Source organism: Cyanistes caeruleus, chromosome Z (assembly GCF_971803275.1).
Source record: "Cyanistes caeruleus chromosome Z, bCyaCae1.hap1.1, whole genome shotgun sequence".
In the NCBI taxonomy this organism is placed as follows: Eukaryota; Metazoa; Chordata; class Aves; order Passeriformes; family Paridae; genus Cyanistes; species Cyanistes caeruleus.
The window spans coordinates 50370778-50659135 of record NC_141732.1 but is presented as its reverse complement, the minus strand read 5'-3'; the positions used below and the strand labels follow the sequence as shown (position 1 = coordinate 50659135).

The window sequence follows — 288358 nt, the reverse complement described above, 5'->3', positions numbered from 1 at the left end:
GGCACACGAGACAGCAGGAGCTGCAAACCGCACAGGCTCCTGTGCTTCCAACAGGCTCTGATCTCCTCGTGTCCCCAGCATCAGAGGGAAGGGGTCAGTCTTGTTGTGAATATTCTAATATCTTTTTTCGTGAGTTATTAGTTCATGAAGCTTATATAAGTTACATAGGGATTGTACTGGAATGCTGTAAATGAAGGGTTTTAGTCATAAGGGAGGTATGGAGAGCAGAGTTTGGGAACTTTCTGGAATTAAATACTATAACAAAGACAATGTAATGGACTATGATTGGAAGAAAATCCCACCAATGAAAAGCACTGAGACAGATGATTGGTGTACCATGCTCTGTGATATGGACCAATAGGAGAGCCCAGATTTAACCAATCGAATGAGAAATCCTAAGTGTACCAATCAAACTTATAAAGAGGGGTAAGGATGAAGAGTCACGGTCTTCCGAATGAGCCAAACTCCCGAGGAACACCCAGCCGTGTCATCTCTGTGCGAGCTGTTAATTGTTGTAAGTTAACTGGTTTATCAAGTGGGCTCTGGGCTTATCCTGGGACCCTGTCCTCAATTAGTGATTGTTTTGGTTAATAAACAAGAATACACTTTCCAGAAAGCGTCAGTCTCCGTTTATAACAGCCTCAAGTCAGGAAATGCTCGTGAAGCTGGGATAGCGGCGCGAGGTGGGAAGAGAAGCCGCAGGCATGTCCAGCTCCGGCCTGGCTGCTGCCTGCTCTGCAGCCCTGGGACTATGGTGGTGGTGGTGGTGGTGGTGGACAGGGTGGCGGCACTTGTCGAGTTTCAATGTTTCTAGCATCGCACTGCTTCCCATGCTGCTGAGAAAATTGCAACAGAGACAATTTATGATTTTAAGCTCTCGCTTCCTGACCTCCTTCCCGTGAGCTGATAGAATTAACTTAAAATCTCCATAGACATCCCATGCTACAGCTGACATACTGGAGCCCATCTTAAAACTTGGACTGGGATAGGATATACCTTCCCGGTTAGGGTAGGATGATGGGTGGAACGTTCCTTTTTGTCTTACCTGCAGCTCCCACAGGGGCTCCCGGGTCAGCTGGTCACTCCTCTGAGGGCTGCCCAAACACCAAAAAATCTGGCCAGGCCTGGCACAATCAAAAAACCTCTGGAAGAAAGGTACAGCACTCTCCACTGAATCCGACACAGGAAACCTTTAATATCAAGTCCCAGGTGCCACTTGTCGCATTTCAGCTTTGGAACTACAGACCCAGGCCAGCTGGGAGTGGTGTGGAAAATAATGGGATGGGTTTGGCTGGGTGATCCAAAAAGTAGAACTGATTTAATGGCAAATTAACAGCAGAAGGCAAACACACAGCATAGAGTCAACCACAAAAGGCGAAAAAAGGGTGGGTACAACAGTATATATAGGGAAGATCTGAGGGTGGATCTGAAAGCAGAGTTCCAATCACAGACTGAGATTAGGAATATTAAAAAAAAAATGTGGCAAATGACAACCAATCAGGGGAGAGAACTAAGAACATTTTGGAAACATAACCTTATATGAACAGGCTTGCTATCATCCCATGTTCTTAAGTTGATGCCCAACCAGTTCTGTCTCCACAGGGAATTATTAAAATGCCTTAGAGGATCCCATATATTTTCTAATCTCTTTAGAAACGTGAAAGAAATACTCTTGCCCGTGCTCAGGAGGTGGACAGAGATTGAATGTGTATGGGTTAAATGAACCCAGATGATACTAGTGATGTAAATTTGGAGTCTCTTTGGAATAACAAAGCATTTCCAACAAAAAACTTCAAAGTGGTAGGTGATCGTAGTTTTTCTTATGTAACAAGAAAAATAACTTTCAAGTACTTTCACTAATACCTTTGCATTACTGTGCATTTCTGTCAAACACTTTACATGGAAAAAGTTTTTCAGGTTTTTTTGGGCTGAGGAAAGCATTTATACTGCCTACAGGTATTATTGCTTATCTATCAATTTCTTATAAATCAGTTTCTCTGACTTAACCTGGTTTAAGAACCTTGAAGTACTTGCTTACTGTGCTAGGATGAAAAAATCCACAACAAACCAACAAACCTTTACACATTATTTCAAATTAGAGGAGAAGTTACGTCTTTAAAAATTAGTTATTTTATATAGGGATATATGTTTACACAGTCTTTCTCAGTTTCACTATGCCAGTGGAATAGCCCTTGTTATCAACCTGTGAGATATGAAGAGTATGGTTTTCTCTTCAAAAATGCAGTAAAATGTCCTGGGGCTTGGGGATCACTGAGTGCACGTGCACCATACAGAATCAAGAAGCAGGTTTTCTTAGCATGTAAAGAGGGATGCACTTTGGTAGTTAAGCCCCTTTTTCTTCTGATCTCTGTACAACTTGAGCTGTGCCAGGGAGACATACCAACCACAATGTTGATAAACAACTTGACTAGTCATTTAAGTTAATAAGTAGCCAAATTTCATTTATCTGCCCAAAAGTTTTCAGTTGAATATATCTGCTTCTACAATTATCTGCCAATTGTCACCGTATACAACCAAGTGAAAATCAATCCATTTCTGAAGTGGCCATACGAAATCCTAGCAGCAGCATGTATTTCTGGATTTTTGAAACACTTGCATCATGGACGGTGAAAAGATAGCGGTAAACCACTACAGTGCTCTACTGCTATTAAACAGTGTCCTCGGAAAACAAGATAATGAAGGTTATCTGTATTACTTTCCTGGCTTCTGACTTTCTTTCATTCATCATCACTTCTGACACACTGACACAGAGAAATCTAGTACGCAGTTCTTAGAGAGAAAAGCCTTGGCCAAAAGGCTTGAAAAACATTGCACAAGTCTGCTATTTTGCTGTCTTGTTAATCAGATATGTTCTGCCTCTAACTTAATTTACTTCTGAGTAGAACACGCCATTACTCACACTTACATCACGACACACTGACAGGCAACAAATTTCTGTCTCTTTAGATTTTTAATATTAAAATAATGATGAAAGAAGCTATTTTTTTTAAATATAGGAAATATAACATAAAAAAGATTATTAATGGACTTTCTGAGAGAGATCGCTTGAGAGAAAAAGAATACCTGTCCATTAAATCAACAAGTCTCATTTAACTGAGAATACCTGCTTTGCTTCTTTTTCCCCCTTTATTTTAATATCACTTTGACTTTGCTTAGGAGGTAGGTGTAGATCACGAGGTGGGGAAATTTCAGAGAAGTTGTGAATGTCACCCTCAGGAGCCCACATCAAGTACACAAACAACAAAGAACCCAAGCAATCTTTAATCTGGCAAACAAAGGCATAACAACTTGAACAAGCAGCATCTTGAGCAAAGAAAAATAAAAAAAAGTGCAAATTTTAACAGTGGGAATAATTAGCTGTTAGAATACCTCACCATAAAAGGTAGGATCACCATGGCTCGAACTCTTTGATAGAGTTTTTTTTCTGAAAGAGATTTTTCAAACAAAAATTGTTAGATTCAGTGCAGGTATTACTTTGGATTTTATGCAAATTGTTAGACTAAATGAACATACTCTTTAGCCTTATTGATAACTGAAAATAAATGTCTTTTTTATCTAGTACTGGAGTATGATGGAAGCAAGGTGAGTTAAACTTACCAATGTCTTCAAGGGGAACTAGAGTGGTAAATGTAGTATTTATCTACTTGCATACATGGCAAGTATTTTGCAAAGAGCACACTGTGTTCTCAGTCCCAGAGAATGCAAACATATTGTAATTTCTAATGTAATGTTTTTTTCACCCTTTAATATCTGTATTGTTTTGATTGTACACATTAGTATACATAACACCAATAATTGATGAATTCTATAAATTCCTTTGAACAATAACTTTCTAATATTTTCAGCAGCAAAGAGAAAGTGAGTTTGCTTGGGTCAATGGATTCAGTCATAACTTCTCCTTCAAAGGAATAATCAGCTGAGGATTATGATAAGTTGTGACATTATGCACATCAGATGAAAAAGAAGATTCATTTACCTTTCATTTTATTGGCAGTCTATTATTTGTTATGGGTGCCTTATTCAACGTTGTTTTCCTCAGGCTGTTGAGTCTACTGCACATCCAGCTTAGAGTCAGTGGAGAGGCAATTAAAGGATTTTATCAATAACTCTTGTGGACAGCAGCATACTGGGAATTTTAGATAGGCATCTCAGTCTGCACATAAAGATTTGACCATTGTGTACACCCTTTCCCCTGCATGTATGGAAGAACACAGTTGTCAAACTGACTAGACAACTGAACAGTTCTTTAATAAACCAAAGCATGCTGAAATCATCTCAGAGCTGTCTAACAAAGTCATACTGCGTAGGACACAGTCTCATATGTCAAATTCTGAACTGATGGGTGTGAATAAGAGAGCCTTTGTCACAATTTGATTTGTGCTGAAAATATTGATAAGTGTACCGCAAGTCCCCTAATGGACATAAAGAAACTCAGAATCAACTATGCAATATTGAAAGAAAAATAAAGGGCAAAAGAAGAGAAATATAGGTGTTATGAAATCAAAGACATTTTAAGCTACTCTCTTAATTTTTTTTAAGATGAAAAGCTGGGGGAGGAAAAGCAGAGATGAAGACAAGGGGCTCTTCCCAAACTAAGTAGAAGACCAAACTCCAGATAAAAAATACTGTCTCTATATAAGCTACTCTGAAAAAGAGTAGAATTGAAAAGAAAATTGGAAACCTAATGAAAGGGTATGTATGTCTATTATAAGATGCAAGTACAAACAAGGATTGCTGTTGTAGAGATTGCATTACAAATTTTTGTTCTGTGCAGTGCCACACACTGGGTATATTACAGTACTGGACAAGGTAAATACGGCGATAACACAAATCCAATTCAGCTAGCCTAGTTCACACCAGAACAAGCCACCAGGTAAGTTACATAGCCTTAGCCCTTCCCATTTCCATTCAAGCTTACTTGCAAGCACACGACTGGCCAGAGATCTGGGTGGAGAGAGATCCCAACCAATAGCTATTTAAGCCCGGGGGTTTTGAACCAACCATACAAGTAAATTCCAAACAAGAAAACAGGCTGCTGTTTTGTCTGATGAGCAAGAGGATTCGAGTCGTGGTTTCTGTCTCCAGCCCACAACCCACACATAACAGTGCTGGATACTTCATCCTCCATCTGTGAAGTCTTTTCCTGATCAACCTGACTTCTCTTAAGAATTTTACATACTCAACATTTAACTTTTTGTCAAAGTCTTTATGTTAGGCAGTGGATAGGTGTCTTTGTTTGAATCCATAGATGGAAGAAATGAAAGAAAGTTAAAAAAAAAATACCCAAAACATTAATAAGCCTTTAAAATTCTGGACATAACATTAAATGGAGACCCTGCAGGCTGCCTTTGAAAATGTCTGACATTTCTACACATATGTGACAGGATGCAAAAGGATAATGAGAAGGGGCAGGGAACACAACATATTAGGCTGCATCTCTTTTGTCTTGCCAAATTAAAATCCTGGAGGACATTTTTTTATACCATGGATATATTTATATGTATTATGTAAGGGAAATTTTAAGCATAGTCTTGCAGTGGTGAAAGAAGAAAAATTTTTATTTACTTAAGTAAGTAAAATGTAAGTTCTGCTCTAGTGTTTCCTCTGATAGATATTCGATTAATTTGTCTATTTTAAGTCACTTTGACACATCTGATATAATTTAGCAAATATTTAGAGAACATTGGCCAGTAGACAAGAAGAACATAAGCAATATAGTGGGGCAGAAGCATTTGTTTTGTGCCCTCAAAAGAACATATTATTCTAGTAGGCAAAAGGATAAAAAAGTTACCTGGTTTCTTTGCTTTGGGAAAATGGAAGGAAAATTTTTCACTTAATGAACAAACAAATGTTATTTTTCTACATTAAGACACAGTAACAAACAAGGAAAGAAAGTGGAGATAAAAGCCCACTTCACAGTGCTCTGGGATGTTTGTATGGTTTTTGCTGACCTTCAACAGAATCACAGGTTAATCCTGAGATTTGTTAATGTGAAATTTAGGTAGTTGGGGTTGCTGAACAAGAGAAAACTCAGGCTCAAAACAAGTAACCGTAACTGAATTTGCAAAGGCCTTTCTTGTCTTCTTCTTTCCCTTACTGTGGTCCAAGTAGAGATTGTCAGGGTCTCTGTTTTACAGCCAGTTACCTTCTGCTTTCTATAGAACTAAGAATTTCCAGATATGACCTGTGTATCCATTTGTATGCACCGAATTAGAAAGGCGTATAAAATGCCACAGCTTTAGGAGACAAAATTTGTTTGGTAACAAACGTACACATACTTCCTCGCCCACATTTTTCCCCCTCAAATAATTATTTCAAGTTGAAGAAAGCTTACTAAAAGTGTATTGTGAACCAATTTTTTTGTTAGTAAAGAGAGAAGAGGTGCAACTGAGCTAAGAATGGTTTCAGGAACTGTGTGTTTCACAGTTTCTTTGACTTCAAAATATTTCTTGAAAAGATTTTCAGTGTTGATACATAGGGAACATTTCAGTTACTCCTGCTCACACATACCTTGGCTTCCCTGGTGGTGTAATGATACAAAGGTCAAACTCTTGCATTTTCTGAGATTTGTAAATTATTTTCTTTCTCTTAACTTCTGGAAAAAAACAAACAAAAAACAGTAAAAGATATCAGTGGTTCTGCAAGACCAAAGAGAATGCTGCACAGAGAACTAATAAACAAATTTTAATCTTTCCCCAATATGTAATAAAATGTAACACCATAACATATGTTCTCCTTGAAAACTGGTTTTAAAAAGCAATTAATTTTAAAGAACTATTGGATTTCATGTTCTATGAGTGCAAAGATAAACAATGAAAAGTATTTTAAGTGTTAGAAATTATAGCCATAGAACATGAAGTGTTTAAATATTTTCTCTGTAAGATTTAATCACACCAAGAAGTGTTAGTTTATCATAGTACCATTTCTTTATCTATTTGTATGCCATTGCATTTATTTCTGCTGGATTTTGTGTCCAGACCCTGAAATGGATGCCATCCACTGCAGAATAGATAAGTACTAGGCCAAGGGACTCCTTCATTTTTTGCAGCATCTCATATCCTAGTCCTGCAGATTCCTACCTGGGTTTGCTGTAGCTTTTATCCAGAGCATTTATAGCTCTCAGTGGGTTATTTACTTGACCTTTTTTCTGCTATTTCCTCCTAGCATTTTTTTACTTAAACCTCGAGCTTTCCATGGCACCCTTCTCGTGTGACCAGGGAATTGCAGGTAGAGATGAATAAAGCACATGTATGCAGACCCTGTACGCAAATGCATGTGCCTTCACCCCTGCAAAAGCTTTGTTTGCCATTTTTCACAAACTCAAACTGCATTTTTTGTTCACATTTGCTACTATTGTGAGTGAAATCTTCCCTGATAGCTCCCTTTTTCAGGAAATGAAACAGACAACATTCACAAACCGAAGTTCACCAGCCACGGAGAAAACCAGTGTTTAGATAGATGATTACTGTACAAGAAGACTTTTTTCAGCGATGGAAAACACTGAAATAAATACCCATAAACCCTCCACTTATGTTGATTTTGTAATGTTAGCAAGAATAAATGCAAAATTTAGCCTTTTGTAGGTTCTGAACAAATATTTTATTAAGTTTTATCCATGTGGATTTTGCAAAACACTCTCCTCCCCTCTCAAATTTTGCTTTGAATTTCAAGTTAGAAACTCAGATTCTCAAGGCAAAATTGCTGAGTATCACCTGGCTTACTGTTGAAATCTTGAAAATCTGCATATTTCATATCATGCAAAATTGTGACATGACCCACTTTGAATACAATTAATTAACCAAAAATAAAATGGATGTTTCTTTCCCCTTGCAATATGAAAATTAAGCAGAAACACATTCTTAATTAATCTTTAAAGTTCAAGAATGTTTCGGCCATTCTCTCTTCAGGATATCCTAGCCTAATATTTCTCAGCATGCAATTAGGATTCCTCACTTTCCGTAAGGGACTTTCTTTATTGATCCAATAATTTGAGGTTACAGTAGCTGCACAGTGGAAGTGCTATGAGCCTCATTATTTCTTTGGCAAGCCTCATTGATTTTGATGTTACATGACCATTAATTGCTAGTAATATCTCCTAATCCAGGTGTAATTGATTAACAGTTAGAGCTATTTTTCTATTTGGTTTAAGAAACTACCCATCCTCATCAGAGAGCTGTGATATCATTAATTCTGCTCTTCTGCTTTAAGTGAAATTAATAATCAATTTTCCTTCTGCTGTCCTTAATTTATACTGTAATGGGGACAAAACAGTCTATTTAGAATGGCAGGGAAATTACATGGTAAAACAGATTCTTAAGCACTAACTGGAATCAGCTCATTCATGTACTGAGTTAAAAAAAACCCAAAAAACAACAACAACAACAAATCAGTAGAATCAGAACACTTTAAATCAATTGTATAATCAATTATGCAGGATACTGCAAGTGCCCAGCACACCTTCATAACAAATGTATTGATCCTACCAGCACATCTAAGAAAAAAATACTTTTGGGTTAATTATGTTCATTTTTGACCTTCAGAGGATCAATTCTAAATATAAATCTTTCCAATTGTACCAATGTATAGCACAAAATCATGTATTCAGACTCAATGCTTAACGATGCATCATTCTTTTGCAAAACTGATTTCAGTGAGTGTTTGGTCTGGAAAATGTGGAATATAAAGACCCTGGAACAGCTTTGCAAGCAGAGAATGGTGTCATTTTATCACCGTGTCAGTCTCATGTCTGCAGCACATCATGGAGACTAGTAGTAATCTGATGTTTATTATCTGAAGCACTTATGTACTAATGACTGAGGACTGATTAAAAAATGAGGTCCTAACCTACACTACATCCCACAATCTTTTTGAATAATGATTAATTTTTTTCTCTTTGATACTTTACTGATGTCTTGTATCTATGCCAAGTCCTGCAGATTGTTCACGGAACTAGCACTTCTGTGCCTGTTTTGATAGGAATAGAGTTTACACAACAGTCTGTAACCAGCAAAGCTCCATACTAATTAGTAAATCACGTTGTTAATACCTCAAGCCTTACCATCGAGTGACAAAATGCATACCATGCTGCCCCCTGCTGAAGCATAACGAGCTCACTGTTTTTCATGTCTAATACTATGTGAAACAAGATAGTGCTGATATGTGAAAAAAAAAAATCAAAAAGCAAACCAGACCACAGTTTGGTACAGTAGTGGTACATATGTATTTAAAACTGTATTTTTTTCTTTGGCTTGTGCATTCTTACATGTCTTATTAATAGTTAACTACTTAATTTCAAGGTCAGTTCATGGTGAAGTATAGCCTGGTTTCTGTAGCTGCATGATGCAGGGTATTATGGAAATTCCGATTTTAGCATGGAAATCATGTTCTTGTAGTATTTTGTATTTTCTTCAGTGACACTAGTAAAATATTGCTTTTGTTTTCACCACAGAAAACAGCTAGCTCTTACTATAGAAAAAATCCCCACCATACTGTTTCCATTGTTAATCACAATAATGAAAACTTAGTATAAGGTTCAATACATAGTGTATATGATAGTGAGTAATATGCTGGAGATCGTTATTTCGCTATTGATTTTTCTGAAGGCACAGATAACAAGTAATACTGGATAGAGATAATGATTGAAAATCAATTGCTGACTAAAAACTGACTTACTGTTCATATATTGAATACTCCCAAACAAAGACTTGGAGTCTTGGAGGAAAGAGGTTATTGGGTAAGAGAACAGAAGAGGATTGCATTTTTATTTTTCTTTCTTTAAATTCTATTTTAATAACACTCTGAAATAAAAACATAAATAATTATGAATTAACTTTCCATATCTCTCACCTGTGTGTTTAGTCAAAAGTTTAATGTAAGGTTTTGCCATTCTGACTTGAAAGTAGGCTTTATATCCATTTTAGAAACAAGTGAAGAAGTAAGATAATCATTAAGTGGAGCAGGCACAGGTTTATCTCCATTTTCAAACTGGGGAACTGCTGCCGAAACTATCTTGAGAATGGTGGGATTTAAACAATGATGTAATATCTTCTGAGACCAAGAAGAAGGAAGACAAGTAAACTAACAGTAACAGAATTGATAAACCTGAACAATTAGTTGAAAATACATTTCATGGCAATCTGATGTGAGGGTAGGGAGAGAGGGATCATGGCCTAAAACTGTTATACAGTTTTCCTGACCACTTGTCAACATTTTCCCTGGCTTGTCTACCCATTGCTGGTCTATGAGAACAGTCTGTAGAAATACACTGTGGTGTAGCAGCTACCCATTTTCACTCAGCTAGCTTTCTTGTCTTCAGATTGATTCCGGCTCATTCCTAAAGGCTCACCACTTTGACTCACACCAAAGTGTGACTTAGCTGCCTTTGCCTTCTGGGTGGACTATGCCAGCCCTTTGTGCCTCACTTTAACTTGTGCCCATCTGCTTTCCTCCAGTCTGCTTAGTGGAGGGGAACATATGGCCTAAGTGCCTAACTCTGATTTCTTGCCACACCTTCAATTATACTGCCATATGTTCTAGTATCATACTGTAATTGCTGATAGTTAGTGCTAGAAATACAAAAGGGGCATTTCACAAGCCAACAGGTTTACTTCTGCTATATAATAAAGCTGAAACAGCTGTCACTGTACCATTCTCCAATAATCTCCTCACTTGCTCTGCACACAAGGCTTTCATAATTTTGTGTATTTAAAATCATGAGATCAATCCTTGCTTATTATTTTTTCTCTTCTCATCACTTTAAGATCAGCAAAGAGAAAGCTTATTTTCACATTTTTCTGTTGCTTTATATTTACTCTGTAACCCCTTATTCTCCACAGGAACCTCTTTGGGTCCCTGTTACTGGGGAGAATATACATCAGAGGTGTCGGAGAACAATGCAACTATTTAATTTTACAAGGATGTTATATTCTAGGGAATGCTTTGCTTTTTTAACTACATTACATTGCTGCCTAACTAAGAAGATCTAAACCCCACTGTTTTTGCTGTAATAAGTAGGACAGTACTCCCTGTGATATTTTTGCACGGCAAGCATATGGTTGCAGTTTAGAAAATCTACTGGAAGAACATTTGTGCAGTGTGCAAGCACTCTGGATTTCTATTATTCATGGTGACAGTGTAAAAGCTTCCACCTCCTTTAAATCATGTTTAATGCTGTCTAGCATTTTTTTGCATTTTTTGTCTTTCTGTTTTTTCTTGTTTCCTTTTTTTTTTTTCCTAAATAAATTTTATTGATTGCAAAATAGCTTACTTAACATGGAAAATGCAGATGCCTTAAAAATTAAACTATAACATTAGGGGAAACCCTCTGTATGGATACCACCAGAGCAAGGGTTTAGTAGCTGGAGTGCAATGAGTACATAAGACAGGTGACTGTCCAATAAAGAGTTATTTGTAGCACAAGCTAAGCAAAATGCAACCAGCAAAACATTTGTTTATTTTAAGATGGTGGTTCACACAAAATGAGGTTTTTCGCAGGAACATAAATACCAGGTTCAGCAATAATATGCTTAACATCCAACACAGAATCTAGTATAAAAGGAAAGGGTAACCTTCTTACAGGCCTTGCTTTCCAGAGTCCTGTTTATGTATACTTATCCGTCCTATTTATCTACCTATACTATACTTACATACCTATACTTAGACACTCATGAAAGATTTTATGAGCCTGACATTGTCATATTAGGTAGCAGCTAATGAACTTTCATATTTCTAGTCTTACAATATAAATCCTATTGTCAAGATGGCATTATTCTAAAGCCATCTCTTTCATTAACCTAATGTGTAATTCACAACTACTTGAACCCTGAATGTTTCTCTTACTTTGTATTTTTGGTTTGTTTGTTTTGTTTTATTTTGTATTTTGGTTTTGTTTTGCAGCTGCTTTACAAAGCTATTTATTGGTTCTGTACAGAACTCTTCATTTGATACAGCATGCTGTCACCTAAATCAGAAAATCAACTGCTTACTCATTTGACTCTACCAGTTGCTGACCTCTGCTAGTCTTTCTTCATCAGTCTAAGTAAATTTCACTTTCTGTAGGAAACATGAAGGCTACTTATTCTTCAGCCCCTTATCTCTGGCATGGGCCACAAGCATTATGTCAAAACTGGGACACTCTATTATAATGAGCTGACGTGGCAGCTAAGAACATCTTCTGGACTGTCTTGCCTACATATTGACTCATTTACTGTTTCTCTCAATGGTTCTGCATTGCTTTGTTCATACTTAACAATACAGAATATCAGCTCAAGATTATTTTTTAAGATGAAATATGTTTTCTTCAATTCAGAAAAACATTCTTTGTCTCCTTTTTCATTTTCAGAGAATAACCTTTTTATGGGACTGTGTTTGCTTCTTTTTTTTTCTCAGACAGTCAGTGCAAAAGGATGCTGATCTTTGTTGTATTTTCTACACTGTAAAGATGTATAATGGAAACAAGACTCCCAGCTTTCTGCTCAACCAGCTCCAAAGAATTTCAGTAGTACGATACAGCATCTAAATATATTCAGTATCAATGATATACCTAGAGTAAAGCTGACATAATTATGATTATTTGGAGTTGTGTCATTTTGTTCTAGATTCCCATTCTGGTGAGGTGCTGTATAAAAGGCTAACTAAGAGAAAATTATACTAAGGTAAATATGTTCAATAGAAACACACATTAATATTACTTGTGACCTCCACGTAAGATGATACATTTATTTACCATAACTTTCAGTAATTATAAAAATCACCTTCAGCTTTTACAAAATCAGTAGTTGAATGTGTTATTTAGACTCAGTGTGTCTCATTATGCCGTTTTTAATGAATTGGTTGGATAACATTTTGCTTCATAAAATTATCTCTTACTGTAACCATTTCCCCTAATTTGCAGTGGCTTCTGGGTAACTTGTAAATTGAGCTTCCATAAGGAGAAGTATGTGTGGTGTCTGGAAATCATGGTTCTTGCTTTAGTTCATAAATTTCAGCACAAGACTTGTAGGAGTAAAAGATCTGGGGCTTTTAACCTGACATTCTAAAGTCAGTGCTGCTTAGCTGCAGAATTGCTTCTCTTCAGGCTTTTAAAATACAGTGTCTCTTACATTAAACTAATTTTTTAGTTTAATAATTAATAATAATTAAACTAAATTTCTTTTAAATACCCGCACTTTTAATTAACTTCTCTTTGTTCCTATGCTGTTAGATTTGGTTGTGGATTGTGGAGAGATCACTGCCTATGCTCTGCAGAGTCTGTGCCCCATTATTTAAAACAATGCAATGAAGTGTTACCCTTTATCTACTCAATGCCACAATACAGCAAGAAAATGCTAGAAGAGGAAGAGGATACACATTAAAGAAAACCCTGACAATAGTGAAAAAAATACTAGAGACAGTCATATCCTCTGCTATATAGAATTCTGCTTCATACAGCAGTTTTGCCTTCTTTTTCCAAGAATTTGCAAGAGTGACAGCAAATCTGTGACCACATTAGTCATTCTGTCAAGGATGGAAAAACCTAGAAAGAAAAAGATAATAATTGCCAAAGAAAACAGACACAGGCCTCAGCAGATATAAATTGGCAATTCTGTTTACTCCACACGCTCTACTCAACATGTTCCAGCTGTGCACGTGTCATTCAAGTGTCCAACTCTGTCTATGCAGACTATTCCTGAGGCTCCTGCCTAATCACCTTGTGGAAGCACAGTACTCCATTTGTTCAATTTGCCTGCATAGAGGAAGACATGACAGATGTATCTGAAGCAGTACTAAAAACTGCTGTAATTGGGCAGATCCCAATCTCAGCTAACGAGTGAGTATTCTAATGCCACAGCAGCACATAATCACTCACGTTCATGTTCTGCTGTTCAATGGTGACGTATATGAAGGCTCATCTACGAGAAGCTTGTAGAGTCATCAGATGGTGGAGGAGACTGCCAGATAAGGAGCAGAGCTCCAAACAATTTTTGTAGTTTCTACATTGTTTTTAAATTATCCTGATTGTTTTCTGTGGCCTTCCTACTATGTTTTGATTGTGAGTCACACAGGAATTGAAGCATTTTGTTTTATCTACATTCATTCTTTACTGATAATGATATAATACGATAAAGGCCTAACATAAAACAGTTCCTGAAAAAAACACTGTATTTCAATTTAGTGTAATCTTTAAATCATCAGCAAAGCAGCTTTACAATTCGACATTAATAGTTCCATATATGCAAGTAGTACAAACAAACTTTGCCTGGAAATGTCTTCATGCCCTTCATTTCTTTTATTTCTTATTCCTCATGGTAGACTCCAAATCTGTGTGAGTTATCTGTAGACCTCTTTTCAGAAAAATACAATGTTCTACTTGATATGATTCTGTCTAGAGAAAACAAAAGCTTCACCAGCAGTCCAGTATTTCCTGAATACTTAATTTATTATGAATATATACATACTCACGTTTCAAGGGGAAATTTGCTACTGAGAGTAAAATAATCATATATTTTGGACCACCATTAAATATTTAATAGACATTTACCTTTATAAAAACAACATGTTCCATAATCACATACACTTGTTATCAGAACTTGGTATTTAAAGTACATAGATTTTTAGCTGTAATGGAAAATGTGTGTATTTTAACAGTGTAAGGCCTTTGACAAACTTAGATTTGTAACAGTAAAGAACAGGAAATTACTATTCATCATCACTCAAAGTCTTATATAAGTATCTGAAATTGATTCATTGAAGCTGAAAAAAATAAGACATGAGAGGAAAGCAAAGGACATGAAAATACCTTGATTTACACTGAGTTCTTGCTAAGCTTGGAACTTGATGTGACCTGGAGGGGCCACTTGCTCGCACAGATAACCCAATCATTCAATCAATCCATTTTGACAGGCTTTTGCCGAGTTGCAGTGGGATTCTGCATCTGATTAGTCCCTCCAAAACACATCAGGATGTTGCCATTCAGTAGTAAGAAACAGAGAGGGGAAAAAAACAACTCCCCTAGGTTACAGCAAACTTTGCTTTATTCCTTTAGCCACACCACCACGTGGGGACAATTGACAAAACTTACAAAGCGTCCTTTTATTTATGGCTTTTGAGTACTCATCCTGCCAGGTTTTGGCACAAGCCTTTCACTTAGACTCAGCACAAGTTCAAAACAGACTAATTGTCAGACAACTTCATCAGGCCAGCAGAGGAGAATATTTTATCACCCTTATGCTCCAAGAAGATAGTGTTGGCTTTCCCAGCAATAACACCCTCTGTGCATCAGTGTGAGCATAGCGCTGCCTCACCCCAAGGAAAGATTTAGGAACCACTCTGCCACAAAGGGTCACTTGCTGTGCTCTTGGGCTTCTTTGAGGAAAGAAGCTACAAGTCTGTATCTGCACATTTCACTTTCATTTGAGCATAAAACTAATTTTCATGTGAGCTTTTACGTCTGTAAACACCCTGTGACGCAGAAGCATATAGTCTGCTGGCTCAGTGTGATGTTCTCTTGAAGTGATTCACCTGACTGCAAAGGGGCTCCTTAGGACTCAGTTCAGGTTCTTAACTAACCTTTATGTTTCTTCCCTTTTCTAAATTAAGTTTTTCACATGTTTGCATGTTGGTTGGCTTTTGTTTTCTTTATAGAGTAAGATTGCTTAACAAATTGCTCCACTTTCTTTTGAATCTTTTTCAGGAAAGTGACTGAAAAGAACTGAGATGAAGCTAAATAAAAAATAATATGTTAAAAAAATTTTAAAAATAATAAAAAACCTAAAAACATTATGAAATACATGTTTCTGTGTTAATGAATCATTTATGTGTATAGTCATAAGTACAGTAAGTTTGTTACACAATAATACACAAATTATCTGTGAAAAAAAAAAAAAAACACTGCAAAATACAAGAGCTTCCAAAAACGTTTAAAACAAATTTTTGTAACAGCAAGTGAAAAAATAAATTATTTTGCCTAAATTGACTACAGATTTATGGCAAAAACAATGATTTCCTGCTCCCCTTCCACTTCCATGAGTGGAGATATTTATTTGGATGATCATCATGGATAATACCTTGAATAATAGGTATTGACAGAAAGTTCATGCTTTAGTAGTACTATGAACTGTCAGAAATGTCCTGAAGTCCAGAATTTTTTTCCCCTTCTATTTTATGTATCATTTTACAGAAACCATTGAAAAAACATGCTGACAGCCAATGAGAAAACTTTAAAACATGCAAGAGAAAATACAAAAGAGGTAAAGAGGTCACTGAAATTTAGGTAGTTATATTACCCTGAATATTATTTCTCAACTGCACTGGTGCCTTGCAAAGAAGATGGAACAGAGGACAAAGATGTATACCCTATAGTGGTCTGACTAAAGACTTAAAAAGACATGAAAAAAATTTTCTTAGCAATAATAAAATATTCTTAGATGGATTCATAGCAAAATGGAAATCTCTCCTCAGAATAATACATTTATATACAACTATAAATACCAGATCAGCAGTGAATAACCCAATGGCTCTTTGCTGATCAGAGCAGAGTGAGTGCATGTCAGGTTCTTTGGCAGCATCTAATAGGCACATTTATTCTCAGAGAAATCTTCAGAGCCATTGCCCATAGTGCAACTGGGACATAGGTAGGAACTGACCACTTCGGAACAAGGTAATGAGTCTTCAACCGGCAAATCTGATGCAGTGTCTATTTTTCCCATGCCTAAGCATGGATGAGAGCTAAAACGTCATTCATCATAAGAATTTGTGGTTCTTCCATACGGCTTTCTCAGTCAGATGCACATGCAGCCTCATTCTAATTTTTGTTTTGTTTTGGTTTTTTTTATGAAACACAATAAAATTTGAATTTTTCAATGTGGCATTATTCAATATTTTTGTAAGTTAAGAAAATTATTAGCCTTTGCATCATTTGTTGTTTACCTCATAATAATTTAATTACGGGAATAATGGAAATAAATCACTTAAATATATTAAATATATTAAAAACATATTTAAATCACCAAAACATATTATAAATATATTTTTTACTGTTATTTATTATAGGAAAGTAACAGCACAAATAATAATACTTTTGATTCTCTTGTTAGTAGACAGAAATTAGGATATTACTATAAAAAAGTATGTTCCACTGAAACTCTGACTTCACAATAAAAGTGCTAGCAAGTAGCAGTAACCATCAATAAAAGAAGTGTGGGTAAATTTAAAATAAAACCAAAATTTGAAGAAGTATACAGCGAGGAAATTAGCACAATGAGAAGGAGTCAGTTTTGCAGAGAATTAGAGCCATGTTAATCACAGATAGGCAAAGTATTTTGTCAGTGTAAACGTACAGAGTTTCTGCAAAAGGAATGAGACCCCAAAAACACAGCATAAGGGCAGAATGAGCACTAGAAAAAGGAATTGACATAGATTTTAATGGATACTCCTGTGAAAACTGAAAATAAAATAAATATTTTTTTCAACTGGTATAAGCCACAGTTTCAAAAACTTGTGTCCTGGTTTATCACAACACAAATTAAATACAACCAAAATGCACCAACAAGTTTTTTCCACTTTCTCAAACCCTGTACTGGGCACCAAAAAGTTTGGGACAAAAGTTTTGTCCTAGTTTGGGACAGATTTGGGAGGAAACTTTTTCTAGGAAACTAGGTATCCCCTAGAAAGCAAATTCAAGCTGCCACTGTCCCAACCAGTTCAAGAGATAAATCTCCTTTGAGAAAAATGGAAAAAAAACTGTTTATTTAACAAGCAAAGTACTCACAAACATGAAAAAAATGAATACTATTAAACATTGGAACCTCTCATTGTTCTGAAGAGATGGCAAATTCAGAAAGTCATTCTGTGGATCAGAGGTTTTTTTGTGGACTTTGTCTCAATCTTTCTGGGGCTCAGGTCCAGTGTCCCTGCCACAGTGCACCTTGCAGGGGCCCCTAGACAGTAGTTCTGGTGTTCTCAGACTGAAGAATAACTGAAGAAAAACTTCTGGCCTCAGCCAACTAAAAAAAACCTAACTAAATGCAAAGGAGAGTTCTCTCCTGTTCTCCAGCACAGTCCAGAGAAGGATGTGGGGCAGCGAGTGCCATTTCTGAACACAAACTGCGGCTTCTGCTCGCCCTGCTTCACTCTCAGAACCAGCCTTAAAGGTGCAGAACTTAACATCCAGCGTAAACAGAACAGACAACTGGGGATATGAACATCATAAAATCTCTCTAGGACAACTGGGAAAGCAAATAGCATGTGAACATGATTATAGGTTTTTGAGGAGTGGATTTCAGTGAAAAAAAACAGTGTATGCTGAGAACTAGCTTAACATCAAATTCATTTTGCGTCCTTATGCTGGTCATTTGCATACAACCAATGTAGTGCCAGGGCAACTACTCCTTTCATCTATGCATATGTTGGTTTCTCATCCATGAGATGGCACAAAATCAACAGAACATATCAGTGAGCCTAATGAGACAGATGACTGATGAGATCGTGAGATGATCTTTTGAGGAAGATCTTTCTGAAACTAAAAGGAAAATGAACCCAACAACATTCTACACCATGACCACAAAAAATGGAAAGAGTGATGTGGGTAGCAGAATATTTAACACTGAGATGAAAATGTGTCAACCCAATTGGCTGCATAAAAAAACTGAAATCCTGCCAAAATTAAATGTTCTGAAGATCTTAAAAGTTCACCAGAGGAAAACAAAAGGACAAACCTGTTCAGCTGGGGTAAATCAGGACAACAATTTGGCCTCTGTGGCAGCTCTGCCTACTTGCCCTTTCTGCACATTAATTTTGTATTACAGACCTAAGCCATAGAAAACAAGAGCCATGATATATCACTTCACACAAGACAATGTGACAAAATTGGGTTTGTTTATTTATTTGTGGCCAAAATATTCCATCCTGCCCATATCAGTTTCACCATGCAAATGTAACACACTACTTCATGTCTTCATAGTTATGTCAGCTTCACAGTTAATCTTACAACATAAACACACTCTCTGATTTCAAAATATTCAGAAAACTTCAGGCTTTTCTTCTCTACTGACTGTCATTTAATATTTTCCCACTCTTATGAGTACGGGTTTTTTTTAGCTTTTCAAGGAAACAAAGGAAATTAAGGAAACCCTTCACTTTCCAGTGAGAATATGAGATTACTACTAGATCATGAGGTCATATTGTTCAGTACCTTTCTTTAAATTAAATGCATGCATACCTAAAGACAATGAGAATTATTTTTCTTTCCAGGGGTTCTTGAAGGAAACTTCTTTGAGTAGTTTCAGCATTATTAGGACCAAAGTCACTGTATAATTTGGACCAGGTAGAAAGCTAGTGCAATTTTGCATAGCTATGTTACTATAGAAAGGACAGAACTTACATTTCCAAAAATATTTGAGTAGTGCTGGACAGGAGAGGATTGTATGTTGTCACATGAAAAGAACTTTTTATACCCTTTATAACATCATAAGTGTAATTTATTTCCTTAATCTCATTAGGCTGTGTTTGTCTTGTCCCAACTACAATCATGACTTTTTATCTCTCTTCATTGATCACTGTACTCAAGTTGGTAGATTGTTAGATTTGTTTTATGCACCTATTTCATAGTGGAAGCCAGTAAAATGAAACTTCTATCCATCTTTACCTCTTCTGTTTCATAGAATTATTGTCACTGTGTAGATTCCTCCTTTATGTGCCTTGCTGCAAAAACTGCAAAGATCACTTGGTCTCATAAGCAGAGGCCTCCTCCCCTCGTGCCTGTCACACAGTGGGATGATATCCTTTTTGGGAAAGGTGTATTTTTCCCAACAGGTTATACTTGGACACTTGAGTATGTACTGTGGAAAGATTTCTTTATGTTTCCTTGAATGGCTTGAATCAGGCTTCCCAACACCCCTCCTGCCTGCAAGGCAGAAGGAATTGCATCACTGCAAGCAGTACAGCTAGCAGCTCTTTTTCAGGGTGAGAATATCCCTCTCTATGTGCTGCCTTGATTTGTAATATAAATATGGCTTGCTGTCTTTCACCTGTACTGGCCATTCTCCTGAGGCACTGTTGCAGCTCGAGCTGCTCCGAAGGCTGAAAGACTTTAGATATAGTGCTGTACTTGCGATTCCTCTCACTCTTTCAAATGCTTGATCTTAGATCTCTGACTGTTACAATGCCACAATAGCTCAAAAAGACTTTTAGCTAGCTTATAAATCAGCTGGCTTCCTTCTTATTCTTTGATTTGGCATTTCTCGTGGGGAGCCGGAATACCTGAAAAGTCAAAACCTGCACTGGAAAATGTTTGTTTTTTTCCCAAAATCTACTTCAGATGACTTTTCCCCCCCTCTCATTATGTGTTAATTTCTGAGCTTTATTGAGGTTTTTCTGTGGGTTGTTTGGTTTTTTTTTTCTTCTGGTGTTTGTTGTTGTTTCGGTTTTTATTCAGAGCTTTAATATTTATAGTCTTCTCATAATGCTCATGTAAATCAGTCATGAAAAAGTGTCTCACGTGCACTTTTAATTTTTAAACCAAATTTCCTAAAAAAATAAGGCTTATTTTGTCATTCTACCAGACTATTATTTCTTCACCATAGTAATTTGGAATTGTGGCCAATTTCAAGTGTACAGAAATGCAGAGGCACAGTCTAAAAAACAGCAATACTCTTTACTGATGGAAAAGAGTAACAGTCGCTTAACAGTCAGGGCATACATACTAAAATACTCAAGAATGTAAAAGGCCACAATATGAATTCAAGAGACTGTTTGGCCTGCCAGCTGGCCATTCAGCTCACTTACTTATCAGCCAAACAGCACATATGTAGCTCCAAATCAACTGTAATACACGCTGTCTCTTGCCCATCTAGTAACAAAAAAAACCCCAAAAACTAAAAAAACCCCAAAAAAAACCCCCAAAAAACAGGTGGAAGGAAAAGAAAGAAAATAAATAGAGAATGAAGAAAATTGAAAATGAAGTGATTGCGTGGACATGGTGGCATAAGATACTTATTTTCTAAGGTTGTAGAAGGTATATGACCTTGTTGGTGTAGAGCTTGAAGAATGTTTTCCAGTTTTCATATGTGGGTTGCTATGGGTTATTTCATGTGAAAATACAGCATGCCTTGCCTGAGATCCTTCCAAATTCCTGCAGCTTTTATTTCTAGGAGCTCTCTTGTTGGCATGGAATATTGGGAAAGAACAGCAAAACAAGGGCAGTGCCTAGGCACTACTAGTTAAGCTGGTCACTCATTTCCCCTCTTCCAGTGGGATAAAGAGGAGATCCAAAAAAGGAAAATCCCATGGATTATGATAAGAACAGACTAATAATTGGAAACCATGATGATGATGATGATGGTGATTAAATAAATTACAGTAGTAATATAGATCTATTATTATTTAAAATGGTTCATATAATATCAATATTGTATTATTATGATAATAATTAAACAGGTGTTTAATTAAAAATCTCAGAGGTGATGAAGTCTTTAACTATGTGTAGAAACCTTTACAAAATGCCCTTCTGCTACTTTGCTGGAAGTTGACAGTTTTCATAAGGCTAACAGGTACAGCAAGTTAAAAATATCACTTCTCATTCTGGCCAACATTTTCAAGGGCAGTAATTTCCATTGTAAATGGTGACACCTGACATACCTCATTTCCTGCAAATGTAGGATGTTAGTGTAAAATGGTGAAAAATGGGTTCTGTAAGGCTGACAATAGCCCTGTAGTTTATTGACAACCTTGAATGAGGGAGTTAGCTGGGTATCTGAAGATAGATTTCTTTTTACCCTTAGTCTTTTGGATTTTCTGTCTTAAAGTTCTGAGGTCATAAAAAATTCCCAAATACAAATAAATATGTTACCAAGGAATCTTCAGCAGCGCTTTTTTGGAATTAAAATATCACTTGTGATATGACAGATTATGACACTTTTTGGTTTTGTTTTAAATTTAAGTTTTGTGTTTCATTTTGTAATATTTTTTTAATGAAAAATCACTTTAGGCAACATTGGTTACAGCTGAATATGTTTCACAAAATTTGTTGCCCCATTAGGGAAAAAACCCCTAAATATTATCAATTTAAAACAGGGCTAGCATTTGCATCTTGTACTTGAGCTTGAGGATCATCTGTGATACCATTTGCATGTGTACACAGTCTTTCACCTGGTTGGTATTAAAAAAAGATTCACAAAGACTTCAGTCATTTGCTCAGTGTTTATCTGTTTCCTTGCAGAGAGATAGAAAGCCATCAGGAGGAAAGTTACAGCAACAATAACAGGCATTTCAATAGCATTTTTTAGGTGAATAGGGGGCTAATAGCAGTCTTACACTCAAACACTTCCATCATTCCATGTAAAAACATTTTTGTACTTAGACATTCTGAGTAATTGTCTTTAAGTATAAATGTATTTGTGAACAATCACACAGAAATAAAAGAGACTCTCTTTAATAATCTTCCTAATAGATTGTGATAGACAATTTGAAGTAATCTGAGATTGTCACAGTGTTTTAAATTCTCTGGTATTCTTTTTCACTGTGAAAAACTTGTGGATCAAAGAGAACTCAATGCCCCAGACAAAAGATCATGAAAATATGCACTGTTCTTTTTCTTTTTTTTTTTTTTCTTTTCAGCAGATTTAGAAACTATAAAAAGACCTTATTATTGAAGGAAACTCAAAGTCAGCATAACTACTTGAACAAGGCAATTTAATACTACACAAAATTATAGATGAACAAAAAAAGGTAGAAGAATTTGTAGTAAATATATACCCTCTGTTCAGATGATTTTGGAGGGGTTTTTTCCTCTTTACTTTTTGTGGAAAAATTCATAACAGTATGATAGCAGAAAATAAACCCAAATGCATCCTGGAAAATCCTTCTGCAATTTACAAAAGCAACTGTTAACTCTTTCGTGTGTTCATGTTGGTGTATGTATATGTGTCAGTGTTTGTGTGCATTGTGTAGAGTGAAAAACATAAAATAAAATAAAATACCTTGATCAGAATTCAGTCTGGACCCTTCTGCATTCTAATTCAGCTGTTTCATCAGCTGATGCATTAAACCTGCTTCTTTTCTTTGAAAATATCATAGTCAGGCTATCCTATTCTCTGAGAATAAAATCCTAGCAGCCTCTTCAATGGCCCACTCATATATTACTTAGCTAAATAACATAAACATTTACTACATTAATGTATTCACTGCTCAATCTTTCTGACTTTAATTAGCCATCTTGAAGACTGGGCATTACTCTTTGATTAAAAAGCATTTCCTGAAATGTGGGGAAAATCCTCTGGGAAACCCTGTTTCCATACTCATAATTTCTTCTTATGTTAATCAGGTCTTTGCAGTATGTGTTGACTACACTAAAGATAAAAGACACCAAAACAGACCAGACAGAAGGCAACATTAAAAAAAAAAAAATGTTTAATTAGCATGTATTATTTGCAAGCCTATACGATATCCTCATTTAGATACTACCATCACTTTAAAACTATTGCACCCCAGTTGAGTCTGCACCAAGCTGTCATCTAAGCTGATTTATTCTTCACTTGTTTAAATTTAAAAATTATCTTGCTAAAAATGAGAAGTTATTTGTGAGCACTGTTTTTGTTTGAAGTCCAAGTCCCATACATTAATTAAGTTTGCAGCCAAGGATAGAATCCTTATTATACAGTATAAAAAGAACATTTTTCAGCAGCCAATTATCATGTTACCTATTTTGAAACAGAGCTCTTTAGAGGAAATATATAATTGAAACTATTCTGTGTGCTTCTTAAATACCTCAAATGAACAGAAATGAGTTAATCAAAAGGCATTCTAGAGCCTTTGAAATTAATGGGAGGCTTCTATGGACTAAAATAAAGAGTGTATTTCATCCATGATGCCAAATTTGTGCTCAAGTGTCTGTTCTTCAGCATATCAAAGAAATGTACTGAATGTGTTGCTTAAGGGAACTGCAAGAGGGACAGGTATTCAAGAACCCTTGAATAAAAGAGTACTGATGTACCCTATTAGCACTCCTTAAAGAGTACTGTTGCTGAGCAAACTTATGAACAAACATGACAAAGCAGAACTAAAATCCAATGGCTTGGATTGACCATTGGCAAATTCACTGGTCATAAATTTTGTGAGGTCATAAACAGAGGGTCACTGATCATTCAGTCTCACTTTTTGGAAAAAGGTGGCCTTGACTGTGGAAAATTAATTTTCAGCTGACTGTGTACTCATGGATACGTGTGTACAAAGAGTTCCTGCTTCCTGCTGGACACAGCTCCTTAGCACAGTGAACTCAGCCACGCAACACCGCATTTCTCTCCCAGCCTTTACTTACTACTGTTGGTTGATATCAGCCAGTCTAGATGACGATTTAGAAATTTTTTTAATTGTTTGGCCACCACAAGTAATCTGGAATGTCACAACAAAAAGCAGCAGTACAGAAATTGGAGCAGAGCTAGTCTCCATGAAGAGAAGGATAAAATTTACCTCTTTATCAGCCTAATACATGCAGAACAAGAAAAGTGTTGTGGTGTAAATTCCAACTAGGTTTCTAACCTGATGAAACGAGAAGTGTGGAGAGTACACTTTTCTTTCTGAACTCCATTCAAATCTTTTTCCTCCATAGCAAATTTAAATATTATATCATTTTCATCTTCCCAGTCCTTTCTGCTCATTACAAATAATACCATTGTTATGCATACAGTGGATTTCATAGTCTCAATGTTCTGGTGTGGTTTTCATAGGATGTGTGAAACGCAATATGAAAACGTAATAATTCAAGTTCTTATGACTGTCCATGGTGACCAGAAAAGGTGCATATTCTTTCAAAGGACAGAGCTTCTTTCATATTAATTAAAAAAAAAAAAAACAACAACAAAAAAAACCCACCAAAAAACAAAACCCAAAAAAACCCCACCAAAACAAAACCACGTTAATTTATTTCAGTAAAACCCAGATTTCTGTGGAGCAAAAACCAGAACACACCCTGAAAGATCTCATCTGGAAAATGAAAACAGCAGTTTGTGTCTGCTTTCTGGTGCCCTTTACTCTCAATAGCATGATAAAAAGAAATTGTCTTTTTCATGTTAAGGACTTTGCATGTCTATAAGGAACAGAATCTTACTGGACACAAAATCAATTCCTATCTGTAAACTGTTATTCAACAACTTTTTTTGAAATTTTAATCAATGCTAATGGATATGTGGCAACATCAAGCATAAAAATAAAAACAGAGAGCCAAATTTCCTACTGCTTTCTACTCTTTGCACGTATTTTTTGCAAAAACAAGGTAGAACACTAGCAAATCACGTTAATTGCTACAGATACATCAAAAATAGAAATGGTTTAAACCTGAAAAAAAGAAGGAAATAAAATTTTACATGTGTTGTAATATAAGTGAGGCAAATAATGTCACTTTTGTGTGCTTCCTCAGCACGCATATAAATCACACACAAAACATGGTGCAGACAAAAACTGGAGCTCTGCCAGGCTTCCCTGCTGTGCTAATATAACTTAGGAAGCTCAACAGGTCTTCAAGTGGCAGGCCATTTGCATTATTCTAAAAGCTCTTATCATCATTCCATGAGATGATTTCTTATCAAATCATCATTTGATTTCAACCTTACACAAATTAAAGTGGAGGCCTACGTATTCAATAGGATTCACCTAAAATAAAATCCAAGGCATATTTTCAAGTTGTGAGATATTGGAATTGCTTCTAGTAACGTCTTTATGTCATATTTATTTCTAATTCTACCTTAGAATGATAGAAAAACTGGTAAAATTGCTTTGCATATATTTCATTTTACTGTCCTCAGGTTGCTCAGATGCTTCAGTGACTGCTTAGACCAAATTGTTCTCCCCGAGGTTGTATGGAACAATAGTAGCCGAGTTTTCTAGGGTTTATAAAATTAGTTATCGTATACAGGAAAATAAAATGCAGTTTCAAGCCTAGAAAGGTGAATTTTCATAAAGTCATATTGTGAGGCCAAACCTGATGATCATGTATCAAAACCTGTACTAAAAGAGTAAAGATTTAGGACAACGGGGCCTAACTGCTGCTTGTTGATAAATGGAACAGTGATACAGTTCTCAGATAATTAAACACTAAACAAAATCTGTAATAAAATAATATTTATTTTCACTTTTCGAGCAGTTTTCCTTTCTTTAGACAATTGGAGTCCTAGTTAGAAATGTCTAAGGCATTGAGTACTAAGCACTACAAACTAGTGTCAAGTAAGCTTTTTAAAATGTATATTAACACATTTAGGCTTCTATTCTGCTTGTGAGATCCATACAGTTTTCCCTCACAGTGTATTACTATTTTCTCTGGTTTGTTTATAAATTAAGTGTTTTGTTTGGATGTTCTAATACTAATGATGTCTGCATTAGGTACTATTATCTGTAATATTACTCATGCACATTTCTTATTCAATCAATAATATTTAGGTGGATTGATAATGACTAATCAGGTCAGTCTTATTACAGTTTATCTATTCCTTAGTGGACAATTTTCGCATTTCTAGGAGTATTTTGAAATGGTAAAACAACATTTTAATATAGAGGAGTTTAAATTTGATTTTACATAAAACTTGTAAATGAGCCTCAGTGGAAAAAAGAAGAAACCATCCAAATCACATGAAATTCCAGTGAGCACTAGCTACTGTCCTTTAGCAGACAAAGGAAAAAAAAAAAACCAACTCCTCAGTCCTGACTCTGAAACAAGCCCAATATATGTGGTGGTGCTGGCACCTACATGGATCTCTAAAGGTGATTTGCTCCTGTTGTGGCTGTGGCAGCACTAACATCATAATCCATAATTTCATTATGTTTACTTAGCTCACACATGAATCATTTGCCTGTTGCAATCTTCAGAAACAAAATGAACCTAGTGTTCTGTATGAAGCATACTGAAAACAAACAAACAGAAAATCTGTTTTCATTAATAGAGCTGCCAAATTTTGTTCATATTGACTTTCAAGGACTATATTTTTCTTATTTTGCAATTATTTAAACACCTGCAGAGATGAGCTCGTTGCAACATGAAATACGAAGTTGTTTTAATTCACAGGTTTGGAAAAAGCAATATGTTTTCATATTAGGGAATATGTCTTGTTTATCTTTGTTCCAAAATGCTACGTTCTTCAAATTTGAAAAATTATTTTTCATTTCATTTAATCTGTTTTTTTAGCAACTAAAAATTACCAGTGTCCCCAGATTTTCTTTAAATGGGTTTTTATCTCTTCCTTTTTTCTCTTTATTGCATTTCAAGTTCATATATGGAAATATTTTGAAACAAATAAGTAAATTACTATCAAGACTTCATCTATCATGTTTAAACATTTCAAACATTTTCTAAAGAAGAAGAGTTTAACTTTTCATTCTCTTGATCATTTATTTTCCAGTATTGTCAGAAACAAAATCTAAGTTATCTTTTTTAATTCCTTTTTATTTAACTAAGCACTATTTCTTCTTCATTAATAGAAAAAGCTAGACTTTCTAGGATTCACATCTTTCTGTATAACGTTTCTTATACAATAAACGGGTGAAATATTATATTATTCAATTTATGTTCTCAATACTTCCTTAGATAACTGCCTGCAACTTTAAACTGAAATTTCATTTTTCCAGGATGCTGGAAGTGGCAAGATTTTTGGAAAAAAGGATGAGAACATTTATTTTTCTTTTTTTTTCTTTTTTTTTTTTTTTTTTTTTGTTTTGCTTTATTTTGGTTTGGTTTTGTTCTCACAGTAGTATTGACTGTTCGAAGAATTTGGGAAATCCTAACCTTCCACCTTAAAGAAACAGTGATGATTGAACAGCGATCCGAAGAGATATTTGAAATTGTTTAAAATTTATTTTAGATGTGCTCATGACTGTGTCTTAATAAAGAAAATCATGACACAGATTCTAAGGGAAAACTGATGAAACAATACTATTACTACTTACATAGAGAAATTGCCAATGAAATTTCAGCTGTGTCTAAGAATGGATGTGGTTTAAAAGTGGTCTTAACTAGCACTTCAATTTTTACAGTATTTAGCACCGTTAATCAACTGAAATTTACGCAAATGCATTGCAATTTATAGAGGTTATGAAAATGGCTTACTAGCACCTCCCTGCAAAGGGTTTGTAAAAACCTAATGAGTTACTACTGATATTTATTCTTTACTCTCTGTATGTTTCCTTGCGTCCAACAAGAAGTAGGTGGAGACTCCTTGCGTCTTTTGCCAAGGTAAATTTTTAAACTTTTTTTTTATTATTCAATTAATGTTTTTAAGCAAAAAAATGTTTGAGTGAGCTCACTGCAGGGAGTTCCATATATCTTATCCCATTTATTTCCTAATCTCACAAAATGGAGGTGCAGAGCTGTTATATTTACTTTGTAATCAGGAAGAGAGTGTCAGACTATGATTTGGATCTAGTCTGAATATTTTCTATTATTCACCTTATTTAATAAACTGTCACTTGAAAGAGGGAATGATAAGTTTTCACACAATGTATCAAAGGAATGCTGTGCCTTCTTCCTTTATTATTCATGCTACATTTGAAGTTAATGAAGCGTAACCTCTGAGCTGATATTTTTATAGATGAAAGAGACATCATGTTACATATTCTATTTTTTTCATCAGCTTCTCTGTAACCAACACAAAACACGATTGCCTTGCACTTAATATTTGACTATTGATGATAAATTTTCTCTATATTTAAGTTTCTACCTATGAATGAAAGGCCAAGGGTGAAACAGTTGGGGAACAGTAGTATATTTTAATTAAACTTTATTGTGGACATAGTCCTGACTGTTTTGGTTTTTTTATACAACATTTTCATTTTTTATTCTCCATATCGTAAGATGATTTCTCTCTGCACATTTTTTTATTTTTAAAATATTATTTTTCTTTTACTGTATCATCAACCAAATTGGATGACTATGAACAAAAAACCCCACCCAGATAATAACTTCGGGTAAAACTCTAGTTACACAGAATACAGGTCTCTTTCATATATTAAAAGAAATCAAAAAGAATAATTCATGACATAACAAGAACAATAAAATGCTGATTGCTATGCTAGTATAAGGCCAAGAATATGGTTTAAGCAAACCTTAGGGCACGGATTTTAGTAGGGGAGTTTTGTATTATCCTATTATCTGTTGTTTGTGGAGGAAAAAGAAATAATTATACATTTAAATTTCAATCCTAATTAATAAAAGACAGTAAAATGTCATAAGCTCTTACATTGACCTCCTTATAGGCTCCTCTAGACAGAACTGCGTGATGGAGTTTTCTCATGAAACAGCTCCAGAAATTCCCTCCTCTGTGGACAGTAAAACTTGTCCAGTAGTACATGCTTTCAAAATAACAAACATAGGGCAGATTTGACTCCACTTTTCTTCTTGGTTGCTGCTGGAGGTACAACAATGGAGAAATGGACTTTTGCACTGGCCTGACATGGTCATTCCTGTGATCTTAAGAAAAAGTCTGCCATGAAAAATCCCAACAGAGCACTGAAGAACATTTTCAGTGAAGGAAATACGCTGCCATTTTTAGGGATGAATTAAACTGCATTTCATGCATGTTTTTTAATAGCATGTATCTTTTTAGGGCACATTTATTAAAAATGGAAAATAGATTTGGTGCTCAGCCCCATAGGTGAACCACAGGTAAGGACTCACCAACTATTTTATGCTGAATGGGATCTCAAGTTTTCTGAAAATTTCAGATAAAACACTTTCCTTTTTATTCTTTCTTTTTTGTTTGTTTGTTTGTTTGGGTTTGGGTATTTGTTTGTGAGTGTTTTGGGTTTTGGCTTTTTGTTTTGTTGTTTTGTTGTATTTTTTTCCATAAGCAAACAGAGTTGGAAAATACAGATTTCTAAAGACACACATCATAGAAAGCAAATAAGGGCACAGTAATACTTCAAACAGGATAAAATGCAGATCTGGTGAGTGAGACAGATTGGAAGTAAAAATCTGAAAACAGGACTCCCCTCTATCAATTAAATGCTTGCAATGTTGGTTTTCACTCTGATCTTGCTTCTAGCAATTCTAACAATAATGATATTTTCCTTGGCTTGCAGAAAACTTTACAAATCCTTCCCATTTCAATTCCCTTTCTGTGTCTGTGTTCTACCCTTTTTACTATGCTTTCCCAGTATCTGGTGCTACAGGCTCTATGAGTTTGCTTGATGATCTATGCCCCCTGTATTTCCCTGTCCTCTTCCCCTGAGCTTATTCCATATGTATGAACTTAGTGAGGTATTTTTAAAGAAAACATCTTCCTCGATATCCACTTTACTTTGTGGGCAGCATCACTTGTGGTGTGCACATAGCAACTGCTACACAAGCAGACCAACAGTCTGGCAGAAGATGAGAAACGAAATTCAGTCTTTGCAATTCCATTCTTCTCTTACACCCAGAGCTATTATGTGTGTCCCCTTAGCAAGTTGACCTTGGTTTCTTTTCTCCTTATGAGTCATTCTGAAGTTAGAAGGGCAAGAAAAGCTGTTGAGGTGGGGTTTTTGTTTGTTTTTGTTCAGCTAGGGGTTTTTTTGGGGTGAAAAACACCAGACGGAAGATCAAGCAAAACACAGGGTTTTTTTTTGGTTCTGACTGAGATCTCACATGTCTGTGAAGCTGTTTAAGTACCATTCTAGTAAATCCAAGACAGAATTTTAGTGGTTGCAAGGACAACCAGCATGCTTTCTCTAATGTGTATTTCTGTGTCATTTACATCTACATGTTTTCACTAATAAAAATCTACCATAGCCAAACATAAAATAATGTAATAATGTAGTTTGGCTACTTTTGTTTCTTTTTTTTTTTTTTTTTATACTCAGAAAATACTGAACTGAGAACATAAGATAGAAAAAAGAAAAATCTCTGCCACATATAAGGGAATGCATTGGCTAATACAATGATAGGTCATATCAAATAAAAACATTTTCATTTTAAGTTTTGGAGAGGTCAGTTGTACTTATTTGACACTCTTAATTGTTTCCTTTTATTTCCTTCTATTTTCACTCTCATAGTACTCAAAGTATTTGATTCAGAACCTATTTGGTTTGGTTTTGCCTGTGCTTTTTGGTTGGTATATTTTAGGAAAAAAAATCTCTTTATAACTTCCATGATGACTGAAGTGTGATTCAGAATTTCAGAGCTTTATTAGTTTACAACTTCCATGATATATTTCATATGCAAATACATGTGCATACACATATTTTATATTTACTTTCTATCCATGAGAAGAATGAGAGATCCATGTACACTTTTTCTTGCATCTAACTCATATATAAATTTACTGTGCACTGCTGTAAGCCCTATCTGTCACAGAATCAGAATTATAATGTTGTTTGGAACAACATCAATCAATGACCTACAAGTTTTACAAAACAAAATTAAATAGAAATGCTGCAAGCTATGTAATTTTGAACTTCAGCTCATAAGCAAACCAATTCAAATTTTTAAATAATTACTTATTTTTATTTTTCTCTTATAATGTTTGTAAGACTCTATACATGCATTTGGATATGTGCTCCATGGTTACACATAATTTTATCTATTAACATCTCTCTCTCACCACTGATCATGTATGTCCAGACAAAGACAAAGAGTAAAAGACAGATGCTTCATTTGACTGGAAAATGAAAATGTTGTTTTTCAAGTACATTTTACTTTCCTTTGTCCATATTAGTCACAAAGATATTGTTTTGATTTTTGTAAATGAATGCGAACACCAGGGAGTAATAGATGGGAGCAACAGTAAATCCATTAAGGTCAAGGTAGCACTCTATATTTCTGCAACATGTCTAATTGATTTGTTAATCTGATTTTAAGAAGTTACTTCTTTCTAAGGCCTCAGGATTCTGGGCTGTGATCTATTACACATGTAAATCATTATTTTAAACAAACATTTTAGGGGAAAAAAAACTGCATTTAAAAAAAACCACAACCTGTTAGTATTTGCAGAATAGTTATAGGCAAGAGAGCCATCAGCACTTACGACAATCTTCTGGGAAAAAAAATGTGCTTCCTTTGTCATTACTAGGTGAGTCAGGTTATGAAAGGTAAGAACGATGGAAAAGGAAAGTGTTGAGCCAAAAATTAGAACTTGATACTTTGCTGTATGCTACATGCTAAATCATAGGTTATAGTAAAGATAAAGATATTGCTGCAGGTTCCTCATTGAATTCTGGATGTGGAATGACAATGACTGAGGTACAAGCAGACAGAGGTTTCACTAAAGTGACTGTGGGTATGGTCAGACAAGCATATCTCATTACACAGAAATGCCTGATTGAGTGTACAGAGCTTCTTGAACTTACAGTGAAGTAGGAAACACAGAGAACAGGCTGAAAGGCTACAGTAAATTCTTAAACTAGAGTCACAGAAGTGGGTATAGAGTGATGATAGTATTTTCTTTTTTCTCTGCATGTTTTCTTTTAATTAATTTATTGATTCATTAATCTACCATAGTGTGATTTCTGACACAATTTTGGCACTTTTTAGGAAAACACATTATTTAAAGATGCTTCTTCAAAGGCTTTTTGATGCTCTCATTCCACATCAAGAAAGTCTGAGGGCTCACAGATCACTCTGCACATCTACATAGAGTGTATGTCAGAAAAAATATTTTTTTAAAAGAAAAAATATTTTTTCTAGGTCACTGGAATTGACCTTCATGACTGGTTCCAAGAAATTATGCATAAAATTCTCATTTCATTCAAGGTGTCAATCCACAGAAATGGACAACAGACACTGGGTGGATTCCCTGTTTTCCTGTGGGTAATGTGCATTTTGTGCAGATATTATTTCTCCACACTGAGAGATGAAATGGCAGATCTATGAACAATATAGCTAAATCACTTTGCAGTGGTTATATCAATTACAATAAGGTGTTTTTCCCATAAATAATGAGTGGATCAACAGTCACTGCAAATGTAAGGTCATTTTATTAGAGTTGGGTTTGCCTGGGAGTGATTATAATTGGATTAAACCTTCTCCCCCACAACAGACATGGTGAGGAGATAGAAAATACACCAGAATAAGAACTTGGCTTCTCTTCAGATGTAGATTCTTGACTACTTCCTGCTTTAGACTTGATATTAAATGACTATGAACCTCTCTTTCTCAAGATAGAAGACACTAAATTTTATTAATGTAGGCTTGTTTAAAATCTTGTGTTAACCAGAAAAACTGATTAATAGCTAAAAGTGTGAATGTTCTGAGACAGAAAATTAGTGATATGATTAAATACTGGATTTTTTTGTCTCCTAGACTTTCAGCTCCCCTCCTCCCTTCTCACCTCTCTCCTCCCTCTCTTCCTCCCTCTCTTACAGCTTTTCTTTTCCCCCTCTTCTTTACAAAGGTATGATACATGCAAGAATAATACCATATGAAAAAAAATCTTCATACTAAGACTTGCAGCCTGAAAAAAAGAGATATTACTCCTGTTTCTCTCCAGGATAAAGAGATGCTTTAAAACTTCCTCAAATACTTCCTCAAATACTACCTGATTCCAGTGCATACACTGTGAATTTCAAACACAAAAACTTTCCTAGCTCCTTGTTATCTTCCAGACCACATAGGTTTTGAAGATTTGAAACTTACTGCTTTATCCACAGCAGTTTTTTATGTAAAAAAAGAGCTTCAGTTAAATATTTAATGCACCCAGAAAATACAGTCTACTCCACGGATATTAGTAAGGTATTGCTAATGTCTCTGACATTTCCTATTGGACTGCTTGGGGGAATACATATTGAAATTTCAATTGCTAAGGGAGTTAATATGGCATTCCCTGCTTCCTTCTTAAGACTCCTCTATAATCTCAATATCACTGTCCATTTCTAAGACAGTTTTGATTTTAATGAAAATGCAAAAATAAGTGACAATGAGCAAATGATCCAAGTTGGAAAACATGTGAAGTACTTTGAGACTTTATGAGAGAATAAGCTCCAGAAACACACATTATGTATACTATTCTCATTGAGCATATCCTTCCTTTGGGCAGTACATAGATATGATAATAGGAGAGTGAGGACATTCTCTTCTGATGAATGCAGGGAAAAAAAAGGAACCTTTATATCTCAGTGATGATTTTTTTTTTTCCCCCACAGGTTATTAACACTTTATATTTGAGCAGGTGCAATTAAATACCATGTAAGAAGTTTCAGAAAAGCCCCAAACATCTTATCAGAATACCCCAAGTCAAACACTTGTGCTGTCAATTGTTTCCATTTGCCATGTGGTGAAAAAATGGGATCCTCCTTCTCTCCACCAATAGAAGGGATCTCCTAATATTAGATGGCTAGCATTTTAAAAATGCCAAAATGAAGAAAAATAAGATAAAGTTACTTTACATTGATTTAAAAACTGGTGTGTTTAAATATTTAAACACATTTTAAAAACACATTTTTTCTATAACTTTCTTCTGAGTCACTATTTACTTCTTTTGAATAGTGAACAATTATAGAAACTCAACATGAGTTGAGTTCCCATAAAATGAAGAAAGTATGAACTTTCTCCACAGACAAGCTATGTATTCTAGAATTTACTTCTTTGTGATGATGGTAGCCCTTTTCTAGAAAGATATAATTATTTTACATTTGAAATTAAATGTAGACTCTCTGGACTGTAAGCTGTATTCTCCTGCCTGTGTTGTTTTGTTTCTTTAAGCGAAGCATTTAATGTTTTCCATTGTTTAATACCTTCTTGTACCAATAACTCAATGACAACAGTCTGAGTGACTTTGCAGTAGCAAGGGAACAGCTAATCAGGGGAGCCAAGTCGTTGTCAGGAAGGAGATTTCAGCATTAAATTCACACAGAGTTATACAGACTAAAGAGAGCAAAGCTCACATTCTGGAACTGAAATTCAATAAAACTCATGCTTCTATACCCTTTCCTGGGCACACAAACCATTACGTTGGCAAAATAATTGAAAATGTCACTATGCTATACACTGAGATCTTAATGAGCCAGAGTTCTGGATCCTTTAAAGTAAAATTCAGCGAATTCCAGACTAGTACATGACTAAAAATTTGTTATTTTGAGTCTGGAAGCACAATTGTCAACCAGAGCTGTGAAATTCAGAATATTCCTAACCAGGCACAGTCCTAATCTGTGAACAAATGAGTTTTCAAGAGAACAAGCCCTAATGTGCTGAAACAGACTTACATTCACTATCAGATGATAACAAAAATCTGAAACCTACAATGCTCTTAAGTGTTTCTTTGTTTACTATGTGTTGCCTAATGTAGTAGCCCAATTTCCTTCAGGTCTGCATGTTTTCAAGTCCAACTAGGAACAAAGCTGTATATATATACATATTATATATATATACAATATGTCAACATAGAAACTAAAAAGGCTCACAAACATGAGCAGGACTAACAACCTGTTTCCCTCTTTGGCTGATCAGGATGAGAGTTCTTTAATAGAAAATGCATGTATTCAGACACATATTTGTGTGTCTATGTTTATGTTTACATATATGCAAATGTGTAGTGTATGTCCATATATGTGCATAGGTATACATCCCTATATATATACATACATATATATATATATATACATGGGTATATATAGATATGAAGTGTATATGTGAGATGGGAGGGGGAGAATTACCAGCAGTCTTGTGAGGCAATGACAGACAGACCTGATGTGCAAAGGATATATGACAAAAAGTTACCATACAATCAAGAACAGGGGTCTTAACAGAGTTACCTCAAGAATTTGCATGCAAGCAAGGACAAAGCTTCCAGGCACCTTTATGGGAAAAACACCCAGACCCATTCTTGGGCATTAGCATGCTGGTCTCTGAGGTGTCCATATGCCAATATGCACAGCATGGGGAATAAACATCAGGAATTAGATACCTGTGTGGAGTTACAGAGTTACTTGCTGCAGCTTGTAACTGCAAGGCTCACAGGGATGTGTTTGGATAACTGGCATGACTAGAGGGCTGCAATGCAGAGATACATACTCTTTTGGAGCAATTTCTCACACAGACACACGTACCCAGATAACCTGCAGACACCAAAGACTTTCCAGTTGCTGGGACCACCACATCCTGTGGTTCCACACCCTTACTCCCTCCCCATGTGTAGACGTACTCAAAAAAAGGACAGACCACATTTGAGAAAACATGACCATGCTGAGCAGTACAGGGCATTGCTCCACAAGCACACTGCCCAGACTCTTTTCACACACCTTCAAATACTTTCATTCTCTTGCTATTTTCCCATGCTTTTTCATCACCCTCATCCCTCCATTTTCCACCTCTGCCTCTGTACTTACATATATCGTAAGAAACCTTCGGCAATCCCAAAGGGTCCTTCCCTCCATCTGAAAATGTGTCACATGTACCTCTAGGTAGCAACCACTTCAATTATTAAGGTGATTTGTGGACTTGCTCTAGAAAAGGTTTTTTACTCAGAGATTGTGGAGTCCCACAGCTCATTGACTCCCTAAAACTAAACTACATTAAACCACGACAAAGATTTTATACTTTGAGTAGTTGCAACAGACTCCAGCAAGATCCTACACTTAAAAAGTTTGTTCCATGCCTGTGAAAGGTTTCCTAATTAATCCTGGAATGCCTGTACAATCTGCATTGATGTGTCTTTGAACTATTCCCTTGGATCCTATCAAAAAATTTCAGGGAGAAAAGATCAACACTTCCCTCTTTATTTCTCCTCCTTGGGAAGCTACAGTGATGAAGTAAAATGCTTGTCAATAAAGAATAAAGTAGAATCAGTATTTTATTTCATGTAATTTTTTCCACATGATTTTAACATCTGCTGCATGGGGTTTTCTGGGTGTTTGATAATTTAATTTGATAATTTGTCATATAATCTGGTTATGACAGGAGTTTCAACTGGTCAATATTTATGGGATCTATTCTTCAGAGTCAGCACTATCAAGAGATATGTTGATTCAACTGAAAACATCAGTATACATACATATATATATATATATCTAGACATGTATAGGTACAGTATGTATGCATTTGCACATATACATGTGGTCTTATCTTAAATAAAATCTCAGAAATGCAGATTAAAAAACAAAAGATCTTTAAGGAAGTCTCCATTGGTACTTTTCAAACTTCATTTTTTCTAGTCAAGGCAACTTTTGTTGGGGCTGTTACCTCTAGATATTTATTTCTAACACTGATAAAACTGCTTTATATTGATAAAAGGCCACATAAAAGAAAGCACAGGTATCTTTTTATATTAACCTAAATGGAATTTTTTTCCTGATACCTTCATTTTATTCTATTGTATATTTGTAAACTGAAAGACAAGAACCTACAGTAAGAAACCCATCATCTGTAACCAAATTACAGGTGATTTAATGAAAACATTCTTACCTTCAACAAGAGCGGTGCTCTGCAATTCTTTTCTAAATTGACCTTTTTAACCCAGCCCATTCATTTCATGGTAAGCAGACACAAGATTCCCCTTTTCTTGCTCTTTTGCCTTTCTTGTGACTACTTGAATTTCAGCTTACTGTGGTGAAAATGGAAAGTTCCTTTTTACTCCCCAGACTCTGTTCTGTGTCAAGGGAAGTTACGAGTCAAGCAACATCCTTTTGCTAACTGAACTCTTCCAGTATTTCTCCCAGTGCCTTAGGAAATGACTGACTACTACAGCTACATCGAAGATGTGAGGCTCTAACATGACAATAAATAGTTTTACCATTCACTGAAATGGGAGAAGGTGGACTAGGTTTATCTGGAGAAAATTTATACTTGCTTAAAACAAAATTTATGCCTATATATGGTCTCTTGTCATATACAGATGATTTTTCACATTCTTACCTTCTGCTATCAACAGATGAAAAAAATTTAGCAATCAGGTTGCTAACAAAGATTATTTCTGCCTGACCTCTTTTTCAAATTCTGTTAGAGACATAATATTGTTTCTTGCAACATCAACTAACAGAGCTTGTTTTTTCTTTTTTTTCTGCTATTAAACACAAATATTTCATATTTTCAAGAGTTATATTTTTAAAATAATAAGAATAACTTATCAAAGAATTAAAATAACCCTGAAAAAATACATTTTCAATTTTTATTTTTCATTTTACTGAGACATTTTCTCTGATATTGATCAGGATTACTATTTGATAGAAAGAAAAAAGACTGATAAAAACCTTGTTCTCTGTTCTAGGCTTATAGTAATAGACTGAAACATGAATTAAGACCTCTAGTTTTAGAATACCTTAAATTCTACACTCAGAGAACTTAGATTTCACAATGTCAGATGGATAGTTTTTGCTCAGCTTTTAGGTAATAAAATATAGTCTGTATGTGCAATCTCCTACAGTTTATCTAAAAACAAGGAGGAATTGTATTTCTTGTGTTATTCTTATTTGGTTACTTGTCTTCTTACAAATAGAAAAAAATTGTGCAAGGTTATACTATGGAAAAAGTCCAAGTTGGGAGGAAAATCCCTGAAGGCACCAAAAAAGAAAATATGAAGCCATAGCTATAGAGATTCAAAGTGTTCTGAAGCTTCAGCTATTTTGAGTTTCCCACCTGAAATCACCTTTTTTTATATACCCTTGTCTTTTGGTTACAAAAACTTAGAAAGGCAATTTAGTTCTTGCAGAACTTATAGTCAACAGTCAACAAATATTTTACAGATATACAACTAAGCCACAGACATATGATATAATGTATAGATAGTATCCACAAAACACTGAACAGAAATTGAGTTATTGAACTGTTTTCATGAACTTAAAAATTAGCTGTTTGAATCACAACAAGATTTCATTAAATCAAACAGTTCCAGCATATTTTTCAATGCTGATAAAATTTAATGATAAATGGTAGTTTAAAAAAAAAATGAAATATCAAAAATTATATTCCATGTGTTCAATGTGGCAGTATATGTACAATGAGTGAAAGCAAGACTATTCTTGTGGAAACTTAGGAAGTAGTTTTGTACACTTTCAGCTTAGTTAGAAGTTGTTTTCTCTTTCTTCTATGCAGCCAGGAGTCTAGAAGTCTTGGACAAAGTCATCCCCAAGGCCATGGACTTGTCTTGGAAGTATTGATACAGAGCACTACCCCTGAAGCACAGAATTTATCCTGTTCCATTTCAAATTCAATGCCTTTCAGTTTGGGTAGACAAAGCATTTGTGCAGTATATAGAAAAACACTATAAAGAGCAAGAACTTGTACAAAGTATCTTAGATCAAATGAAGAGATACTAAAAAAGAGAGTAAGAGCTTGTTCTTGAGATCTGATGTGCTATTGCTGTGATACTGTGCAAAACAGTCTACTGGAGAAAAGGGAGGTAGGCTGGCTGAGAGCAATAAAAAAGCATAACATGATTTCATATTCCTAAGTGGGCAATAGACCCAGCAGGGAAGCACCATAAAAGTGCAGCAGAAGGTTCAGTAACTGATTAGGCAGTAGTAAGCAGGCAGGTTGTTACCATATGATAGGAAGCTATTATGGGAGATGATTCTATTTAATTTTATTTCACATTTTATTAAAATGTTCCATAGACAGTAAAGCAGACATTATTACATGAGAGATTTTAAATTGCCCTGATCTCACAGGTAAATGTGTTTTAGGCATCTTAAGTAGTCTTTTCTTTTTCTGATTGTAGTAGCTAGAATTGTAATTGTAGCTAGAATGATAATTACTGTCTCTCTACATTAAATGCTTTTTAGATATTTATCATAAACGTATGCTACTAACTTTTGAGCGTAACTCCCAGGATCCCATAGAAATTAATTTTGCCTTATGGTTAAAGGAAGACACTGGTGTAGTGTTGTAAGCAGTAATATTTTGGATAACATGACAAATATCATGTTTTTTTCAACTGATGCATATTTCTCATCTCACCCAATTTGGGCAATGAGAATATACTATGAGCAAAATAGCATCATTAAGAATTATGAGTGATCCAAAGCTTTGACAGAATTCAAGTCAAGCTACATTTAAATATACTATTTTTAAGATGTAGGTTAATTTAAAATCTGGACCATTTTAAAACAGAGGGTTTTTCGATTTCCTTGGGCCCGGGAACTATGATACAAATCTAATTAACAGGGAATAAATTACTGCAAATAAAATTATCCATTACTAGGAGAAAAAAATATTCAGAAATAAACTTTTTCACCTGCTATTTCCAGTTTGGCCTCTATTTTGCTTACTAGTATGATTTATATTATATATATCACACTTAGTTTTCTTCTTTTTTTTTTTTTTCTTTTTCCACATCTATAAGTGAGTATAAAATGGCCCAGAGCAGAGTGCAATGTCATGACACAATGTAGTCTCTCTCTTTTCAATTGGTTTCTGTAAGCACAGACACTGGAAGCACAAGATAGCCCTGCACTAGATTGCATCTAAAGGAAAAATAAATCCATTGTTAGTGTCTAGCTCTGAAAGAGCCCTTCATTACATTCCAGCTTTCCTAAACCAATACCTAAAACTACAAATCTGAGTTCTACATTACCGAAACTTCAAACGTGAATATTAACCATGTGGGTTCCACAGTATTCAAAATTTTATCTTGTATTTACATCACAAACTTATAAAACATTTGCTTATTTTTTCAGATGTGGAATAAATAAAATAACACCGGACTATCTGTCTGATCAAGAAAAAGCAGAAATTAGATGCTTAATTTTTTTGAAGAAGCAGTAATAAATAGTGGTTGGCAATGTCATTATTGCTCCTTGAAAATAAAGAGATCTCTTTACCAGGATAATATCCATTTCTATTCTGCATGGAACAGTGAAGAACTCTCTAGATGAAGTACTATGAAATGAATGTTTTGCTTCTGTCAAGACTCTACCATGAACCAGTGCTTATCTTTAGAATTATCAAAGAGAACTGGAGTATTTTGAGATTATGCTTATAAAATTTGATAGATCTTTTTATGGAAAGCACATTGATTGGAAAAAGGCTTTGCTCTGAGGCTTTGCATATCTCTGAAAATAAAATCCAAATTGAACCTTCTAAAGGATCAGAAGCATTTGGTAAACTTTCCCTTACCTGTCCTTCAGAAATTAGTCACATTGTGCTTCTGACACAAAAACCATTTCTATTTTTTGTACCAGAAGTGCAATGTGACTAATTTTCAGGAGCACCTGTGCCAAATGTGCTCAAGGCAAGTTCTAACAGACTCCTGTGATTCAATTAAAGTGATAGTAGCAGTGCAAAATCAACGTCAAAATAAATAGGATTTTTTTTTTAACTTGTGCAAAAGGGAATGAGCAAATGTGGGTTTTGTTTTTACTGTAACAACTGACCAATCAGCCTGTTGCATATTCAAAGGATTTTCTTGCCTATTTTACACATGCAAGAGAGTGTTTTGCAGAAAGCTTATGCAAAATCCCCACCTCAAAAAACACATTATTTTCCCAGTTTAAATTAACCAGTCTGAAGATAAATTAAAATACTTTGTTTGCTTACATGAAGATGTCTAAAATCTATTTTCAAATTTGAAAAGTTATTTAATAGATAACTACATGTAGTCTCATCTGAGACAAAAGATGGCAGATAGAAAAAAATAAATAAAAGTAATTACTCATAAAACTTCCAAACATCCTGTGATAAAAATTTTCTATTTGGTTTTCACAGGTAGGTATCAGCATAGTCAATGGGGTCTGCATAAACAAAGATTTGATCTGTCCAATTTCTAAAAAACTTCAAAGGATATAATTTCATTTTTACCCCAAGCCAGCAGTAATACATTCAAAACATGCCAGTAGCTATATTATTTTCACTGGTTCTAAGTCTTCTGTAGATGGAAACAATTGCAGTGAAAAAAATTGTAGTGGAGTATGTTTAAACAGCAGAATAATTTCTGTGTTTTCTGTCCTAAGTTTAGTTTCCTCTCTCTGCTTTATGCAGGTCTTTTCATGATAATGGTTTGTTTTCTCTTACAGTTCTTTAAACTTTGAATCTACTCCTCTTTTTTTGAGTTCACATTTCCTGCTGTCACTTTTCCATGGGCTCTTCTTTCTTTTGCTCTTCTCACTTCAAAATACAAGCCTAGGGATGAAAATACACCAAGAAAAATTTGCCCTACATTTCACCTCAGTTTGGATTGCTTTAGATATTAACTAAGAAATGGCTCTAGGTGAGTAAAACAAAATCTTAAATAGAGGGGTTGGGGGGGGAGGCTGGGAGGGCAAGCAATACAAAATTCAGATATAAAAGGAAGTATAACTAGGTTACTGATGGTATCCTTAGATAATGGAGGAAGAAAATAGGCATTCTCATTGGGGAGAAATTAATGGAGGTAAAAATCAGATTTTTTTCAGTATATGCTCCCATTCTCCACATTCTTCTTCTCTCTCTCTTTTTTTTTTTTTTTTCCCATGATGAAAAACACTCATAGAGAAAAAAAGAAAGGATGTCTGGCTGCCATTGCCAGTGCCATGTGAAATAAAAGGGGTTCCTTATAAAGCATGTACTCATGCACAGGTTAAATGTGTCTGAAAAGAGGCTCCACTTCTGTATTTTAACCAGTTATGACTCAAAAGTAAGTGCAGAAGGATGGGGACAGATTTGGAAAAACACTTGAGACACAGAGAGATTTTAAGCAAAGCTTCACTGACCAGACAAGCTTAGACCCACCCAAACCTTGAAACTTGTGCATTGTATTGATAACATAAGAGTAATATATAATTTTAGATAAAATGTATTTAGGGATTGGCCTGGATCTTGAATGAGCTTCATGGGTATTCAAAGTGTGAAGATACAAGGCTGTCTTTTAAAACAGTGATACTTCTGCATTGAGTGCTCAGGCCAAGAACACTCTAACTTTTATGCTTTTGCTTACTATTGCGTGCTTAGTGCAGTTTTGAAAGGTAAAAATAATCAGTACAGAGATGAGATGCTGATCTGTACTATCAGGCCACACAGAAATCTTGCATTGAGACAGAGAGAATCTGCAGTTGCTACTGAAATTGTTTTAAAGGCCACCTTGCATTAGCAGGCTTAACAGAGTGCACTCTTCACAATATGCACTCTGAAAAGAGTCGATACAGTGACTGCTTACTGTTGTCTTTATTACTCTAGGCTCTCAGAGAAAGCAATAACAGACATACCCATGGCTGTGACCACATGATTCTGTTTAAAGATGCAAGTGGCAACTGAGTTAATTATTTAATATTCATTATTTAATTTTGTACTTGTTTTCCAGGCTCATCAAGATGTGATTCCATCCTTGCTTCATCATTTCTTGTTTCTCTTTAGATGATTCTCCAGCCCTTTTGAAAAGACAATTTAGGAGTATGGATTTCCATCTTTTCTCCCTTGAAGAGTCTGTGATTATACTACTACATGTGACTATGCTACTTCATTCGTTTATATGATCAGGCTGCAGAAGGAAGACAACGTAAAAGGACTATTTTAAGTCTTAATAGAAAGACTGTTTTTTGCAGCACCATAGCACCAGCCCTTTTCTCCCATGGCTGATGCACAGTAGCACACACCACAGACTCTCCTGATGACATTTGGGAGGAACCTTTCCTGCTCACTCCTTGCACAGGACTGGCTGACTTCCCTTTGGGAGTCAGAATTATGTCATGTGCCTATGCAGCACAGCACAAGCAAGGAAAAACACTGACTGCTCCTGTCCAATTGCACTTCCTGGTAGCTTTCCCAAATGCTACTAAAACTTGGATATTCATCAAGATGAGGTAGATAATCCAAACCATGGAGACTTTCAAATGCATTTGTCATTTACCTGACAGGTTTTTTCTAGCCCATGTATCAGCATATTTTACTCCCTATGTTTTGAATGTCTTCATTAGAGAACAGAAATAGCCAGAAGAAACCAGATCAGTTTCAATATCAATTGGGACAGTTTGCTATAAATGTTCATGAATTTTGTTTCAAGAGATGACTAAAATAGATGACATTGACCTTGGATCTTACTGAAGATGCTCTATTAAAATACCCACAAAAACTGTGCTGGGGAAATTAAGACACGGTGTACAAAATATCTATTTTCTAAAAATCTGGTTTTGCATTAAAAGTTCTGATGGATTATTTTTATTAAATACATTCTTTTTTACTTCATCTCACATGAGCATCTATCAATCCTTATGAGTAACTAACTTTCTAATTCCTATATGGATTTTTTTTTTTTTTTTTTAAATCGACCTTCTCACGCTAATGGATTAGATTTAATAGGTTTAATTAAAACCAAATTTAACTACGCATCTTCCACTAGGGTAAGCTGGACATAAAAAATATAAATCAAACTACAACCATATCATTAAATGTTCACAGGAAACAAAATAATCAAGAAAAATTACTGTTGTCAATGCAGGTTTTCCAAAGGGAGAGTGGGGAGAGGGAAAGAAATATAAAATTCAAAAAGTTTGTTCTTTTGCAATACATATGACATAAGGTAAAGAGCAATTACAAAGACTTTTAATTTTTCACCAAGCACTGTATGCAATACTAGGAATCCATCCTGCTAGCTAGTTTATTGTACAGCATAGTAAGGTAATAGAAATTCTAGGCACCTTTTCCTAATGCAGCTTTTTTTCTTTCCTCCATAAGTGATAAATAGAAAAACAGTTTTAACAGCTGTCATCAGTTCCACCACAAAGTAGCAGAAGGAAGAAAAAAAACAAGGCCAGAATAAAGTACACACAGATTTTGCTGAAGAAGAAAAATATACTGTAGTTAATATTGCATCTTTACAAAAACCCTTAAAGATGGAACCATTCTGTAAAACATGAAGTTAGACATAAAAATACACAGTTTCAAGGGGCACAAAAATAATTTATTACAGGAGTCACCACTAGGCTGTAGTAGAACAGTAGAACACAACAGCAGTAGCACATTTATATGACAAAAAAAAGGAACATCAGAAGGCTGTTGGTACGGTCTGTCTGCCAAATTAAGTTGATGAGAATTTTTGGCATCTGGCACTGTATATCTCAGATTTTAGTAATAGTAATGCAAGGATAAGGGTTAAGGGTAAAGAATGTTTACTTTCTTTACTTTCTTTACTTTCTATCCCATTCAGTAAGATCAAATTTACTATATTATACAGTCCATTTTACTCTTCACTCTACACACCAAGCTCAGGCTTAGCTTTTCTCCAATCTGCTACTATAGCATGCTGATTTCCCTTCCATCCTCTTACAGCCTTCATCTTCTGCCAGAAAATTTGCCAGCAAAAAGCACTCAAAGCTCCAGGGAATTCCAGGCCCTGGTGGGAAGCTCAATGGCATCTTTATTATGATGATCAGAGAAGACCTGAGCAGAGCCAAAAGTGTGACAAGGGCAGGCAACAGAAAACAACCCTTGGCAAAGTTTACTGTCTTCTCTTCAACCTGCCTCTCCTTTGGCAGATTCAAATCCATATGTTTGATGCGTGCATCCCACGCACCAGGCAGGAGCCACTATTTCTGCTTTTAAAAGAACTTCTGCAGCAGCTTAGGCTGCAATTTCTTCCTGACTAGTGATTGTGTGAGGTTCTTTAGAGCTTTTTGTGGGCAAACCCTACTGTCAGTTTTCTGAGGTTGTGCTTACAAGAAATCAAAGTAGAAGGTCACTGCACGTGACCAACAACATATACCAAAAGTATACAGCCATATATACAAAAAGTATAAAAGCTGTATACTTTTAGGCCTCCATGAAGGGCAAGTGTCTTGTTTCTGATAGTTTAGACGCAAAGCTTAGAGTTTATATAATATAAAACAACATTGAAAAATTCATTTGCTCATGTAAAGTAAAACTATTTTTCAAAAGCAAATTTTATTGTCCTGGCATTTTTTTCTGTCACTTTGTTTTGGAGGCTGCTGTTTACGAAAACATGTAGAGATGTGAAGGCCACAGACACATGATAATCCTCCATGTATTCTGCTAAGAGTGCAGTATCACATTTAGGGGAAGGGTGTCTCAAAATCTTACCTACCACTGTTATGATCCTGTATGCTGGAACTTCTTTTCCTTCTCTAGAAGAAGCTTTGCTTTTTAAATGAAATAACTCAGGAATGGACTACTCAAATTCATAAAAAAACTGTTAGAAGCTTTTCAAATTTGCTTACAGACAGCAGCTGTATACTGATTGCCATCAGTACTGATGCATAGGCAAAAAAAAAGATAGCATGGAAACTGTGCTACAGAGCTTTTTAATGTTAGATATATGAAAATAAAAATTTACAATAAACTTTTCCATTTTTGAATCCAAGTCTAAATATTGGGGGAAACCAAAATATCACTTCTTTCTGAATTGGAAGCAATATTGTTTTGGATTTTGTCCCTTGCAGAGCAGAAAGTACAGTTTTATCTGAAATTCACATTATTCAATTGAGAGAGACCTGTGAATCTGTATCTCATACTGAAGAAACATTATACATCTCTGACAGTGAAAAACTTCAATGTACATGAAAATCAACTGAAAGGTGTTTAAGCATACCTTTACCATCCTTAAAGTTGTATAAAGTTTTTAAATCATTCTACTCCTTCTAACTACAGGGAAAAGGGGAAGGTTAAAACCTAGTACAGTACTTTCAGAGCAGAAACAGCTAAGAGTATCTGGCTGAACTAACCTGGACACAGAAAAATATTCTAAGTAGGCAGACAACACCACAACACCTGAAATTGTGGAATACAGACAGTAACACATTCAGCTCATCCATCCTTCCAATTGCATTAATGTATTCCTTCACAGAATACAAAAAATCTTCTTAGACAGAAAAAGAAAATAATAGCTGGCAAGTTTTACAGTAATCTATAAAGGTAGTCTCTATCAATTAACTTCTCTACATGTATTTCATGGCTACAAAGGCCTCCTTAATTTTCTTTTCTGTTCATTAACTATATGCTTAGTAGCCCTCATTTGTTAATAATACTGAAATTAGTTTGTGAGAACAAACACTTTTTTCCCAGCAGAACTTGTTTTTTAGCAGTTTGGTTTTTTTCCCCATAAAAGAAAATGTACAGATTGCAATATCACACATTCCCCCTGGAACTCAGGCAACTCATCATTACCCAGGGCATTCCATAACTATTTGAAGGAGTTTATGTTCCACCCCTTGTAAGGGAGAAAAAAAAAAGAAAAAAAGAAAAAAGAAAAAAAAACTTAAAAAGCATGTATTTTTTTCAAGTTTAGTAATGGTGGTTGTTAGTGACACAGCTCCTGAGTATAATTTATCACTTCTTGAAATTAATGACCCAAGTCTGTTTTTATATTACAAGACTGACACCTACCAAGAGCTGCTGAAGAATATGCTTTTTTAAGACTTGCTAATTTAATTTATGTAAATTAATTGGCTGAGGTTTGAGAATGGATTGCAAAATTTTGTCATTTAGGCTTCTTTATTATAGAAGAGTCAGGTGTTGAAATTTTTTTAAAGCTGTGTTATTCTGTTCTCTGCTGGTGTAGCGTGGGCAGATTCTCACTTATTAATAATACTGAGAGCACAGGAAAGGATGAAAAAATCTTGACAGTAGAAAAGAATAAAATAATTTTCACTGGCATGCACTTAAGATTCTGTCTGCATGTCTATATGGGATCAACATCTTAAAGAACTACAGAATCAAAGAATGAATCGTGGAATTGTTTGGGTTGGAAAGGACCTGTAAAAGGAGCTTTCAGTCATTGGTGACTTTGCCAGACTGTTGCAGTTTTTCAAATAGGATGGGGAGCACCTTAGAAGCTGTATCTGCCAGATCCCTCAGGACTCAGAAATACACCTCCCATTGACCTGCCCAGGTTCCTGAAGTGATCTCAGACCTGCTATCCTACCTCATTCCTCAGCCATTGAGTTGAGACTTGAGATTTGGCAGACAGTGAAAGCTGAGGCAAAGAAATTGATGACTACCTGAGTCTTTTTTCATGTCAGTGTCACCAGATACCCCACCCCGTTTATCAAAGAAAGTACAATGAAGTTTGTGTTCCTTTTCTGAGTAACACACCTATAGAATATATTCTTATAGTTCACATGCCTTGCCAAGTCTCTTTTTGTGCCTTGGTTTCCCTGATCCATCAAACACCCTCAAACAGTACCATTATATTCTTCCAAGGACACATGTCTGTAGTTCCACTGCCCACACATTTCCTTCCTGTGTTTCTGTTTGACAAGGGAGGCAGCTGCGCTCATTTCCTGCCATGCATGACTGATTTTTTTTCACATGGGAATCAAGAGTTCTTGAGTTGTATAAAAAAAGTGTCATTAAGCAGCTTCAAGATCTCTTCTCCTCCTTTATCCTGTTGGGCAGTTTTTCAGGTAGTCTCATCCATTATTTCCTCAAACAGCTGGAAGTATCTTCACTTAAGGTTTATGGTCTTTTTGCATGCATATATTCCCTATATAATTCTTACAATGATCAAACCTGTAATTTCCTTAATTTTGGCATTATGATAGCAAAGGTGAGATATAATTTCTTTCAAAAAATAAGGGTTTGTGGCTACAGGATCACTAGGCAACAAAACATAAAATTCTATTAAGCAACTGGAACATGAAAAACATTGCAAGTAAGTTAATTGTTAGAGCCTCTTTGAAAGAACACAAACAATTCTCACATTTCTCTATTGAAATGAAGACTAGAAAAGCTGAATACAAAACAAGAAATAATATGAATTTCATGTTTGCATATTGCACAGTTAATAACACCATTTGTGTTCACTTATTATTGTTCTCTTCATTCCTATGACTGACTTTAACATACTAATGTAGACCTACTCCCATATGGGGACAGAACCATGTGCAGCAGAGCAGATTATGAATCTTCCTGTCTATAGGGAAAATTTTGCATTTAAACAAACAAGCAAGGCAAAACAAGTAAAAAAACTTTAAAAAACGCCACCCTTTTAGGCTGTTCAGAATGCATCAACATTTATTTACAGCCACATTTGGCTGTAAATAAGTGCAAGTAGCACTGCAGAGCAAGCTGCAGGTTGAGCTCTGGGCTGGCAGGAGCCTGAGCCCAAGGCAAGAGGATGTGACCTGCTGACCTTTTAGCATAAAAAGGGGCCTGGGGACCTGGGGCTGGCCAGAGAATAGAACATGCAGAGACAGCAGGAGCTGAAGACTCAACTGAAGAGCAAGACCTTCCCACACAAATTGTGAGGGCATAAAAAGCCATGGAGTTCCTTTGGGGTCCCACCTGGGAAGCACCAGCTCCAGCTGTTTCTGTGTTACTGTGATGTGAACACAGATTTATGGAACCAGGCATCTGGGATTCTGCTAAACCTGTGGTAGGATTGGTAAGGAAACCTGGTCTGACTGTCTGAGAGCAGGGCATGTAAGGGGCTCAGCCAAGCACTCACCATATCACAGAAGCTACTGGCTGCAAAGAGGCCTTAGTCCCACTGAAAGTCTAGTACTGAAAGTGTAGTATTGGGAATCTGATTGCCAGAGTGGCTCCAAAATCTCCTGAATGGTCAGACAAGGAAGTTTCCTTAACATTTGTTCTTAGGAACCAAGAAAACCAAACTAGACATACTTGAATAATTTCTTGTATATTTGAAACTGCTTGCACTGAACTAGTGGTTAAAAAAACAAAACAACAACAACATCAAAAAAAAGAACAAAAAAACAACTATTAACCAATAGCCACTAAAAAAAAATAGGCATTTCAAAAGCATTACAGTGTGAGTCCTTCAGATTACAGATTAGTGTAAGTGATAAGGAGCTGCAATAGATGAATAGTCATGTTCATTCTCATAACAAACCCAGGAATGCAATGAGCAGCTATGAGAGAAATTTCTGTTACGAATCATTTGAAGGGAAGTATTACTAATTAGATAGCTAGATAGATAGCTAGATAGCTAGATAGCTAGATAGATAGATAGATAGATAAACAAACAAACAAACAAATACTGGGCAAAATGGCCAGAAACTACATATTAATCATTGAAGTGAATTTTAGGCATTGTGGATGGTTTTTCAGATCCATTTAATAACAGCGTTGCCATGAAAGTTAGTAAGAGGTTTAACAGTCAAATACATTGAAGTGATGGATTTGAGCCAAAAATCATCTTTTTATGTCTTTTAGCACTACTGTGCAGAGGTTTATTTTAACTCAGAACAGAAACATGTCTAAAGAGATTGCAGTAACTTAGCAGGAATCTATAAACCAAGCTGCTCACATCCTAAACACCAGCTAGGAGTGAAATAAGCTACTGATTTTCCTGAGGAGAGAAGGTGAAGCTTTCAGAAGAACCAGGTAAAGACATGTTCAAAATCAGCAGGAGGAAAACAGTTTTCATGCCAAACATAAGTAAACAGCAAAGTACAGAGAGAAGAAGGAGAAGGAGAAGAAGAAGGAGAAGGAGAAGGAGAAGGAGAAGGAGAAGGAGAAGGAGAAGGAGAAGGAGAGAAGAAAAGACAAATTACTGGCAGGAAGTGTCAGATCTAGAAAACCAGACAACAATAAAGATTACTAAACTAAGTAAGAATATTCTTATAAATAATAATATTAGAAATAAATATAAATAATAATAAATAAAATTAAAAATAATAAATAAAATTATAAATAATAGCAATAAAGAAAATTACTAAACATGATGGAAATTATTAAAAATGCTGACACTATATTTTCCAATACCTGTTGAATAGGCAAGATCCATTTTAAAACAAAGCCAAGCATTTGCCAACCAAACACAAATGTTTTGTCAGCTTTCTCCCAGGCATTTGGAAGCCAGCCATCCTAGGAAAATAAAATATTCAAGACACAAATGTTTCCATTGCCTACCCCATATCAAATATCAAAACCACTTGACTAATTGAGCAAGATCCCAATAGTTGTCTGATCAGATAGAACACTGGCAACAGAATGCTGCTTTAGTTTTTCATAGATGACAGAAAAGAAACTGCAAAACACTTTCACACATCTCATTAACTCCTTTTGATAAGGCACCTTCAATGTACCTGCTGAAATTTTACTCAGTCAAATAAATTATTAGGATTTGGACACAACAGCCATGCACAGCACCACCATCAGGACATGTATTGCAGAGCTTGAAATAAGATGCTGCTTGGACTGGAAGGATTCAGACAATAAGGAGTGACAAGGAAGGTTATAGAATATAGAAGCTTTAAATTATAAATGCTCTAAAGTCAGCTAATTAAATCCAAGTTCATTCCACAATGTTGCAAAATGGGTCCCCTTCCCATCCGTCTCCTCCAGAAGACTGCATAATAACAGACTCCTTATTTGCATTAATGCAACACCACTGATTGGGGGAAGTTAACTCAACATTATGCTTCCAAATGTGAATAAAGAATTCAGTTCACAGCCATCATTTTGTTAAGCTGTTGCAGTAGCAACAGGGGTTATAAGTTTATCAGCTACAACTCGGTTAATGCAAGGAGAGAAATCTAAATTAGATTTGATGGACAGATCTTGTGTTGTAAGCTCCTTTGTAGCTGACATTTTTTTAAAGTTTTTTCTAACTGTACCTTGAGGGATGTACAGCATACTCGGGAAAATACATGCTCAGGAAAAAAATGCATTTAGAATCCATACAAAACAAGGTCAGAAGGGAGGATTGTTGATAGAATCTGGAAATGGAAATGTTGTCAAATATGCTTGAATGAAATTTCTGTAAGAATTTCTGTAAGACTTACAGCAGTTACAACTTATCAGGCACAAGAAAATGACACCAAATTTTTCTGCCAGTCATAAATGTCTACACAAGTGTTCTGAAAGGCTTATGTCAATTGACATTCTTCTGTTGTCCAGACCTCATTGGATGTCCTCATTGCAGACCACAAGGAGATGGTTAAGTCTCTCTTCCCCAAGAAAATTATTTTTAGAACACATTAAACTGAGCATTGCTATGAATAAATTAATTGTCACAGAGAGTCTTATACCTTTCTATTGTTCTTATACTCTTAGGACTCTGAAAGAGACTACAACAGGACTAGATCCCCCTGTGCAAGTTCCAAGGTGTCAGGAAGGACTCTTCTTGGTAACTGTGGTACCAACATGTCTTAAACTGGATATTTGACTTCTGTGGTGTATCATCTGACAGTTTTCATTCCCAATTGATATTTATCTTGGACTTTTGTATCTCTGCTACCTTACTGCTTGAACAGACCCAGCATAGTCTCTAACTGAGTCCTCTGGATAATCTGAATGAGTAATAAACTAGTTAGAATATGTCTTTCTTGATAGGAAAGACAAAGATGTGTCAGCAGGTGAGATAAAGTAAGCGGGTAAAGAAACTCTGCTGTAAGGGTACGTCCAAATCAGTAAACGAAGCAGAGGTGTGTACTGAGGTTTAGACTCCCTGAAGACCAAAATAATTTCTTCAAATAACACCTGAACAGTGCCTGCTGATCTTGTTTATTCATGCACTTCTCTTGTTAGAAAAAAGACCTTGTAAAACAAAAATATAGAAGAAGAAGTCAGGCAGCCAGGGCTCTATGTGTTCAACTCTTCTACAAAAGCTAAAATTCTCAATAAAGATGAAGATATAGAAGCTACCATGGAGAAAAATTTCCATTTATGAATTTGAACTTGTAATAAGGCTCCTGGATACTTAATTCACTGGAAAATTCACTTCATGAAGAGTCCTTCTTTCTCTGAAAAACAAATATGTAAAGGGTTACTGTTTAAAATAGTGTCTGTAGAAGAAATTGACATATCCAACCTGCAGTGTGTGCAGGTTGCATTTAATATGAATTTTTTAAGTCTTAATTTTAAGAAATGAAATTAAGTTTAAATTTCACTTTTGTGACATACTGGATTTAGTTCCTTTATGTTTTATTAAAATAATTTTACTAAAATTTAGTCCACTTACATCAGTAATTTTATGCTTGTAAGAAGTAAGTATAAACATTCTTATACTTGTATAAACAAGTGTTGCAAGGATGAATAAGATCCAAATATGTCTTTCTAGTTTAGCATTATTATTCTTGTGGGCTGAATCAATTTTCCACAGGTAATTTGATTTTAAAAAATAGAGAATTACAGAACAATTGGTTTCATCTAAATGACATATTTCACTGTGTAAAAGATAGCAATATATAGAAGAGTTTATGACCCATGTGAAGTTTATTAAAGTATTATAAATAGAGCCATAGGATTTTAAATATATAAGTTGAAAATTTGGGTTATAAAACCATGTTTTATATATTTTTAATAACTAAGAAAGTTATTCAATAATAAACTGGTAATAAATATCTAAAGAAATCTCAAAATCAGTTATGCATATACTTTCATTTAAAATCTATGTTCATGTTAAACACTTTTCAAACTTTTACCTTCCGTTAGACTGTGTTTTAAACTTCTCTTCTGGGAGCAAAAGATTTTGCAAAGCCTGACAACTGCATGGGAAGAATTACACAACTGGGACATCATATTCTCCACTCTCTTCTCCACACTCAGCAAATCAAGGTGCTCACCTGTATCAGGTGAATTTATGAATCCCAGAATCACAGAATGGGTGATGTAGGAAGGGACCTCAGGGGTTCATCTGGTCCAACCTTTCTGCTCAGGCAGGGTCATCCCAGAGCACATGGCACAGGATTGTGTCCAGACAGTGCTTGAACATCCCCGGTGAGGGAGACTCCACACCCTCTCTGAGAAATCTGTTCCAGTGCTCAGTCACTGCAAGGTAAGAAGTTCCTCTCATGTTCAGGTGGGAACTTCCTGTGCATCAATTTCAGCCCACCATTTCTTGTCTTGTTGCTTGACATTACTGAGCAGAGCCTGGCTCCATCCTCTTGGCACCTTCACTACCAATAGAGGTGGATGAGGTCTCCTCCGTTATTTCCTCCCCAGTCTGAACAGGCCCAACTCTTATCAGCCTTTCCTTACAGGAGAGATGTGCCAGCCCCTTAACCATCTTTTCCTCCTTTTGCTGGACACACTCCAGCAGCTGCATGTCCTGCTTGTCCTAAGGAGACCAGAACTGGACACAGCACTCCAGATCTGCCTCACCAGGGCTGAGTAGAGGGGCAGGATCACCTCCCTCAACCTCCTGGCAGTGCTCTTCTTGATGTACTCCTGAACACCATTGGTCTTCTTGGCCATATGGACAACTGCTGTTCACCAATATCCTGTCTGCATGTCTGTCTTGTAAAACAGAGCAGGACTATTTTTTCAATTAATTATGTATTTTGGTTAAATAATAAATATTATTTTCTGCCTTTCCCATGCAAGAAAATAGACTTGATATCCCTGCTTAAACTGTCTCTACTTTCTACAACAGTTTGCATTAACAGCAGTATTTCAACATAAAACCAGTGATAAAACACTAACCTTATATTCTGCAGTTTAAACATAGAACTAAGGGAAGTAAATACAATTTGGAGATGACATTACTAAAATTTAAGGAGAAACACTATTGTTATATTCTTAGTTATTTGTTTATGGTATGTTAAAATACTAGACCTAGATTCATTATAGTCACCAAGAGGACCCCAAAATGCTGAAACACACTGGGAATCTTCACCAGCTCCTATTGAAAATTTCTAGTGTAAAAAAATAGATTCCAATGCTAGTTTTCAGAATCAGATATTCAAATCACATTCTCTTCTATTTTTTAGTGTATGTTAGGATTCACTTATTCTTTTACATAGCAAGGCAGACCATGCAGTCAAGAATTTCATGTGATACAGATACGATAAACTTTCCATCTGCCACTCCATAAGGCATCCACCAAAAAATAAAAAAAATCCTGTCTTTAAAAAAAAAAAATAAAAAAATTGCAGACTTTTATATGTTGTAAACCATCTCAGACTCTAAGTGTATTTTTATGAATCATTTCAGGGATGAAATTAAGGCTTACTCCTTGTAACAAGCTCTTGATTCTGTTAGCATGGGTACTGTTCATAAGCTATTTACTTATGGTTAAAACCATAAATAAGTGTTCTTATTTTACTTCTATAAAATGCTACTGTTGGTATCCATGTCTAAAAAGGGTCAGAGTTCAGCTCCTACTGGACAGCAGCCCTTATTAGAAAACCTTCATCTATAATTCAGTTCAACTGGGGCATGTCTCCTGCTGCTGATACTGCAAGCTCATACTTCTTTATCCATCACCCAATTCTTGAGTGGTTTTTTAAGCATTACAATTAATTTAGTATTTTGTATTTAATTTAGTATTTTTATTCTGGGATGTTTTTTCAAATAAAGTCATAACTTAGAATCTTCTTATGCATTTTTACAAATCAAAGTTAAAATCTGGGATAAAAGCTCAGAAAATCCACCTTAGAAAGTATTTGATTAACTAGGATTTAACTGTGTCTTATTCATAGAAACTGATATCAGTACGTAAATTTAAATTGCCAGGGGTGAACACTGAATGCATGTTAAGTATTCCCATACAACCAGTGCAGTACTCAGTATTGAGATGTTGGAGGGTTGAAGATATGAAGAGTTAGCATTCATACCATTAATGAAGAGCAACCATCTCACAGGAACCACAACCTTAGGATATAATGCAAAGCACTGAAGCACAGGTTTATTTAATCCCTGCAGTCACTGCAGACTTTCATCTACACTATCTTCTGTCGAAAACTTTTGGAGAGAGGCATAGAGAATATAAGCACTGCATTCCACCTGACATTAATGCAATTTTAGTCAAAACTAGTAAATCTCTATAAATTCCATTTAAAGAGTAAAAAAGAAAAATAAATCTGGATTTTCATAAATTCTTGGATTACTGGGGGTTTTTTGGCCAAAAAATGACAATTGATTTCCCATCTAACATTAGAACATTAGTATAAGGTACAGGAATTTTAAGTTAGAAGCAACAAAAAGGATAATCACTTCACTTGAGAAATTACTTCAATAGCTTTAAGTCTGTGGAGCTAAACAGATTACACCTTTTCAAAATTTGGGGTTCAATTCCTAAAAGATTTTGGTTTTCTCTCTTTTCATATTTTTTCCCAGTTTAAAGAACTTCCATATTCCTGTCCCTAATAGCTTTTATATGTGGGAGCAGCTGCAAAGGAATAAGCAAGGTGGCAAATTTGTATCTTCTCTTACATCTTTTATAATCAAACATTTATTAAGAGTTTTCAGTATTGACAAGAACCATTGTATGTTTCAACTGATTGAAGCGATTGGGTTCGTTAGAACATATTTTATGACAGCACAATGAAAAATATTTGTGGGAGATTTTTCTGTAGGTTTGATGTCCTAAAGAGCATGTTTTCTGAAATTCACATAGAAGTACAGTATTTTCTGTCAATATATACAATTCCACAGTTTTCACCACAGGTCTCTACCCTCTGGCTAAAAACCCTCCTCTCCTGAATTGCACTTCTTTCCTGCTTCTTCTCCTCCTCATTCTTCTTCTCACAAGGTGGCAGTAACATCTGCCCTAGCACACTCCGTTTATCTCCTGGTTTGTATTCACACTGATTATGAGGTCTGACCTCTCTTCTGCCTCTCTTCAGTTCATTGCTACTTTCAGGTGTTTCCCTTGTAGCTGGAGAACAGTTATCGTTCTGTAAGACAGCCTCAGTCAACCATGACCACATCTTGCCTTTCTTCAGCTGTTGATTTTTAAGAGTTTCTAAATTCCTTCCTCTGAGAGACAATAGTGTATCACTGATTCAGAGAAATTGAACAAGCTAACTCATTTAACTTTTAATCATGTCACTCTCCTTCAGAGAAAAAAGGAAGAAAAAATAAAAACCCTTTTGATAACATGAAATAAGAAGCATTGTACTGGAGAAATGTAATAATATTATACGGGTATGTTGCATGCATACTTTTAGCTAGTATTAAAAAATACTTGCGAATGTTCCCTCAATAAATATGTGAGAAAATCAATGGCTTTCCTTTGTATTGTAAGGCAACAGTAGTTCAATTTTGTGTTAAATAATTAGGACTTAGCAAGCCAGCTTCCTTATGTCAAACAAAGCTACTGAATTACTCATGCCTTTAAAACTACACTCCAGATAAGCAATCAAACTTTACTGGCAGCTATACAGGTGTCTGAGCCACTATACATTTCACACGTTACTAAATGGGCATATTGCCATAGGAGAATTGAACAGGTTCATTACAACTTCTTTATTTTACTTTCCACTACAGTTTTGTGAAGCTAATTGATTATTACAAAGTTTCATGAAGATATTTTTCCTGTACTTAATATTATATATTATACATATAATAATACAACTACTGTGAATAGTGAAACAATTTAATTGACCTATAAAATCTCTGTGAGCCAAAGGAAACATTATTGTTTGTTCTAAATAAAATATTAACAGATAGATTTCCTCTAATAAAAGCAGCTTTAAAATTATTGTAAACCACAGCCATAATTAAATACTAGGAAGATAATTATTTAATACAACACAAGAGATAACTGAAAAGGCTTCCTTTAAAATCAACATTTCCTAGACTGTACTTAATAGCAAAAATATTACAGTACAATGCATTGGTAAAGACATGGTTGCCAATAGCAGTACTATGATATTGAATAATATCTTACTGCTACTTATTTTCTAGACAAGAAGAAGGTATAAATACTATTGTTACAAAATTGTTGTCTTTTCCACGTTTTACTTCTAGTTCTCACATCTATTTACCTGGATTTCTTACCTAATTATGGTAAAGATATTGGGTGTGTAAAAACTTTAAAAACAAAAAATGCTATGACAACAGTATGGCAAGCATGACCTAAAAATGTCGTAAATAAATACTGCAATGACTGTTGTCTCTGAAAAACATGTTTTTCATAGGATCAAAGAATAGTTTGTGTTGGAAGGGATCTTTAAAGGTCAGCTTGTCTAAACCCCTGCCATGGGCAAGGACAACTTCAAATAAATCTGGATGCTCAGAACCCTGGTCAACTTGACCTTGAATGTTTCTGAGAATGAGACATTTACATCTCTGGGCAACCAGTGACAGTGTTTTACCACCCTTATTGTAAAAAAACTTCTCCCTTATATGTAATCTAAACCAACACTCTTTTAGTTTAAAACAATTATCCTTTGTCCTATAGTAATAGGTCCTGCTAAGTTTGTTCCTTCTTAAGAGGGCCCCTTTTATTACTGAAAGGCCACAGTATGATCTCCTCAGTGTTTTCTCTTCCTGCAGCTGAACAACCTCAGCTCTCCACTTTTCCTCACAGGATGGAAGTTCCATCCCTCTAATCAGTTTTGCAGTCTTCTGCTAGACCTGTTCCAAGAGGCCCACGTCTCTCACTGAGAATATCAGAACTGGTTACAATAGTCCAGGAGCAATCTCACCAGAGAAGAGTAAAGAAGGAGAATCACTTCCCTCAACCTGCTGGTCACAATTCTTTTCACAACTCCCAGAATGCAAATACACACTATTGGCTCATTTCCAAGCTTTTCATTGACCAGTACCCCCAAGTCCCTCTTGCTAGGGCTGCTTTCAATCCCTTCATCCCTAGCCTGTATTGACACCTGGAGTTTCCCCTGTTCAGGGGCAGGATCTTGCACTTCGCCTTGTTAAATGTTACGATGTTCCCATGGGCTCAGTTCTGAAACTTGTCCAAGACCCTCTGGATGGCATCCCAACCCCCAGGTGTGTCAACTGCACCACAGTTTGGTGTAGTCTGCAAACTTGATACTGAGGATACACTTGATCCCAGTGTCACTAGTGAAGAAATTAAACAGTACTGGCCCCAGTATGGACCCCTAATGTAACATGCTGAGCCTGGATGGTCTGACCAGGTGCTACCTTGCAGACTCTCAGCATGAGGTCCTTAAAAAGGGTGACGATAAAATGAGAGATGGGCATGATCTAGTGACACGAAACAAAAAAACTTTAACAGCAAAACAACAAATGTAGAAGCTGAACAACAGTATAGGGTGCCCCAAAAAGACTAGGGTCCAGAGTAAGATAGTAACTTAATATAAGGTAGATTTGTTAATTTGTCAGATAAACCGGAAATAGCAAACAGCTCCCATCCTTGAACAATATGTTCACACAATTTTTAAATGACTGAGAACAAAATCTAATTTTAGATTTGTAAATCTCATAACTGAAACTGTAAGATTTGGGGAAGAGTAAGATAATACTTTAATATTTCTTTATCTTCTGAGGATAAAAAAAAAAAAATAATAAGGAAAATTGCTGTGAATTTTATACAGGAAAAAGGTATTAAGTTAAATCAAAATCCTTAAATATTACACAATATTATACTGAAATTCAATGCACATTTGAAAAGAAAATCATTTAGCACTGCTAATTATGAGACACAGAAACCAATGCCAGAATGGGTACTTGTTTTTATAACCTTTTGTCATGACCGACATTTGAAAATTTTACCAAAGGGGTTTTTTAATGTTTTTCAACCCCACAGCAGTCACCCTGGGCTCACCCTGCATGCAGGGCTCCTGCATTGCTGGCAAGCGAGTGGCCACAGTGGACTATGGTTGCTGGGACATCCCCACCCGCCGCCCACCCCCAGTTTAGCATCCTTCCAGCATGGCTGTAATCCACCCGGCTGGGTTGCAGGCAGTGGTTGCCAAGCAACACAGTTTGTCGGAGGTGGCACCGGTTTGAGTTGTGGGGGGAGCGCGGCCCTGCTCCGCTTCGCTCAAAGGAGCTTAGCTGTGCTGTGCCCCACCACCCCCAGTGCTGTAGGAAGCAGAAATATGATTTTTGGTAGCTGTTGGAGGACTCCCCAGCCCCAGGGGCTGCAGCAGTGCTGCTGGGCAGGACGGAGACCATGGCTGTGATGGGCAGCAAACCAGAACTCCAGTGCAGGCCAGGGCCATGTCCCTGATCTTGGTACCTTATCAGCAATGAAGAGAGATGGAAACAACTGACATGGTGATCAGAATCTGATTTTACTCTGAGCTACATAAGCTTATATACTATTCTAGGAAAGCTAGTAATTTTTTACTACAGTGATTGAGTTAAACATCATGCAAACATGCATATTTCAATATTGATTCAATTTCTCCGTCACCAGGCTTGATTCAATCTTCTTGCAATCTTCAAAGCTCTGTTTGTTCCTGCCAAGGCTTCCTGGCTATCAGATCTCTTATGCTAGTCAAATCCAAGGTACTTTCTGATTTTCACCATAGTACTTCTCCCAGTCCCAGCACAGCTGTTTGGGGCTTCCCAGGATGGCAAGATGGTGCAGCTGAATCCGCCTGGATTAAATGGGAATAATGCTCCAAGGACTCAGCAGCAGCAGCAGTGATGGTGTCACCTCTGGTGTATATTGTGTCTTTTATCAGTGTGAGTCATAGACGCTGCTCCATCTCCAGTGGCACGCTCATGGTCTGTACCAGATTGCAAAAATATAGCAAATCCCAGCCCTGCATAACTCTTTGATGTCCCCAGACGCCAAGAACTCCCATCAGGGATTGGCACCCCTCCTTGCACAATGGACTGACATAACTTTAACCTTCAAAAACATCCCGCGCTCCCTCTCCTTCACTGCCTCCCTCCTTATCTTTTCCCAAGGATCTCTGCTGGGATTTAGTGACCGGAGGTCTTCCCATGATGACGAAGAGGAGAAGGAAGAGGAGGAGAAGGAGGAGGGATCAGCCTACACTGCAAATATCTTTTTATTCCACTGATGGCCTTGTAACTTTAGGGTAGGCCTCAAGATAGGCCTCAGTGTAGGTGTCGCCATCTCGGAGGAAGGCACTTCCAGAACCCAGCTGGGTGGGGTTCTGGCCTTCTTGGAAGGGTTGTGGCCTTTTAGTTGGATGACATCAGGGGAGGAGCAGCCTGAGGTGGAAGGGGCGCTTCGCAGGGTAGATAGGACAGAATTGGAGGCAGTATCTCCCAACGGACCAGGAAATCTACCGGAGGGATGATGGTTAGTTTAGTCTTCAAAATGACTGTTGATAGCAAAATGGCAGTCCTTATGAAGACGGCAACTGGAGTCTACAGTGATGGACTTGGTGTTAGCAGGGTAGGAGGGATGAGGAGAACACATAGGAGTAGGCAGGACAGAGCAGGAGGGATCCAAGATGGCTTGTGCACTGTCATCTCAGGCCCCAAGTGGAGAAGGTGGAGGTGGACGCAGGGTGACAGAGTCATTGGCTGAACTGTTATTCCATCCAAGCCCATCATGGATGTATGCATGCACAACTTCAAGCCCATATCTACCTCCAGAATACTTCAAGGAGAGAGGGGAATAGGAAGAAGGGTCAGCAATCCCAGGCAGTTCTGAAACAGAAAATTTTTTGTCTTCCAGGCTTAATGTCTCCATACATGACTGAAAAATGGGAAATAGTTTTTTGAGCGCAGCTGTCTCTTTTGGTTGCCAAATCATATAATTTAACACCTACAGAGTCACAGAATAGCCATGTCTTAGACTTGGGCACAGTAGTGCCAGGAGAACTTTTGAATGACCACTTGACTATATTTTTCAGTTCTTGCTTTTCGTATTTCTTATCCCAGGATGCCAACCTGAACTTAAAAAAGTGTTATACATCCCTCTCATCTATTGACATCTATGAGCCCATCTTTGGAAAATTAAAAGCATGGTTTTTCAAGGATACTGACAGGTATCTTTTGAAAATATATAAACTCAGAGGTTATAGGGAGACTCTGGGGACCTTGTAATTGTAAACTTAAAAGAAAAACGTCCGGGCGATGGAGAAGATGATTCCCCTTCACTTACCTACTCCTGAAGTTTCCTCTGCTCTCTGCAGCAGATCATGTATGGCGCTCCTTCCTTGTCACATTGGGCTGCCCTCTCTTGGACACCCAAGCTGACAAAGTCTCTCTCTGCCAGGCCTGGCTTGTCTTCTCTCTGACCAAATGTCATCCACAAACCAAAGGGAATGGGCCTAAAATGGCTTAAGGGACCTTTTGCTGATTATCCCCAACAGGTCCTCTTAATATCAGAGATCCCTGTTCGGGCACCACCCGTAACATGCCGGGCCCAGGTGTTACCTTGGGGACTCTCGGTGCGAGGTCCTTAAAAGGGTGGCAATAAAATGAGGGACAGGCACAATCTAGTGACCCAAAATGAAAAACTTTTATAGTAAAACAACAAATGTAGAAGCTGAACAATAGTATAGGATGCACCAAAAAGGCATCCAGGGTAAGATAGTAACTTATATAAGGTAGGTTAGGGGAGAAGTCTGACGGAAAGGGTCCAATTACAAATGGGGATTAGGAGTATGTAAAATAATGCAGCAAATTTAAACCAATAATAACAAAGAAACCATGGAACTTTCTAGCAACATTAACATATAACTTTTAAGGGGGCATTGTGGGTGAGCATAAGCTCACTGACTTAAGGAGGTCCTTTTTCCCAGGGCCTCAGGCAAAGTCCCTTGCCAATCCCTTGCCCTGAGAGACTCTGACACCCTAAGGGAGATCACTGGTTACTGATGTCTCTGTGTACATTGATCACTACCCTCTGGATGCAACCGTACAGCTAATTTCTCATCAGCTGAACAGTGAACCCATCAAATCCATAGCTCTTTAATTTAGAGAAGACAGTGATGTAGGAGACTGCATCAAAGGCCTTACAGAAATCCCAATAAATTACATCCATAGCTCTTCCTTTGTCCACTGAGGTTGTCACTCCATTGCAGAAAGCCACTAGGTGGGTTAGGTAGGACTTGCCCTTGGTGAAGTCATGCCAGCTGTCTTGAATCACCTCCCTGTCCTCTGTGTGTCTTAACAAAGGGATGATCTGTTCTATGATTTTCCCTGACACAGGGGTGAGGCTGACAAGTCCCCAAGAAGAATTTCCCCTTTTAAAGAGGGGTACAACCTTTCCCGTTTTTTCAGACACCTGTGACTTCACCTGACTGCCATGACTTCTCAAATATTGTGGAGAACGGTTTGGTAAGTACATCAGCTAATTCCCTTAGGAATCTGGGATGCATCTCATCTGGTCCTACAAACTTTTATATGCTCAGGTTTCTCAAGTCATTATGAGACTGCTCCTCTCTTACAGTGGAAGGGACTTTTCTCCATCAGTGCCCATTCTACTTCCATCCTCTTGAGAGGTGTGGGAAGAGAGGCTGCCATTTAAGACTGAGGCAAAAAAGTTGTTGAAAACCTCAGCCTTCTTTTCATCCATTTTTATTAGTTTGTCAATCTTGCTTATCAGGACTGGTACCCTTTCTTTGACCTTTCTTTTCTGGCTGTACGGTACACACAGTACAGTAAAGCCTTTCTTATTTTTGTTTATTTTCCAAGTTCAGCTCCAGCTGCTCCTAGGCCTTCCTCACTTCATCCCTACACAACCAGACCAACATCCCTATACTCTACCCAGGATACTTGTCCCTGCTTCCATTGCCTGTGCACTTTCTTCTCGACCTACAGTTTGACCAGAAGGTCATAACTCTGCCATGCCAGTCTCTTGTTTCCCTTTCCCAATTTCTTGCACCTGGGGTCATGAGCTTTTACACTTTATGGAAAGTGTCCTTAAACATCTGTCAGTTTTGTTCTGCTCCCTTGTCCCTGATGGAAGTTGCCCATTAACTAACTCCTTGAACAGCTGGAAAGTTTTCTTTCCTAAATTTCCAGGTCCTGACTTTAGTCTTCACCTTACCCATTTTCCTTATGACTGCAAACTCTACCAGTGCATGATCACTGCAGCAAAGGCTGCCTCCAAACTTGATGTCACCAATTAGCTGACTGGTGTTGATGACCATCAAGTCCAGTAATACATTCCACCTGGCAGGGTTGTCCATTGACTGTCTTAATAAGTTATCCTCCAGGACACCTTATGGGTGCCTGTAGATAGCAGATACCACTCCAGGAATCTCACAGATTGCCTACAGCACAATGAAGATTATTTTTGGTAGAAACCTCAGACAAGGTATTTTAACAATGTGCAGGTCTCCTGAAAAAAGGGCAAAGAAAATCTCATGCTTCTATCCTGCTGAGAAAGATAACCTTTTGGAAATTAGTAAGTATATGAAAATTACTGTTTCAATTAATGTTTCTATGGAAGAGTGGATGGAAATAGGTGATCTGTAATATCTCTTTCAATCATAGCATCATTACAATGCTATTATCTCTAGCTAAAACTGTTAATATAAGTAAAATCTTAAATATCTTGAACCCTGTGTACTTGTTAATTCAGAAGTCTTTTAAAGCAAACTTATTAGAGATCAACTTTAATTTTTATCATCTAAGACAATTTTTTTTAATCCACAACACTTAGCTAATGCATCTGAAGAAAAAAAAGGGCAAAATAATCTAGAACTGTTTTCCATTTTTCACCTCATTATTTAACAGTTAGATTCAATTGTGAAAGGTTAACATATTTTAAAAGAAAATTAATTTCAAACTACTTCTAATATCTGTGTGAAAAATATTAGTTTTGCATAGAAACTAATGTATTAGAAAAAATATTCCAGAATAATGAATTTGAGGAAACAACAATTAGTAAGGACCATTCAACACAACATAGTTCAAACAATTTCAGTTCAGAAGGCAAGTGGTGTTTTGATAAAATGCAGTTTAAGATGAGCATATATTTGAAATATTTTCACTCATTTTTGGATGAACATGAAGTTTCACCCTAGAAAGGACTGGCAAGGATAATATTAAGGGTTGGACAATCGATGGACAATTGTTTGGTATCCAAATCTGGATACCAAAAATGAGTATCAAAGAAATTCATTCAGTTCTGCCTTTGACATGCTCAGAAATTGATGCCAATTTGATTTAGAGTATTAATGCCTCCAACCATGCCAAAAATGTATTTATCAGTGTCTAGTGACAACAGGCAGCAGCGTAATTTTCAATTGCGCTGATAAGTATCTCTTTGTTCTAAACATGAATTAAAGAAAACAGCATGGAAATTCACAACTCTTCAGATCGTGTATTTGTTCCTCATACTGATCTCAGCAAAGAATAAGTCTCTCTATACCCCTTGCAAATCTTCTAACACATAGAACTATACTAAAACTCAGCTAAATTAATGGAAGTAGATTCATGAACACTGTAGCCTCTCTGAAGAGCACTAACAATCAACTTCATGAACATTTCAATAAAGAAAATACCTGATGATTTTCAGAGATAACTGATGTATCCTTGCTTTAAATCAGAGAGGTGGAATGAAAAGGATGCAAAATTTTATCTTTGAGAATACCTTTCTGATTTTAAGAGTGCTTATTTTTTCCATGTGGAAAGTCAGCCTCTTTCAATGCTCTCCATGTAATCACCAGTTTAAGGTACCAAACCCATCTTGTCAGTAGACTGCTAGTGACTAAATCACTAGCACTAGTGATCATAATTTACTAATTTCTGAGTTCAGGTTTGGTGAATTGTGATCCCTAATCATAGATTGGTTATGTTCTGCAAATACTGCGTAAGTATTCTTGACTTTACCCTGTCCAAATATAACAGAATTGTTTTGGTGCCTGGGCCAGTTTGTCTGATTATTTTGGTGAAATTATATGTAACCATGAGATGTATAAAAAAAGATATGTATAATATATATATATAATATATATATATATATATAATATATATATATATAAAATGTATAATACCCTCCAAAGAGCTAGTATCCCACCTTCTAAGTTGTGGATTCTGGACACTGAGGTGACAGTTTTCAAAGAAGGTAAAATAGCCGGAGGACATAGAACTAGATCTCCAGCATAAACTGGATTTGTTGCTGTGGCTTCAGGCCCTCGAAACATGCAAAATGTACAAAGTTACCATGTGTTCTGCTAATCTACTGAGGAATAGCATATAACTAGCTTTAATATCTCTTCAGCTACCACTCTCCTCACAATTCTACATCTTGCCATTTCAAATGTAAGTAATTTTGTTGTGGACAATGTTCCACCATGTGCAGCTATGCAATATATGCCATTTTCCAGTGGAAGTCTTCTGGCTCAGCATAAACTGGAGAATAAAGAATACTTACACTTCTTATTTCCTTTCTCCCATTTTCACTTGTAAGCTTCTCCGGGAAACTTTTACTTCAGGTGGCTGATTTGCTGAGAGCTGAGTAAGTCACACTGTTGAGAAGAGGCTTGTTAATTGCTGTTGTTTTAAACAATAAAAAAAATGCCATGATTTTACTATGGAAATTTAGTAGAACATTGAAGTGTAATTAGTCAATGTATAAAAGATGATACAAAGTTCTCTTGTACCTGATTACAGTTTCTACTTACGTCTCCAGTATAACCTATTTTTAAAATGTTGAGAACTAAATCAAGTAGAAAATCAGATTCTAGCACTCAGGACAAGCAACAAGTTCTGAAAACCTAATCAGTTGAGTAACAGTTGAAATCACTCTGGTGTTTGATAGGGCTACAGATAGAGAATAACATGCTGACCTTTAGCCTTATGAATTAAAAAGTAATGTTATGAAATGCTGCCACCTGTCATGTGGATTAGCATTTTTCCTCACAGTTGCTGGAGTTGCTGAAATCTGGAAAATTTCAGTCTTTTAATCTCTAGGAAAACACAATGATTTTGCAATCCAGCTTCATTTTGAAATAACTCGGGACTGAACTGTTTACGGCAAGAGAGGCCAAAGGATGCCGGCCTACTGATTTAAGGGCTGAGAAATAATTATAAGGACTATGCAAACTGAGGAAGACTAAAAGCAAGAAGAAGTGTTCTTGTGAGACCCCACTGACTCTGTACAGTTCTAGTGACCCCAGCATAAGGAGGACATGGAACTGTTGCAGCAAGTTTAGAAGAGGGACATGGAATTTATAAAGGGACTGAAGCACCACCCCTATAAAGGCAGGCTGAGAAAGTTGGGTCTGTTCCACCTGGAGAAGAGAAGGTGCATAGAGACCTCCTAACAACCTTACAGTATCTGAAAGGTAACTTGGAGAGGGACTCTTCAGCAGGAATCACAGTGATGGGTCAAGAAGGAAGGGGTACACACCACAAGAAGATAAATTTAGGCTAGATATTAAAAAAAAAACAACAAAAACACATTTATTTACTGTGAGGGTGGATAGGCATGGAAACAGGTTGCAAAGGAAGCCTGTGGATACCCCAAGCATGGCAGTGTTGAAGGCCAGGCTGGACAAACCTTTGAATAACCTGACTTAGTAGGGCACTCTGTCCATGGCAGAGATGCTGGCTGAGAACAATTGACACGGCGTCAGATTTTTCCCCAGCCAGCTCCCGGCACTAGGCCAAGGGTGAGCTGCTCCTGGAAAGCAGGACAGCTTAGGGATTATGCTCTATGGCACTGGCTGTCCAGCGTTGAGGGCAGGAGCAAGGGCGAGGGAGAGGTCTTCCAGGTGGCTTCCAAAGGGGATTTGTTATCTTGAGGGTTCCAAGGATGAAAGATACAGGGGTGAAGCAATTTATATAAGGGGGAGGTGCAAGGGGAGTGTACAAATAATAAACCAATAGGGGAAAGACTGGGGAGGAGCACAAGGCAGGGTTACATAATACATAAACCAATGGGGAGCACAAGGGGAGGAGAGTGGGGCACATGGGCCAATGGGGCGTCAGGGAATAGGGGAATTCCAAAGGGGGTTGTCCAGGCTGGGGGTTGGCACGAGGGAGGATTGACAACTTAATGGGAGGGGGAACAGGGAACATTCGGGAACAAGGGGCAGGTACCAGAGTGGATTGGTAACTGGGGCAGGAGGGCACAACTGGGACTAAAGTATTAACATGGGGGGGTGTGGGGGGGTACAATTTCACAATACAGAGGGTAATTGAATATAATGAACAAAAACACACTGCAACAAGGTTTCACAGGGAAGATTTCTATCGGTTATCAGTAAAATGTTATTCACTGAAGTGGTGATCAGGTATTGCCACAGGCAGCCCGGGAAAGTAGAATTACCGTCTCTGGATTGGTTAAAAAGATGTGTAGTTGTGACAATGTGGAATATGGTTTAGCAGTGAACATGGCAATGTTAGTTAGACTGTATTATCCTAGAGGTCTTTTCCAACTTCAAGTTTTATTAATCAAAAAGCAATTTCTCATCACAAATCCCAGTAAAGACCAGTTACTTTACTAAGCTCATGAGCTCATGGACAGCCTACATATGGGCAGAGTATTCAAAAACTGAAACAGGGAAGACATATGCAGAGTGTTTGGATGTATAGAGCCAGCAAACAATAACAAAATAAAATAAATACCTCTTATGTATTAAGAAGCATGCTTTAGGAGACATGCACGAACTGAATATTGATTACATCTCCCAGTAATCACAATGAGGCACCATGTGGATCTACTGGTATTATCACAGAATCACAGAATGGTTGAGATTAGAAGTAACCTCTGAAAATCATCTGGTCTAATATCTCTATTCTAGGTGGCAGGACCACTTAGAGCCAGTTGCTGAGGCCCATGATTTTTGGTTATCTCTAGCATAAGAGACTACAGCCTCTCTGGGCATCCTGTGTTCAGTGCTCAGTCAACCCTCACTGTGAAAGCAATTTCTCACTTTCAGAGGAAACTCCTTGTTTTTGTTTGCGTCAATTACTTCTCATCCTGTCAGCAGGCACCCCATAAAGCAGTCTGGCTTTACACGCACACTTCAGGTGTACATACACATATACATATGCACACATATACATATACATACATATATGTATATATATTAACAAGATCCTACTTAAAGCTTCTCTTTTCCAGACCAAGCAGTTCTAGCTCACTCAGCCTTCCTTCAGCTCAAGTCCATTACTTTCCTGGCCCTTCATTGACAAGTCTACAGAAGATCCGTACTTCTTTTGTTCTTTTGTTCTGGGAAGTGCAGAACTCATCCCATAACTCCAGTTACAGCCTAACAGATTGCTGAGGCAATCCCCTCCATTAACCTGCTGTTAATACCTACCCTGAAAAACGGAAAATTATATTTCTCAAGACATCATTAGCCTTCTTTTTGACAAAGTCACATTTAGTGATTCATGTCCACCAGGTCTCTGATGGCTCTTTCTGCCAAGCTTCTTTCCAGATCAGGAGGCCACAGAATGCCCTCTGATGTGCAAGACTCCAATCTCACATGCAGGACTTTGCATTTCCCCTTGTAAATCATCATGAGGTTCCTCAGAAAGCACCTTCAGCTTGGTTAAGTCCTTCTGGATGTCAGCATGACCAAATCAGCCACTCCTTCTAGTTTTCCATCATCAGCAAACTTACTGAAGATACAGTCCGCCCCATCATGTAGATCATTAGTGAAGTTGTTAATATTAGATTTCTGATATATACCACTAATTGCTGGCCTCCAACTAGACTTTCTTACTGATCAGAGCCCTCCACACTCAGCCATTAGCAAGTTCAAATTTTCATCCCACTTCCCTTTCTGATTATCCAGCCCATACATAAACAGTTTGCCTATGAAGATCTTACAGGAGACAGTGTCAAAGGCCTTACTGAAGCACAAGTATACAATATTCCCTGCTCTCTCCCCTTATCTGCCAGGCCAGGCACTTCATTATAGTTGTTTATCAGGCTGGTCCAGCATGACTTCTGCTTCAATTCATGCTGACTACTTTTGGTCATCATCTTGTTATTCACCTGCCTAGAAATTTTTCTCATACCTAGCTGTTCCATTCCCTTCTGAGAAACAGGGGTAAAGCTGATTGGCATGTTACTCTCTAGGTCTTCCTTCTTGCTCTTCCTCAGGATAGCAGACATTTGCTTTCCTTCAGTCTTCAGACACTTATCTCAGTGCCAAGTGTAGCCTCCCAATTCCAAGCAACTCCCTCAGCATTCATAGGTGCATCCCATCATGGTCCATGGATTTATGTTATGTCCATTTTGTCTAAATAATACCTGAACTGAATCTGATCCACCAAGGGTGCATTTTTGCTCCAGGCTTTCCTCCAATCTCTGAGTCTTTCTAGTAAGGATTGACAAAAACAAGAAATATTCGGTATCTCAGACTTTTCCATGTCTTGTGTATCCAGGTCCCCTTTATCACTGAGCAACAAGTCCACAGTTTCCACCATTCTTTTATTGCCTGTGTACTTGTAGAAGCCGTTCTTGTTGTCTTTGACATACATGGCCAGGTACAATTTCATTTTGGAATTAGCTTTCCTAACTTTATCTCTGGTTGTTTGAAAAATGTTCCTGCATTCCTCCTAGGTCATCCAACCTTGCTTTTATCCCTTGTACTCTTCCTTTTTCATCTGAGTTTGTTTAGGGGCTTTTTGTTGATCCATACTATTCTCCTGGTATTTTTGCCTAACTTCATGTTCATTGGGATGGGAGTCTCTTGAGCTTAAAGGAGCTGAGCCTTGAATGTTAACCAGCATTCTGAGCCTACTCTTCCCTCCAGGGCCTTATCTCATAAGACTTTTCTGAACTTTCTGGGGCATGAGCTTGCTTGTCACCTTCCTCAGTGCCCCAAGAATCCTGAATTTCACCATCTCATGGTCACCGCAGCAAAGGCTGTCTTTGATCTTCACATCCCAGATGAATACATTCTTGTTAGTGATTATGAGGAGCAACAGACCACCTCTCCCTGTGTCACTCAAAACTCAAAAAAAAAAAAAAAAAAGATTATCCTGAATGTATTCCTGGATTACCTGTGCCCTACTGTATTGTCCCTCCACTAGATACTGGGATGAGTACCAGGGATTGCAAACATGAAGCTATTCCTGTACGTCTATAGAGATTCTCATCTGTATGTTCTAGGTCATGTATCCTACAGCAGACACATACTACAATGCCACCTTACCTCTCTTCTCCTCATAAATCCTTAACTGTAAATTCTGATTTGTCTCCTCACCCATTCCCAGGCAGAGCTCTGTACCTTCCAGCTGCTCTCATATAAAGTGCATCTTCCTTTCTCTATATTCACATTTTGGCCTTCGTAAAGAGTATCTCTCCATTGCAACACTATTCATTAAATTCAATCCATTTCAAGTCTGTCACTGAAAGAGATGTCACAGACAGCCCAGAGCAGTTTCCAGGCATGACTAGTTTATCTTGAATGTCAATAACTGATTACACACCACTGAGACCAGAGCAGACTTCCATGAGCACTACTGGGATCTCATGAACAGCTGCAGTGCAGGAAGATGTCTGTACTGAAAATTTTGAAAGTTCTGAAAAAAAACAAATAAACCCTAAACAAATGAACAACTACAATAACAAAATTCACAACACAAAAAATGAAAGTACTGTAAAGTCAGTGTGGGTCAAATTGCAAATAGCCCAAGTTAAGCCTAAAGACAAGAAAAGGAGAAAGACCTATGAAGAAAAATTTACCTAGGACATACAAAAATGTAAGTCTGTGAAGATAGCTATTGATTTCAGCACTGTACCACTCATATTGGCATTTATCCTGGCAGAATTACAGATGGAGACATCAGCACTGACAACATCTGAGCGCTTAACTGCCATCAAGCTATGATAAGTGTTACAGACCTCTTTGTACCTCACATGGTTAATAAGTCAGTACATTTGCATGTGTTTACACAAGAGAACAATGTGTGGCAGAAACCAGTGCAAAAGAAAAAAATCAAAGACTTAAGGGTATTTTTACCTTCACTTAAAGTTCAGGCACTTTCCTTTTAGTGAAAACAATTGTCTTGGACAGTATGTCATTATACAGTCTAGGAACTGCCCTGATTAAATAAGAGAGTAGTAAAGTTAAATCTACTTGTGTAGAAAAATGTTATGAGAGACAACTTATATATTTCAACAGTTTCAAGACTCCATTAGCAAAATAGATTGGTTGACAGATTTTCATGTCAAAGCCTTTCACTGTAGTAGTGAAAAATCAATTTGTATGACAGCATGCTCTTAACATTTTTCATGCTAATTTGTTCCACCAAGACACCTGCTTCTCAGGAGAGATGACCAAGAGCTAAGGAAATGTTGCTGTGTACAGAACTGATCATTATTTCTCTGACTGCAATAGTGAGAATTCAGTTTGTATTTCTTGATCTCCCTGAACATCCTAAACACATCTGCAGCTCGCCATGTTCTGACAGAAGAGACCACTTTTCAGGATTATCTAATTAGGGGTGTATATAAGAACACAAGCACTAAAATGCTGATCCAGATCTGCATCTTGCTAAGTCTTAAAATCACACAGGTTTCATCTCTTCAAGGCCTGTAATATTAACATGAACACATCCCAGTATACAACACTTGTATTTGCTATATTGCCTGGTAGCCATATTTTCATCAGACTCCAAGAGTGTGTGAAAGTGACGGCTTTTTCTAATATTTTGCAACTGCTGTTCCTAAACCACTTTACATGACATTATGAGCCAGGAATGGGTACCTGGTGAAACCTTACCAGGGACTAAGTGTCTAAGCTATTCCATTTTCTTAAAGCTGGAAGTCAGCTTTTTAAGAGAAGAAAATGGATAATGTAAGGGTATGTGGAAAGAATGTGTCTGCTCCTTGACGTATCTTGTCAGGATCTTTCTCAGTGCCAAGAGAATCAATGAGAAAAGGAGATTATGAGCAAGAACATACCAACAGAAACCTGATGAAAAAATCATAAAGGCAGTAGTGATTAGAACAAACCTGGGCAGCCACACTACTTGGCGAGGGTATGTGAAATGTGACAGGTTTAATTTTTCAGTATGATCATACGACATAGCACCTGTTCAAATCTGGATCATAAGAACACAGAGACACAACATCCTTAGACATAAAACCTGACCACTTAGCATTAGCAAAGACAATAATGAGAAATAAACCTGGTCAGTTTCATTTACTGATGGGCTACCAAGAAACTGCAGGCAAACTATGACTTGCTACTGATGAAGACTAAACCATAGGACCAGGATGCGTAAGGGGGATTGGAGGGATGATCCAAGCAAATGGATGAGAGGTAGAATAACCAGGTAAGAGCAAATCAGAGGGTAGAAGAAAATGTGTCCCAGTGAGTCAACTGTATATGGGCTTTATTCATATACTTATCTGGCTGAACCCTGGGACTGATCAGCACAGTCTGTCCTATCTTTTTATATCTTCCCATGAAATCCATTCTTTCTTCTCACTGAATATTTTCTTGACTATCTTTCAGTGTAGCCTTACTCTCTATTCTATAGGAATGTGTGGAGTAAGTGACCACAAGATTTGTATAAGTGAAATTTGGTGCCAACTACTAGAGGCAGACTAGAGTCAGAGGCACCCAGGGATTTTAGTCACACCTGGCCTGATGTCTGCTACTGGAGCAAGTGGGAACTTTTAACCTCCAACCACTGGGGAGAGAATGTTTTACGTTACCTGAATGTCAGCTATGAGAGGACTGGCATGAGTAGACAGGTGGGTGGGAGTAGGTATGCTCCAGAGGTCCTTTCCAACCCTTACTACTCTGTGATTCTGATTCTTTGAGGGGTGAGTGAGGGGTTCAATGCTGCTGTGGCACTACAGGCAAGTGTGCCTGGAACTGGCACACTTTATCTTCCCCAAATGTGTACATGTCCATTCACTAGCAAACTTCAAGTCAAATTGTCAACAGCCTGGGAGGCCACAGGTTTGGGTCAGGCTGGTTGAGTTCTAGGAAACGAATCTTGGAACCAACAGTCGAAACTACCTTTTCTGAAAAAGGTTATTACAGAGGTTGATGCAAATATCCATGCAGGTTAAGGTCTGCAACTAGCTTTTGAAGTAAGCTTATTGTTAAGTACTTAATTTATACAGCATCCGGTTCTCTACAGCTAAGGATATTTATTAAATAATTTTTAAAAATACAATAATGCCTTTTAATTTAAAGAACTCTACAAGTGATTGTTTTATCTTTCAAAAATGTACAATATTTGCATCATTTGAGGGGGTTGGTTTTGCATTTGAAATAGATAATGACATGAACATGTACTGAACCTTGATATCTTTCAGGCACTTACAGAATCTTAGAATTACATTGTACTTTGTGTATGTGGAAGGGGTATGGTAGCAGGGATGTGTGTAGGGCTACAAGGATGACTTTGAGAAGAGACTTCAGAAGCTGCCCCCATATCAGAGCTGACTGACTCCAGGACCAGTCTGTGGCTGGCCAAAGGTGCACTAATCTGTAGTGCTGGCAGCTGATGATAGCATATTTAACATGGTGAAAACCACTGCAACAGCAGAGAGAGAGCAGTGAACATATGTGAGAGAAACAGCTCTGTAGACACCAAGGTCAGTGGAGAAGGAAGGGCTTGTGGTGTAGATCCTGGTAAAGGCTGTTGTGGCAGCTGTGCCCCTGCAGCCCATGGAGATCCATGGTAGAGTAGAAATCCATCTGCAGTCCTCCATGGAGGATTCTATGGCAGAGCAGGCGTGTATGACTCGAAGGAAGCTACAGCTCATGGAAAACTCTGGCTGGAGCATGATCTTGGCAGGATGTGCATCCCTTGGAGAGGAGGCCATGTGGGAATAGGTTTCCTGGCAGGATCTGTGGTCCCATAAGGGACTCACATTAGCACAGTCCAATGACCTATGTTGGAGCAGTTCCTGGGGAACTGGAGCCTGCAAGAAGGACATACTGGAGAAATTCATGAATACCTGTTGCCCATGGGTGGAACCCCACAATGGAGCAGAGGAAGAGAAGCAGAAGTGAAGGACTATAAGCTGACTATAACCCACATGCCACACTCTCCTGCACCACTTGAGGTGGAAAAATTAGAAAGAAGGAGTGGAACAAAGGCATTTTTAGGTTTCTCTTATTTGTCATTATTCTACCCTGTTTCTTTTGAAAAAAATTAATTACCCCAAGTCAAGACTGTTTGATTTATGAAAGTTATTGCTGAGTTTCCTCTCTGTCTTATATTGACCCACAAATTTTTCATTGTATTTTCTTCCCCTCTTCTGTTGAGGAAGGGGAATGATAGAGTTTGTGGGCACACAGAAAATAGCCAGGATCAACCTATCCAGCTGCTATTGCTGAGGCTAGAGAGGACCTCTGGAAATCCTCAGGCCAGCATTCTGGTCATTGAGATTGCATTGTTCTCTGGATGTGTCAAGTCCTGTGTATCTCGAAGAATGAAGACTCCTCAGCCCCTCTGGACCATCTGTTCCAGTACTTGCCCATCAGAAAAAAAAAAAAAAAAAAAAAAAAAAAAAAAAAAAAAAAGTGTTTTCTTCTGTTTAGCTACAGTATCCTATAATTCAGTTTGTGTCCATTACCTATGAGAAGTGGCCCCTTCTTTGCTCCCTCCTATCAAATATTTATACACAGAGATAAGTGCCTGAGTCTTCTCTACCCTGAGCACTTCCAGCTCTCTTATCCTTGTATCATGCTTCAAGCCCTGAAAAGCCATTATAGATGTGTCTCATCAGGGCTGAATAGCGAGGACAGGATCACCTGCCTTAACCTGCTGTCAATACTTTTCCTAATGGAGCTCAGGATGCTATTTGCCTTCACTGCCATACTGTGCATTGCTAGCTTAGGGTCAGTTTGCTATTGACCAGGACCTCAGGTTCTTTCCTGCTTTGTGTCCTGTTTTGAAGAAAAAAGAAGACTGCAAAAGTTTCACAACCCTGTGGAAAAGCAATAGAATCTGGTCATTTTGATGATACAAAAATTATGCTCAGAGATTCACTAAATAAACTGGAAGTTAAAGAACAATATATTCATGTTGTCTTAAATTTTCCTATGCTCCATATTTTGTGTCCTTTTTTCTCCTTTACTAGATCCATATTTAAGCTGTGTTTGCGAAGTACCCACAAATATCTGTCATCAAGTTGTCTCAGCTTAGATAGCCAAAAAAGACCCTTATAATATTATTTCTACAGCAGGGAGATTAAGTATTAAAGATAAAACTTCTATAAATGAACATGGCTAAATCCACGATGTTTAGTCTATTTCCCTTGCTGAACAGAAAAAGAAGCAACTCATTACCACCCATAAGGAGCACAAATTATTCTATGGCAAGAAATGTAAAGGAAAAATAAAAGAAAAAAATAGTGTTGGAAAAATAACTTTATTTGTGAATGAATGATTTAAACTTCACAGAGGTCAAACCATTTGTAACCTGCCAGAAGAAATTTAACAGCCCTGCTCTCTTTTTTGTGACTTAATGTAAACTGACAGACACAGATGTGTTTGGAGTATAAGTCTTAAGCCATTTACACCACGATATTCAGTAGCTACTCTGCTTTAACCAAGGATTATACAGTGTGACAATCTGAACAGAGCCAAGATGCTGCTCTTTCTCAGGAAAGCCAAGAGGAACAAAAGTGATTTTCTTTCTGTTACTTCAGGGAAAAAGAAGACACCTGTCAAGGAACATGAATAGGCTTAGAGGGCTACAGAAACTGAAGGAATTGCTGCTTTTGGCCAGACATCTGCCTTTTAAGAGCGCATCACATACTGAGAATGCAATGTGACTGAATGAGTTTAGGGAGAATAGTTAATAAACGCTAAAACTGCCTAGGTCAGGCTATAGTTCATATAATATTCTGCTACTTTCCCTTCAGCCAGCCAGAAACCTGAAGAAATAAAACATCTAATGTATTTCACATCCCCACTTGGGAACATCAGACAAGGGATTGCTATGGTAGAATAGAAGCAGAGACCAAATTTCAGAGCAAGGATATTCCCCTTTTGCTTATTGCACTTGTTGAAAGTATGTGAGAAACAGACAAGTTCTCCATTATTATCTTTTGTACCACTTTCTCATTACAAATCCCATTCCACAGGATTTTTCTTTCAGAATCTTAATGGCCATAAGAACACACCTTTAATAAGCTTCCATTTCTTGTCTAAATATTTTAAGCCTAGACTGCCTGATTCAAAAATGAAAATACCATTCCTGTCTCTGTATTTGCTTTCAAAAAGTTTTACCTGCCACTTCATCCATACACAAACTGAAGCTAAATAAAGTCTGAATCTCAGTCTTGGTCTGCAAAGCACCTGAAGCATTTCAGCTATGCCATGATTTCACACTTTATTTTCAGTAATAAATAACAACTTACTGATGTAAGTAGACAGTAAATTATTTATTGTCCTGTTAAAGGAGTATATGGATGCATAGCTGTGATATATCTAGGTGTTACTGTTGCAGCGATGTCCAGTGTAAGGAAAATTTTTCTTTTTTTGAATATGACAAGATATTGTCTGTGACAGACACAGACAAGAAAAACATATTAAGGTGGCATCTCTGTTGTCTTTTCTTGCAGCATGAAATGACAAATCTGCTTATTACATACTGTTGAAAATCCTTATTTTATTGATAAGCATAATTTAAAGCAAGGTATGCTAAATTACATACTTGAACCTGTAAACTGATAAAAGAATATATTTAAATCTAATAGAATTAACTGAAAAGGGAATCTAGAGATTTTAAAATCCTGTCTGCAAAGTGATCCATTTATACCCATGACCAAATAACACAGGAAAAGAGAAAAACAAAAAAAAGTATTAAAAGAGTGAAAGAGAGGCTGAATCCTGAACCTCATGACTACATAATGGTGTAGGTCTGAAAGGATTTTCCAATACAGAAAGAGAAGAATAATACCAAATCTTAGAAAAGGAAAAAAAATTTCTGTCATATATTAATTTTGTTTTTCTAGAGGTTGGGTTGACTACTTTTGGAAACAAGAAAGAGCCATTACTACATTGAAAGCTTTCAAATCTCTCACACTATGTCTGATTTAAGTCTCTCTAAGTTCTTTAAATTCTCTTTTGATTTTCTGACATGCAGCTGTAAGCGGATGGACAGTTGTATTATAGCTGATCTTGTTTTCTCAAAGTCTTCTTCATTCTATACACTTTTGCTTAATAGCATAAAATTCTGCCAAGATACTGGTAGATGATCTGTGCATATCATTCTCTGATCTTTATTTCTGACAGTCTTCTAAGGGTGCTAATAGTTCTTTTTTCTTTACATTGCATACTTTACAGTATATTTGGACTTTTGGCATCTTATACAAATTGCATCACTCCAACTGGAATATTTACTTTTTCTTCTCTGCCTCAGAAGTTCTCCTAAAACTCTTTTACTGACTGCTCTGTATAATGATTTCTTCACCCACCTTATTTTGCTTCACTCCTCTGTTACTTTTTATTAAGTGCGTCAAACCAAACTTTTAATCTTGAGACCAAAAGGCTATCCTTTATACTGCATTCTTCATTTGACCTAACTTGATGTTACTTTTTAAGACCCTTCAAATATTTCCCCTGCTCATATCTCAACACCTCTCTTCAAATGACTTCCTCAGAGTACTGTAAGGCACTTCACCTGCTCATTCTAATTACTTTCCTTAAAACATTCTTCCATTCTGTTTCTTTTATCTCTTTTGACAAAGTGCCTAAAGAAACTCAACCTGAATATCCACTTTGCTTACACAGCTGTAGCACTCTTAGCACCACAATATCTTAGCACCTTCTAACAGCTACTGCTCATTAAACAGCATATTCATCTGTGGGATACTGATTAGAAAATTAAAGTACAAAACTTAGAATTCACCATTTTTTCTTCTCCATGTCCCAGATCTTTGACCATTCAACATTTAGACATGACAGTCACAATTTAGTGTTCTTTTTGAGTTTACCAGCACTAGAATAAGATAATTTCAGTTATAAGTCCCTGAATCAGAATTCTGATTTTTCTTTTAAGAATACATAAGAGAAAAAATGCTATCAGGTTCTAAAAATCTTGTTTGAAACATCATTAGTTATTACTGTATCCTAAATTATGTACACAAAGCATAACCAAATTATTTAATATGACTTCAATAAGATGTGTCACAATTTTTTTCAATGTCTTCTGTACACAGGAGAGAAAGAACAACTTTTACTGCATTTACACTTAATGCAAGGAGATGGGACATACAGTGTTTCCTGTCTTACAAAGAAGAGATGATGCTGGAATATAACAGCATGTGTTATCAAAAGCCTTTTCATTTAAGAAAGTGTTTTTAAAAACTCCTCCTCTCTTCCAATTCCCTTGGATCTCTTAAATTTAAGACTTTGGTGACTAGAATTCATTTCAATACCTAAACTTTATAATTCTGTGATTGCTTTCTTCTGAGATTGTTCATTACTATGTTGATGAAAACAATCACATTCTTGCAGAACAATTTGTATTCTGGTTTGATTATTACTACAGACATTAACTTCTGTGGCTTCAGCTTTAAAACACTTTTTTGGGGGGAGTATCGAGGGAGCTATTCCAAATGAAATGAAGCTTTGGAGAAGTTTTATTGGGCAGACTCTTTTGTTGAGTCAAGGTTTTCAGAAAGTGTCACTTTACTTCAAAATTCCCTCTCAAACTGGAGCCCATGGGTGGCTGGATTCAATCCTAATCCCAGACATGGTCAACCATTTATGTAAAGGATTATACAGCTGTAATGGAGACTTTATACAACTTTGTCCAGGGTCAAGGATTGCACTCCAAATATATTTATAAAATTAGTTAATTACTAGAACTTATTATAATGATGACAATTAGACTGAAATACTTTAATCACTGGTATTTACTGCACAGTACATGTAGCTATAATTACTAGTGTAGTGCGCTATTTATTGAAAAATATCGAAGCAATGATATTAAAGCTAGCAAAATAATTATTACGTAGAAGTTGATGCTACTATACCAATGACCACTGGCACACCTCTTTCTGAGCCTCAAGAAGTAACATTTAGAGACATTCCCACTGAAGGGAGGAAGCTCCACACACACTCCAAGAAGGAGTGTGTTAGAAGGCCCTGCTATTGAAAAGTGGGCCTGGGCTTTTCTGGAATAAAGTGATTGACTGGCAATCATATGTTTCTAGGCTGGCTGTGTCAGCTCAGCTGCTTTGATAAGTTATCAGTACCATCACTTGTTGGTTCCCTTACCAGATTGGCCGCACTTCAGGGTTGTTTGTTTCTGAAATACTGTTCTTGCTAATGTTTAACTTCGAGATTGATGAATGTCAGAGGTTACAATGTAAGTTGTAACCAAAAGTATGTATTTTCTTACCATCCTCACAAGCTATTAAAACAGCTGTGGCAATGTTCCTTATCTCCTCCATGACTCATCCCTGATTAACTCCCTCCAGGGGGCCATCTCTGTTAATGAGCTGTCAAGCCTCACTGCATGACTCAAAAATTACATCAGGTCATTGTGAGATGTTCCGCCCAGGGGGAGGAACCAAGCATTCCTACCTGGATATAATCTGAGGTTTGGAACACCATGAGTGGCCCTAACTGCTGGTTCCCAAAGGGCAAGAGCTACATAACCATCACTGGACGTTCAGAGAATAGTCAGACTCTTCTACAGGATCACTGCTTCAACAGAACCACATCCACCATTTAATGAGACTGCTACCACCACCCTGACCAGCAGGGTGTCAGGTTGCATCCTGGCTCTGTCAGTTTAAGCCTGTGTTTTCTGCCTTTGTTTTGGTTTTCCTGTTAAATTGTAGTTCTGACTTGGAATCTCCTGCTGGCTTGTTTTCCACCTAGTACAATGAGTTAGTCTGGTTTCAGCATTCCTCAAAACCAAAAGCAGTGTGACCCCTTCTCTGTTCATCATTGATAGCTTTTGTAAATACGATAAAGCTGAAGTTGGTTTACACCAAGCTACAGGGTGAGTACTGTTCCACAGAATAAGCAGTGTGCTCTCAAACATAAAGCCTGGCATGGTGAGTGTGTAGCTGGTAAAGAAGAGAGGAAGCAGCAAGCACTGGACTCTAATGATTCAAATTTAAAGATGCTGTGGCAACTTACTGTTATCCTACTAATGATTTGCTTTAATGGCCTCCCTTTAATGGGAGATACTGATTTTCATGCTTGCCTTTCTTCTAAAAGTATCAAAAAAAGGAGATGGCAATATGAGACAGAAGGAAAGTATAACAAGGTAAAAGATACAGAAACTGCACAGCAAGTATTTAAAAAAAAAAAAAAAACAAACACAAGAAAAGGACTACAATAAATGAGGCATCAAAAGTTGATTCCAAGCACACACCTAAAAATATGTCAGTGCTTTAGGTGTCAGATTTCTGCTTTGCAAGATGCTCTGTTATTTGTTAAGCATAAGGATGGAATGAGGAGGAGATGAGGGGGCTTTCTACTGAACTTGGGAAGGTTTCCCCAGAAATGATAGTAGCTTGACTAGCTGCACAGACAAGACACAAAGCTATCATACCCTCAAATTTTATGGATAAATATTCAAGCAACTAGAAAATTTTATCATCATGCATATCAGTACCTACTAAAAGAGAAACTGAGTTTTAGAAATTAACACTGTATGGAGAACTAAAAAGTCTGTACAAAAGACAAAACCTGGACTGTTTGAGCTGAGTAACTTATATTTTAAGCTCATAAAATGTACCTAACATTATATTAACCAGTCATCAGAAGGCAAGGGTGCTGCCACAGAAATGGTACCATGCCGCATGATTTTTCAGTGAGCTACCAGTCTCTTTACAATCATCATGTACTGCAAAAACAGATTATTTCGTCTTTATTTTTCAGGAGTCCTTTTAATTAAAACACTTTCGGTCTTTGTGGATTTTTTTTTTCAAAATCAACATAGTCTCAAAAATGTTCATCTTCTGAATTTTGCCCAAAGTTTGTCTGTCTGAAAGGTAGCTAAAGACTGATTTTCAATCTGTTTTATAGTCATAGCTTACAGCTGCAATTTTTTTCACTTACTTTTTCTTTCTAGAAAAATTTATCAAAATTTATATTGTCTTAGTTTCTCATATGCAAGATATTTATAGTTTAAATGAAAAGGGATTAATCAGTACATGTGACTTAGATTCTAAGTTTTTAGATCTAAATTTTTAGATCCTCTCAGTAACAATGTCATTCTATTGGCTGATAGTTGATTTCTGCCAAAGTAACAAAAGAAGAGGATGAAATTAGTGCAGTTCTCTTCTTTCCAATTAAGAATCTTAATAATTTGTTTAAATTATGCCAAAAATAGCTAGAGGTTAATAATGGGGTGAATTCTTAATTGCAATTCTTTCTTGCCTCTTGACACAGACAATATTCACTGTTAAACTTTAATTTGCTTCATCAAATTAAATTCTTTGTCTTGAATCCAGAACTGTCTTTATGTTTGCTTAATGCCGCTTTTTCTATCCAGAGATATTTGGCTTACATTAAGAAAAACTATTATATAATTCACCCAGTAGTCCTTTAGTAACTATTTAGGTGCCTGTCAACACGAACACTCTGTACTTAGCTGGGAAGTAGGTAAAATAAACCATGAGTCAGAGTTTCTTCTTGCTTACCACGATACAAATTGGATATGTATTTGTTAAAATCAGTGAAATTACATTTCTGTAAAAACAAGCCATCGATAAGAGGACAATTAGTTTGACATTATTCTAGTATTATCAGAGTAGTTCTTATGCACAGAATTATGTTTTAGAAATAGAGATCTTCCATGATTTCAGACTTTTCTCTTCAAAGGAACATCTTAAACATATCTGTTCAAGACAAAATCTATGCCTTAGTCATTATACATCAGCACAGAGCATGAGACAGAACTGTGTTCTCACCTGAAATGGTACATTAATAGGCTTGCCAACAACAGCCTCAATGCAATCTCTCACGAACTGAAGAACATATACAGCCTTTCAAGAGAACTCTGCCATTACAGAAGTCTTGAATCATCCTGTACCTGAAAATGTTTTCTGCTAACCAGAAATTTTGCAAAAAATTTAACCAATATTTTTGTGGACTTAATTTCAGAGAACAAAAATAACTGCAGCTATTTTTATATGTGTTTTCACAGTTCCATTAGGGGATATTAAGCAATTGGAACTGTTTAATCTTTTAATTTAGAAGATGTTTATGTCAATGTTATTTTACAGGTTGGATCAGGGGAGAAAATAATTTAGAAAGCAGTACTTTACACTGCCTTGAATTGAAGCTGTTGGATTAATTTTCTGAGCATTAGTAATGAAAATAAATGTCCATTAGATCCCAGTAACCTAAAAAAGAGTGGCATATAAAGGATTTTGTCCATCTACAGACATGTGCAAGACCTAATGCCATTCAGGAAAAAGAGATCAATTTTTATGCTTGGTCTAGATTTGGTGGCAATTCATTGGTAGTCAGGAGTACAAATACCTTATGTATGCATGTATGACAAAGTTGTGGAGATGCTTGTTTGATTAGGGTTTACTGTGTAGTCACTGTGATACACTTATTCTATTAAAAAGAAGGTGGTCAGGAAGAGCAAGTTTGACTTACCCTGGGTGGACACTAAGAACTATCTGGCATTTTGGGATGGAGAGAAATAGCTTTGCTCTAACTAACTGATCATGAACAGAAACAACAGCTCTAGAAAAAACAGCATTCAGATGGCTCATAGAGGTGTAGGGCGCTTCAGAAGCCAGCATGAGGTGTGAGATGAAAAAAAGTTTCCTGGGGACACAGAGTAGATGGGGTAGTTATCAACCACCAAAACATGCCAAACTGGATCACAAAAGGAGAGGCAAGGACAAGCCTGGCAAGGACAGAGCAGACAGGTAACGTGGAACTTTTTTTTAAACCCTCTGTGCAAATTGGTTCAAGGCAGCACATAAAGACTCGCTGTACTTCCAAATCATTCTATTTTTATTTAGTATGAAATCGTTCAAATAAAGCAGAGATTTAGCAACAGAAGCTTTTTCTCTGATGTATTTGCTTCAAAAAGGAAAAAATAGGAAGGTCAGCTCCAACTTGAGGATAACAGGGATCTCATCACAGTATATATCAGCTGGAGGTTTATAAAGAAATACATCTTATACAGTATAAAATTTAACAATTGGTTAAAGCATAGGAGAGATATCTTCATATCTCTGCACTACAGACCTCTTTCAAATCTGAGAACAAATCACACATCTTTTTGTACTTTAGGTCTACATAATACAAAGTAGTGGTTTCCCCCTCAAATAAGTTTGCTTTTGTAGGAGTCCATGGATATTCCAGCAGTGGTGTCCAAGTTTAAACCATAAAATGGGCAGGGAAAAAGAGATGTAGTTGAAATTGAAGAGATTGGGTGGGGTTTTAGAAAGCAAATGAAGAAATGTACTGACTAAGAGGCCATAGTCCTTTAAAAGTTATCTTTTCTGTCTAGTGATGATTAAGTTTTAGGCAAATAGCTTCAGGGTCAAAACTTATAAAGTGCAACTTTGCATAGGAAACAGGTTGATTTTACAAATGACTGGGAGAAGCTATTTTAATCAGAAATGGTGTGAACAACACAAATATGACTATTCTCCCAGACTATTCTATGCTATCACATCCCACTTGTTAGTACAGACTGCCAAAATAAGATGTGTTATAATAGAGAGAAAAATAAGTCCAGATTAAGTTTTCTTTAAGAAATAAAGTTCCTGATTCTCCCCTGGGAACTTCTTTGTTCCACTTACTTAGTTGACAATGTCTCCTTCAGTGTCCATTGTCCTAATATTATTATTCACAATTTGTATTATTGCAGAGCCAAAATTTCCTGTCATAGACAAGTACCTTGTGAAACTAAGCATTACCCGTGCATTACCAAAAAGATTCCTTAAAGAGCTTCCATTCTAAACATCAAACCAGAAACAATGGATCTGCCTTTTTAGTTTGCAGAAAATTTTAGTTCACTCTCAAAAGATTCTACTTAGAGTAGAGTAGAATCAAGTCATGGGCAGTAGGGAGAAAAAAGGTAGAAAAAGGAGAAGACAGAATGAGTATCCTCTGGGAATTGTTCACATTCTTCCAGCTCTTTCTACTTTTGGGAGTAATTTATAAAGATAATTTTAATATGCATAATTACCATAGAAGGTGAATATTGCAGGTGTTGGAGAACCTTTTATGTGCTGGCAATGTAATTTTTATTATGTATATGAAAGATGGTATTAAAGAAACCTGTCAGGTATGATAACATTTAAAACTAGTTTAAAAAAGACACGGAGACTCATTCACATCAACACTGAACAAAGAACCTGTATTTCATAAGCACTGAACTATGGAGAGTTCAGCCCCACAGAGAGATGTGTAATAGAGAGACTGATGCAGTCTGCAGCCAGCAGGTCTAACTGGTTCTTCCAGAAAATACTCATACGCCTCTATTAAAGCTGCCAGGAGTAAGGAAGGAAATATACATGTGGTCTTTTCATTTAGGTGTTTATGCTCTGTTTACTATTTATATTTTGACAAAAGAACATACGTGTCACTACATGTCATCATTTTACCTGATCTCCAAAAGGAAAATCATACAGATAGGCAGTCCTCCTGAACAATGACACCAAACACACAGATTTTGAGTGGACTGAGTTTATCATTCAACCTCCCTCTCAGACTTTCAATGGAGAGAAATGGGATGAGTGAAAGGGGATTTTAAGGGCACAGCCTACCTTAGGTTCTATTAAGTAAAATGTATCTCAAAGTAATTCTGATAAGAGACTGCACAGCAATTCTTTTAGGAAACTTGTCCATTAGGAGTAAAATTTCATTTACTAACAAAGACTCCCTGATGTTTGGGGTTAGGAGCCTTCTGAAGCTGAAAAAGATATCATAGGATGTCTAAACTAGGAAGTGTGTAATCACCAGCATTCTGCTTAAGAAATCTGTAGTATTAAATTCTGCCTTCTGTAAATATTAATCACCTGAATCAAGTAGTCTCAGGTTCAGCACCATTATTTTAAAGTAACTCATACACTTGTAGACTTTAGTGTATCAATTTGTCACCCCAGGACACAGTCCTTCAGAGAAAAAAAAAAAAACCGAAAAAAAATAATTCCACCACTTGACATAAACTGATGACAGAGTCACTTGGAGATTTTGAAACAGTTCCATAACGCAACAGTGATATCATCTGCTGCTTAGATTTCTCTTCCATGGATCTTTGTCATAAAACACAATCTAGTCTGTCTCTCTGTAAAGCTTGGAGAATAACTGTACATAAACTTAAAAAGTAAAATCCCAACTTGATGTTCCCAGATGGGTGTTTCAAATACAGGGTTTTGGATGAAACACTGCTTATCCTGGCTGTTGCCAAATCTTTTAATAATTAAATTTTCCATTTGAAAAGCAGGGAAAATATTAACAATCTTTCTTTGCAAAGAACAGTTGAAATGAAAATTGATAAGTAACAATTTCAAAGTACCTCAGCATTACAAAAAGAATACATAGGGAGGAAAATTTTGAAAACTTCCAGACAGAAAAAGGTCTTTTACAGTTATTTTTCATTCATATTTTAATAAAAATCAAATCACTGAAAACAGTGTTCATAGGCGCAAAATATTTTAAATAGATCCTAAAAATTCTAAATCAAAAAAGGTTTTGACTTAAGAAAAGTGAGCACTGCTCCAGAATATTTAACCTTAGAATTATGTCCATACATCTGTGAAAGAAAACAGCTCCATATAATTCATGTAGCATATCAGAAGGACTTAGTAAGAATGAATCTTATAAAAAATGGTTGTCCAATAAACGGCTCAGTCTACACATATCTAAAATTATTCACAGAAATTCTTTTTTTTTCCCTTAAAATTTGCTCATGGGCTAGGTGTTTGCTGAAAGAGAGAGTTAAGTCAATTATTCACTTAACTCTTGTTTCTCACGTGGGCATTGTTGTTTTGGTGATGAGTGTAATGCTATTAGTCAGATATAAATAAGAGACTATTTTTCCAAAGTTTTCCCATTGGAAAAGTAAATGACAGGTTATTTCATTTGAAGGAGACAGTTCAGAATGATGTTATTTTCTGGAAAATGTTATTACACTGTAGAATGAAATATCACTAAAATTACTTGGACATATAGAATCCCTGAAGCTACATTTTTCAAGGAAACCTTTTGCAATGAACTTACACATGTTGCCTAAATCTACCTGAAGATAGTACAAAACTTCTGATATGCAAATACTGACAGATTTTCACATTCTGATTTCCAGAAGATAGAGAAACTGTATCATACTGTCTAAAGAAACATACCTTAACATATTTATAAAGATATATATTATTTGTCCAAGTAGTTTATTGTGTTTGATCTGAGTTTTGTAACAGGCACTTGCCTGTTTCATTTGTATGATTTTTATTGTATTATCTAACATGTAAACAGAGCATCTGCATTATGTTCTGCTTATGAGCAGGTTTCGAGCTGAATTATCTCCATTACCTCTCTTTGGAATACATCATGTAGGGAGATTGTAGCTGGCAAACTGGATTGAATCAGTATTAAGGGAAATCAGAAGCTATGCTGCATCTGCTTATGAAAATTCAGAGCATGGAAGCAATCTAGAATCAGTCAGAAGTAAAATCATGAAGACACATTATAGTTGTCAAATTCTCAGCATCAGTCTGATTTGGTCGACAGGTTTACCCTGTTTTGCATTGTGTTCCTTGGTAATGTAGACATACCAGAGACTGACTCCTTTAGAAGAGGCTTAACCTAGAAATCATTTAGAATGAGAAGCAACAGCTACTTTTTTATCTGCATGTCAACTTCTTTATGTAGAGAATTCATCTAATTTGGCATAGTGACATCATTCAAAGCTGTCACTCAGTAAAGCAGGATTGTTGGCACCCAGGGAAAACAAATTAGAGAATGGACCTGTGTTACTTTCCAGACAAACAAACTGCAATTTTTTTATTGGGAGAATTCTTGGATGTATGTATGGGTTGCGTAGTAATCTTCTGAAGGTAATGTGGTTGCATGGGAACCAAAATTATATATATTTACTTTTCATAAATGTCTAAGTTCTTGAACAAAAATGAGGAGTCAGTATTTCTGAATTTGCCAGACTGTTTACATGTCACGGAAAGAGACTGGATTTACAAGGACTGCTCAGATAATACTGATGTGGCAGATTTCAAAGACTAAATACAGTGAAGGCTATATTTACCTTTAGCTGAATACCTTTAGCTGTCCCTGTACTCAGGCTCCAATGGCAGAAGAAAATTCCAAGCCAAAGCCAGCTGAACTGTGTGATATAAAGTGTGGTTGAGCAGATCATGCCTTTGGAGTGATACTATTAACTCTGTATTTACTCAGATCATTTAATGAGAAGCCTCATTTTGTGACTGACATTGCTTCAGTCCTAATGGTTCTGAGGTAGAACCAAATTTCTTAAGAAATTAATTATTTTTTTTTCCATTGAATTGACATTATGGAGTATTCTGGCAATAACACAAATGGTGAGTAGGAATTATAAATTAAGAATTTGGTGCATTTCAAAACTCTCAACATATGCATTATTAAATATCAGTGTTCTCTCTCCTTTTAACTCTTGTAGAACATAGATGTGAGAAAGCATGAGTATTGTCAAACATTTTTCTTAAGGCAGCACAGGCAAACTCTATAGTACGTTCGGAATAATGGTTGAATAATTCTATTCCTGTATCACTTTTAACTTTCAGGTAAAATATACATTAAAAATACATTACTATTTCGGGTAACATGATTTCCATGCTGTGGTGACTCAATACTCTTATAGTAAACACACAAAAATACATTGACAATGCAAAAGTTTTGCCCAAACAGTGTTTGGATGTGTCTTCCAACATACAGCTTCAAAATAAGTGGAGAAGGGGATATAGGTTTCAAGTAACTAACTACACAATTTAAATTAACGGTACAGTACTTCTAGAACTTCAGCATTTCTGCGTAACACTTTTTTACTTCCTTTTTCTTTCTTTCTTTTCAGGTGTTATTTTTTTAATTATGAAACATTTTTGTGTTTTAATAGACCACTTAAACATAATTCATAAAAGGGTTATTGTGAGGAGATATGCTGTGAGTCAATGATACTGTGCCTGACCTAAAGTACTGTATCATAGGCCTTTAGTTTCTAATGCATGAGGAAATTTAGTTACCATGGCTATAATTACCATAATTATACACCTATTAATTTTGTCTGTAGCATTCATTTCCATAATCAAGGATTTGAAACAAAAACATGATCTTCACTTTGTTGCTGGCAAGAACAGAATTATTATGAAACTCCTAAATGTCATTTTTTCTCCCTTTTTCGCTGAATCTCTTCAGACACTTTCCTTCTTATTAAATTCAAACATCTGTGAAATGGCCAGACAGCAAGAAGATAAAAGAAAATGTGAAGCAACCTTCATCCATGCTGAACAAATAGTATATTATAAACAGGTTTTTCAGTTGAAGTTACAGAGCAAATTAAGAAGTACCTAAGGCTATAATTTACTAAAAACATGTTTCTTAAATTTCTGACAGTTTCATTTAGCTGACTAATTAAATTGGCTTATAGGCATTTCAGTAACATAGTCTTACAGCTGCACTATCCTTTGGAAAGAAAGTGTAGGTGACTTTTCTGTGGAAACATGTTAGCTATTTTCTGTCTCCCCCACTGAATATTTGATCAGTGTCAGCTTGTCATATTTTATTGAATCAAATGAGAATGTGAAGTTTTAGTTAAAGTAATTTTAAAAATCCACATGCTAACAGTCATATGACACAAAACATCAAAATACATGTTGCCAAGGAAAGTAAATACTCGGGATTTCAAATTTTCCTTTAGAGGTATATTTCCTAAGACTAGTAAAAAAAGTTAGCATGATAAAAGTTAATATTCTCACTGAAATCAATCCATTATCACCTAACTGCAATAGCTAACATTCAGTACAATAAAACTGCATAATCATAGTTTATTATTTCTTTAAATTGGAAGTTTAAAATATTTTAAATAAATAAATTAAATATTTTAAAATACTTTAAAATATTTTAAAGGGTTAAGTCTATATGATATATGGATTCCAGAAATTCTGTAAGCAAAAGGCTTTCAACTAAGAAAGCTGGCTTGGATGAAAATTAAAAAAGAATCCTTTCCTGTGTGCATTATGTCACACAAAGAAACACAAGTAGTGAAATAATTTCTAGAACCTTGAAATGTATTCTTCCTTCCCGCTTTTGAGGGTAAATAAAATTCAGCACCTTCATCATTCCACTAAAATCATGACAGCTACTTCCAAACAATGTTGCAAGCATGCAATCTACTGCTGCATCAGAAAAACTGTACCATGAAATGCCCTACAACCTTGTAAAAGTATAATACAGATTAAATCCTTGATAATGGTCAAAACATTGATATATTCTCTTTATTTCTTTGAAAACAGCTTAGTATCTTGCCATACAAAAGCGAAAGCACCTGACAAGTTTTGATAATGATTTTGTTTCACTATAACTGTGATTTTGCTTTCAGAAAAGAAACAAAAAAAATAAAAAGACAATGAAAGATAAAATGTTAAGAGCTGCAATTATGTGATTATTGTACAAAACAGTAGTTCTTTATAGGGAATAACTGAAAGAGTATTGTTGTGTATCCAAGGCAGGTCACAACAAACCAGAATAAGAGCAAATTATATTTTTGTGTGAGTAATAAAGGGATAGCTTTGAGGGTTTTCTTCATTAAAAACCCAAAACAAAACAAAAACCCCAACAACAACAACAACAAATTAAAATAGCAAAAATTTCTATTCCTGGATAAAACAGTATTGTGGGCTTTGTAGGAAAATGCAGGAAACATCATTTGTGTATCAACTGAGTTGATCAACTGATTCAAGCAAGATTTCTACATGGGATAACTATTTAAAATCCATTAACTAGAATTAAGGAAGCAATAAAAATGTACTGCAATTTCTCTTCCCTAATCCAAAATTTGCCTACACTATCATGCCACTGCCTTGGTAGCCATGACATTTTCAGTATTTTGTAATATGTTATAATATTATTTATTCTTCAGTAGCAAGCCCTCAGTTTCAAACCTGTAAGAGTGCACCTGACATATTTCATTCCTCTTGAGCTGCACTTAAGCATGAGGGAAAAAAAACTGCTATGATTGCTGTTATTGCTGCCACCACAGAAGATCACAAGAGGTATGAGGTTAGTTCAGCTTAAGGGAATTGCATAAAAAGCAGCTCCAAGTCATCTTTGCTTCTTTCCGCTCCAAACTTCGAGAGCAGACAGCATAGGTTAGAGTGACTTTGGGGTGTTTAAAATCTCACCATCTAGATACCTGAGGACAGGGAGAGGACAGAGTATGGCTGCTCTGAGAACTGCTGCCTGGGTTAGTGCCTTCTCTCTACTCTGCTGTACTTGCCTAAATTACCTCTGTATTCAAATATAAACTTGGTTAGGGTCATTAGTCTTTCCATGTGATGTACTCAGTATGAGTCAAATTGACTCTGCTTTCCTGAAATGATTTATTTAGTGAGGATGAAGATCACATTTTCTAGAGGAAATTAATCTATAGAATAGCAAGCTTTGAATATTGTATCAGATGTGATTTCCAAAGTATTGGCTTAGAGAGGAGGTTTATATTGGCTCGTATCCACTGAATCAGATTTGCCTAGAAAGGTTCTTTGGGAACTTCTAGTTAGAAGAACTGAATGTGATTAGATTAGATTAGATTAGATTAGATTAGATTAGAAGAGTTAAATTTATGTGGAAGGAACCTTCAGTGATTATTTAATTCAACAGCCTGACAACTTCAGGTTGAGCAAAATTTGGAGTGTTTAAAGGCATTGTCTAACTATCTGTTAACAGTGACAAGCACAGGATATCAACCACCTCTCTCAGAAGCCTGCTCCAGCGTTTGCAATTCTCTTGGCAAAGAAATGTTTCCTAACTGTCAGATCTAAACCTCCCCTGATGCCTCTGTGAATCCTTCCCAGGCATCCTATCACAGGATGTCAGGGAGGAGTGATCAGCACTTCCCTCTCCACTTCCCCTCCTCAGTAAACTGCAGAGAGCAAAAAGGTCACCTCCTCAGTCTCCACAAAGCCAGCTGAAGCTGTCATGGGAAGCGATCAAATCTGAGATTGCCCAATTTGCATGCAAGCTCATAGTCGCCCAATCTTACAGACTCACATTTAATTTGAGAAATCCTCTGCTTCTTATCTAAAAGGGGGTTTTGGTGGTTGGTTGAGGGGGCTTTGAGGGTGTATGTGGGGTAGTTGCTTTCTGTTCGGGTTTTTGGGAGTTCAATTTCACTAGGAAGGAGTGATTCATTACATCATTTGCTCCACTTCTGTGATCACTGAGCTAATAAAGATTTTTACTTCCTCAAAATCTTAGCAATGGGAATGCCTAAACTTTACAGCCTAGTGCCCTTCAGGATCTTGCTTGGAGCCAGGAAGTCCACTTCACTCCAAGAGACACCTAGAGAGTGGTGGGATCTGTTAGTGTTGAAGTGTGGGGAAATGTCCATTGCTGCATTCGCTACAAAGCTCTGAAGCTTTACCATCAAAGTAAACTCTTTACCATCAAAGTTTATTCTTCCCTTCACTGAGAGCTATTTGCTCCCCTCAGACATCTACTGGAAGAGCTGTTTCCAAGCGCAGCTTGAAGCAGGCAGTGGAAAGCTTGGCTAGAAGACACAAAATCGTCATATTCATCCAGTTATGTAAATATCTGCCATGGAGTTCATGACCACTAAGGGCACAAGAGGACTAAAATAGCAGTCACTTCAAAAATGTTAGAAATCTTCCAAGTCCCAAGCAGATCACCCTAGTGAAAATGGAATGTGTGTAAGAGCAGTGAGAAAATTTTATCCATATTTGGTTCTATACAATATTCTTATTTCTAGTGTATTCATTCAAACTATGGATCTACAGACTGTTATAATACTGAGAGATTACATATTTTAAAAAAATCCTACAAACAGGAGTTAAAATACAGTGAGGGCTATCACATAAAACAATAGTCTTCATTGTGAAAGCCACAACTAACTAGAAAGAGAGAAAATATTCTGAGTAAAAACTCACACTACCCTTTTCTTACCCTTTCTCAAAGTTATTTATTATAGACATAATTCTATGGAACAGATCTTTGAACTGATCCAGTAGGGTACTTCTCACACATTGTATTAAATCTATGTAGTCTAAAGATAGATGCAGCAGAAGCAACAATATCTGTAAACGAATGTACAGTATCTTTATGATACCTAACTACTAATTACAATTTATCGATTGTAATTCGATTACAATCTAATTGTAGATTAGATTGTAATCTACAATTACAATCTAATATACAGATTTCTTAAAGTTCACACAGTCTTTATCCAGAGGTTCTTTACAGATTCTAAAATTTGCCTTAATTACATTTAGAAGAAACTTAATTAAACCATAGTTCTGAAATAAATAATGAAGTCTTAAAAAGCAAAATAAAATTAAACAAAACACGAAAAAAAAGAAAAAAAATAGCCCAAACTAGAAAAAAAAAGCATCACCATGATTATTTTTATCCCAGTATGTCAAGAGGACCTGACCTGCTTTTAGGTGAGAATAACCCACAATAACATTTTGTGCAAGTAGTGCAACAAACATATGTAAGTGCCTGACATTTGGCCAGTGTCAAATCAGGACAGGTACAATCCACTAAAATACCCACATTAATATTCATGGGTTTTTTAATTATTTTGTTTTTTTCTTATGTCATGAATCAAATATTTCAAGCAAAAAATGAGAATTCTTATGTGTCTTTCAGTCTTGATTTTTTTTTTAGCAACTAATTATGTAAAACATTTTTTTAAATTATTGATAGTCTGATATGTTGCTTAAAACATAGTCTGCCCCTTACAAGTAATTTTTCTAGGACAATGATTTTAAAATATATTATAAAAGAAAGAAAGATCAACACTTTAAGGGCAGGATTTCTACAAATGTCTGAAAATTTTCAGAAAGAAAAGAAGAATATATATAGAAGAATTATATATTTATATATAGTGTTATTAGTCATACACACACACACATATATATATATATATATATATATAAAGAATTAAATGTGGTATGTGGTAAGGTATCAATGCCTTGATCTAGTTCAATCATTTTTTTGGGGAGGTTGCAAAATGAAGCAAATCACTTTCCTGTCACTGCAACTAAATAAAGAGAAAATAAGCTAAAATATAAAGGCATGTAGTAAATAAATCCACTGACTTCAACAGTTCCCATCACTATTATCTCTTAAAATACGAGTGTTATTACTGCTTTTCAGTACAGAATTTCTTCTGCTGTGCCCTGCCAAGCTGTTGGCCTCCTCATCTGTTGAGCCTGGACAACCAAAACAACTTTGAAACAACCTCTTTTAAGATGCCCCAGTTAAGAGGAAAGAGAGCTTCTACTGCTAGAAACCACACTGTATCCTGTCTTGATAATAATATTCATCAACAATTGATAGAAGGAGGGAACCCACATGAAGCAGATGAACCCCAGGGATAATTCTGTTACATAGACTTTGATCACAACACTTCATACAAAGCACAGAAAGGTTTCCAAAAGTTCATGATCTCAGAACTCTGGAAAATGCATAGAACAGCTGATGTAGAAAAGTCTATAGGGAAAGGAAATAGAATGAGCTTTAAGAAAATATCATTTTCTTAAGAGAATTTTAAAATCTCCCAGAGCAGCTAATTGGAATACTGTTATCACTTACTCCATGTTAGGGACTAAATGAAATGATGATCAGTCTGGCAGAAAAGTTGGTTACCGTGTTTGTGATACAGAACTTGTTTTTCAAAAGCAAATGATGTGTGCCACATCTGCATATGCTAATCTGATACTCTCCTGTTTGATCAGATTCTTGCCAGACCTTTATGTAGTGAACTCTCTCCTTATTTATGGCAGTTTCTGCTCCCATTCTCAGTTTATAATGAAATATGGCAAAAGAAACTATTTTTTGACTGCTACTTCAAGTTTGCATTTAATGTATAAATTTTTTTTAAAAATCTATGAACAACATTAATTTTCTGAACACTGGATTATAATACATAGACTTTAATTAATAAGTAATTAATTAGTAATTAATAATGCATAAATTTTAACATTTTGTAGAAGCTGATGTACACACACACATATAAACATATTTCTGCCCATATACATACACACACAGACATCGTTTTCACATGAACACACAAATACTGCAGATCTGAGTAAATACTGAGGAGCTGCTTTATCTGTTTGGGGGCTTTTTGTTTGTTTTTTTGGGGGCTTATTTGTAGAATTATCGGGATAATGTGTCTCTGGAAGTGAGGGTGAATGATGAAAAGAGATGAGTAGGGAAACTCACCCAACTATGAGTCTGCTCAGGGCAGATACTGAATAGCAGGCCAGAAGGACCTCGGAGTCTTTCAAGCTCTCTTTTAGGTCATTCCATTCCAATGCTATGGAGACTGATAATGAGAGAATCACACAATGAGGGAAACTGCATTCTGAACATGTATTTTATCTACATAATAGGAAAACTGATGTTTTGAAGAAAACTATAATTAAGAGCACTTTATAAAATATATCAAAGAGATGATAGAAAGAATACATACTGTGTACATCTCAAGTGAGTTTGGAAAATTATGATCATTTTAACAGTGAGAAGATCCATGTGAATGCAGCTTTTAATATATTTTACCTGCTGCTTATACTTTTCTAGTTCATTCCAAAAGAATAGCAGTCAGTTGCTAAAGCAGTTCAAAACGCCAAGTGAGCTGTAACTAAATTGGCAACGAAGAATGACTTTGAGTCACTTCCACAAATGTCTGAAACTTCCTTTTAAAATTTAGCCACAAATAGAAGGAGGAAACCAACACAGGGCTTCTGACACAAAGCAGATGAACCCCAGGGATGTCTGCCATAGAGACTTTGATCACAACACTTCATATAAAGCACAGAAAAGTTTCCAAAAGTTCATGATCTCAGAACTCTTGCAAACACATAGAGCAACTGAAAAAGAAAAAAAAAAAAAAAAAGTAATTGACTACAAGTGGTCTGAAAAGAGACCAGAAAAGTGTGGGATAGAGAAATCCAGGTCACAAGCCTCCACCCTGGTATTCATCCCTCACCAATACATTGGGAAACACCCAAACTGCCAGCACAGCCAGTATACAGAGCCAATGCTTGTTCAGCTGCATAATCCCTGTAGACTCTGAGAGTTAGTATGGTAAAATTCTGTTTTTAAGATCCTTTCCTGCAGATGAAACCTTTCAAAAGGAGTCTTGCGGGATGTTTCTGAGAATGCAGTTTATGGCTTGAGTCCTTTTTTTGAGGGTATCTAGTTCTTAAAAAAACATGAATATTAATGTGGGTATTTTAGTGGATTGTACCTGTCCTGATTTGACACTGGCCAAATGTCAGGCACTTACATATGTTTGTTGCACAAACAAGTAGAGCCAAAAGTATCTAAAGATACCTATAAGCAAAGCTTTAAACTAGACTTACTGGGAGAAAAGGGTGGAATTTTGAGTTATAGACAAGAGGCAGGGGCTGCTGATGTACTAGACATTAAGAGGGTGATGTCTTAAGTTCCAGCTTTCCTATTTTCCAGATTCTGTACTGCATTAGCATAAAACTGAACTTCATATAAAGTGTTAGCAAGTTCTCTTCACAGTGTAGTTATATAAAACAGTCCTTTTCCAGCCCAAGAACCAAGGACACCATTTCAGCTCCAGGCCCAAGATGTATAAACAGGAAAATTGAGGAGAGCAACCTGGGAGGATGCGGCTTCATAACTTGAAGCTGTAACTGGACAATTTACTCCGATATGTAAATGGACCAAAACAGAAAAGTGTGAAAACATGTGACCTGTTGTCCATCTTGGGTGCAGCTTTGGCTGGGCTCTTGTACTGCCCAAAGCGTATCCTTTGAAGGCCTTTTAATAAATCCCTACTTTATTCCTTTAACACTACCTAGCCTCTGTTCTAGGTAGCCTCTCAAGGTATCAAGGGGAACACCTGTCATATAGATCTGTATTGCGTTTTCATGGCAAGGTTTTAATGAGAAGGGCTTCTATAAGAAGACACCAGGAGCTGTGTACATGTTGGAGAGCCAATTCCAGCTGGCTCCCAAGAGAGACTCAATGCCTCAGAACAGAGGTTCTGTTGCAATCTGTATAGGCACATGGTGCAGCAAATATCCACCCTGCAGTCTGAGGAGGACTCCATGCTCGAGCAAGGATAGGTGCCCTGAAAGCTGCAGCCTGAGCTCAAGCTGAAGCAGGCTCCCGGCAGGAACTGTAGTCCATGGAGAAACCCACACAGAAGCAGGTTTTCTGGCAGAAACTTTGGTCCACGGTGGACCCACACTATTCCTGAAGAACTGCACTCTGAGATCCATATTGGAGACATTTGTGAAGGACTGTATTCTGTTGAATACAACACTACAGCAGGAGAAAAGTGTGAGGAAGAAGAAGCATTGGAGATGGACTGTTGAACTGCTTATGTTTGGGAAACTAAAGAAGAGTCATGACTTAAGCAGAGTTTGGAAAAAAAGGAGGGAGAAGGTGAAGGTGGTTTTAGTTTTGATTTTATTTCTCGCAATCTTAGTCTCGTGTTAATTGGCAACAAATTAAATTAGTTTTCCCAAAGTCAAGTCTGTTTTGCCTGTGACAGTAATGGGTGATTTCTCTGTCTGTGCCATGACCCATGATCTTGTCCATTTTATTTTCACCCCTTGTCCTGCTTGAGAGGGAGACTGAGTGTCCAATGACTTGGTGGCTCAGGATGTCACCAGGAGCTTAAACATGGTGTATTTCTCTAATTAATAACTGACAGTCAATAGCCCTACCAAAGTGTAGGGCTCTATACTACTGCATGTAGCATGGTGTCCTAATTTCAAATGTGTTAGAGCTTAGTTGTTTTCAGTAGCTGATCCAATGTTGTGTTGTGGATTTACTATAGGCATACTATTGATAACACACCAGTGTTTTGGTTGTTGCTAAACATTGCTTACCTTTAGTCAGAGATTTTTTTTCAGTGTCTTGTGCTCTGCCAGTAAAGGAGTGCAAAAATTCTGGAGGGAGTACGGTCAAGGTGGGTGACTCAAACTCTACAAAATATCATGCCCAGTATCTAAACTGAGGGAGTTACCTGAAACAGGGTTTAGTCACAGTGCACTGTGGGGGTCTGGCATCAGTCAGCAGGTAGTGAGGAACTGTATTGTGTATCACTTGTTTTCCTTGGGTTTTCTCTTTTTTTTTTTTTTTTTTTTTAACTAATTCATCATCATCATCGTTATTATTATATTTCACTTTTTTCAATTATTAAACTGTTTGTATCTCAGCCTACAAGTCTTCTGATTCTTGTCTGCATTCCACTGGGGTCAGTGTGAGCGAGTTGCTGCGTAGTGCTGAGCTGAAACCAAAACACATGGGTAACAAAAATTGCTGTATATCATTCAGAGGGAACAAGCAAGAAAGGAGAGGTAGAGAGGCTGCCTTGTCTGTAACCAATGGACTGAATACACAAAGCTGCCTTTGAAAAGCAGCAAAGGAGGGGTTGAGAGTTATGGGTAAAAATTTGAAGGCCAATCTAACAAAGGAAATCTTGGTGTTTACTGCAGGCTGTGTGATAGATGGGAGTATGGCATTCTTCCATCAGGAAGAAACACACTCACAGGTTCTGATCCCATTGTGGGACTTTGGTCATTCTGACATCTGCTGGAAAAGCAGAACACCAAGACATAAGCCATCCAGGAGACTCTTGATATCAAAGGTAGCTTCTTAATCCAGTAATATGCTACTAAAAAAGAAGTATTACTGGATATACATCTACTTTCTTTTGGTTGAAGACATGACCTTTGTCACATCACTACAGGCCGTTGTAAAAAAACCCTCGCAGACTTTCTTCAGGTGATGGAATTATTGGGGCTGGAGAGGAGAAGGCTTAAGACTTTATGGCAATATTTAAACCCTTTAAGAGGTTTAAATTTTAATTTAATTTAATTTAAATTTAAATCTGTCCCTTTATAGGACAGATAGAGAGAAACTTTCTACAAAGGCCTGTAGTGACAGGAAAAGGGACGATAGTTTTCAAATTAAAAGTATAGTTTTAGATTGAATATAAGGAAGATATTTTTTACTATGCTGATAGTGAGACACTGAAACAGACTACCCAAAGAAGCTGTGGATGCCCCCTCACTGGAAATGTTCCAGCTCTCTCTGGCTTGGCCTTTGAGCAATGTTGTCTAGTGGAAGGTGTTCCTGCCCATGACAGGGGAGTTGGACAAGCTAATTATAGACTCCTCCTAACCCAAACTCCTCTGTGTTTCTAAGACTGGCTTCCTGCACGGGCTAGCCTGAGTCAACACACTCCATGTTGCTTCACAGGGAATCAAAAATGAACCACAAATTAAACATTTCTGAAATACTAGAAACTATGAGATAACACCTTCAGCCGTAGTATCTGCAAAACCAAGGGAGAAGCAACAATAGAGACACATGCTTCTGCACAACATCTGCTCTGCAGACATTCTGCTTCTGAATTTCACACTGTTAAGCAAGCCTGAATACTATCAGTAGCTATTAATCACTCAGAACCATTACTGTGAAGACAAATAGAGGACTATAGACCAAAATATAAACTAAGATAAACCACTCTATATTAACAACAGATACTACTAGTATGTTCCATCAGTAATTTTTAATTGAATTCCCTACAGCTATTTGTACTTTGATCTAAGCACAATGATAAAGCCATTGTGATTTTTAATTGAATTGTGTTGGTGTTATGCTAAACTCACATACAAGACACAGGCACATTTGAAGATGTATTTTTTATGCACAAGGATCACTCCTTGTGAACTGCTTCTTGTACAGCTGCACTAAATCACTGTGTTGTGTTGCACAATATAAGGAACTAGGCTGTTTAAATTAAAATTGCAGGAGGGAATTAATTAGTAAATATTTCATCCATGAAAAGCATGCAACTATCAGGCTCTCAGCCTGAAGAAATTATAAGCATTTTTAAGGACAGAATCTAGATTTTTACAGCAGCTTTTGGTGGGGATAAGTAGCCAAAAATTTGATATTTGTACCAGTATATTTCAGTTATTTTCTGTACAAATACAGAAAATTTATTTTCCTGCTATTTATAAATACTAAACCTTTAATCAAAAGACTGAACTAATCTTATTGGCATAAACCCAAGTAATTAAAAAATCTTATTTGAAATTAATTGATATGTCTGTGAGGAGGAAATCTGACTGTTGTAATCAAAGATGGCAATAGTCTTTTTACACTTAACACTGCAGCTTCTGTGAAAGTCTTGAATTTTGAGTATCATATAAAGGATAACTCTGGTCTTCACAAAACTTGTCTAAAGATTTACACCTGTTTATATACACCTCATCTATGATACATCATTACTAAGATGAATGATGCCACTCACAATTCCACTGAGATGTTCAGAGGTCTTTATAATGTGTCTCTGCACCAAGGTATATCCATCTCCAAAGGAAAAAAAAAAAACAAATAATGAAAAATTTCTTAGTATTTTCTTGAGGTAGGTTTTTTCTGTAAGTGAGTAGCCTTGTAAAAGAAGCTAATAAATAAATCAATAAATTGGTAAACAGCAAAAATATTAAATATCTGCAGAAAAAAATGCAAGTAAAATTATATACATTTTTTCCAAAATTATAAAGCTTTCTATTTATTTAGAAAAGCAATTGGTTTTTATTACTAATTCATTGCTTTTATTACAGAATCATAGGATGGATGAAGTTGGAAAGGGCTGCTGAAGATCATCTTGTCCAACCATCCCTGCACAAGGACAATCACCTAGAAAATGTTGTCCAGGAAAATGTCCAGATGCCTTTTGAATATCTCTAAGGTAGGAGATTTCACAACCGCTTTGGGCAGCCTGTGCTAGTGCTCAGTAACCCTTTCAGTGAAAGTGTGCTTTCTGACATTCAGATGGAACTTCCTGTGTTTCAGGCATTGTCTCCTGTCCTGTCACTAGGCACTGCTGAAAAGAGCCTGTTGCTGCCGTCTTTGCAGCCCCTCTCCACGTATTCACGCACATTGACAATATTTCCCCTGAATCTTCACATCTCCAGGCTGAACAGCCCAGCTATCGCAAACTTTACTCAGATAAGATGATACTTTTACCATCTTAGAGCAGAGGGGCAGGATCACCTTCCTCGGCCACTGTCAACAACTGTCTTGTTGCAGACCAGGATACCATTAGCCTTCCTTGCCAAAACAGCACAGTGTTGGCTCCAGCTAGACATGGAGCCCACCTTGGAGAGGTAATTTATAAAAGAGACAGTCCACAGACTTTCTCCATTGTTTAGGAAACAGATTTAAAAAGGGCCTAAACTTCAGTATTGATATTTCTTGGTAAGACTGATTTAGAAGGATACTTTGTTTGCTTTATCTGCTTTGTAAAGATATGCTAAGTTCATTCACTGTTCTTCATTAATATGCTTTTTCATACATAATGTATCAAGCTTTTATTCCATCATCTTTGCATTTTAGTTTACCATGCTTATATTATCTCAAGTTTGAATGTTTTGTTTGATCTTGGTTTCATAATCATATTCATATTCATATTCAAGAACCATTCTTAGCAGCTTTTGAAAATGTGAAACTTTTAAAACAATTTATCCATTTTTACTGCAATGGGTATCAGCGTGATAGAAATTTGATATCACAACTGCTTTATGTACTTGAGCACTTCCTGACATATTCTAGCAGTTCTACAATGGTTCCCATTATTTCCTCTGATCAGTTTTAGCTAACCTCAGACTTCAGTAGAATTGTCTGGATTTGGGTAATTATTTCCTACTGGAATAGGCTGGCGGCACAAATCTGAGTTGCTACTAAATTCTTATTCCTTACTATGCACCAAAAAATTACTAGAAAAGTAAGGTCAATAAAAATCTGACCTAAGTATCTCACCACAATGAAATTAATCTTATATTAAGATATTAATCTATGCATACTTTCTTGGTTGTTTATTGTTGTTTTTTTTTCCTTTGCTTTGTTAGTATTTAATTTGAAATTTCATTCTTCTAGTCCTTGTGACTATTACTTTCCATTAACAGTGGTAGGTATAAATCAAAAAGGCATGGACTAACTGCAGGTACCTTGGAGTAAGGAAGCAGGAGAAACAGAGAGAGACAGATTACATTTAGAAAGCTGCTAACTACTTAATTAAAACAAAAGAGGCATTATTCTTTGAGATTTTGTAGTCACATGTTTAAATTTATTTCAAATAAATTAAATTTCTTCCAAGACACAAATAATCTGAGTGATGGTTGTAAAACTGGTTATAGTACTCTGAAGGTGATCTAATGTGTCAAGAAAACAATTAAGGAAAATAAGCACGTTTCTCAATCTACTTACTGCCCTATGTTTCTTATCAGGTTTCTGTCCACTGGTATCTACAGGGCCTTTTCAACAGTTTTTAATCAGTCAGTCATCACTTAGGCAATACTTTAGGCTAGTCTTTGTACCATTAAAAGGGGTTGGTCATACCTGTCACAGAAATTTACATTTATCCTTGTTTAATTTAATAGCATTCCTTTTGGTCCAGTCTTTCAAGTTGTCCATGGACCTTTTAAAACCCCATCCTAGTTTGGTTCACAATTTTGTGAGGACACAACCACAGATGAATAGAATATATTGAGTGAGATGGGTTCAAGATAGATCCCCAAAAAATTCCCTATAATTGTCTCCAGCTAGAGCATGACAACAATAACTCTCTGTCCTCAAAATTCCCCAGTCTTTTTGTCCATTCAGTAGGTCAGCTATCCAAGTCATAGTGTTTGAGACTGAATCATTAAAACACAGAATGACAGAATTGCCTGGGTTGGTAGTAACCTCAAAGATCACCTAGTTCCAACCCCCTAGACCAGGTTACTCAAAGCCACATCCAACCTGGTCTTGAACACTTCCAGGCATGGGTCAGCCATAACTTTACTGGGCAGCCTGTTCCAGTGCCTTAAAACCTTCAAATGATTTTTGTTTCTAATATCTAATCTAAACCTACTCTATTTCAGTTTGAAGACATTCCCATGTGACCTGTCACTTGTAGATAGTTCTTCTCAATCTTTCTTGTAGGCTCCATTCAGGTACTGGAAGGTACTACCTTTCCCCATTTATCTCCACAACCTTTCCATACCAACCAAAAACAAACTAGCAGTATCCTCAGACAGCTCTCTCCGCAAGAAGATGTTTTGATTTTCTCATGGTTTAACCTCAGATGGAAACTAAGCCTCACACAGCTGCTCATTCACTCTTCTGCAGTGGGATGGCGAGAGAACTGGAAGAGTAAACTTAAGTAAATTCATGGGTTTAGATAAAGTCATTTTAATAGGTAAAGCAAAAGTCATGCATGCAAGCAAAAAAAGATATTTAATTAATTTACTACTTCCCATGGGCAGGCAGGTTTCCAGATGTCCCCAGGAAAGCAGGGCTCCATAACGAGTAATAGTGACTTGGGATGACAAAAGCCATTTGTTGCGTTTCAGTTTACGAGACCTCAGACCCGGGCCGGCTGGGAGTGATGTGGCAAATAAGTGAGACAGGCACCACTGGGTGACCCAAAAAGTAAAACTGCTTTAATGGCAAAATAACAAATGGCAGAAGGTGAACACAGCATAGAGTCAACTATGACAGGCAAAAAAAGGGTGGGTACAACAGTATATATAGGGAAGATCTGAGGGTGGATCTGAAAGAAAGGTTCCAATGACAGACTGAGATTAGGAATATTTAAATTAATGTGACAAACAGCAACCAATCAGGGGAGAGAACTAAGAATATTCTGGAAGCATAGCCATATATGAACAGACCTGCTAAACTGATGCCCAAGATTGGTTCATTATCAGCCCCAAACAGTTCTATCCCCACAGCCATCGCTTCAAATAGACCTCTTTTCCTTCTCCCCCCAGTTTATATGCTGAGCATAATGCTGTGGGTATGAAATATCCCTCTGGTCAGTTGGGACCAACTGTCCCCTACCAATTGCTTGTGAGCCTCCAACCTACTCTGCGTAAGCACTGCTCAGCAGAAATAAAAACATCCCTGTACTATCAACACTCTTCTCAGCACAAATCCAAAACACAGTGCCAAAGCTGCTAGTATGAAGAAAAGCAAGTCCACCCCAGCCTAAACCAGCATAATTTTCTATATAGAATTGCTCAATTTGAGTGAGATCAATTTAAGATTAGTTTGATCTCATATACCCAAAGGCTATCCTAGCATAGGGCTATGGGTCTAAGCACACAATTAATGTAAATTATTTTAGAAAATTAAAATTCACAAGAAAAATAATATATAAAAACTGCTTCTACCACTCCATGATGAATTCTTTTACCTTCCCCACACACATCTGTGTTGGAGGTGTAGAGGAGAAAGATATTGTGCAGAAGTGTGTTGATTTTTAATACAATTCAGTAAAATTTGGTTTCACAAAATTCAAAGAGAAATTAGTTTCTATGCACAGATTTGCCAAAGTGTAGCTTTCATTTGCAGGTGTAGCTTTCATTTAATATTCTTATAACCATATCAGGTACAATGACATTGCTAAGCTCAGATAAATCTCTCCTGGCGGCTCATTCAGAATAATATTAGCACAGAGAACATAATACAGGTGATTTTATTTCCATTTTATTCTCCTAAAATTAATACAATCTCATATAAGAAATATATCATGTTAATATTTAAGCCAACCAAAAGCTTTTGCATAAACAGACATTAGTTGTTTCCTTGGCTATCATTAACCCTAAAAATTCCTAATGATAACCTTGGAATCAAGAATTTAGTATATTTTTTTTCTTTTACATGCTCCAGCAATTCTGTCTTTCACTTTAAAATATGCTATATCTCCAAACACATCACAGCCTACACTGATAATAGTTTATAAATAAACATTGTTATTCATTTGCATTTTGCAATTCCTGTAAAAGATGCATTAGCCTTCATTATTCTGTTCATGAACCTGATAATAATTTCTACATTGTCTTTTTTAATTGCTTTCTGAGTTCACAACACTTCTTCCATAATAATCTTACATTTTCATTGAATTCTTTATCCTGAAAGATACCAAAGCCCTTCAAAAAATGTGAGCTGAATTCTATCCTCTGTTTTATCCAAGCACCCACCAGCTGCAAAGAAATTGAAAATCTCTCAGGAGATAATATGATAACTTGAATAAAAGAAAATTGATCACTTCAGCAGAAAATACAGAACTAGCTCAAACTGGTAAGAAGTGGCTTCCTGTAATTTAATTTGTTTTTCTTCTGGGATCGCTCATTTTTTCATAAACGGGCCTCCCTAGCCAGATGGAAGTTCACATTAAGGTAAAAGGCCATTATCAAAGGTGGATTTTTCTTCTAATTTCATGTCAGTTTTCACTGAATCACTTTATCTCTGGTCTTATATCAAGTTTTGCTTTTTTTGCTCATCCTAAGGTTTTTGATAAGCTGTTAAGTAGATCAAATAATATCACTGTTCCAGGTAATTTCCAATTTACCATGTACATGGTGGATCTATCATGTTAGTCATCATATTACAGGATTTTGCCTGAACAAAATAACTTTCACCAAAAATATTCATGTGCTTTTTAACAGTATTTTAAGCAAAATGTAGCATACATAAGTTCCTATTTTCAGACCCTAGTATTTGCATGCCATGCAACCTAAAAATGTGCATGAAAATTAAGATTATATTACCATCCAAATAATATATTCTGGACAATGTTTTTTAATAATCAAGTGAATCAAGTCAAATAAAATAAAAATACTAAAAAGTTAAGGAATTTTTCAATACTATAGAATGTAGTGAGGAAAGCAAAGTAGGCATGTGTTTTCTGGGGTTTATCAGGAAACAGATTTCGTATGGATTTTTTCCTGTTGTTGTTTTAGTTGATAAGACTTTTTTATCAAAGGCTCCTTCAAAGGCTGTATTTCTTCCTGTGTGTAAAAGACAAATAAGTACTCCTTGCATACATATGTTTGTCTCCACAAGGATGACAGTGATAAGTGTTGAAGATAGTCTACTGGAGCCATGTTTTAAAAAAGCGATGGTCAAAAATGAATGTCAAATGTTATTTCTAAAAGCAACCTGCTTTTTCAGCAATATTTTTCACCTAATTTTTGTACTGATTCCAGACTTTTGCTTTTTCACACTTGTTTATCTACCATACAATACAAGTTTCAAAAGAGCTCTATAAAGTAGACAAGAATGTCTCCTTTTTTCTTAAAATATTGCAGTGATCTCTAGTCTTGGTCTGCCAAGAGATTTGTTTACAAACCAGTCACATTAAGCACAAAGACATGGCAAATCAAACAAACAAAAAATTATTCTTTAAAAAGATAATACTCTGATTTAGCAGGCATTTTTTTTACTTTCCTTCAGCAAAAAGGAAACAAACTTGATGAACACTTTTTTAAAATGTGCTTTATAACACACTGAGAATTGTTTTAGTCTGCTAACAAAAGATCACAAGCCCCAAATGACAATGCAATTTCAAATTGAATAATGGCAAGGCAAAACTTTTTATCTACAGACACATATAACTCGGACAATGGGGAAGGACATTTTTTCTTAATGCAAAAGTTCTAAGAGAAGTAGTGTTTTAATTTCTTAGAGTGTTAATGGATATAATTCTTAAAGCTCTTCTTTTGTGAGGTTTCTGAATCTCATTAACCTCCTAGGGCATTTAGAACAAACTACTTGCTTTTTTACAGACTTTTTTCCTCCCAGTACTGCTGAATCCACAAAACAGGAATCAAAGGAAAATTACAAGACCAAGACGCCTATTCAAGTTTTGCTACTAAACTGATTGGAAGGTTTATTAACAAACATTTTCATAAATGAATACAAATATGAATACAGCTTCTAGATATTCTCAAGGTAGCTCAGTTTATCCCCTATCTCCAGATTTGGGTATCTATCTTCTGTCAGATGTATTTATTTTAATTCTCAAGGTATCTCAGTATATCCCCTGTCTCAGATTTGGGTACCTATCTTCTCTCAGACAAATTTGTTTTAATTCTAGAAGCCCACTCACTTCAAATATTTTCCTTAGCAAGAGGAACACATAAATCCTAACACCTTTCATTGTATATGCTGCTCCTCCTGTTTTTTATTAGATCACTGAATGACTAACTATTAGTTTCCACAGATGTTTAATAAGTACGGGTTATGAATGTAGGAGTCAAGGCAGGAGTAGAATGGGTTTTCAATTGAAAAAGCCAGTATTTGTGCTACTAACTAATGTCTTGCTCATCTCTGGATGATGGGTTTTTTTTTATTTTATTTTTCCATGAAGAATTCTTAAACCTTTTTGCATGAGAAATAATTGTGTACTTGAATGTGAAGCTGTTGTTCATCTGGGCAATCTTGTTTCTGATACTCAGGAGAGACCTGCCACAGATCGTCAGCTGTGTAAAGCCTTGAGGGGCCCCGCATGCCAAAAAGAGAAAATGTAATTGCAATTCATATGGGACTGTGAAGTGCTAGTATAAAAGGTCACAGTACATCATCATTTATTCCTCAGTAGCTGAAGTCTGGAAGGAGAATCCTCTGTAGAAATGTAGAGGCAGTTACACCCTAAAACAGTAAGAGAAGGGTATGAGGGGTCACAGTTACAAGAAGAAGGATCTCAGAGATACAGAACGGAAGACTCTGCAGGAACTTAATTATTATTCACCATTACTGGAGAGGTCTTCAAAAAACTCTGAGGAAAAGAAAAGTCAGCTCAGACACTGATGTCCAAGTCATTGTCTAATTTATTGTGCAATAGGATCCAAAGTAATTTCTCCATTAGGGCAGTCCCCACATCCATTTGTTCTAGGGCAAATGGCCAGTTGAAATTGCACAAGAAACAGCAGGAAACTTTCACTCTATTTCACTCACCTTTTATGATGATAAACCCTTTTATACATCTTTCTTTGTTCCCATTCACCTTTTCAGCAGCTTCTTCTACTTCATTCCTGTAGATATTGAAAGCAAAAAGGCTAGGAAACCATTAGATTGTCTGTTTTTAACTTTGGGTACTTGTTACTTACCCTGAATGGAAAAGCACCATGAGTGTACCAGATATCAGCTTGCTTTTCAAGCTCAGAAATAATTTAACAGATTATGTTTCAGGCAACTTACATACAGTTAAAATAGACTGGAAATACATATAGCTTTTACATTTTGTAATGGAAAATTAATCAGATTGTTTTTAATGGGTTTAAGAGGATGTGTAAAGTACCCTGCCAAAAAAAAAAAAAGAGGGAAAGTTTGGAGAGGAGGAAAAGACATTAAATTAAGGAAAAGATGTTAGACTCTAAAGTTTATCCTATTTTTCTAGTTGCATATTGTCAGCAGTTGGATTCAAATCCAACTTAGAACATCTGCTCTCTGAAAAAATTGTTTTAAATGTGCATGTGTGCAGAAGCATTAACAAGAGTTACAGGAATGAGACAATCCTAGGTAGGAAAAAGCAATAAATAAATAAAAATTGAGGCTTGCCTCAATACAATACTTAAAAGCTGGAACAGGCCATTTCTCCCATACAATTGATTATCGCCCTGTGACAATCAGAACTTATATTTGCTGTCTTCCTATCTTAACTTTCAAATGCCAAGATAAATGGGGAATCAGAAACTACAGAAATGTCACTCCCCCTCCGTTTCTACACATACAGTGTTAAACATTTTAAGTGCCTCCTTTGAAGGTACTATGAAGGTTTTACTGATACTTTTCAAACTACTTTTGACCAGGGCTCTGCCATCATATTCCAAACTTTTATAAAGGTGTCAGGAATAAATCAGACCTTTCAAAATTTGCAGGAATATCTAGACTTCTCTGTGTGACTCAGACACTTATAAGTTTGTTTTCACATTCAGAAGGGCTAGAACCTCTTTTTTTCCAAAACAAAACCAAAAGCTGTAATACTTAGACTTTCATACGAACTTTTAAGTACTACATTTTTCAGTGTTTTTTTCTTAACCGTATTCTGAAATTAATAATGATAATATTAATTATCAAGAAGAGCAAACTGATAAAGACATACATATTCCCACATATAACCTCTTTTTATATATGACATCAACAAATACCAAAACCATAAATATGAATTTGAGCTCCTCAGTGTGACATCTGGGCTTCTGATTTGAGCTTCTGAATCACGACAGAAGAAATTATTAAGAAATATAAAGCTGCCTTTGCATGCCAAAACCTATCTCAAATTCTCCTACACAACTGACTAAATGACTAAATTGATTAAACTACTTCATACTGCTATTGTACAGATACTGAGAGTGTTTGTTGAAAGCAAAACTAATTTACTGTGGTGTTGACATAAGACTGCATTTATGTAAGAAGTCAAAGCACACAGGACACTCAGTCACTATGTGGTGGCAAGGGGAGTCTCTGCTTTAAGGGTTTTTGAAATGGCATGTTCAACCTGACTGCTCCTCTACTGTTTTTATAATCTAGCTGCCCCTGGTTTTACATGTCCCTAATAACACAAATATAAAACAAGACCATGGTATAGGAACACGGACACAACTCAGGCTGGTGGAAACCTGAGGACATCTCCAGTTCAACCTCCCTCTAGTTGTCCTGGATATGAGGTCAAACTAGATTGGCAACATAAATTTTCTGGCCTGCTTTGCTCTACTGCTTAACCATCCTCTGGATGAACCACTCAGAGTCTCTCTTGCTTTAGCTTCTGCATGATGCTTCTCAGCCTTTCCCCATACCCTAACATGAACAGACTGGGGGGTGCCTCCTCAATTGCCTGTCAGTGCCAAAGAGCTGCTGTTAAGTTTCCCTAAAGCCATGTCTTCTCTAGGCTAAATGGTCCCTAGTCTGTAGAAACCCTCTATTTTCACAGAGTTGTTATTGGCCTTCTTTGCTTCCAGGACACACCACAGGCTCCTACCATCCACTACATCCTACAATCTCTTAGAGAAGAGCTGCTTGTCAGGTGGTGAGTCTCCAGCATGTACAGTTATACAGGATATATTCCTTCCCAGGTGTATGAGTTTGCATTTATCTTTGTTGAATATAATTATTTTCATGTCAACCCATTCCTCCAACTTCTTCAGGTCCCTCTGGACAACAGCCATGCCTTCAAGCATATCAACTGCTACCTCCTTGTCTGCTATTTACAGAACACTTTACATGCAAGCATTCCATAAACTCCTCCATGCTAACAATCAAGGTGCTAAGCAGGGTCAGTCCCTTTGTTGCCCCACTTGTCACCAGCAACCTGGTAGAGTACAACTCATTTCAACCCAACCTGCTGAGCCTAACAGTCCCATGATTTTTGTACATATCTGGTTTTTTTCTCCCATTCAGACTGTATCATCCTAACTTGGACAGAGTATTGTGGTAGATTATCAAAAGTTTTTCTGGAGTAAAGGACACCCATTTCTCTCCTGATGATCAAAAGTCTGGTTATTTTTTCAGATAAGGAAATCCAATTGGTCAAGCATGTTTTAGTCTTGACAAATCAAGGTTAACAATCTCAGGCACAGAAATATTTTTCAGTGATTCACTTCTCCCTACGTGAACTGAAGAAAGACTACTTTAGAGGTGGTAAACTGGCTGAAAGTCCCAGATTTTGTCTCTTTACATTATCAGTGGGAAAGGAAAGAGGAGGTGGGGAGAGGAGAAGTGTTCTGAAGGTTTATTCTGATTCTTATTATTCTTCTTGTAGTTCTGTTAATAAAGTTTTCTTTAGACTCTTCAAAGTTTTAAACCTGCTTTTGTTCTTCTCCCAATCCTTATCTCACAGCAGAAAATGAGTAAATAATTTTAGTGGGTGTACTGGTATTTGGCCAGTGCTCAATCCACCACCTTAACTGGCACCATGACACACACTGGCAAACCAAAACCACTACACTACCCTAGTATCAAAGTTGGTTGACTCGTTTTTAGTTCCTCAGATAGCTATTTTGGTATTTTCTGATTAGAAATTGTCAAGGTTTGACAGTGGCCAAATGCCAGGCACCCACAGAAGTTGTTCACTCACCCTCCTCTGCTACAGCTGGGAAGAGGAGAGAAAAAATAACAAAGCGTTCAAGAGTTGAGATGAGCACCAGAAAAAAGCACTCCAAGGGCAAAACAGGCTCAAATTAGAAGTACAAAGTGAATTTATCACCAACAAAATCAGAGGACAATAATAAGAAGCAAAATAAGCCCATAAAAAAACCACATTTTCCTCCAACCCCTCCCTTCTTCTCACCAAAAGCTCAGGGAGACAGGGGGCATGGGTTTGGTCAGTTCATCACCTGAGATCCTCTTCCACTGTTTCAGGATAGGTGTCCTTCCCCTGTGAGGCCGTGGGGTCCCTCCCACGGGAGAAGGTTCTCCATTAACTTCTCCAACGTGGCTCCAATCTCACAAGCATCAGACCCATCAAACCTGCTGCAATGTGAGTCCCTCCCACAGACACACAGTCCTCCCAGAACTGCTGTGGTGTGGGTTGCTCTTCCATGGGGTGCAGCCCTCCAAGGACAGGCTGCTCCACCCTGGCAGCAGGGCCCTCTTTCTCCATGGGTCTCCCACTGGATCACAGCCTCCTCCAGGCCTCCACCCACTCTGGCATGGGCACCTCCCCCATGGGCTGTGGGTGGATCTCTGCATCCCCATGAACCCCAAAGGGCTGCAGGGCACAGCTGCTTCACCATGGTCTCAGCATGGCCTGCATAGGAATTGTGCCTCTGGCACCTGGAACATCTCCTCCCCTCCTTCTCCACTGACCTTGGTGTCTCCATGTTGTTTTCCCTCACATCTTCTCACTTACTCCTCTTCCCTGGCTAGAAGAAAAAAAACTGTGTCCCCCTAGTGTTTTGATTTTCTTCTTAAGAACATTATCACAGAGGCATTACTAGCCCCACTCATTGGCCCAGTTTTGGCCAGCAGCATGTCCACCTTCAAAGCCATCAGGGATTTGCTCTGCCAGACATGGTGGAAGCTTCAGCAGCTCCTCACAGAAGCCACCTATCACATCTTGCCGGAGTTTATCTGTCTCTATCACTTGGGCCTGCGACAGGAGTGGGTCACACCCCAGGATCAGGATGACCCGAGGTGTGACTAGAGCACTTGCTCTACGGCTTTTTGGCTGTCAGTCTGCACTCTGAGGACACAAGGATGAGAGGGAGGTCTTTTGCATGGGATAATAGAGGATTTATTGCTCTGGGGAATCTTGGGGGCAAAAGACAGAAAATGGGAGCATGCAACAGCTGAAATAGGGAGGTGGTTCAAAGGGAGGGTAAAAAGCATCAGCTAATCAGAAATATCCTGGGGAGGGTAAAAGGCAGGGTTCACAAAATCATCCTCCAATGAGGGAGGTAGGGGGGGAAAGTTGGGTCACATGGACTAATCAAGCGTCAAAGTTTAGGGGATTTCCAAAATGGAATTCCAAGCATGCGGTGGGCCTAAGACAGATTGACAGGAGACTCAGGGTAGATTGACAGCATGGGGTGGGAGGGTCTCATTTGGACCAAACCATCAATTAAGGTAGTAAAAGAACACACCACTAACAAGAAACACACTGCAACAGCCACCTCCATGGCTCCCCCACTACCAAAAAGTCAGGCCATGCAAAACTAACAGAGAAGTGTAATATTGTTTTTCATTCAATCATCTCAGACATCGTCCAATCTGCATTTTTTTAAAGATGCTAAAGAGCAGCCCTCCTAAGATATTGATCGGCTCTTTGAGAAACCTTCAAAGAAGCTTGTCCATGGATACACTATTGGTCAAGTTCACCCAAATAAACTCTGGCTTTATCTGCATCAACTTTCTTCTGCTTGAATCTCTTCACCAACCTTTGCTAGTAAGACTGAGTCTATGAAGGCACTGAATACCTCTGCCCTATTTGTATCCATGGTAATCAAATCACTTGCCCCATGGAGGGACAAAAAGAAAGTATCCCCTAAACTGAATGGCTCACTCAAATGAGTATGAGGATGAAGATCCAATCCTACAACATGACAGTAATTGCCTCCAAAGCACCTCCCACTTCTGAAAAGGATATGATTGGTCTTGCAAAGGGAAGCTGGAAGTCCCACCCACAATAAGTGGGCTAGGGGAGGGACAGTGCATCCAGGTATAGACATCAAATGTCAGCACTTTGTGCAGCTATCATTAACTGCAATGGCATAAAAATATGCCTATTTGTAACAACAATATTTAGTGTCATCATGTGAAATGGTGACAAAAACAACAAAAAACAACTTTACTCTTACTTGTTCTTGTTAGTTTATATTTGATGAACCAAAATAAAGGCATTTGACTCATGAATAGCTTCTGAAAATTAGTAAAAACCATTTTTTTTGGTCAGTATTATTCACATCTGTATAAAAGTTTTATTTAATATTTTTTCACAATTACTTGGCTTATATGTATTGTTCTGCTGTCCTGCAATAACTAGATTATAAAAGAACTGTTTACCTGTACAAAGCCTCCTAACTGCTTACAGGGTGCGGAGTCCAACCCCTCTGTCACTATTAAATTCCAAGTGATTGTTTAGTGCAGAAGAGTGAAACTAGCAGTGGCACACTAGTGGGCTACATACTTTTTGTTTCTACATTTTTTCTTTCTTATTATTCCAAATTACATCTATGCTGTCACAGACTGCCTACTTTTTCAAGGAGTTGTGTGGTTTCCTTTCATCTCAAGCACCACTAATATCTTTAAGTAAGAAAAAAAAATTAATTAATTTGTTCTCTGGGCACTGGTTTATAGCTGAACACATCTCAGACTATGACATATTCGGTAAAGGGAAGAGTTCTTAAAGCTTGTATACAAGAAAATCTCCAGTTTACAGTTTTAATACCCGTGCTAATTTGGAAAACAGCAGGTCAGCAGCAGGCCACAGAAAGCAGACACTTGTATATTAACAAATATCAGGTATTGAGTGTATGCAGACAATGATTTTCAATAATTCATTACTCAGTGGTTTGATTTATCAAGTTTCTATCCTCTGATGCTCATCTGTGCCTCCAGAAACTACCATTTAAACACAAATTAGACTTTTTTTTCTTTTTTTCTTTTTTTTTGTTACTGGAATTACCTGCCAATTTGTCTCTTTATAATGTTTTTAATTTTGTCTAAAACCTGGGCTTTAATGATTTAATGCATATGTATTCAGCCCACATTCTAAAACTGGAATGCTTCTATCTTCTGTGTAAACTTTTGTATCCCTTTCATCATGTCTTTCTTACTTTATATGCTATTTACTTATGAACCATAGGCTTCCCTGTTCTAATTTATTAACTGTTGAAAGAATTATGCTAGTGCTAGCTCTGCAAGATTAGGTCCTGTGTTTTAACAAATCTCCCTTATAAATTATACCTCCTTGCAGTTCTTATTCTAGCACTGCAGGTTCTGTGATTTTCTTTATAAATGAAGGGCAACCCCTTACTCCATTAAAACCATTGGCAAAATTCCTGCTGAATTCAATGTGAATACATTTAAACTCTCATGTCTCAGTTGACAAGTAATAGCTAGCACCTACAGTGATAAACACCTACTCTTTATTTTTTAACCTTGACAACATAAACAGGTTAATGTCAAAGTGAAGCCTAATGGCAGTTTAGTTTGATGACACCATCATATCACTTTGATTTGTAACTGTCTAAAGATTTCTGTTCTTTTTTTAATTTCGCTCTTTCCACACATCAGATATTCCAGAGTTCAGAAATTAATCTATGGAAGATGGAAGATGAATGCTGAACTTCCATGAAATTCTGCAGTGTTACACAGTTAAAAAACATGGTACCAGCAACTGTGTGCTCTTTGAGAATGATTTTTTTTTTCTGTGGCCATGCCTATCACATGGCCTGGTCCTGCAAAGCCCTAACTACCATAAGGTTTTCAGCATGTTCATCACCAAGTGAAATCAATAAAATGTTTGCTGCCAAGCACAATGAATTTAAAGGTACTGGCCTTCACATTTTATTCTTCACAAATTTTATTCTATGAGTGAGTTTCATAACATTAGCATTTGATAAGCAAAACAGTGATGAATGCCTGCTAAGGTGATGACTGGCAAAGCAGGGAGCAATTGACATGTTTATCTTGACTGTAACAAGGCTTTCCACACAATCTTTCATAGTATGCTCATAAACCTGATTTAAGTAACAGGTACATAGACGGACAGTAAGGTGGATTTAAAACAGGACTGCCAGGTAAAAAAAAGGGTTGTAAACAAAGGCACAAAGTCCAGCTTGAGGCCAGTGGTATAGCCTGGAGACTGATACTAAATCCAAAAAGACCTGGATACAGAGAGAGTGAATCCTTAGCAAGTTTGAATATGAAACAAAACATGAAGTAGGAACTGATACTCCATGGCTGTGTTGCCATTCAGAGAGTTCTGGACAAACTGGTGAAATGGGTTAGGAAAAACATCATAAAACATCACATTATTTCCACTTTTCACTGTTTTCTGGGGAAAAAATCAACTGCTCCAAGACTAATGATCTCAGTTTTTTCTGTTTGTATCCCTGTCCCAGCCATTCTTGTGAGACTCAAAGCCATCCTCACCACTTCTGAAAAGTTTTCAAAATAGCTAATGTAAGCTACATGAATACTGACATATTGCTAAGAACTCCCTCCCTCCCTCCCTCCCTCCCTGCAAAACATAAAGTTTGCTATGATCCCAAATGGTATGGCAGATTTCTGAAGAGCATGGTAAAATTCTCTGAAATAAATAGACCTTATAGATCTCAAGATCATAGTTAAGTAAGAACAAAATAAAACAAAACCCCAAAAAACCAAAAAATCACATCCAGACGATATAAATCTTGAATCGCAAGGTCAGAAGTCTTGCTCAGTAATGGAAACGTGAAAAATATTGACAATCAATCACATACCCTCTCAAATGAGTTGGTATATAAAGTATTACATTAAATCACATTTCAAACCAGCTTACCAGCTTTTTTTTTTTTTTTTTAATACTATACTCTCAATTATTTTATCTACAAACACAGACTATAATTACATATTTTTACAGCATAACAGGATAATATAACAGCATCATGCCTCAAACAAAACCAGCTTAACCACAGTGTTCAGTTTAAAACTATTGCATATTTTGGCACTGTTAACAAAATAATACCCTATAGGAACCTATTGTCAGAGGTTTCTCTGATTCTAGGCATTTTCCCTGGCATTATATTAGGGTGTCTTAGGTTTTGCTATTTTCTATTAATAGCTTCTGCTGACAGTTACAGTCCAGAGCAATAATGTTTCAAACTACTAGCAACAATCGTAGCAGCATGCTGTATGGTGCATTTGATTTTCTTAGGCATGACCAAGGAGTAGATTTATATTGAAGAAAAAGTTTTAATGCAGTGAAGAAATATGTTGACAAAAAAGTCATACATTTCTGTATAGCCATTTTTAAAGAAAATATCACAGTTCAAATCTAGATTTTCTAATTCATTTTAGATGAGACTTTAATGAGTACTTACCTGATATGTTTTCTAGTGGAAAAGGGACTTATAAAAGAAAGGCATTTCCCAGCTTTGAAAAACATAACAAACAAACAAATATATACATACAACTCACATAAGGACATAAGTAAGAGATGTAAAGTGTCTTCTTTTATTAGGTAAACTTTATTTATTTGTTTATTTATTTACTTACACACTTATTTACATACTTTCCTGTGTGCTAAGGAGGTGGAAGAACATTTTACACACAGCACAGCACTGTCAAGCCATGAAAGGGATCTCCAGTCAAACAGTTAAGGCAATAAATGTCATAAATCCTTCCCCTTAAGTGCTGAAAATCTGAAAAGAAAATCAAGAGCATAAGTATGACCTGAAGCTAATGCTTTGAAAGTGAATTAAAATAGAAATGTGTGTTAATTGGAAATGCATCTGAGGCAACAAAAACTAACACCAGCAACTCTTAGGTGAATCTCACAGCCTGCAGATACATTGACAGTAGTACAAACAAGAACACCAGGCAGAGTGTACCTGGTAAGTCTACTAACCTTAAAAACTACCCAGAGCCTTGTTTGGCTTCTCTTTCAAAATTAAATGAGAATAGTTCAAAAATTTTCATGCAAAAATTTTATGTTTTGAGCTTTCCATCTGTTTTGATGGGCAATCAACCATTTTGCTTACAAATTCTACTTTTGTTTTCCTAGCCTGTACAGTATTGCTTTCTATTTTATTCTAAATATTTTTATCAGAATTTAATTGTACTATGGTAGTTTGCAGTAATAGCCAATGTGAACACAGTATTATCCTGTTTTGATTGGCACAATCCCTACGAGCACCTTATACTTCTTGGTACAATGAAAAATGACAGAGTGTCTTTTTAAGGCACAATTATCTCAAGTCTTAAAACTGCACACATTACACTATCTTCAGGGAATACTTGTACTACTGTATCAACTTTTGCAGACATACATTTAGCAAGGGAATATTTATTTAAAAACTCTTTAACTCTCAGTCTTCTTTATTACACTTTTGACATACATCAGCTAGGAAATACTGAGACCACAAAATGAATAGCTAAAAGAATATGACAAACACTTTTTCTCAATAAACTCAGAAGACTGAAAAGTCATTTAGTATTCAAAGAAGACAGGGGTTTTTAACTACTATGGCTATTATGGGAAAATCAAAATCTAAGTGGTATAAAATTTACTCATTCATAAAGACCTTTTTCCCTTAGAGGCCTTAAATACTTTACTCATAAATAGGTGCTTGATCTTCAGGCTTTTTCTCTGGCATTTCTTCCTTTTCTTCAATCATTTTCTAATTCTGCATTTTCCAGCAGTCATGCCCTATACATGAACAATACAGTTGTCCTCCAGTTGTTTTAATTTCCTAAGTGTATTTCTGCTGATGAAATCCAGCCCTTAGAGTACTCAAGTATATATTCTTGGTATTACAACTCTAGCACTGAATACTGCAAACTTCCAAAAAGCATTGAGCAGCTAATCTCAAGATTTCACATAAATCATAAAATATGACATTTTACTGCAGTAATCCACAATTTAAAAAGAATAAAAGAATACTAATTTGTCTTTGAAATTCTATGGCAAGTAAATGGGAATACTACCAAATATTGCTAAACTTAAGATTTTTCAAAAAGCAAAAAACCTGTCTCCTTGCCAAAGATATAATGGGCTATACTATTTATAGGCTTTTTCAAAAGATGTGCCTGCATAGCTGTTATGTATGTCACAAATGTCAAAGACCATAGCCTTACAAATCTTTCAGTCAGAGAAATATTATCATTAGCTTACAAATGAGGATCATCTGAATCATCACAATTGTTAAAGGCCGTCTGCATTTATTTATAAGGAGCACAACATGAGAGGAGGTTTGCTGTACACCAGAAGAGCTAGTGAGGAATATCTGACATTGACATTAAGTGAATTCCTGGAACCACTGCTAGGTCAAGAAAATTACTTGACGTAATGCTAGCCTGATATTTAAACATCAAAACTCACTGAATTCTCTGGCCCTTAAAGCAAGCCTGGTAAACTGTATTCCTAAGGAGATATTTCTAGATTTTCATCTATACATTTCTTGCTCCAATTTCCTATTAATGCAAACTTTATCTCAGAGTCTTTTCTGGTCCTGCTCCATGTTGAACTATTCTTGGTCAGGTAATGAACAGCCATCTCCTCATGGGAACACTGCCTACAGCTTGTGAAGAAAAGACCAGCAAAAATAAATCTAAGACAGCTTACATGTCTCAGAGAACCAGGGACTTTAGCTAATTACAAGCTGAACTGCTGTATGTGCAATTTAGAAGTGCCTGACCAACTTCATTTGATCGAAAATTTCTATCAAATTCATCTGAGAAGTACTCATTTTGTGGACTTTAAGAATAAACACTTGACTACGCAAACCACAGGATAGCAATTCTTGTATTGAGAATATATGCCTGATCTTAATCAAAGCTGTACTATAAGCATACCCAAAGTGGGTCACAAGGCTATCGCAGTGCAAGAAATTTAAACTCCATTACATCTTCTGAGTCTTATTCCAGAGATTTCACAGTCTTTCACAGAAAGATTTTTTTAATGGTTATTTAGATTCTTTTTGAGTGAGAAAACATGCCAGCTCCAGATTCTCCTTTATGACATAATCTGGGCATGCAGCACATTCAGGTATTCTGGTGTTGTGCAACACCTTTGTATGCTTCCTGTCATCCTGTAATACATAACTTTGTTTAAACCATTAATATTTTGTGTAGGACTAAATCCATCAGCAGACATAATAAAAACAATATTCTTAAATATAAATGAAGTCTTACAGCGATATACGGAAACAGAGTAAGGCTCAAAAAAATTCTCAAAATTATTCTTTTACTTTTAGGAACATGCAGATAGAAAAAGACAATGAAAAGTGGGGTATTATTAGAGTTTGGATTGGTATTGTCTGAATAATTACAGTATGGTAGGACAAAGCAGACAACGTTAGAAGAAAAAGAATAAAAGCATGATGTAAAGATATTGCCCAGGAGAGTAACATCGTTTAAAACATCCTTATATGTTCTTGGAACACAGGTCCAGTACTTGCTTCCTAAATTCCATAACTTGAGTTGCCATTTCATACTGTTTAGACAAAGCATCAGACTTTTGGCAGATTCATTGCAGATGTTTTGCTTCCATTGTCTTGACTTGATGCAGCTCCCGCATTTTATATTTCCTCAGGGTGAGACTCAGCAGAGCTCATAACTGAGGTGAGTAGAGGCAAAATGAACCATACCACTACAATAATTACCAAATCATAGTAAATTTTCCAGTGTGGAATTTCTGAAAGAGTAAAGGATCTGCACCTGGGTGGGATTAACGCAGCGGAAAGTTAGGTGTCCATCAGCCCCCATCTGTGTATCACTAGCCCAGTTAATCACCACTTAGGAACTATTAGGCTTGACAGCATGAGCTCTGTCAATCACAGTTGGTACAATGTAGTGCTGAAAGTGGAGCAGTCACTAAGGATGGCCCTATTTCTAGCTAACTTGTTTTGGCAGAATGTTTGTGTGCATCAACAGACTGAAATGTCAGAGAGCTGAAGATGATGTGGGTGAATGTGAAAAACCAGAGAAAACTGAAGAGAAAAAGGAAGAAACCAGAATAAAAAGTGAGCAAGTAAATACAAGGAAGAACAGAAGATTAAAGGTATGAATCAATGCTGTAAATAATATTCTTAAAACAAAGACACAGGAGCTTTTCCACTATGAATATATTTCAATTAGGTGTTATAGGCAGGATAAGCATCATGAAAATTGATCATTCAGCTTATTAAACACTTTATGTCACAAGTGCCCTTTAATCACTCATTATACCACCCAGTACTCTTCTATAGTGTCTATAAGACAAAAGGAGGGAAAGAGGCAATAGAAGTCCCAGGTGTGGAGAATTTTGTACCCTGTGATAAGACATGCATCCCCCTGAAGCTGCCCATTAACAATATCCACAGAACTATAACACTTAAATACATATTCATATCTCTGTATGACTAACTAAAGCCCTAAGTAATAATATCATAGATATTTTGCATATTTATTTAGCATTCCTGTTATACATAATTACTACCTATTTTCACATTCACAAACAACCTAGGTTTGAAAAGTTTAATCCTGCTTTTGTGTTAAATTATAATTGAGGGTTTGTTTGTTTGTTTTTTTCTAGAGTAGAGGGTTCATTCTGGGTACTTAATACTTAATTCTTATGCATCTGTACTTAGCACAACAAGTGCAACAGGCATTAACAATGGAAAACTCTTCAGGGTGCAGATAAAATACTCCAGATATAAGCACAAATGTTGCCCCTTAATTTCTTTAAATGAGAATGGAAATAGGTCTCTCCTCTCCCTAAAGCAAAAATATTGTCAACAACTTGGTTATTTTAGGAGAGTGAAACATGCCAGAACGGCATGTTTACAGAAAGTAAATTAGCTCAGACCTCTTTAGTTCTGTTGCTTATTCTGCATCTATGCTTTTGTTCCTCTTCTCTTTCTTTACGCTATTATCATAGTATAACATGCTCAGAAAAAGCACAACATAGTAGGTAATTCAGTGGGTCTATTGGTACAAATTGGTTAGCCAGTCCATGCAAAGAGATGTCACGTACACAGCAGATAATTCCTTTGTGGTAGAGACAGAATGGAAAGATCTTGCAGAAGTAAAGTTCTATGAGTATGTCATACTAATTGTAAATGGTAACATTATCTGGAACTGGTGTAATGGTATCCATAAATAGTTTTACGCTAGCAACCACCATAAGTACTTTCAATAGCTTCCTTCAGCTAGCAGCTACAGTTTCTGAAAAGTGACACACACAACTAGATGCCTCCTGTAAGACAGAGCAGAGTCCATTTGTTTTCAGGTTCATGTCAAGTGGCAGCACAGCCACAGAACCATTGAACCACTGAAAAGGTTGGTTTGGAAGTGAGCATTAAAGGTCACCTAGTCCAACCACTTCTCGCAAAGGCCACAGACATCTTCAACCACATCAGATAACTCAGAGCCCTGTCTGAACTGACCTTGAATGTCTTCAGTGGGATGGGGTATCTAAGACCTCTCTGGGCAACCTGTACCACCCTCCTCATAAAAGAATTCTTCAGTATATATTCTTTTGTAGTTTAAAACCACAACCTCATCTCCTATAGCTACAGGCCCTGCTAAGAAGTTTGACCCAATCTTTCTTATAATCCACTTTCTCACTACCAAAAACCTTCTCTCCTCTTGATAAAACACCCGCTTTTTCACCTTTTCCTCATAGGATATCTGTTCCAGCCCTTTGATAAATTTTCTGCCCTCTAAACTTGCTGCAACATATCCACACCTTTCCCTGCACCGAGGACTGCAGAGCTGGCAACAGTACTCCAAGGCGAGGGGGGTCTCATGAGAGCCGAGGGGGAGCTCTTAGTCAGGAGCTAGGGGAGTTAACATAAAATCTTTACACAGGCTAGTAGCTATTTGGCTCTTTTAATGCTCTTTTTAACCCCGTGTTAGCAGCCCGTGTAAGTTTCTGCAATGCTGTACAGTATACCTACCAGGAGAAAATTTCCCGAACAGCTCCGGAGCGCTGTGTTTCCCTGAGCACAGGCTGCCACACTCATAGACAGCCCTTGTTCACAGGACCAGCAGCGCCCTTGCATTTACAGGTTGCTGGGAAGCAGCCTGCAGGAGGCGCGGGCCCGGCCTGGCTGCGGTCGGCAGGCGGGTATTGCCGGCGGGCAATCCCGGGCTGCAGCCGGCGGGCGGGCACTCACCCCCGGGCGGGCAATCACCCCCGGGCGGGCAGTCCCTCCCGAGCGGGCACTTCTGGTCTGGGGCCCCGCGGGGCGAGCACCCGCTCTCTCCCGGGCGGCCGGGCACTCCATCGCTCTCTCCCGGGCGGCCGGGCACTCCATCGCTCACTGCCCGGCGGTGAGGGGCCCGCCCAGGGCGATTCCCGGCGCGGGGGCGCCACCTGGCGGCGCGGCGCGAGGCGGGCGGGGCGCGGGCCGTGAGGGAGGCCGGGCCGTGAGGGAGGCGCTGCCCCGGCCCGGCCCGACCCGGGTGAGCCGCCCCAGCCGGCTCCGGCCCTCGCCTTTTTCTTTCGCCAGAGCATTACGTCATGCTTTTTCCTCCACGTGGAGGTAGGCTGGATATAGTATTTAAAGATTCGCCCCGCTGATTAAAATTCCTTGTTTCTGTGCTCTTCTGTTCTGCTTTCACAGAAGCGGTATGTTCTGACCCTGAAATATGTCAAATGGGGGAGAGAGATTTCTGCCTGAAAGACATAACCGGCTTCATTTGCAATACTCAGTGAGCGAAATACATGCTGTTGTAAAACATACAAAAACAGAACAAACGGTGGTTTGAGAGGTCCTTTGTTCTTTTCAGTCCTAAAGGAAAGCTTTTGATAGGAAAAAATAATAATAAAAAAAAGCCACCTGCTATCACAGCTGTCAATTCACCTTAAGAAAAGAACTGCACCAGACCCATCTTATTTTAGTCCTCGAACACAAAAGTGCTGCTGGCTGAATCAAATTTGTTTCAGTGGTAGAATGTCTTTAACAAGGTTTTCACTGTCATCATCTCTCCAGTACAGCCAGGCAGGAACCATGATGGGCACTATGGGAGAGAGGTGATGGGTAAAGCAAACACAGCTCCATGGATCTTTTAAAATGCTAGTTTTCATGCGGTACACATGCTTATTGGCATTTGAAAAACAGTAAATACTACAATTCCTTTAAAGGTTTAATTCTGATACACAAAAATTAAAGAAGAAAATAGCTCCCTTTCCTTAGAAATAATGATGTTACAACTAGCATTTTGATATATGCATTTCTGATGTCATGGCAGCATTTTCTCAACTCATCATGCCTAATTTCTTCTGAAGTTTAACTCAGATTCCAACTTTAACCCTTTTGACTCTGAAGATTAAATAGTAGGGAGCAAAAGACAATTTAATTTATGTTTAAAGCATTAGCAATTCTGCAATTAGCTCAATACTGTACAAATTCAGTGATAGTGGACATTCAATGACTCTTACAGTTATACATATGCACTGTATAGACACTGTATATACCTTGTAGAGTATTGATTTGCCCATACAACTTTAACCTCTAGTCTGTAAGCTATAATCTAAAAAATGTGAACAGGGAGTGAAAGACTATAGCAGAAGTGCTAATTTTACAGCAATAGAGTAAGCTTCTAAAAATAGACTGTATCCTTGCTCACATCAGATAACTCCAAGACATGGTTTCTACACACACATTTACTGATTCCTAATATCATGATCTTATCATTGCATGTTATTTGAGAAACTGGATATTAAATTTTTTCCTGCACCAAAACCAAAATAAATATGTAATTATATAAGCATATAAATGAGGATAATAGTATTTTTATAAATTGAAATTTCTGGGAACTTTTTATAGGAAGAAGGCAATGATACATTTGAATTGAGTGTAATGTTTCATGTGGATTCAGCCTGATTTGAATTTGAAAACTTGACATAGTGTTTCAGGCCTTAATCAGGGTAACTAATAATGTGTCATTCTAGCTCTTGGGCTGAATCAAATTAAGAAACTACTAAGGCTTTTTTCAAGAAAACTCTTCTTATGGCACATCCTGAAAGCTTTAATTTTAGCATCGGTTTCCTTCTTTTTTCCAGTTTGAGCTTAGCTTTCCATCTGGACTGTTTTTCTCATGAGGTACCAGTAGCAAGCTGTAGTGGAGGAGATAGGTTGAAACAGTGTATCTACTAAAAAAAAGTTCTAGTGAGGTTTGTCAATGGTTAAGTGTCCATTGTTTAAAAGGTGGTACTCTCCATCCACTACCCAATCTTGGCTTGTCCATCTTCTCTGTCACCCTGCTCCATAGCAGCACCATTTATACACTCACAGCTAAGCGGTGGGGAGAAAATAAACTGTTTGCATTGAAAATAACCAGACATAATATTGAATAATCTATGTGGGAGAAGTAAAACTTACTCTACTCTACTGAATCTGATTTAGCTTCTATGGTGACACATGATCTATTGCAGTCAGCTTTTCAAATTATCTGCTGAGCTTGTGTGTGCATTTTCTAGGTCTGGTTTGCAGTTTGTTATTAGATCCTTTATGTCCACACAATTTATACAAAAGTTCTCTCCTCAAGAAATGCCAGTGGCTTTTTCTGTTGCAACCTCAACCTTTGTAATGACTGTTCAAAAGACACTCCAATGGTGCAAGACCTGCTGGCTTGCCTGAGTGAAAGCTAAATTAATTTGTTTGAAACACATTTCTCCTCCTGTAGATTAACAGATTTGTTAGTTCTGCAATGAATGTGTTATACCAATGTGCATGTATGTAACAGAGTTTTTAAAGTAATGTACAAGAAGTAAGTTATGTGAAAACGTGAAATAGTAGTAAATAAATTAAATAATGGCTCCTTTTAATAACTAATTAAAAATTCCTTTTATTTGCATTTCTGCTTTAAAAATTATGCTGTTACTTTTCACAATCACTGAGTCCTTCGTATTCCTACTGATTATTACTGAAACATGGATATAGTGCATTTAATTTGCTCAGTACCTAACATAATATTGCCTTATATTGTCAGGCATAGAAAAGCAGAAATTATTCAACCTCTGTTCATCAAAAGCTTCTCAAACACAAAATGCACCTTTCTTGTTCCTTTTTTCACAGGCAGCTGGTGTTCCTTAATTTCATTGTTATGCAAGAGGTTAGAAGTGACATATTAGTACTTCCATGAGATTATGCTTTGTGTGCAAAGCAGCACTTAAAGTAGTACAGAGGCCCTTTTTTCTTTTATCAGTGTAAACCATAGTTTGCTTTGTAGGCTAATGGGCAGAAGTATATAGAGAGGAAAAAAACCCACTGTTTTTGTCAGTTGCCTCTGCAAATTCCCTAGACAAACAGAATCTAGTGTGAACCAGCAAAACAAGCCTAGGCAAAACACACAGAACCACAGTAGACTGGGTTTTTGGAGTGTTTTTTTTTTGTTTTGGTTATTTGTTTACATTAGATTAAGGGATATTTTTGTTTTGGTTGTTTTTTGGGATTTTTAATGCAACCTACAAGATATAATAAAACATTGTAAAAGCTGAAACAGATTCAGTATGACAAGCAGCTGTACAGCTTTCTCCCTTATGGATTAGCTAATAATAAGTTTTGTTATTTTGGAAGCAAACAGATTGTTTTCTCTTCATGTTGCTCAGATTGGTGGTGAACATATGAAGAGTACTACTATGGAGCTCAGTAGGATAGTGGGAAAAAGAGAAAATTATTATAATTATGGAATTCCTCTTATTGTATTTATCCCAGTAAGAGGTCATTTTCTAAAATTACTTTGTTGTTTTTCAGAATTGGATTTAATCCAGATTTTTAGTGAGCCTCGGGCCTTATGTAAATCTTCCACTTTCAAGAGTCACAGGACCACCTCTGAAAATATATAAGTGCTTGAAGGAAAATTGTGTTTTCCAAATACAAAAGGCTCCATAAATTTTTGTGCACCCTGAGCCCTCTCAAGTAATTGGGTTCTGTGTCTCTATAACCTATTGACAAATTCATATCATTTTCTTCAAGGTAATCTAGTTTTTCTTGTCTCTGCAGATTACACTTGTATTTCCCAGTATGGAGGCTGCTCGTAGAACTGAAGAACTATATTTCTATATAGTTTTACTTTTTTACATAAGATTAGAAAGAGAAAATTAGGTCTCTGGCTTGAGATTATGACAGTTGCTGATAATTATGAAACAAATGCTCAGAAGGTTTTGCATATGCACTTTTCTACTGGAACCATAGAATTCTGTTAAAAAATAACTTTTAACACCAAGGAACAAATGGTCTTCAGCATGACATGTCATGCAAGTAGTTAGTAGAGAAATTGGAGAGTAGTCAAAATAGGAAAGAAATATCCAAATTCCATCAGCATTTATTTTCTACCAGTCTTTGAGAAAGTGTAGTGTCCTTCAACCATATAGTACCCAATGATACTTACCTCTTTGTTCTTAGAAAAAATTCCACCATCTATTGAATATGTGAGCGGTAATAGTTGTAGCATCATCACTATGATGCCCTTTATTCCATTTTTTCCCATTGGAATTATAATTTAAGTTCAGTTTTCATTTGTTGCTGCTTTTTTATCCTCCTGATATCCTGATAGCCATAATGACAAGAGTTACATTTTTTACACTGTATTTTATATTTGGTTTTCTATAATGTGTGGGAATTAAAACTTTTGCATTTATCCATATAATTATTTTAATTATCTACATTTGTCTGATGAGGTTTGTTTTTTTTCCTTTCTTTCTTCTACTTTTGTACTGTTGGAAATAAATCTGAATGGTAGCTCTCAAATTTTTGGTATTAGTGATCGTATGAGTCTTTATAAATTGTATTCTGTCTTAAAGGTAAAAAGTGCTATATCCACACAAACTACACTGGCCTATGCTTTGTGTGCAGGACAAAAACTTGAGAAAACCAGGGAATCTAGCACAGCTTCCCTTTTGGCATATGGACATTCATTTCAAGCACCCAAATCTCCTTCAAGATGTGTGCAGGTAAAAGGAACAGTGATGTATTTTAGGTGCTGCAGACACCAGGGTGTGTAAGGGGTTGAAACCAGGTATTTTATTTTGTCTTTACTTTATAGGATGTCATTGTGAGCATCCTTAACCTAAAAACTCTCTCCTTTCTGTTTTCCTGGTGCTTCGTAGCTCTGTATTTAGCCTAAGCAGAACACTCTTAAAATCCTGCTCTCAGAACTAAAGGTAATTAAAATATTAAAGTTTTAGTGCTGGTGATATCCTTTTCATATTTTTTCCTTTTGGATCAAGTGTGTGGTTAAAAAAGCAAAACAAAATAAAACAAAAAACTCCAGCCAACAGTATTTTAAAATAAATAAAATGCAATTCCACCAATTAAATCCAAAACTGCTGTATGTACAAAAATTAGAGAAAGAGAGGGAGAGAGAGAAATGTCTTTTACAATAAAAATTGTCTCATCTAAGATAATATCTTTATTGGTCCAGCAACTTAGCTGCAGTCTGGCTGACTTCTAAAAATTCAGTACTAAAGAAGAGAAGGAGAAAAATAAACCCTTGGCTCAGTAAAAAATTTCTGCGCTGTGGGTTTTGACAGAGTTTAAAAATAAAACCAAGACAAGGTAAATCTAGGAGGTTTTTTTTGTGTTTAAATTGCACACTGACCCTTTAAACACTGTTCCAAACACTATAGCCTTAGGCACAGCCACAAGGCAAACCATCCCCTGTAGTGTGACTTCATCATGGGTTCTCACCTCCCTGCCCAGCCAGTCCTGAAATATCTAGCAACTTCTCTTGCCCCACTTTAGGTATGGTTTCATATATCCCAACATAATGAAAAATAGCTGCCACTGCGACTGCAATGAAATACATTGGAGAAGTGAAGGTAAAAAAAAGGCTTTGTTGATTTCCCACCTAGAATTCAGACAAAATTTTTAAGATAAGGTTAATTTCCTTTATGCCACACTCTCCACAACTTCACCCTCCTGATACAAATGTCCCTCCAATTAAAACGGCACAGCTTTCTAGATGAAAAAAAGTCCTTGAGCTATTTATAACCCCCTGGTGAAGACTTTTAAGAACATTTTTTATCATAAAATGTATTTGCGTGAATCTAAAATCTCAACATTTTAATAGTCAAGCAGAATATTTAGCCAGTAAATGTAGTATTTTAAATCTGACACTATCCTATTCATGACTAAAAGAAATAAAAGAAAACTTATGCAAGCCATAAATTCATTTTAAGATGGTATTATTATTTCTTCCCTGTTATTTCATTCTTTACATGAGTCTCTACCTTCATGAATTATTTATGAAAAGATAAAGGATTTAATATTTATACATTATCTTGTGTTTTCAAATAAAACATAAAATTAAGATAACAACTTTGGGCTGACCTTCTTGGTTCTGCACCCTGTCTGTAGTATACATTTATATATTTTTAAGGCCAAAATTTATATCAGTCCCATTTCCAAACATATTAATACACTTGGAACAAAATAATAATCTGTTCCTATGATTCACCTTAACCTACTGCAATAACAAAAAGAAATCTATGCTCTTGACTGCCTGAAATATAATTAGCAAGGCCTGCTTAAGAATATGATAGTCACAGTCTCTGAGGTTTTGTAGAATCATGATAGCAATCAGAAAAACTGTCAAAACAATGTTCTGTTCTTATAACTGGCATTGCTTCTTTGGTGATGTCAACCTAAAAATAAACAAATGCACACAAAAATCCCAGAAGAAATACTGTTATCAGAGAAATTTCTGGGGAAAAATAAAAATGGTCATGACATGAAATAGAACATCTACTTAACATTAATTAAAGTTCTGTGTTCAACAACTTCATTTCTGTTTTCTTGATAACCCGTAACCAGTCAGGTATCTTTATTATTTCCTGTCTTCTAATTTTTAATCTTTTTATGAACTCCTAAAAGATATTATCATTCTGTTGGGATCAAGATAGGGTTTTCATTGGTGGCCATGTTCATTCAGATAGGAAACCTTAGGATTATTTTCAATGTAGTAACTGCCTGTAGCTTTGCCGCTACATGTCAAACAGCTTTTTTTTACATACAAAGCATTCATTACATACAGTAATCACACTCAAAACAAGTGTTTTAACTATATGACAGGATTTCCAGAGATATGTTCACTGAAACTTAAGTGCTTCTCAGCCCTGAACTAAATCTACCTTAAAGTATTGTAATTCACTTTCTGGACTATTGCAATTAAAATATTACAGAATATCATACAGTGTCCTAGTTTAGAGCAATGATATTATGATAAGAATATCTTGTTAATATATGTCCAGTTATCCTTGGGAATTTTTACTTGTTTAGTAAAAAAAAAAAGTTAGTTTAATTTGTAGGGATATTTCTTTTCACAGAGAGAAATATTTTAAGAAAAATGAGAGAAACTTTGATACGATATGTACTGATTTTATCTACACTTTGAGAAGTAAATGTCCACACAAAATATTCATGCTAGCCTAATTCAATAAAAATCAGTAGCTGAAGTCTGTAAAAATTGCTTCATGTTCTACACCAATTTCGAAGTCCACATATATTTTGTTAAGACTAGCACCATTGTTGTTGTATCTCATTAAGACACAGACCTTGTTGCCCACATGACCAGTGGCCCAGTGACGAGAGCAGTTTGTAGTACAAAACACTCTGCAGGGCACCTGCCCTTCAGCTATGGGACTGGATTGCAGACAAGACAAGTACACAGAGCCAATACGTGTAATTAACACACAGCATTGTGTGGTTTCCAGGAGTAAACACTTTTTATAATATTTTATTATAAAGTGCCCTTTTGAGGGCTTTCACCAAAACATAATATAGAAAAACCCTGTGTCTACTAGCTCACAATTTAGCAGTCTTATATGGCACCTTTACTCTTTCCTTATTCCCGCCCACCTCACATTCTCAGATTACTGGAGTAAGAATGGGAAATACCAAAGAAGTCAAATGCACTAAGCTGTGTGTCTGTGTGTGTGTGTGTGTGGTGTGTGTGTGTTTGTGTGTGTGTCTGTGCGCCTTGTGTGTCTTGTTTGCCTCTGTGTCTGTGTGTGTGTGTGTATGCACATGCACTATGAAAAAAAGTGAAAAAAATCCGAGAAACAATTTAAAAGAATGTATGTCTCCCAGATGTTCTCAATACATATCAGTGTTTCCTTCCCCTTGCTCCCCTATACTACTGTTCCAGCCGTTCTTAACTTTTTTGTCCTGCTGAGTTTTCTTTATTCAAACCATAGCATTGCCATTGGAATGCTGTGATGTTTTTAACCCCAGCCAGCCACTAAATACCACACAACCTCTCAATACATCAACATACAAAATTCATGACTTGACATAAAAGCAGTTTAATAGGTAAAGCAAAAGCCACACATTCAAACTATGTAAAACAAGGTATTAATTCACCATTTCTTATGGGCTGTCAGGTGTTCAGCTGTCCCCAAGAAGCCAGGACCTCATCACACATAACAGTGGCTTGGTAAGACAAACACTATAACTCGAAATGTCCCCCTTCTTCCTTTGTCTCCCACTAGGCATGATGCAATGTCGTATGGAATATTCTTTTGGTCAGCCGGGGTCACCTGTCCCAGCTGTGTCCCCTCCTAACTCCTTGTGCACCCCCAGCGTACTCGCTAGTGGGGCTGTGTGAGGAGAAGAGAAGCTCTTGACTCTCTGTAAGTGCTGCTCAGCAACAACAAAAACATCCCTGTGTTATCAACACGGCTGCCAGCACAAATCCAAAACACATTCCTGTACCAGTCAATGTGAAGAAAATTAATTTTCTCCCAGCCAAAACTAGCACAAATGCATAAATTGCTCTTCCAATAACTTGTTTCTTTCTTGAAATAGCTTCCTCAAAAGAAAATGGAGCATTAGTCCATATTTTTCTCCTTCAGAACTTATCCTTGCATCTTAACAGAATATTAAGTTCTAACTACTATCTGAAACAGAACCTGGGTATTGCTAATTACCTCAGAACATTAGATTGTAGTACTTTCGGTACCCTTGAATTTATACTCCCAGAGCAGTCACAGCCTAAAATGATACTGATGACACTTTAAAGATGTTTAGCTCTCTTTTTGATATTTCCTCTACCTTTCACCACAGTTTTTGGTATTCCCATGTCTTCCCTCATCAGAAGAGAAGTAATTTTTTTCATATCATATTTAGTGTGCTTACTATATAATTATGTGATTCACCTCAATCACTAGAAAATAAATCAATGTAAAATCTATATGCAATACTAAGCCTTATTCTTAACATATCAAAGAGCCATCACACATGGGCAAGTACTAAACCATATACTCTCATGCTAAATTACTCTGATGTATTACCGCCATCCTCCCCTGCCTTGTAATGTGTACCACAAGGAATGACCTATCCTTTTACAGTTTCTGTGAAGAGCTCAGCAGTTCCTGAAGGTCAGTTATGATTAAGAGAGGGAGAGGGAGGAAAAAGCTGCCATTTAGAGGAGTCCTATGAATTAAAAGAAATTCTAGAAACTGGATGGTTTTGGCTTAGTTTAATTTAGGTTTTGTATTATTGATTCAACTGGAGTGGGGAGCAGAATACTATATATACTGTGGTTTAACTGAAGCATTTAGAAATAAGTAAGGTAAAGTCTAGAAACCATTATGACTGAAAAAAAAATAGAGAAAAAAATATTGAGACAAGGATGAATCCCGCTAGATTTTAAAAGTGTGAATAATATTTTCTCTGTGTAAATAACAGCTCATCTCTTATATTTTTCCATTTTGAATGAAAACAAGATTTTTAAACAATCTCATTGTTCAAGTGACAGTTGCTTGTTTGTTTTTCCTGAAAATGCCAAGTATTCAAAGAGTTAACCTCACCTAAACCACTTCTTTTCTGTGCTCCAGTGACTAAGACAATGTCAGCTGTCTTCTGACTTTAGTTTTGAAGCAGTTCAACTGTGGCTGATTTTTGATGGTACAGGTGCAGCATTAACTGTCAGGAACATGTTATATAGCAGTCAGCTGCAATTAAGAAAACCCTAAACCCTGTAGCCCAGTCTTCTGTGAAGGAGTATATTTTGAACATATATGTTTCTGTTAGTAATAACAGTAAAAACAACAAGTACTGGCAAATAAAAATAAAGGCTTCAGAAGTACTTCTAACAGTGGATTCATAAGGTACATTGAATTTGTGAAAACTGCAAGCTACTCTTCTTAATAAATTCTGGGTTTAATATAGTTTGATTACCTTGTGCTCTGGCTCATGAGTCTTACCAGTTTCATCCCACCAATAACAGTTGTGTAGTAATGTCCAGCTAAAAAGATGAGTATTTTCCACATTATGTGACGTCCTAGGTCTGAAAGCCCAGTAGTACATCTGAAGCAATATTAACTGTAATTATAGATACAATAATGCACTGTACCTCCACTCTTGTTTGAGTTGCACAAGCAAGCCAGCATACTTAGGATGGTTCTTCAATATCCTTCTGAGACAAAAAAGAGTTAACATTTTGTATCCAGTTGAGAGCTCATGCCACATGTTCTTTTAATGAAGCCAGATGTACTGAAGACTCCTGAACATCTCTTAACCCTTGTGAAAAAGTCAGCAGGGTATAGTTTGCATCTGGCCAAACTTAAATCTACATCACTATTTTTCTGTGTCTATTAACTGTCATAATATTGTTCATGGAGAGCTGGGACTTTTCTGATTTTAGAAAGAATTACATTTGAACTCTAAAAAACAAAGACATATTTCTTTCCACTTTCTCCCATAAGAACTATGACATTTGTTGTATATTCATATTGCTAAAAAAAAAAATTAACAAAGTTAGAAATAAATCTACAATACATTTATAATTTATCTTAACTCCTGATTTTGTCTATAAGAATTTAAGTTTTTAGGTAATTTTTGATAAATATTTCAATGCTTTCTATTTTTTTCACTTAGGTTTGTTGTGGTTTTTTTATTGGTATATAAAATATACCAGCTATATATTAACCACATATTTTCAAGTCAAATTTGGACTAAGAATTTGTGGTGCTTTAGGTTAGGCAATCTGAGTTTCCCAGCCAATGCACCAAATAATGTAATGGGTTTAGCACTGGCTAAAGTCACAAATGCACCTACTAGAATTATTTAATCATTTCCTGATGTAAGATATGAATTAGGAGGAGGACAAAGCAGGCTCAAAACTTAAAATATATAAAGAAAACCTTATTTGTTGGAGTCTGAGATACAGAGTGTGTGTCCTTGTTTCTGATACTTAGTTTTAAGATCTAGAAAAACTCTGAATTTTTAAATTTTTAAGATGCAAAAGACTTCTATAATCAGTGTCAGGACTAGGATTGCAAAAATTTTACTTTTAATAATATACTTCCCAAGTTGTATTTTTTCTGTGAGGAGTTCCGAGTCCACAAGATAGAAGCAATCCACAGTATCATGAAACTGAGGAAAAAACTGCATCCATTCTTTCTGCATCTGCCTGAGCAAGTATTTAATGTAAATGCATGTATTATCTTTCTTATTCTTCTCTTTGAGAAAAGTAGTAACACTGGATGATCCTGATCCTCTTTATCAGGCTAGAGGAAGATTAAGGCAATACAATCTAACATCCAAAGAATTCTCAATTCTAGTAACACTATTTGATTCCTTTCCACCTAATTATGTGTTCTTATATGAAAATAGCAGGAAAAATATCATTTAGTAAAACCAAAGACTCTATCAAAGACTCATTGATTTTTTATTCCGTTCTCCAGTGAATATTCTTTCTCCTTCAAATCTCTAATAACTTCTGAAGGCACTGCATACATTCTTCTAAATAATTGAAGGCCTTACAATAGTTTCTGTTTCTGGGTGGATGTGAGGCTGCATACTGTACAAGGCAGAGGAAACAGAGATTCCTTTTTGCACACTGTGAGAGTAGATGAGTTGCCTAGAGAATGATTACTGGTTTGGAGATTTATTAGTCTTTTAAATTTTTTCTCAGGACACACCTTTGTTTTTAAGTAATGGAAGAAAATAAGAAAAAGGCAGTTGATGAGGCACAGAGAAGAACGGTTCTTAAAAGCCAAAGTTTTGCAATTAATATTTTTGTAAAGCAGAATGATATTAGTAGTAGCTCATGGCCTTCTAAATCTCAATAAGCATTTGCCAAAGCTGTTATGTACACAATCCTAGGAAAAGAGGATCATATTTTTCACAGATATATATTGTTCCTTTGATGAATGGCATAGAGATCTGGTGGATCCATGTTCTTTCTGGATATCATATCCCATGTTCACACAGGGATGTTCCATGATCTTTCTTGATCTGCTATAAACTTTGATCTGCTTACAAGCTACTTTATATAACCCAGTCTTCGATCAAATAAAAAAAAAAAAGCATGTTTGACCCCTCACTAGTGTTGCAATATTTATCAGTTTAACTTTTTTTGGAAATACGGGCTGGAATCTGCGTATGAATCACAAAAACACCACTACTGAGAAATGGTTTTGTGTAAAAAATTATTTGTCCTGCAGATGATCTTTGGTTCTCCGCCCTCCCTGTACCTAGACCAATGCTACCAATGAAATATTTGCACAGTAAATACAATATGTTGGCTGAAACATTTACAATACTTAGAAAATGTTTAAAATGTTTTTCTTCATGTTTCTACTGGTTATATACCAAATTATTATAAAGGCATCACTGTGAGACTGAAATGCTCTGATGAATACAAAGAAAAAAGGAATTACAGCTTAGAACAGACTCTAACAAGCTAGTAAAGAGACCACACACAAAAGAAGAACCAACATATATGTATATATATTTTGTAAATAGGTTGTATTTTATGATGCAATCTGCTTATTTATAGTGAAAAAGCTGCTGCTGAGAAATGGCATTTTATCCATATTGTTTCACAGTCAGGTATAGTAATTGGCTGTGCTAAATTATTAGTTCTGCAGGTGCTGAGTTCCCCATTACTATCTTCACCACAGGAATGATACTGCAATGTGGCCCATTAGCTTTCTGTGAGCTGTTACTTCAATAGCTGTACACATATACATCTCTGAATAATGAAACAGCCTATATGTACAAAAAAAGTCATTTTACTGAAGTGTCTCATCAGAGATTTGTGGAATAACTTGTCATAAATTTTGGCTACCTTAGAATATGGTGCTGAGAATGATTAAAATTATTGCATTCAACAGCACACTTCCAGTGTACCTTTTTCTTATTCTCAGTGATAGTACCACCTTGGCTAAGAGAGAAGAGGAAGTGCCCAGAAACATTAATATTCTCACAAGTTATCCTATATTTTTCCCATGTAGATAAAACCAACTTCCATCTTCTAGTCAATTTCAAATTAATAAATAGCAGAGATATTATTTTTCACTAACAAAGGAATTAATAGATTCTTATTGAAGTGTTCCTTCATTACTAGTCAAGTATTTTAATATGTCCTGCTCTAAAACCCATGTAATGTAATGATTTAGGAAAATAAAACTAACAGTGAGTGTCTTAGTTTGAAGGACAGATGTCTGCTAGGGAAGGCAGGAGCCTCCCTTGGAATGGAGAACGTAAAAACCCCCTCCTTCCAAATTATTATAATTTTGAAATTAAGGGGTTCTCAGGAAAAGATATGAGGATAGGAATAACATACATATACATACTTTACTGGTATGTATAACAAGGCAACCAAACAACAACTTTGACATTAACAACAAAACAGAACCAGGAACCCTGTGACAGCCTTCTCGGCCAAGATGGGAAGGGGTGGAAGACAGGTTTTTCTTCAGAAACCCCCTAGGGCAGTCAATCCCAGTGCCCCTGCAGGACTCTGAGGAGCACCAGGCTGAAATGGAAAGAATGAACAAAAGTCCTGGGCTGGTGGACAAGATCTATCTCTGTGGTGGTAGCAGGAACTGTGGGACGTCCTGGCAGAGTAGGGGTGTGCAGGGCTATAGCATAGAGAAACTCGGAAGCAGCAGGGCTGGGACAGTAGGAGCCCAGCTCCCAGCAGGGCACACTAGCAGATTGTGACAGGTCCCTCTTTTAGTGAGGTAGATGTTAATAAGGTCCCAGGTCAGTAGCTGCACCCCGCAGGCAACAACAACGATGATGACTATGATGACAATGATGGTGACAAAGAAGAAAAAGAGGAACAAGAAGATGAAGAACAAGAACAAGAAGAAGATGAACAAGAAGAAAAAAAGCAAGAAGAACAACAACAGCAAGAAGAAGAAGAAGAAGAAGAAGAAGAAGAAGAAGAAGAAGAAGAAGAAGAAGAGGAAGCAGTTCAAGAACAAGAAAAAGAACAACAAGAAGCAGTTCTGACCACCTTCTGAAGTCCCAGAGTGAGAGCACTTGCAGCTGCCCCAGCCCTCCTTTACCTGCCCAAATCCCACAGTATCTGTCCCTCGGAGAGAAACTCCCCAGGATGAGAGAAATGCAACCAGATGCTCTCCTTCCCCCTGGGCTTGGCTGCTTTGTTTTCTTAAGTAACCCAAAGTATCCAGTGGTCAGTGTTAGCAACTTATGGGAAAAATTCTAAGAAGGAACAAAGAAACCTAACCCCCCACAGTGAGTTAAAGGTTAGGCTCTTTTCCTTATGAAACAAGGGTTTCTAACAAATGCCATTTAATGAGAAATCAGGTTTTGTTGTCATTCAAGCTGATAGAACTTTTGTTACTCCAGATTTACAGGTGTGAAAAAAAAAGGTTCACCCACATAAAAATGAAATCACAAGTGCTTATAGTTAATATATTTTCAAGACATGCCTAAAATATGATACGGTACATTTACAGCATCCCAGTTGGGTATAAATTTGGAGTAATGGTAGACCTCAGTCTGGTCTATATACCTGCAGGCCTCAGAAAAGTAAGCATTAGCTACAGTAGGATCAGTCATATATTGACAGCTAACTTTTAAGTAACTGTAAGAAATTCTTCTGAGCCAAAAATTTCTATAAGAAGTGGGCTAGCTCACATCCATCCAGGGTATATTCCATTTGGAATCACCAGATCTACTTGTCAGGTGTTGTACCGTTTTCTTTTCACCTCTACACTGGATGGAGTGCTTTTGAGGCTTGTCCAGATCCATACTCACTATCACATAAACTATGCACCACAACCTGCTCCAGATCAGATACTTTTTCTGTTTAAGCCATATACTCTACCTATGCATATTATGTGAGCAGGTCTAAGTTTCCAAAGATGAGATATCTTTACCCCAGCAAAAAATCTCAAACAATCAAACAATAAAACAAACAAAATTATTCCTATCTATCGAGCTGAAAAAACAGAACAAAATATGCTTGGACATTTTTTCTGGGAGTGATTAGAGAAGATACCCAGAAATTAATGTGTATTAAAAGAAAAAAGCTGATAAGAGTGTGGGTTAAGAGACTTAATGTAGGTTAAAAGAAAAAAAGCTCACTTATGACAGATATTGATGCATTCTACAGTAGAGTCTAAAGAGTTCTCTGTCATTTAGAAAAGTGAAACCTTGGGTTTCAGGAAATTTTATCAGCAAAATTTTAAACAAACTATAAGGTTTGCAACCAAGTCTTTATTTCTCTTGTAAACTTTATTATATAATCAGTTGTTGCTGTCAATAGGTAATATCTGTTTCATATCAGCCTCAGTAATGAGAGCTGCCTCTACCTGTTGGGTCTTCGAGCTCTTGTATGGATTTTCCTGACTCTGGGAACCTTCAATCCAGCTCCGTCTAGTGCTCAGCTCACAGAATTTACTGTAGCTGTCACTGCTATTGCTTCATGCCACTGACTGATGATTCAAAAACTTTCAGGATGCTTACAGGATAATTAAGGGGTTGGTTGTTTAAAAAAGTCCTCTGACTGATGCTTTTCAGGATCGGTTGCATCATCCTGTGACTTTGCATCAGTATTTTGGCTCAAAAAAAGAAATCCCTAGTGACTTATCTGTACTGTTTCCCAAAACACTCTTGTTTTCCCTTCTGTTCTCCCATACAACACCATAACACCCAGTAGATTTTATTAGAAAAATAAATGAAATGAGAACTTGACACTACACCTCTGCAAGCTATTGTATGTGCCAGTCAGCTCACACAGTTTTTCAAGTTCACCTCCCTCTTCAGGATGTGAGGTCAGTAACAATGACAGGAAGAGAAGCAGAAACAAGATAAAAAGGGATCAACTTCTGTGCCTTTTTGGCCTGATAAATTTGTTTCAGAAGAAATTTTGGTGTAAAGATAAACAATTCAAGGTCAAGTCAGTCATGGATTTTGTATCTCCAGAAAAGTAATTCTAGTGAGGAAAGCTTCATGCATGCAGAAGGAAATCACTTCTAGCTGAATGACTTAAAAGCTTTAAAAGGTTAGAATCTAAAATTCAAGCAAATAGATTTTATGGCATCTCTTGTATGTTTAATAAAGGAAGTGGTAGATCTTCGGGAAACACACTAGCAGTAAAAGGCTACGCAAATTTCATATCTCTAAATCATTCATAGAGTATGACTCTGAAGTCCTTTAATTTATTCTGGATGACCTACTCTGCTACCTAGGCATTAAATGTGGGTCTCAGTCACTAGGACAAAGGTTGTCCTGTGCTAAGTTTAAATCCAGCTGAATTTATGGAGCCTTCCACAGCAGTATAAATCAGGAATACCTGCCCCTGAATAAGAGGCCAAATGGTACACAGATATTCATAACCAAGATCATAATTTGACCCACTGAGATTTCAACATTTTCAAAATAGTAAAGAATGTGAAATTATGGTCTCAACTCTGCCAACTCACCTGTAGTCAATTAACAACCGTAAGTTTCTGTTGGGGGGAAAGTGGGGAGGGGTGGGTTGTCTGTCTGTCTGTCTGTCTGTCTGTCTGTCTAAAGCTTTCCCTCAGAAGGCCTGTCCCTCACTTGATCCTGTTAATAAAGTGAAGATAGTACAGTCATGTTTTCTGGTGTTCCTTTTTCATCTCATTGCATGTGGCTTTTAAAATGTAGATGACTTAAAGGAAAAGAATATTACTAAGAGGCCACCTGATCCTGTCTGGATCAGTAATGCACAGTTGGTGTGTAAATGTATTGTAATCAAATGTCTCAAAACTAGATGTAGTTAGCTTTGTTATAGAATCATAGAATGGTTTGGGTTGCATTTTACCTTACAGATCATCAAGTTCCAACTCCCCAGTGATGGGCAGGGAATACTCCCGTGTAATATCTTAATATAATTCAGAGTAATTTGCAAAAAAAAAGGCACACTTTTGCATAAAAGCAACAGACCTAGTACAGGATGGAAGTCTTTTTCAGGGAGGTAGTCACAAAGCTCCTGAATAAATATCAAAGTACTGTTATTGCTACATTAATATGTTGTTCTACCTACACTATGGGGTTGAGATTTACACTTGATTTGACTGTTGCTTGGTTTAACAAATCCATAAATTCTCATTAACTCACTACAGAATGGAGTACTCCCAGATTTATGAGACCCCATTTTCAGAGTTCTTAAAAGCAAGGTACTTTTGTGGTCTTTGGTTCTGTTTTGGGGTTTTTGACGGGTCCAAAGATCCATGTATTAACAATCACCAGGCACAATAAAATGCATATAGCATAAGCTTTCAAATGCTCATTTGTCTTAAGTAACCTTTGCAGAGAAGGTTTTACTGCTTGCTCAGACAAAATTTTTAAGAATTAGTGAAGCTGTTGTTTTATGAATGTTCCTTTCTGTAAAACAGAAACTCTAAAACCTGAAACAGATGCTAGCTCTCTTTAATGAAAATTTAATTTTCAGACTGTATTGTTATGACTTGTGACTGACGCACTTGGGAAAATTCTTTTTTTTTCCTAGTAAAACTTGGATACTATTTACCAACTTCAATCAAATCTGAAACAAACTTCAAATTATTTCTATTAGAAATAATTTACATTAATGCCAACATGGGAAGAGTTAGGTGTATGCTTCTTTGAGAATGGTATTGTATTTATCAGGAGACAGGAGAGTTTAAATTGTGTGTTCTTTGCAGCAGCAGCAGCAAACTGGCCAGTCAACAGCCATTTCCTGCTATACAATCAAGTGCGTCCTAGCCTACTTCCAGAGGATGAAAAGGCATCTGTTTTATCTTGCCCAGATGGATTAGAAGGCAAAAGGTACAAACTTATTAGAAGGCAGATTTACTTATTTCTAGCATTCATGGGAAAATTTTGAATTCAAAGAGTGTTTTGTCTCCTGTGTGTATTAAGCCCTTGGCTTCTATAATCCTTAGATGCCTGGTTTATTTGTGATTTGATGTAGCTATTCTCACCTGGGTGGAGTGGGGAGGTAATTGAGCTATGACATCCCGACTCCAGACATCCAAAATACTGACTGATATGCTTTCATTATTGCACAGACAGGCTCAAAAATAACAAAAAAATGATAGAGATTCTCTGATGACAGTGTGAACCTAAAGCATTACTGTCTCTCCATTTCTATCCTCCCACCTATCTCCAAGAGGAAAACAGAAGGATCCATCTTAGTAAGGCAGAAGAACATCTGGGGTTTTTTTAAACAGGGCTATAGATAGAAATCTTTGTAGGTAACTCTGTATTTCAATGGTGTGCTGGGGGCACACTGTATTTTCAGTGGTAAGTATGCACATTAACTGCTAAGCTCATTCTTTATAAACAGCTATTAATAAAACAGATATTTACATTCCAAAGTATGAAATATGGATCCAAATCAACTTCACATCTTAGAATTTACTTGTATAATTCATAAGTCAGTGACAAACCTAATGAATTAGTCACATAACTGACACATTAGAGACAGAACTTTGAATTTGGATGCATGTTTTATTTAAAGCTTGGTATGCTATATTAATAAATCATGAAAATATACTTCTGACTCAGTCATAATAATAAGAAATAATAATGTAAGAAATAATAATAATGTAAAGAATAGCATCTTCTGGTGAAAAAATTGTGGGAGGAAAGGTAGTTGAATGACTTTGTGTTATTTGGCTGGCACAGACAAGTGAGATTCCTCCGTAGCACTTTCAGATCCTTGTTGCTTCCTGCCAGTTTAAAGGACTGATAAATCCATCTAGGCTTGACTACTATAAAAGGTTGTTTATATTTAAGGCAAGCAGCAAATACTGTCCACTCTATATCAGGAATGAGATGGGAATTTTTAATTTCTAATTGCCCGAGTTCTTACAGGACAACTTCAAATCTCTTCCATCACAACTTTTCTGTACTCTTTTTCCATTCACTTCTACGTATCAAAGTGGACAACTCTGTAAGTGGCACAAAAATAATCACATTATTGAAAGCCTGTTTGATAACAAATTAAAATGTATTACTTTGAATGGGAACAGCTTTGTTAAGAGCTTCCATATTGGAGGAGTGGAAAGCAAAAAAGAAATACAGGAATGACATACAAGCATAAAATTATTGATTTTATCATTTAGGAGATATTTTTACTGCTTATACTTTGCTGTATCTAAGACTCTAAAATTCTCAGAGTTAAGGAAATAATGAAGTCATGTACATATCAAGTCACAAAGTTGCAATTATAATAGTAAAAAAAAGGCTTGTGATAAAAGGTGGGGTTTTTTTCTCAATACCACCAAATCCTTCACAGCTTGAACATAATTTGGTAGCCTGAACATTAATGGTACCATTTTTCTTCTATATGTACCTCTAGACTGAGTCATTGCCAGTTAAAAAAAAGTGACATGCCTTTGGTGGAAAGAAATGTCTAAACTCACTGGCAATCAGTAACAGCTTCAAAGTGCTAAAAATATACATATATTTGTTAGATGAATCAAAACCCTATTCAGACTCTCAGTAACAAAGTGGCTTTTTGTACAATGAAAATTGTACATGAGCTCAGAAAGAATTGCCACAAGTGCTTATTTTGTATTCTACCAGGTGATATCTTGGTTTATTTGTTAAAATTTCACTTAAAAGCTATGTGTGATATATGTAATGCTAATTCATGATTGGTAGTAGAGCTTTAAGTTTGCTTCAAAAAAGGAATGATATACCATTCTTTTAAATTACAGAACCTCTTTCTAGTCCTGGTTGAATTCAATCTATGATTCTTAATCTCCTTGCATCCATATAGGGTATCTCCACAAATGATCCAGTTTTAATCTACACATTATCTTCTTTTCCGTCCCTAATTGTGGTATAGTTTGTCCTCATTAAAATGCTGGCTCTTAATTCCTCTGCATAGCCCATAATACTTACTCATTAGCAGTCCAGCAGTCCACTAGTATCTTTTAACTACTGTTTTTTCCCTTATCTTTTTACTTTTGACTACATTTGCAGTGCATGCTGGAGACTAACTTGCTTTTTTCTCCTCAAAAGCCTGTGAGGATCACATATATGAGAATTTGATATTTAGTCAGATTGAAGATGAAGGAAGAAAGAGTGAACAGAAGATCAGAGAGATGCAAAGGCAATAGGTTGCTTAATGCTTGTTAGTCATGTGTAACCCTTTGCCCTCACTTAACCAGGGTTCTTAACCTTTTGCTAGGAGATTAAGTCAAAACATGATGTCCTTACATTCACAAGGAGAACAAATTCCTTGTTACATGTGGAAACTCCCAGTTGTTGTGAAGAAGAATAAGGAAGGGCAAATAATCTGAAGGAAAAGGAGTAACTTGGTTTTCGGAAATTCTGCCTTTTCCTTTGAGACACATGCAGAACTCTTGACAACAATAGACAGAGAAATTTGTAAAGCTAGCAGGCCTGAATTTATGCCTACTTAAAATTTAGTAGATTTATAAGAAATTTATAGTAGATTTATAAGAAATCTACAACTAATATCACATTACAAGGACCTCAGATGCTTTCCCTTTAAGATATTTAGTGCCTGCAAATATGAGATAAGGTCTCTGAACAAAAAAAATTCTGGGTTCACAGTGCTGTTTCCATGGAGTCCAAATGCTGGAAGAATGAGACAAAGATATGAAACACCACAGATAATGAGAATAGGAGTTAAATTTTTGTTTCTATTGCATGGCAGTTATAACACATTAAGTGCTAATTTGCACAGAAGTACCTAAATCTTACTTAAATGCTCAAAAGTTAAAAAAATTAAAGATTTCCTTAATGGTTTTTTGATTCATTAATTTGATATAATCATAAGAGAATCTCATGTCCCTGAAAGGGAGGGGGAAAAAACCTTTATGCCACCTATAGAATAAAAGCCCTCCAAGATTAGAAATTAATTCAGAAGTTTCTGCATTGTAAGAAAAGCATTTTGTTAACAATGCACTGGCAAGAACACCACATGAGTACATGGAAAAAAAAGAGGAAATTAGGATACAGCTGTTACATAGCTATAAAATTCAGCTGAAGGATCAATGTGTATTTATCCAGTTTTTAAAAATGTGTTTTGTGACGCTTCAATTGTCTATAACATAATGTTTAAAGAAGCAAATTCCTAAAGGAGAACTTTAGGAATTAAAGTTATGTTATTAGCCTGGATCAAGGAATATAAATAAAACCAGGAAGTGCCTTAGAGTTGAAACTGAGTAAGAAGGATGTCTTCCATCATCTCAAGACACATGCCTGTTTCAGTTAACAAGATAGGCCCTCAAATCTTCTGGAGAGCTTATAAAGTCAAATCCATGTCTTCTGTCTTGACAGATGCTTCATGGGCTATGATAAAGAATAACTGATTACCCATGTATTGCATAAGATACGTTTGGTAAATCATGAATCATCTATTTGAAGCAGTGTGTTCTTTCTACTTTATCAGTAGTCTGGCACTTCTCTAAACTGTACTTAGACTTCTGATGCCCCAAATAATTAGACCTAGAAGGATGGTGAAGTAAGTGACAAAATAAAAGTCAATGGGTCAGACCTGAAATTTAAAAAATTCAATTTAAACATGTACCAGACATAACCAGCAGGTTTTGATAGTGATGATCTATGGAAAAGGAGATCTGGGACTTCTCTGAGCTGGTCATGGCCAGTTACAGGTAGCTCTGCTATCCATACTATCCTCTGCTATGGACAAAACCAATCCACTGAACATACAACTGTACCCATCAGAGGAGCATATGGTGCCTCTGCAGAAAGTATATTTAAGGAAGGATATTAATATCTAAAAAAGAAAAGATGCAACAGACCAACACTGAAGCAGATGTGACACCTGAGTGGAGGCAAGGGGGAAAATGAAGGAGATGCCAGGATATAAGGGACAACATATCAGGAGAGAGAAGCAGAAGAAAAGAGATGTCAAGGAGACAAAAGTACGACAGCAGAGTAGCAGTCTTCTGAGGAATGCTGAAGGAGCAACCCTAGCAGTGAGGAGCAAAGAGAGGCTCAAATAAGGACTAAAACAGAGACACATACCAGAGAAGACTATAGGATAAAGGCATCTGATCAGGGACTGGAGCAGAGACACCCAAATAGGGCAAAGCACAGGCAGTAAAATAGGGCTAGTGCTAGGAGACAGCTAAGGAAAGAAAGACTCAAAACTGGTGGGTTTTATTTGGTCCATGATAACACAGAAAAGATCTCTTTTGTAGGTGGCAAACAGCATATCTAAAGAACCCCACTGGCCCCAGCCCTGGTAACCTAATCTAGTTAGCCCTGCCTTATTCAGTGGACTAGACTAGAGAATTCCGGTGGTGCCTTCCAGCCCCAGCTGTTCTGAGACAATTGGGGTTTGTTACCAACCATGGAAAGTTCCTCTTTCTAAAACACTTCATTAACACCTTTTTAAAATACCTCTGAGAGTTTCTAATAAAATTTAAGACCCGTGATAAATGGAAAATGCATGAACAAAGGAATGAGCAAGGCAGTTTCTGTTCTATATGCCTTCTTATTTGTTCCTCTTATCTTGCAGAAATAACATTGTTAAGAGTTCTGAAGGACTACTGCCAGGTAATGTAGAAAAGTGGAGGCAAAGGTCATTCAGTACACTGGAAAATGAATAGGTAGAGAAATGTCACAGCATTATCACAGTTATATCATATATATATTATATATAATATTTTATATATATATAATACCATATATGTTATTTGCTTCACCTTCTTGATCAAGGTAAAGTTTCTGTCGTAGAATTAAAAGGGAGAAACTTAACTGACCAACTGACTTTTGGTATCAAAATAGGTCTGTTACACTTTGAAGATGAGGACAAAAGTAGTATCCAGAAAGACAGTGACATTGTATCAGATTAAAAACAGCTTTTAAAATGAGCAAGTTTCTTGAGAAGAATTGTATTGGTGTAGAGAATCTGAAGTCCAGGACTATCTAAAAAATGGGACTATTGCTAAAACTAAGTGTATTGGGTGTAGCTTACCATCCTAATGCTCATTTTTTAAAGAGGCTGCACTTACTTATTTCCTAGTCTCATTTCAGGACTCAAGATATTCTAGTGGTTTCATTATAAGCATAAAGAAATATTTGCCCAGATTAAGTTTGACTTGCTATTTTTTCTTTTTGTATAGTGGTTTGACAGTACCATGAAAAATGATACGGCAAAATATAGTGTTTTGGACAATATCTCATCTTGGTCCTCAGACATTCTAACAAATACTCCCCACCCTCTCCTGCTATCTAACTGTCCACTCAAAACTTAAGGAAAGAAAATTCACACATTCTAAAATCTGTCTTCCTTATTTTAGAGAGCCAGGCTGATGGTAAATAGTTTTTAGTAATTTCAGAAAGAAAAGTTAAGACTGCTAAGATAAACCACTAGAAGACTAAAACACCATACCCATATTTCACTATTGTTTTTTCCTAACTTTCAGCTGATTTCTGTATAAAACTAGAAAATTTTTATCTTCCCAATAATTTAACATATAATGTAAGCAGTTCTAGGAACAATCTCAAACAAACCTCTAAATAACAGCTGAATAAAACATGCATAAAATGTGCAGAAAGATGCATGGATTTAGTGTTCCAGTGACTGTTTCATTAGCTGTTTATTACTATCTAGACAATAACTGCAATTTTATTATATTTTGCACATATATATTGGTCAATCAGTTCAATGTAATTTCTCCTGATGTATAACAGTCATAAATTACATACATGCAGTTTTTCCGTGTTTGCTTTCCTTTATAGTAATTTACTTTTTAGTAGAAATCACTATCTTAATTTGTTTGGTTTACTTTTTAGCTTTGAATGATCAGCCTAGACCAGTGTTTGATTTACGTTATCAAATATAGGATGCATTTCTAAAGCCTTTAAGCATCACACTGCTGAAAAAACAAGGTGCAGTTTAGAATGATTGTGAAGATTACTCTCTATAAGCCTTCAAATCAATAGTATTGATTTCAATTTAAGGTTTTATTTATCCCTGTTATTTCATTTAGTAAAGATCTACTATTTATCTAGAAGCAAGATGTAAGCATTTAGACCAAGTAATTTTTTTTTCTTTCTCATATAATCAATCTCTTACCCTGCACTCTGAAGAACTGTCCAAGTAGTGAATTTTTCAGCAGAAAAGTCACATTTTTTTTACATGTCATAAATAGTCACCTGGTCAAATATTTTTTTGTGTTTTAAATTCTATTTTTTTATTAGGGTTATATTAGCAGTAATAAGTAGTAATAAGTACAGGAAAAATTCTTGTCTGTAACAATGATCTGTTCTATTGATGTGAGCAGCAATCACATTCCACAGCGCTGTCAAAATCATAGATTCAGCATTTGTTGGAAGGGACCTTAAAGATCATTTAGATCCCATCCACCTAACACAGACAGAGCCTTTAATTTGACCTGCTTACTCAAAGTCCTATCCTGTCTGGCTTTGGATACCTCCAATAGACAGTCAGAACTTTGAGCAACCTATTCCAGTATCTCACCAGGCTCACTGTGAAAAATACTTTTCTTGTATCCAGTCTAAATCTTCCCTCTTTCAGCTGTTGTCTCTTGTTCTGTGACTGCCAGTCCCGGTAAAAAAAATTTGCATCTTTATTTTAAGTCCCTGTTATATATTGAAAGGCCAGAATATGGTCTGCTCAGAACCTTCTCGTCTCTGGGCTCAAATAACTTTGACTCGCTCAGCCTTTCTTCATAGGAGAGGTATTCCTTCCATCTGATCATTTTGTTGCCCTCTGGATCTGTTCTGAGAGGTCCATGTCTTGTAATAAAGGCCCTAGAACTGAATGAAGTATTCCAGCTAGGGTCTCAACAAAGAGGAGCAGAGAAGCAGAATCAATTTCCTCATCCTGCTGATTGCCCTTCTTTTGTGCAATGCAAAAGACAATTGACTTTCTGGCATGCAGGTGCAGGTCACCAGACCAAACCAAATTTTTCATCCACCAGTATTTCCTAGTCTTTCTCTTCAGGGCTGCTCTCAGGCAATTCTTTACCAACACTCTATAATATTCAGTAATGCTCCAGAGGTTGCCTGGCAAAGTTAAAGATTCCCCAACCCATGAAGCATTCAAGGTCAAGTTGGACAGGGCTGTGAGGAACCAAATCTACTGTAAAACCTCCCTGCAAATAGCAAGTGGGTTTGGACCTGAAGATGTTTAAAGGTCTCTTCCAAGTCATGCCATTCTATGATTCTATGATTTTCCTGACCCAGATATGGGTCCTTGCAAATGGACTTGTTGAAATTCATGAAATTCACGAGTCCACTTCTCAGTTTTGTCAAGTTTACTCTCAAGCTTGTCAATGTCCCATGGCCTATATCTTGTAGTATACTTTTCTTTCTGTGATGTATAGATAAAAAATATACTGTCAGACACAAGAAGTTTTCTAAAGTAATTAATCAACTATAGAGGTTATAAAGTCAGAACATTGGTTTCATCTACCTTGACCTTTTGTGCACTACATGCTTTAGTTGTGCTTTATATCAATTTGTATTCTAATGGGAGTTTTCTTTCAGATGAGCATTGCATTTTGTCTTGATTTAAAAATTGCTTATGAATAATTAATTGCAAATCATACCACTTGTTCCGTTGGTTAACAATTTGAAATTTGTTTCACTTATTGAGTAAATTTCTGTAAGTTAGCTTATACTCAATATACTAGGGTAACTAATTCTTCGATGTCATACTTCTGTTCATGTAAGTTATAGACTCTCCTCACCCCTCCATATTACCATTTTCTGTGTTTATACATTCAGTGATTCTGAATTCTGATTCATATCCATTTTCTAACCATTTAAATTTTCTTTTAACTTTATGCATTTTCTCCACTGATTGTGGCCACCTCTTCTGGCACTGGGAACAGTTCTACACATAGGGATAAGAGAATCAGCCCATGTTCACCAAGACTATTGCTCACACAAGCAAGAGTTACAATATTTTTCTGAGCACACTGGTCATTCATGGTAAGCATTTATTTACCTACCTCCTAATATTTAGGAATTATTGCTTCCCAAGCTGGAATCTTCCACTCTAAAAGAACAGTTCTTGTTCTTCTGTCCTACATGTAGATATTGCATTTAGTGAAATTTGACATGGTTGTAGATTGACTTGACTGCCTAATTTTTTGTTTTTTCTCTGGCCATCCTTGAGTCTTTTATGAGCATTATGAATCATAATTTGTGGTAAATCATCATTTGTGGTAAAATTCATAAATGATGAAAGAAACTAACAAATATGCAGTATTACAATAGAAACCTGCCTGCCTGCTTAGTTCTGTCTGATTGACTTCCCAGTGAAATCTATCAAATAACATGACTGTGTTTGGAATGTTTTTCAGTGGGCTATTGTGTGAAAATAATGACTCATAAAAATAAAGGAACACTGAGGGAAACAATTTTTGGTTGTGAACACAAAAATTGCTAAAGTACTCAGATGACACAATTTGCTGCCAATATGATTGAGTAAACAAAAATCATGCAGATTATCACTATACTAACATAAATACTTTCCTAAAATCAAGACATCAATCAAGTTACTGCTTTAGAAATGAATAAATAAAATATCATCATGAAGTATTTTGCAATACTTTTCTGTCTTGTATGGGTTTTTCACATTTACTTGATTTAAATTTATTAAGGAATACTTCTAAGTTGAACTTTTCCAAATTTGAAAATACCCAAAGGAACATTGAAAATTGGATTTTAATTATTTCTTTACTTTTTTAACAAGATAGACTCAATGTAACATTTTTTAAAAAAATATATTAAGCATTCAATGTCTTTTTTTTGTAGAGGAAGTTATTTTCGTGATTTACAATCACCTTAAATTTAATTTTATATTTGATAAATGTGTTATTCAGAAAAGTGTTTTTTTCCTCTGGATCATTTGGTAGTGAATAAATGATATGCAATTACCATTAATCTCAGTACTTCAGAAATAAAATAATTAAAGTATACCTCTTCTATCAGTTCATGGTAGAATACTGCACAGAAATAAAACTGAGTTCCTGATGTCATATAATGTCATGTAATCAGATATAGACATAGTAATGCATAGGAATGCATAGGAAACTTTTGCCTGAGAATATCAGTCCTTTTTTCCTATTCTTTTATCCTATTGAGATTGCCATGAATGAAATGCAAATGGCTGATAGCATTTTGTGTAGCTGATTTTCTATTTTGTCAGGGCACAAGGTATTTTTTTCACCATATCACAGGGCCTTTAATTGTATTACATTTAATCTTTTGTAATCCTTTAAATCCTCCATTTAATCCTTAGCACAATGACACCTTTTTAGCTTGTGCTTTGCAGCATGTTTTTAAGGGTGAGGAAGTTAGATTGTGCTTTCAGAAGGAATACAGCACTTGAAGAACTTCAGACTTTTGATTGTGACACCATGCAGATTGCACAAGTACCATTCACTTACTTGAGCTATGTCGGACTGCATATAAACAGCACCTATTCAATATGTTCATATGCAACAATCACACGTTTTTAAAAATCCATGACAGTCAGGCTATTTAGAGACTTGGATAAGTCCCTCTACGGAGAATGGCCATTGAAATTGTGCAGTCTGCTTACTAAGTAGTTGTGCTTAATATCATCCAATAGTTCAAGTAATTACCATTCTAATTCTGAACATCGAAAAACTTTAACTGAGGCTTAAAAGAACAAAACCAACATGCATTTGCATTTGCAATCTTTTTCATCTACATTGCCAGTGGCTAAAATGCAGTTTTAGGCTAATTCATTTTTATTTTTCTGCTACCATTTAGCAGTTCCATTTTCCCTAATATTATTTACAGTGGTTTGAGTTTTGGGTTGTAGTTTTTCTTTGGTTCTTTTTGGTTTTCTCCCAATATGCTGTCAATATTATTATTATTCATTGGTGTTACAACACTTCAAAAATACTTGCCCAGAATACACAGAGATATAAATAAATATGTATATATAGAGTTACATAGACTTAAAATTTGCCACCATTTTCAGGTTATGGATTCTCTGTAAGGCAAACAAGGTCTACTACACTAAAAAAAATAGACCACTGAAAAACTAACAGCATTCTGATGTCTACTCTTTGTATGTGTGACACCTGATCATCTGTTCTCGTAAAAAGGCTGGGTAGCTAATGGAGAGGAAATCCCAGAACATAACACATGAGGAAGAAAGCTCTTTAAAAAGTTATGCTCTGGGTATAACTTTATTTCTCACCTCCAGAGAAAATTTGTACCAGAATGTAGAAGCAGGATTACGACAACAAAGAGCCTTTCTCAGGAGAATAGTTTGTATTCAATAAAGAACACAATTTTTTTAAAGACACCTTGCTTCATAGTAATCCCTGATAAAGTCATTCATGTCTGGACTGCTACCCACATTTGCACACTAATGACGAGGAGATAAAGTAACAAACACAATGAGTGAGGTCTTCTTATAGTGTCCATAGTGCTTAAAAGTAAAGATATGTGGCTCAAGCCTTAAAAGCTAGAGACATAACAGTAGTTTAAAGTAAGTATAAAATCACATGACTTAACTAAGTATACATGGAATACAGGTGTATGGAATATTGGTTTAGATAGCTGTTCAGATTTTGTTTTGATTTGCTTTGGTAGCTCAGTTTTCTGCATGATACTACCAGAGCAATATCATTTGTCTATCTGAAAAAAGTAAAGTAAAAAAACCAAACAACCCAATTTCAGACAATTTTCAATATGGCTAAATCTCTGAGCTGCTAGTACCCATTTCTCAGCATTGGTGGTGCATTATAACTTGTAAACAAATTCATCAACAGAACAAATTTGTCATTTTCTCTATATAATTTTCACCTCATATCATTGTTAAATTCCGTGTTACAAAATAAATATGACAGTTGACATACAAGTTATTAATTGTTAATACATGTCTGCATAATCTCTAATATATTCCATGCAGTAAATGTTAACTTGATTTTCAACTGCCAGTCTAACAGTAAACTACCGTTCTGTATTATCTGCCTTAGTTACTTCCATGACTTCATACATCTTCTACCTCTCAGACACAACTGGACACAATTGCTTGCATTCTTTCATTATTCTTTGGAACACACATGGGTACATACATAACCTGTAATAAAGCAAACAAACACAAACAGATGAGCTAGGAAGTTCAAGATCATGTGTGTGCATAGGAAGGAAGTGTATTTAGGATAGAAATTAATTACTAATCTGTTGAGGATTCTGTCTTATTTTTAAATTAGTTTCATTCATAAATTCTTAGTTCTGAAAGAGAATATGACAATATGTTGACTATGACTCACTAGGAATTGCTCAATTTTGTTTATAAATAAACTGATATGTGAATGGCAGATCTTACCATTTGACTTTTTAAAATATTGTCAAAGAAAAGTGAAAATTTCCACTTGTCTGTCTGTAGCCTTCAACATGGTCTCATTATCACAAACCTCATGATGTCATTAGTATTCTTGAAAGTAAGGGAATATTATATATAATCAGTATGAACTTGAAAACTAGAGAAGTTTTTAACTGGTTACTTTGGCAATTAAAGAGCCTGCACATAGGTCATTCTTTTTTTTTTTTAGTAGAGGCACCTCTAACAAGAATCTGTTAGATCCCACGAGAATCTTGATTTTCATTAATTGCTGACCATTTGTCAGGTATTGAGATTTATGGGATAAACATATTTTGGGAAATAATTTTCATTTTAATCTAAAGCATTGTTTAACAAGAATGATACAATTAATTAGTTGTACATTTCTAACAAACAGTAGAGCATGACAAATCAAACCAAGCCATATTTGAAAAGAGTATATCACTGCTTTTATATCAGTAATATAGGAATAGAATCAGCCATTTCCAGAATAGCTTTATACATAAACAAATAATCCCTCAAAGAACAAAAATACCAAATTCAGTCCTCAGCACAGAAGTCGTGTTGTATGAATAAAATTTAAATTTTTATTCTGTAGGATTGAATAATTACCCTGCCCCATCATAAAAATGTGTACCAATTTCCCACATTTGTGCATCTCTTCATAAAATATGAATTAATACATCATTTAAGAACTTGTATGAAGAAGAGGTATATTATCATTTGATTGATTTCTTAAGCAAAAAACTATGAAACTACTTAATTGTATGGCTTTGTCTCCCTGTCATGGAAAAAGAATCTCAGTTAATATTCTTAAGTAAGATTTCTTCTTTCTTCACTCACCCTTCACTCTTCTGCAGAAGGCTAGAAAAATAATCAAAATTATCAAAAGTAGGAAAAAGTAGGTATCAAATGTTTACCTTTAACATCTATGATATATTTTATTGGGAATAGGACAGTAGGTATACTGCAAGAATGAAAACAACCTATGCCCAGGGGCAACCAACATGCAATCTTTTGTGTTGCTTAATGACTTAAGTGATGACAAGGCTCCAGTTTTGATAGCCTACACATTTAATGCCAAATAAATGATCACACATTTTAAAATTTGTTTTCAATTAATCACAACTACGCTCTTTATTCTTAAAAAATAGAAAAATAGGGAAATCTAACATAAGAGCTCTAAATAGAAGTACTACAATGACTCTGCTGACAGATACAGAACAGCCACATAATCATAGATATTCATAATGCTTTCTGTAACAAAAAATCATTTAAAGCACAAGGGATTTTGTGCAAGGAGATAGAAGTGGAGAGGGTTTGTGGAGCAACCAGAAAGCAAAGGAGGTTTTGACAGAGTATAAATACTTTGCAAAGATATGTGGAGACATCCTGTCCTGGAAACAGCTGCTGGTATTCAAAAATGTAAACATATATTCTCAGGCACATATGTATGTACATGCCTGTATGAATTAAAAACTTAATGTAAGTCTAGTGTTCATGAAGCTCTGCCTTTTGTCTCTTCCCAAAAAGTTGCAGTTGTATTTGAGAACTGGGTTGCTAATTATGAAAACTGAGGATATGTAAATATTGTTAAGTCGTGCTCCATGCCAGAGTAGCTAAGTTACAGTGAGTGAAAGTCTTGTTTAAATCAAGTTTGGTCATGTCCCTAAGGTTGTATTGTTCTTTTGACTGCACTTCCAGATTTCTCAAATATTAAGTACGCTGAAGTGCTGCCCAGTTACTTACACAAGGCTGGCAGGTAGAAACAATAATAAGTGAGTAGCTGATTGGTTGGCAATAGAAATTAGTCTATGGTCCAGGATCTTTACACCCAGAAGTCATCATTTGGCTGATTACATCCTGGCCTGCTCTGAGACAGCCCTGAGTATCTTCAAGCCAAAAGCAAGAATAAGTATTGACTGACTTGTCCAGATTAAGCGTGGGGGGAGAAGGCTGCCCTATGACTCCAAAACTGAAGAGGAACAAAGAGAATTATACTAGCAAGTGAATTAACTGGACAATGGCCTAACAAAAGCAGCTATTTCCAGAGACAGACAGCATTAAAAAAAGTGAATTCCCACTCATTTGCTACATGTTTTCAATGCTTAGGAACATCTTTTGTTTTGCTTTGTGGCAATGTAAATGACAGTGTAAACCTGTGCATTCCCCTGAATCCAGCCTGAAGGTATAAGAGAAAGTGGATTTCAAAGGCAGCTGGAGATAAAAATTAAAAAAAAAAAAAAAAAGTTTAACTGTCCCAAATAGGATGGTCTAGACCAAGATTTTGCTCTTAAAGACACTAGTCATTTGGCAGTACCACTTTTCTTGAATGTTTTACTTCAGAAAATTAAAAAAATGTTTACACCTCACCTGTGAAAATCAAATGCCTAATTAGGTGTCCAAAGTACGTACAGAAGAATATAAATATTTCAATTCAGTAGTCACTTTTAAAGATCCTAAGACTCTGTTCCTCATTTATCTAGCTAAACAATAAACCACGAACAGGATTGCTTTAGGTTTTCTTTCATGTCCATGGCAAGGTGTTTCTAGACAGTGTTTCTAGAGTGTTTCAGAATACTGCAGACTAGAATAGAGAAAATGCCAATTTTATTATCAGTAGTGCTACTAAATCAGCAGCATGACAGCTCTCTAAATAGTTGCTCTAGTCAATTTTTGACAGATGCCTTGTAAGAATTCAGGTGTTAGGAGAACAATGAAAGAAAAAATATGAATTTACAAATATGAATATACAATATATTCCTATATATATATAAAAAGTACCTCCAATTTTACTTCCCTTCTGCTTTTAGGGAGGAAATCTAAATTTCTCTGTAAGCTAAAAAAAATACATATTATTTTATATTTATTATATAAAAATATATATAATATATTATATATATTATAATATATATTATAATAATAATATTTTATTATTATAAATATTGTGGTCTTTTGGAACAAGAAGATAAATTCAACTTTCGATCACATTTTTTCAGTTGAAACTTAGAAGATGCCTTTGGCATTGTCAGTCAGCTTTTCAGCAGACATGCTTAACATGCAGTTAAGTCAAAGGGTAGGGTAGGTATTTATGAATAGATGCTTTTTTCATCTTCAGTGGGAGAACAGTTCAAGGAAACTAAATCTCGTGATGGAGTTCCCCATTTCTGTATTTTTAGTCCACAACTGTCACCATGTATATCTGAAGCATGTCCTTCTTGCAAATTCCTTCCAGTCTATAGTTAGGATACCTTAGCCTTTCTGCTTACCAATGAGCAAAAGTAGTTCTGGCTTCCCATATTGAGATTCTCACTGAAAACTGTTCTCTTAAAGAACTCTGTGTTCTTATTCTCAGCAGTCTTGAAGTTCATCTCAGCAGTGTTTGCTTCAACTATGACAGAGAAATCTCAAATAGAGAATGGAGTGTGAAATAACCCCTGTATGCTTAAGGGAGAACTTCCTGCTCTGCTTTTTTTCCACTGATCTTCTGACTGAGGCTTTCCCATCTAAAGGTCTGATAGCCAGAAGCAGAGGCCTTAAAGATGTCATAAACCAATTTCCATTATTTTTGAGCTATTTTGTCTGAAGTTCCATCTCCTTTCAACTATTTACAGTAGGTAGAAAGCCTTTCATACTACCGCTTCTTTCAGACTTTGAGGAAAAGAGCATTTTCCTTTATGAAAATATGTTTCTACTATGGCTGTCAGGTTATAGTAGTAGAAGTACTTTATATCTATGCAAGGAAATAAAATGAAAGAGGTTTTTTTCCTTTCTTTAACTTTGCTTATAGTTCATATGTTTTGTTGGTATAAGGTATTTTAAAATATCTTGTGTTGCCTTACCTATGCTGACAGTTGCTAATGCACAGGAATTATAAACCATTTATATTCGTCAATTTTTTAAATTTTTTTATCAGTATTGCTAGTATAAGATGGCTACATTAATAATTTCTTCTGGATTGTTGTCCTTCAAAAATACCTATTAAATATCTCAGAGAATCTTAATTTATGAATATGCATTCAGTACATTAATTCTCAAAATAGAAAATGGGAATAAGCCAATGGTAGTCAATATATAAACAGTCAACAGAGCAAATAATTCAGGAGCATTCAGAACTGGTGCAGAAAAGGGGTGGGCCTTTTATTCTTTCTAATAAGCACAAATTGAGTTCATATTTCCCTTCCAAATCTTTATATAAAATATAAACCTTTTTTCAGCAGGATTTTTGTTCAGAAGAGACATTATTGCAAAACCAAATAAGGAATATATTGTATCACAAATATATTCAGAGCTGTTAATTCTTTATCATTCTAAGTTGTAACTATGTAGAAATAGTTGTAACTATGCAAATACTTAAATTATTATGCTTAATCATGCATCATTTAGTAAAACTCTTCAAGCAGGACAGCCAGTTCCTAAGCATACAGGGTACATGCTGTCACTAAGCATAAGATAAATGCTCTACTAACTGAGATATGTCTCGCTAGGACCACCTACTTTTTTCCAAATATAGTGAAATTTAGTCAAGTGGTCCCCAAATCCCATATGAAAGTAAGAAAACAAAAATATAAGCAAAGAGATTTTCTCAAGATCAACAGTTTCTGCATCAGATTTTTTTTGTGCTATGAAGACCAGCTACTGACTTTCACCTTGTCTCTTATGCCTTGAATTTCTCAAAATCTGTGCATCACCGGGAAAGGGACCTACAGATGAAAAACAATACGAAAGACGGTACTGTATATCAAGAGATATTCACTATTTAGATGCAAGATTAATTTGGTAAACCAAAGGGATAATCAGGCTTCAGTAGAGCTTGAGTCATGGAACACAGTTTCTCTGGGGTATCATTACAGAAATTTTATAGTTTTTCCCCTATATGTTTTATACACATTGTTATCTATAGAGATCCTAAGGATATCTAAAAAGACCCTAAGTATTTTTTTTTTTTACTTCACATTTCACTGATAATTTATTCAGATTTGTCTGTCTGATTATTACCAAGATGACCATGACCATTATGACCTACTATTGACTTCATCAAGCACTTTGTTTAATTTTCAGAAAACTGTGGTTTAATTGTTTCAGTTTGGGCGCTCAGAGAAGTAACAGTGTCCAAATTAAATTAGGTTTTTGAAACTGAAATTGTCCTTTGTAGGAAAACCTACCAATACCTTCTTCAAACAATCTTTTCTTGTTTTGCCTTATAATTCTGTGATGCATTAATACTGTCGTCATTTTTTTAGATTAACTAACAAAAAGTAATAAATGATGGCCACTTAGAAGTGAGATCTTTCATCTGTTTTTCTCGCCAGTACAAGTAAACATGAAACATTGATGGTTGAAGAACTGCCTAGAAAATGAGTAAAAATCCTGATGAGGATTTTTATATCTTCTGCATGTCCTTTCTCCAACATACATAGAATTCTTACTTTATTTTCTACTCTTGGACTTGCTAGGCTTTGTTTTTTATTTTGAAAAACACGTTTTGTGTTTGTCTGGCAAGCCATGTCATCCACATGCTGTCATTTATAATTGTGTTTACTGTCATCTGTGCTGTACTATAAGGGTCAGAATTTTACAAGTTGGTGTGTGAATCATGCCCTGACTTATGCTCAAATATATATAAGGAGGGAACTTTTGTATTTGCAAACAATTTTCTTTTTTTTTTTTTTTAACTTCTGTACTGTGGGCAGCTTTCTGAAAACAAACATAGAACTAGAATCTCTGTTACTGTCAAAGAGAGGAAGAACAGAGGGGAGAAAGGAGAAGTAAATGATGTATTTTGAACTTCATAATTGGAGAGCAAAACCTTTTACAGCTGATGATTTTTAAATCCTTTCTTCTTTATCTTGCAAGAGAGATTCAGTGTTTTAAAACAGGAAGACTTTGTCCTGCAGAAACAACAAACAAAAACCCAAACAGAAATAAAACCTTAAACAAAAGCAAACAACAAAAAACTGCAAACCAAAAAGATTTTCTAGATTTAATCTGAAATTATTTATATAGTAGACCTACTTTAAAATATCTGTTTCACAACAGTGAAAGAATGTCAGGACTTGCATGAAGCTGGTTTTCTGGGTCAGCAAAAAAACAAAGAAGAGCTGGGAGTTTTTCAAGGCAGAGCACATTTGTGATGGAGTGCAGAGGATTCAGCTTGATGCAAACAGACAGAAGAGACAACATTAACATCTCTGTAATAAGAAGCAGCTGGGGATATGAAAGAATTTCTTTAGTTATGGTTTGAAAATATGTGTCATAAAATCAGAAATCTTATAAAACTGTAAAAGATGTTCTCTGTACTTGTTTCAGCCAGTTATTTGATTGGTTATTTTCCATACCCCACAGGGAGTCTCAAAGAGGAGAATTTATTTGCTCTGAAACAAAACCACACACCGCTTATAATAGTGAGGAAATAGGAGATTCACATTTTACATTTCTGCATTCTATGCCCTTGTCATTATACTGCGTATATTTATAAAGTAAGTTGTCATTTAGGATAGCCCAATGTTTCTTTTAGAAGATTTTATCAGTTTCTCAGTTTTAAACTATTCGTTTGGAATATTTTCACAGAATTGGGCACTGTTCTTGATTTTCATAACAGTTTATATTGCAGTGTGTTTCTTGTTGATGGTATGTTCTGTTACTGCCAAAATTGATGGTTTGGTCCCTCCCACCCCACTCCCATAATTGTCAATCTACCCTGAGTCTCCTGTCAATCTGTCTTAGGCCCACCACATGCTTGGAATTCCATTTTGGAAATCCCCTAAACTTTGACGCTTGATTAGTCCATGTGACCCAACTTTCCCCCCCTACCTCCCTCATTGGAGGATGATTTTGTGAACCCTGCCTTTTACCCTCCCCAGGATATCTCTGATTAGCTGATGCTTTGTACCCTCCCTTTGAACCGCCTCCCTATTTCAGCTGTTGCACGCTCCCATTTTCTGTCTTTTGCCCCCAAGATTCCCCAGAGCAATAAATCCTCTATTATCCCATGCAAAAGACCTCCCTCTCGTCCTTGTGTCCTCAGAGTGCAGACTGACAGCCAAAAAGCTGTAGAGCAAGTGCTATAGTCACACCTCGGGTCATCCTGCTCCTGGGGTGTGACCCATTCCCCTGGATCAGGCTGAAGGGATAGAGCCAGATAAGCTACAGCCTGCTGTGATAAGTTTAAATAAAAGTTTTCAGTCATGTCCAATAAAAAAGTTAGAAGAAACATGGCTTGTTCACACTGAACTTATTGCTAATTTCATAGAGAAAAGTTGCCATCTTTACACTGAGATGATTTAATCTGATGGAGAAACCATCCACCAATTTATTTATGGGCAGAAAGTGTCTTTGAGATATGATGGATAAACATCTAGACCTCTCCTTGAGACACTAAGCAAATTTAACTCATAAATATATTGTGCATAAAACGCGATTCCTTTTCAGAGACGAAATTCTCTTAAGATTGCATCTCCTGAACCTGTTTTGTCCCATCATGTAAATCATGTAACTAGTATGTTACAGGATTGTGACAGTATCACGGCACACTGATTTTTTTCCTCCTAGAATTATTCCTACAGACATTGCTGTGGTGGAAGCTGAAATAACAAAAAACCTAAATTCCAACTATTTTCAGACTAACATCCAACCTCAGCATAAAGGAGAATTGACAGCACAATAATTAAGGATAAATTTAAGATAAAGAAAGAGATTCAGGGGTATTCCTGTGTGGTGGTGTATTTCCGCATGGTGTTATAGAGATTCTGTCTGATTGGGTTCCAGAAATTGTCTATTTCTATCTTTTCTGGCCTTCTTTCATCGTTTGACACATACCACCTCCATAGCCCATGTGACTGACATTTTCAAGTGTCATTAAGTGGATGGAAGTATCACCTTGTTGAAGACATTTTAAAAACAGATATTTGGCTTAATTACTGTCTCAGAAAATAAATGTTCTGTAAATACTGATCCACTGATATCCTTTAATCTTCACCATTTTTTGGATAACTGACTTGCAGGGAGGAGGAGGGAAAAAAATTTATTTCTCTGAAAAAATCTAAAAAAAATTAGAAATACAAGTGATTTTCAATTATACAGGTCACAAAAAGTAATGCAGCTGTAATTTGAGTACTTTTTTTCCTAGCAGTATTGCTATGCATAATTTGAGAGAGAACATTATTTGCAGAGCCTGCAGTACTGGCAGTTTCTTTCAATGTAATGCTAAATAGATTTTTGTTTTTCAAGGCCACTGCTACATTTGTGTTTTTACAAGATCTATGTGACTAAGTTAAAAAATTTTAATTTGATTGAAAGTGGATGCAATATTTTTTTTTTTTCAAGATCTTGACTGCTTATATTTGGTCTCATCCCTTTCATTCATGCATTCATTCATGTGGGTGTATTATCTGCATCAACTTTATGACATCAAGGTCTATTCCTTTCCATTGCTCCAGCAAGTGTATCATAAATTATCATTGAAGTCCAGCTACTGCACAGAATAAAATCCTCTTTTAGTAAAATTATTATTTCATTAACAGCCATAATTTCAGTAAGGGGAATAAGTTAAATTTACTTTACCTTGTGTATCACAGAAACATAGAATCATAGAAAGTGACAAGCACAGGCACAAGCATTAAAGATCACCTACACTCAGCTTCCCCTGCCATGGGCAGGAGCATTTCTCACCAGACCAGGTTACTCAGAGCCCCATCCAACCTGGCCTTGAACACTTCCAGGGATGGGACATCCATAACTTCTCTGGACACCCTGTTCCAGTGACTCATCACCCTCATAGCAAAGAAATATTCTCCCTAATATTTAATTTAAAGCTGCTCTCTTTCAGTTTGTACCCATTCCCCCTTATCCTATCACTTACAATCCCTGATGAGTGAGATGTCCACACAACTGTCTCTTCTCCAGGCTGGACAACCTTCTCTCAGCTGTCTCCATAGGGGGGGAGCTGCAGTCCTTTTATGAACCTCTAGGCCCCCTCTGGATTTGCTCCAACAGTTTTATGTCCTTCTTATATTGGAGACACCACACTCATATGCAGGTAGGATCTCATCATAGCAGAGCAAAGGGGCAGAATCCCCTCCCTCACCCTGCTGACTACACTGTTGCATCCCAGGACATGTTTTGCTTTTCTGGGTTGCAAGAGCACACTACTGATTCATGCTGAGTTTTCCATCAGCCATCACTGCCAAGTCCTTCTTCACAGGGCTGCTTTTAGTCTCTTCCCTTCCCAACCCACAGGTGTGTCCGTAATTGTCATGACCCAGGTGTGGAACTTTGTGCTTCTCCTTGCTGAATATCATGAAGTTTGCATAACCCCACATCTCAAGCCTGTCCAGGTCCCTCTGGATGGCATCCCTTCCCTGCAGGGTGTCGGCTCCACCACACAGGCTGTGGTCAGTGAGAGTGCTGAGGGTGCACTCAGTCCCACTGTCCACATCCCCTACAAAGGTGTTGAACAGTTTCAGCCCTGAGGGACACCCCCCATCACTGCTCTCCCCATGGACAGTGAGCCATTGATCACAGCTCTGAGCTCTCCCCATGGACAGTGAGCCATTGACCACAGCTCTGAGCTCTCCCCATGGACAGTGAGCCATTGACCACAGCTCTGAGCTCTCCCCATGGACAGTGAGCCATTGACCACAGCTCTGAGCTCTCCCCATGGACAGTGAGCCATTGACCACAGCTCTGAGCGCAGCCGTCCAGACTGTTCTTTATTCACTGAGTCATCTATCCATCAAACCCATGTCTCTCCCATTGAGAGACAAAGATGTCATGTGGGACAAATGCTTGACAGTGTCAAGCAAAATTTGCATAAGTCCAAGTAGAAAATTGTTCTTCCCCCATCCACCAATTCTATAACCCTGTCATAGACAGTCACCAAATTTGTCAGGGATGAGTTTCTCTTTGTAAAATCATGTTGGCTGTTACCAATCACCTCTTGCCTTAGCATAGTTTCCAGGAGAATTTGCTCCATTGTCTCGCCTGGCACCACGGTCAGACTGATTGGTCTGGTCCAGGTCTTTTACTTTCTCCTTTTTAAAAATTGAGGTTACATTTTCCTTTTTCCAGTTTTCGGGGACTTCACGTGACTGCCATATTTTTCCAAAAATGATGGATGGTGGCTCAGCAACTTCATCTGCTGGCTAGCTCGGGATCTCCTGAGTCTTGTGCTCACTCGGGTCCCTTAGATGGCCGTGAACCTGATCTTCTCCTACAGAGGATGCAGGGTCTTCATTCTCCCAGTCCCCATATTTGCCTTTCTCAGCTTGGGTGGCTGGAGCACTTGCCACTGAGTACCAAGGCACAGAAGTAATTGAAAACCTCAGCCTTCTCTTTGTCCAAGGTAGCCAGATCTCCTATTTCCCTGCAGGAAGAGCCCACACTATCCCTAGTCTTTCTTTTGCTTACAACATATCCATAGAAGCCCTTCCTGTTATCCTTAATATCCATGGCCAGAGTGAATTCTAAGTGGGTCTTGGCTTCCCTAAGCTTGTCATTTCCTCTTGGTTTTGGCTTCACAATCAGAATTTCTACTATGTTATTCATGTCGGAACCATGAATTAATACTTCAATATCTGTAAGCCTATTTTAAAATAAACTTTTACAGTTTATACAATTTCTAAACACTAAAATTTATTTTCAATATTTGTTTAGGGAATGTTGATTCTCCTGGACAAAATTTCTGTCTAAAAATTAGCAATAATTTCAAAGCCTTCAGGGAGCTGAGAGACAGCATCAGGAAAGCATGCAAGAGGATATCTTGTCTTTCATGGATGTTTGGAAAATAAAAGCATAAAACTGAGTTGTTTTCACATCAAGTGGTTGTCACAAGCCTGAAAATAAAGAAGGTTTCAGTTTTCTATAAAAAAAAAATTACTGTAAACCTTAAACAATATATATTTCTTAGAATATATAAACTTCTTCCTTTCTGATGACAAGTGACTATAGGATTTACCTAAGAAGTCTAGATTCAGCTCTCATTCTGTGTGAGGAAAAGTAAATTCCCATTTCATTTTAGCCACATAAAAACTTGTCACTTTATTGGGAACAGCAAGTAGAACGACATAGAAGCTCTTGCGCACCGAACAGGAGAGCAACATTTATTATCCTTGATCTTCTTTTATAGACACGTTTGACAAGTCTGAGAGGTAAAACTCTCACTGGTCGTTAAAGCAACACATCCACCATCATTGGTTAAGTGCAACATCACCCCTTGACTGTTTTCCTAAACAACACCTGCGAAGATTGTTGTCCTTTACCAAGGACTGTTTGGATTCTTTCTCATGCTTTCTTAGGCTGAATGAGAAGCCCGTGACTTAGTTTCACACAGGCTCTGTTCCCTTCCTTTTGCATTTAGCATCCACAAAAACTCAGCACCATAGTGTAGAATGTTCTGCCCTGAGGCTTTTGAACTTATGTCTGCTTTAAGTCTTCTTGGTACATTTAATATCAGCTGGACAAGAGAAAGAAAATAAAATATAAACTTCTTACAATAATCACTACTGCATAAAAAGCTGGTCTTCAAGAACAAATTTTCCTAAAATTTTAAAAATTTAAATTATAATGCTTAAATATTAATTGGATGGGAGTCTGGAGTATAGGTCTCTCTTGTCCAGGTAAATATCCAAAGATGTAGACTCAAAAAACCGGTTTTCTGCCTCTCAGTCAGGAAATATTCAAATCTATCTTTTAAGGTACAGTATCATCAACTATGGCTAAAATCCTTAGAATATTTTATTTTCCTTTGGTTCTCAGTTACCAATTACTGGACGATACCATCTTAGTTCATAATGTGATTCCAATTCTGTGCACTTTTATGCAGATTCTGAGCAAGAAAAGAGTGAAATAAACGTGCAAATTAAGGCATTCAGTATCCTCTTTGGTTACTGTGGAACTTTTTTCAGTTTTGAAGTTATGCAACATATAAAGTCAAAGCCAATACTGAACTGAGTCTGTGGAATAGAATAGCCTGATGTCAGCATTTAAACCTCTTATTTAATTTTTCAAATATTTCAATATACCCAAACATCAATGATTTTATAAGTTTTATATGTGACATTTGTGGCTCAGTGTAGATAAAGGGACAAAAAAAAGGAATCCAAGTAAAGCAAGAAGTACACTTTTTTTCAGTCAAATACTACCTCATATCTCTGATTTCCATAATAATCAGTTTTCTAATGTTAAAATTTTAATGGTTACCAACAAAGAACTATTTTTTTTTCCATCTTCTCTTTTTTTTCCCAGTAATATTCTACTCATTTGGAAGATTTGCTACTCATACTAGCTAATTCCATAGGTAATTTAGAAGCTATTTGCTACATCTCTGTTCATTCTTTTTTCCTTTTCCTATGAACATATCACCTTCCACCACAATTTATAAAAATTGCAAAATATATTTGCTAACTTGTACAGCATATGTTCCATCACTGCTTTGATTCTGACTATTTAGTTTTATCTACTTTTTGCCCACTACCATACTGTAAATAAATTTTCATGGGAAGCAGGGGGCTTTTTTTCTCTGCTGTTGATTTCTGCACTACTGGTGTTATCTCTTCAGGTGGTTACAGGTACAGATAGCAAAAGGCAGTGACAATCTTCCAAGTAGCCTGATGTGTCATCTTGCCCCTACTGATGGTTTTATCTCATCTACGTGGAGTCAAACCGTGTCACATAATTAGTTCATTGTGTACTTACTCCCCTGTGGCTGGATAAATAAATACTGTTCACTGCCGTTCTCTGTGCTTCACAGTTCTTGGGATGATTTTCTTGAAAAATTGGCAAACAAAAATTGTATGTTATTTGTTTACTTTAAAAGAATAAACAGCTTGATTTTTGCTAGCTTGATTTCTATTAAAATTCTTTCATTAATATGTTTCTGGTTTCACTGATGAAACAACGTTCAGTGTCAACTAGCTTTCTAGTGTTGACAGCCATTAAAAGGAAAATTCTGACATCAGGTAGGCTAGAGGCATACCAAATGCTGTGTCATTTCCAGATAAGGTTTGTCAGAGGCATTGGTGCGCTCCCCTGTGAGGACATCTAAAGCCAACCAACAAGGACCCTCAATTGTAAAAGTGAGAAGAGCAAACTGGCTTGATGAAGATAAGATTATAGTGTCTCTCATGTGAAACCTAAAATAGAAGAACCAAATTAAATAAAGTATAATCCTGCACAGAGGATTTTGAAGTTGATTTAATGGCATGCTATCAGTTTCACTATGTTTAATACTCTTATGAGCTTACTGAGTTGCACACACAGTGTCAATTCCATTCAAAGCAACCTTTATCACAATGCACCAGTTAATTTTTGTCTTCAGGGTACAGTAATTATGCTGACATACTGCAAAAAAAATCCTCACTACACACATCTGAAAATGCCACATTGCACAGATTTAAATTTTGTCCTTTCACTGGTATGATCTCAAGATACTCATTTGATGATGGTTGCTAAATGAGGAATTGTAACATTATTTTCTCATCCCAAGAAATATAGCTTAAAATTTTGTACTCTGTCTTTCTATTCTGCTATCTACCACTACTGAGAAAATTGAAAGATAATCCTTTTTTATTGAATGTAGTTTTTGCTGCATTTGGACATATTCCATAGCTATGCAATTCAAGACAAGACATTTTCTTAATTTTTGCTGAAGAAAACAGGACCGGTACTAAAAGTGTTGTCTGTATATGCTAAGAACTTAAAATCTTTTTCTTACTGCAGCAGCAAAAGAGGGTAAAGGTTAGAAAATAAAAGTACTACTGTTAGATGAGAACATCCTAAAACTCTTTTTCATTTATATTTTTATTAAAATTGTTTACAGGAATAAGTGGTTTAAAGGATATATTTACTCCCCCCCAAAAAAACACTATAGGAACTATATTTTAATTGTTTAATTGTTTTTTACATTTTGGAAATGTAAAAAAATAGTTTTATCTTAATGTCATGTTTCCTTTTCCTTTATGTTAACTTAAAAAAATATCATATTCAAGCAAAATTTGAGACAAGTAAGGTCTGATTCACCATTTCTGCCCCGAACTGACAGATATTTTATTACCTTAGCAATATTGATATTCCTGAAACATAATGTCCTGAACTTTTGATACCAAAGGTCTATCAAGAAGAAAAGTTCATAAAATAACTAATTTTCTCTTATAATCTCAATCATATTCAATCTTATACAACCTAAATGAATCAGAAAGCTAAAAGTGAACAGATTTTTCAACAAATGAAGAGTCCTGGTGAGAAAAAGCAGCTTCTCTGTCTTTGGATTTCTGTTTTTTCTGTCCATCTGAACTGGTCAGCTTCATGTGAGGATAGAAATAAACCTAGGATTTTCTCTAGGAAAGAACTAGTGTTTTGGTAATTCCATTTGCTGATTCTATTCCTTTTGCTTTCCAAATACATCACATGGTTCCCTGACTTTACGTAGCTTTGAACAAAAGACGATGGTGCAAAAAGCCAAGGTTTACCCATTTCTACAAATTTAATTTCTACATATCTCATTTCACTGTAAGCATGTAACTTTCATTTCAATCCTTAGCACAATGGGCTTCTTAGGTGGGTAAGGCCAGAGTGCAGTGCTGCCACAGTTGGGAAGGGCATATGATTCTTTCATCAAAGTTTATCTCTGCTAAGCACAGCAATACAACCTTCTTTCCCCATGGGTACTGTTAACAGGCTTGTTAATTAGTCATCAATAGCTGTCAAATTGTTAAACAAGCAGCAAACACCCAATGGTAACAGTATTAAGCTGTGGAATTGCTGATGAGCCCCTGGCTTCAGTAACTCGTTATTTGAAATTTAGAACATGTTCTCCTTCACTAAAGTCCTGTGGCAGAGTTTCTGTTCGTTGACTGTATAATCAGGTGATTAGTGGTGGAGAAGGCCTGACTGAAGCATTCTACAGTGAATATTATGCTGTGTTAAAAGACAGAAAATGTTTGCATTTCAACACAAACCCAAGGTCATCAGTCACTCTGGTAACACAAATCACTCTATGGATGAAGTGAATGACTTGACTTTAAAGTCTGCTGAGGAAAGGAGGGAAGAAATGTTTTGTCCAATTTTTTTCCTAAGCCACTTTAGAAATGCAGCAGGAAACTGCTTGTTACTTATTGATGCTGAAAGAGAAGAACGAGCCTGCCAAATGGCAGTCTGATGACATAAACTTCTGGAAATCTTTTGCCTCTTTTGAAAGTATGTTTCCAAGTAAAATACAAATACTCACCTACCACTGCAGCAGCCATTATGTGAAATCCAGTAGAGAGAGAAAGCTGAACCATTACAAGCTGGGAGCCTGAGCATTTCATCAGACACCTCATGTATTAAAAGAAAACACATCACACTACACAGGTGCAGATTTATGATTAACTCTTGTGGTGAAATTCTTGGCAATGCCTGCAAGAATGATGGTGCGTCATGCTAAGCTATGCTACAGTTGAGTTTGAAAGCCATTGATAGCACTTTCTTTCTGTTCAGCGTAAAAAGAATCACAATGTTCAATAACCATCTAAGCTGCCACTCCTGGTGACATGATTTACTGCTGAGTTCTTCAGCTTTCCTGTTAAGGTCCAAGTCTTCCACGAAGGACAAAGGACACACAGTCCAGGTAACTGGTTTGCTATTTGAGCGAATTGGTTTTGTTAAGCACAATAGAACTGTGCCCACATCTGGGCTCTAATCTGGAAACTACTGAGGTTGGTGGGAATGATTCCAATGATTGCAGCAGGCTTTTTGTCAACTACTTGATGAAATCTTGATTTGAAATATATCTATCTGCATTGCTGACTTTTAAATTGGTGTTTTTGAGGGAAGGGGAAATATTAATAACTTGTCGTGTTCTTATGGCTTCAGACTGGGCTAAAAATGTCTTCTCACATAGCCATTTTATAAAGATTTGATAGGGAGAAAAAAAATAAAATAAAAAAGGCAGACCTGCAATTTTTTTTGGTGAAGTATTATATGGCTGACCAATTTTGTAGACTCCAGCTAAACAAAAAAAGTCCCTAAAAGACCCAGAAAAAAACAGCAGTGTCTCTAGCAGAGTCTCTATATATATTTTCAGCATAATGTAGTTCATGACATTTAGGTTTTTCTGTCTGTCAGTCTCTCAGACTCTCTTAATAGCTGCAAAAAGAAATATCCTTTCTGCAGGTTGCACACATTTTTAAAAAAAAAAAAAAATAAATAAAGCAACAGTTGTCTTTATAGCACATGAGCATCTACATGAGGTATCTTCAGGGTCATACTTTCTACACATGCAGTGATGTCCTGCCACAATGCAGTAGTCTAGATAGATTTACCCTTGCACTGTTGGTTTTCTTCCACTGCTGCAGCTGCTCCCACATGGCATTAGCCACCATCCAGTGGAATCAATCAATCAATGTAGAGCTCAGGCCACTTTTCTCATTCAGGAATCTCTAGGGCTAGTTGAATGGCATTCATTTCTGCAAATTGGCTTAACTCACCTTTCCCTTCAGCAGCCTCAATGACTCTTTGTGTGGGACTCCACATAGCAGCTTTTCACCTCCAGTGGTTTCCTATCACATGGCAGAATCCATCAGTAAATACAGCATAGCCTCTTCCGTTTCCTGGTACTTGAGAAAGGCTTCTTGGGCACGTGTCACCTTCTCAGGCAATGCTCAAAATCTCATGCTTCTGGGCATGCCATAATCTCTTCTGATCCCTGACAAATTGTGTTTTCCTATTTGGGCTCATTGTGTAATTAATGTTACCCACTTACACCATATAATGCTGGTAGTGTGATGTGTTGAGGGGTTGTTTCCTGTTTGATGTGCCTTGGTCCTTTCAATTTCTTTGTCCAAGGACCTGATTCTTAATCTAATCTCTCCTTTTCTTCTTCCTTTTGTTGTTGTTCTTCTTGTTCTTGTTGTTCTTGTTGTTCTTGTTCTTCTTGTTCTTCTTGTTCTTGTTCTTCTTCTTGTTCTTGTTCTTCTTGTTCTTCTTGTTCTTCTTGTTCTTCTTTCTTTTTCTTCTTATTCTTCTTCCTCCTCTTCTTCTTTTTTCTTCTTCTTCTTCCCTTACTAATCAGAGCTTGGGGTCTTGTTCATTTTTTGTTTTTACTACTGGGACAATTATGTAGTTGTGGTTTGAGTCCCTGTCTCAGCCATAGTGTCCTCTAAATGCAGTTTGGATTCCTGCCACAACTAGAGTCTTTTGAAAGTACTGAACAGTGGCCTGGCAGGCACAGGCCAGGCCCCAGCACAAGGCCAGAAGCTGCTGATTTTTATGGGGGTAAGCAAGGCACCCTTCTATCAGTTGAAGGGGCAGTTTGTTAGGATTGTTTACCTGTTCAGGTGCAAGGTCCCAGGCAAAGGGAGGTGACAACTACCCTAGGAACCCACCCAAATCCTTCGATGCATCTTGCCATCCAGGAACTGGATGCCTCAGGGCAGATTTCAATAGCTTCTCACCTAAAGACTATTTTTCTCTTACACCAAGATGATGACAGAATCCATGAATTCCACAGTGTACCAACAGTATTAGCTAATACTATCCATAATATCAACCAACTTACACAAGGATGAACAACAACCGTGGGAGTCTGAAATATAAAATCATTCACATCTACCTCGGGCAGGGAGAAAGAGGTGTATTCACTCATCCTTGTTCACACTAACATACCTCCAAACTCAGCAAAATAAACTGATAACCAGTGTAGCTGACAAATGCTGTGTGCCACACAGGAGCCTGGTACTTGATAAGTAGTATTTACATTTTACTATAGCATTATATACATATATACATATATATATATATATATATATATATATACTTCTCATCATCAAGCAGTGTTCAAACACTTCCCAGGAGACAGGGCTTAAGCACACGTAGTGGTTGCTCCAAAAAGTAAATGTTGTCGAATAACAAATGGTCCCTGTTTCTCCTCTCTCCCTTAGCTTTTATATCTGAGGTGAAGTAATACAGTATGGAAAATCCCTTGAGTCAATTTGGGTAAGCCAGCCTGGTTGTGTTCCTTCCCAGGATTTTGTCCACTCCCAGCCCCTAGACAGGGGCAGAAGAATGTTAGTGGGACAAGTGCTGCTTAGCAGTAGCTGAAACGGTGGTGTGTTATCCACACCCTTCCAGCTATAAATGCAAAGCACTACACTGTGAGGGCTGCTAAGGAAAAATTAACACTCTCTCTGTCAGACACAATACAAGCAGTTATCCAGGAACATTGAGACAAATTAGAAAGATACACAGAGATTATTGACCAAGTGATTTCTGTAATGCTACACATGAACAAACAGGAGAATACAAGGAGCAAAACAAGTGCCTGTATATGTTTACAGCAATGTATAACTTTAATAAAATGTAATTAAAGTTTAAATAAGTTTAACTTGTATAACTTTAAGCAAAGTAATATCTTCATTTCAGGTCTTGCATATATCTCATTAGAATCAGCTACCATTCATTTGTGTTGTAGAGCATCCCCTCCTTAAGCTGTCTCAATGGCTTTGATACATTGTCAGAAAGCCTAATTACACAGGAATGCCATGTTCATTGCAATTTGAGTAAATAGTGTCAACAGTGATAAATATATCATTTTCATGGTGGCATGTTTAGAGATGGAAGCTTTAAACGAAAAAGGGAAGAGGAAATATTCCTAAAGGGTAATATCTTGGAACATGAAAAGTAGTGCACAAATCAAAATTGAGACATAGACATATTTCCCACAGACACTGTTGAAAAGTTGGGGAGAAACTTCAGAGTTTGTATTCTAATACAGGAGGAAGATGTATAATTTTAAGCCAGGTTTAATAGGTTGATGATTGTTTTTTTCTTACATTAGTGTTACCTATTGAAAATTCCATTATATTACTGTCAAAATAAAGTCTAGAATCTTTATGTTAATATTCTTCTGTGAATATATGTTACACACAAATATTTCTCCATCTTCTTCATTCCTAAAAGTGTCATTCCTAAGCACAAATTCATAATGCTTCCCTGTTTCACCTTCCAAACACTTCCTTGTCAATTAATTAGTGCCATTGGAGAACTATCACAAGTCATCTTACTGCTTCTGTCTCTGAATAAAATACATGGCATCAGGATTCTTTTCTTTTCATGTCTGCCTTTATCTATCATAGCCTAATATTAGGTAATTCATGCATTTTTGAGAGGAAGAAATGTAGGTTTTTTTGTGAATACATTATTAGGAATCAATGATACTAATGCTGTTAAAAAAAAGAATATGTTTACAAAAGGTAATATTCCTTAACTACAGTCAGTAGAAAAACCTGTTCTATTCCTGTGCCAGGTTTATCTTTCTAGAAGGATTCACCACAATCCATAAACTCAACCAAACTTCTTAGCTGAGTAAAGGGAAAATAACCTGAGTGAACTTTCTTCCTCAAGGAAAGCAAGGTATGTGATATCAAACATGGCTTAACAATGTGCTATCAAAAAATATTAATGACTTCAACAGGCAAATAATTCATTTACTTAAAGAACCACTACATTTGTATCCAGTTTTAAAAGATTGCTTGTTCAGAAGAATTAGAATGTAACACTCTAGAGAAGCAAACAGAACAATCTTACACTTCTCAGCACTATGAAGGGAAGTAAATACATCTTTCCCCTCTACACTGGAATGAATTTCATCCATTGTTTTTTAACATGAATGAAGGTTCTTTATACAAAATGCAGTAAAGAAAAGAACTTGTGTATAAAAAGAACCTGACATGATCCACCAATGTGATCTAACAGAGTCTGTTAATATAAGTGAAGCTATATTGACATATGCAAACTTTGAGCTCAACTACAAATGTGACATGAACATTTTATACGTGAACTTACACAAGAAAAGATAACTTTTTAAAGGATAGATGTCCCAGTCTTGATCATATTTTCCTTAAGTTTCTTCCAAGCAGTGAATCTTGAGTAAGCATGACATTAAATAATAGCTACTGTCATTTGTAAGAGTCTAGAGAAAGGATACCACATTAAAGTATCTCTACACACTTAGTTAAAACACAATCCAACATTAAAATGGATTTCGCAGCATCAGCAAATGCTTGCCAAAAGCTTGTGCCAACCCACATCCACTTTGTCTGCAATATTTACTGCAGAGACAGAAAACACATTTGACCATGAATGGTGTCTTGTGGGACTTCATTCCAAAGCTGTTCTTTAAGGATTTAGATAAAATATGTCCCTCTGCTACTAGTTGTTTCCAAGAATGCCCATGACTGTGGTTCAGTGTATCATAATACTTCTTTGCCACTATCTTTGATTACACATTGGCATTCTACAACGCACAGAAATTGAAAAATGGGCACCATAAGAATCAACTTTTCAAAGAACCATCATTCCTAACCTCTTTTACCCTGTAATTAAACTAATTTGTGTTGTTCTCATCTGAGATGATTTTATAATACTGTACTATAATACATACTATTATAGTCTCATAATAATTCATTTTGCCTATTCATTCTTATGCTTCTTCAAAATCTGAAAGGAATATGTTTTTAATGTATATTATAAGAAAATAACTATTTCATGTGACGAAAAATTTATTAAATTGAGGGAATGGAAGTCCTGTTCAAAAATCAAATAGCTCATTTAGAACAAATTTGCTAAAAGACACGGTATAAAACTGATCATTCCTGATATTCAAAAAACCAAAGGGATATTGCCTGTGTGCTGACATGGATGGGTGATGGGGAGGATATGTCAGACTCATGGCAGCTGACAGGAGAGCAGAAAATTGTCCATTCATGCTACAGACCCCAGTCATATTATCCTCTTCCCTATTCTCTCCTACAGTGTCCCCAGTACAGGTCAAAAGTGAGTCATTTTTGTTTCAAAACAGTAAACAATATTGTCTTAAACAATATTGCTCAAAGGCCTTTGTATATTGTAACTGGATATGATGGAGCAGAAAAGCACTAATGGAATAGTCCTGACCTTAAGTGTCAGTTTTGTGTGCTATGGGTCCTGCTATCAGTTTGCTCTCTGGGACTTTGCATAGGGAGAGAACTCATGTATCTCATCCTGGCAATATAAATGCTAACATGGGGTCTAGGAAAACAAAAATTCAAGCTACAGAATACAGAAAAATGCACAATTTCTTTTCCAGAAAGTTCTCTAAAGACTAGGCTATAATGGAGGGAGACTCCTGATACTTGAATATAACTGATGTTACATTTTCAATACTAACAGCTGTAGCTGGAATTCAAGGTTTATTAAGTTTCTTCTGCAAAGAAATCATTATCAGAGAGTATTAGCATACTTAACCCTCTCAAAATGCAAATGTTTCTGCATAATAGCCTCCAAATATCTCAGCCAAAAATTTAGCATGTGATGTTTCTAGGTACCCTTCCATTGAATTACATATACTTATAATAAATATTTAGTCACAGACAAGAACAAGCCCAAGTTTTCCTTAGATACTTCAGTTCATAATTGGTAGTTGCCTTTACTGATTCTACAGAGCATTTGTCTGTTAAATAATATAACTTGTTCTTCCTGACTAATCAATGCTTTTGAACTTCAATGAATCTCCTATGTATAAGAATCACTAATTATTGACATTTTTTCAAGGGTTTTTTTTCCTTTCTAGGAGGAAATGTTGGCTTTTGCCTTAATAAAGGAGAGTATCTCTTTCTTTCTTACTGAAACTTCATAGTTTACAGAATAACCAAAATTACAAAGGAACTAACTTTTTACCTGCAAGGAAAATAGTGCTTGGGCATGAAGGAAGCAAGCTTCTAAAAGGGAGAGTATAAACAGACTCAGTCTTTCCAAGCTTTCTTTTGAAAATAATGGGGTTTTTTCCTTTGAAAAGATGTCTGTCAATATGAAAGGCAAACACAACCAGTGGTTTCTACCACACAGATTAAATTATAGGACTGCTACAGGACAGCATTTTAAGCCACTAAGCCTGATGGTGAAAGCAATTCTGAAAATGACAGTCGATCTTGCTAGGCTGGATAAACACATGAACTGGTTGCTTTAGAAAAAAAATAGTATTTCTGGTTTTAAAAGTATATATATAGCTTCTGAAGCCACTCAGTCAAATTGAAAAAATGTAGCAAAATTATTCTCACAATTTCAAATAAACTAAACTGCCATTCAAAATGAAAAGGAATAATATCAGTCTTTTATGAACAGAAGAGAATGTAGACTTCAAATAGAAATTGGTGCTTTTACTATTTTCTCTTCAGTAAGAGAATAAAAAACTACTTTTCCTCTGGGCTTGGGAGAGGATTACTATCAGTAGAAAAAATTCAATTTTGTGCATCTGGTTGCTACAGAAATTGAGGGTATTTTAATCAGGTTTTTTTGAGTTTTGTGGGCTGCAGTCTACAGAAAAACACTGAATAATTAGTCAAACATCAAATACACTAGATGTAAAAAAGGCATATATCTTTGGCTTTTAATCAAACTCAAATTTGCTTTGTAAAACTAGGGTTGTGCATTTTGAGTTCTAGTGAAGACCATTGTGATATAATCCAATAGGGCCTTCTGTCAGAGACATCAAATATGAAAAGATTTTAAACTACTTTAAAAGAGAAAATTAGTTACTTGTCTTCTACATAAATGTCTCTCACTGGGATATTTAGAAAAAGTGTTATAATTTCAGATTTGTCAGGCTGTTCTTTTATCAGATACAGCAACCGTGAACATTTTTCATATGACTGTATGTTTTTAGGATTAGATAAAAAAACTAAAAATAAATTTTCTTTTGCCAAAAATAAATGAGATTTTTTCTTTTATAGTTTTTAATTCCATAACTTTTTCTAATTACATACTGTTATGCAAATACTGTGGGATAAACCAGAGTACAGGTAAAGATATTAAGAAGTCATCCAAGAAATATCCTTTAACACCTGGGTCAGCCAAACAATGGGGAAGAATTATTATGGAACAACATTGGTTGTTATAATCTGATTGAAAATCTTCAACTCCTGCAACATAATTTTTAGGTCACCCAAAAATTTTCTTTTGATCTGTTAAAGATTTGGGTTTAAATACATAATATATAGGCTGAGCCACTATAATGGCTGTCATTATGACTACTTTTCCCAATCTATTATTCTTACTGATTTCACATGTTATGAAAATTGAAATAATTATTTAATTATTAAACATTGAATTAAACTTTTTTTAAAAAATTTTCCTTCTATCATTATGTTTTTATCCCTTGGAATGATTTATTGATTTCATTTTCATCTCAGCTTTCAGAATTTTCTATCCAACCAAATAAATTCAGGGGTGAAGATTCTGCCTAAAAAATTGTAAATTCAATGAGTAGGTGCATTTACTGGGGAAAATACACTTTTGCCAATGAAGCATCTCCAATAAATTTTAGCAGCCAAATTAAAGCTATAAATTTGAACTTAATCTAATGATTTTAACTAAATATTTTACCTTTATATAGTAATTTTAAATGCTGAAGATAAAAACAGAATAATTAAGGCTGGAAAATATCTTTAAGATGATCAAGTCCAAATATCAGCCTACTCCTCCACCATATTCACTACTAAACCATGTCTTCAAATGCCATATCGACAAGTTTTTGGAACAACTTCCAGAACAGGAAGTTGTTTAAAAATGATGGGGTTACTGAGCTTGTGGATATATAAAGATGGATTTGGATCTTTCCATGATGCACAACAACACGGAGATTTTATTTCCTACATTTCTTTATTACAGATTAATGCAAATTACTAATAAAAACCAAGTAATCTTATGATTAATGAAGAGAATTCTTCTAACTTACTTGCAAAATTACTGCCAGGAAGAAAAGCGTATGTGTTTCCATAGTAGCAGCAGGCATATATTTCCTTATTAAGGTTACAACAAAAATAACAACAGGAAACTATTAAATATGCCTAATTACTTATATGTTTACCTATATGTTTATTGTTTAAAGTAGTAATTGTACAATGCTCACCAAACTGCTCTCAGAAGCAGGGCCAATCAATGATGGACGAATTCTCACCTTGAAGAGGATCATGTCCCAGAATTCAGAATTTTCCAGGCTTCCCCTGCAGGGTTGCAGTCTGTCTAGCAGACCTCTTTAAGAGAGGCTGTATTTTGGGAAGAAAACAAGTAATTTTTACATGGCAGGGACTAGAATGCCACCACTTTGGGCACGCCATAGATGTTGCTAATTCCATATCCCTTCATGACAAGGGTACCTGCTAAGTAGTTGAAGGCAAAGCACTGCATTTGTTTGGGCATTTTTATTTTAGCAAAACTTTAGTACATCTTTCATAGTATCTTTCTGAATCAAATGTCCAACATACAGCTAGGCATGTACACAATAAAATGAGTGATCAGTCATCTGAAGAGTCAGGGTATAAGAGTCTAGTAAATAAGATGATAGTGTCAGGAGGCCAGTCATGGGAGGTCCTCCTCAGAGTTCAATTTCAGTTCTAGTCCTTGGCAATATTTTCATCATTGACTAGACATCACAGTTGAGAACACAGTGAGTTTGCCAGTGATGCTAATGATTATGAGAACCTTGAATTCTCTTGAATGTAGAAAAGGCCTCATAGAAAGACCTCTGTCAGCTGTATGAAATTAGCAAGGACAAATGTCAGATTCTTTCCCTGGTGTCCTGGAAAGAACAGGGTTAATTTTTGCAGTAGGCAGCAGAAAGGATGGCAAGACCCGGAGGTTATTCTATACCCCCTCATGTCATTTTCCAGGAACAGGGGAAGAGCTTGCTTCTGGGATAGGGAAGCATGGAGCAGTCAGGTCAGGTCCAGTGGTGAGCATTTTGCATGTGAACCACTTGCCTCTTTCTTGTGCAGTTTTGTTGTTAATATTGCTGCTGTTACTGCTTGTTTTCTTATCTCACTGTCATTTCCAGTTAATTGTTCTTATCCCAACCCATGATCTTTATCTTTGTGAATCCAATTCTCCTCTTCAGCTTGACTGTTATTTTCAAATTTAATTTGAAGTATTTTATTTTTTTTATTTTTCTTCTTTAATAAATACATTAGTGTACAACAACTCTTTTTCTTCCTCTGTTTTTCTCTGATTTGTTTTCCATTCAGAAAGTTTACAAAATTTCAGAGAAAAAAAGGTAATACTTTCCTCTTATAACTTTGTCAGAGGTGAAAGTATTGTAAATTGTTGCATTTTAAGAAAAAATTTCTCTAATTGTTATGTTTACTTTGAGAGTTGGCCCAGTTCCAGAAAATGCTGAAAATACATTTAAATAGTTTACCTGAAAATTTATTTGAAGTATATGCCCTATTACTCCTTCAAAATATTACTGAAAATTCTGCACTGTACCATATGCGAGTAAAATTTCTTTGTAATCTGATTAAATCTACCTAACAACAACAATAAATAAATAAATAAATAAATAAACAAATAAATATTAACAGTACACTGTATGCATGTATGGCCTTTCAGTGTCCACATATTACCTTTTTGGAACATATTTCATGACTCCAAGTGTTGTATAAGAGCAGACGAGCCAGAACATGGCAACTTTACTCTGTGGAAATCGTCTGCTCTGTGTACTAGAACAAGAATCAAACTACACACATCAGTACTAAGTATGTTCAGGGATGCTATCATGAGAAAGGTACTCTTGAAGAATGGACTAGAACTATACTGTTTCACACCCTGAACCCTTGAATTCCTTTGTTTGTTTGTTTGTTGGATGCAAATCCTACAACTTCTAAAAACAGCATGGCATCTGGACAATGGTGATGAAGATGATATATATCTTACCAAGGCAAAAATCAGGAGGTAAAGTACTATTCATTTAATGAAAGAGGGTTGTGAATGGATGAAAAAAAAAATAAGAGCAGAAGAACAGAATTAAAGTCATATCAACGCTACAATAACAAAGAAGTCTTTGTTCCCACGTATGTACCATTTACTCTAAATGGATATGAACTTAGCTTTGTTGTCAGCTTTATGTAAAACTATTGGATGTTATGTGACAGTTGAAGGTGTCTTCTTAAATGAAAGAATCAATTTCCTTTCTCCTTGAAAAGAACATATTAAGGTCATGGGCATGTTAGGACAGAATATAGTATCTGGGACAACTGACATATTTTAGAATTTAAAAGGAAGTCTCCAGTGCTTCATTTTTTAAAAAATATAAACTAGAAGAATGAATGAGAAATATTAAATGCCCATTTACATACCTATCCAGTAGTAGTCCGACTATAATTCAAGGGTGTGAGAACAAATTGTTTCATGAAGTTAATGCTTTCATTTTGTGTTCTTAAGGACCCCGATGTTGGGACTAGGTTTTTCAAGACTTAGAAAAGGATTAGAATTCATCAATACTGTAGGAGTATAGGAAATATTGATTCAGTGATTAATCTCACGTTAAACACATGGGAACAAAACAGCTGAGTGTATTTGTCTCCATAGTCCCTTTTCCCAAATGTAATTACAAATGGAATTGATCAACTTATGTGTTTCTTCTGAGTCAGTAGTAGACATGTTAGAAATGCTAGTCTTTATAATAACCAAGTACAGATCAGCAGTCTTCAATGCTCAAGGGAATTAGCTACTACCACTGTATTTTAAGAAAAATTTTATATTTCAAAATTTTTCATGGAATATTTTCCAAAGATAATGTTAATTCTCTTATAATTACTTTTACAATTTCTACCATATCCTTTCTATACTGAATATCCTCCCCTCGTAGAGGGACCATTTTTATTCTGTGTAATAAATACTTACTATGTTAGAATATGGTCTTCCATGACTTCAAGGAAGTAGAGTCAGTATCAGACAATAATCACTCTTATAACCACCTTTTTGCTACAAGGTGAACCTACTGCTGCTACCTTTGTTACTGTTGGTTTTTGTGGAAAAGAAACAGAGCAGGCATGGAGCACCACAGGTATTAAAATGCTATGAGTGGAAATCATCTTGAATCTTAGAGTTGGTTGCCTAGGTTTTTGAAAAAAGCAGAGCTGAACATATTTGTTTTCTTCAGGGCTTCTCATTGTTTTTGACCTGATCAGCATATTTACTTTTTTGAGATCTGTTCTATGACCCCAGTACCCTTATGGACTCCATGGGCAGAATAAGTTGTTCACCTCAAGAATTTTTCACGTAGCAAAAAGCAACGCAATGTGCTACAAATGTTGAAAAATTGTTGTCTCAATTCCTACCTATTTCAGACCCTGTGTTTCGCACCACAACACTGCAAAGGAGCAATAGATTGCTAAAGCTGTGAGGTATAAATGCTTGTGTGAAGTACACATTTTTTCTCTGGGCAAACAGACTGTCATATCATGTATTAAATTATATTTTTAGATGTGCTTAACAATATTCTAACTTCTGGCCATTACAACTTCATTTTCAAAGACGGCTACAAGATGAAATAAAATTTAGAGTGCTTATGTTTAGGTTAAATGATAAAAGTTTCTGTGTTCATCTGACACACTTAACAGCTTTATGATTTCCTTCTATGTTCACCATTTACATCTGGTATATTTCCAAGCTATCTTTAAGCAGAAATGCAACTTGTGCGGTTGCAAATTTCTGGTGATTAAAAGGTTACAACAAAAATAAAATATTAACAAAAAATGAAATCTAATTAATGTGTCAGAAATTATAGTCTTCCACAGTATGCTTCTGATCAAGCTAACATTTTTTCCCTTAAAATGACTAAAGAGAATAAAAAAACCAAGTAAGAAAATTGCATTTCCAGAAGTTAATTTTTTCTTTGTACTTTTTTTTTCGTTTTAATAGCAATGGTATATTTCTTATGATTATTCTAGGATTTTACAACTATATTTTTGTTCTTAGACACATCTGCTATCCCAAAAATTCCAGTTTGTATGAAGAAAATTGCTTACCCTATATATATATACACAAATATGTACATATATATATATATGTATATGTATATGTTATTTATATATATGTGTGTGTGTAAATACCATATATCACACTTCCACTGGTGTCTTGAAAGAGAAAAATATGTTTCCAATATCTTTAGAAAACACAGTCTTTGGTGTACTTTGGATGAAGGGAAAACTGTCTGGTTCTGGTTTTTTGCTGCAACAGTACAGCAGAATTATATTAAGAGCAAAGATGTCTGTGTTACTGTTATTAATATCAGGAAGAGCTCAAAAGATATGAAACTTGGTCTGGAGTCATACAGTCTATTCAAGCTTTCCCTGGACATCCAAATGATTTGACTCAGATTCCTTCATCAGAGCTGTTTTATCCCCTAAGAAAAATTATGAATAAACCTATATATCTAGACCTATTCAAGAGTTATACAGACTTGCCCCTGCTGAATTTCCTTTGGAGAGAAGAAAAGCATACACCTATCACCCTCACTGGTCACTGGGGACAATACCAGATGATGAACAGCTGTTAAAATATATAAACATACTTGTCCCTTTAGGGAATAAGTCTGTGCCAGATGGAAGATTGCCCTGATAGAGGTAGGATATGATCATATAATTAACATGCACATCAGAAGCTTAAAGTGTTCCTGGAAGCATAAAATTTGGAATTTCTAAACTTCTGAATGCTTTACTTCCATGTCAAACTTCTGTCAGCATAGTTTTCTTTTGTGATGGACAGCAAGGGTCAGAATGTGGAGAGGTGAAGGGAAGAAATACTATGCAATGTGTCATTACTGTAATACCATATAGCATGGCAAAGCCCTTGGCAGGTTTGTGCACTATGGGTTTGGGGTTGAATTTGATTTTATGTTGCTGTTGTGAAGACTCCTCAGTCTGGACGCACACCAGTGTACACCATGTGCATATTTTTGCATTGTCTGCAGTGGGGCAATAGTGACATTTGAAGTAAATGGTTTAAATTCACTATCCACCTCTTTCATTTCCTTTCAGTGTGTCTCTTTATGTGAAAAGAGAACTTTAATCAATACTTTTTTCTTTTATTTCTATTGATCCAGCCTTATAATAAAAGCATTGGTTGGTAATGTAAAATCAAGAAATAATTAACACTTCAATTCTGAGTCGCTGATAAACTTGCCACTGAGATTTGAAACACATCAAAGTGAAAATATTCGGATGAAAGCACTTTTCAACACCTAAAACAAATTGTTTCATCTATGTGTTAAGATTATGTGTAAAGATGTCATCTTTAATTCTCATGGTCAGTTGTTTTTCTCCACCTCACAATTACATGCTGTTTTGACAAAATTCTTAGCAGATTTTCAGTTTCAGCGACAATTATTTCAACTAGGATTTCATTGTAGCTGCTTTAGGGCAGAGATTCTCCTTCTTACTCTTTTGTCTGAGTGTGGGCATGCTCTCTTGTGTGTGTGTGCAATTCAAAATACAAAGGTTCACTGTTATGGAGAGGATTTTCTTTAGAAAAATATAGCCTACAGTAGACGAGCCAATCAGAGATGAAGCAGGGAAAAAGCATGGAACAGACTCACACTGGAATGCAGCTCAAGCCATCTGATGTCTTTATTAAGCCCACCTGATTAAGCTGTTTATTGTGTAACAGTTTTGGCTGCAGTTTCTAAACAGCTGCCTATCATTTCTCAAAACTTGTAGGTTCACTTAACTAAGGATGGAAACATCAGTCTAATTTACTCCATAATTACTCCTCTACCTCTAAATGTCTAAAGAACGAAAACCTAGTAAAAGTGCTTTTGAGATGGGTTAGCATAGCAGTCCCAAACCAATACTACTTTCTTTGATGTAGAACAAACTCCCATTTGTAGAAGGGCAGGAGGTGGAATACAGAGTCTGATGTTGTCAGGTATCTTGTTTTCTAAATAACATTTGCTTAATCTATATTATATCTATGTCCTGCCATCAAAGATCTTTCTTCCTATTGTCATCTAGTGTTTTTACTGACATCACTTAGTTCAAAATAATTGTTGAACATTTTCATCAAATGCAGGCATTTATTTTGCGCTATGAAAAGTGAGAAATATTAATGTCACATTAGAGATATACAAAGCTGTGTGCATCATAGAAGCTTCCTGAAAATCTTTTTACCCCTACAGATACCTTATCACCACTGTTTGCACTTTGAATGTTTATAAATATTAGCATTAAGCATTAGTTAATTAACATTTTTCTGGCAAGACTGACCAAATTATGTATCTCTACAGTAAGATCAGATACATTAGTTTTCCTAAATAGTGGAGTGCAGAAAAACCTCCTTTAGGAAAAAGAGTTGGCAGTGAAGTTGCAAAAATCAGTATTTTAGACTTTGGGAAATATTTGGATCTCTGGGTCAGTATTAGTCATGACTTTTAAAATGGGAGAGACCTGTAGAGCTGCTGCAGCAGTAGCACCTAATGACTGGAAGGTCTTCTGCTGTGATGGTGTGGATAAAATATTGTTTACACATTAATTTATTCAGTGTCTGTTACCTAAGCAGACTGATGTAAACCTAGAACATGCATAGATGACTGCTGAGTGGAGGACACCCAGCACAAAATATTTTTTCTAGGAGATAGTGTTCCAAGCTATGGTGTAGACAATTTCAAGGCTATAGAGAATGAGAGTCCTGAGGAGAGATCCTGAGCCCCTGCACCACCCAGCTGAGGGAGCTGGAAGCTCATGTCATCCTCTCTCACAGCCACCAAAATTAGAAAGCAGAAGAGTGAGCAGCCCACACATGTGCTAGTCTTTTTCAGCTCTGCAGGCAGCTTATTAGACACTACAGTGATACAGCTTTTGATCTCTAAACAGCTGGTGGCAAAGCATCATGGACTACCTATTCAGAGCTAAAATAGTGTGTATGTTTTTAGTAAAAAGAGTGTTAATGCACAGAATCTATACAATAATCTATATGGTTTAAATGTCAGGATTTATTCAGTATGCTAATTCTTATCAAGCAAAACGCAAAAATTTAACCTGTATGTATACCAACAAATGAATTCAGTTCAAGGAACTGAGGAAGTTTTCAGGTATTCTGCTAAGACACTGGTCAAGCAGCTGAACATGGCTCTGAGCAGCCTGATCTATTTGAAGATGTCCCTCCTCATAGCAGGGTTTGCTGGATTAGATGGACTTTAAAAGTCCCTTCCAACTCAAACAATTCTATGACTCTATCCTTCTGTCATTATTCTAAAATTCTCTCACTGAAGCTTTATTTGAGTTCTAGAGGTCCTTGCTGCTATTTCTATACCAAGTTTTAACTCAGGCAAGAGAGCTTGTTTTCTGGATTAAGTAAGGTTTGAATTTAATTGGTCTTCTCTGATCTTTGTTTGGGCTACAGCTCTTAAACCACTCCGTAAATTATTTTTGAATCAAAAAATACTGGAGGTTATTATCTCTTTTGCTAGACCTTGATCCAAATATTCAGTTTAGGAACTCCAGTTTTAGAGTTTTAATTTTCCTTCAGTTAACTGAGATACTAGAAGCATTATAAATAAATTATTTCATTTGCGGGAATAGTACTATTTTCTGAAGGACTTTTCTAGTAGCAAAATAAGTGGGAAATAGTCACCCTAAAGTTTCATCAAGGGTATGTGATCCCTTCCAGCATACATACTGATAGTAAGGTTTTAGTCATGAAACTACAACATATCAAACAGGCTGGATTTTGATTACTACCTAATGAAGTTATATCTCTTTTTCATTAAAATAAAGGTAATCTTGACAAATGTTGATTATTATTTCACCAGAGTTTATGATGTTATTGTCTCAGGTGGTTTACATAATTCAATTTACAGATAGCTAATTTGCTATATAAGGCAGAACAAAATGCTCTATTTTCTAGGAAACCGATTTAATTAGAGTTGAAAAGTATAAGAAATCCCATTTTTACATATTGTTTCAGCTTGCACATCAGTATATCTTTTGCCCTCTCTACAGCCCACATGTGAATATATGCATGCATATATCCACAAATAGTGCAATATATTCCATGGCAGAATTCTCACACAACACTGGTCTAGACATTATAAAATAATCTTTGCCGTTTGACAGTTTGTGGAATAATTTTAACAAGGAATATGTGACACCTTTTATTATACAAGCAAACCCAGTGTGGCATGACCTAGTACAAGAAAAGGGAAGTGCTGAGAAATGTGTTTCCACAGAAACTGTACAGAAACTGTACTGGTGTTCTTTGCCACTCAACTTGTTTGCTCAAACTGAACTGCCTGTAAATCAAAATCATTAATCAGGCACTGGTATTGGCTGCACAAATTCTTTTTCTCTCTTGCTTTTAAGAAGGAAAGATCTTAGTGTCCTTTTTTTCCTGTTAATAATTCATTTTTTCCAGAAGTATTCATGGCTACTTGCCTAATTTGGTGGGGGAGAAGGGGGAAGAAAAAGAAAATATAATATTTAGTTGGAATTCAGTGAAAATTCATTGAACAACATCCTCAGAAGATTGAACTGCTGCTTACAAACCAAGAAAATTTCTCATTGATCTTCAAATTAAGTACAAGCCTGAGTTTCTTTTATTACTGTGTTTCAGAAACAATTTAAGACTTTTTTTCTACATGAGAAAAATGTAATCTTCAGAGAGAAAAACAGCTTTAAGTGCCTTGATTCCTTTACTATCTTGTCTGGTCTAGGCCAGATTTGGGAGGGAACTTCCAAAGGGGTCCTTCTAGAAAGCAGGAACCCTTTCCAATAGTGGTTCCTTGGAGAAAAGTAGAAAAAAACTTTATTTTACAAGCAAAGTATTCACAAGCATAAAAAAATAATAATATTAAACAATAAAACCTCTCGCAATTCTGAAGAGATGTCAAATTCACAAAGTCCATGTCATGGTGTGTAGCTGGGCTCTCTCAGTCCCTCTGGAAGTGCCGAGGCCCAGGCCCCGCTGGGCCACAGGCCTGAGCTCCCGGGGTTTGTCTGGGGTTTCAGTCCAGAGCAGGTTTGTACAGATCTAGAAAAAAAGCCACAGTCTGGGGAACTTCCCCACCTCAGCTAGCTGAAAACTAACTAACAGCAAAGGAGAGCTCTGTCCCTCTGTCTGTCCATGCTGCAGACAGCACAGTCCAGAGAAGGATGTGGGGCAGCGAGTGCCATTTCTGAACACAAACTGCGGCTTCTGCTCCCCCCGCTTCGCTCTCAGAACCAGCCTTAAATGTGCAGAACTTAACATCCAGCGTAAACAGAACAGACAACTGGGGATACAAGCATAAAGTTACCCTAGGACATATTTGTAATATTACTTGCTTTGACATACATTGATCACAATGTAAACATGCATAAATCCATCATTTTTCATTGGAATGGACACAAAACATAAAAGTATATCTGTGGATCAGGAAGACAGTGTTCAGTGAGATCACTTAAGATTAGTATTCAAGATGGCAAAAAAATTGACCTGGTTTTTTTAAAGATGACTTAGGGACATTAAATTATTATTTATTTATTCATTTATTGAGGAGAAAACTAGGTAAAAATTAAAAGAATCTTTTGTCAGGTTTATTGTTATTTCTCTCATCATGAAGGCAACTAAAACTCCTAAGAGAATAAAATTTTATTTGTATGTTAGCTGAAAAGAATTTGAAAACTTAGTTTAATGAGACTTTTGCTGAGAGCCTAGTGATAGATGACTATAAGTGTTTTACTTTCATTATAATTTCAAAATAGTTTACTCCAGTGGTCTGTAGATCATATATGAAAAAGAATTACATTACAATTCATCTTGTCATTTAGATTTTCCTGCATATGGTGACTTGAGGCATGGACAACTTGGAATTAAACTGTTTTTTCTGGCCTGACCTCTGTGATGTGTCAAGTTCAATCAAGCAACAAACAAGTGAAGCATACTTAATTAGCCACCAATCATTTTGTTTCCTAAAAATATACAACAAATTATAGAACTATGAGGGGCATACTTTGTACATCCTTGTTTTCAAAATTCATAATCTTTTTTTTAGGATTATGCCTTTGAACATCCTAAAGAATCCTTGGAATCTGAGTGTCAGCTACATATGTTTCTCTGGAAGACAGTAAAAAATGTAGATGGTAGGGAAATATGGATAAGTCTATGATGTCCATGCAGCGTAATCAAAAGGAATTTCTTCTGTAGGAAATTCCAAATGAAAAAAAATCTAGCCATTATGATATTTTTTTCTAACATCTGCTTTAAACTAGCTCTGCAAAATTTGTCCTGTATTTAATATAAAACAAATTGCAGAGCTGTTTCATTTTAAACAAATGAAGAGAATTTGTTCTGACGTGATTTTCAGTTTGCAGACAGATTTATGAAATAAATTATGATATTATGAAAAGTTACTATGATCTTAAATTCCATCCTAAGACAATAAAAGTCTAGCAAAATTGTGTAGAAACATGAATATTGGTATAAAGTGAGGTTTATTTTGACTTATAAGGGATTTTAGCTGCATTCTTGATTTTTTCTTCCAAGTTTCTGCTCATAACAAGGTCAAGGTTTTGTTCCACAGAATTCTTCATTTTTTTTTTAATATTTGGTTGACATTATAAGTAGTGCTACCTTGATCTTTGACCACAGACTTTTGCTTAAGGTGGGTGAACTTATATATTAATATGTTTATTAACACATAGTTAAAATTCATTGGGGGGTATTTTTGTGACACCAAAGAAACCTGCATGACACTCATCCAACTACAGACTTTATTCATTTTTTTCTCTAGCCCTTTTTTCTCTTTCTTTTTTTGTTACATTTATTCACAGTTGACCCAGTATTTTTGATGCTGTATGAGAGTCGGTATCCTAGACATCCCAGGGATTTGAATGACTAGTATAATACCTGCATGGGAGATGAGAAGTAGAAGTATATTGTTGAACCTTTAAAGAAAAGTTGACATTTTCCTGGCCTTGAGCAGCTCTCTTCGGTATTGAAGCTTTTGCAGCTTTCAACCCTTTGATTTATGAGCAAAAGTGTAACACATCTTGGCCATTATGGAATCATAAAAGTCCTTTACATCTTCCCATTCCATTTTTACTTTAAAAAAGAGGAAAAAAAAGTTAACACCTTTCCTATTCTGTCTCAAATTTTTTGGATATTTTTCTATTTTCAGAATAGAAGTTTATTTATGAAATATTTTATTTTTGTTAAAGTGGTATGAATACTTTTAGATATTAATTTTCATTTCAAAAAGTCCTATAAGGATTCTTGATCAAGGTTTCAAACTCTGAAATAAGAAATTAAAACACAGATTTAAGTATCTAAGTAGTTAAAATCATAGCAATTTTGATGAGAATAGAGGGAAATGAAGAAAAACTTTGACAATAGCAAAACACTTTTTTGTAGGATTCACATCTCATGGGGTTTTAAACCACCTGAGAACAAAAAAACAAAGAATTAAGCTTACTTAAGCTTATTGGTTTCATGTAGCTGTTTCTGCTTTATGCTGTCTACAGGACTCCTTCTAATGTAATCATCCACTCTCACTAATAGTGCTAACAATTTTGCTGTGCTGCAGCATTAACAGAATGGTTTCATATTTTTTTGAAGGAGTAAGCATTGATTATAGTTGTTACTGGTTGTAATTTATTTCTACAGTCTCATGCAGTTTATACCAGTTGCAATCTCCCTGCAATCCACAGTAAAATTTCTATCAACTGCACTGAAGGCAAAATGAGATTGCTTCTAGCAGTGCATCCCTATGATTAGTGTGGACACTTTACAATAATTTCATAATCACATTACTTACCTTACCTGCATCTGTGTTTCTGTCCACAGTGAAAAACAAGTTGGTCTTATCCTAGAAATTTAGTTCATTTAGTGTAATTGAGCTTCAGTGGGAATTACTAATTTTCACTAACTCTGAAGCTATGCTTACCAGTATTATTATTACTATTATTGTTGTTATTGTTATTAGAATTACTATTTTATTTTGTGAATACAAATTGACAAAAGCAACTCTTCCAGCTGAAACTCATCTGACTTGCCTTTATTGATTTTACAGATGCTCCTTCCTAAACACTTCATCTATTACTCTTGCAAAGTTTTGCAAGACAAAAAGATTTGAAAAACAACTTTCCAGCATAACATGCCACTTCTAATATTTTAGTAGATATTCTAGCCAGACAGTAAAAGCTCAGATGAAGGCTGATAAGAGCAAGTGAACTGAGACATATGTCTCAGAACTACATTATTGGTTTTTGAAAGACTCAAGAAGAGACTTCTGACTCAACAGCGCACCACTAAACAATAAGAAAAATTTATATATTCAGAATCTCCTCTCTTGACACAGAAAGAATAAAATTTTAAAAGCCATAATGCAATAATAAAAAAAGTCATATGAGTCATAAGCTCAGTTTTTAGGCGCTATCCTGGGTCATAAGTTTTAACACTTCAGAGCCACACTTGGAAATTCTGGAAGGAATTTAGCTGTACATGTGGGAACATCTAGTGCCTTTTGAGGCATCCTATGGAAATCAACTTTTCTTTCAGATGTTGCTCTGAAAGGATGTGGAACTGGTTTCGCAGAGAACACACTGATGTATAGTTTTCACCTAGCATGTTTCACCTATTTTAAATTACACTTCTATTTATGAAAATTAAAACCTTACTTGGGAATGAGAAATCCAAACAGGAAATAGTTACCCAAATTTAATTCTCTCAAATTTATTTTCTGTTTGTTTATTTCTTAATGGGTAGGTTTAAAAGATCCAAAAACAGAGCAAAAAGACCCCACACCATACTTATCTGTCAGCACTTAGAAATTTATTAGAATAACTTGCAATATTACTTAGCTGGTGAATAAAATCTAGGGCATATGACAGAGAACTTTTCTTCAGATTTCCTTCAATAATCTGCCTATTGATACAAGTCATCCATACTATAAGGCAGACACTTTCAGGAAATGCAACAAAGCAATTAATGAGTTTGAGTAGCGTTTGAGTTAAGCCCAGTTCAAAGAAGTCAAAGGAAAGACTTTGGTGAGACAAATTTATTTACGCCAAATAAGTAAGTAAGTAAGTAAGTAAGTAAGTAAGTAAGTAAATAAATAAATAAATAAATACTGCTTAATTTCTCCTAGTCTACAGTCTCTTAATATCATAAGGTTGACATTAGACCAAAAAAGATGGCAATCAGAACCATTTAAAAATTAAAAATTAAGGTTATGACAAAATATAGTTGCACACAAGGTTGTATTTCAATTGAAATAATGAGAGAAAAATATTATGACCCTACTCAAAATCAGAAATATTCATTTGTGTTTATACAGATGATAGGTGGTATAAATTTCTTTGAATGTAATATTTGAATATTCTTTTAAATTAATTTTATTTTCCTTTAAATTCTCAATTCTATCTTATTTTTAGAACTTTTTTCAGAAAGATTTACTACCTTTTATTGACAGACTAAACTTTTTTTTGTTCCCAAGTGAGTTAACATGCTCTTTCTCTTTTTCATTTTGCTTCTGACTCCTTTGGGCAAAACCAGTGCCTCTCTACAATACTAGAATGTCAAGAGATTTTATTAATACGTTAAATAATTTGGATTGGGATTTCTAGATATAAAATGTTGTAATCACAACAGTTTATTTCATATACTGCTATAACAAAATGAGACTTCGTAAAAAACCAAAACCATGATAGGGTATCTTTCGGGGAAAGATAATGGCAGTTTTATTCCAAAGTTTGTTATCCTTGCTGCTAACATGAAAGGAAGTGAGAAAGTGTGTTTATAAAACTACATAACATTAAATGAACATCAAGAAAAATCATATTTATAGATTCAAAGTCTCAGAAAAAAAAGATGAGTGTCCATATGACCACACTGATTACATAATGACGCAGATATATTATGAGATTAATTAATTTTGAGGTTCTGCATGTAAGGGGTTAGTTATTCCCTCAGATATGCAATATGTAAATAAGATTGTGAGCAAAAGACTTGATGACTGAATAGGTGTTACTGTAAAAGGCGGTAAAGGTACTATAAAACCAGTATTTTCAGCCCTTATTGGATGCTATGACTTCTGCTTTAGGTAAGGCATTTGTCTATAAGGAACTAAATCATAAACATGAAAAGAGGGGCCACAGCATCAACCTCAATGTCTTTCTAGCCTATTATCTTCTCTAATTATTATATCTTGGAAAAACACCATAAAAGTGCAAAACTATAGTACAATTTATAGTATAATTTCTCCAGAAACTTACCCCTTCAGGTTCTAGATACATACTCTCATTTTGTGTAACAGCCTGTGGATTTTTTTTATCATGAATTTACCTCATTGAACTTTCTACAACCATATTAATTTTTAGCATCTGAATTGTCAATTGGCAGGTAAATACACCTTATCAAAATAATGTGCATATCCTCCTGTTCACCCTGAACCTGCTATTATCTAGTTATAGCTGATGCCCACATTTCATCATATTTGAGCACACTATGAACATTCTTCATTGCCTGTGCTATACACAAGTCGTCTGTACCCCTACATCTCAGTTTCTATATTTTGTTTTTATTAGTGTATGAAAAACACTAATCTCATTACTGTAATCAGAGAAGGCTCCAGGGAGACCTTATTATGGCCTTTCAGCTACTTTCAGTGGGGGCTACAAGATAGATGAGTGGAACTTTCTACAAAGGCATGCAGTGATAAGACAAGTGACTTCAAATTGAAAGACAACAACAACAATGGAAGCATTCAAGGCCATGTTAGATGGGGCTTTCAGCAACCTGGTCTAGTAGAAGGTGTCCCTGCTCTTGTCTAGGAGGGGTAGGAACTGGGTAGTCTTTAAGGTCCCTCCCAACACAAACCACTCCACAATTACAGGATACTAGGGTTACTGAATCAGATCTGTTCTACATAAAGCAGTAGGTTTGGTTGCCAAGCGCCTCTGTTTCATGCAGAAAGACAGATGGAGGGACAAAAAGAAATGTCAGGGTAAAGAGTCTAAACGTTCTAAAGAGATTCTCTAGATCTCTTAGCTTTTCAGGTGAATGCATGGGTTGGATTTAAACTAGAGAAAATTGCTTTTGAACAATACAATTTTAGCTTGTATATTGAAGCCTAACATTAATTTTATGTTTCACTATTTTGCTTTGATTGATGATTTTAAAAGACTTTGGTCTTGCTCTTGTATCAGATTTTGTTGTCCTCATGTAAACTATCTTTGGCTGAAAATGACAACCAGAAGATAACAAATAGAGTTTGTCAGAAAGTACAGTCTGAGGATTTAGAAAAACAGATAAAATTGCTGAGGTTTTTAGGCATGAAGCTTTCCTAATTAAAAACATGTTAAGTATGAATATGTACATTATTTATAATGTTTTAGTAAAATATTAGAATTTTCATAGTATAAAATAACAATGAATAGAAATGAAAACCAGTCCCAAGATTTAGGTAATAAAATTCTTTCCCTAGAGTAATAGTTTTACACATAAATTGTCATTTCCTTCATGTATAGGCAGAAATAAGATGGAAAAGAGAGACAACAGAAACACCCAAGTTCAAAGAAAATAATCCTTAAGCTAATTTACCATAAAATCATTAACATTTTAACAGGGTTCAGAGGTTTTACAATGAATCACTTTATCACCAGATTATAGAATACTTAATGGGAAATGTAATTGTAAGGAATAAAAAAAAGAATAAAATAAAAATGTTTGAACAAATATCATCTACATCTGAAATAACAATCTTTAAAGGCAAATACAGTAATTTAGATGATTCTGATATGTAATTCTTCAAACCCTGTGTTTGATCAAGATAATACAATTTTGACTGATTTATTATTATTATTATTATTATTGTTATTGCACATAATATTCTTGGCTTAAGGATTGTTTTTATACATAAGATTTGTAGATAAGCATACACAAATGGAAGTCTCTTGTATGAAACAGATAATCAGAAAGATGGGGCTGAGCTTGAATATGTTATTCTTTCAGACACTAGAGTTAGTATTACAGTGTTCATGGTCTGCTTCTGCAGCAACTGTTCTTGGGACACTTCCATTGCCATAGAAAAGGCTTACTCTTCTGCATATAGAAACTACACCCCTCCTTCAGTCTTCCTCTCATCTGCTTCTAATGCTACTTTTACATATATTTGATACCATTGTTTTAATGTATTCTAACCACCATCTCCTTCCCATGGCTTCTGTGAGCTATATTTGTTTTATTGTTGGCAGAAATTATGAAGAATTCCTGTTACTCATTGAGATGTCTTAAAAATGTTTACAGTGTGAGATCATGTCCCTCAAGTTTTCTTTTCTTGTTGGTTACATGTAACTCCCTTCTTATCCATTGATATTTCATATATCCAGAAATTATTTCCTTTTTGTTTTTTCTCTTTAAATTGAAGAAACAAACAAAGCAAACTTCTGTTTGCAATCTCAATGTTCCCTCTCCATGTGGCAAAGTATACTAACATGATTCCTCCCTAGGTAATACTCCTAATTAAATGGTTATGAACATTAACTTGTTTAACTAGTATACCAAACCATTTCTGTGTTAAATTGCATTTTGTCCTATTGTGTGAATTTATTCCCCAGCCAAGGCAGATATGCTAGATACCAACTTCTGAAAGACTATAGTTTTTAATCAATATAAAAAGGACTTCATGCGTTTTGCATTTTGAAGAAGCTATACATATTCTGAAGAAAAAACAAAAAAAACCCCACTTTTATCCATAACAAGAAAACAAATGTCTTAGGGCTTATCTTGAATTAAATTAGACCAGCTCTCAATGTCTGAACCTCATAAATTATGAGGCTGTTTGATTCTTCTTCTTTTGGCAACGTTAAGAAATACAGGCTTATGTGATTTGGAGTGGACATGTAATTTTCTGCCCTTCACACTGAAAAGATGCAAACAAACAGAAAAAAACAAAAAACCTGATCCCCACCCCCCTGCCCCCCCCCCCCCCCCCCAAATAGTAGGTACTATGGAGTAGGTATAAATCCATTATATGCAAAAACCTGCATACAAAAATTATTTATGGTTTACAAAGATGCACCTATGGAGTTGTGCAAATAAGTTTTGTTTTTGTTTTTTTTCTCTTCAGAAATATCAGTTTTAAACCAACAGAAAAAACTTAATAGTACAGAGAGCAATACCATCAGCTCCTACAGGAGAAGAAATGCTTGTGTGGTGTGTTTTTACATTCAATGTCAAGCAGTAAGAATGGAATGATATAAGGGAAAACTTATGACAGAAGCTTTCTGTATTGTGTTCTCTTTCCCACTGCAATCACTAGCACACAACTTTTGCCTGTTCACAAAACTTTAAGGAATACACATTTACACGACATTTTTCTGCTCAGTTCCTCAGGAAAGAGTGAGATTTTCAGCAGAAAGGCAAATCATATTTTTAAATCCATCCAGCATAAAAAGATATTAAACTTTGGGCATTTTTTCCCAAAGGGAATCAATAAAGTTTATTTCCCTTCTCCCTCTTTAAGATTCAAAATTGCTTCCTAAAGCTTAAAACCACCTAACAATAAAGATCCAGATTCCAGAAAGAACACCAGAAAGAAGGCAGAAGTAGTGTGACTTTATAAAAGCTGTGTTTGAGATACTATTGCCAGTAAGCTGGCAGAAACTTCTTTGATTGTCAGAAAAATCATTTTCTTGACAGGAGAGGACAGCTGCAGTGAGTGTCATGCAGAAAAATCAGAGTTAATGGTCCACAATGAAAATTTTGTTTCAATGTAGAATTAATACTGGCAGCTCAAGTGCAGACAGGGACTTGCATGCAAGACATCTTAAAAAACCCCAAACCAAACCAAACTTAGCCTTTCAGTTGTGTATGAGAAATAAAAATTACCAGAATGCACAGGTTTTCTTGCACAAACAGCCAAGTGAGTGAAATCCAAATTAATTGGATAATGTTGAGGATGTAAACAGATAACAGCAAAAATTTGAAACTGCCTTCACCCAAGAGGCACCCAAGAACAGATATAGCCAGTTTTGCTTCAGAAGATTCAATTCTTGGCAAAATTCTAAAATAAAATTCAGTTATCAGAGTTTCTCTAGCAGCTACAGTTTCAGTGTCTTATGTGTGACATGTATCCCTATCACTGCTGAATCAGAAAAACCATGATGAGTAGAGACAAAGACTAAAAGCAGAATTGAATCAGGATTTATTGGAAATGTAATGGGTCTTAGATAGATTTCTATCACTAAAGCAAGATGATATGCATTGTCCACTACCTACCATCAAAACTCAGCCTAAATATCCAAAAGTCCCCTCCCAATAGCATTTTTAAAAGCAAAAACTTCTCTTTGGTTGGGATTTGGTTGGGACTGAACATACAGAGAGTTTCACTTAAATTTAATTCCTGAACAGGAAGCAAGACTCCAGTCTTCAAATGCTAGCTGATGCAAAAGTCCTGTTGGTCTGCCTAGTGGAAAAGGCCTTAAGAGAGTTAAAGAACATAAGCTAATCATGTTAGATTGAAAGCAAGGAGAGCAATTAGAAACCTTGCTTCATGGAAGGAAAATTTTACTTTGAATCTTTCTGTGCCACTAAATCCAAAGCCAAGCTTTGTGTTGGCACTTTTATATTAAGCTGATTTTCATCTAAACAAGCATGTGCAGAGAAGCAGAATAAAGGCAGTAAAGAGCTGCTCAGTGGCATGAACATCTTTCCTAGCAAGTTCAGGCTCCTGCAACCTTGCAGGCTCTCAAAACCTTATTTTGTTAACAAAGAAATCTCAAGTGAGTTTAAAGTGATGAATTTTTTAAGAGCTATGAATTTATTTAAATTGTGGTAAGCATTTTAAAAGCTATGAATTCATTTAAATTGTATGTGCATCTTTTATCCAGGCCAGCATCTTTCATTTCTAGTTTTCACTGTGGCTTATGTTTCCTGTACTTAAAAATGAGCTCTGTTCTGAAGTTTGCATAGTACATTATGTACTTGGTGGATCAAGTTCACATTGAAGTCAATGAGTTTGACTCCAGGGAAAGTGCTAAGCATATTTCCAGCAGGAACTATGATGAAGATTGTTATAATGACATAGTTCCAATTCTCTGAGAGCTATTATAAAGATAACCTATATTTCAGACAACTTGAACTTTGAAAATACCAATTTTTAAAAAATAAGTCCTCAGTAAATCAATATCATAAGTGATCAACACAGAAGCAGAAACCTGCAGAGGCTTCAATAGAAATTTGGAACAGAAAAAGCAAAGTTTCTAGCAAAACTATTGAAGAAGACAAAGGAAGCTTGGTTCCAGCCACACAGGGGAGAATGTAAGCTCTTAGTTGAATTTCTGCATTGATTACCTTGTACTTACTTAATCTTCACAGGTTCTGAATGACAAGTGACTTCTTACTTATAAACACAAGTTATAAATGCAAAACTGAAGCCCACAAACAGAGGCTGTTATGTGGGGTTTTTTCACTATAGAAGGAAAACCAGTCACAAAATTAGGTATTTGCATAATTGAATTTACAAGATGTCTCAAGCAGAATGTGACCTTCAGGCAAAACTTATTAGACAAGTCCTCTCATTGAGTTACAAGAGGCAGAAAGGGTCCTGTTGCTTTCTAAACCCCTTTTCAGAGAGTAGTCTGGGTGTATCTGGATCAAATCAGCCTCAGACTTCATCAACAGTTTATGTGTAAAGCATTCTACAGGTATAACTGAATAAGTTGTATAAGTTTGTCTGAAGGATTAAAGATGGAGAAACCGGATGGTAGATCTAGATCTAGATCTAGATAGATACAGATAGATGATAGATAGATAAAGATTAGATATAGATTATATAGATGATATATAGATAATATATAGATATAGATATAGATATAGATATAGATATAGATATAGATATAGATGATAGATGATATATAGATATAGATGATAAGACATATAGATATAGATATAGATAGAGATAGAGATAGAGATAGAGATAGAGATAGATATAGATATAGATAGAGAGATAGAGATAGAGATAGAGATAGAGATAGAGATATAGATTATATGGATGATATAGATATAGATATAGATATAGATATAGATATAGATACAGATACAGATATAGATATAGATATAGATATAGATATAGATATAGATATAGATATAGATATAGATATAGATAGATTAGATATAGATATAGACATAGACATAGATATAGATAGATATAGATTAGATATAGATATAATTTATTATGATAATGCTTAGACAAAAAAAAACTTAATCAGAATTACTACACAGTATAGGAACTATTACAACTATTACAGTATGGTTCACTATAAAGCAAAATTGAGCCAATTATATTAAATCAATTGTATTCAAACTAGCAGAATTAATTATTAAGTAGAGATTGGTGTTATTCACCTATACCAACATTCATGGACAAATGTCTTTTGTTCAGCATCAAGGAGTAACCTTAAGGACCATCCCCACTCAAGGAGGTGCTCCCTACACACACATGCCAAGAAGGGGTGTGTTAGAAGACCCTGGTTTTAAAGCTTTGGACTGGTCTTGATAAAGTGATTGACTGCCAGTCATCAGTGTCCTGGCCAGCTGCATCACCTCAGAAGCTTTATAGTCATCTATAGTATGACTCGTTTGCTCCTTTAGCGAGATATTTTATCAGGTCTACTTGTCTTCATCTCACTATCAGGATGTTTAATTTTGGAATTGATGATTCAGACAGATTTTAACATTATTCAACATGAAAAGCAGCATGATGACCCCTCCTTCATTTATCACGGATAGCTTTGCAAACAGTGCCTTGTTTGAGTGGTTTTACCTCATTCCAGGCAGAGCATCCTGCCACAGGAAATATTTTGAGGAACCAAAAATATCATTGTTGTATGCACCATATCAGCTAGGTGATGAGGGAGATGTTAAGAAGCTGTTAAATCCACTAAATCCCATAAGAATAATTTTTTTAATCACTGTCACTCTCTGTCACAGCATTCTGTTCCTATTATCTTGTATGGCTATGACTGAATGATTTATCCTTTTTCTTCTATTTCTGAATCTCTGATATCTTCTCTAAGGCTCCTCAGAATGTGGGGATAGGAAGAACTAGCTATTGTTGCTACCATGTCTTGAGTTTTGCTTCAGAATGTATATGGATCAAATGAAACAATATTAATATGAAAGGAGTATTGGGAATGAAGTGTTATTCTAAAATGAAAATTTCTACCTCACTTACTTTACTGTACTTCCTTTTAAATACTTGTTTTTCTCTAAGTCAGTTTGGACTGGAGGGGTGGGAGCTGGTTGTGTTTTATTTTCTGTTCTTTGTTTGCTTTATTTCATTACTGACATCTCTATTTTTCTTTTAACAGCTTAGTCTTTTTAAGAGTTCAAGAAATTTTATAAAGATGCAGACTCTCAAAAAAGGTTTTATGTCTTTTTAGTCCTAAACCTGCGACATTTGCACCTGAATAGCCAATCTTGAAATGGTGAGGTGTTGGAGGATGTAATACTGAAGGCACAGTAAGGTGCACTTAGGCTGAAGCACCACGACAGACAGTGAATGAAAGCAAACATGTAAGTATGCAATGAGGGTACAATTTCCTGTCACAGTACTATAAAGCCCAAGGTGCAGTATAGTAGAATAAGCATGTTTCTTGCCTTCCCCAAAATTCAAAAGGAAGAGAGAAAGTTGACAGTACTTCCTCTGCCCACTCAAAGAATAACTAATCCAGAAGACAGCATGCAATTTAATGATGCTAGTTTGGACTACTGTCCACACACAATCCTAGGAAACAAGAGAAAAATCTTGGTCAGAAAAGAAAAATCTGGTGGTATGGCAAAACTCAAATTTGCCATCATCCATATGGTTTTGTTGTATGAGATTAGTAGAATCTTCATCTTGATAACCTTAAGAAAACTATTTTTCTGGGAGCCATACATACATACATCTTCTACTCCCTGCTGCCACACTCACAAGGCCTTTTATTTTTCACTTTTAGTTTCACTTGAAGAGTTGGAATCCCTTTTCCCATTTGATTTTCTGTCTCAAACTTTGCTACAGCAAGCTGTATGCCATTGAATAGACTTCCATTAATTATTACTTGATTTCTCACCTCTTGCCTTTTAGGAAATTACAAAAAAAATTACTTTTTTTTCATTCCTTCTATGTTGCCTTCTTAACCACAACACTTTTCTTGAACTGCTCACTCACTCAGTTGGGTTTACACCCTTTCTGTAATTTCTCCCCTTTGTTGGAATACAAAATTCCTAATACTATAAGTCATTTGACTGGAAGAAATTCCAGATGTTTCTCATATTCAAGCTCTAATGATTCCTTTAGTTCATCAAAGTTTGTGCTATTTTAAAATCCAGAATCTAAGTTCCTCCTTTTCTTCCCCTATAGTAAAATTTGACCTCACAGCTGAATATGCCCTGTTCTCTTTTCTCTGTTCCTTATGCTTTTTACCAACTTTCTGCTTTATGTCCTTGAGTTTCTTAAAGTTTTATTTTCTTCATGAATGACAGTAGTGTAAAGTGAGAAAAGAGGTCAGTTGTCCTTTGAAAAGTTTTCAAGGAGAGCACAGGGGAGTTCTATTTTAAGGGTTCTTTTTCAGGTATCTATAGAGACAGAAATCCTTTGACTAAAGATATACAAAAAGTCAGATTTTTTTTTTTTTTTTTCTGTTGTAATGTGCTAGGGATTTTTAATTTTTTTTTCAGTTCTAATGTATATTTTCAAAGCTTAGTTTGTGTGCCAGTCCCTTTGATATGACACTTCATGCATGGTACAAAGTGTTCACCTGCAGGGGAAGCTCTAGAGTGAAGATGCTCTATCACATACCCTAATCCTCCAAACATGTGCTATTCCATTGTTAATTGTAGTTTTCACTGACAAATATTTCAGGGCTTAAACATACAATAGTGATCGTTGGGGTTGCATCTGTAAAGGAGCAATTTGTCTTGCTAAAAGAAAAATTATTATTGTCTGCTAACTTAAATACTTTTATCTATTTCCTTCTGATGATTTCTGAGGGTCTAATTCTGAGCTCTTTTGGCAAGCCAGGCTTTTCAGAAACAAGTTTGTTTCTTCTCTGGATAATTGTCTCTTTTTACTATAACTAGATGAGTAATTGGATGTACTTTCATGAGTACTGCCGTTTACCACACATTATTGTAACCTGGAAAATTGAGTTTAAAAAAACAAAATAAAATAAATAAAAGAAAGCTAAGCCAACAACACGTCTGTTAATTCACCCGAACAAATCTGGAGCCTACCAAGAGCTAGACTAAAATTTGAGGATGCTCCCTTCCTGATGAGTTCCAAAGGCATAAGAATGCCTTAGCTGTAAGTGTAGATATTTTGTTTCTAAATGTGTGTACAGTAAATTCTGTGGCTCCTGAAGGAACTGTTGTTCTCTCAGTTGTAGCCTTTGTATTTAGACTAAAGCTAAATGGGGCTGAATTTACCACTCTTGGGATGAAAGCTCCTTTTTATTTCTTGAATATATTATCACATAAATTATTTAAAACTATCTTTCAGATTGTTTCCTGTTTGAATCTAAGTATTCAGTAGGAGTCTAGTTATGCTCGAAGTCATTGGAAGCCCTTTTACAAAGTGGTCCAAAACTGCCACCTTCTGGTTGTTCTCGTTGCTTTCTACATGAGCCAAAAGCAGAGCTACAAGTACTTGGCTTGGTTATAGCTTGGAACTCTGATTTTTTTCAGTGCAAATAGTATAGAGAACAAAATACATAAGAATAAAGCATGCTTACTGCCTTTACTGCTTGAGAGAGAAAATTATAATTAGTATCACTCTACCAGTTGACGACACAGGAGCTGGACTATCCTTGGCCTTCAGCTGGATACAGCCTAATATCACAGGCTCTGAATCAATTTTTATTTTACTGCACATACACTTTCTTGCATTATACATATAGCTAGTACCCATATCTTTATTTCTGCTTTTGGTGTGGTGCTTTTTCCACCATTTTAAGCAAACTTTTTTCTTACTTATGCTGGGTTCTGTTCTTTTAAGGCCTTTTCTTCAAGTATTAAATGACAGAATAATCTGTACTTTCCCCACTGCGATACCAGGGTAGGTGAGTGAAGAAAAGAGAGTATATTCTTTCAAAGATGTTGAGAATTTTCAGAATTTTCAAATGGATAGCCACAAGGAATTTGAATTTTTTTGTCCTCTTTAACAGGACAGATGAAGTTGGACTCTCAGCAGCAGTAGAATTTCATGGTTTATTGTTGGGATGACAAAGAAAAAAGAAAATGTTGGGGTGACATGAAAAAGAAAATTAATTTATAATTGTGTTTTGTCTGGATGGCAAGAAACAATGCCATCCCAATCTGCTAAAGGAAGGTATACAAAAGTAAAACATATTGTTCACTCCCCATGCACAAACACATATTTAAGGTGTTTAGGCAAGTCAGAGCTGTTTCTGTGTAAAAACTTTCCCAGAGTAATGCATCTAACTAATTTAAATGGTTTTTCTTTGTACTTGGAAAGAGAGTCGTTGTATTTCGATAACTCCACTTCTGCTTGCAGTTAATAAATTACCAATATCTGGAATTGCCTAAGAAACATAGTACTTAAAAAATAAGTGCAAGCTACATGATAATAACTACTTTATACAATATGCAGTATTATGCTGAATCACACAGGGGTTCATCCTCAAGATGAAAAAGCAAATAAAGAGCTACGTAGTGAATTACTCTTAGAGCTCATGCCCACTATATTAGACAAGATTCTAGAGGAAAAAACCATAACTTCTTACATTTTTCAGAAACTGACAGGTTTTTTAGAAAGCTTCAAAATTTTCTTTAGGGCTTACATCTTGTACAGAAGACAGTAAGAAAGGTATTCAAGTATTCTTCTGTCTTCTCCATAAAGCATGGTCTCCAATGTAGGCAGCTAGTTTCTTCATTCATAGCAGTATAGCTGCTCTGAGAAAAAAAAATGCAAAACAAAAAGCAGCCAGACAATAAAATAAGTAAATAAATAAATAAGCCTCAGAAAAAAAACCCCACAAGTCTTTAATTTTCTACTGAAATGACCGCATGCAATAGCACATTTCTATCTCCTTTAAAAAATTGGGTGTTGAAACAGAAGGTAAGTATTTACAGAATGAAATATTTTATTTTCCTTATTTATGGATTTGATTTGGTTTCGGTTTTGTGATAATGATCAGTCTGAAATCCAAAATATTATATTTAGTGCAGCAAAAGATGGAGGAACTACTCTGTGATGACAAACCTCAAAGATCCACAATCAGTTCCTGCTGTTTGAATTTTCTGTCAAGAAAAATGAATTAATAATTGCTGACCACTAGTCATCTGTAAATACACATAGAAACAATCAATATAAAACACACAATCAATAAAAAAACAAAAAATGCTTGCAAATTTATGTTTTTTTAACAAAATCTCCAGTACAAAAAAAAGCACTTTAGGGAGACTAATTTTAATAAATTGAATATTTTGACTGTGAAAATGCTAGATGGATTTCACTTTGTGAATATATATTCCAGTTACCGAGGGTTGGTAAATATTATGTCAAGTAAAATCTGTTGCACAGTGTCTATAAAAATGTGAAGCAGTACAACAGTAAGTACACAAAAGTATACAATCCTTCTTCTATCATTGGTCTTTCAGGTGACTGAGGCTGGTCTGCTTCCAGTCCTCCCACCTTGGTTTCAAATGACCTACCTCCAAGTCGGTCCAAGTAGTCAAATAGTCCCTTCCAATTTACAGATAAAGCTTTGATTTACATGGTTTCTCAATGTTTCTGTGAAACAACAAACCATTTTCAGACGAGGCGTAATTAACTTCCTGCTTGGTATATTAATAGGCCATGTGTTTTCTTCATCTTTAGAATAATATTACAAAAATATTAATATGTAATATTAAAAAAAAAATATCAAGTGAAATAGTTCACCATAGTTAGCTCAGAAAAATAATAACTTATATACCACCAATATTAGAATTAAATTAAGGATAACAGATTCTATGATGCCAATTTAACTACCTATTTAAATTGATTTCTCTAGCAGGAGCTTGATAAGATTAGACACTACATCAAAATGAACAGTTTTAGATTAGGATCAGAACAATCACACTGCAGCAAAGATCAGAGCTGACTCAGATCACAGTTTGTCATCAGTTCTGCAGCTAACTCATGACTGAAGTAAATAAAGTAGCATAGTAGTTAAAAAAACTGAAGGATAGACAGTAATCCCATGATTGGATAATTTGAAGTTTTTGCCCAGTGAATCTAAGTCTGCCATTTTGCAGTGTTCTGATTTGAAGCATTGGGTGTAAGGCAAAGTCATTAGGTAAAAGCTTGAGGAGAACACAGAGCAGAGCTGGTCAGATAACTGTGGCTTAACATTCCATGAAGATGCATTGCCTAGCAAGGTCAGAATTTAAAGAATATGATTTGAATTCACCAAAACTATCACCTATTTTTAATAAGTTCACCTAAATTTTGTCAAAATCCAAGTCTTCATCAAGACTGAAAAGTAACATTTAAAATTCTATGGGCCTGATTTCTTCAGCAGCCAACTGAAAATTATTTTGTATTTCATAAAATCACATAAAGACAAAACTGGATAAAATGAGGATTAGATGTTTTAACTAAGGGGAAAACAACAAACAAACAAACAAACAAACAAACACAACAAAAACCCCACAAACCTCCATCAAAACCATGGAAACTCTCCATTTTCCATAGGAAACATGAATATTTATTAGGTTTCATTCTTTTCAGAAACTGCATAAGTTTTAAAAAAACAGTTTTTTTGGTATTGCCTATCCCAGAGTTTAGCAAAATACATATAAAGATATTTCTCAAACCCTTATTTTTAGAATTTTAAATAATCTTTTAAGATATTCTTAAATTTATCTGCAAATCACTATTGTTGTAATTTAAGGGAAAAATACTTCTTCAAATTAAATGCTAACCACCATTAGAGAAGTTACTTTCCACACCTCCTACTAAAATTGTTCTCCCAGCTAAACCAGCTTCAGCCCCATTCCCACAGCCTTGCCTTGTGGCAGGAGGAATTCCACCCCACTCTCTTGAGGGGTGTCCCCTGAAGTACTACCAGCTCAGATATTCTTCCAGGGCCCCAAAATTGGGTACTGGAAGTGTATCCTGTTGTGAGTCTGGTAGGTGCCAAGGAAAGGGGACAGTTCCTGCCCTTCCCTGGTTCTCAGGTCTATGCTCTGTTCACACCACCTCAGGCTCCTCACAGCTGCCCTGGTGTGTGTAACTTCAGGGGAGCTCCCCAAGGTAGTGGTACTAAGAAAATTTCCCTGCCCAGCCACTCAGAACGTGCTCTGGCAGTCTCTCTCACACCACTGTAGCTGAGACTAGACCCCTTTACAGCATCACCCCACACCTTGCGCAGTCCATTTCGAAACCAGCTCAACCCCAGTTTTCCCATAGCTGAGTATCTGGTGTCCAGATCCTTAAAATAATGTAATCATGGTACAATAGCTAAATAATAAAATAATACCTTCAGCTGGTGCCTCTGAGGAGGCACCCTGAACAAAGGAACCCCATGGCTATTATACCCTCATAGTCCCAAAATCACAGAATTAATTCAGTTGAAAAAGACATTTGAGATAATCAAGTCCAACCTATGACCTAATAACACCTTATCTACTATGGTACTGTGTGCCACATCCAGTTTTTCATCACCTGTTGCCCTTCTCTGGATGCATTCAAGCAGCTCAATGTCCTCCCAAAATTGAGGGCTCAGCACTGGTCACAGAACTCAAACTCCACACCAGTGTCAAGTACAGGGGACAATCCCTGTCCTGGCCCTGCTGGCCACACCATTGCTGGTACAGGCCAGGGTGCCATTCGCCTTCTTGGCCACCTGGGCACAGCTGGCTGATGTTCAGCTGCAGTCAGTCACTTCTGCCTGGCCACTCTCCAGCCACTCTGCCCCAGCCTGTAGCACTGCATGGGGTTGTCGTGGCCAAAGTGCAGGACCTGGCACATGGCCTTGTTAAACCTCATTTCCTTGGATTCAACCCATCTGTTCAGCCTTTCCCTCTGCAGAACCCTCCTACCCTCCAGCAGATCAATACTCCCTCCCAGTTTGGTGACTTCTGCAAATTTGCTGCTGGTGGACACAATCCCCTGATGCAGATCGTCAATGAAGATATTGAGCAGTCCAAGCACAGGAAATGTTGGGATCATTTGCTCCTGGCTGTCTCTGCATCTCCTGTTCTCTGGCTAGCCCCAGGTTCCCAGGCCCTTTGTTATGCACAAGATCACAGCTTGCCTGGGGCTCAGGCTCCTGCCAACCCAGAGCTCAACCTGCAGCTTGTTCTGCTGTGAGCTACCTCACCAAGTGTGTTCTTCAGCAGTGGGTCTGAAAGGAACACAGATAATAATCTATTCAGATGAGCATTCCCTTAATGAGTATGTGGGGAGAATGACTATATCTTTATATATACAAATATATGTATATGTATATGCATATATATATAAAACCACCTTCACATGTTCAACCATCACAGAAATCCAAGAGAAGCACAGAGCTGTAGAAATCCAATGGATTCCAAAAGCACAACTGTAGGGACTGAGATACTTTTAAAATCCTCCTGCCACCAATATGAGCCTGAAGTATGGGATATGGGGGATGTAATCTAACCGGGAGATAATACAAAAAGAAGTAGTATGGCAGTGGCAAAGGATTGGACAAATGAAGATAGGTTAGTTCTGGCTCTTGCAGGGAAAAGTATGTCTTAGATCCCCAGAAGACATCAGAGTGTCTGTCACTCAGTAATTTTCTACTAACTTTTTAAACTTGAGCCAGGCCCAGCATGTTTTCCTGCTGGGTATACACACTATCAGGAATTTTTCTTATGGCAGGACATTTAATTTCTTTTTTTCTATAGAAAGGAACCATAAGCTCACTATTGTTAGAAAGTGATTTTTGAAAGATAACTGTTGCAAACCATGGCGGGTGACCTCACTCTAACTGTAATAAATGATACAGAGTCTTACTTACAAGTAGCTGACAAAACAGTAGGATATTAACTGGCATACCTTCTGCATTTTATTGTAATGCTGTTTTTTTTGTTTGTTTTTTGTGGGGTTTTTTTTTTGGTAGGTTTTTTTGGGGGGGTTTTTTGGGGGGGTTTTTTGTTTGTTTTTTTTTTTAAAGAGTGTTATGCAGAAAGCAAACCCTTCCAAGAAAAAGAAATAAAAGCAAATATTTTTTTACCCTTGGCTTCTCTTCCCCTTCTCAGCAGCTGAAGAGCAAGTTCAAACAGTAACAAAGAGGTGATGAGACACAACAAACATATCCTGAGATAGGGCTATTCCTATAACAGCATCACAAAGTACCATCCTAGTGCTACCAAAACAAAGATTTCAGGCTGGATGAACATCTCATGTTAATCAGACTAGCTTCAGTTACTTTAGTGTAACATAAACCAGACGACTGGGGATACCAGTATCATAAAGTCACCCCAGGTCATTTAGCAAGTTATTTAGGACTGTATAAACTGGGGTAGATTAGGCATGTGCTGACCACTGATGGTTCTGCTTCATTTATGCTATTGTCTCCTGTGAGAGGTGCCTGCCTGCTGCAATTTCTGAACCAGAAACTCATGTGGAACAATATACTCTTCCTGTGAAAACTTCCTGCACAGCATTTAGCTTCAGTGACCAAAATAAAAAGACTAATAAATGCGTTAGCTCTGCTAAGGGCCTCCTAGGCAGCTGCGTACAGCAGGCTGTTTTTAAGGTGCGATAGTTGACATCTTGCCACCCAAGGAAAATTGCACATGGTGTATAAACTCTGAACAGTTATAAATTATCTATCTTTTCCCACAGATTTTGACAAGCACTCTAGGTGTAGAAGTTCAGAATATGTGTATGGAAATAAAACACAGTCATCCATAATCTCTCAAGATGATCAAGGAGTTGAACATGGTTTTATGCAAATATTTGCTGGTAGCTTTCTATTAAAAATAGCATACTGTTGGATATGTAGTATTTTAGAAGCTAATACACCAAAATATGACTTAACCATAAGTGAATTTCCTGTTCAGCAGCAGGTCAAATGCATTTACTTTGGCATGAGCTAACTGTGAATGAATATTCCAAAAATTAATAGTGATTCTATCTTTTCATGTTGTTAGGGGGAATTTCATGGCAGCTTATTGAACTCATAAATCCCTTCTGCATAGACCAAACAGAATTGTAACATATGCAAAAGTAAGAGAAGGACAAAGGGAATAAAAATATTTTCTTCGTAGGTCACATTGTGCTATGCTGTGCGAATATTAGACATGTTTGCTAAATAAGAAACAACTAATAAGGGAAATAATTAGAGGAAATAATTGTAACAATTTTGACATATACACATAATAATATGCCTTATTACACCAACTGCTGGATTATACTTGCTTTAGAATTGTTAGCACTGAAACCCAGCCATGCTTGGTACTCAAGTGACAGAGTCTTTTCCAAGCCCTATTTCCTGATTCCAGCCAGGACAGGGTTAATTTTTCCAGTAGCCAATAGTGGCCAAGGCTAGGACCCAGAGGTTGTTCTATAGCACCTCACTTTCTAGGGTTGGATTAAGGGCTCCCTTTGGGGTTGCACAGCTTGGTGGGTGGCTGGGTATTGCCAGGCTCCCTGTGGTGAGCAAATTGCATGTGATTTGTTCATCTCCCTTGTACACCCTGTTATCATTTTTGCTGTTACTCTTTGTTTCCTTATTTCATTTCAGTTTTTGGTGAATTCTTCCTATCACAAACCATGTTCTTTACCTTTTTTGCCTCCAATTCTCATCTCCAGCCCAGCATGGTGGGATAGAGCAGCACACTGGAGTACTGTGGTGGGGCTGCTACATTGAGGAGTACCATTCCCAAACCACAACAGTCTAAGATGAAAAGATTTATACTGTGACAGTGGTCTGATAGTGACAAAGGCAGCTTAGAGGAAAAAGGTGTGGAGGCTTTATCATGGGAAATATTCAGTGCTTAGCTGGGCACAGAGCTGAACAACCTTGTGCAGCTGACCTTGCCTGATGGGTGGCAGGTGGCACTTGGGGACATGGTTTATTGGTGAACATTGATGGGTTAACAGCTATACTCAGTGATTTCAGAGGTCTTTTACAGCCTTATTCTATGATTCTATCAGCATGCAACTTCCAAAGGTGTGAGCCAGGTTCAGCCATACCATCATTCTCCAGGGCTGCAGAATGCATCACCATATTTTCTAATCCAATGGGCTGTAATTTTACCGACATGCCTTCAATATGCTGCATGTCTGTCAAACCTTCATGTTACTTTTCTGTATCTGACTTTTAGCTCTTCAGGGCTGTGCACCAGAGAAAACAAATCAACATAGAAGTTATAATGAGTCCCTGTATACCTCTTATCTGTCATGTTTATGAGGAAAAAAAAAGTGTTGTTAGACTTTCAAAAAAAAAAAAAAAAAAAAAAATAAAAAATCTGCATTCCTGTATGCACTACAAGCAGAATTTCAATGGAAATTTGAAGTGGAATGTTGCAAGTCTGTTTTCTACAGGATTTTCCCTTTTTTTTTTTTTTGGCCATGCTTTTGAGTTATATTTATTGATTTTCAAATCTGTGATAAATGTTTTATCTAGGCTAGATAAGAGATCAATAAACCAGGAAAATCATCACAGTGAGAAAATGCAGGACAGTCTCTCATCTTCTAACATCTCACTTGGGAGGCAATATTCCTCTTCCCTGACAATCTATATTCCAGTGTAAGTAAATGGAATCTAGTACACCCATGTTGTGCTAAACTCTTTGGTATATATCCCCATAAAACTCCTTTTTGTCATTGTGTTTGTGCTGTGAATGTGAGACAAGTGCTTTTCTGTGCATCAAGGCTAACACTTTCCCTACAGTATATGAAGGTGCAGCCTACTGCAAAGTAGATGTGCTGAACTATACTTCATTTCTGAACACATTTCAACAAAATGAGATGTTGAATTAAATCTAAAATGAAGGCCTTGGTAAAACTATGTAGAAGCACCAAATCTGGTGTTAATTTCCCATTTATTCTAACCCCTTTACCATATTCATACATATAATACCAGTGTTCAAATAAAAATTCAACAATTAAATCCAGAGTAATTGTACACTTTTACACAGTTGCATAGTCAAGTGGAAGGGAATAAATTAGGAAACTGAAGAAGCGTTGTAGTTCTTAATATATGTTTGGAAAACTCTGTTGGAGATACATGGCTAAAGAGAGTGTAAGGGTAGGATGTGCAAGAAAAGATGTGCATTTCTCATCTGGAGATAATAGCAGTTCTGAGGAACTGCTTATCCACTTGGGAGGAGTCTGACCGAAGCCCAGAAGGGCCTACGTTGTTGTGCCAAGTTTGCAGAAAAAGTGTCAACAACTTCAATTCTAAGCTTTAACTATACTTCAAACAGATTTTTCTGCCTCCTTTACTTTTTGGGTGTGCTCAGGGTTTTTTCTATTATTTTTCAGTACAAGCTGAAATGAATTCAGCTAAAATTATCTGGTGTAAGGTCTAAATCTTACTAGGAAGGCAGAAAGTATATGTAACACAGTAGCATAGCCAAAAGAATAGCTGTGACCTTGAGAAAAGAAGCAACAACTCCAATAAAAAAATAGAGATAAGAAAGATCCACATCTAAGAGGAAACAGGAGTCTACAGAGAGTGAGGAAAGTGAATGCAGAAAAAGCAGAGCCTCCCCAACAGAAGCCCTCCCCAGCACCAGCTGGAAGGAATTGGTCACAGGCAAAATGGGTCATGAAAGAATGTTCTTTAATATCTCACAGCTGTGCACAATTGCTACAAAGTACAGAAAGTACCGACTCTGAAGAGAAGACACCTAGCTATGGTTCCTCTCTTTCCTTGTATAAGCAGAAGACATGGAAAATATTGAAATCCTTAGCAATGAAATAGTTGTATTTTTCCTACCATCTTTCTGAGGGATTTTTGGTTCTGCAAACTAGGAAAGAAATATTAGAGAAATATTAGATGTAAAATTTCTGCTTGAAAAATGACGAGGGGTTAAAAAAAAAAGAACTCTATTAATAAAATTAACACACATAAAAAACCCTGCAAAAAACACATCCTCAACTCAAAGAAGTACAGGAAAAGTCACACTGTGCAGAAGCACAGCACCTGAAAAAGCTAGAGGACAAAACTTCCTATATCTGATATTTCCAATTGATTGCCTCTAAGATTTGACAGGCAGCCAGTAACAAACACAAAGAAAAAAAATTTAGGTGGAATTCAGGCTTTATTCATCAGTGAGGCCCTTAATTTTTTTCTTAGTTTTTATCTGTAATGGAAGTCTGACAGTTGCAATACAGTTATAATTGCTACTGTGCAAGAAATTTTTGCTGTGCTCTGCAGCGGGATGGCCTCACCTTGAACACTTGTGTGCAGCTTTGGTCACTGCAACAAAAGAAAGATGTTAAACAGTTATAGAGTGTCCAAAGACAGGCAATGAGGGTGGTGAAGGGCCTTGAGGGGAAGCCACGTGAGGAGCAGCTGAGGTCACTTGTTCTGTTCAGCCTGGAGGAGACTGATGCGGGGAGACTTCATTGCAGTTACAACTTCCTGATGAGGGAAAGAGGAGGGGCAGGCACTGATCTCTTCTCTGTGGTGACAGTGACAGGACCTGAAGGATTGGCCTGAAGTTGTGTTAGTGGAGGTATATGTTGGACATCAGGAAAGGATTCTTCCCCCAGAGGGTGGCTGGGGGCTGGAACAGCTCCTCAGGGAAGTGGTCACAGCACCAACCTGACAGCTCAGGAAGCATTTGGACAGTGCTCTCAGGCACATGGTGTGACCCTCGGATGTCCCAAGCAGGGCTAAGGGACATATGAGGGATTATACTCAATGAACTTTTTGGGTCCCTTCCAACTCTGCATATTCTGTGATAATTCTTTCCGCTGCTGCTCTGTGCACTGTATCAGGGAATTGAGAGGGATAAAAAGAAAGTGACTTGTGTGGTTTTGGGACTTTTTTAGAGAGGTAAATTTCATCATATGCTTCAGACTTCAGCCCCACAAATAATCATCTCAGCACAAGTGATGAGAGCAGGAATGAGTCTCCACAAAAGAAATAGTGTTTAAAAATGTTTAAACATGCCCTACTGCTGTGACAATGATCATGGAAACACAGAAACATTCTCTCACATTCTCTGTAGGTGTCTAAGGAAGATAATGTAATGTTAGGTTTCAAATGCATAAGATAAAAAATACTTTGATTACTATTACTTAAAATCTTCAAATTACTTTATGCCCAGCTTAGCTGAAGTAGATTGTTTTTGAAGTACTGTGCTTTAGATATAGAATGGTATGATGATAACAAATGCAATAATAATTTTTCTTACTCAGGAAAGCAATATCTACTGGGAAAGTACCCTAAGGCCTGAAGAACACCCATAATCCATTTCACATGATACTAAATAACCCTAATTTTATCAAAACTATACAGAGATTTGAAGAAATACTCAGACAAAAGGGTGCATTTAATCTATAACTTTATTATCTAAAATCAGATCCTCAGATGACTGAGCAAGATTTTAGCTCTGGAACTGTTATTCATACACAGGGCATCAGGCATTTGACTGCAGATACAGTCTGGAGAACTATTAGTTGGTTATATTGCAATGATGTGATCCACAAATTGATGTGAAAAAAAGAGCCAAAAAAGTGAATTTAGAATTCTTGGGGGATACTGAAGAGCCAGTGCAGTTTCAAGCATTCACCACCACAATTGTCAGTGGTAGGCAAGAGTTAATGCCTCTTCAGCTCCCTCATTGGCCTCACATGTTTTGCTTCACGTATGTTTTGAGAATGCATGAAGCTTGATAGTCTTATTGTACTTTAACCCTGTCTCACAACTAAATACCCCAGACCCCTGTGCTTATCCCCACCTCTGGCTCCCATGATGGGATGGAGGAAGAACTGAAAGAATAAAAGTGAAAAACAAATTCACGGATTGATATAACAACACCTTAATAATTAAAAATAAGTAAAAAAGTAAATTTTAAAATTGCGGAGGGATGAGAAAGAATAAATAATCAAGAGAGAGGAAAATAAAACCCTCATCAGAGAAATTATACATGAACCACCACAGAGATAAACTACTGTCTATTTTTCTCTTTCAGCAGTGTCTAGAGACAGTCAAATAGCTTTCATCTCTGGACACTGACTAGGTTCAGCTTCTCCTTCCAAAGTTTCTTCAACATCTTGGGAGACCCCACAAAGCAACTTTCCACTTTTGATGTTCTCCCACAATACAACAGGATCCATCTTTGAACATATTGCTTTTCATTTTCTGGTAATTTATTACACAGTATGGCTTCCTCAGTACAAGTTACCTCCTCTACCAATTCTCAAAAATGTCGGTTCTCTGGAGAATCCGTGATCGCTTCCAGGGTTTCTGTGCAGAATATTTTCCCATTTGAGCCTGTTGTTTGAGTCAATGCAATCCACTTACTCCATCACATGCATCAAGTGTAGAATGGACCCTCCTATTTTTACAACCAGCCCAGCACAGACAACCAAGATAGCAAAAGAAGCTGTGCTTCTGTATGAACTGAGGAAGTTCCAACACCTTCGTATGCTGCTAATATTTCCCTTTCTTTTGGAGTGCAACAGGCTTCACATCCATCATATTCTGGGCTCCAAAACCTTAGATGCTAATCTTTGTCTCTCCTGGCCCTTTCTGCCAGAAGATCCATGGCTCAGGAATTATGCATATTTGTCATTTCTGGACTGGCCCAAGTGCTACAGCAAAAACAATCTCCCATTTTATTTTCCTCAAAGTCTTGCTGCTTCTCAATGGCCTACTCAAAATCACTCTCCTTCCAGGCCATTCAATAGAGAGGGCTCACAGAATAATTAGAAAACTAAGAATATAGCCCAGAATATGCATTCTTCAAAAGCCCACAAAACCTAAGAAAGTTTGTGTTTCTCTTTCATTAGTTAGTGATGACAAAGCTGTTATTATATTGACCACATCTTCTGGGATATCAAAATGTCCATCTTGCTAATTCCTAAAAACTGAATCTCTTGTGCACATCCTTTAACCTTGCTTTGCTTTATTTCAAAATCAGCTTTCATAAGAATCTAGATTACTTTTCTGCCCTTCTCACACACTTCTGCTGTGCTGTCTCCCACACTGATGTCATCAATACACTGTGAGTACTCAGGAGCTTCACCTTGTTCCAGCATAGCCTGTATCAGCCCATGACAAACCCAGGACTTTGTTTCCACTTGAGAGCCAGTCAATTTCAGTTGTACTCCAGGATACTCCTCTACATGGAATCAAGCTGTCACCTGCACTCTGCTGCCAAAAGGATAGAGTTATCTACATCAATAGCTGTGTAGCGTTTGGCAGCCCTCAGCTCAGCTTTATACCTGAGCTCTAGCATGTCTAGTTTGTCTGGTATGTCAGCACTCCATGGTGATGTGACCCAGTGGTTACATTACTTCACTGCAAAACTTACAACACTGTAAGTCTACACCAGTTGGATTTTTCCAATGGCCATATGGGACAAAACAAAACAAAACAAAACAAAACAAAACAAAACAAAACAAAACAAAACAAACAAACAAACAAACAAAAATACGGCGGCTCTCCAGTTACCAGAATGGTTTTTGGGTTATAGCCAAGGAGTTTTAGCTGATGTGATATGGTCACCTAAGCAGTGTCAGGATAACAGTTAGAAACTGTTGTTCCTTGGACTGCACCAAGCCCAGAAGTGTGGGATACTCTGAGAGACCAAGCAACCTAGACAGCTATTTAATCCATTCCCAACTCAACTGTGCTATCCCAAAGCACACCTTGGTTCCCTGGAGTAACTGTCTCCTGAAGTAGTCTCTGCCAAGGATGTATGGAGTCTCCAGACCAGTCACAACAGGATGCTTTTATCACTCATTCCTCAGTTAGGCATACCTCAGTCTCCAACACAGACCATTTTTGGGATCCTCCATCACTCTAGAAATACAATTTAACTTTATCCTTGTAATTTAACCTTATCCTAAGCAGCGTCCACTAGAGCTTCATATTCATGTGGGGCTGATACGTTAGGCCAGTGGGGTCACCTTGCCAGATCCAGGTCTGTGTAAAATCAATGGGCTTTGACAGAGGCCTTTCTGGGTCTTGCAAATCTTTTATGCTGCTGTTACAGTCAGAGTTAGGGGGCACAGTGTTTTATGCAGTTCAGTTCTGTGCTTTTCAGAGTCACAATGGACTCCAGGTTTGCAGGTGTGACAGCCCTACAAGCAAAGTCCTACAAGCCTTGCAGGGGTTTTGCAGTTCAGTTGCGCTGCCTTATGTTACGAGGGAAGAGGTCTCTGACTGTAGAGTTTCCTGCCATCATGTCAGTTTGGGTGGTGAGTTAACTGTATAATGAGGCTTTTATACACTGGGATGCCCCTTTTCACCTGAGTGCTGCAGCCTCTCTCTAGTGATGTGTAAGGTCTCGGGCTGTGTAACTTCAGGCTCAGTTGACACATCTGGGAAGAGACCTTTAACTTAAATGCCTATCATTGAGCTCCCTTGTGAATCCCCTAAATTTTGTAGATCATGTTGTACTGTCTTTTAAGTTGAAGTGAGGGGGTTTTTTTCTCCACATGAGGTATTTTCTGCTGGTCTGTACAACAGTGTGAAAGTGCCTCATTTCTTAAGGGCCTTTGCTTTTCTGTTATTTTTCTGGAGTTTGTGAAGGACTGACCTATGGACAGTAGGTGTCTGGAGTCCACTTCTTCTCCTCTTCCTCACTGCTTCTAATCTTCCTGCTGAAGTTTTAACATCCTCCCACCACTTCAGTTCTTTTCCGATTGCAAATAGATCATGTGAAATCAAGGACAGTTACTGATGAAAATGAATTGCTTGAGCAAATTAGTTATGAATTGATTGACAGATTGTTGGTCATTCCCTTTGGGAGCTGTACTCTTTCATTTCAGATGCCCTGTACCATTTCAGTGCTGATCTTACAATATCAATTTTTATTATATTCTGAGAAATTTTTTTTTGGAGGAGAAGAAGAGGAGCATGGAATCAGAAAAATTAATACCAAAGTAGTTTTAAAGCTTTTCTATATTTATTTTGGTGATATTCAATAGTGAAGTTTGCACAATGAAAGTTGTTCATTTTAAGAATGCCTGTATATTTTTCTTTCCATAGGGTAATTTTTTTGCCTCATCTTTATTTTTGTCTAAGATGTCTTACCTTTCAAAATTCCCCCTGGCAGAAAATTTGAATTCCGGGCACACTGAAATTAAAGAAAAGAAATCCCTGGTTAAAAGAAAAGAAAACATATATATTGAAGAAATTTTGGTATGTGCCAGAAAGTTGTTGGATGGAATAGATAAGTATAAAAAATTCATAAAAGTAAAATCATGCAAAGTTTAAATCTTTTACTTGAAACAAAATTTTGCATGCCCTTTATTTTATTCCTTTCTCCACTATCTGTTAGTGGTTGCTTTAGAAGTAGAGTTTCATTGAAAACAAAGTTTTTGTCTTTGGAATTTTAACACCTTCTTTGTGATGAGGAAAACGTGGTTAGAATTTGTCACCTCTTAAATGCTTACTCACTTTTAGCGAAGCACATGCAATTCCTTTAACCTCTGTAAAGCACAGACTTAATGTGAAACTCCAGGAAACTCCATTTGACAAGAAATGGACATTAACAGCTCTCTTTAGAGTTTTCTAATTAAAAACTTTAAAACAAATTTGAATGTATATTAAGCATTTGTATGCTTCATGTTCTGTCTCAAACAATCACAACAAATCTGTACTAAGTATTAAATCTGTATTTTTTATACCCTTTATGTTGGAGCAATTTTAAACTATTGATGAATATTTTAACTCTAGGAAACAGTTACAGCTCTACATGACATATAATCAAAGGTGTATTATTTTCTGATCTGTGATTTATTTCACTTGGTACTGAATATCATGATAGTGGAATAATTTTGACAAGAGTGTGTTCAACATGCACTGAGATGATTTACATACTGAAATTTCAAATTAAAGGCTTGGATTAATTGCTATTTTTTCTTCTGTGGCATTTTTATTGATGATATTTACTTAAAATATTATAGTTTTTATCAAAAGTCTGAATTCTTATTTTAGATAAATTTGTTCTGAATACATTGGTTCTATGTCTTTTTGTAATAATTGTACTTTAAGAGTGCACAAGATAGCCCTTATAAATCATAAGCCATATTAAAATCCCTTCATAAAGTGAATCAAAAGGGTTCTATAATTAATATTTTTTCAGTTGCAGAGTCTATGTCCTCAGTTCAGGAAAATGTTCAATTATAAGATTAGAGAAGAACAAAATGTTAGAAGTACTTATACTTTCAGATACAGGGAAAGCCCTTTGATATCTTGTAGGTTCTGGTGATAGATTAATTCCTTGTCTTAATTATCTCAAATCAAAATCTGAATCTGAAAATGACTGTCTCCCATCCCAGTATTAACCAGAGTTATCAACATGATGGCTACTTGTGAATTAGTCTGACTGTGATATAAATGTCAACAAAGAATGACTAAATACTGAAATAAATTTTTTCTCTGGACAGGACAAAACACAATAAAAATAAAGACAAGAAGTCTGAGCTAGTTTTGGGTAGGTATTGAAACTCTTAGCCCACATCCTGTGTGGTGAATTGTACAGTCCTGAAATACTCATTTGAATGTGTTTAGGCAGTAATTCTGCTACAAACTCCTAATCTGAACACTAAGGTGCTTGGGTTAATAACAAGAACAGCAAAAGCAGCCCCTGCAGGAGCATAGTTTTCTTTCTCTGTGAACAGATCACAGAGGTTGGGTGTGCACAGAGGAGAGGCCCGAGTCAAGAATCTCTCTCTGACACCTGGTCAGGAACCAACATGCAGACTATTTCAGGAACAAAATCTATAAACTATGCAATACTACTCTTGCATTATTCTACTTATGTGGCTTACAGTAAAGGCACAGTTTACCTTTTATTTGGAAAGAATTGTTTCACTGCATAATATCTCACTCTAACCATAAAATCCCTCCTAGGACAGAATATTTTTATATCCTTTTTATCAAATAAGCATGGCAGTTTTATTTTGTAAAATACAGAATGAACTTTTGAAATAAGCAATTATTTTCTTAGAACTAGCAAGCTGCAAAATGTGGTTCAGTTAGCTGAATGTTATATTTCAAAGGAAAAGTCCTGAGTGTTATGAAATAATGTTATTCTAAACTGCCCAATAAAAAATCTTCAGTAAAAGAACATCTTGACTTTTTTTTTTTCCCAGTAGAGCTGTCTTCATTGAAAGACAGAGAATCAAAGAAAATACTGTAGTATGAAATCAAATGTAATTCAATGTAACACTGAATACAATATATATTTATTTAATTACTGTGATGTAGGTGGGCTTGTCAATTGCAAAATACATTCTGGTTTCACAGCAATAAAAAATCATACAGATAATAAAAAAGTCTAAACTTCCATAGTATGCAAATTTCTAACTCATTTTAAAATAGCACTTTTTATTTCTGTGGCATCTTCTTGCTACAAGTCTTTAATAAAATTTATAAGCAGTAAATATTAAAATATTGTAACATCCCCATGAACAATATAATGTATCTTAGATGACTACCAACCCACAGAGTGCTAAAATAATTCTAGATAACTTATTCTGTACTGCACAGCTTTCAAGATGTGTGATGTACCACAGTGCCAAGAGCTGACTTTCTGTTTTTGTGTAGTTTTTAACTTTCATTACACATTTTTTTTAAAGAGCAAATATGTTTCATTCTAAACTGCTATTCTAGGCCGTTCAGTTATCTGTCAGACATATTTCTTTTGGTATCAATGACACTAATTTTCATACCTTATTGTGTTTACTTCATGGCACATGAAAAATTTAGGATCCTAAGGAGAGTTTTCTGTGTCATCCTGTATTTGTTGTATTGCAGTTTGTGTTCATGTTAAGTCCTCTTCATTCCATTTATCTATCCATCTACACTGTTACACTTGGCCTTTTAGGCTGTAGGTCTGGGACATAAATTCTATATGTGCATTTAAAATTTATTTCTTAATTAAGTGTAGTTGCCTCAACCTCTGACTTAATTTCTCACTTTAACCCTTCCAATTATCCCCCTTCTCCTGGGGAGGGAAGGAGTGGGTGAGCAGCTCTGCGGTGCTTAGTTGTCAGACAGGTTTAAACTGCACTTATTTTGGTGCCTAGTATAGGGCATGGAGGGTTTGAGATAATAACAGATTTGACAAAAGTGAATGAGAGGGGATTAATATCTGTAAATGGTTGCTTGTAATGGTATTAACTCATCTGTCCTTGATATTAGCTTATCTGGTCTGCCATGCTCCTTTTCTTTTTGTATATAATAAAGATTGTCTTTTGCATTTTCCTGTGCTCTGTGGAGCTTAGAGATGCTTTGCCTGGGAGATTTATTGCTAAAACCCTTGTTTAGAGTTTACCCGGTATTTTGGCTCTATACTGAAGTCCTTTCTATATTTCAATGATCATCTGATGGACACAATTAACAACTAGATAATTATCATTCTTTTTCTGAGAGGTGTTTTTTTTTGGCTTCTTTGAAGAAATACAGAATGACACCTTCACCATATTTTGTGATGTCTCCGCTCATTACAAGAAATTCCCAGCATCCAGACAATCCCTGGGTTGTCAAAATACTTTTACTGGCATTTCTTTACAATATCAGTTTGGATTTTTAAAGGCTAACATGCTATTTAGGAATATGACCTAGACCCGTTGGGAAGATATGCCAGAGAATATGGGCAGATATCTGGAAAGGCCGCCCCCCTCCACCCCAGCCAGCTATTTGGATCTTCATTCCTGAGCAAGTGCAGAACCTTGACAATATGTTTGAAAAGAGAGGCCTTGGCTATTTCAGAGAAGCCCATTTTACTGCACTGTGCCCAATCAGCACCTGCCAAACATTGATCAATGCCATTCAGCACTTTCAAGAATGAAGGTCTCTGAACCTGAAAATATCAACAGACACTGTGGCTAAACCAGAGACCCAGCCCTTCACTATATCAGTTACACCTGTAATTAAGAAGAAACAACACAAGTGAGGTCAGCTTGTTTAAAAAGGGATGAAGAGGCTTCTTTGAAGAGAGAACAGGAGATATAACAAGAAGTGACAGTCAATTCTGCAGCAGAGAAGTCACAAGAACAGAAGGAGGAAGTAACTGAAATATTAAGTGAGGAACCACCCAATCCCTGTTCTTAGGTGAGTTTTGAGATATGTGAAAATATTTCAGCTGTGAGCTAGGCAAGCAAATTCTGAGCTAACTACTCCAAAGCCGTGGTGTTGGGGTCAATAGGAAAGAATTTAAGGGTTAGAAAGTCTGGCAGTTGTAATCTCTTGCTAGGGATAAAGCCATTGGCAAAGAGATTGGGACAAGAGCATGAGTTCTCAGCTACTTTTCAAGTGTGAAGGACAGGTATCCCTTCAAAGAAGATTCTGTAAATTCTTAAAGTAAATGAACTAATATTGAGGAAGGTATCCAGTACCTGAGGGAATTACTTGACGTGGAGGTATATCCTATAATGCTCTCAATGACCACCAGGTATCCAAAAGCCTGGATGAAGTCTGGGCCATGTGGCAAAAGTTTATAAGAACTTCTGTGGTGTCCTAAACCAACAGACTGCTAATAATGAGCTGGATAGGCACAGAACCTATGGATAGATTGTCCAAACAACTCCATGAATATGAGAACAATCTCACTTCCTTACTTTGTACCTTGTACCTTGACTGTAGAGAAACTGATCCAAATATTGTCTGAGCAGCTCAAGGAGAAGTGTTCTTCATGCACACTAGCCAAGGTCTCAACTATTAAGAGTCAGCCTTTCTCTACTCAAGGGAGAGGCTACTGATGACATACGCTGTGTGTAACCCCCTGATCCTTCCTGTGTGACTGGGGAATGACATGAAGAGGTGGGGTGGTCAACCTAGCTGAACGCTAGAAGCTCAGATACAAGAAATGCAAATTTAAAAAACAGCTAAGAGGTATCCATCCAGGAAAATTGCTGCTCCAGTTAAGCAGGGTAGAAGGGCTTACCATGATGTTGACCCTGATGAAGGAACTTCTGATTTGCAGTTACAAAATTCAAGTAATAAGTGCTCAACCTGGAACAGAGGGCTCCTTCCTTTTGCCAGGAGGAGGAAAGGGAGAACTGGATTTATTGGAAAATGCAAACACTATGTAAACATGTATCAAAGATATGAAATGCCTGATGCAAAATCAATTGTAGAGCATGATCTGTCTAGGCTAGGCCATGTTGCAAGCTTCTCATACATTCTGTATGATAAAACCACACAAGCAGGGACTTGTAGAACCTTATCAAGAGGCCAAATTATTTGCTACACATTTTAAAAGATGATGTGCCCTCACCAAAGCAAGCCATCCTCAGTTTCTCTCTGACGACAAGGTAGAGCCTTCAAGAAAATAAAGGACAATAACATAGGAGTAAGGTTAAGAACCCGGAATACAGGTAAACTATGATGATTTACAGAACAAAAAAGGAGGAAAAAGAGGCTGAATTGCATGAAGGACATGCACTAAAGGGATAGTGTACCAAGTTTTTTATATTCTCTTTATTGATAGATCATCTTCCTTTTCCAGTGTATCTCTCTAAATCAGAGAGATACATATTAAATGGGTAGACTGGTGGATGAGGGATTGGTTGGTGGCTACATACAGAGTTCAGTGTCTCAATGTATAGACATGGATCAGTGACAAGTGGTGTTCCTCATAGGTCTGCACTGAAACCTATACTATTGAATATCTTCATCAGTGACATTGAAAATAAGTATATTTCCAATCCAAAGGAATTGAGGGCACCCACAGAAAGTTTGCAGTGGACCAAGATGAGGTGCAGCTGAGAAGCCTCAAGGACAGGATGCCATTCAAAAGGACCATGACAAGCTCCAGAAGCAGGCCTATGGGAATCTTATGAGGTCAATTGCAAGTTGCTGACGTGGCTCAGGGCAATCTCCAGTATCAACACATGTTGCAGGGTAGATGGATTAAGAGCAACTCTGCCCAGAAGTTCTTGGGGGTGCTGGTGGAGGAGAGGCTGGACATGACCCAGCCATGGGCACTCCCAGCCCAGAGAGCCAAACGTGTCCTGGGCTGCATCCAGAGCAGCGTGGGCAGCAGGGCCAGGGAGGGGATTCTGCCCCTCTGCTCTGCTCTGCTGAGACCCCACCTGCAGGGCTGCATCAGCTCTGGGGCTGGAAGTGCACTGCCCAGCTCAGGCAGTAGCTGTGTTGAAGCCCTCTGGAGCCCTTGAGAGCATCTCTCATAAGAAGACAGATGAGAGAACTAGAGAGGTAGAGCCTAAGAAGAAAAGGCTCCTAGGAGATTGTGGATAACCCAGAAACCAAGGGGGTATCCTTTCCTGAATTATTATATGACAGTTAGGAATTTTATAACTTTGGAATTTTCAGTATTTTGTTAAATTCCAGCACCTTGACCATGTAAATAATAAATAAACCCTTTATTTATTTTATTGTTTTCCGTCTATGCTGAACCCTTTCTTTTGCATTGTCTCAAATGTATTTTCCAAGATGATCATGTCCTTTGCAAAGGACATATAATTTATTTTCAGGAACACTTCTCCTGGTTGATCTGTTGATCTGTTTCTCCACTAAATGAAAAAAAAATATTCAACATCTAGTATTTTTATTTCCTAGGAAACTGCACTCAGTAATTAGATGCTATTGGGGTAAAGAAAGGTTGTCTGTTTTTCATTTAGATATGGTAAATGAGTTGAACTCTTCTGTTTTTATCCTGTTAGGTATTTTGCTATTCTCAAAATAACTTTTGTCTTTTGCAGAACTGAATTGGAGTATAGCACAACACATAAACTTTTTTTCCTAACATGACTTCAGATGGAAATAAATTTTTTATATGTAGCACCACATAGAGGCTGGTGAAAGAATTCAAGTACAAAGACTTTAATTATGAGACAAAATTATCATGTGCACATTTCAGTGTCAACATTAATTGCATCTATATTTTTTCTCTGTTTAAATATCGTGACACAAAAATATGTATTCTGTTTCTGCATAAGTGTAAATAAAGGAGCATGCTAAATACAGTGACAAAATAAAGTAGACCCTGAAATATTTAGACAATATACAATCTGGTTTCAGTTGTCCTTAGTCTGTCTTTACTTGCCTTTACTTGTCAAGTGAAGCTGTCATGAGGATGGAAAAGCACTCTGTGGCACACACATAAGATGCTGGTTTCTTTCCAAAATTCTGCACATTTGACAGAAAAAATATGGTTACATCTAAAGGGAAAGTAGCTAATTCTTTAACAGAAGGCAGAGATAAATGTAAAAATGTTATGAGATACAGATAGAAGAAGGGTTTCTGTATTTGTGAAAGGGTTAACAAGCCTCTCCTCTTTTGTGACTATGCAGTCCTTAGGAATAATCCTTCTCTTCATATTCTCTATCACTTGGATCAGAAAGTTGTCACCAGTTCTCTCCAGAAGCCTCCTGGCTTGCTTTCAGTTAGCTGTGCTGTCCATCCAACAGATACTGATCTGGTTCAATCCCCAAAGGGGATCAGGGCCTGTGAATATGAGACTGCTTCCAGCTGTCTGAAAAAGGTCTCATCTATTTTAGTTCCTGACCAAGTGGTCTATGGCAGACATCCACTATAATGCTCCCTATACTCTTCAACACCTTTATCCTTACCCAAAAGCTCTCATTTACTCATCATCTATCACCAGACAGTGCTTCTTGCACTCCAGCTGCTCTCTCACATGAAGGAAAATTGCCCATCCTTGTGTTTCTAACAAGTTCTTTGTAAAAATCCTTTATACACTCATTATAGTACTCCAGTGGTGGTTATAATCCCATAACATTTCTGTGATCCCAACAAATTAAGTCATAACCCTGCAACTCCACAGAGATCTCTAACTCTTCATGATTGTTCTCAATATTTCAACCATGTACAGGCACTTCAAAAAAGTCATCTCAGCATACTGATTTACAGAGAAGGCCTGTGGGTTTCCCTGGTAATGATGCTATGAATCTACTTGCTTACATGTAAATGTTTGAGATGACTCTGCTTAAGCCCTGCTTTGCTGACCATGTATTCCCTTTTTTCACACAAGCCCAGGACCTTTGATTGCTGACCTTGTTTGTCACTCCCTCACATGGCTGTTGCTCCTTTCTTTCCTCGTGTTTTGAACTCCTTCCTATCTAGACAGACAACTTGACTAGGCTCAGGAGCAGAGCAGAAGAATTCTGCCAGTGGTGACTACTCCAGTAGAGGTCACCCTCTTTCTGTACTGCCTGAAACTTGCTGTCACCAGCATCCTTTCCCTTTAGCTGCTGGAGACCAGATGACACCTCCTCACCTAAAAGTTGCCAGCAATGAAGAGAGCGAAGAGAGAGACACAATCATCAAACAGCAGGTTTTAGAACAATTTCAGAATCTTCATCTTCATCCTCCCCTTTCCACAAGGAGCAGGAGGTGGGGGAAGTACCTGCTTTGCTTTTATTTCCGTGTTTGGTCACCTTATAATGGAAGCAAAACATCCCAAATGCCACATGCAGGAGTTAGTGTGCTTTAGCTCAGTGGATTTCAAATATTCTTATGTAAGGAAAAGGAAGATCTTTAGAGGTATGTATAGGGAAAGAAGATGGGAAGATGGACCAATAATTGGTGATATTTTCTGCATCATTGTCTGCTTCTCTTTCAAGAAGGCCGTAAAAGCCATGAGTCAATGCTACTGTGTCCAGGGACAATCCATAATTTCCTGAGACCCTTGCCCATTGTAGGATTTCAATGCTACCAGACTGAGTCATCTGTAAAATGTTTTTGTGTGCAGTGGCCATTTTCTGAATGCCATGGTTTGCTATTTAGTAATCCACAGATGGCCACTGCCTTGCCCCTGCAAGTTTCAGTCATGTTGGTGCTGCATAAACTGCAAGATCTGGGGACCTTATCAGGTGTGGTTGTTTCAGGTATCTGATGTGCACAAAAGCTCCCATGATGGGGTACAACAGAACATCCTTACTGCTCCTTTCATCCACTGAATTCTCCTTACCAAGTGATAAATAACTCATCTATGCAACTTACCTTCAGTACAACTTGTAGAACTGGGGCTTGCAGGTTTGTAAATGGCTTGAAAGATTACTCCTGTATGGAGTGAGCTCAACACATAGCTTACTATTACATGGATTTTTCCATTCTTAATTCTACTCCAGAAGACGACTTGGACACAAGTACCTCACTCCTTTTCAATCCCAAGCTCTGACTGGCAAATCACCTACGTTCAGAGCTGAGTATAACTGCCTGGTCCTTGCTTTTCTGTTCATAAAACAGAAAGGAACTACCAACAGAGAAAACTTAATGATCATATTTGAAGATTACTTCTTTTACATTCTTTCAATCTATAGATGCCAGAATACAAAGTACCAATTCAAACTGTAAATCTCTTGTAAACTTGCAAAGCTATAAGGAGCTTAGTCTCTCCTGTAGACTTCTTTGCATACAATGTGTTCTCACTTATAATAGGAACATTGTTAGCAATTAAAAAAAAAAAAAAAGAAAAAATAAATACTCATACTAAGAATAATTTTAAAATGACGACATACAAAGAGCCTAAATATTAAGCACTGGTCAAGATATTGAATCAGTATTTGTGATATATGTCCTAGAAATAAATTTTAATTGTGATAAAGATCAGAAGAGGACTGGAACAATAAAAAATTCCTTTCCCTTCCCCTTCCGTTTCCCATTCCCACTTTCCTGCAGTATAGCAACTTCCACAACCAACAAATCCTGTCTGATTAGAATATCAATAATCATAAGTGATAATGTTCTCTAAATTAGTAACACAGAAAAAAAGGAAAGAAAAAAACCAAACCAAACATTACACTCAGTAGCACTAACCTGTACATGAGAACCTCTAAGAAGGAAGAAAAACTTCAGGAGAAATGTGATGGAATAACATTTCACGAGATTTCCCAATATATAGTGGCAAGTATTTTGCCTGTGCCTTTGCACTTAAGAACACAAAGGTATACATATTATCCAGGATTTTGCTTATTTTTTAATTTAGTTGTCAATATTTGACTTTAAAAATACAAATACTTTCAGGTTGCATTTTATTTTTTACAATCTGTTTTACATATTAACAATCTTCTGTTTGTTTGGTTTTTCTCCTCAGAAATTTCTATTAAAATAAAAATAATTTAAATAGATAATGTTTTTATCAAAGTCTGAACTTACTCAAAATATAAGATAAATTATTTTCATTGTATAAAATTATATAAAAAATATTTTAAAATACTTTATGCATAAGCAACAGTCATAAAATTTTAAGCTTTGTGATGCCATAGTAGACCTAGTAAAAAAGGCTATTTGGCTCTCCTTTTAATTTTCTCAAATAAATGTTTTTCTTTTCCATTGCAGAATATCTTTATTGTATGAAGTTTTATCTTTTATTCACTTACAGTTGTATAAAAGTAGAACTTTATTTTCTTAAACTGATGATTGCCTTATGATTTCAGATAAACACAGTATGCTCTTTATTCACATAATAACTCATGATATATTTTCACAGTGTGATTCTGGATTACTTTGTGTCACTTGATCAGTCACTCAGTAAACTGGTCTGCTAATGTCATCATCAGAGACCTTTCACTGCTGTTTTCCAGCTTCAGAGTATGTAACTCCTTTCCTGGTTCATAGCTATTTCTCTCTCTCTCTTTCTCTCTCTCTCTCTCTCTCTAAATCTCTCCCCTTTCTTTTCTTTAGTTCCTTTTTATTTTCTTTCTTTCTGTTACTTTTCTCTTTCTTTTTTCTCTTCTCATCATTTCTCTTTTCATCATTTCTCTCTTCATCATTTCTCTTTTCCCTTTCCCTTTCCCTTCCCCTTCCCCTTCCTCTTTTTTTTAATTCCCCTTTTCCTACAACCAAAACTTGATTCTGTTTCTCCAAGATGGTGAGAATCATGTTTAAAGGCAACATATCTTCAGTACCATGGCTTTTTACAAGACATTTTTTATTTGACATGTATCAGTTACGATCAATCTCTTCTTTTTGTCTTTAATCCATGCTTCACCACAGGAGCCTTTGGTCCTGTTATCCAGAGATGTGTGTCTATGATCATATCTAATTTGGAGTACTCTTATAATAGATATTTAAACTGGAAAATAAGTGTCTTGTGGAGGAAATCCTTCACACAAGACACTTCAACTATGATCGAGTTTTTTGACAGGATGTTTTCCTGACCAGTCAGAAAGAGAAAAAGGGAGACCTGAATGGGGAAATTGACTGCTTGATATGGTAAAAGACTTTAAAATTTTTCAACTTCTCAAAAGCAGCCAATAACTCTGGTACCTCACAGAATCTTATCTGTAACAATCTCAGAATGAGCTGCAAATTCGAATAGGTGTCTTCTATCATTAGTTGCTGGCAGAGCAGTCTAGAGTTAGAGAATTTGTTTTACTGACAGCCAATACAAACCTCCACTCACTGGTTCATCAGTGGTGGAAAATAAACCACCATTTATTTATATGAATGCTTACATAAACACTTGTCTCCTCCCCATTTATAAAACTTCCTGCAATTTGTCTGCAGGTTATGCCTGCACCTTAGGTGGCAGACAGCATAGGCAGTGAGCTTGTGTGTCTAAAAGCTTCTTCTGTCTTCGGTCAGAATTTCATGTCCTTTGGTCCACCAGGGATGTTCTTCCCCCAGCATGGGTCAGTCACAAGTCCACTGGGGATATCTTGCCCTGGCAAGGGTCACACATGGACATGGTCTGTCTGAGGGGATGTTTTGGAGGGTTAATATTGATGCTGTCTAAACTTCTTCTCCTATCCAAACATAATCTTCAAATTTTAGCCATAGAACCATGATATATCTTCATGTTCTAAACTAAGGAGCTTTTTTAGCTGATTTTACGTGGAGACACCTTCCAATTAAATAGTCCTATGAAAAAAAATTCCAAATAAAAGTTGTTTCATTTACAAGACATTTTTGCTTTAACAGTATGTTCTTACAAGTTTTTCTGCTTCTTTTCTTCATAAAATCCAGCAATACTAATGAAAATATGGTTAGAAAGGGACAGGGTTTGTGCTTTTTAATATTCTGCTTTCAGCCTATATTATACACTAAATTCCTCTCATTTCTTCTGTGATTCACCAACAGCATTTTTTGACACAATGATGTACCCCTAGAACATTACACAGTTATCCTTAATGCTACCTGATATGATAACAACTTCATTAAAATGCAATTTTTCCTAGCTTTGTAATCAACTATGTATCACTGATCTGCTTCTATTGAAGAGCATTTCCTTGATCTTTAGATCATCCCTGTTGTCATGGCATAACTAATTTTTTTCCAGATATGCAGGTTTATCGTCTTGGAAAAACAGACTTGGAGGTGAATAACAAAAGCTGGTATATCTAATAATTTGGTTAATTTTTAGCAAAGATATTTCTCCTTCAACTTTTATCTACAGACCTTTTCTTTTTAAATAAGACTGCGTGATATAAAGATGCTTTCCTTTGTAGTAATACTTTATACTTTCTACATCATCATTGTAAAAACTGTCAAGCTATTAGATTATTAAATATATTTTTTCAATCAAATATATTTTTCAATCTTGGTAGACAAGCTGGGTAGAGTTTTTAGGAATATTTGTGAGACTTTGGTGACTTTCTATCTGCTGAAACTCCAGCTGGAAATGCCTCTGCCAACATGTGAGGTGCAGCAGAACAGAAGGCTCACCTCTTTTTCATTCACAGTGGTACTCATATAATAGTTTAAAGGGGTTTTCATTTCAGCTTGTTTCAGTTTCGTGTTGAAAGGGGAATTTTCAAGGAGAGCATAATGGATAATATTAACAGAAATACCATTTCAGGCAATTAAAAAGTAATTGTCAAAACTCTGCGTTGGTAGACCTTATTCTCGTCTACAAGTGTGTTTGACCCACTTTGAGATTCTGCTTCTTTTTAAAGAAAATATATATTAAAAATTAATGTCACTTTTCCATAGGAATAAAGCCAGACTGTAAAATCATCAACAGAATCACAAACACCCCAAATCCAAGTCCTCAGGAAGCAGCATAACTCTCTAGTGAATAATTCAGATTAGAACACTAGGTACTTTTACCCCAGCTAGATGAAGACTCCCAGTGCCATCACACACGATTTTTGGTGCTGTTTAAAGGATTTGGTTTCAGCTACATCTGATGTGCCTCCAGGCTAAGTCTTCTGTCACTCAGCTCCTACTAAATTCAGTGTCCTGAGAGCAGCTGAAGGGAATGCATAATTCTTATCATTATAGGATTGTCATCAACCAGTGTTGTCATCCAAGCTGGTGTAAACATGAAGGTTTTGGCTTTTATGATGACACAACCTTTGAGACTCATGGACTGTCACAGACAGATGCAATAGATCTGGCAAAGTGGGCCAAAAGCACTTTTTTCAAGAGGCAGGAGAGCCTGGTTGGAAGAGTTTTACACTAGGAAAATGGAAGAACAAGACTGTAAACCACAGCCAAGAAGTAAAGAAGTACACAGTAGAAAAGGGTGGAAAACAGAGGGTGAAGAGCAATGCTAAAAAGACCTAAAGAATGATGAAACAGGGCAGAAGGGAAGCAGTTTCAAATACATGCCCACAAATATGTGCAACCTGGATAAAAAAGAGATGTGACTAGAACTCCAGATACAAAACTGGGATGTTTGAAAAACCAAGGTAAGGTAAAACAGCTAGCACAACTGCACTGAGTTATATATAAGTTCTTCAAGAGGAACAGAGTAAGGAAAGAAGCTGCCTTTCTGTTAAGGAACATCTTGAATGCCTGGCTCTTCTCTCTGACATCCAAAAAAGGCAGTGTGGGGTCTCATATGGTCAGGTCAGTAAGGATAGCACCGTTGTGTCCACCCAACCAGGGTGTGGAGATGGACAAGCTTCTTCAAACCATAGCAGGAAGTATCTGTATCGCAAATCTCAGGTCTCCCTGACATCTGTAGGCAATCCAGTGCAGTAGGATTCAATCACTCAAGATTCCCAGAAGCTGCTGAGGTTCTGGAATTCACATTCATCATGATGTGGAAGGAAATGAAGTTCAATCTACTGCTCGGTAAACAGAGGGACAAAGACAAGGTTGTGGGTGTGATAATCAGTAGCTGATTTCTCAGTAGTAAGCATGATATAGCAGAAAAGTTAAGAAACATGATCTAAACTAATTTAATCTTCCAGAAACCATGACAATGCCAGAACAAATAGTGCAAAGGTATGTGTTAGTTTGTTAAGGCAGCTGACCTTTTTACTGTGAAAGATTGCCAAGTGATCACATAATTAGAATGATGTGCTGAGATCATGGTTTTCAAGATGTCTTGGAAGCCACATAGGATTTAGAAAAGTTAAATAATTAAGAAAATATGCAAATAAAATAAAATAAAGTTTCATCTTGGAAGAAGGACTTCTTAAATATACCAATCAAACCAAAATTCTGATATCCATAAGGTACTAAAATAGCAGCCCTACTTTCTTGCACTGTATGTCCACACAGTATGTGTTGTATTTTTAATAACTGTTATTTTAACAGCAAGGATTATTCCCTTGAGATCACATCCGAATCACATGATATGGATTTTCATTTTCTTTTAGTGCATTTCAACCTTTTTCTAAGTGAAATGAACTGTGTTGACTGCTATGTATGAGATGTAAATTTTCCATCATACTTTTTGCACCAGAAATGGGACATTTCATTTTGAACCAGAGACTGTAGAAGAGGTATAACATAGAGGATGAAATAAAAAAACCCTATATATATATATATATATATATATATATATATATATATATATATATATACATCTCATAAAATGTTAATTCATTATCAGTAACTAAAACATTTGGTAACTGCATCAAAACAAGTAAGATCCCTCAACTTGCATCAAAACAATTGATCCCTCACTTGACTCAACATGCTGCTTGCCAATAGAGAACATACTGCCTTCTGTTACTAAATAAAAAGGCCACATATAACTACAGTGATTTGGAAGGAAATATTAAAATACCAGCTCAAAAAACAAAAAAACTAAAGTAAAATACTTGGAAATGCAATTATTTGTGCTTACATACCAATACATCATATCCGTATAATAAATGTTCAACTGTTTGTGGTAAAGTATCAAAAGTGTTAAAAATCTAAAGAATTGTAGAATGCTTTGGTTTGGAAGGGAACTTTAATGATCATACAGTCCAAACTCCCTGACACAAACATCAATATCTTTCACTAAAACAAGTTGCTAAAAGCCCTGCTTAGTCTGACTTTGAAAACCTCCAATGATGGGACATGCACTTTCGTGGGCATGCTGTTCAAGTGTTTCGACATCTCCATTGTAAAAAATATCTTTCTTGTATCCAAACTAAATCAATTTTCAGTATGAAACCATTACCCCTTGTCTTGTCACTACAAGTTGTAATAAAAATACTCTTTCAATATTTCTTATAATCCTTTCTTTAAATAATGAAATTTTAGGATGGGTGCTCTCTCTAGAGCCTTTTCCAGTCTGAATCCTCTTACACTTTTTTCACTACAGAGATGTTCCAGCCCTCTGATAATTTTTGTGGTCCTCCTCTAGACCCTCTCTAAAAGGTCCATATCATTCTTATATTGGGTTGGATGCAGCACTTCAAAATGGGTTCTCACAAGAGCAAAGCAGAGGCAGAGAATCACTTCCCTCAATCTCTTGGCCATGCTGCTTTTAATAAAGCCCAGAATACAGTTGGCTTTTTGAGCTGCAAACAGACCTTGCCATCTCATGTCCAATTTTTCATCCACCTCCTGTACCTCCTCTGCAGACCTGCTCTCTAGCAATGCATCAGTCTCTCTGTACTCATAAAGGTCATTGACTCATTCTGGAGCAGGACCTTGCACCTTGGCTTGTTGAACCTCACAAAGTTCTTGTGGGACCACTTCCCAAGCCTCTGCATGCCATCTCTTTCCCTAGGCATATCAATGGCGCCACTCAGCTCAGTGTGATCTGCAGATGTTGACGGTGCACTCAATTCCACTGTCTGTGTTGGTTCCCCTGGTTTTGTGTATATTCATGTGCCTCTCATGGTCTTGAACCTGATTTTTCTCTTCCAATCTTCTTTCCCCCAGTCCCTGGATTAAGGTTCAGAGCTGATTACCAATGAAAACAGAGGAGAAAAAAGTTGCGGAGTACCTCACTCTTCTTCATGTCATTGTCACTTATTTTCCTATCAACAGGAAGAGTAATTTCCTTAGTAAAGACTAAATATTTACTCATGTTGACACCCAAACAGAATTCAGGATAGAATTTAAACTGTTGGATACAATGCTATTCTCCATATTCTCTAAGAGAGTACTTTTACCTTCACAGGGTGGACACAGATTCAGGGGCAGGGAAGGTTTGACTAGGAAGATGCTGCAACACAGGTGCAAAATAGGGTATGTTCACTGACAACTCAGCTACAGCAATTCCTTCCTCTACAGTGAATTCAACTAAAAGACTCAAGACTGTAGACATAAGGTTTTGATTTTGTAAGCATCCCTACTAACAAAAGAATGAAATCCAAACACTATTTCACAATATCTATACACTTTAGCTGCAATTATAACATAACTTTAAAAACCTTTTTCATCTGGATTGGAAGATATATTTATGAAGTTATGCTTATTTCTGTTAACAAAACACTCAGTTTTTTCCTTCTGACGTTCCATGATTATAGACTACATATAGTAAGTATTATAAATATATTATTATATATACTACTATATATAGTATTATTTGTTGATATGAGAAATATACAGCGTTATTTATCATGCAAGAATTGATTTACATAAACATTTTAGTTTTGGTCTCTTCTGATGTCTTTTTTTTCGGGCCATTATCAAACCTCTTTTTTCTTTCTTTTTCATAGTTAAGTCCCAAAAGAAATTAAATTCACTTTTTCCTTTTGGTATTCTTGACTAGAAATCAATTTGCTTGTTTTTATGAGAGATGATGTCCTTGAGTGGAATGAGCACAGTTCATCATTCTGCTCCCCATTGAACTCATGATCTTGAAGTATTCTTGGCCACAATGACAAATCCCACATGGTGAGATTAGAAGATAATATATTGATAGTAATCCATTTTATGTATTCAGTCTTGATGAAGACTAATCTAATTACACCTCCACTGAAAAACAAAGGGTTTTGTTTCTTTGGGTTTTTTCCTTGTTGAATTATTATTATAATTATTATAATATTCCAGGTGGCTTTCCAATCTGACTATTGCACTGGAAACAATAATAGAATTATTTTTAGTCTTCATTTTTTTTTACTTTTTTGGCCAGAGTGTGTTTGAAATCTCTTTATGCCGTTCATATATTTGACATCTTCTAAGGCTAACATAGAACTGAATTCATTATAAAAATAGCCTCAAGCACATCCATTTCACAAAGAAGCAGAATCTGAGCATTTTTTTCTTAATATTAGGCTTAATAAATTACTTCAATTCTTGTCTAAAACAAACACAGCTCCTTTGTCTGAAATATATTTTATTATTCATTGCATCTTTAAATGTTGTTTTGGAATGACAGTGCAAAAACAATTTTGCACAATTTTGCTGCTAATTAAAAAAAAAAGTTAGAGGTTTGAATACTCAATATCTCTAAAAGTCATACCTTCAGTGTTGTTCAGGGAAACAAGTAGAACAACTTATGGAATGAAATTAAAGCAGACTGGGATAAAAAGCAATCATGGTTAACCAGGCTCAGTTCTATCACCGAGGAAAGAGTGCTCACCTTCCACCCTGAAGATGACCTCAGTGTGGGTAATCATTACTGCAGAGACCTCTTTTGTGGAAAATAAGTCAGATATTATCACAGGCATAAAACAAGGATCTTTCCTTGAAATGCCCTTTCATAAAAATTAAAAAATTACAATGCCTAACTTGCTTTTCAATGAAAAACTATTTTGCATGTTTTCTTTCAGTATTCTGCAATAAACCTTTTCCATGAGATAAACTCATGACTGGTGTCAATGCCTGCCCATGTCTGTCTTAATACCTGCAAGAATTCCAATCTCCTACTCCAGCCATCACATGACCCCAAAAAAACTCTTAATGTTTAATATCTACAGTGAACATGTATAATTTCTTCCAGTGTTCAGGAGTTTTAGACCTAATGTGACATTTACACAAAATATTACACAAATGTAATAAAAAAAAAAAAAAAAGAAAAAAAAAAAAGTAGTTGGGCAATCAGAAGTTTTAATCAGCAGTTTTAATCAAAAGTTTTAATTTTAAGACTCTTTCAAATATTTTGTGATCAAAAATGAGACAGAGCTTAAACAAGCTTCAATATTTTTTCTCCAAATCAGATATGTTCTGAAAGCTTTAAAATAAGATGATATGAATTTACAGGAAATTTTATCTGGCATTGGATTCTGCTTCTCTTTAGTTCAGCATAAATAACTTTTACAAATATCTCAAAATATTAGAGAAAAAAAACTCTTTTTTCCTGTCTTAGTTTACATCAGGGAATATTTCTACCTAGTTTCAAACTTTACTCTTCACAATTTGTTTTACCTTTTATATTCTTATCATTTGCAATTTAATAGTTTGGTATTTCAGTGTTTATGAATTCTGGTGGTTTGCCCAAACAAGTTTTCCATTTTTCAGGTCTCTGGGAAAAGGGGAGTGTCACTCTGAGAGATGGGAGCATCTAGGAGAAGGTATCACATGCAAAGTGTGTGGGATGGCTGAATGCAGGTAAGACTGTGCTGATGACAGGTGCTAAATTGACACCCTTGTAACAAGTAACATGCCTGAGTTTTTGCTTACACTTGGATTTGAAAATTAATAGGGCTTCACTGTCTTCTTACTTGGTTTCCTGATCATTTGTATCATAAACTGTTTGTGAAAGAGTGTTTGCACACATTATGTTGTCACTCAGATTTGGGCTTCTGCTACACAGGCCTTGAGCAACATGCCTGTTGGAGAACAAAAAACAGAAGATTATAGGGGGGACTGAATAGAAACAGTTATTTTGTTATTCTTGCTCATGTTTGGACCTGCAGAGGGCCAGTTTGGTCTCCTACTCAAATTAGATTTGCCTAAAGGACCTCAGACCACACCACTACTAACCTCTCAGTGTTGACTTTATCGTGATTCTTTGAAAAAGTACCTATTACCCAATGCCATTCTTTATGCTTATTTTAATATTCTTGTATGACTTTGCTACCTTAAGAGCACTTTTTTTCATTTGTGCATAGCTTGACTTCAATCATCATTTCTATTTTTAAATAATATATATATTCAGAGTCCTTGAGTTTATATTCTTTTTCTTCATTTTAATCTTTCTAGTTCCACAACATGGCAGTTGTACATATTTCATTCCCTTAAGATGCATAGTAATAATTCCTACACTTAATTAAAAAAAATGATAATAAATTACACTTGGTAAAGAAAATCCTTTCTGGAACTGTTTGTTAAATTACAAATAATTTTATCAGAAACATTAATCTAATCTTACTGGACCTAGAATAAAGCAGAAATATCTTTCCTAGAATTTTATTGCTGTGTAAAGTATGAATTTGTAGTATCATTGCAGCCCAAAGGAACCCAGACATGCTGAAAGGAGAAGTCTGATGAATTTTTTAATGATTTAAGTCCAATGAATCGCACTGCTTTTTTCCTAGTCATTACTTTTTTATTATGAGTAGAATATAAGCGTTGTTAACGTCAAAAAGTGTGGGAAAAAGACCACAGTAGTCTTCCTTTTCCTTTCAACCCAAACATTCCTAGCTTTAAATATGTTTCATGTGACTTTGAATAAAACTGATAAATCAAAGGATTCAAAGGATTTCCTTAAGACTAGAAGTGTGTATATGATCTTGTTTTGAGAAAAGCAATTCTACGTTTTTTAACATTCCTAAGTCAATACAGAAATTCATTATAGAAAATTGTGTCTCTTCCCCAACAAGGAAGCCTCTTTCAGAGGCTTTTTCCCAGATAAAAGCTTGGCCCATTTCTTGCTGAGACACAGACAGAAGAGAGCAGCCCTTGGTGTACTAGCTGAGCAATCGTGGCAGTGGGGACTCATCCCACAAGCCTGACACTCGACTGCTTTTTGAAAACTGTAATACTACTTGCTCCATGAGTAAAACATGCAGCTTGTGCTAAGAATTTATCAAGAAAAATCCTGCAGAGAAGGACTGGGGTTTGAGAGTTGAGAAAATGCTCAGCATGAGCTGGCAATGAGCACGCACAGCCCAGAAAGCCAATTGTGTCCTGGGCTTCATCCAGGGCAGGGTGGGCAGCAGGGCCAGGGAGGGGACTCTGCCCCTCTGCTCTGCTCTGCTGAGACCCCACTGCAGTGCTGCATCAGCTCTGGGGTCCCAAAAACAGAACAAATTGAGACAGGGAACCATCAGAATAAATTGAGAGAAGGCCACGAGGCTGACAGGGGACTGAAGAACCTCCCAGGGTGAGAAATATGGGGCTGTTTAGCCTGGAGGAAGCTGCATGGAGACCTCACAGCAACCTTCCAGTATCTGACAGAAGCCTACATGGATGCTGGAGAGGGACTCCTCATCAACTGTTGTGACCGGACAAGTGGGAATGGCCTTAAACTGGAAGGGAACAGGTTTAGATTAGCCATATGGAAGAAATAATTGTCTGTGAAGGTGGTGAGTAACTGAACAGCTTGTCCAGAGAAGGTGTGGATGCCCCATCCCTGGCAGTATTCAAAGCCAGGCTGGAGTGGGGCTGGGGTAACTTGGTTTAGTGGGTAGTCTCCCGGCCCACAGCAAGGTTGATTGAGTCTGGACAATCTTTAAGGTCACTTCCAACCTAAACCATTAAAAAAAAAAAAAAAGACAGTCATCCTCTAGCACTCAAGACAGAGAACCTATCTGGGATCTACAATTCATAGTTTTTGCTATTCAGTAACAGTTGGTAAAGATTAGAAAAATCTCTATAATTATTAATCTATTTTAGAATTAATGAATTGAAATATCAGTGTCTTTTCTAGCTGAAGACTGTTCCATGTGTTAAAAATAAGGCAGTGCAAATATCAGGATCATTTCCTTCTATGTATTTGGTGTTTCTAAGACTGTCCTTTTAAATTAATTTGAGGTATTACTAAGCATTATCATTGTAATGAATAAGTAAAAAAAAATAAAATTAAATTGTTGTCAACTGTTGATATTATCAATTTTTTAAGAAATGCTTTTCTAGGACCTTTTGAAATATATTTCACAGAGTCTCAAAAAGACTGAGATTGTAAGGAACTCTGTGGTTTTCTGATCCAACCTTCTGCTCAGGTAGAGTCATCTGGAGCCAATTTCCGAGACCATGTTCAGCTGGCTTTTGAATAATCTCCAAAGATTGAGAGTCCATGCCTCTGGGCAACCTAATCTAGTGCTCTGTCATGGTCACTGTGGCAAAGTAAGGCTTGGAGGGAGCCTCCTGTGTTGTGGAGGTTCCTCTTGTGCCCATTGCCTCTTGCTCTGACACTGACCACACTGAAAACAGTCTGACTCTTGTCTTCTTTACTCTCTCCTGTTCCTGAACTATGCATATACATTGACAAGACACCACTGAGGCCTTCATTTCTTCGGGGCGAATTACCCGAGCTCTCTTAGCCTTTTGCTTTAGAAGACATGCTTCAGTCCCTTCAACATCTTCAGGCTTTTCATTGGACTCTCTCCACTATGTCCATGCCTATCTCGTATTAAGGAGCCCAAAACTGGACGCAGTACTCCATGTGTGGCCTCACCAGTAATGAAAAAAAGGGTGGGATCACCTTTCTCAGTCTGAGTCACTACTGTGACTAATGTATCCCAGAATACCATTTACCTTCCTTATGGCAAGGGCACACTGCTGGCTTAAATTCAACTTGGTGTTCATCACGACAAGCCTCCTTCCAGCTCATTGTCACATTTACTAGCGAACACAGCTTGATCATTGATTTGCCAATGACAGCACAGACCATCACACTGTAGTTAGGAACCAAATCCTGGGTGTACCACAGTGCTGACACTTAATAAAGGGACCTTTTATTTTAACTTTTGCAAAAATGCTGAGACTACATCTAGGTTTGCAGTCTGCCAAAGTACCTTGTAATTGTGGTATGGCTTAACTAAGAGATGAATCTTCATTAATAATTGGAGAGAAATTTATTATACCTAACATTATTTCTTATATTTTATATGATACAATTATTGATGTAATTATGATATAATTATTATACTATATGATATATTATATTATACTATATGATATATCTTTATATTCTTTGATTGGAGAGAAATTTATTATATCTAACATTAAGGACAAAATTTGATAGCAGAAAAGCACTAAATGTCTTAAAGAATCACTTTGTATGATGACTGTAGGGTTCAATTGAAATTAAAAAAGAAATTACACATGCAAACAGCGTCAAATGTACAGTAAATATCAGTAAGATTTTTTGAGGAAACTTTCTAGTCAGAAGCTCAATGTTCAATTCATGTCAGCTAACTTTTATCTTCTACACCTGAATTAGCTGTGCATGGCTGTCATTGCAGCAAATGGTGGGAAATAAGTACTGCTAGAATCATCCTCCACATTTAATATTTTTATTTTTATTTTAGAATGAGACACAATGCATTCTGAAAGTACCTGTTTCCTTGTATAGACTGTAAAATGAACCTGTCATGCTTATTTCCACAGGAAGACATTGTAAATCTGGCCCTGGTATCTGATCTAAATTGGCCATCATGTTGAGCCTAAACTGTTATTTCTGTTCTCTTATGTATAGTGTATCATTTTTGCTCAATTCAACACTTAACAGTCAAAAAGAGTCTGAAAAAAATAGGTGACCTCGGAAAAGCACACAAAATCAAAAGACTTGGATGCTTTCAAATGGAAAATTTCCTTTCTGACTTATCATACAGTGACTCAAAATTCAGGCATGTTAGTAACTATCAATTTTCAGAGCCTTCTTGCAAGAACTGCCGATCACTGATACACAGATACAATTGCTGAGCTTCCAGACTAATGTGGAAATACAGCTGTGAGAGTTCACTGCAATTTGAAGGCATCAGTGCAATTAGGGAGAGTTTCTCTGAATGAAATTTGCACCACCTCAACTATCCTATTTCCAGTACATTTCACTGAAGAGGTCTTCAGGTAGTGAAACAGGATGCCATTCATACATCTGGCATCTTCCACTTTCAAAGCCCCACTCCCCAGGGACTCAGTGTCATGGCTTTGGACACTTGGATAACAGGCCCTTTTCTCTATTTCATTGATTCTATTGTTTGTGACAGCATTTCTAAATTCCTGTTCTTTCAATAAATACGTTTTCTGAAATATAATAAAAAATGTGGTTATCAATCCTTTTGCTCTCCAGTAACAGCAAAAACAGTACATATATAACTTATATATGCTTATTTTCACCTTTTTTAACCATGTTTACTTATAAAAGCAGATGTCAATGTAATGTATTTGGAGAAATATTGTGAAAAAGGCTCGCTGAACTCTATGTGATCATCCAGACCCTTTATTTGTAGACCTAAACACCTGGATTTGTTACATTTTTCCCACATGTGAGCAGCCTATTCAGGCTTCTGCTGCCAAAAAAGGCATCACTTTAATCAGAGCATTCTGAGCTGACAAAAGTCCATGACAACTCCCTCCCTTGGAAATATCCATTGAGTGCAACAACAAGCACATCACTTTTTACTTACAAGAAGTTCTACCATTTTTTTTTTTCCTCTGTCATGTCTCGCCATAGCAAGAATTAATTTCAAATATATACAAAATTCAGTGTGCTATATTTAGCCTTAAATATAAATATAAATAGTCTTTCCTTGTCCCTGTATGTCTTCATGCTGCTATTAGCATCTTAGCAGCATTTTTTTTCACTTGCACATAAGAGTTGACATCAATCACCATTTCTATTTTTAAAGAATATATAAAATAAGACTACTCCTTGAGTTTTGGTCTTCTTTTTCATTTCTATCTTTCTACTATTACAACATGGTTTAGGTGAATATCAAGTACTTGTAAATATTTTACTCCCTTAAGATGCATAGTCACACCTCCTACTCTTCATTATTCTGAATTAAATAGATTTTTTTTAAAAAGCTAATGAATTACATTTGGTAAGACAATAAATTTGTATGACAGTACAATTTGTTCTGCAGGAGTAAAAAAAAAAATCTAGCCTTCCTCAAACTCAACAATTTTCCCTGTGAAAATCAATTATATTTTTAGTATATCTGCAGTAGATGATAAGTGACAGGTTTGAGTCTTGCTTAAACACTAACTCAGTTTTTTACATCACTGAATAACTTTTCAAATACTTGAATATGAAATCTGACATATATTCTCAAATATTCATGTATATTTAAGATGACTAATACCCTATCTACATTTGGCACAATGTTATTTCCAGTGGTACTCTCCCTAATAAATACTGAATTTCTCTATGACCAGGACATAATAAAATATATTCATCTACATTAACTCAGTAGTGAATACAATATATTCTGGGAACAACAGTTAACAATACTTACAACCCTTGTCCTGCACATAGAGATGTTCTATATTGTTTGCAACTCCTACTTTACTATCAACCATTTCACAGGGTGATGGTTATGGAGATATTTCTTTTTCATACAAACACATGAAGACTTTAGATTGAAATTATATTCAAATGCTACATGTTTTTTGCTAATTTAACATCAATATTTTTTCATCCTTTGCATTGATTTCTCATCTCTATCAAAGAGCAGCTAATTTTGGTCACTGAAGGAGACTTCCTTGCCTATTTCTCTCCCTATTGACCATATTTCATTCAGTACTATGAATAACCATGTCACCTATTTTTATCTCCCACAGGATCAGACATAATTTTTCCTTTTTTGAATTCTGCTTTTTCTTAGGCTGCCATTCAGACTTGACACAATCACATATACAGGCATGGAATACTTTTTCACCTATTTCCTACAAATTTTCTTAGCTGTGATGTCCACTAAAAGGACTGGTAACAGTTATCCTGCTATTCTGCTGAAACATACCCTTTTAACACAACAAGCATTATCCTGAGTGGGCTTCTCTTTCTGTTTCTGAACATCTGTAGTTTCTTGTCTTATGTCAGGTTTAATTTTGCTCTGTGTTTATTACCACATTTGACACTATTGATTCCTTGACAAGGATTTTAAATGCAGTAACAATAAAAATTAATTGATCATTTTATCAATGAGCCCAGCACCACCCACACTCTGCCTTAAAAATAGAATTTGAATTATGATTGATGCACTTGCACCATGGGATCCATCATTATGGGAGGAAGAAGCATAGGTTAAACAAAAGAGGAACTTTTATCTGGAAAATGAAGAACATACCTTCAAAGAGCTACAATGAATTCAGAAGGCCTTGAAAAATGAAAAAAAAACTGTATCATTTTCCATTTTTCAAGTAGAAATTAATATTTTGTTTACTAGATAAATTTAGGCAAGATCTTACATTTCTTAAATTTGACAGTATATTTTAGAGATTAGGTCCTTGTTTTCCCTGCATTCAAGTCTATCCTTAGATGAAAAAGAAATATTATTTACACATCCTGAGAAGTGTGTGGAAGGCATGCAAGCAGCTCAGATTTTTGAAACAGTATGTAGCTGGTGGTAAGAACTTTGTAAGATTCAACAACAAATTATTATTGCTACTAAAAACAAGACTGAAAAAATTTTAAGGAATCATTTCTGCTTGAGATGCTAGCAGGCTGGAAGTGTGGTTATGGTAAAATACCATACAAAACAAAAAATAGTGATGACTAACCTAACATCAATCCCCCCTTTAAAAATTTGGAAAACTTAACAGATTATCTACTCAAAAGATGATGTGATAGAATTAATAGAAGTCTGCATCAATATAGTAATCTTTAAAAGAGTGATTTTTTTCTTCCAAAGTCTACCAGCATACCAACAAATTCATTCCAAAAATGCAGGAAGATATAATCAACCATCACTAAATGTTCCGTCACTTATGTCTGAGAAAAATCAATGAAAGAAATATTAATTAAAAAGATCCTTCTTACTTCAGCTGCATTTATAGCAATCATCTGTTTCATGAGTTCTTCATTGACCAAACAGATCAACAATTTCTATACTTATATATGTGTGCCATCATTAGACACATTTCTCTTACATGCCTATTTGATCCTCTTGAGTTCTTTGTTTATTCATTTCTTTGGGAAGTCCTCGTAATCAATAGAAAAAATTACAAAGCCTTAAAGGATATCAATGACATATCTGTAAATCTTTCAGCATACTGGAGTCATTAGTGCTCATGACATTTAGAAGTATCCTGTGATCCTTGCCTGAAGTGCACACGTGGAGTTTTGACTTCCATTACTTCCACAATATTGGAATCAGATTTCATAGCTGATCTTTTTTTACTGCAGTATGAGAACCCCTAGTGCTTAGCATTAGTGTATCTACTCTCATTTTAAAATATTCATTCAGTTAAAGATTTCTGAGCAGATGGTGGTAGTTCCATCATCAAAAAAAAAAAAAAAAATATCATCATGTTGTCTTTTACTAACTGTTTACAGAAGGGAAGGTTAGATAACACTTCTTTTTGGTTTGTTCAGGGAGATTTTTCCTCTGAAATTTACCTAATGCAGAACCCTAAATCCATCTAGACAACACTAAAAAATTAAGTGTATACAAATGTAACTGTATTCCTTTCTTTTTAGATTTTAATGTATAGATTTCCTACTCTGTTACAAGGGTTAATAGAGTTGTGGAGTTTCTGGAGAAACAAAGTTTTTTCAGGCAAATGAGATAGCTCCTAATATATAGTAAGGAATAATGTAAATGTCCTTTACACATTATCAGGTACATCAAAGATATTTATTTGATCTGTGACATTGAAGATATCATTAATGAGACTTATCAGGCCTGCTCAAAAATGAAATTCCTAAGGGTTGTGTTTGACTTATGGGACTTAATAGTCCTAAACATCAATTCTTATACATATATAATAAAACACTGGAATAAAACACTGTTTCATTTTCAGAATAAATGGCTCAGTAACAGTGTGATAAAACAGTCTGCATCATGATATGAATGGAGCTATCCTATTTGACTTAAAATACTATGACACATTAAATGGCTTTAATGCACTTGTTCAGGCTAATGCTGATAAAGGACTCCATTATTCTGCTGCAAAAAAATTGTCACTAGAACCTTCATATTAATAAATAATAAATACAAACTTCAGTTTGAAAATGTATCTGCATATATTCCTTTAAGTAAGCAAAAGGTTAGCACTGTGTTTTGGCAAAGGATAGTCTTTAAAGGACAGAATGCCACTGCTATGATATTAACATCTTCACTTGCAGCAGCCTCCCTTGCTTTTCCCCAAACCTTCTGGCAGCTGCATGACCTCGTCTAAGGCAGTAGTGAAAATACAAAAGAGAGCTTTGTATCGTGGTATGTGGGTTATAAAAATAATAAATATCACTTCTTTTTTCTCCCTAGTAAGAAGCATTTTGGTCATGTACTTTAGTTTTGGTTTCCAGTGCACCAGCATCAACTTCTGCTGTAAATGGGAACATTTCCCAAGCTGTTGGCATGCCAGAAATGCCACAAATTTTCCATAGGAACAAAAAATGTTCATCCACTTAACGCATAAATGTTACATAATTTTCATCAAAGCTTCTAACCTAACTCAGAAAGTTTGTGAGGGGCTTCAACATCCTATTTCTTCGAGCAAGCAATTTGTGATTACTTATTAGAAATCTGTCATGATGGACATAGTTTACAGTGCAGTAAGGTCAAAAGAAAGAATACTGTTCATTTCAGTGGGCTCTGAGAAAAACATTGTCACTGGTGACAGTAGCTATTAGTTCATTTTCTCTAGTCAATAAATAGCTAGGAGGCCTTCCTTGCACTGAACTCTTATCTATTTCTATCTTTAAAGATAATTTACAAAAAAAAAAATCTATTAGCTTGTTAGGGTAACTCCCTACAAAGTATTTTCACCTACAGAACATAAGCTATTGATCTATATTACCCAGAGCACAATTTATTTTTTTCAGTCAAAAGGCTCTCTGTCTATCAATGGAATAACATGAATTTAGGGAAAAATTAATCTTGTGACAGTATATTTTTTCCATTTTTCTGGCCTGGAACAAAATGTCATATGATAGTATGTATAATCCAGCAGGTCTTTCAATTTATAACACTGTTAGATAAATTTTCATGGAAATCACTTCAGCAAAGAAAAAAAATTCAGATTCAGTTTCTCAAAACACAGAGGACTTGATTCTTACTAAATATAAATTACTTTAACTTCTTGGACATCAATGGGCACATCCTGAACAGTGTTATTTATTGGAGCTATGGCAGCTTACTCCAAACAGTAAGCTGACCTCTTATGCCTTCAATTTCATGGTATGCTGTAATGGATAAAATGTGGTAAGACAAACACCATCTTTGCCCTTGAAGATGGTTTGATCTGAAAAGGCAAGATAACATAAATTGACAGAATAATCTTCCTTGATATGGGGTTTGTTTTACTTCAGGTTTCTTTGGGTAATGGATTTTACATTGCTAACTTCTAAAATCAGTAGCAAAATTCCCATTTACTTAGGCAGCTTGTGGTCTTGCCCAAAGTGCATCTACAATATAACACTTCTTGATTAGTAGCTCCCTAGAGCATGGTCAGAGGAGAACAAATTTCCTGAACATTGCATTGGCAGGTGGATAGATGAGAGCATGGGCAGGTGCACAGATGAGAGCACGGGGCAGGGTGGCAGATGCACAGCACTGCTGGCGATAGACACGTTAATTTCTGCAAACTCTGTCTGTGCAGGGACACCCTCCACCTCCAGGCCTCACTGACACCCATTCTGGGTTCAATGACCGTGTGACACTATGTTAGATAATTTCCTAATCTGTAGCTCAGTTTCACACAGCCCAGCTCCAGCTGCATTGTGGCAATCAAAGCATTGTGTTCACTGTATTTGCTCACAACACAAAGCTAACTTTAATACCATGGTTGTCCCTAGGATTAGAGCATACCTTATTTCCTTCACCTTAGGCTGCTAAGGGAGTCAGATTTCATCCACAGTCACTCGTAAGTAAAACTCATGATTCCAGCTTCAACACCACACTTTCTGCTTCCTGGAAGCTCTAGCCAATCTTGTACCTTTATCAGTCAACTGTTTCTCTGAAATACTGCTTTCAAACCTTACATATATTTTCAAGAGGCAAAAGTGATGTGTGCTATTTTGAAGCTATTTCAAACTCTTAGACAAGTGCTACTTATTTTCATTTTATGCCTATCTGCAACACTCTTTTAGGTCTCACTCATTTCTCTGTAGGCAGTCATTTGTCACCTCTATCGCATCATTTTGAAACTGCAGATCTCTCTCCAGGCACTGGACTATGTTTGGTGAAAGCAATAAAGACTCCAATTACCTATATGTTTCCTTGCTGAAGGTGAACTTTTGAACTACAAAGATAGAGTAAATTCTCTGCACTTTACTTTGCAGACGCAACTTCAGGCCAATTTCATTTCTCAGCCATGCTTCAGCTCATTGATATCATTCCAGAATTACAAAAACATGGAGGAAATGTTCAGAAATTGTTAGCATTATTATAACACACTTTCCAGTACATGGCTAAAACTCTAGATGAATAGAACACATTATGCAGTCGGTATAACTAAAATTATTTATTTTGCTTAAAGTGTTTACAGCATTTGCAAGATTCACTGTGAAAATTTCATACTTTAAAGAAAAGAAGTATCAGTTTGTCTGAAATAGTTTGACTTGATTTTTTTTCTTTAATCAGGTTATCAAAACGATATAAAAATCTTGTCCTTTGCTTTATTTATCTTTCCTATACATTGATTTATAGTTGGTTCAGCTTCCAATAAAAGTGATACATATTTTCTCAAAATGAAAGTAGAAATTTACCTTATTTGCAAGAAAAAATAAGTACTTGATAAAAATTTGAGACTCCTACTCTTAGAGAGTAATTTAAGTACTTACTAAGTATCATGCAGTCTGCTGGATGAAGATGAGAAAGTTGTTGCCAACAAGAAAGTTGACTAATACTCCTTTAATTAAAATTAATGCAGAATTAAATCTTACAGTAGGGCACAGCACAGTATATGCATGATTTCCTAGAAAAATGAATAAAATTGCTCCATGTCTGAGACATATCTTAGCTTTTATGGGACTTGTCATATCTGACACAAAATAAGAGACACTAGGAAGAGATGAAGCAATTTAATGAATGTGCAAAAACCTTATACTCTAAAAAAATTTTAAAAAGAAATATTTTTATTTCTATTCTTTGAAATGCTATTTTTCATTTTGTAAGGTTGCACTACATGCAGTTTCATATTCACTGCTGGCTTGGCTTTCAACTGTCTAATGAAAAGGGAGATAATGTAGACTAGAGAACACATAGTAGAATTATCTGGGAAGTACTGCAGTTGCTTGTAACAGTCAGCATTATTTTTGTAGTTTTCTTGTCAGCAAATAAGCCAGCTGAAGGTTAACCTATACAAATGAGCCAAGCTCCCTCCAGCTGACTGTAATTCTATGTCTTATTAAAACCAATGGGGCTGTGTTGATTTGCATTATCTGAGGCTGGTCCACTGTCTTCCTACTACAGAAAATTGGTTATTTAACAGAGCACTGAGGTTTAGATGTCCGTAGCTGCACTCATTAATTCTAGCTCGAAGCAGTTTGCTAAAACCTAAGGTTTGTGGGGAAAATGAAATTGTGTGCTCCTTGGGACTATGCACTTCTACAGTTTGCATGATAAATATCAGTAAGAAAAATCTTGTCTCAATTTCACTGCAAGCGTTAATCTGAGTAAAAGATTTTCAGCAATAAGTTTCTCATTGGTGGTTTTTCTGAATAGAAGCAGAAAATTAAATGCTGCAGATCATCACTGTTAACATCACTGTTGTTTGTTGCCTATTCATTTCACAACCTATTTACAAATTAATACTTTTTTGCACCTACATGTTCTGTTAATGAAACTCTAGCACCATTTCCTTTGTTAAGTCTGCAGCTGTCTACTGATGCCTTGAGACAGTAGTTTTATTACTGTAGATTATTGCTTATAGTTTGCTAGAAAAACATTAAACTGGTTGGGTCTTATTTTTTTTTCCCCCCACTCTTCACGAAGAAAAAAATATTAGGTAAGTTTTGCTCTCTTTTACATTCATCTTGCATAGTACTGTTTGAATATACCAGTTAAAATAGAAGAAATAGACAAAAACTCAAAAAATAATGTACTTATTCAAATTATTTAAAATTATTATTCAAATTATTCAACTGAATAATCCCTAGGACAACTGAAGAACTACAAAGATAGAGTCTACCTGAATAGGCAATCTTCTTCTGCTGTATATGTTCCATGAGTGCCATTGATAGCGATCTGTTTCCTGGCACTGACCTTTAATGCTTCTTAAAGGTACTGTTTAACTGGAAGAAAAATGCATGTAGCAGTATCACTACAATCATGTGTCTTTTCATGTGTTAAAGAACGGAACTTCTGAATTACTACTGTGTTCTTATACTTCAAACAAACAGATGCCTGTATTCCAACTCCTAGTAAAGACCACTGGGTAGCTCCCAGATGTTTGACTGTAGGGATGATGGCATGGGCTGAGACACAATCAGTACCTCAGGTATGTTTCATCAAGCATAAATAGAACTCTCTAGATTTTTATAACCTTCTCCAGTAGTTTAGGGTATAGACCTAAACCTTGTGTGTCTGCACAGAGATCTTGTTCCCAGCATCAAAAAGTACTACTAAAAAAAAAAAAAAAAAAAAAGAAAAAAAAAGAGAGTGGTACAATAATATAAGAATATATGCAAATATATAGCATATTAAGTAATCTCTTTTCAGGTCTTTAAGTCTGCACAGGCAATTAGTGAGCTAGGGGTTCACACATTGACTTCTTCCTCATTACCTTGATTTTGTAGACAAGCCCTTTCTGAACTGAGCCACAGAAACACAGATGTTGTACATTTGGATAATCTCCAAAACCAAATCATTTCAGGCACAGTAGGGGAGCAGGAGTCTTTAAAGGCAAAAATATCTCTAAAGGCAAGAATATCAAAATAAAAATTATAAAAAAGATTGCACTCCACCAAATGGTTCAGCAAGATTTCCAACAGGAAACCCAAGGGAATATCTGGTGGAAAAGAAGGGATACCATCCTCAGCAGTGCACCTCTGCTGTAAAACATTCATAGGTGTTTTCTCCGCAGGAGGTTTTCAGAAGGTCTAAATCATGTACACCATTATATGGGGAAGTTTTATGATGCCAGGAAACCTCAGTCAGTACATCTGTTTGCTGTGTTTTACTGGGGCTTTGTCTAAGAAGCAGCATTTATCCCTCTTAAGCTTATTATGAATTTGCTGTATTTGCTAAATATTCATGGCTAAAACCTGTATGCTTCTTCTTTGAACTTTAAGTTCTTTTCAGATAAAATCTCAAGAGGTTTTTTACCAGCTCTGGTTTACCTTCTGATGTGAAAACAGTGAATTTGTGTCACCTGTGTCCCGATACACATGTTCAAAGAGAAAACATTTAAGCTTGGAAAGAAGCAGGATAAGATAACAAAGAAGAGAATATATACTAAAATGGAGAATGAAGTGGAAGTCAGAATAGAAAATACATTCACTTGAGGATTAGCAAATACTCCTGTCTGCAAATGGAGAATGAAGTAAAGAGAGAGAGAAGTGTACTAAAAATCTCCGTCCTACCCTGAAGCAAGCATGTTGGGTTATCCAAGGCACAGAGGGCAAGGTTCACTGCTCTGGTGCATGGCTGGTTGGCAAGAATAAATGCACAAAAAAATTGTTTCTTTGTTCTGCCAGAATTGGGTGCACTCTTGCATTATGACTTGCATATAGGGAAGCAGAAAGAGAAGGTAATCCATTTTCTGCTTGATGTCAGTTACAGTGTGATTGAACCTTTTCCCAGAAAACTTGTTAATATTTTGTCTTGATGCCAGTTAAGATGTTTCTTGACTTATCCTCACCTCACTTGACATATCTCCACCTCACTGAAATCCATCCTTATTGAAAGCTAAGGAAGAGAGTAATAACTTGAATAAGGTCGTTTTTGTGCAGTAGAAATCATCCTTGCAAAGATTAAAGAAGCATTTTTTTTTTCATTGAAGAGATTTGTCAATTTATTTTTGTCATTACCCTTCCTAGCACCCGCTCAGAAGTTAGTATTTTATGAAATTCCAGTACGATCATTGTCTTTTTATTTTAGTATCAAATAAACTGAAAGCTATAAGTTTAAAAATTGGAGTGTTTCATTTTACAAATAACATTGCTTAGTCACTTACTTCAGCCTGATCTTGAAAATGCCGTCTCAAGAACTTTTTCTAAGTATCTTTTAAATGTATTTTCCCTACTGTTCTTTGTTTTTCAAGTGAGCCTTTCTTTGCAAGTAATTAAAAAAAACCAACCAAAAAACAAACCAAGAAACAAACAAAAACCCAGCTTCACATTTGTTCTGTTTTGAATTCAAGTATTTGTCTCTGACCTTTGGTAAAACTTGTAAAATCACAAGGAGATAAGCATGAAAGAAATCATGTGCTGTTCAAGTACTTAAAGTCCAGAGAAATGCACTGAAGTAGAAAGGGGATTAAGAGAGGAAGGAGGGTGAGGCCAAGCCATACTGTGTTGGTACAAGAAGGATTAGCAAGCAGACTGAACCGGGAGAGAAATTAGCCGTGCTTATTTCAGGTTAGACAGTCATAGGACGTGCAGAGATAGAACGAGATCTCAGCAGTGGAGAGGTACCAGGAAGAGAAAACAGGTACAATGCATGAAGAAGTACAGCTTCACTTTATATTGGAGTTGGCATCAGAGAACAGCAGGAAAACAGAGAGGAGAACAAGATATGCTAGGTTAATGCAGAGAAGGCATGAACTGGGGGAAGGAAGGAGGGTGGAAAAAAAAATGTTTTAGAAAACTGGTGCCTTAGACAGGTTTTAGAACTTTGTGGCAGCAGAACAAACCTTTCCAGCAAGTGTAAAATGTGAATGAACATTTTGGAAGAATTTAACAGTTAGTGAGCAAATGCAGATCTACTTAGTTACTATCTTACGTGCAGATTATGAGAATATTAGCATCTGTGGTCAGAGTTGCTCGCCTTTTCAGAGTATTGAAGTGTAGAGTTAGGAATTTTTTGGGGTGAAAGGGGTAGCCCAGAGATTTGTGTCACTCGTTTTTACTCTGCTTTCTCTCCCTTTCCCTCTCTCTCTCCATAGAGGGAGCTGGGTGTCCCATCACAGGAGAGGAAATCAGCGTGTGCGGACAGCCAGCTCTGTGAACAAGCCGGCTCTGCTTGACCCGCTGTCATGCGGATCCCCACGCTGCTCTACCTTTCCCTGCTGCTGCTTCTCACCATGTCAGGCCAAGCTGGAGCCCAGTTCCCTCGACAGTGCGCAACTGTTGAGGCCCTGAGGAGTGGCATGTGCTGCCCAGACTATTTCCCCGTCTTCGGGCCAGGCACCGACCGCTGCGGTGTGTCCACGGGCAGGGGCCGGTGCGTACAGGTGACTGTGGACTGGCGGCCCCACGGCCCCCAGTACATCCACGATGGGCGGGATGACCGCGAGCAATGGCCCATCCGCTTCTTCAACCAAACCTGCCGCTGCAACGGGAACTTCTCCGGCTACAACTGCGGGTCGTGTCGGCCTGGCTGGACTGGACCCACCTGCAGCCAGCAGATCAATATCGGTAAGGACATCCGAAATACGACGTGAAAGCTGGTCCTTGTCAGTGCTTGCTTCTCAGTGGATTTGTTCTCTTTAAGGTACAAAACCTCCATGCTATTTACGAACAAAGGTATGTTGCTAAAGGTGTTATAAAGGCAGGTGCTAGAGGAGCAGTTCAGCTCGTGTAAAAATTACTTATTACTTACACTTACTATTCATTAAAAGAAAGAAAAGAAAGCATGAAATTTCATTAAAGAATAGAACATATATATTGAAGAAAAATGTATTATTTGGATTTAAGATAAAAATAATGTCTAAAGGCACGTATGTACACGTGTTTGTGAGTGATCCTGGGAATAATGTGTACTTCAATATGTTTAATACCTTGTGACTATTTTAAATGTGACATCAGGTTTTTTCATTCAAAGTCCCTTAATACAATTCTAAACTAAGTACCTGGTCTGGTAAATTTCTATTGCCTTTGTTGCTGTCAATGTCTTAAAAAAAATTAGTCATGACTAGGGACTGTTAAAATTAATCAGTCCAGGGTGGGGTAAGCCCTTCTTCAGTAATCCAGTTTCAGTTATGTCTAGCATATCACTAAACAGATCTTTAAATTTTTTTAAAAATGGATTTGAAATCCTTGAACAACTGGAAAAAAGTTGAACATTACAGGTAAATTAAAAAAGACAAACAGGTTTGGGGCCATATTCAGAAAACCATCTGAATGGACAAGATTTCAACCTTTATTTTTAAACTTTAACACTTAACTTCAAAGATGTTATTGAAATCCTGTAAAATCAAAAATCCCCCAAATGAGCATGGGTTCTGCTGATATGTTAAACAAGAGGTCTCTAGCACAAATATGCAGTGTTTCTTTCTGCAGAAACAGAAATCAGCACTGACATTTCACCAGATAAGTGAACATTCCATGAATGTAAGAGCATGTTCCAATAAGAGTTAACAAATGACCACTTACCAAATCAAAATTTTAACAATTCCTTAATAATAGATTATGACGGCTATGGGAAAGATCTTTGAATTTTTTTGCATCCTTTGAGCTTCAAGAACTAAACTAGAAAGAAGAAAGTATTACTTGTGAATTGGATCTGCTAAGCCAGATTGCACTCTCTGATACTCTGGCCTATTCTATTTTACAATGATAGCAGCTCTGAAGAATAATAAAGACATAAATGTTAAGACACAAACTTAATAATGTAAAACTAGAGACAGGCAAACAGCAGTTTTAGGTGATTTTCTAGAATGTACAAGAGCATTTTTTACTTTTCTCTCATTAAATCCTTTACGATGCATTAAAATGCCAAATAAATCCAATGTATTGTGCATGATAACAGGAGTTTAAAAGGTATAAATTATTTTCTTATTATGCTTTAAGTTTTCACATTGAGGTCACCTCTTTTGCCTATTCATAGATGGCCCTATCTGTTCAGATTTTAGAAATAATTACTGGATTACTGTTGGCATATCCATATTACATTGCTGTAAAATGCAGTGTGCTGTCTTCGTATCTTCTCAGTAAATGACTAACTCTAATAATAATCATCACTATTTTTATTGTGGTTCAGGCATATACTTTTAAAATTAAAATGTTAATATGTCTATGTAAATCAAAATTAGATGGACAATTATAGTTGTGTACTTGAAACAATTCAAAAAGCACCACAAAATAACCAAACAAAAACCCAAACAAATAAACAACCAACCAAACCAAAAAGCCCAGCACTTCAGTGATGAGGGCTAGCATGTCAGTTTAGCTCTGCAAAACAAAAAAGCATGTTTCAGGATACACAGTCCTTGCCTGAAATTCATGTTTCAGGAAAGACTTTATTCAAATTTCCCAGAAGCTAAAATATGCCTCACTGAATCCATTTGTTTTTTTAGTAAAACATAATTCACTTCTATTCTTTGTATAGATTCATGTTGAAGATATGTTGCTTCTTGCATCTGTATAATCTATCACTAATTTGGACAATGAGTTATGGATTTTTACTGTGTATTTTTATAATGACAAAAAGTAAATATTGAATAAAAATTTTGAGAACTTCTATCTTCATCTTAGTCTAAACTTAGTCTGAAATTTTCTCAGACCAGATGAAAGAAGGACTGAGGTCATCTGTATTCACTTCTTCTTGCTGAAATACTGCTATTTCAACAAGTCAGTTTTCTTCCTTGTTGCACTATGTGTGGACAATGCTATTTTTCCATTATTTTGAGATATATGGCTAAAAAGGACTAATACATGACAATTGTTAATAGTGTCAGGTTTAGAAGATAAAAGATAAGATATAATGCCAGATTAAAGATATACTGTACTTGAGTACTGTGAGAAATTCACAATAATTCACAGCGAATCTGCCATTTTTCCTGCAAAGGTTCAAGAATAAAAATACCAATTCTTCATTAAATTAAAATTTAATTTCATTAAATTTTCAAACAGAGAGTTTCTGATTATTAGTTTATTCGTTTATAGTGCTCATTTCTTGTAGAGTACTACCACAAGTAGTGGTATACAGACAAGTATATCGGATGAAGTTCTGAAAGGTTTGTATGACAAAGAACTGTCTTTGTCTTTTGTCCAGCAGGATGGAAAAATAATCTGTAACAATACTCCTAAAAGCACTAAAATTGCAAGGATTGGGATTTTATTTTTATTTATTTCATCTTTTCTCAAAATAAGTAACATCTTCTATTTATGCTCAGTGAGTTTCCCCAATAAAAAAAGGGTGGGCACTTGAAGAAAAAGGGACTTGCCCAGAACTATTAGGAATGCATTAAATAAGTTCTGTGAGATCAGACTTCAGTGCCTTGTTACTTTGGCAATAACTTGCCTCTTCTGCTTTATCGCAGTCAGAAGGAATCTTTTGGATCTAAGTGCGGAAGAGAGGAATCGCTTCGTGAATGCCTTACACCAAGCCAAGGTGACAGTCCATCCCGACATCGTTATTGCCACACGAAGACGTGAAGAAATTTTTGGACCAGATGGCAACACACCTCAGTTCGAGAATATCTCCATTTATAACTACTTTGTGTGGTCTCATTACTACTCTGTCAGGAAGACTTTCCTTGGTGCGGGGCAGCAGAGTTTTGGAGGAGTTGATTTCTCCCATGAGGGACCAGCTTTTGTCACGTGGCATAGGTACCATCTATTGCAGCTTGAAAGAGACATGCAGGTGAAGTTCCTCTAATGTTTACTGGTATTCACACTATGTTTTTTGCAGTTAAAGTGCTTCATATTAAAACAGGCAACAAATGAAATTAATTTTTTCCTACATGTTGAAATGATTCTGCTGCAATTTCATTAACTCATGTTGTACACTAAATTTAATAGAGTGCATTTAGGCTTCAGACTGTCACTTTTATAGAGATGTTAAATACAATATTTTAATCAGAGCAATAGAAAATGTAGAATTCCCATAAAAATCTCTTGGAAAAAAAGATATATTCTAGATATAACACATGTTATTGGACCAACAATGTTCTTTTCAGTGGTGTTTTTAATCTCAAGGCCATTATTCTTTGAATAACATTAACCAAAGCATCAGAAATTCTGAAGAAAGTGATAACAGAGATGGCTTATGAATTCAGAATCACATTTAATTTGTGCAACCGGTTAGAGAAACTAGTGTTTTACTACATCCTGTTCCATAAATCAATGGTTCTCTTTTTTCCCTTCTCTTATGTGGATCTATTAATAAAATGGGTATAGTATTTTATGGACCATCATCCTTAAAAAACAAGAATTAAGTTTTCAAGGTCAGGACTAAATAGTGTCTGAAATCACTTCAGTGTTTCCACTAGCTTTAATTGCTTTACGTCAGGCTGAGGCACACACTCCCTTCCAAGACACACATTTGTCATCCGTGGCATTTCTCTTTGTGGAAGCCCAGAGAAGTTCTCTCTGTCTGTGATTTAATATATATTCCTATTTATGTCAGTAGACTTGATCATTAGTCAAAGTAATTTTGCCTCCCTAACTCTAGTACAGTTCAGCTCCAGTCCATACCAGAACTAAACTATGACAACTGGAAAAGCTGGTATCCCTATTCTTTATATTTCCTTCAGTTCCACAGTTCATCTAGTTATTATGTGCACTACAAACACTGTTCTGGCTTACAGGCCATTAAAAATCTTTGGAAAATGGGGTCTCAGTGTTAAGTTTCTTATCGCTCACAATATGGTTTCATGGAAGAGATACTGTCTTAATAGTGGGGGAGATGCATAATTCAGTCCAGCAGTACAGCTATCTGCTCTGTTGAATGAAGGTATCAATGTTAAAAGCTACCAAAAAGCTTCTACATGATTTTTCCATAGAGTTCTCCTCTTCTACAAGGAAAGATTCTGACTTTTACTAGGATGTATTTAGCTGTTTTTTAGCACTCTTCTAGCAGTAAATGTTGTAGCTGTCTGTGTTACACACATTGTAACACTATATTTATGTGGTTTAGAACATGCTACAGGACCCCACTTTTGGACTGCCCTACTGGAATTTTGCAACAGGACAAAATACGTGTGATATCTGCTCAGATGACTTGATGGGAGCTAGAAGCAATTTCGATGTCTCTCTTATAAGCCAGAATTCAATCTTCTCTCAGTGGCGAGTGCTATGTGAAAATGTAGAAGATTATGAAACCTTGGGAACCATCTGTAACAGTAAGTATGAATGATGAAAGATACCTAGAGAGAAAAGTCTGATAATAATAAAAAATATAATACTTTACATTGTAGTGGCTTTTTTCAGCCAAAAGATTTTAAAGTGGTTTTTGAATATTCTTGACCCATGTTTCATCAGATTGTTGAGATAATACATACTATAATGAGCTTGTACCAGAAGAAAGATTAAATGCTTTGCCTTCCCTTCGTATGCAGTACCAATTCATCTCTTGCACCATAAATAATTAAATCTGGCAGTGTTATTTCTTAACTGAAGCTTAACTTTTCGTCTGACTACTCCACTTATCACCTTCATGCCATTCTGCTCCTAAAATAAGAATATCCAACAATCCCCACAGTAACTATGTGGACCATGTTTTGAATGTGAGTCACACCAGATTCTAACATACCTACCCAAATTAAAATAATTTTTAAAATACCAGTAAGGTTTCTTATATATTCATATAAGCATTGTCATTGAAATAGGGGGAAAAATAGGAACCCCCTCCAATATTGGGCTAGTCATTTACATAATCTTTTCCCCAGCTACTCTGTCAGGACATCCTCAATAATCTTGACCTAGGTCTCATCAGGAAATCACATTGAAAATCTGTAGAAAATTTTCCTAAATCACTTAGAGAAAACAAATTTCAGTAAGAAGCTTCTAGATGACATTTTACATCCTGGAACAGAATCCAGAACACAGGGCCCCATGAAGATTCTTTGCCCAATATAAGAAACAGACCAGTTCATTCAGTGTAAATGTCTTTTGTGAGAGATATTTTCTCCACAGTTCAGTCACAAGAGCAATTCATTCTGTGGCCTACTGTTCTGCACCTTGTTGTCTTTCTTCTCTCTGTTTCCAGGTACTGAGGGTGGTCCCATACGAAGAAATCCTGCTGGAAATGTAGCACGACCTATGGTACAGCGTCTCCCAGAGCCTGAGGATGTTGCTCAGTGTTTGGAAGTTGGCGTATTTGACACTCCTCCTTTCTATTCAAATTCAACAGACAGTTTCCGTAACACAGTAGAAGGTAAATATGGCAAATAAAAATACCTGGAACAGCTCCAGACAAACCAGGGAGCAGACTTGCCACTTTTTCCTGTTGGAAATAAGAGTTTTGAGACAGGCTATTGGACAAGTAGAACACATTGTTCTTAGCATTAAGTATTAGTTGAGTATTAAGTGGAAATAAGCTCTAGGTAAATTACTTCATAGCTATAGCTTATGTCTCTTAAAATGCACAAAACTCTCAAGAGTCTGCTGCTAATATACTAAGTAGAAACTAACTTCAGGTCCTTGATACGTAGTTAGTAAACTGCCTTTGTTGAAAACACAGTCCTTGTCTGTGGATTGATGCCACTGCATCCCTAAATGAAGCAAACAAGTGTTTCTAGCACTTATGCTTGTATCTGAAAAAAAGCAAAATAATTTGAAAGCTTTGGCAGTACTTAGTGCAATGGTATTGAAACAGTAATTGAGGTCTGGCTACAGGATTTACTGCTAGACATACTAGCCCTTCTCTCTGGAACATAAAAACTCTGTTCTTCTATAAGCGCTGCACATTTAAAACTGAAGTCTCTGACACTGACACCAGAACACACGCACGCACCCAACAAAGCCTAAAGACTTGATTTATAGTGCTCAAACAGCATCCTAAAAACTTCTTCATTACCTTAATAATCCAGAGCTTTTAAAAGAAAAAGACTAAAAAGTGACAGTTCAAATGGCTGCCTGGCAATACCTTGGTGTCCAAACATTGCTTTGGAAAATTAACTGTAGGTAACCCTCTCTGGAACAGCTGGCCAAAGCTTGAACACAGGACAAGTTTCCATGATGCTTCAGACCCTAACATCCAACTTGAGGCCTATGAGGTTTTGGGCATAAACAAAGCTACAGCCTATCTTCAGCGAAAAAACAAATAGTATCAGAGCATATGAAGCTTCCGATACGTGTTACCGGTATACATGGTAGTGATGTATAGAAACCTAACAGCTAGCTCATTAGAATAAATGGCAACACACACCTGCTTCAGTAAGCAGGTAGAAAAATCATGCAACTATTTTAGTATGGAGAAAGAGATGCAGGGCCCAAATATATACATCCATTTTCATGCTATGATGTTATTTTGGCCATTTTTGTGGTAGAACCCACCAGCTTTCCAGTCCACAATCGCAGCATTCTTTTATAAAGGCTAATTTAATCTGAAAATTATGTATTCCAGGAACATTTCTCAAATGTCAGTAGGTAGAGAATTAGCTACCCATTTGTTAAAAGCAAAGGAACATGACAACATGAAAGCCTTTTAGAGAAAAAACAAAACAAAAAAAAGTATTCATTTGAAACTGCAGCTTCCAAACAAAATCTTCACTGGTATTTTTTTTTCTTCTTTGTTTGCATATTCAGGGTACAGTGATCCTTCAGGAAAATATGATCCAGCAGTTCGAAGTCTTCATAACTTGGCTCATCTATTTTTGAATGGAACAGGAGGGCAAACTCATTTATCACCAAATGACCCCATTTTTGTCCTCCTGCACACATTTACAGATGCTCTTTTTGATGAGTGGCTGAGGCGGCATTCTGCAGGTAAGATGTTGTCATGGACAGAGGCAGGATGGGTGCTTGTCACTCTCTGTAATCACATCCTTCTTGTGCAAGATGCCCCTGAGTTTAGGAGAGAGAATTGGAATTTTAAGAGTTAGCATAGTTAACAAAGACAAAGTAGTAACAAGCAAGCTCTCTTCCTCACCCCACTGACATGGAATTACACATCACTCTCTGTGAAGGGACCTGGTCAGAGACAGCAGGCACAATTCAAGAAAGTGGTATGTGGGAATACACTGTCTCCATAGAGCAAGGACATTGTAACCCTGAAAGGACACTCCATTGTTGCGTGGCGTAAATAACTATTTTCTTCTTGTCAAAGGAAGAACAGAAGCCACGCACATTCATTTTTACCACCTTTGTGATATACTGCCAGCATTCAATAACCTTCTCCATATACTTCTAAGGGATAGTTACAATTTCTGCCCTTGTTTTTTTAATTTCAAAAACAACCCAGAAAAAGATAATGCAGGAGAAAGTGAAAAAGAGAGAGAAAGGAAGAACAGAAGGAAGGATTTGAAAGGAATTATTGAAAAAAAAACAAAAACAAAAACAAAAACAAAACAAAACAAAGGAAGGAGACTTACATCACTGGACTAGGGAGAGAATTCAGTCTAACTCTTATGCCTATGCATCATGCAGCAACTGTATTCCTCCGCACAATGCAGCAACAGTATTCTCTTAGGATAATCTATACTCCTCTTCCTTCTTCTACAGAAGACAGCTGTTTCTGCACAACTGAGACTTCTTTTTGCAGCTTCCACAATCTGCCTCATTAAATTTTCCCACATCAGCTCTCAGAGAGCCCCTTGTGTAAGAGCCCTTTGTGGTTCTTACATGATCTATCACAAGGTTTGGCATCATCTTAACACAAAGTATTTTCTTTCTTTTATGTTTTGAGTTTTGTTGTTGTTGTTGCTGGTTTGATTTGTTTCGGGGATTTTCTGTTCTGTTTTGTTTTTTATTTCAGCTTACTTCCTTTTGAGTTAGCATTATATTGCAAAAAAATTTCACTGAAATTTACATCAGCAGTCATCCTGTTCATCACTGCTACAATCAGGAAAGCAAGAACACAGAAAAAAGTCATTGTCATATTTCTCTTTTTCCAAGTGAGCAGAAATAAAAAGACTAACACGGGCAGAATTTTAAAAAAATTACTGCTAATTTCTATTCAAAACCAGAGGTAACATTAGTGGCCTTGGTTTTGGACAGCACAGAGACTTTGTACCTGTAACACTAGGAAACAAATCCTCTGGAGCAACTGAAAAAGAATTCTGGGATACTCAAAACCCTGAGCTGGAAAGAAAAAATGAAGTAGTGCAAATTATTTTTAATTTATTTACAGAAATGTGATTTAACTTTCAAATTTAGATATCTCAACATACCCACTGGAGAATGCCCCTATTGGACATAACCGACAGTACAACATGGTGCCTTTCTGGCCTCCCGTGACCAATAATGAAATGTTTGTTACTGCACCAGAAAACCTGGGATACAGCTATGAAGTCGAGTGGCCAGGTAAACTGTGTAGCCTAGATACTTCCTCTTCTCTTTTTTCCTTCGTATCTTTGTCTCTTGAAATTTATTCAAATTCCACCAACAACGTTTGCTGCCCTTGTAAGGGCCTTTTTCCGCTTTCCTGCTTTACTTTCCAGATGTTTGTTTGGGATTTGGTATAGCTATTGGTCAGAGATTGTTCCAGCATGAAGTTCCCAGTACCCACCCTAATTTTAGGAGAAGTTCTCATTTGGATCTTAACCTTGCAGAACATCCTTATTCCTATGTCGAATAGCTTCATTAACTCACTAGACAGAATGCAAATCAGAATGTATCAGAAACAAGGTGGCAGAAGAAAGGTCCAGAGCAGATTTTAGAGTGGAGCAAGACATATTAAATCTTTTCACATTTTTAAACAAGAATTATCAAACAAAATTTTAATTTCTTCTACTCCCCAATTCAGTGAATAAGTGCTGAGTTTCAGTCTGAATCTCTGGTATTTATCCATATATTTGACATTTGCTTTTAATATCTTTGCCTTTTGTTTTCCTTCTTTTAGGTCGGGCTCTCCGTGTCACAGAGATGATAACTATTGCAATAGTGACTGCATTGGTTCTTGTTGCAATTATCTTTGCTGCTGCTGCATGCATTGTACGTGTCAAGAAAAATAAGGATGAGTTGCATCAGCCTCTTCTTACTGACCAGTATCAGCACTACTCAGATGATTATGATGGCATACCAACACCAAGCCAGTCTGTTGTTTGAAGAGATGGCACTTTTTTTGCATCTGACTGAAACTGGGGATCTTTTTGCTTTATTTCATATATGGTGGTCATCCACCTGCTTTAAAATAAAGAGCATAAACTGTCAGCTGTCTCAATAAATTTCCTTCATGTTTCGCTTCCACTTTCATCACACCTAGGCATCAATAAATCACCTTTGCAATGATAACTCTATGTTGATTATAACAGAATCTTTCAAGGGTCACCTGCAAGCCTTTCCCACACATATTTCTGTAAAATCCAGCAAATATTGGCTAACTTGTCAATAGCCAATGTCATCTGACTTCCCAGAATTCTTTTATGAGGTGCTCTTGTGAAAAGACGAAGTCTAGAACAGAAAGAGAATATGAAATACAAGTAAACACCTTGTCTAGATTAGTAGAAAGTGTTTCAAAATAGTCATCATGCCAGACAGAGAGTGACAATGGAATTCTGAAAAGTATATTTGAAATATAACTTTATTCACAAAATATAGTTATGAACCAATTGCTGCTTTTAAGTGGATCTGTGAAAAGAGATTCATCATCAAAGCCCCACCAGTATTTGGACACTTCAAACAGGTGTTCAAACACAGCTGCCTGGAAGTGCATACAGTTGAAAGGACAGCTGGAAGCAGCCTTTGCTTAATTTTTATTTCTATTTTTGACATTCTGGCTCCCTTCCTCTCTCCCACAATCACCATTCAGAGCATTCTCCCGAGCAATGAGAGACTTCGCTTCAGTTGTCTCATGCTGGGATTTAAGCACACTCATACTTTGAGAGAAGGCTCTAGGCATTAGGCTGTAGAAGGGACTTGGAAAAATAGCCTTAAGCAGTGGCTGTTGAATTAATTCAACATAAGCCAACAGGAGAGCAACAAACTGACACCAGCCTTTACAGCCCGAGGTAGGGCTTGAGGAATCTAACTTCTAGCCTCACCTCCTCTCTCTCATCCTAACTAGGTACCAATAAATCATCAGATTGTCTTCCTGTGATGTGTTATTGAATCTAATTTAGCAGTCATTAGCTGAAAACAGGGCTGTTCTGGTTTCAGGCAATCGAGTCCCACACGATGCACTCAACTTTAACTGAATATAGCATCAAGATTACCTTTGTCTCTCTTTCTGTCCAAGCCCAACTTCACAGAAAGGGCAAGTGACTTGGACTGAGCTCCTTCAGTTTGAGGCAGCCCTCTGAGATGATAAGTTACTAGGCAGAAGTAGGGGTCACATGCCTTGCTAACCTCAGGATTTCAGTGGGTACCAGCTGTGCTCACATGCACTCAGTTGCAAGGAGAAACGCTGAGAATGATGCAAACAGAAAGACAAGTACCCTTGGTTGGGCAAGCAGAAGATGGGTTAGCATCTCAACCCATTTTACCAAGCATGAGCTATGGAGAGTAACAAAAATATTTACACACGTAAGTGACAGTGAGAAAGAAAAATTTCACCTGTAGCACTCATGGCACAGTTAATTATAAACAGGAAATTTTTGTTGTGCTCTAGTTTTCAACTACAGTCTAGCCGATACAAGCAGTAGCTTGTGTTCCAACTTAAATGCCTTTTCCTGCCATTCTTTCTTGTACTGACTAGCAACTTAACAAGTCATCCACTTTACTTATTTCAATGGATTAAAGTAGGGTGATCCAACATACTTTGGATTGGGGTCAAGAGACCTGGATTTTATTCTTAGTTGTTACTGACCTGAGGAATGTTCTTAGCTTGCACATTTTTACCTCTGTGACTCATTTGACTCATTTATAATCTGAGGAAAAAATAGCATTTCCCTTCTAAAGTTCTTTTACTTCAATGGATAAAAAAAACAACATAAAGAAGTTTGACAGAAGAAGGAAAATGTCAAGGCAAAATCAGATTTTGAGTAGAGGACACTAGTCATTAAAGCTGTTCAGTCCTTAAAGTAAAAGCATACACTTTGGCATACACTGGCTTTGAGGAGGGCACAAGTCTTGAGGGTCAGAGATTGAAGACAACTGCCTGCTAGTTACAGCTGACACATCCAAACGAAAGAAGTAAAGTAAATTTTCATGACAGAGATAAAATAAAAGGGACAGCAAGCATGGGAATTAGAGAAGGAAGAAAAGTGGAGAACTGTATGCTTGACCCATTCTCGATAATAGTCTCGTTAAGTCCTTCCTTTGGTCACTATTTGCAGTACTTGAACTATGTCTGGGTGTGGAGAGGTTCCTGCCATTCACTGAAGCTGCCTGGTGCTTGTTCCTGAACAAATATTAGGGGCAAAATATAGCTTAGACTTAAATTTGACATGGCAAGCATACAAAAAAATTAAGAAAAATTAATAAAAGCCAGAAAGTTGATTGTGTCATAATTATAGCATTTAGCTTTTTATATGGAGACAAAAACAAGTGGTCACAGGGGAAATATGAGAAAAAAATACAGAGAAGTCCTAAGTGCAGCAGTTATGAAGCACATGATATAATTTCCCCCCATATCTTTTCCTCCCTGTTCTTCTCTTGAGGGTTTGTACATATAAGCATTTCATAAAGCAACTGCAAAGTATCCCTGGAAATGCTATCCCTGGAAATGATGAGAGCACAGAGCTAACTTCCTGGTGAACTGACGGCCATGACAAAAGGAACTGCGACATAAACAGCAAAAAGTTGGCACCATTAAGGAAAAAGTGAAAGGAGCCCTAGATTTGGATACAAGTATAGTTCTTTAAAGATTTGTCCTGCAAGAACTCTCACACAAATTAGAATTGTAACATTTATGTAAAATTTGGAGATTACTGAATAAGTATTGATAATGATGCTAAGAGGAACAAAACCCAGGGATGCAATTGCTGGTAGATCCTCTTTCCACAAATAATTATTGGCCTTATTATATTCTATATTCTTATTATATTCTATACTGCAGGGAGTGTATCACAAACAAAAGCACAGATACCAACCAAACACACAAAGAATTTAGGCCCCTTAGGCATCCCCTACAACTGGGAATATTAATGAGTTTTATGTGAATTTGCCTCCTTAGCTCCCTAAGTTTGGTTTCAAAAACTTATTTCTCTCACAGAAAACCAAATTAGTAGACAGAAACTAATGAATTTAAATAGTGAAATAGTAATTCAAGCAGCATTAAATTGAGAGGTTTTGAGAATATTCGAGACAGAAAAGGAACTAAGGTCGACAATTTTAGAAATGAAAAGAAGGCTGCCAAGGCTGCATTTGACCTTGGAAAGGAAACAGTGAAAACATTAACCATGTAAATTAAAATGCAATGAATGCAGAGTCAAGATGAGCACGATACAGATACATTTTCTTATGTCAATGATATTCTATCTCTGTTTTTGTAAGATGAACTATGCTTCTCGAACAGAAAGATGTAAAAGCTAATGGAATGATAGACAGAAAGTGCCTAACAAGACAGGCACTAAACAATACATCTGCATCAAGACAGCAGGCAGTTTTCATCCAAGAGACTAAAAATTACTTATGAAACTGTAAGCCCATCTGTGAGGTGTCTGAATAATTTTATCAGGTCACATGACATTTTGTGCAATTAGGAGTATAAATATTTTGTGGGAGATGGAAAGGAAAAATGTTCTGTGCAATAACAAATTCATTAAATTAGACTCAATAGCAGACAGTCTTCAAAACAAACCATGGAAACACAATTTGGATCTAACATGACAGATTTATCACAGTTAGACCATGCTAGCCAGCTTAATACCTTTCTTTGATAAGATAAATGGAAGATTTTATTTAGGAATTATATTGACTCTGAGGGCTTCATAAAATGCCATGTGCTTAAGCCTGAAAAGATAGCAATTAAAAGAGGAAATATGTAGACTGGGAAGAGAATTAGTGAGAGAAGAGGTAGCTATACATTACTGAAAGATGTACCAGGGCTACAGGGCTGGCTCCTGTAGCAGAATTATGAGGATTGAATCAGACTTATTTAGTTCTTTCAAGAGAGATTCGATGCACAAAAATGCACTAAGTGGTTGGTCATCCCCCTCAGGACAGTACTGGAAGAGAACATACAGAGGCACAATCCTGCATAAATAGATGGTGAAATTGAAATTTGAAGAAAGGTGAGAGGGAGCAAAACAGCACAGCAATGCTTCTCTTTCTTTTTTTCTCTTCTCTTTCCAAAGACTCCAGAAAGAAGAATTTCTATTCCCACATCCAAACTTTTCCAGTAAGGAGTGGAAGTACTGCAAACAGGCCTGCAACAGCAAACCTAATGCCACCAAAGTGATACTCAAGCGAAAACAGCCAAGGCAGTTGGCCCTAAAGGTATGGCGTTGTTCATTCAGTAAATATACTGTATACCCTGGAAGTTTAAAAGATTCTGTGAGTTGGCTGCCCACTATAAAGACAACATCTGGGGAACAAAATTTCCTTAAGCATTTGTATTTCTACATGAAAGAAAGGATTTTCAAAGGCAGATTAAAGAATTTAGTGCAAGCTTCTATGTGATCAGGCTATCCAGTTAACCTCCTCTTCATAGTGGGTAGTTAAATCATAACTTTTGTAAACATTTGCTCTGGGCACAAAGCTGAATTCTTTTTGTAACTCAAAAGAAACCTGTCTAACTCCAGAAGCCTCACCTCATCTATGTGTGGGAGTATTTTGCAAAGCTAAATAATGGCTTTATTGACAGGGAATTAGAACAACTCCCAAAACAAGATTTATTGCAAAAGAGTATTCTGATTGCCACTTTAATATTTTTAGTGTTCAAAACATGCCTACCAGCTAAATATTTGACTATCAAAAGAGTAATATGGCAAGGGAGCCTGAGTAAAACAGAGATGTTTAGATTCAAAACGCTAATTTGAAACAAAATTTATGGATCTCCTCTACAGAAACTAAATTTTAACTCGCTGTCTCGTTTAACCTCCAGTTCAGAATGAAAATGCTGGCTTTAGCAGTTGCTTTGTCCGGGTAAAGTAAAAGGAAAATCACATTCATAATTTTTCCTTCTTGGTGCCCACTGGAGAGATTTAAATTAGCAAAATTTCAACAAAGATAAACCTTGGATTGATTTCTGTGTAGATTATTAAACACAGAGCATACTGTGCATTGTTTTGTGTCATCCTCTCAAACCCACCCTTAATACCCAGAGTATGCTTAGGTAAGGCATTTCCAATTCCAATTATGTGCATTTCTCTTCCCTCTTCACCCCTCAACTGCTGGGGGCAAAGGACAGCATCTAAAAAGTAATTTTACAGTATGTTAAGTTTTCATAGGCCCATAGAAAATGACTTCAGGACCTTTGGCAATCAGCCAAGAATAGATTTAGATTTTATAATTCATAAGATCTCTGCAAGAAATAAGACTGGTATCTTGCTAAGACCATGCCCCTGCTCAGTACAAGAGGGACCCATGGCTCTTGCTTCAAACTAAAAAACTCTGCAAAGGAAGACAGAAACAATACTGTAGAATTTACCAACCTTAATTTGAGGCTGACCTGGGGATAGGATGACTGCCTAAGAGAATTTTTAAGTTGACCATTCAACCTGTCTGTTTACCACTGATGTTAAGTTTTATTTTGTTTCAGTTCAGGAAGTTTCAGGGAAAACTACTGATATAGATAAAAGGCCTTATGTTGAAGAGAATTTCTCCAAATAAAAAAACCTCGAGGGAAAAGAGAGAAGATTGATAAAGTGTTTGTATAAAATCTTAAAATTGTGTTGTAGCCGAAATGGACTCAGAGTATTAAATGTGTAGTCTGCAGGAAGAACAATATTTCTCTCTAGAACAGATAATATACTAAAATAAAAAAAACAAACCCCAAAACCAAACCAAAAAAACACGAACTCTAAACCAAAAAAACATCCAAACAATAATATCCGAGGCCTCCAAGTAGAATTTTATGTTCTTGCACCACCTTACACGAATCATTGTATAGGAACACTTCTCAGGATGAGCAGCATAGTTAAAGACAAAGAATGAAATAAAATTAAATAGCATTGACTTATTTAACAATCTCTATAATCAAAGATGCTGGTTTCAGTTCGACTTTGAATAACACGCATCATCCCTACTTCTTATTTTTAACTTAAATGGGGGAAAAACATCACCCTTGCTAACAGCTACTAAGAGATCTCATTTAATAGGACCGTGAAGCATAAGTCTTGTTCAAAACAAGACGAATTTTACTTACACCAGGGCTCCAAGCACTCAGGCAGCGAAACGCCGCCAGGCTGCTGGTGCGGGGAGCGCAGAGCGCAGGGCGCGCTGCTGGGTACAAGGGAGCGCTCCGCCCAGCAAGCCAGCTCGTCCTCTGCCAAGGAACAAACACACAACTCAACAGCCACTTCAGGTTCCAAGCACAGTTTTATGGAGTGCTAGTTTAATTTGTGCCCTTCATCGTCCCACTCCAAGAGAAATCTGTCTTCTTTTTCCATTAGGAAAATGAAAAAGATTTGCGCAGTCACTATTTAAGGAACGTAAGCTTAACAAAAAGAAGTTGTACCCAAATGTCTCATATCTGTAACTGCATTACTGGTTCACAACTGCAAGTAAAAGCTGCCCCACTCAGGAATGCAATTATTACTGTTATTGTAATTATTATTAATTATAATAATTATTTTTTTACTGGGGCAGAGAAGTGATTGTGTCATTTTTTTAATCCCTGCATCTTGAGTGATAAAAAAATGGTGGCCCACTAAATACTGACACAATTTTATATTGTCAATTTATTATATGAATTTTTTATTTTAATACTTCTGATTTTTTTCTTGGAAGACAAATCAGCACCTGAAGCAGCAGGTCCTTCAAGGAGAGCATCATCTCTTCAAGTGAATAAGAAGTGTCCCCATTTGAGTAACTTTTTCAGATGTTCTGTCATCAGTCTCAGGCTTATTATAATTATCTTTGGTGACTCTTTAAAGTGTCTTTTCTAGAAGTGGAGACCTCGGGTCAGAGAAAAGAGTTCTTCATACTTCAGCTTCCCACACACAGGAAAGAAATATTCTGTTCAAAATTACCCCAAAACTATTTCTGACTCAAGGAAAACAGTCATAAATGATAATTATGGCTCTTATCCTTCAGGTGTTAGTGAAGTGACAGGAAAAATAAGTCTATTCTCTTAGCTGTGGAAGATAAGATAAGGCAAAATGACAGACAATGAAGGATAATGACATGAAAAGCAGAGTTCAAACATTGTTCTTCGTAATCAACCAGTAGTGGGTATCTAGAATGAATTCTGTGAATATTAACATCTCAGGGTCATGTCCTGTATCATCCTCACGGGTTCCATTTTCTGATTCTACAATTCTACATCCCATGGAGAAGGAGCCATAACTTTGGCATTTGCTTGAGCCGTGTAAGGGGAGCTTCCTAGGCCTGACTGGTTGGTGGCCAGTGAGTGGTTCACCTGCTTTTACTGTTTTTGGGATTTTTCTTTAATGCTTAACTGCTTTTACTGAAAAGATCCCTCTTGTTCTGCCTCATCTCTCAGCCTTTATCCAGGTGCAGCTCAGCAGCACTGAGGCTAATAGGTCAGACAACAGGAACAGCAATGGTTTGCTTTTCAAACCTGTCCCCAGCCTGCACACTGGAAATCTGCAAAAAAAGTTACTGCTCATGTCAGTAACAGAGAGATGGACAGGTGAGGAGAGCTCCATAAACAATGGAGAGAGGAAGACAGTAATTACTGCCAGAGAAAAACTTCCTTCAGGCAGAAATTTATCTTTGTGCATGATGTCTGTTGACAATCTTTATCTTCAAAGGACTTGGGATAGCAGGCACCCCACCTTACTGAAAGCAGGCCCTCTGAATGTGGATGAACTTGACCTATTTGAGAGGAAATTTTGTCTTCTGAAAAAAACATTTTCATCCAAAGTTTTGACTTGAAAATTTCCATCCATAATACAATATTAAATGTTTTGCTGACCTATGAAAAAATACATATGGACAACAAAGAAAAAAAAAAAGGAAAAAAAAAAACCAAATAAAGTCTTTTAAGAATGCTTGAGGGGTAGGTAGCCAGAAAGAAAAATTATAGCTAAAACCTAAATGAGTATAGCTTGTTTTAATCAATATTGCATCTCGCCGGAGTTTATCTGTCTCTATCACTTGGGCCTGTGACAGGAATGGGTCACACCCCAGGAGCAGGATGACCCGAGGTGTGACTAGAGCACTTGCTCTACGGCTTTTTGGCTGTCAGTCTGCACTCTGAGGACACAAGGACGAGAGGGAGGTCTTTTGCATGGGATAATAGAGGATTTATTGCTCTGGGGAATCTTGGGGGCAAAAGACAGAAAATGGGAGCGTGCAACAGCTGAAATAGGGAGGTGGTTCAAAGGGAGGGTACAAAGCATCAGCTAATCAGAGATATCCTGGGGAGGGTAAAAGGCAGGGTTCACAAAATCATCATGCAGTGAGGGAGGTAGAGGGGGGAAAGTTGGGTCACATGGACTAATCAAGCGTCAAAGTTTAGGGGATTTCCAAAATGGAATTCCAAGCATGCGGTGGGCCTAAGACAGATTGACAGGAGACTCGGGGTAGATTGACAGCATGGGGTGGGAGGGTCTCATTTGGACCAAACCATCAACTTGAGTAATAACCAAACATACAAACATTAACAAGAAACACACTGCAACAAATCAAGTTTTTGGATTATGTTTTAAAAGGATGAATGAGTATTCCATTGTGGAAACACTTGCCTGTATTTAAACAGCTGTAGTTTTGGGGTTTTTTTCCTCTCTTGTATGGACCTTCCTATTTAAATAGCAGATAACAAATAATCTTATTTAGTGTTTCATATCCATGTGTTTTATGCAAAAAAAGTATGTGATTTGCCTTCCATTAAACTTCTCAAAAGACACAAATCCAAACTGAAAACCAGCCTCTTCTTATCACCCCTTTCTGCAGGCAGTAGCCTCTCCTACACCCCCAGGAGAAGGCAGGCAGGCAACACAACCTGTTTCATGTTCATGGATCCTCCAGGAGCTGGATGTAGCAGCCAGAGCGGCTATTTTGTCCAAGGCTGCTTTCAGGAACACAGGCCTTCTGAATCCTGCTGTACAGCCATTAACAAGCAGATGAACTTCAGCCCCTGTGCTCAGGCACTTCTGGGGACAGTTTCTGGTTTCGCACTCACCTTGTGTTGCTCTTCCAGACAGAGAAGAAAAATGTAGTAATTCTCAAATAACATTGTGTTGATGTTCCAGGTATGCAGAGTCTGAAGAGAAGAGGGACATTTTTATCATCTACAACCAGATGTTGGTGACATTGGAATTTCACTTCTAGCCACCTGGGGGATGCCCTGGTGATACTCCCCAAGAGATGAGCACATGATAGATGGTATGTGTTGACATGGCTCCTCCAGCATCTGGGTGAGAGAGACTGATACCAGTGTGAGATCCTGGCTGCAGCTTAGCTTCCTCCATAGGAACAAGGGTCTGGTAAGACATCTGTGACACCATAAAACTAGCCACTGCGGTATTACATTTTGTTCTGGATTTGCACTTAATTCATTGGAAGGGTCTACAGACCAAAGACTGTATTTTAAAAATAAAACAGAATTTCAGAGTAACACTTTGGGGCCTCAAAAGCCAAATATTTTCTTGACTATTTGTTTGACATCACCAAGTATTAAGTAAATAGATACTTCCCTAAAGATTTAGTATTTTAAAATCGCTTTATCATTGTATAAGGAATATGCCATTAGTGTCTAAGACAAAAGATTTTCATTATGTCTAAACATCACATAAAGCCAACCTGTATAACCTCCACATTTCTTTGCCCCAGGCTATTTATTGGCATCAACCGTGTGTCTGGACCTGGAAGAGCAGAGGGTAACTTCCATACAAAGGAAGAAAAATAATTTAAATTCCTAACTAGAATTAGAATTAGCTTAGAACTAGGGCTGACACATTCTTCACCTACGGCTAAGCATGGTGTCCTTCCATCTAAAATTAGTGCTCTCAGCCACCACTTCCCTAGACGCAGATTATCAGAGAAACAATCATAAGGGAAGATCAGCCATAGGAAAGGCTGGTGTCAGGAGATCCTTTAATAACTGCATTTAGGGCTATCTCGAAGACAGCACAAGTAGGTTTGAAATATCTCACTTTATTTAAGACCCTTAACCACCTGGAAAAAATTCAATCTGTTGTGGTATCATCTGGCTGCAATTAACCTGAGCCTGAACTCAAACCTGATCTTTAAGCTTAGTTGCTTCCTGAGGCTGCAATTTGCCTCTTCTCCTAAGGCAGGCAAAGTTTAGTTAGGATCAGGAAATATCAGGATAGGTGATTCAGGCCAGAGTCTCTCCTGTCATCAGAGACTGTTAATATTTTTACTTGCCTAACTAAAGCAAGCTATAGATTAACCTTTTCAATACAGTAGAAGGGCATTGACTGGAGTTGGAAAGTTGGGCTTCATAGGGGCTGCCCTGAAATTTAATATTCACAGTGCCTTCTGTTAATGACATAGCTTTAGGTCTAGGCCATGTAAAGCACCACCAGCTGAGGCAAAGCAGTGGGGATGATACCACACTGCCTGTGTGTGTAACTGCAGATTACTGCTGACAGTCTAAATCCAGCTGGATTTAAATGTAGCTATATCTGCTCAGAGGTATAGGGGTGGACACTGGTAAGGGACTCCAGGAAATGAGGATTACTGGCTTGAGCTGTACTAGAGACTTAATGCAGACTTCAGTAATTTGTGCTCTGTATTATAACTGGTTTCGAAGTCTTCATCCATGTTTTACCTCATTTTATAGAAAATCAATGGGTTAATTTAATGATAGTATTAGGATTAATACTTGTTCTGGTAGGGAAGAAAAGCAGCAAGAATTACCTTTTTGCAGACAAAAGTTTTCAAGATTACATGTGTGTTTTGTAGAGAGTTATGTGCTAGGACACAGGAAGTGTGAGGAACTCATTTGCTAATATGAATTAAGGTTGACTGTCCAAAGAGAAAATATTAAATCAGTATGAAAATAAATAAATCAAATTATAAAATTAATAGTTTACTATGAGATTAGGTTTCAAACCATCAAGGACTGCTCTGCTGTTTTGTCAGCCAGAATCAGGTTTACCAGCCCCATGTTTACATCCCGGGTTTACATACTCCATGCTAAATTTACATTTTGTGTCTTTGGCTTCAGCACAAATAACACTGCTAGACCCATACATTAAATAGCAGAGAGAATGGTTGAGAGTGGCTTAGGGCTGACCATTGGGACTAGGGGTCAGTCAAGGTTCAGATGAACATGCAAAATTAGTTACTGGAGGATACTGAGGGCTACTGGAACAGATCCACAGACTATCCTGCTTGAACTTTCTGGTTGGATGGAGCAGAGCCACTGGGAGGGATGGAGCTGATGAGGTTTGAGGTGTGCTGCATGCTTACTTATACTTGGAATAAATCTCCACTTCCTGTAAAACCAAAGAGCATCACTGGTGGAGAATGATATTTTGCTTGACCTTAATGGGCACTGGTGATTGCCATTAATTTGCGTATGCTTAAAAAGAGAAAACTGAAAGTATTCAGATGAAAATTGTATGAAACAAGTTGGGAATAGGCTAGGTTTTGGTGTGCTTACCAATCTAGGCAGGAAATAAATCAGCCTAGGAATTTTAGGGATTTTTTACCCCATAGCTCCCTGCCCATAAGTGTTAGTCAAGTTATTGTTGAAATCTCACAACAGATAGACTGTTGATGTCACTGTGTTTATTCCATGTTAAATATTTTTCCAGTAGAAATGAGAGGTATGGGAAGCAATTCAAGACACTTAAAATAATGAGCTATTTCCTCTCCTTATAGCACTTAAAATAATTGTCATGGGGAGGGTGAAAGTCATTCCTGGCAATAATTTAATGTGTTCTCTCCATATTATTCCTTTCAACGATATCAAGGTTGTCTGTAATAAATTGCTCTTCTACAGCTGACAGCTTTGATAACACTGTTCACTTCCCATAATAAATAAGATCAGCCTTCAGTGCCACTTTCATTGACATTTATCTTGCGATACTTCTGTTTTTTTAATCAGTGCAAGGCCAAACACAGACCTTACTGTGTTTGTGACAGGTCTTGAGCCTGACTGTACAGCTGCTATTGTAGTGAATAAACATCTGCCCCCTTTACCTAATAAGCAAAGACTAGCTGACATCAAGTGGTGTGCAAGCAAAAAAAGATGGGAGAGGTTGCATGAGTAATGCCTTTAAGATGTCAAAAGTGAATCTTTCAACAGCAAGATAAAAAGTAGGACAGCAATCATGACCTGCTTTGCATGCACTTCCTGACCTCCCATGCTTTTCCACTGTCTGCCTGAGGACAATGAGCTGCTCTGTGCTTCAAATAATGAGTGTGGTATCTTCTCTAGGAGAGCCCAGAAGATTCATGCCAGATTTGGGTTTGAGTTAATGTCATTTCCCTTGGAGACACTATTTGCAAAACTCAGAGCTGGCTGAAGAGCTCACAAACAAAAGGACTGGTGTTCAGAAGACAGAACCCTTCTGCTACTGTCTTGAAGAAATAAAGTTTGCCTTTAAAAAGCAGCAAGCCAATACACCGTTAATAGCAGTAAATACACAGTATGAAATCCATAAATCCAGCCAATTATTTTAACTTACATACTGAAAGGAATCTGCTTCAAGGCTAGATCAGATGGGGCTTTGAGCAACCTGTTCTAGAGGAAAGCGGCCCTGCCTGTGGCAGGGGGATTGAAGCTAGAGGTTCTTCCAGGTCACTTTCCATCCTAACCATTCTGAAAGTCAATGAATTCAAGAAGTGCGCTTATAACAGACTAGAATCCAGAGGAATTACCAATAAAATAATACAATATCTTGTCTCAAAAATTAAACAGCTTCATTCACTTACAATTTTGATGTAAAAATAAGGTCCATTATACTTAAATTAAAAATAACTTTTTTATTTTTAATTAAAAGTAAGTAAGTACACCTTTAGAAACTGTACAAATTGACTGGTGGTGTCAAAAGCCTTTTGACCCTTTTGACCTTTTCTTCCACCACCTATCCCTCAACACTCCCTCAGTGCATGGACAGAGGAACACTTGTGTTGGAAACTGGACCTATAAATCTGTTTCTTGCTGATGTCCAAGAAAATACAAATTCTTCCTAGTAAAGTTAAACATGAAACAGAACAGTCTCTCCAAGTTTTCAGCTACTATCTGTGAGTCATGGCCTTGCAAGAGCAATCAAACGTTGTGAGGATGGAAGATCAATGATAATTCTAGGGATGTGTTGAGAGCCTGCATGGAGGCCCTCCTCCAGAGGAAGGGTTAAGTGGCAGAAGGAAGCAGAGTGCCAATGATGATCAGCTTCCTGGGGCAGCAGGGAGAACTGACAAGAAGCAAGGGGATAATACCTAATTTATGGAGTGCACAAGTTTTTACATGGAACTTTGTGTGATTTTTGTTTTTTTCTTTTAAAAGAATTTAAACAGACTTAATGGGTGTCTGTGTCAACCTACACAGTGTCTTCACTGTTCTGGGAGTTTTAGTGCATGGGTCTAAATAGTTCATTCAAATACAAAGAGCTGGAAAGCAGCCTCTCCAGAGACAGAGTTAATGGATCCTGAGAATAATGCACCTTAGCTGCTGTTTAAACTGTGTTGAGTTCTGGTTATACCATTCTGCCCTTTATGATTGTGATTCTTTTTCTTTGGGTTATTTTTGCCTTGAATACATGACCAGTTTCTGTTGGGAATATAGCTAACCTGATTTTTTTTTTAATTATTTTTTTTTTATTTTTAAATTCAAGTCTAGAAATATGCAGAATGCTGCTGATAAATATATAATTAAAAACAATCCTATCTTCCACTCCTTAACATTACAGATGTGTAGAATACCTTATATCTAAGCTGCTGGAAAAACAAAAATAGGAATGAGCAGCTCCCTGACATTTTTTTGTAAATGAAAATAGGCACCTTCATATTATTCAGTTTTGTAAGACAGAAAAAAATTCAGGATCCTGAATGTCTTCATGGCTCCAGACATTACAATAGGATTACAAAGCCAGAAAGCTTAAACTGGCCATCCAGGCTGAACAGAAAGAAATTTGAATGACTTTACAAGTCATGTGTTCCTTATGAATCAATCTAATAAAGAGAATCTTACACTGCTCTTTGTTTATTGGTTAGATTGGCACAATTGTTTGTGCTATTACTGCAGCTCTCCTTCACACTAATGCTATCACTTCACAGGCTTGCCTCTTTTAATTTCTATTATTTAATTTTATTTAACTGCTGCTATATTACAAACCAACAGATTTAATTTCATTTCAATATAATATGAAAAGATGCTTCCATTTTAAATGCTCAAGGGGAAGGTAGGGTGTGGTATCTATAGTTTACGGAGTAAACTGGACCTAACAGGCCTCTGCTTGAACCTAATGCTACATAGATGTTTTGGCATTTCTCACACTCCTAGAATGGCTATGTTCTGAGCATAAGGGTTCCTTTCAGCAATTCTCCAAGCCCTGATTATAGTCACATTTTCTGCAGTCCAATTCTATGCTTAGCAACAGTGATAGTGCTTTCTTAAAATACAGCCTTTTTTCACCTCAGTCCATCTTGGACATGTACCTGAAAATTAATATGCAAGCTTAAAGGGTAAAAATGGCTAGTTCTGAGGAAAATTAATTGTTTAAACTTCTCAGCAACCTACTATATCCTAGAGGTATAACTTCAGCCATTTAATCTTAGTTCCCTCCAGGTTAAACCACAAATCCTGAAGAAGCCACAAAATGTTTTTTATTTCTATAAACATATTAGAAACTCTAAACTGTGAAACGATGAGAGCACCAGATGTCTGTCCATTTCCATTAGCAAGACTGAAAGCAGGAACAATACTGGCATCACTAAAGGAGGAAGCTAGATACCAGGGGTATCTGAGGTGGTGCAGGGGAATCACTCAGGGCACTGACATTTGGCCTGTTGAGCGCAGTTCACCTGCAGCAACCTTGGGCAACTGCTTGTAGCCTGACATGTAGTAAAACAGTAGATTTTCATGGCAGCTACCGAAATAAGGTAAGTTTTAAGGGTTTGGGGTTTTTTCTTTTCTTAATAGAGAGGCAGAAGAGATGTGGAAACTCAGAGAAACACTTTTTTTATCATGCAGTGAAAATGGGGGAGATAGTAGCAAAAAATACAGCAAACAAGCTACAAATCCATTTTTTGCTTTGTTTGGATATATACAATATTTTTTCTTATGAAGTGTTGCTTCTCCTCTAGCAACCCTTGGTTTTCCAACTAAAATAGCTGTAATACACCCGAAAACGTTACAGATATGACTGTTGCTGAAAATATTACCTTACCTGTGCTGAGCTGTCTTTCTTTGTCCTGAATTCCTAAAGTCCTCAATGACTACTATACCCTCATGCAACATGCTTCTTCAGTGATCAGAGGGTCTTTGCTATATTCCCTTACAACCAAGAGCAGTGAGAAGGTAGATGCACCCATTAATTCTGTCACTAACTGCTAGGACAGACCCTGACGTTTTGACAAGTTCAACTGTGTAATCAGACTCCTGAACTCAAAGCTGAAAACTACTCTTTTCTTAATTTTTACTGACCCCTCCAAGCAAAACAAAACAAAAAACAAAACAAAACAAAACAAAACAAAACAAAACAAAACAACAACAGACAACAAGAGAGCACCCCTCCAGTCATCCCTGCCTCCCCTCAAAAAACCCCAAACCAAATAAAACACAAATCAAAATCCTAGAAGTCAGGTGTAGATTAAGGAGACTGGAAGAGACTGAGTGGAAAAGAAACAGGCAGACAGAAGAGGTGTGGAAAAGGTGTTTTGCAATGAAAAGTGAAGGAGATTCTGAACAATTAAGCAGGTGGAGAGTGAACTAGAAAGGATCTAAGTTCAAGCAAAGAGAGATGGAAAATTAATGGTTTCTCCATCTTACATGATGGTTCTTAATGGATTTGAGTTATAACAGGGAACTTAACAGCTGATTGAATTGTAAGTGAAAGAGAAGGAAAAGAAATTAAATTTAAAATTTTTTTTGGCAACTTATTCAGTAGAACCTATTCAGTGGAAGGTGTCCCTCCCCAAGACAGGAGGAGTGAACCGGGTATTCTTTAAGGTCTTTTCCAAACCAAACCATTCCATGAGTCTGACATCATTTGATTTAAATGGCACTGCAGTGACAGAATGGAAATTAGACATTCATTCATAAGCTCAGGACAAGCAGAGTAAGAAAAGTAAGACTGAAACAACAAGACTTTAAAAAAGGAAGGAACTGAAAGACATGGGTAAGAGAAATTATGTTGAGTCAGGAAATAATTGAATGTGAGAAAGCAAGCAACTAAATGTAGGAAAGTAAGATGTGGTTGAAACTAAAGCCTGTGATCACATAATTAAATGCAATACTGAAAATACAGAGTAAGACACTTTGAGCTGTCCTTCAAACACTTGAATTTCTTCTTGCAACAGTGCCCAAACTTCTGAGTACTTAATTTCTGGGTCTACTGTTGGAACAGATACATACTACTTGCAGGAAAAGGTTATTTTGCTAACAAGAAAAGAGGTAGCAGGCCTAAATCTTAACTGAATTATCCTGCTGCCTTGTGTCTGCCACTTAATTACAGTTGCTATAGCAGAAAAGGTGCATTTTCTCCAAAGACTTGAACCAAGGTTTAAAGCCACTGAGTTCTAGTGTTATAAGCCACACGGTTAAGAATGCTTTCATCATATGCTACAAGAGTTTACTATTTTGCCATGTGTGTAAGTCTTAGAAACGGTAAGAAAAATTTGCAGGATTCAGTTGCAAAAATATGTTTATCCCATTACTTATTTTCCCAAGTCTTTTTACAGAGAAGTACTGCTTACATAGACAGTAGCAAGAAATGAAGCTGCACTAAAAATCATGATAACTTAGATAAATAGTAATTTAAAAAGCAAAGTTCAAAAGGAACTGTTTTCCACGGTAGAAAATTGTAGAATCATGGAATTGTTTAGGTTGGAAAAGACCTTTGGGATCATCAAGTCCAACAATTCCCATCAGGGGCAGAAAGATGCTCAATGATTGAGCCAGGTGCAAGGAATCTTCACCTTCAACTAAAATTATAAAACCATTGTAGAATAGCCGTTTTCCCCCACATGCTATCCATGTGGGATGCACCAATGCTGGCAGAGACCCTACTGAGACAGCAAAATAATGCTGTACAACTGATCAGCATCCTCAGGCTCTAACAGGTAAAGCTGAAAATTCAACAGGCACAGATGGACTTGTACTTTGGAAAATGACCAGGAATTTTAAGGCACATAACAGAATACATTTAAAAACATTGACTCTCTAGAAATCTCTGTCCCTGCCCTGCCCCAAAGCTTCACTGCACTCCTGAGCCAATAAGAATTGCTACAGCATTTTTCAGCCAGCCATAACCCATTCACACAGCTGAGCCAGGACATACCATAGGCCAGCTGATGGCCAAGTGAGTAAGTACTCAACTGAGTAAGGCTGCATTTGAGTATGTAGTGCTGCTGACACACTCTGAAAAGAAGGGGAATTGGAAAAAGACATGTAAGGTGCAAGTTTAGCATGTGCCTATGTGCTCAGGACAAGTTCTCCAAAATAATTTCTGTTTTGTGAATGGAACAGTGTATGGTTTCTGAGACCACCCTCTTATACTGTCAGCCAGTTCACCTGTCCCTTTTCTTTACAAGTTGCTAAGGAAATTTTAGAGAAACATGCTTATTTTACAATTTGAGTTTATCCTGGCAGAAGGACTGAAAGCTGTACTCACAAAAACTGAATACAAACTGTTAACTGCATGGAAGAATATTTTTGGTACTTGATGCTTTCATGAGTATACATGAGCATTATGTGAAGAAAGAGACTGGTGTTTTGGGTCATAAAGGTGGTTGTACATTCAGTCACAAGGAAATTCATTCCTTGTGGACAGAGGTAAACAAATTATACTTTGGAAGCAAAGTACCAGAAACTGAAGTAGTGGTAACCTCTGAAAATAATAAAATATTTCATAATTCTTAATTTAAAATTCTAAATTTAAATTAAAAATTCTTAATTTAAATTTCTAAATTCATAATTTACATCCAGGTAAGCAGAAATAAGGTTTGAAAGTTTCTAACTGAGAGACCAAGTTAAATTCACTCTAGCTATAGGAACATGAATAAAGGCCTGAAGCGATTTTTCTGAGAGCCTCAGAACAGCTGGAAAGAGAACTACGCTCTTCTGAACAACAGTCACTATTGACTATGTTAAGTTGATGCACCCTGCTTTTCTCCTGGGGGTTTCTTCCCCTCTTCAGGACAAGAAATTATCTTTATGTAACATTTCCACATCAATATGTAACAGTCTAAAAATCATCCCCACAAATTTTCTCTAACTAATGTGTAAAATATCTTTCCACTATGTATGATATTTTCTCACTCAGTCTAAGACTTTTAACAGAATAAAACTACCAGTGCTTGTGTAGGACCAACTCTGTCAGAAATAAAAGCGAAAATTACTCCAGAAAAATGGTGACATTTGGAAGTGATGTCACAATAAATAACATTCAATTTCACAGCAAAACCCATCCCCATATTCAAGCTTTATGTTATGATGTATCTGTGGTATTAGAAGGGCAGACAGTCAAAAGATTTATAAATATGACTAGGCAACACTCACACTTCCTCCTGTAACATGTCAGAACTGGAAAGGATAAGCATGATTCACAGGATGTTGTTATTCTTCTCCTTCCTTATGTGTCAGACCTGACTGATTCTAGAATTTTAATTTGTTTGGGGTTTTTTTTTACATAAATGTGATGTAGCCCAATGCTTGGCCCTGATGGGAGGGTTTTGGTGGATAGTTGAAAATATTTGTCCCAAGAAAAAGACTTCTAAGTTTAGATTGTTGCATTGAATAACATTCTCTTGTTCACTTTATCTATAAAATACACACATTATTAATTTCACAACAGTTAGAAGACTCTGCTCTGCTGGTGCATTGAGATCACAGCTCAATGAAACAGATTTTCAATCAGTGAAATTCTTGGGAGATCTGTGGCCTGTTTTTCAGGCTTCCTTTACCAAGTGGTCTGTACAAACTACTGTCAGTAGATTTCCAGCTATCGTGCAGTGATGGATCTTTCTGCAGGAAAATATTACAAAGTTCACAATAGGGAAAAAATATTAAACTACTGAACTTGGAAGTTGTTGAAGTGGCTGCGTGCTCTTGGGTGTTGAACAGAATGCTACACACAGTCTCCAGTGTTGCTTACAGCCTTACAAAAATCAATACCACTGTAACTCTGAGACTGATGCATACCACAGCCTTTAAGGCCCTTACACTAAACTTGACCCATAGGTGCAGTATTTAAAAATACATGTTCCATGTATTTTCAAAGTAAAGTCTGGATTGTATAAATGGTATTTGCAATCTATTCCCAGGGGCAGTAATGGAAAAGGAAATCATATATGTACATGGGTAAAGCAACAAATAATAATGCTTTAGATATATTTCTGTGGTCTCTGTGTGCAATGATTAATGCCTCTGGAGTCAGTGCATAAGCAGTTGCTCTAAACACATTGAAAAACTGAACATGTCTTCAGTTCTGATTCATCTGGGTTCTTGTATAAGCCTGCAAAACAGCAAATGCAGCAGTCTCTTCCCTTTAAACAAAGCCAAGAAAATAATAATCAGTGTTTCTGAATATTTTTCCTGCATTTCTTTTTCTGCTCTCTTCTCCCACATCATGGTGAGGAGTTCCAGAATGATATGAATAGCTTTTAGATGTCACTGAGACAGTGTGTCAAAAGTGACAAGTAAAACTCCCTGCCACTTCCTCACCGCCATGTTCATGTTCCATGTGTTCATGGTGTTCCACCACTGGTCACCAGATTTTGGACACAGGACAATACATAGCAGTATTCTGCTAAGATATTTCTCCTAAAGCTGCTGGGGTGGTAACAGTCGGCCAGTGCACAGTACCTTTGACAGCTATTTCAGACTTTCACAGTTCTTTTTCTTACATCTGCATACAGTCTTAAATTTGGGGAAAGCTCGCTTTGGGGTGAAGTCTCGACACAATGCCCCAGATGAAAGCTCTGACTTCGGTTATTATGACCCAAACTTCTCCAATTCTACAAACATGCACCAGGCTTCATTTTGTTAGTGGATTTGAGAAACAGTCATCTTGATGATGATTTTTAATACCTCCTGTTAGTCTACCTGACCATACTCACTTACTTTAGTTCTAGAGTATCTTCATTCCTCCTATAAGGGAGCTACTTAGGAAGCTCAGCTTTACTCTCCCCAAGTAGGAGTCACACAATGTGACACTGAAGCACAACCAGTGAACATCCCCCTCAAAACAGCTCACCCTCCTCTGGGTGTTGGTTTGAATAAACAAATAATAATTGCTTCCTAGAAGCGTCTGACAAAGAATATTGGCACTGTGAGGTAACTGGTTGAAAGCAGGAAAGGCAGGACTCCTGTCCACCACACCCAATGTTGTCATGCACTTGGAACTCCCTTAATGCTCTTGCAGCCTTTGAAGACAAGTCAAAGGTCCCATTTCTGCAGCCCAAACTCCACAGGTAGGTTATTATGAGAAGTACACTACCACAATATGAGAAATAACTCCCACAATATTGGCTGTCCTCCAGGAAATTATTTTTTTTAAAAATCCTTAAATATTCACAGTGTGATATGACATAACTTCAGGTTAAATATCAACCAAATTTTTGCTGTACTATTGGAATCTGCCTGAAAGATTAAGGAACTAGAAAACTTCTGTAGGCCTAAGGCACCTTCTGTCTGCCTTTCAACATATTCTTCCAGCATTATTTTTATAAAGGGGAGCCAGAAATTACAGTATCTGAGCATTCAGCTCTGTATGGTGGAGCATTTTATATTGTTATATTTATATTTATATTATACAACAAAAGTTGTAGTCTGTCTGACAGTCTAATCAGTCAACTTGAGTAGTCTCTGGACTGGGCTAGTATTTCCCACATTACTGAGTCAAATTCATCTTGGATAAATTATAGCTGATAGAGAGAGCCTAACTATAGGTGCACAGCTTTGCCTCCAGCTTTGGGAAAATTCCAAAATTTCTGAATCCTGTAACATTTTTGGTCCTCCAAGACATCCTAAGGACTGTATTCAATATTAATGGAAAATAAATGTATTAAAAAGAGATACATTATTATTAAAATCAATTATATAAATAATTTGAGCTGCTCTGCCTCATCTCTTAAATGCAACATCATTGTAAATAAATTTGCATTTGTTTAGTTGGGGTTTTTTTCCATTTTAAAGTCTAGCACTCCTCAATAAGCATTGTCTTTTATGGAAAACAAAAAAAAGGAATAAACTCTAAACAAGCCTCTTAGCCTCCCTTCTCCAGCTGCCCAGTGTTGAGTGTTGTCCTGCTTCATGACTTTTGCCCTCTGATTTCCCATGTGATTAGCTCAAGCAATCATTAAAGAGCTAAATCTTGTGAAGAACTACCATTAAAATAGAGAGCTCACCTTACAGGCTTGAAAGTAGTTGTGTGATTAGAATGTCTGAAGCTCTTAAAATCAAGTTGACAGTGTGATCTTTGGAAATACAGGTGTGTTGCATGATGTCACTATAGGGTTTTTTAACAGCATTTTCACTTTCCCAGACAAAGATAGTACTGCGTTCCAGACCTCATATGCTGAAGGCATAAAAAAAACCAAACAAAAACAAACACAAAAAAACTGTGAAATCATTTCAGTTTACATTCAAAATGTTTAATGTAACATCCACTCTTCAGTTTCTCATATAAAATCTTGGTTTGACCTAAGGCAAGTCTAAGGCTGTGCTCAGTAGACTAACATGAAGAAGCTTTTATTCCTTTGGTCTTAAAACCTGTGGGAGATGCAGATGATAACATGTGACAATAGAGAGCCTATCTAACAAAAGGCTGAACAGTATGTTCTCTTATACATATAAGCATTGACGTTCTGTTGGACTGAAATATCAAGACTTTTGGCTACTGAGAGAATTGAATGATTGATAGGAATATTTAACAAGGCATTAAAATCAGCGAATATCTTTATTTGAACTTAAAAAGAAAGAAACAAACAAGCTAGCAAACGCTGATCTAAATGACCTTACTTAGATGTTCAAAGTAAGAGATTCAAAAAGCTCTAAATCTCACCCAAACAGTGGACAGCACAGGGCAGAAGAATACAGAGCAATGCAGGAGGACTACAGAGATACTGCTATAGGGAGTAAGTTTGTGTGACCAAAGCTCAGCTGAAGTTGAAACCAAGTAGCAATTTGAAGGACAGTGAAAGGTCTTCTTTTCTAAATACATTAACTTCAAAAGAAGAACAAGAGATAATATTGGTCCATTACTTGATTAGGTCAGTCACCTCAAAACCAGGATGCAGACAAAGCAGGGACATTTATTGCCTTTTTGCCTCTGTCTTTAATATCAGTGAGCCGTAAGCTCTCTTTTGGAAGGCTGTGATTAGGGAAATGATAAACTCACAGCTAACTCTGAGCTTGAGGCTTCCTGCTGCAGCTGGATGCTTATAAATTCATGTGGCGCAATGGGACCTAACCCAGTGTACTGAAAAACTTGGCTAATGTCATTGCAGAAACTCTCCCCATTACTTTTTCAACAGAGTTTGGAGTCTGGAGTGGTCCCAGTGAACCAGAAGCATAGCAAATGTTCTCCCAATTTTCAAAAAGTGTAGGAAGATTCTGGTAATTACAGGCTTGTAAGTTTCACTTCAGTGACTGGAAAAATTATGGATAAATTTATTCTGAGTTAGTGAAAAATACCTGAGACACAATACAGTCATTAGTCATAACCAACACTGGTTCTCAAGGGGAAAGTCCTGCTTCACTAAATTAATTTTCCTTTATGACAAAGTCACCCATCTAGTTGTCCAAGGAAAGGCAGTAATGTGGGCTCTTCAATTTTAACAAAGCTTTTGACACTGTCTCTCACAGCATCCTCCTGGATGAAATGTCCAGCACACAGCTACTCAAGTTCATCATATGTTGGGTGAGCAATTGGCTCAAAGAATTACACTAAATGCGGTCATATCAGGCTGGCACTTAATCTCCAGTGGGGTTCCCCAGGGCTCAATTTTAGGCCAGTGCTCTTTGGTGTTCTTATAAATTATCTGGATGTGGTAATTAAGGGAGTTTGCTAGTTATACTAAAATAGGAGGAACTGTTAACTCCCTCAAGGGTGGAGAGAATTTACAGAAAGATGTGTATAACCTAGAGAGGTGGTAATCACCAATTGAAAGATAGACATCTGATGGTTTAGGTAGATGGCAAGTTGGATATGTGTAAACAATGTGCCCTGGTGGTCAAAAGAGACAGATGTATTCTGGAGTGCATCAAGCACAGCATCATCAGCTGGGCAAGGAAGGTGACTGTTCTGCTCCACAGTGCACTGGTATAACCCATCTCAAGACCTGTGTGCAGCTGTGGATTCCTAGGTACAAGCCTGTTAGAGTGTGTCCAGAGGAGGGTGACTAATGTGGTGAAAAACCTTGAGGATAAGGCATTAAAGAGCAGATGAGATCACTTTATTCACCTTGGAAAAGGGAAGATTAAAGATTGCGTTATCAGAGACAGCAGCTTCCTTACAGTGGTCAGTGGAAGAGATTACACTGTTACTCTGGAGGCCTGTAACAGGACACGAGGAAATGGAATGAAGATTCATCAGGGGAAATTCATACTGGACATTAGGAAAGTGCTTTAAATCAAGAGAGATGGCCACAGGTTTCCCAGGAACTAGTCACAGCACCAAGCCTGGCGAGAGTCCAAGCAGTGTCTGGATAATGCTCTTCATCATATGGTTTAGGTTTAGGTTTTAGTTTAGGTAGTCCTGCCAGGAGCGAGGCACTGGATTGGATGATCCTTATGGACCCCTTACAAGATAGGACACTTTATGATTTTAAAATGAAGACAGAGGATCTGTCCTGCAAGACAAAAATGGAATTTACATACTTTTTACTGGTTTTGTTTACCTAAAGAGAAACCTGTTTCCTTGAAACACTTATTAGTTTAGCAAATCCAGAAAACTTGAAGATTTAACAAGGTGACTGCAATATAGGCATCTTTTAACCTTTGTCATTAATCTTTGTAATAAAAAGTATACCCATTGACTTGCTAGCAGCTATACTAATGCAAGGCCAGTGGGAGGTAAGAATCAAGCCATCAGATGGTAAAGCATAAATTCATGAACACATAGAGTACATTATGTAGTTTACTTTCTGAATGTAGCTTATCTAGAATAACAGAAAATATTTACTTTTATTACTTTTAGATTATTTAGAGTAGGATTTGGGGATTTTTTTTTATCCTTGAAAAACCTTTTTTCAAACAAGCATATATTATTTATTTTATTTCTCTTCCATTTTCATTTTTAAAAGCTTGATAATTCAGGTCATCTGAAATATTTAAAGAAAAAATAATATTTCAGAATTTTTCTTAAGTTTCTTCAAACAGAAAGTCTGAATAAAGTTGAATCACGACCTTTTTTATAGGATGCTGCTTGTAGAACGAAGAAATTTTACAGTTCAGTGCTGTAACAACAGTCACGTAAATGTAAACTTTTACTTAACAACACAGAGCTTTCAGTGTGAACCCTACTAATTTACAGAATGGCATAAGTCAGTATTAACAAGAGATTATATAGAAGCTAGACTGTAAATATCAATAAATCAAAATAGAACTTCAGGAAATATTTGGGGCTGGTGGCAGTAAGAAGGAAGATTCTTATTTGGTGTGAGCAGCTGGTTATGGCTTTCTTTTCTGAAAAGAATATGAATGGATTTTTTGTCATATGAACTAAACATTTATGACAAATATGAGAGAAATAAATATCTTTTCATATGCCTCTCACACAGGATTTCCAGATGGTTATAGTGATAAAATAAAGGTTCTGGTCTAAAACCAATGCACCTTTAAGACACCAGACACATCTGCAGATTTTTTACTTGACAGTACTAAACCCTTGTAAAGCTCCATGATAATAAATCTTAGCTGTTAAAGTACTGATGAAATTATTTCACCAAAAAACATCCACTTTGCTGTTAAAACACTTTTTTTTTCCCAAGCTCACCACACCACAATTTGTGATTCTAGTTGTTATAGAGAATCTAACACCAAGAGTGGCTGGCCTCACTTTCTCAACCCCCTTGACATGTGTCAGTTGTACCTCCACAGATGCAGCTATTCGTACTTTAGTGCCCAAAATGTTTTTCAGTGCCATGGGACAAGGAACATCGTGGGATACAGAACAAGAGGAGACATCCAGTACTGCTACCTGCACAGCCAACATGTGCCTTGATATCAGATGAAGCAACTGACTCAGCTTGCAAGCTTTGCTTCTTAAAGAAGAGTGGGACAAAAAATAGCAGAAATATTAAGGAGGACTGGGAGAAATGCACTTGCCTGCAATAAAATCTGTTTGATGACTGGGAATACCACTCGCTGTACTTAAGCTCCTGTTAGAAGGGGTGATTCTTTTTCTCTTTTCAATTTTCTCTTTTCCTATTTATTTTCCTAGTCCTTCCCTTCCCTTCCCTTCCCTTCCCTTCCCTTCCCTTCCCTTCCCTTCCCTTCCCTTCCCTTCCCTTCCCTTCCCTTCCCTTCCCTTCCCTTCCCTTCCCTTCCCTTCCCTTCCCTTCCCTTCCCGTTTTCTCTCTTTATTTCCTTCTCTTCTCTTGTTTATTTATTTTTCCCTGCCGCTGTCCCGCGGCACACGCCGCTCCGGCGGTGCTGGCGGTGCGGGCGGCGCAGTCCCCGCCGGGCGGGGGCGCCCCGGGCGTGCCGCGCCTGTGCGCTGGGGCAGCGCGGTGGGAGGGCCGCGCCGCGCCTCTTCCACCTGCCCGCGCCTTTAAAGTTGCAGCCGGGCGGGACGGGCGATGACTCGGGTCGCGCTGTGCCGGCCGCAGCTGCCGGGGCGCGCCGCGGTCTCGTGCACGAAGCGGGGCCGTCGCTGCCTTTCCCCGGCGGCCGGGGAGAGGGCGGGAGGGGCTGGTGCGCCCGGGAGATGCCCATGCCCGCCGCGGGTGTCCCGCACGGCGCATCCGCCGTCCCCGGCGCTGCCGCGGTTCTCCGCGCCTCGGCGCCCCGGCAGCGGCCGGGCGGGCGCGGGTAGTGCCGCCGCTGCCGCCTCGGGCCCCTGCAGGGCCAGCCATGGAGCCCGGCGCCCCGCCTGATCTCCGCGACGTCGAGCAGAAGCTGGGGCGCAAAGTGCCCGAGAGCCTGGCGCGGCCCCTGCGCGGGGAGGAGCTCCCGGCTCGCCCCGCCGCCCCGGCCCCCGGGCCCCGCCGCCGCCGCGCTGCCGCCTTGGCCCGTCTGGAGACGAAACTTCAGCTGCTGAGGCAGGAGATGGTGAGTAGCCGGCGGCGGCCGCAGCCCTTCCGCAGCGCCGCGGCCCGCGACGGGCAGTGCGCCCCGGCGGCCGGCCGGCCCGCCGCGGGAAGGAGGTGCTGCCTGCCCCCGGGAGAGCTCGTCCCCCGGGCGGCAGCGAGGGCTCCGCTCCCGGCCGGGAGAACACGAGGCCGCTCGTCCGTGCGGCGTAGAGCGAGGGACTTGTCGGCTCTTTTCCTCCCAGCGGGGCAGTTCGCCAGGGACTCGTAGTTGGCTTCTGTTCCTGTCAGCTCGCTACAAGTACTGAAAGCTGGAGTACCAATAAACGAAATAATGCACTACTCTCCCGATGTTGTAACTGCGTTTTCTGCATTGCACCTGTTTCCTGCCCGTGACTAACACCTAAAGACGCACAGGATATTTTCGGGCTGGAAATTTTGCCTGGAGTTCAGGGACTTGATTGCAGGACTTTAATCTACAGAGACTTAATTAGTTCCAAACAGGCTGCGGATGATGCAGAGTAATTCTTGAAAAAACAGCTACTTATACTTTGGTTGAATGGTATATTTTCTTTTGCCTGTGGTTTGTGATGGGACTATGCTCTATGTAGTTCAGATACTCTACTACTTTAGTGCAGGTGTTTGTCCTACTTAGGATGTTCCCTGTATCATCACAGTAATCAAAATCATCTCAATAAATTAGTTTTGCCACAAAATGGTGCCATAAAACTGGCTTAATTTTTTCTAAGACAAACCATAAAGGAAACTCTTTGCGAGCAAGTGACCAAGTGATGAGGAACACTCAGCACACATGATCTTGACAGTGCAGGGCACCTCAGATATGTGTGCATAGCCTCCACTTTTATTAGCGTGTAAGTGTTATGTTGGTCCCAAAAGATACTTTTTTAGTAGCAGTTCTTGCCATAGCTTCTGCCAGTAATCTTACCTGAAAATGGGACAAAATTTGATGGCGATTTTTCTGGCAACGTGTTGAGATAACTTTATGTAACAATATCGGAACTCAAACGTTTACGGTAAATAATATCGTTCTGTGTGAATGAGTGCAGTTCCATGCCACAAGTTCCTCTGCAGTGCCGCATACAGGTGTGTGGGTTTGTAAGGCGTTTTTACAGGGTAAGCGTGCTGGGATATTCTAAGAATTAATAGCCAAGATGGTAATGTTAAACTTGAGATGAAACTCATAGATTACACTTGCTGTTGTATGGTTTCATATTGTTTTAAGAGATCTCCACAAATCAAACTATCAGTGTATTCTGTGGAGATCTTTTAGCCACCTTTCAGACTAGACCAGGCCAAAGAAGAAAGCTGGAGAGAGGGACTTTTGACAGCAGCGCAGAGTGACAGGATGAGGGGGAACAGCTTTAATCTGGAAGAGGATAGATTCAGAGATGTTGGGAAGGAGTTGTTTACTCAGAGGGTAAGAAACAGGTTGCTCAGAGACGTTGTGGATGCCTTTGTGTTGTCCTTAGGGAAGTGTCACTTCCCATGGCAGGGAGGTTGGAGCTAGATGGTCTTTAATGTCCCTTCCAATTGAAACTATTCTGTGATTTTAAGGTAACCATCACTGGGAATTTCAGTTTTAATATTGAGTACCACATTACTTATCTCATGCTTATTTTTCAGTTTTAAACTTGCACAGTGGTAGTACAATGATCTGCAGCTGGCTTATAATGTATGGAATGTCAGACTGCAAAGGAAGTAAGTAAGGCAGCCAGAGTTTTTGGCAGGACTGTTACATGTCAAGACAACTAGGTCTATGAAGGGAGGGGGACCCAAGCAAATTGTCCCTACCACCTTTTCCTTTCAAGTTGGTCTCTTCGCTTACTTCACACTTGCGAATTTCATGTGACAACGTTCCTTTTGCCTTTTCTTCCTTCCCCCATCCAGTTTGTCTCTTTTCTCTCCCTTCCCTAAGCATAAACATGTTTTTTAGTCCCAAAAGCCTTGACCTCTCCTGTTTTTCCTCACTTCAGTGACTGAGTGACTTTTCTTACCTGAACTAATTTCTCATGCTGTGTTAAGAGGAGTTCAGTTATAATCTTCCCATCTGCCTTCTGGTCTGTATGTGCCCATTAAACCACCAGTACAATGACTGGTGAAATATTAGTACCCTGTGTGTACATTTTTCATGCTCTCAGCTGTTTTTTGTAATCCAGAGTGTGAAAGTGAATTACCTTCCTGGATTTTTTTCTCTAGTCTCTGGAATTTTCAGGATTTTCCTCAACTCCAAGGGTTTTTTCAGCTTCTTAAGCTGTCACTTTCACCTTTACAGTTTTCTCAGTGGACATATTTTATAAATCTAAGGACAATATCGAGTGAAAATTGTGCTTCCTTTCTATGTTTGTCCTCTTTTTTACTGCATCTCATTTCTAAAATTGAGCCAAAACCTCTATTTTCTTATTTCACACCTCTTTCTAATGCATTTTTCTTTGGCATTGCTGCAAGGCATAGGAGGTCTTGGACATGTAGAAGAGTAGTCTATAGATGCTGTGGTAGTCAACATGCAGTGGAACAGACTAAAAGCTTAGAAAAGTAATTGTCATCCATTAAACTTCTTTTTTTGTAGTTGTACTATGATGTCAGCTTCTACATCCCACTCACTGGATTTTGAATAGACCTACCTTTGCTTTTTTTATTTGCTTGTTGTAGACTTGGGACAAACTTTCCGTAAACACATAAAAAACAAGGTTATTCAGGTCCTTTTTTTATTTGGCTTGGAAATGCTGGTTTTGACTGTGAGCTACAGTAACTGACAAATAGGTAGAGTGTTTGTGGCAACTTGTGCATCTGCTGGGTGAAGCACTTGAGGCTTTTCCGTGCTCTTTAAGATTCTTTTATTGTTCAAAATGGTTATTTTTACCTCAAGTGTGATTTTACTAATGGTCACTGGAATCACACGCAAAGCACACAGAGTCTCATTCATGAACTACAGTCCTGCGTGGTCAGGTTCACTTCCCTTTTCTTATCCTCCATTTTCCCATGAAGGCCATGGTGGAGACTACATTGGATCCTGAAAACCTTTGAGTTAAGAGGCCATAAATTAGAGGAGAAACAAAATGTAATTGCCAGCATGAGTCAAAACACTGTGCTCTGGTCAAACTTGGGTGGAATGAATACTTCCCACTATCTGACCCTTGTTTCAGTATGAAATTTGTCACAGTTTTACTGTTAAGATCTTTCTTCCTGTGGTCTTACAGGTGGAATGTTCTTTTTGGGAGTTGATCATAAACCTTTCTAGCTGCAGCTTTTTTTTAGCGTACCATGGTCCTGAAGTCACCATTCAACACATAGCACCTTCACTGCAGTAAATAATCCGTGAGGCTCATTCTGCAGCCTGAAATGATACTGCTTTAAAGCCTCATTTCTCTTTCACAAGTTCTGGGGTTACTTAAAGGGAAATTTTCTTTAACACTCAAAGAAAAAGATTGGGTGGGATTTTTTTCCTTTTAATTCAAAGGTTTACAAAATCAGCTCTTTAATGTCCCTTTGCAGGCTAGAAATATAAATGCAGTATAGCCTGCATTACATATAATAATAAAAAATGTTTTACATAAAAATATTAAAGGCAGAAAAGATAAGCTGTGTCTTGGAATTGAGGGGTGGATGGCAATGCTGGAACATCTAATGATATTTCTTCCAGTGAACACTGCTGAGAATCAAATTCTGTGAGTCTGAACATCCAACTGGTTATAGTGAGTGCAGCAGTTTTTAGACTGAAGGATAAAGTAATTGAAGCAATCCTATTTTCAAGGAGCTGAGTATGCCAGATTTAGGCTAAAGCCATTTGAGATAGAGGCATATTCCCGTGCTCATTAGTTTTCTTCTCCTTTTTTCTTCTAGTTCAATTTTAGTATAACTATTTTTTAAAGGCAAATAACATTGATCCCTTAGAAAATGAAACTGTAGTTAAGGCAAATCTGATCATTACAACGGCAGTCCTTCTTAGTATTTTCAATGGTTTGGTTTGTCTTGTTTTCTTTATGCTTTTTTAATTCGTTTTAGGGGTTTTTTTTAACCATCCCTAGCACGTAATGAAGGTTCAGGTTGGAGGGCAGAGCTGTTATAAATTCTAGCATATTCTAGCAGTTCTAAAGAGTCTGATAAACTTCATATTTGCTTAGATTTATTAGATCCACAGTTGCAGGGGATCTACATTTATTAGTTTCTTTGAAGGACTGATTTAAAAAAGTCTACAGCTGTGACTTGAAATACCTCTTTCAACACATGCTGTAGGTACAGGCTGCTACATTCACTATTTTGTATGATAACATCAGTTGTCTTAACTGAAGCCAAGATCTGCAATGCAAAGCTGTGTATCAGATGCTGTTTTTTTATTAATTAATTGTAATTTTTGCTTAAAAACTTGACTGAAGATAAAATCTTAAATATAAAACTACTAGTGGTGAAGCCTCAAAAACTTTGCATGAGAGTTTGATTAACCTTTGTTTCTTAATGAGGCATTATTCAGTGAATCTCTGAAATGAGGCTCTTAGACCTACAGAGAAGGCATACAGAAATAGAAATTAACTTATTTCCCCAAGTCCTCCTGAAGTTCACTGAGAAAGGAATCCTGTACATTGTTAGCAAGTTCTCTCCTTACCCTCCAATCTGCATGATGTAGTAGAGGAGTTATTAATTTTTGCATGTAATGCAGATGAGGCAGTGATCGTAACAGTGACTCATGTTAAAACGGAGTTGTAGATTGATCCTTAGGGAAAATAAGTCTAATAAGGAAAAAATTGCAGCTTAATTACAGTGCCAGAACTTTGCCATGTTTTCCATCTTTTCGTACCATCTCTGGAAGGATGAGATGACCAAGGTTATTTTAATTGATGCATATTTAAACATATGTTTTGACTGGCAAATCTCACTTTGTGGCTGGCAGAAGGATTTGAATTGCGGAACATCTCGA

The 288358-nt window shown here is 36.7% G+C and overlaps 3 protein-coding genes and 2 long non-coding RNA genes across 12 annotated transcripts in view; 3 read left to right on the top strand and 2 right to left on the bottom strand.

Annotated features, from left to right (window-relative positions):
• Positions 1 to 1376, bottom strand: part of LOC147648438 (uncharacterized) — a 5105-nt gene extending 3729 nt beyond the window's left edge. The window contains exons 1-2 of the mRNA XM_086867322.1: positions 1046 to 1376; positions 1 to 833 (exon numbers count right to left, since the gene is read on the bottom strand). The exon at positions 1 to 833 is cut by the window's left edge and continues 3729 nt beyond it. Of these exons, the coding sequence (XP_086723448.1) occupies positions 1 to 81 (81 nt within the window). The 5' untranslated portion in view covers positions 82 to 833; positions 1046 to 1376. The remainder of the gene's footprint in view (positions 834 to 1045) is intronic.
• A 101555-nt stretch (positions 1377 to 102931) lies between these two features.
• On the bottom strand, positions 102932 to 121461 carry LOC147648437 (uncharacterized). The gene is made up of 5 exons (XR_015280219.1): positions 121377 to 121461; positions 116009 to 116138; positions 107254 to 107330; positions 106359 to 106947; positions 102932 to 106285 (listed from the first exon to the last, which is right to left on the bottom strand). It is a non-coding gene; the product is annotated as an uncharacterized LOC147648437 (long non-coding RNA).
• A 358-nt stretch (positions 121462 to 121819) lies between these two features.
• On the top strand, positions 121820 to 257235 carry TYRP1 (tyrosinase related protein 1). Of its 8 annotated transcripts, XM_086867418.1 has the most exons (12): positions 121832 to 121964; positions 147512 to 147611; positions 196215 to 196347; positions 229219 to 229286; positions 231504 to 231593; positions 247143 to 247614; positions 250461 to 250783; positions 252059 to 252263; positions 253130 to 253297; positions 254671 to 254850; positions 256240 to 256386; positions 256925 to 257235. In XM_086867418.1, exons 6-12 carry the CDS (start codon positions 247233 to 247235, stop codon positions 257128 to 257130), a joined length of 1611 nt encoding a protein of 536 aa, XP_086723544.1. In that variant the 5' UTR covers positions 121832 to 121964; positions 147512 to 147611; positions 196215 to 196347; positions 229219 to 229286; positions 231504 to 231593; positions 247143 to 247232; the 3' UTR covers positions 257131 to 257235. The 8 variants fall into 8 exon arrangements, with proteins under 8 accessions (XP_086723543.1, XP_086723546.1, XP_023799374.1 ...); XM_023943606.2 differs by lacking the exon at positions 147512 to 147611 and having other exon boundaries at positions 121826 to 121964; XM_086867419.1 differs by lacking the exon at positions 229219 to 229286 and having other exon boundaries at positions 121826 to 121964.
• Positions 216929 to 219963, top strand: LOC147648436 (uncharacterized). The gene is made up of 2 exons (XR_015280498.1): positions 216929 to 217046; positions 218576 to 219963. It is a non-coding gene; the product is annotated as an uncharacterized LOC147648436 (long non-coding RNA).
• Positions 257236 to 283209: 25974 nt separating the features above from the next.
• The window catches only part of LURAP1L (leucine rich adaptor protein 1 like), a 19787-nt gene continuing 14638 nt past the window's right edge, over positions 283210 to 288358 (top strand). The window contains exon 1 of the mRNA XM_086868862.1: positions 283210 to 283447. Coding sequence (XP_086724988.1) covers positions 283250 to 283447 — 198 coding nt within the window. The 5' untranslated portion in view covers positions 283210 to 283249. The remainder of the gene's footprint in view (positions 283448 to 288358) is intronic.

What these genes read in the sequence shown, in the direction of transcription:
- TYRP1 (XM_086867420.1), top strand. Translation starts at nt 247,233, where the DNA reads ATGCGGATCCCCACGCTGCTCTACCTTTCCCTGCTGCTGCTTCTCACC. An exon ending in CTTGGGAACCATCTGTAACA is followed by an intron (nt 252,264 to 253,129) that starts GTAAGTATGAAT and finishes CTCTGTTTCCAG; the next exon opens with GTACTGAGGGTGGTCCCATA. An exon ending in TTTCCGTAACACAGTAGAAG is followed by an intron (nt 253,298 to 254,670) that starts GTAAATATGGCA and finishes TTGCATATTCAG; the next exon opens with GGTACAGTGATCCTTCAGGA.